The sequence below is a fragment of the Schistocerca piceifrons genome, chromosome 4 (genome assembly GCF_021461385.2).
Source record: "Schistocerca piceifrons isolate TAMUIC-IGC-003096 chromosome 4, iqSchPice1.1, whole genome shotgun sequence".
NCBI lineage: Eukaryota > Metazoa > Arthropoda > Insecta > Orthoptera > Acrididae > Schistocerca > Schistocerca piceifrons.
Genome location: NC_060141.1, coordinates 377,204,235 through 377,448,027, shown reverse-complemented (window position 1 = coordinate 377,448,027; position 243,793 = coordinate 377,204,235). Strand labels below are relative to the sequence as shown.

The 243,793-nt window shown below is 39.5% G+C and overlaps 2 protein-coding genes across 8 annotated transcripts; one reads left to right on the top strand and one right to left on the bottom strand.

The window, feature by feature from the left end:
- Positions 1 to 510: 510 nt before the first annotated feature.
- Positions 511 to 79,979, bottom strand: LOC124796371 (translation initiation factor eIF-2B subunit beta). Its single transcript, XM_047260532.1, has 8 exons — positions 79,802 to 79,979; positions 79,636 to 79,722; positions 55,746 to 55,875; positions 47,666 to 47,814; positions 37,975 to 38,131; positions 34,611 to 34,805; positions 30,754 to 30,950; positions 511 to 671 (listed from the first exon to the last, which is right to left on the bottom strand). Exons 1-8 carry the CDS (start codon positions 79,861 to 79,863, stop codon positions 599 to 601), a joined length of 1,050 nt encoding a protein of 349 aa, XP_047116488.1. The 5' UTR covers positions 79,864 to 79,979; the 3' UTR covers positions 511 to 598.
- A 1,689-nt stretch (positions 79,980 to 81,668) lies between these two features.
- On the top strand, positions 81,669 to 208,275 carry LOC124796343 (CCR4-NOT transcription complex subunit 1). Of its 7 annotated transcripts, none has more exons than XM_047260484.1 (42): positions 81,669 to 81,987; positions 83,521 to 83,733; positions 83,815 to 83,995; positions 88,801 to 88,902; positions 107,243 to 107,400; positions 111,753 to 112,064; positions 112,176 to 112,361; positions 112,596 to 112,964; positions 113,223 to 113,333; positions 113,414 to 113,572; positions 113,754 to 113,866; positions 119,104 to 119,251; positions 120,379 to 120,778; positions 126,155 to 126,336; positions 127,132 to 127,256; positions 127,409 to 127,601; positions 127,707 to 127,901; positions 128,058 to 128,201; positions 128,331 to 128,510; positions 128,626 to 128,853; positions 128,996 to 129,130; positions 129,245 to 129,380; positions 131,899 to 132,110; positions 132,225 to 132,365; positions 132,471 to 132,626; positions 138,439 to 138,579; positions 153,021 to 153,242; positions 153,395 to 153,442; positions 153,955 to 154,161; positions 154,337 to 154,485; positions 165,396 to 165,671; positions 168,698 to 168,809; positions 170,695 to 170,844; positions 192,024 to 192,260; positions 192,397 to 192,543; positions 192,770 to 192,904; positions 193,717 to 193,920; positions 194,003 to 194,158; positions 194,260 to 194,509; positions 200,894 to 201,026; positions 206,927 to 207,061; positions 207,164 to 208,275. In XM_047260484.1, exons 1-42 carry the CDS (start codon positions 81,886 to 81,888, stop codon positions 207,219 to 207,221), a joined length of 7,341 nt encoding a protein of 2,446 aa, XP_047116440.1. In that variant the 5' UTR covers positions 81,669 to 81,885; the 3' UTR covers positions 207,222 to 208,275. The 7 variants fall into 7 exon arrangements, with proteins under 7 accessions (XP_047116440.1, XP_047116441.1, XP_047116436.1 ...); XM_047260485.1 differs by having other exon boundaries at positions 81,670 to 81,987; positions 120,382 to 120,778; positions 170,713 to 170,844; positions 207,143 to 208,275; XM_047260480.1 differs by having other exon boundaries at positions 81,670 to 81,987; positions 120,382 to 120,778; positions 207,143 to 208,275.
- The last annotated feature ends 35,518 nt before the right edge of the window (positions 208,276 to 243,793 follow it).

Sequence of the window (243,793 nt, the reverse complement as noted above, 5' to 3'; positions counted from 1 at the left end):
GACTGCGCAAAGTGCACTGTGTAAAATAGACCTCTTTGGCAATGTCTAACACTCTTTGTGTGCGCTAATTATTCTGTTGTGTTCGCTGTAAATTTTTTTGTTCTTGAATGTGCAAATATAGTTATTAGTAAAATGTCCTTTTTTTTCTCCTTAATACTTATTCAGCTGCGTAAATTCCAATAGCCTCTAATATGGCCGTTCCTCTCACATAAAAAGCAGAGATGTTTTATTACTTCCCTGTAGCTTCCAAATCTCTTCAGGGAGTCCTCCCAGCAAGTCAGATAGGATGTATTCAATTCTGACTTTATCCCCCCTTTTTCCAAATACACAAATGTAATTCTCAAAATGTGCACATTTTGCTCACCTGAAATGCAGGATAAATGCACAATGCTGTAGCAAAATGTCAAATGACTGGCACACAAGGTATTTATGAGGAATGGGAAATGTGATATTTAAGTATACATATGAAAATATCAATGTTGAGCATATACTCATAATTGTTACAGTAAATAACGGAAAAGCTTTTTATTTACAAAAAGAAATATGCAAAATTATCACAGTATAAAAAAAATTCAAAAAATCTCTTTCCTACCCAATCTCATTTTTCATTGTCATCTTGATGATAAAGTTCACTGAGGAGGCGATAAATATAGGATGGTGAATGTCCTCCCCTACAACAAGCATTAACAAATAGCAAATTAGATAATGTATGCAAAGCCATTTATTTACTTGTGACAGAGGCAATGCCACACAAATACAGCACTTGTAGTCAAAATATTTTATATAAAACAGTCCAACATGGGTGATTATGAAAAGAAAAATTATCAAAAATATATTTATACAAATAATAAAACTATGGCATATTTTACAACAACAATTACTTAAAATCATAAATCAAATACGTAAGTAACTGAATGTAAACACTAAACAGCAAAAGCAACTGGAACAAGGTTAACAGACACAAAATGAAAGGACTGTACAATGACACCGTGACACAGATGCTGAAAGCCTGTACTTTAAAATTTTGAGCACATTTTTGAGTCAAAGAAGAGCCACACACAAAAAGCAATACAATAAGGGAAAGACATATAAATGAAGAAAAAGATATCCTAAACTCTGTTATTGAAAGAGACACAAGGTGGCGAGAAGAAGATGTCCATAATAATGGTCTAAAAGCAAAGATTGATTTTCCACAGACTTACTAATAAACAATAAATACTGGTTTCAGCTCTCCGAGACTGCAGACACACGCGCGTTTGTGTGTGTGTGTGTGTGTGTGTGTGTGTGTGTGTGTGTGTGTGTGTGAGAGAGAGAGAGAGAGAGAGAGAGAGAGAGAGAGAGAGAGAGAGAGCACGCGCGCGCACTCGTCTACTGCTGACAAAGGCCTCAATGGCCGAAAGCTATAATTTTGTGAATCTTTTTGTTGTGCCTATTGCGACTCAGCATCTCCACTATATGGTGAGTAGCAACTTTCCTTCTCTGGTATTGTTACATTCCATCCTGGATTTTCCATTGTTTGATAAATACTTGATAAGTCATATAAGATTTAGACCTGCTGATAGAGGGCAAGTAACACATCCGTATTTCAGCACCTGTCTGAGTTACAAAGCTGTGCAGTTGACCCTTGCATGTGTGTGACATACTAGTTGAAAATACAGTTAATACTTTGGAGTTGATATCTGTAAAAATAAGGGCATGATTGGACCACCTGAAAGTCTGCCACCTGTAATTTTTCCGATGCATTTTTCCGTGTTTCCCTTTGATACTGTACATGTTTTTAAGGTCCGCACACAACTGGATGTCTCAGTAGCTTACTAGATGGTCCAAGCATGCTGTAGGGGTATGTATATTTCTTTCTTTTTGTGTGGCTTTGCAATGGCATGTTTCAGCCATACCTAGTTAACAGCATCAACATGTCAAGAGACAATATGACCAAATATAAAACTGAACATGTGTTATCTTCCAACTTTGCCTATACTGACACTAATTTTTCAGAAGATGATGTTGCAGATAACTGAGGATGGCATGTACTATGTTCAAGAAGGAATATCCATGAGTTCCAGTAAGAAATATTTGGAGTGAAATATTCAGTTTTAATTCATTTTTCAGTTTAAAGTCCTTTCAGTAGGTAATTCCAAAGGGGTTTTAATTTCAAAGACTTTTTACAGTAGAATCAAACAAGGAAAGCTATCGTCAAGAAACTTCAAGGGTAATTAGTGATGTTATTTCTTTGGATATCAAGGTTGATGAGCAAGGAAAACCACGGATGAGGGCAAGAATTTCACACCATGCACACTACACAGAAAGTTGAACTAATACTGATCATGTTATCGGTACCGCTGTATTTTCATGAGAATCTGTACAATCGAACACAAGTTTATATTAAAATGATGCATATCAAGAGTGTTTTTTGCTTCTGCTTCTTCTTCTTCTTCTTCTTCTTCTTCACACCTTCTTGCAGATTCTATGCTTCATACTTCCTTGCAGATTCTATGATGGACAACATGAAGGAAAAAACAATTCAGTATGCCCAACAGAGCACAAGGAAGTAATAAAGCAGGAGTTCCCTTTCTCCTGCATGTACCTTGTCAAAATAGAAGACAGCCCCCCCCCCCCCCCCATTGAAATAAAAAAATAATAAAAAAAACTTTTCCAATAATCATGTTTCATATGTGTAACAGTGGAAGACCTTGTACAGAAAAACATTAGTCCCAAAATCTCATTGTAACACATGGTCATGGGTTCGATTTCCGGCCGGGTTGGGGATTTCTTCTGCCCAGAGACTGGGTGTTTGTGTTGTCCTCATCATTTCATTATCACCATCATTCGTGATAGTGGCTAGATTGGACAGAATAAAAAATTGGAGTGTGAAAAAACTGGGACTTTGTACGGGCACTGATGACCACGCAGTTGAGTGCCCCACGAACCAATCATCATCATCATCATCGTAATTTCTATCCTGAAGTTATGAGGCATGACAGGATCTGTCTATTCTCGAAAATTTTCATATAAAGAATAATTTATTAGGCAAGAAGAAAAGCAGAAACTGGCTACAACCCATTGCACAAGATAAAATCTCTCCTGAACTGTGTATGCTAAGTTCCAGCATCTCAGAACAGCACTATAGATGACAGTATGTGTAAATTCATGGCCCTGCGTATTTCAAGCAATATACGCCACAAAGCCAAACAAATAAGGTATAACATTACACAAGTTATCAGACACAGGTCATGTATTCAATTTCTGTGTTCAAGTGGGTAAGATATGTAACACAGTCAATTTGAAGGCAACATTGCTTAAGAATCAGTGTTTCACTGAGTTAACAGACAGATTTTACAACAGTCTCACCCTTGCTTCACAGCTGGAACCTGCAAAAACTGCTCTTGTGGGAGCTAAAAGAAATCCAAACTGGCATTACATCATGCAATAAAAGATCCAAAACTGCAGTTGTTGTTGTTGTGGACTTCAGTCCTGAGACTGGTTTGATGCAGCTCTCCATGCTACCCTATCCTGTGCAAGCTTCTTCATCTCCCAGTACCTACTGCAGCCTACCGTATTTACTCAAATCTAAGCCGCACTTTTTTTTCCGGTTTTTGTAATCCAAAAAACTGCCTGCGGCTTAGAATCGAGTGCGAAGTAAGCGGAAGTTCTGAATAATGCTGGTAGGTGCCGCCACAACTAACTTCTGACATTGAATATATGTAGCGCTACACAGGCATGCTTTGCAGGCACAAAGATAAATACTGGCGCCAAAACCTCTGCGTCAGTAAATAAATTTAAAAAAAAAAGGTGGAAGATGAGCTTTTTTCTCCGCCTCAATTTTCAACCACTGCATTTTCATACATTAGCCAACAAGTAAATACAAATTCCGTACTGTTAATCTTCGAATGTAGCAGCATTTCAATGTACTACAAAAATCCGACTGGCAAGACTGTTTGGGATGTTTGTCAATATGGCCAACTCTACGTACTGAATTTTTTCCTACCTATGAGAAGAGATGGTTGCTAATATGAACTTTTATGAATTGTGAATGACATGAAGTATTCTCTTCACTATAAGTATAATATGAATATAAACATTTTGCCATGTATTCTTTCGTGTTTGCTGCTATCTCATTTAATTCCTGTCTGCCTAATAAACTATGAAACTAGAGTGAGACAACAGCAAACGCGGAAGAATATACATATCATGTCATGTTTATATTCGTATTATTCTTATGCCTAATAGTGATACAGTCAGAAATGAAGCACGACAATTGACTAGATTTTTAAATCTAAGATGACTTATTTCTGTGCAGAATGTAATTTACTAAAGAGGTGTTGCAAAGATTTTCAAACGGAGAAAAATTTTTGCTGAACTCTCGTTCAGAACATAATCTATCATACGCAGTCTATTATTTGGTTCTTGTTGATCATTATCAAAGAAAGCAGCAGTGTAAGTAACAACAAATAGCAGTCTCTTGCCATTGTTTCGCTAATGAGACGATTCCTCTCTCTCTTTTTTTTAATTGTAAGCGGCGGTAGTGTGCACAAAAGCAAGCCATGCCACAAGCGGCGTCAGGCTGTAAAAACTCATTATCAGAATGCAACAAACAATGCACGACACAGTACAGTAATGCATTTTCAGCTTAGAGTGACGTAAACACCTATAACAAAGAGAACGGCACTTATCAGATCAAAGAAAAATAAGCAATCAATTCAAACCAGATTAAACAAAGTGAAAAAGGAAGGGTACCTGTATAAATACGGACGGAGCGCCTGATGCATAGCAATGGCTACCTGGTAAAGCTTACGACTCAAACCAAACCACTGTAGCTGTATAGTCATTCATTCGACCTAAATTGTGTCTCATATTACAATGGACCAACTTTGTTTCAATTTGGAGGTGCAGCCTAAAACTTTTCTCTCCCCTTGAATCTCAAGTCTCAAATTTCAGGTGCGGCTTAGATTCGGAAAATTTTGTTTCCTTGATTTTGAGTCTCATTTTTCAGGTGCGGCTTAGATTCGAGTGCGGCTTAGATTCAAGTAAATACGGTACTTCCTTCTCAATCTGTTTAGCGTACTCTTATCTTGGTCTCCCTCTATGATTTTTACCCTCCACGCTGCCCTCCAGTGCTAAATTGGTGATCCCTTGATGCCTCAGAACATGTCCTACCAACCGAACCCTTCTTCTAGTCAAGTTGTGCCACAAACTCCTCTTCTCCCCAATTCTATTCAATACTTCATCATTAGTTATGCGATCTACCCATCTAATCTTCAGCATTCTTCTGTAGCACCACATTTCAAAAGCTTCTATTCTCTTCTTGTCTAAACTATTTATCGTCCACGTTTCACTTCCATACATGGCTACACTCCATACAAATACTTTCAGAAACAACTTCCTAACACTTAAATCAATACTTGATGTTAACAAATTTCTCTTCTTCAGAAACGCTTTCCTTGCCATTGCCAGTCTACATTTTATATCCTCTCCATTTCGACCATCATCAGTTATTTTGCTCCCCAAATAGCAAAACTCATTTCCTAATCTAATTCCCGCAGCATCACCCGACTTAATTCGACTACATTCCATTATGTTCATCTTATACCCTCCTTTCAAGACACTGTCCATTCCGTTCAACTGCTCTTCCAAGACCTTTGCTGTTTCTGATAGAATTACAATGTCATCGGCAAACCTCAAAGTTTTTATTTCTTCTCCATGGATTTTAATACCTACTCCGAACTTTTCTTTTGTTTCCTTTACTGCTTGCTCAATACACAGATTGAATAGGCTACAACCCTGTATCACTCCCTTCCCAACCACTTCTTCCCTTTCATATCCCTCAGCTCTTATAACTGCCATATGGTTTCTGTACCAATTGTAAACAGCCTTTTGCTCCCTGTATTTTACCCCTGCCACCTTCAGAATTTGAAAGAGAGTATTCCAGTCAACATTGTCAAAAGCTTTGTCTAAGTCTACAAATGCTAGAAACGTAGGTTTGCCTTTCCTTAATCTTTCTTCTAAGATAAGTCGTAGGGTCAGTATTGCCTCACGTGTTGCAACATTTCTACGGAATCCAAACTGATATTCCCTGAGGTCGTCTTCTACCAGTTTTTCCATTTGTCTGTAAAGAATTCACATTAGTATTTTGCAGCTGTGATTTATTAAACTGATAGTTCGGTAATTATCACATCTGTCAACACCTACTTTCTTTGGGATTGGAATTATTATATTCTTCTTGAAGTCTGAGGGTATTTCGCCTGTCTCATACATCTTGCTCACTAGATGGTAGAGTTTTGTCAGGACTGGCTCTCCCAAGGCTGTCAGTAGTTCTAATGGAATGTTGTCTACTCCCGGGGCCTTGTTTCGACTTAGGCCTTTCAGTGCTCTGTCTGACTCTTCACGCAGTATCATATCTCCCATTTCATCTTCATCTACATCCTCTTCCATTTCCATGATATTGTCCTCAAGAACATCGCCCTTGTATAGACCCTCTATATACTCCTTCCACCTTTGTGCTTTCTCTTCTTTGCTTAGAACTGGGTTTCCATCTGAGCTCTTGATATTCATGCAAGTGGTTCTCTTTTCTCTAAAGGTCTCTTTAATTTTCCTGTAGGCAGTATCTATCTTACCCCTAGTGAGATAAGCCCCTACATCCTTACATTTGTCCTCTAGCCATCCCTGCTTAGCCATTTTGCACTTCCTGCCGATCTCATTTTTGAGACGTTTGTATTCCTTTTTGCCTGCTTCACTTACTGCATTTTTGTATTTTCTCCTTTCATCAGTTAAATTCATTATCTCTTCTGTTACCCAAGGATTTCTACTAGCCCTCGTCTTTTTACCTTCTTGATCCTCTGCTGCCTTCACTATTTCATTCCTCAAAGCTACCCATTCTTCTTCTACTGTATTTCTTCCCCCCACTCCTGCCAATTGTTCCTTTATGCTCTCCCTGAAACTCTGTACAACCTCTGGTTCTTTCAGTTTATCCAGGTCCCATCTCCTTAAATTCCCACCTTTTTGCACTTTCTTCAGTTTTAATCTACAGTTCATAACTAATAGATTGTGGTCAGCGTCCAGATCTGCCCCTGGGAATGTCTTACAATTTAAAACCTGGTTCCTAAATCTCTGTCTTACCATTATATAATCTATCTGACACCTTTTAGTATCTCCAGGGTTCTTCCATGTACACAACCTTCTTTCATGATTCTTGAACCAAGTGTTAGCTACGATTAAGTTATGCTCTGTGCAAAATTCTACCAGGCGGCTTCCTCTTTCATTTCTTAGCCCCAATCCATATTCACCTACTACGTTTCCTCCTCTTCCTTTTCCTACTGTCAAATTCCAGTCACCCATGACTAAAATTTTCATCTCCCATTACTACCTGAATAATTTCTTTTATCTCATCATACATTTCATCAATTTTTTCATCATCTGCAGAGCTAGTTGGCATATAAACTTGTACTACTGTAGTAGGTGTGGGCTTCGTGTCTATCTTGGCCACAATAATGCGTTCACTATGCTGTTTGTAGTAGCTTACCCGCACTCCAATTTTTTAATTCTTGATTAAACCTACTCCTGCATTACCCCTATTTGATTTTGTATTTATAACCCTGTATTCACCTGACCAAAAGTCTTGTTCATCCTGCCACCGAACTTCACTAATTCCCACTATATCTAACTTTAACTTTTAGTTTACCTTTACAAGGTAATATTTAGCATTGTGTTGGAAGAATAAATGAAATGTAAACACAATTAGCACATAGCATACTGATGAGATGCTCCCTTTTACTGATAAGAAAGCTAGGGAGAAGTGAAAGTCAGCATGTGTGGTGGATTACAACAAAAACAAATAGGGTATTGATTTTTCTGAGCAGAAGCTGTCCTACATTGCATCTGAACACTACACTTTGAAATGGTATGACAACTTCATTTTCCATGTGATTCTAAAGGTGACAGTAAAGTACTACATATTATTAAAAAAAATTAACGGGAAAAGGGCTAGCAACTTCCCGCTTCCAGTTTATGGCAATTATCTGATGAAATCTTGCTGAGAGCCAAGCTATCGCATGACAACGTGGTACCTTAGGACTCACCCGACAGGAAATAATTTTCAGTGGCGAGAAGTTGACTGGAAAAGTATAGTGCAAAGACAAAAGCTGTGGTGTCACTGCCAGACACCACACTTGCTAGGTGGTAGCTTAAATCGACCGCGGTCCATTTAGTACATGTCGGACCCGCGTGTCGCCACTGTGTGATCGCAGACCGAGCGCCACCACAAGGCAGGTCTCGAGATACGGACTAGCACTCGCCCCAGTTGTACGACGACTTTGCTAGCGACTACACTGCCGAAGCCTTTCTCTCATTTGCCGAGAGACAGTTAGAATAGCCTTCAGCTAAGTCCATGGCTACGACCTAGCAAGGCGCCATTAGCCTTACATAGTTTGATAGTTATCGTATGAAATGTCTCATCAAGAACGTTGTAAACCAACAAGAAATAAAAGTTAAGTATTCGAGGAGCTGCATACTTTTCTTATTAGAATTCACTACTTATGCTGTTCCAGAAATCACGCCAGTCTGCCTGTGTGTACGCGTGCCTTTCTTTCGGCTACCCGTCACTGTGGACTGGCTGCCTTGTCAGTCCACTACAAAAGCTACCAGTGTAGTGAATGCAGGGCCACTGTGTGTAAATCACACTGCTTCAAAATACATCATACAAAATAGAAAACTGTATTATAAAAGATCCCCGACTAAGATTGCTGCATATAAGACAAGCTGGATACTTCTTTTATGCAAAAATATTTAATAATGAATCATGCTGGCATCTCAAAAGTTCTGTATGTGTAACCTTACTCATTTTTCCTTAAAAAAATCATTTTTAAAAAATAAAAGTATACATGAAGTATTTTAAAAAAGAACATATTAATTCAAGAGCAAAGTATTGCACATTACATTTGATTAGGAAGTCTAAAATTTTCATTAATGTAGATTCAATTATTATACTACACGTTTTCTAACAGTTGCTATTGCCTAAAATATGCTAAATACACCCAGGTTTTTCAAAACAGTTTTGCATGTCACAGTATAAGATTTAAAATATTAAATAAAATCTTATTTTAAGTGTCAGTGAGACAGAGACTTTATAATAAAAACCAATGTGCTTCTGGCTATCTGCAATATTTCAGACAAATTCAATAATATCTCTGCTTTAATAACTTCACTGCTAACTCAGAAAAAAAAAAAAATACATGTAAGTGTTCACATGGTACTGAGATGAAACACTGAAGCTGTAGCTGCTGCACAATATTTGTAGGACGCTATTACTTGTCACATTCAAGTGCTAACTTGACTGTACAGAGCTGTTGCAGTGACCTAGTTTATACAGATACCTTGCTAGAAGATTGTAGTAATTTTGAGGAAGAGAGAAGCTGCAATGTCATCACAGGAGAAGTTAGCATCCAGAGGTTATTCTCGAAGAAACAAACAAAGAGCACCATGTTATGTGATATGAGGAGCTTGACTGCAAGCCACAAATTATAAGATACATGCTCGAGCAAATTGTGACTGCCCAGCTTAAATTCAAGCCTCAATTTTTCACACTGATAATGAATATTGCATACTTATAGCCTTGTTAGATTGGTATTATCTTTGATGACACCAAGTAACATCTGCACTTGTGCCAGAGGACGGAAAACACATGTGGTTTGAGACAAATTCTTGTACTGGTGTATGAAGCCTTCTAAAATTTGCAAGCTACATTTAATAACATATTACCGAGTTTTAATGTGATATGTCTTTTCACACGATTGTCTTTACTGGAAACAGTGCAATTCATATGAGCTAAGCTCTTACACGATCTCATACATTTATTTAAACATATACTCACCCTGATTTACTTTTTATTCAACAACCAATATTTTGGACAATTGATGGTATTGCTATGAGTTGTTCTTTTTCAGCCATTGTGACTACCATTTTTATGGAAGACTTTGAGAATACAGCACTTCAATCAGAGATTCTGAAGCGCATTTTTCTTTTTCAGAATGGGTGTTTCAAGGAGCAGATATGCAATGCACTCTGATCTGATTAAACATTGAGAGCAGCCAGGTGCTATGAAAAATCTGACTTCAATGGTTTTCCTACCTCATGTATGTGTGTGTGTGTGTGTGTGTGTGTGTGTGTGTGTGTGTTGGGGTTTATGGGCGCTCAACATCGAGGTCATCAGCGCCCTGACACACATTAAAAGGAACGAATGTTGAGAGACCTAATAAAACTGAAAAACACATTCAAAGAAAACAGGAAAAGAGGGAAATTACTACATAAGAAAGTATAACCGAAGGGAAGGGAAAACATAGCAACAAGAATGACACAGGAATGTGTCATTGGCTGGCCACTTACAGAAAAGATGGGCGAGCTTGTCACACAGTGAGCAAATTAAAATCCACTCCCTAAAATCTTTGTAAAAACATTTGACAAGGCACAGAACTTTAAAACTTTAACCACATTCGTCCGAGTGTTGCCTAAAAGAGTTGGCAGGTCCGCTGGCAAATCAGCCGAGGCCCGCTGGTCAGAAAATAAAACACAATCCAGTAAAATGTGGCTCACAGTGACCTGGACGCCGCAAGCACCACACAATGGAGGGTCTTCTCGCCGGAGCAGGAAGCCATGCGTCATAGGGCTGTGGCCGATTCGAAGCCGAGTGAGGAGAACCTCGTCCCGTCGATGGGGCTGAAAGGAAGTACACCACACACGCGTTGTGGGCTTGACTAGACGGAGCTTATTGTCAGTCACCTCCAGCCACTCATCCTCCCACCGACACATGACTCTGGAGCTCAACAGCGAGGTGAGTGCGTGCAGCGGGATAGCACACTGAGATACGTGTGGATCAAGACACGCCTCCTTGGCTGCGAGATCTGACTCCACACCGAGGGACTCAAGCACACGGTGCACTCTGATCCCAAACGGCAACGTAGCCCGGGGACGGCAGGAAAAAAGGCGATCCAGAGGTGGACGGGCAACAAGATGGTGAGCAGGCGAGCTGGGAGCTGCAAGAAACTTACAAGCTTGGCGCACCAGCAGGAGCTGCCGCCGGATGGTAAGTGGCAGTTCGCCAGCCTCAGCACAGAGGCTGGGTACGGGACTGGTCCGATAAGCACCCGTAGCCAGTCGAATCCCAGCATGGTGAACAGCGTCAAGGATCCGCAAATAAGACGGCCTCGCTGACCCATATACTGTGCAGCCATAGTCCAGCCGTGAGCGCACGAAAGCTCGGTAAAACTGAAGGAGACGCGCCCTGTCCGCTCCCCAAGACCTGTGGCTGAGGCACTTGAGGATGTTCAGTGCCTTCAGCGTTCTGGCTTTCAAGTCACGTAGGTGTGGCAACCATGACAACCTGGAGTCAAAAATTAGGCCTAGAAACCGCACTGTGTCTCCAAACTGTAGGACAGTATCCCCCATATGCAAGGCAGGCAACGTAAAAAGACGACGAGAACGATTAAAATGAACACAAACACACTTATCGGCAGAAAACCTAAAACCCGTCTTTGCAGCCCACTCCTCTAACCGCCGCACCGTTAGTTGCAATTGACGGCTCGCGGATGCAACACTAGAGGAGGAACAGAAAACAGCAAAGTCGTCCACAAACAAGGAGCACTGTACTGGACTCCGCACTGTAGACGTTATACTGTTGATTGCAATGGCAAAGAGGGTAACGCTTAAAACACTGCCCTGGGGGACACCGTTCTCTTGCTCAAAGCGATCAGACAGTGTGTTACCAACGCGGGTCCGAAAAAACCGCTGAGACAGGAAAGACTGAATGAAAATAGGGAGGCGGCCACGAAAGCCCCATTGATGCAGTTGTGCAAGAATACAGTGTCTCCAAGTAGTATCATATGCCTTACTAATATCAAAGAAGATACCGATACAGTGATGCTGACGGAGGAAAGCCTGCTGAACAGCCGCCTCGAGGAGGGTCAGGTTGTCGACTGTGGATCGAAATTTTCGGAATCCACACTGAAAGCGGCTAAGGAGCTGTCTGGTCTCTAGCAGCCAGACCAGACGACAGTTAACCATCCGTTCCAGGGTCTTTCCGACACAGCTTGTCAAGGCGATACTACGATAACTACTGGGACATGTGCGGTCCTTTCCTGGTTTGAGGAGAGGGATGAGGATTGCCTCCCTCCACGAGGTTGGGAACACTCCCGTGTGCCATATGAGATTAAAACATTCAAGGAGGATTTCCTTTGATGCCGCTGGAAGATGTGTAAGCATTGAGTACCGGATGCGGTCGTAACCTGGTGCAGTGTCAGAAGTCTCAGTAAGAGCCGACTCAAGTTCCCACATGGAGAAAGGGGAGTTGTAGGCCTCAGAACCGTTCGGCCGAAAGTTCAAATTCGCTCTTTCGACAGTCGCACGGTAGCGACGAAACGCTGGATCCTGGGTTGCAGTGGCAGTACTTTGTGCAAAATGCTCTGCCAGCGACTGAGCTATGGCGCTGGGTGTCGTTTGGAGGCATCCCTGGTTCAGGACTGCAGCTATTGGTAAACGGCTGCGTTTACCGGAAATCCTCCGGATGGCTTCCCATACCTTTGTGGAACAAGTGGAACGGTTGATGGAGTCCAGAAACTCCTGCCATGACCTTTTCTTGCTCTCTTTAATGACACGGCGTGCCCTGGCTCTCGCGATACGAAAGGCGGTAAGATTGACCGTTGTTGGGCGGCATTTAAATCGGCGAAGAGCCGCACGCCTGTCACGGATGGCTGAACGGCACTCTTCTGTCCACCAAGGCACAAGGCGCCGCTTAAGAGTGCCAGAAGACTGTGATATGGACAGGTCAGCAGCATGGTGGATCACAAGCGTGATGTGATCCACCCATTCCTGTACGCTGGTGTGGCGGTCAAAGACAGCCAACCGAGTGAACAGTGGCCAGTTAGCCCTGCCAATCATCCACGATGGTGGCCGCTGCTCCAGCAATACACCATCCAGGAGATGAATGCAGATAGGGAAGTGATCGCTGGAATGTAGGTCGTCAATGACCTCCCAGTGAACGGAGTCAGTGAGGGTTGGAGAGCAGAAAGATAGGTCAATGGCTGAGAATGACCCTGTAGCACTAGAGAAATGAGTCGGAGTACCTGTGTTGAGGATGCACAACACTTGAGATGTTAGGAGGCCCTCCAAAATTCGACCTCGAGCGCAAAGAGAAGTGGAGCCCCACAGGACATGATGGGCATTGAAGTCTCCCAGGAGGAGAAATGGGCGGGGGAGTTGGTCGATAAGGTTTGTGAGAGCCTCTAAGTTCACTGCATCCAGAGGGGGTAAATAAAGGGAGCAAACGGTAAGCCTCCGACCGGAATAAATTGCAACTGCAACTGCTTGCAGGTCAGTATCCAGGGGGAGAGCAGAGGAGTGGTGGTCATTATCGACAAACACGGCGACTCCGCCTTTGGCCCTGTCTCCAGTCAGGTCATCTTTGCGATACAACCTATAGCCCCTGAGTACAGGAGCATCAGATTGTTTGAGATGTGTTTCCTGTAAACACAAGCACAGGGGGCGTTGCTGTGCTAGGAGGTGCAGTTCCTCCACATGTGCCCGGAATCCATTCATGTTCCACTGAATAATGGGAGCCATCTATCAGGGCGGGAGTACCTTCAGTCGCACTTTCTGTCAGGGAGGAGAGCCCACAACAGGTGGAGGCTCAGTTTTGAGGCGAGACGATTGCCCCAGTCTGACATCTACCTCCATCGCCTCAGAAGAGGAGTCGAGAGAGACGTCAGAGAGAATGACATCCACATCAGCAGACTGTAGAACTTCAGTCTCCTTTAGTGGGCGAGTCTTCACCTTTGTCTTTGGCTTCGATTTTCTGGCCTGAGGTGGCATTGGAGCCAAAACCTCAGAAGCAGTAGGGGGTGTACCAGCACTAGGCAGTACACAAGACTGGACCCGGGAAGGGGCAGGAACTTCCATGATGTCAGCTACCACAGCCTGGTCAGAAGGCCGGGAGGGAGCAGCAAGCTTCACAGGAATGGCAGCAGCACATGTACACTGACAAACGCAGGTGCTAGTGCTGACAGTAGCAACCTCCGTTTGGGTAGCGGCATCGGTTTTCAAGACAGGCTGTTTCAGAACGGAAGAAAAGGAGGCAGCGAACGTGGGCGGCTGCATGGACTTGTAGATTTTCTTTGCCTCACCATACGGGATGCGTTTAGTGGTTTTAAGTTCCTGGATCTTCCGTTCCTCAAGGAAAACTCTGCATTCCCTACTCCACACAGGGTGATCCCCAGAGCAGTTCACACACTTGGGAGGAGAGGAGCAATCAACTCCCTCATGAGCGGCTTTACCACATTTCCCACAAGTGGCTTCCCCTTTACAGCCGAGAGTAGTGTGGCCAAAGTGTTGGCATTTAAAACACCGCATGGGGTTGGGGTAATAAGGCCGTACACTGAGACGTAGGAAACCTGCCTTCACATGCTCTGGCAATTTGGTGCTGTTAAATGTAAGAATAAATGAGTCAGTTTTTATGAGAGCACCATCCACCCGTTTCATAACGTGTTGCACGTCCACAATTCCTTCCCGGGACCATTCAGACTTCAGTTCGTCTTGGGGAATGTCGACGAGATCTCTGCAAGTCACAACACCCTTGCTGTAGTTCAAGGTGTTGTGAAAGTCAGTCTCTATCGCAAACTCCCCAAGAAAGTGTGCCTTCTGAAGGTTCTGGACTTGCTGGAAGCTAGATGTTTCAACCAGCAAGGTGCCATTGCGCAGGCGCTTTACAGACTTTAACGTGCCAGCAATACCCTCTAAGCCCTTCTGTATATAAAATGGCGAAACTTTTTCAAAACTCCCATCTTTTCTTTTAATTATGAGAAACACATTCTGAGAAGCAGAATGCGTTCTGTTACTAGTACCTGAATCAGGAGGACTGGCTACACGAGCCCTCTTGTTAGATTGGGTGTTAGAACCTACCAGCGGCCCACCCTTTCCGCTGGGAGGAAAAGAAAAGTTCGAGGGTTCCATCTCGATCCCACGAGCAGCTAGGGAACTAAAGGTCCGCTCAGACAGAGCCCCGCATGCCTGAGTAAGCCCTATACAACTGGGGTGTGGCAGGTGCCCCAGAGGTTGCCCGCTTGCGACTGTTCCACCTCAACAGCCATGCATCTCATAGGCGCGGAGCACACCGGAAGATTGAGGGGTTTTTTATAGAGGTTTGTTCCATCCTCGCGATCCGGGCGGCCAAGCCAAGATCCCCATTCCCTGAGACACACAACATTCCACCGCCGCGCCGCACGGTGGTCGCTGAAGTGTACTCAGAGCTTACGGTGACGGGGGACAGGTGGCGCTTACCAGTCCCCAGCTCAGGAACCCCGGGGTCGCCAAGCCCGTACCCAGCAAATGAATGCTGAGCCCCTGGGGGCTACCTCATGTAAGTGTTGTCACACTCAAAACTAGCAAGCTTTTCAGAATTCTGAGAAAGTGTGGGAATTCAATACTGACCAGGAGTGATGCAAGGTTAAGGACAGATGCAATGAACATCAATGTCAAATAAGCCAAGATCAACCAGAAGAAGGCACTTATTACTACCTCCCAATATTCCTTGAGTGTCGTTGTGGCCATTTGACTGACTGTATCATTATTCAGTTTTTTCAATGTATAGTCATCATCTGCTAAACTTTTAAGTCATTAGTTCAGTTTCACAACAGTGTCACAAGACAGTAACTAGACAGCTTTGAGGTGATAAGAATATCTGTATCTATTTTCTTGACTTTGTCTTTAGGTACAATTTAGCATTTGCATGGACATTATTAATGAAGTACCTCCAATGAATTCTGAGTGATGCCACCCTTCTCCCACCACCCCATATACAAGCAAAGTATGGAGATAGTCCAACATGATACCCTCATGGAGGGTACTATCAATGATCTTTAGGTAAGTAGGTCTTACTGCTGTATATATTGTGTACCCAAAATCCAACCAGAATAACACAAAGGTTTTATAAAATTGGAGTAAGCAGATCCTGTCTACCTTCTAAGATTTATGGTTACAGCACTTAAAGGTCTTCAGTGCCTCGCCTTCAGGTCTCAGAGGTGTGACAACCATGGTAGCTTTGCATCAAATATAAGGCTCAGAAACCTCACTGAATCTTTAAATTGTAAAATGTTGTCCCCCATTCTCAAGTCACATAAATTACAAACATAATGTACAGTATTACAAGCTCCTGACAGTGCTGGATCCAGCTTCAACAATAGAAGGGGGCAGTTATATGAGTTCAAACTGTTAGATTTGATGTCAAAAACATCCCTCTCTGTGATCAGTTGGTGGTGGTGTGGATGCTGGCTCCCAATTGGCAATATCCATAGCAAAGTGCTCCAATATTGCGTGAGCAGTGGCTCCAGGTCTTTTGCAGTGCTATAATGAAAAAATGGTAATGTACCAGAATGCTGCTATAACTGTTAATTGCTTAACATTTCACATTAGCAATAGACCTATTTTGGCATTATTACTTACTTCAGGCTATCTATATTCCAAAACACTCTGTTAAAAGTGTTGTTTGCAGGTACTCCTGCTTCCGCACAGCTGCTTTAGGTGGCTGACTGTGTTTATAAAAGGCTGAACACCACACTTTTGTGGGACAAGAGGGATGGTTTATGAAAGTGCAAAAACACTCACTATGACCTCCTTTATTTCTCTCGCATTATATACTGAGCTTTGGTCCTGCATTCTGAAGGGCTAGGAAGTTTTTTATTGTGGTCAATATTTAAACTGCCACAGAGCCACACCATGGCACAAGTGCCCCTAAGATGATATGAGGACTGACCATGAGTCAGAAATGTGGGAGCTGTTATAGGGTAGAGTAGAGAGATTTGTTGCCAATCTTGTAGGAAATATTTTCACTGCTGGGGGGGGGGGGGGGGGTGAGAATGTTAGACAGAAGAAGCTCTCTGGTGGAACTGCAGAGTATGCAGTATGAACATTTTTATTTGATTTGGGGAACAGGAAAGGAGAATCTGTGCCCTTCAGGCAGTTGGAGGAAGCGAGGAAGGAACTGATAAGGATCAAGGGAGATAGGGATGAGGAGGATGGTTGGGAAATGGCAGCTGGTAGGATGATATGAAGAAAGAGAAGGCGATCCGACAGTTTTATCAATGACACCAAAAACAGGTATCTACGACTGCCGGGGTTAAGTAAAGAAGAGCCTCAGGTAGAATGAGAAGCAGGAAATGAGGAGCACTCTTCAACCGAGGCCAAGAAGCCTAGGAATGCACAAAGTGTTAGGAAGAAGAAAGTGCTGCTGCTATGCTCAGTAGTAGCCATGGGCGAGGTGTAGGCCCCAATTACAGTAAAGTTAAGGGGCAGTGTACCAGGCCACCAGTATCTTCAAATCAAATGCAGGGCTAAGTTATATGATAGAGGACTTACGGTCTTTATGTAAGGCCTTTACAAAAGAGGACAATGTAGTGATAGTGGGTGGGGTGGGAAACAGTTTGGACAGTGGGGCATATGACTTAGGTGGTGACCTGGACAAGATAGCTTTCCTGACTCATGGCACCAATGTACACTTTGTTGAGCTGTTCCAGTGTCTTGATCGACCACACCTTGCTGGAGCTGTGTGGAGAATCAATGTGGGGTTAGGGATGGCTCTGGGGGCAGCCAATTTTGCTCATGTTTCTCTGGTGTCCATCGGGACTACCAACAGATGGGGTTTCACTAGGTGTAGCCTACACCTAAACAGGACTGGGGAAAGGGAAGATTGGTACAGCTGATTCATGAAAGTATAGGGGGTGGATCTCGGGCCACACATGGTCAAATATGTGTAGTAGTCATGGGTAGGAAAAGTAAGTCATTTTTATGATAAACCCAGACAACAGATTCCCCTGTGTGAAGAGCGTCTTCAGCACTTTAAGAAATACTGAAACACAAGACAGATTTTAATACTCCAAATAGCACACATACCAGTGTCACAAAGAGAAACAAACCATTGGATAGAGTAACATGCGACATTTCATTTCACAGACTTAACAATCCTCCATCAAAACATGCAATCAATAAAAATTAAAATACAACTAGTAGAAGTTAAGCTCCAATCTTTGAAATGCACAGTAGTTCGTGTTGTTGAGCACTGGTGTAGAGACACAGAAATCCAACATGTAGTATTATCTATGTATGAAAGGGCAAACTCTTACTGTAGAACTACTTCAAGGGGTGGAGGATCATGCATTTATATCAGAAAAGGAACACAGTTCAAATCAAGACATGACCTCAGTACAGTAAATGAAGACAAACACTTAGAAATATCAGCTATTGAATTAACAGGGCTTGATATCTTTGACCTCAGTACAGTAAATGAAGACAAACACTTCGAAATATCAGCTATTGAATTAACAGGGCTTGATATCACCAAGAAATTAATCATTTTGTGTGTGTATAGATCTCCCAGTGGTAGTGCGGGCACTTTTTTCAATAAATTAACAGAACTTCTAGATAAAGTCTTAAGTACAAAGGTCAACATAATTCAGTGTGGGAACATTAACATCAATACTAATATCATACATGAATCCAGCAGCACCCTCATAAATCTCCTTCAAAGTTTTGGTATGTCTCTATTGGTTAATAGTGCAACAAAGGTTACTATAATGACTGTATCAGTAATTGACCATGCGGTCACAAATATGGACAGGGAAAAATGTGATGTAGCTGTAAAAGATCTAGGACTATCAGACCATCTCTGTCAAATAACAACAGTTAAATCAGGCATCGAATCATTCCCTAAACTACACGCCTACAAACGACATCTATCAGAAATCAAAATAAAAGATTTTCAAAATAACTAGCAAAACAAAGCTGGGATGAAGTGTATAAGGAAACCAATATGAATATGAAATTCTCTAAATTATCAAAAATGGTTCAAATGGCTCTGAGCACTATGGGACTCAACATCTTAGGTCATAAGTCCCTTAGAACTTAGAACTACTTAAACCTAACTAACCTAAGGACATCACACACACCCATGCCGGAGGCAGGATTCAAACCTGCGACCGTAGCAGTCCCGCGGTTATGGACTGCAGCGCCAGAACCGCACGGCCACCGCGGCCGGCTCTAAATTATCCACATTATTTGAATTGAACTTTGAAAAGGTATTTCCAAAAGTATGCATGTCTGTATCAACAGCTCACAAAAACAGATGGATAACACTTAAATACCTCAGTTCCATGAAAGAGTCGCAATGATCCAGAATTCTTAAATTTCTATAATAGATACAAAAAGATCTAAAGGAAGGTGCTGATTGCTGCAAAAAAGTCATTTAATGACAAAATAATATATAATGCAGAGAATAAAAGCAAAGCAGTCTGGGATGTTATAAAAAAGGAAATAGGGAGAGGCAAACAAATGCAGAATAACATACTGCTAACCGAGGGGGATAAGCTAATAAATGATCCTCAACACTTAGCAAACTATGTAAACGAGCATTTTTCAGGTATTGCAGATAAGTTACAGCAAAAATTCCCCAAAACAAATATAACACCTGTAAATAATGTTGCACTAAATACAATGATGTTACTTCCAACCACAGAGAATGAAGTCAATAAAACTGTTCAAAAACTAAAAAATAAAAAGTCAGTAGGCTTAGATCAAGTACCAATCTGTGTACTGAAACAATGCATAGAGATTATACAAGGTCCCTTAACAAATATAATAAATGAATCCTTCACATCAGGGACATTTTCAGAGGAGTTAAAACAGACAAGAGTTGTACCTTTGCTTAAGAAAGGTAATGCAGAAGACACAGAAAATTACCGGCCCATTTCCCTGCTGTCACCATTCTCAAAAGTAATACAAGCAATTATGAAAGACAGATTAATGAATTATCTGAAAAATACAATCTTTTAAGCGAATCATAGTTTGGTTTCCGAAGTTGCAAAAATTGGTCAGCCACAGTAGAATTCACAAAAAGTTGTACTTGATGCTCGTGACAAAGATGAGTGTGTCACAGGCATATTTTTGGATATTTCTAAGGCCTTTGATACAGTTGACCACAAGATTCTATTAAATAAATTGCAAGCATTAGGAGTAAGACGGGTAACTAATGACTGTTTTCGATCATACCTACCAGACAGGGTACAAAGAGTAGAGATAACACATACTTCAAATAGATCTAAACATTTAGTAAAACACTTATCAGAATCAAATTACATTAATATTGGGGTTCTGCAAGGTAGCATATTAGGATCAATACTATTCCGGATACACACGAATGACTTTCCCAGTAGTGTTACTCATAGTGAAAGAATTCTCTTCGCTGATGACAGCAATATTATAGTTACTGAGAAAGCAAGAGAACTCCTTGCAGAGAATGCAAATGAAACTCTCAAGGAAGTTAAGATTGGTCAATAAGCAATAAAGTGACACGAAACATAAAGAAAACTAAGGCCATGAATTTCTGTTTGAAGAGGGAAAATGACAATGTTAAATTACATGTAGATGGCACCTCTGTAGGCTGTGTAATAAATGCAAAATTTCTAGGAATGAATATTGATTCTCAGTTGACATGGTGTGAACACACAAAGGTACTTGCAAACAGAATGTCATCAGCATGTTATGCCCTTAGAATCCCATCATCAGTGTGTAGCATGCAGTGTCTTTTAGTTACATACTATTCATATGTACACTCAATTCTTAGCTAGGACATTCTTTTTTGGAGAACAAATACACAAAATATGAACGCCATTTTCAAGCTCCAGAAAAGAGCCATAAGAATAATAACCAAAAATAGTTGTCAAGCTCATTGTAAAGATCTGTTCAGAACACTGGGGATTTTAACTGATCTCCATGTGAATAGATTTACCGGTCAGTTGTACACATCAAAAATAACATTGGTAATTACTGTACAAACAGCTCTGTCCATGACCATACAACAAGAGAGAGACTCAACTTACATTTACGAAGAAAAAATAAACATAAAACTCAAAACAGCATTTTCTACCAAGGAATAGAACTGTACTATAAATTACTAAGAGAGATTAAAGAAATTACATAAATACACTTATTTAAAAAGGCAGCTAAAAAGTACCTATTATGCAATATATTTTATACATTGAAGGATTACTTGTATAAAACAGAGTAGGGGTTTGCTAAAAAAAGTTCTACAAATATATAATAATAATGGTTATAAAACATCCAACACTCCATGTAACACCTTCACACAGTGTTTCTTCCTTCTTTTTTTCTTTTCTAGAAAACCTTACCCCCAAGCTATGCATAGCACAATACTAACACCTCTTCCTCTTGAGCTCAACATCTCATCTCACTCATTATACAGAGATGCTGACTCAGTTTTTCAGAACAGCAAATGGGAAGTTGCACTACAGAAAATGGCCCAGAGATCACCAGTGTGTGTGTGTGTGTGTGTGTGTGAAGTGTTACAAAACAATGTGCGTATAGTATTTGCAGTGAGTGATAGTGAGTTATGAGTGTACAGTGTGGCATTACATTATTTAAGAAGTTATTTGTAAAAAAAAGTATTGTATACTAGGAGTAAATCTTATGATTGTCTCTATCTAATAGTCTGTAATGTATGTGTATGCAAATTAGCTTATTTTAAATTAATCTAAACTTGTAAATACTTTGACATGTCCTATATCCTTGTAAAAAGAGATCTACGGAGGAATAAAGCTGCTGTTGCTACTGCTACTGCTGCTGCTGCTGCTGCTGCTACTACTAACTACTACTACTACTACTACTACTGAGATGGATGAATCAGCCACATGGTGCATGTGTTCCACCCAGTGATGGACAATGTTTCAACCCTCAAACCAAGCCTATGGGCTATACGCAATCAGTTTGCTCTGCTGATTACCAATCTCAGCAGCTTTCTTTCTGGGATTTCTCCACCTGGTAGATGGATTCAGAGCAGGATCTTGTCACTGGAATGAAAGTCATTAGTAACTGTCCACTTATTGAACTCTGTCTGGGCCGGTCAGGCGAAAGAGGTTTATAGCTGAGGGTGAACCTGTAGCTGTACTTTCATGTATGTGGCTTCAGAGCTGAGAACATATGGCTCCTCAGACATCAGAAGGCTCTTTAAAACTCTATACTTGTGACTGACAGACTGTGCTTCCCATAACACACCATTGCATGTGTTACTCGCAGAGAAGAAACTGTCAGGGCAGTTGCATCAGACTAGCAGACTCATAGAGGCCTAATAATAGTTCTTTCGGTGTTAAATACATCTCTATCATTAATTTCAATAATTGTTTGAAGGTCTGTAACCAGACAGACAGCATACAGATGGTATACAAGTTTATTTATAAACACAGCCACCCATCCTTTGGCCCTCTCCTAAATACGAGCATCCTTGTGGTGAAGCATGTAGCCCCCATTCCAGGGTATCAGTGAACTTAACAAGTTTCCTGTAAACGTAAGCACAGGTGCTTTCTATTTGTCAGGTTGGTTGGTTTAAATGGGGGGAAAGGGACCAAGCTGCGAGGTCATCGGTCCCTTGTTCCCAGTAGAACAATTACATAAACAATGGGCAAAACAGGACAAGAAAACCACAGAGAGACACAAGAAACAGGGAGAAGAGATTAAAAACAAGAGAGCACTGACCATGAGAATAAAAAAGGAGAAGACAGCCACTCTGCACCATATTAAAGCCTCCACCCTAAAAGTCCTAGGGTGGAGGACACAGAGGGACAAAGGACGTGTGCCAAAACCCAGATCAAATGATAAAACCCACCCTCACGAATAAAACATAAAACTAAAGCTGCTGTTGGGGCACTGTCATGTTGGAGTCACAGTGACAATGAGGTGGGTCCCCGCGAAAGGGGAGGTAACCATGTGCGAGTCACATATGACCAATGCAGAACCGACAAAGGACAACCGATTCCCTGCGAGAAGATTGCAGGGAAGATTTCCACACATTCACAGTCTCCTTAATGACACGCAGTTTGTTGTGCATACTGTTATGCCACTTTGTCTCCCAAAGCTGAAAAACCTTGCGGCGTAAGAAAGAATGCAGATCAGTTTCAAATATGCCCATCTCCAGGAGCAGTTTCCACATAGCCTGTTTGGCCAGCCTGTCAGCAAATTCGTTGCCTGGGATTCCGACGTGTCCTGGGGTCCACAAAAACACCACTGAATGACGGGACCTTTTCAGGGCATAGATGGACTCCTGAATGGATGCTACAAAAGGATGGCAAGGGTAGCACTGGTCAATAGCTTGTAGACTGCTCAAGGAGTCAGTACACAGGAGAAATGACTCGCCAGGGTATGAGGTGATGTGCTCAAGAGCACGAGGTACGGCCACCAGCTCTGCAGTGAAAACACTGCAGCAATCTGGCAAGGAGTGCTGTCCAATACGTCCACCATGAACATATGCAGAGCCTATGTGACCATCAGCCATCGAGAAGTCAGTGTACACAACTTCAGAGCCCTGGAACACGTCAAGAATCGAGAGGAAGTGACAGCAGAAAGTGGCAGGGCTAACGGAGTCCTTAGGGTCATGCAAAAGGTCCAGACGAAGCTTCGGCCAAGGTGTACAACATGGAGGTGTACGTGAATAGACCTCAAGTAGAGGTGGTAAAGGGAAGGAGTCCAATTTGGAGAAAAGGGATCACACGCGAACTGCAATTACGAGACCTGACCTGGGCTGCCGAAGCGGGAGATGAACTGCCGCGGGTGGGAAAAGGAGACGGTAATTCAGATGCTCAGGAGACTATGAATGTGTGCAACATAAATGGCAAGCAGTTGTGCAAGTCGGATCTGCAATTGAGGGACTCCGGCTTCCACCAGGTCACTGGTCACCGGACTTGTTCTAAAAGCTCCCATCACTAGGCGAGTGCCACAGTGTTGCACTGGATCGAGTAACCGCAGCTGAGGGTGCCGCCGAACTGTAAACCACATTCCCATAGTCAAGGGGAGATTGAACAAGGGCTCTGTAGAGCTGCAGCAGCGTAGAGCGATCTGCACCCAGTTGGTGTTGCTCAGGCAGCGGAGGGCACTGAGGTGCTGCCAGCACTTCTGCTTAAGGTGACAAAGGTGAAGTAGCCAAGTCAATCGGGCGATGAAAAACAGTCCTAAAAATCAATATGTCTCCACTACAGTGAGTGGATCATCATTAAGATAAAGTCCTGGTTCCGGATTAATGGTACGATGCCAACAGAAGTGCACGACACACAACTTTGCGGCTGAAAACTGGAATCTGTGGGCTACAGCCCATCACCGCGCCTTGTGAATGGCTCCCTGTAGGCGCTGCTCAGCAACACCAGTACTGGAGGAGCAATACGAAATGCATAAGTTATCCGCATAAGAGAAGGGGAGACTGACAGCCCTACAGCTGATGCTAGGCTGTTAATGGTCACTGAAAATAGAGATACACTCAATACGGAGCCCTGCAGAACGCCATTCTCCTGAATACGGGGAAACTATGGGAGGCACCAACTCGGAGATGGAAAGTATGGAGCGACAGGAAGTTTTGGATAAAAATTGGGAGTGGGCCCCAGAGACCCCACTCATACAATGTTGCAAGGATATGATGTCACCAGGTCGTGTCGTATGCCTTATAGAAGTCAAAACAGACAGCAACCAGGTGTTGGCGTGTGGAAAAGGCTGTTTGGATGGCAGACTCAAGCGACACAAGTATATCAGTGGTAGAGTGATCCTGGTGGAAGCTGCCCTCACTTGGAACCAGTAGGCCATTTAACTCCAGAGACCTACCCAACCCCTGACACACCATACGTTCCAGCAGCTTGCAGAGAACATTGGTGAGGCTGATGGGCCGAGAGTTATCCACATCAAGTGGAATTTTACTGGGTTTTAGCACGGGAATAATGGTGCTCTCCCACCATTGTGATGGAAAGTCACCATTGCACCAGATCTGTTTGAAGATGACGAGGTGATATCGTTTGTAGTCAGACAAGAGATGTTTAGTCATCTAACTGTGGATCCGATCTGGCCCAGAAGCTGTGTCGGGGCAATGTGCAAGGGTGCTGAGGAGATCCCACTCTGTAAAGGGGGCATTATAGGGTTCACTGTGGTGTGTAGTGAATGACAGGACTTTCCTTTCCATCTGCCGTTTGAGGGTGCGAAAGGGTGGGGGGTAGTTCTCCGACGCAGAGGCTCGGGCATAGTGCTCGGCAAAGTGTTCGACAATCACGTCTGTGTCGGTAGACAGCATGCCACTGATGTTAAGGCCGGGGACACCTGTTGGGGTCTGGTACCCAAAAAGACGTCTGATCTTCATCCAGACTTGGGAAGGTGACTATGGCACCCAATGGTTGATACGTACCTCTCCCATCACTCCTGTTTCCGTCGTTCTATAAGCAGGTGAACGCGGGCACGGAGCCGCTTAAAGGCTACTAGGTGCTCTGGGGAAGGGTGCTGCTTATGTCGCTGTGCTGCTTATGTCGCCGACGCTCTTTAATTGCCTCAGTGACTTCCGGCGACCACCAACGGACTGTCTTTCGCTGGGGGCCACCATAGAGAACGAGGAACCGCGTTTTCTGCTGCAAAAGCGATCGTTGTAGTGACCTGCTCAATAACAACATCGATGGCACAGTGTGGGGGAGTTTCAACGGTGACAGCAGAGGTGAAGGCTGCCCAGTCTGCCTTGTTTAAAGCCCATCTGGGTATGTGTCGGTGGGCATCATGCCAGGGGAGTGACAGGAAGATGGGGAAGCATTTGCTACCACACAGGTCATCATGTGCCCTCCACTGGAGAGATAAGTCCTAGGCTACTAATTGATAAATCAATGGCCGAGTAACTACCATGAGCCACACTGAAACCTTTGTAAGGAGTTTCAGTTTTATCTACATGTGTTCTAAATCCATATATGTTCACTGAAATAAGAAGCCGTCTTAATAGCAAAGTTTATCTTTACCTTCCCCTTTATCATTTTGCTGAGTTGGGACTATTAGTCTGTCTACGGGTCAGCATCTTACTATTATACATCAGTTTTCCACTGTAGCCATAAATGACGTGCATAGGAAGGAGGCGGTTGTGACCTTTTCAACCTCACTACATGGAACTTGTTTATTAATTTTAATTTCCTGGACCACCACCTCCTCCAAGTAAGCATGACAATCTTGGCTCTAGACACCATGGCTCGCAGTTACACATGAGCAGAGACACACAGGCAGCACCACCTTTGTGGGCGGCTTTGCAATAATTTCTTCATGTTGCCTGAAACATGGCAGTGTAGTATGTTTGAACTACTGACATTTAAAATACCTTACATGACTTGTTATGTAAGCTCCATCTTCTGAAGAGATAAACTCTGCTTTGATATGTTCAGGAAGAACATGTGTTGAGGTATTACACCTATGGCAGCTACAACTTAAATTAATCCATTTAGTCATGAGTTTCACAGTTATGTATGTTAGCCTATTTGCAGCCTACTTGGAAAAGTTTCATAAAAGGACAGCTGTATGGACATTTTAACTTGCCTACATTACTTCCATGACATCTAAACTGCTTCAACAAGTTACAATAAATTCAGCATGAAGCGCAGTGGTAAAAACATACTCACAGCATATTAAATATCAAACTAAGTGCAGCTGTTTCTTGCAGTTCCCCAAAGACATTTTTCTTGAAGCTACACATGACAGTCACAACATCAACTTCCCATTTTCCCTTTGATCCACTTGCTTCTAGGTCTATCAGGTGACAACCCATTTGCTAAAATGTATGGTGTTGTGCAGTTCTGCCACAACTGGGTAACCACCATGTTGTTTTGCATCCTGCAGCTTGACATGAAGAATGCAGAAAAGTAATAACTTCTTTAATATGCTTTCTTCTCTTTTTATGATTAGAAACACATTCTGGCAATAGATCTGTGTTTTGATCTCATATTAATTTGTGTGTTCTCAGTATGGCTGAACTCAGGACATCTCTTGATGAGATGGATGTTAGCTCCAGCAAACAGCTCAGCCGAACCACTAGGAGAATGTTAGTTGCATGTTGTAGGCTACACGAACACAAGATGTGCAACTAGGGATATAGATGTCCAGTAGCAGAGTTCTCTGTTTTTACAGACATCAATTCAGCCAATTAAGCTGAGATACCTGTTCACTACGATACAATTTCCTCCACCTCATGCCATTGTGTATGCCAGAGCAAGCAAAAATTTTACTGTTATAGAGGTACCAGCTAGCTCCCAGCCCAGCAAATCTCAGGTCTGCCAAACCTGAACTCACCCATCTAAAACTAAGCTACTTATGAGCTAACCATTTAGCACAAACTAAAAGGCACAGATTGCTACAAACACAACAAGCATAAACCCACTTAGAAGGACAGTTCCCAGCTGTGCAGTTTAGAGACTTGGTGTTACTGCTGAAGGGCCAGATGGCATGGATTATACGAGGGCGGTTCAGAAAGTAACCTCCGATTGGTCACAGTGCGGGTTGTGGGGGGAGTAGCGACGCCATCTGTGCGTTCACGCACTCAACAGGTCAGTCGGCATCAAGCCGTGGTCGAGTGAACGTCGTACCTGCGCTAGTTTAGTTTTTGTGGCAGTTTGAAATGTGTGCTGCAGTAGAAAACTCCGCCAAATGTGAAGTGCGTGCTGTCATAAGGTTTTTTACAGCCAAAGGATATTCTGCAGCAGCTATTCATCGTGAGCTTTGTGCCGTGTACGGACCAAGAGTTATGAGTGAAGGAGTTGTCCGTGAATGGGTACGTTTATTTAAAAGTGGACGAGAAAACGTTCATGATGAAGAGAGGAGTGGTAGACCATCATTGGTGACTGACGAACTCGTTCAGACAGTTGATGCAAAAGTTCGTGAAAATCGACGTTTCTCAATGTCGGAGTTGTCTACTGGTTTTCCACAGATTTCTAAGACACTCTTGTACGAGATAGTGACAGCAAGATTGGGTTACCGTAACTTCTGTGCACGATGGGTGCCCAAAATTCTTACCGACCACCACAAAACTCAAAGAATGGCCTCTGCATTAGACTTTCTGTCACGTTATGAGGACGAAGGAGAACCATTGTTAAACAGAATCGTGACCGGTGACGAAACCTGGATTAAGTACGTGAACCCTGAGACAAAAGAACAATCAAAGATGTGGGCACATTCAAATTCGCCTACCAAACCAAGAAAAGCCTCGCAAGATTTTTCTGCCGGTATCGTTTTTTTGCACAATAACGCCCGTCCTCACTCTGCTCGCAGAACAATGGCCCTTCTTGAGTCCTTCAAGTGGGACGTTATCAACCATCCACCTTACAGCCCAGACCTGGCGCCAAGTGATTATGACCTCTTCATGCATTTGAAGAAATGGCTCGGGTCACAGCGGTTTGATGACGATGAAGAGCTCAAAGATGCGGTCACAGGCTGGCTCCAGACACAAGCGGGTGATTTTTATGCAGAAGGAATTTCAAAGCTTGTGAAGAGATACGATAAGTGCCTCAATCGCTATGGAGACTATGTAGAAAATTAGTGCAAAGATGTAGTTGTAAGATGTATATATTAAAATATTTTTATTTAACTTGGTGTATTTTTTTAAATCAACCGGAGGTTACTTTCTGAACGGCCCTCGTAGAACAGCACTATAAACAAGTACACAATTTTATGTGTCTGCATCATGCTCTGCCCTTTCTCATAGTTTAGTGGTGGCCATTTGTACTTGTGGACAGGTGGATGAAGATCACAGCCACAAAAAAGCTATGCAGTACTTGCAGTGAAGTTGATAAAAAGTGTTTCACTGATAAAAAGTGTTTCATAGGTGGCATCACCTCTGATATTATAGGATATAGTGATCAAAGATGTGAAACAAGAAATGCTAGGTGCATTTGTGGAAATTGTTTAGACCTAAGTGTTTCATTTGGATATAAACCAGCTGACAAGAGGTTGTAAGTAGACATAACATACAAAATGCATCAGGATAGGAGCTATCAGGACGGGTGCTGCTGTAGTGAACGTGCTGTTGTTGATTAGCTGCTTCTACAGAGCCATACTGCCATAGATGATGAAAGACTCAAGGGGGTAATCCCTTTTGAAAATTTAAAAAGAAAAAAATTCCCTTAAAATTTTCCTTGGGATATCTACTTTATTGTAGTGTTCATCCCTGGTCTGCCAGAAACTCCATTCTCGAGTTACGTGGCGATTTGTGAGAAAGTGTGTCTGAAAACTTTTAACAGTAAGAAAAAATTAGTCAACATCGCTGCCAATGTGGCAGCATTTAATTTCAATGATGGCCAAAGAGGCATTATGGAAATTATGAATGTGCTTGAACTTGAGATCAGACCAGCACAAAAGTTGACAGAAAGTGTATTGAGTGAGCAGAGCAGCATATGATAGAAGCTGCCAAAGAAGCCTGCAAGACACCATGGCCACACAGAACATGGAGCAGAACCTGCTTTTGGATCTGGAAGAATTGCTGTATGGTCCAGGGATTGTTGACTTGAAGTATGTTTAACTTAATTTCAAAAACTTAAAAAACAGTTTTTCTGGAACCTATATTTTTAAAATTGGCAGGAAACATAACTTGGGAACACTACATATGATACTGAGTGGAACTTGATGCCAGCACTGAATTCTCCATCAGCGTACATAGCTTTTTTGTGATATCTTCAAAAGCCTATTTCTGGTGCACATGTATGTCTCAATATTTTGGACAAAGAAAATGATATTTGTTTCAATATGTTACCATTTTGTTAGAACTTAATACTTTTCAATTATCATTTGTATAAATGACTTATACAAAATTAATTTGTTACAGGTCTAATAGGAGGGCTTCGGGAATTCCTGCCAATGACCAATGTTCTTGCTGCAAATGGTCCTTCAACCTGATGCAGTGGTTACAGCAAGCATCATAGGTGAACATAAAAATGATTTCTTAAAAACAAAAGTGTAAGGAATAAAACTATTCCATCAGATTTACCATTACTTTTTACTTGACTTGGAAAAAAAGGCTGTTTTTCATGTGTTCAAGGAGTGTTATTCCCTTAATCAATAAACACACTTAAGCTGTATTGAGGAAGAAATTTCTGAAACTTCGAGTCTAGACTGCAGTGTTCATAAAAAAATGAATCTCGACCATGCAGGGGATAAAAGACTTGGGATTCCTTTAAAACTTGATACAGAGATACCAAATATGAAATGAACATATGAATTACAAACTGAAGAGGTATTATAAATATTGTGTGAGGTAAGCAGCCTCAAAAAATAAATAAATAAATAAATAAATAAAATAAAAAAAGACATGATGGCATCTAACACAGGTAACTGGACACATAACAAAACAGCAGACAGATCAGTATGTAGGAGCAGCTGAAAATAACAATTTGTAAAATATATAATCAAGACGATGTAATAGAAATCAAGACGTTAGATGTAATAGATGCACAAAAATGGAAAGATTAGCACACAACAGGACAAGATGGAAGATGTCACCAAACTAAATAGCCCAAGAATTGATACATGAAAATTTTCATTCCTCAAAATTTGTTGCAATGCATTAAAATGAGCAACAATATCTCGGCTTGAAAGCTTTACTCCAGCTGTGTCATCTATTAACATTTAGTTCCCTCCACATCTCTTACATCTTTCTGAATTCTGTGTGAATTTACAAACCACAATCTTCCACTCACCTATTACTACTCGTAGCTCATTAAATTACATTGCTAGTAACTTTACACATTCAGATCTAAACATTAATTTTTTAGCACACAACTACTAATTACAGATGTTGAAATTCCCTGTCACACAACAGTCACTCATTCGTATTTAATTTGTAGGAATACTACATACATATGTGGAAGAAAATATTAGCCACATTCAAAAACTTACGTGTTTGAAATGAAAAGTGTAACCAAGTCCGGAGGTACGTAATCAAACACAGGATTGAAAACATGTGTTTTGGAGAGTATTGCACCATCTGCATAACTGAGAACTCCTTCTGGTGAGACAAAACTATTAAATGCATCTTGATCATAGGAGCACAGGTACTTAGGACTCAGCTTGTACATTGGTGCCAAAACAATGACCTGCAAAGATCATTAATACATAAATATTCAATACAGACTACTAGCTTAGTAATAGCTAGACTGGTTAAGAATCACAGATTTTAAGAAGTGTAGTGACTCTATAATTACAAGAACTACTTGTTAGTTCTAACATATGATTTTGAGTCTCTAATGACACAAACAAGTGTATAAAGTTATCTAAACAAAAATTTCTACTACATTTTCATAACTTATCAAACTGTATTTTAATCCTCTCGCAACTCTACGTGATACTCTGCAGAATACACAACACTTCTAAAATAGCAATAAATGATGAATTCCAACAGTCTTTAGCTGCTTCCCACATAAGTTAACTTTCATCGTAAGCCCTGTGCCCTCATTTCAGTTCAGTGTTAGTCAATTGAGGCAAATCCTATGTTCTTGTATCAGCTGGTTTTACAAGACTGGTTGATTTTGTTTGGGCTAAATATTTGTCTTTGTTTCCTGTTAAGATTTTGTAAGTCTTATGTGACCACAAAATTGAAATTCTGACATAACTGAACAAGAGAAATTAACTTGTTAGGAATGTGATTCAAACATCAATGTTATGCTTTTTTGTATACAGCATACTGGTGTATTTAGTATCATATGTACGTCACCTCTGTAAACATTTATTTAATAAGTTCTTAAATTACAGATGAAAAGTCTACAAGTACTTCATTTTGTGAAACAAACTTTCAAGGAAGTAAGTGTATCCAAGAAAGCATGAAACCAGAAATAAGAGAGCAAATTTACATAATTATATTCAAGGTCTTTTAACCTCTCTATGAAAAACTGAGGAGAAAAATTACAGTGTCATTTAGTGCTGGCAGGAATCTTTTTACAGACATACCAATAATATTTCTTTACTTTTGTGGAATATGTATATTTAAAGTAAAAACACAAATCAGTTAAGGGTTTCAGTACATCAGTAAAGAAAAGATCTTGCTAATTGAACTTCAAAAATTTTTTGATTTCTGTGGTCTATATTTCAATTTGTAGTCTGCTATGTATCCCACAATAATTCCTTAATTTACCTTCCACACATTCTGATTTTTGCTATGGGCTGATGTTGCTTTTTTATTTATTTTAACAATATCCTTTAGAATGATAAGGGAATGGGAAGAGTTCTGATTACTATGTAATTCTGGGATCCAGTCACACCAGTGTTGGGAGAATTTGCAATTTTCTCTTCCTCCTCCTATCTCCAGATTGTGTATACATGATTTTTAAATGGCATCTGTTTTCACGGAGATTTTCATTATTTGTTTGTTTGTATGTTTTGTGATGTTTACAAAAATCAAACAATGGAAACTCCAGGTAGGAATATCAACAATGTAGGAAAAAGTAGACTGATACTTACCATAAAGAAGACACGTCAAGTTGCAGACAGGCATAATTAAAAAAAAACACTACAGAAAGCTTTCATCAGTACCACCACACACACACACACACACACACACACACACACACACACACACACACACACACACACGACTGCCAACTCCAGCATCTTTGGCCAGTATGCAGCTATCACGTGGGATGCAAGCAGCAATCTAGAGGGGGGCAGGGAAGTCTCTTCCCCTTCACCAGCTCCTCCAGATTACTGCTTGCATCATACATGATAGTGCATTCTGGACCAACAAGCTGGAGTTGGCAGTTTTTTGTGTGTGTGTGTGTGTGTGTGTGTGTGTGTGTGTGTGTGTGTGTGTGTGTGTGTGTGTGTCTTAATTATGCCTGTCTGCAACTTGACATGCCTACAGTGTTGATACGTTTACTGTAATTAAGAGAAGAAGATGCTCTCCAGATTTCCCATTTAAATATACATGACAATTTATGCATGAAAACTGTAAGTACTTCCTCTGAATTCCAACCATACAATTCTGTATTTAACAAAAACAAAATTTTATTGTCACAAGATAGGATCTTCTTCATAAATATTTTGAAAAATTCGAAATTTATTAAGTAGTGTATGCTGCAATGTTTTGAAAGTGTGACTTTTTTGTTCTGTCCTCCTGTTATTCACATTACTTTAAGACTAGCAGGAACTGAACTGTGAATTTAAATTCAAACATACAACCATGTACATTTATAAATCATCTGGTTATGATGTAACAGAAACAACACACCATGTCCTGTGCATTTTATTACTTTACAGTTATTGTTTATTTCCCACTGTCAACTACAAGGGGCATTCCTTACTGATTTACACTTTTTTTCCATCATTCATGGTGCACCATTTGACTCATCATTAGAGATGTACATATGTAGTAATTTGGTCTAACCGTAGGTGGTAGGACAATCACTAGAAGTGTAAGCCCTGCACAGAACAGCCCATTTTCCGAACAGCTGTCATTACGTGAGCAGACAATGTGGAGTGTGATCATCAAGGACAGTACTGGAAGATGTAGTTTCTGTGGGAGGTGTGTGTAAGCACTGTGGATATTCACAGGTGACTGGTAGCAAGGTGTGACTTGGCTCCTCTGATTTCTGAAGGCCGTCTTCAAACCACTTTCTGGATCCTGTCACACCCACTGCAGGAGAGCTGCTCACAGGTTTTACAAGACTGCGAAATGCTGTTTGCACAGAGGTTTCCTCGTAGTCCCAAGTAGATGGTATCAGAAGAGGCCAAGTCAAGGGAACATGGTGGGTATGGCAATACCAGGAATCTCATTTCAGTGATTACAGCTGTCACTTTCCAACTCGTAGGAGTGTTGTCATATTGCAACTGCACTTTCCATGAAGGTGCACACTCTCCACACACTGCCACCAATCACCTGTGAATATCCACAATGTTTAGGCCCTCCTTCCCCAAAAACTATGTCACCCAGTGCTGTCCTTAATGACCACGCGCCATGTTGTCCACTCATGCAGTGCTAGCAGTTGGGGAACTGGGCTGTACAGTGCAGGGATTTACACTTATAGTGATTGTCCTCCCACCTACAATTAGACCAAATTACTAGATACTTGTAGCTGTAATTATGACTCAACTGACACACCTTCAATGACGGGGAAAAAAATGAAGTTTAAATCAATACGGAATATTCCTCATATCCACATGCAGCAACACATTAGATGTGAAAAGTGTTTATCATGACAGGATGTGTCTTCTGCAAACGTTAAACTCCCATTTCTCCCAGTAATTAGCAATTCACAGGATAAATATTTATGCTAGTTTCTTCACTGCAATGAACATTTTTTTTTAGTTTTTATGAATGATACAAAACACACGAATGACTTTCTGTTTTCTTTTCTATTACAAAACTGCTGCACTACTAGTTCAGCTCTTCTATTGCAAAACAGATACGAGAACTTACCACACTTAAATGAATCACTAGCCACAGAGAAGTGAATCTTCTCACAGATGGAGAGACTTCACTAAAGTGTTAAAACCAATGTTAATGGTTTCTTTTGTCACTGCTTGGAGAACAATTTCATATTTATCAATTTTTATTTTTGTGGTACAATCATTAGTGATGCAACAAACTGCGAAATCCACAATAGTGTGAGCCTGACAAAATGGTTTTCCACATTTTCAGTTACAGTAAAAATAGGAAGCAGTATTCATGTGAACAGCAGAAAAACAAATCATATACTAGTATATGCAATCCAGAAACAAGTTTATCAAACAACAACTGCCGAAAGAAGTACATAGTTACTTACAGGAACTGAGAAATGTTTAGCTGCAAGGGCAACTGTGTGGCTGCCACAAAGAGCCCTTAGCCCACCATTTGCCATTACTGTATGAGTGCCAATAATAACTTTATTCACCCTGGACATTATAGCAAATATGGCAGAATCAGTTATAACTGTTGTTTGGATTTTACTTTTTCCTAAGCTCAAGGCTAACTCGTGACCCTGGAAGAAATGGACAGCAATACTTTAGAAAACAAGTATTCATTCTCAATGATGGAAATGTAATTAATACTATACAAACACCACAAATGCATGAAGCATATATAATGAAATAGACGGCAGTCACTATAGCTCTTAATTTATGGATTAAAACCAGCAAACTCTCCTCAACATAATTATTAAGGCTTTCATGGTCACATGTTGACTTATTGCCTGTTGGGTTCCATCTCTGTTTCTTCTGCCGATATTTAACAATTTTCCTGATGTTTTGCCAGCACAAGTGGATGGCACTGTCAAAAGTTCATACTCCATTGCTGGTGGTGGACTGTCTAGTCAACATGTCAACATGTTTCATAGCTATGGACAGAATGGGTCAACAATAATACATGTATATTACAGCACACCTTGAATTTAATAACAGAGCGACCAAATCTAACGAACTGCTCATTCAAAACTTCTACTCTTCTCTGTAATGTCACAAAGCACTACAGCTTTCACCTGCTCCTGGTTCCGTTTTGCATACAAGTTGATCAAATATATACAATTTGACTGCCTAGCATACACAATACAAATGACACAAACATATATAATCTGAAGGACATGAATTATCCTAATGAACTGACTTATCGGATGTTACAGAAGGAGAAAAGTGCAGCAGACAGTTGCAGTTTCTCACTTGCGGCTGCATGGAATAGAAACCATGCCTGTAAGGTCAAACAAATGATATCTGATTTCCTATAATCTATTAAGTACACTATATATATAAAATCTAAAAGGAAATCAATTATCCTACTAAACTTGCATATCAGGTATTTCAGAAGGTGAGCAGTGTAGCAAAATACATGCAGTTTCCCAACAACACTTGTGACTCCACGGAACACAAAATAGCACACAAGGCCAAGCAACTGTAATTTGATTTCATAATCTATAATGTACACATGATGCAAACATATACAATATGAAAGGGGATAAATTATCCAGCAGAAATAATGCATCAGATGTTGCAAAAGGTGGTCAGTGCAGCAACAGTTTCTCAGCAACACTTGCTGCCATGCAGCACTCACAATGGTGTGAGTTTTAGGTATCTACTCTAACAACTGTTCACTTAAAACTTTATATCTTTAAAATTTATTTGTCCTAAATTAATGAGGTTTTTATAGGTTATAGGCATGTGAATTGGTAGTGTAAATCTCAAGTTGTAGGATTTTTCAATTAAAAATAAAGAAGTCCTTTTCATTTTTCTAAATTAACTTTTTCTCAGCTCAGGATGAACTTCTAACAGAAAGCTTGGATTAGTTCTGAAGTTTTCGTTTGCAGTTATCAAAAACTGCAATCACTGTGAATGTACAGTATGTTACTGATTTTATAAAGAATGTTACTGAAGAGTGGTTCTATGCATGCTGGAATGTGCGATTAGCCAACAGTGCACATACTCTGCAGTGGTTGTAGCACTTGAGTCACTTGCCCACCTGCAAGAGCCCCTTTAGCTGGTAGGGTAGGCAGGATGCTAAGCTTCCACAATGATGAAAGGCTTAAGAACATCTACAGAGTAGTGGTGAAAGTCAGATTAGCATCCAACAACCAACTTCTTCTCTTCAGGTACACTTCTAAAAACCATTTTTGCCCAAAATGTTGCCATCTGTCTTCCAAAGTGATTAACATGTACTGCAACGATTTAACACTACAAAATCAAAATGCTGTATGTAGTGGTTACTGAAGGTGAGAAAAAAATTGATGTTCATCATCATATGAAAGCTGTCATCAGACAAATGCATAATCTTTCAGGGCTCCAAAATGCGACTCTTTGCAGTAAGGAACAAACTAATACTTTTGATTAATAAAATATCCCAAACAGATGAGTTACAGCAATAATTTGCCCCTACTAAACCACTATTTGTGTCAGAGCTGCCATAGTGGATTAACTCTCCTCATTGCACAAGCACTAGAAGATAAGGCTTGCAACCCAACAATGACTGCATACAGGCACGGTACAACTAAATGCCTCATCCTGCACACCACCAACAACAAAGAGGTCCACCGTCCCAAGGGCCTTCAATACAATGCTGTATGAGCCGCACCGTCTCATTAGCGGAACTTCCATCATTTGAATACCACCATGCCCTCTTCTTTGGCTTTCCAGAGATGTGGAGGGATGTAGTAGGGTTAAGTAGTACACAGACACAATGATGGAAGTTCAATTGAGTGGCAACTGATCCAAGAGGTATGACTGTCAAAGACTGCCACTGTTGCTCTGCGATTGCCAGGGCAAAAAACTCCTAACTTGAGCTTTTCTACAATGTTGCCTCATGACACAAAAGTTAACAACAAGCCAACTATAATTGGAAACTAGGCTGATTATTTTGCACATCTGATCTTCGCAACAACTATGTAGAATACCCCTGTTAATTACTGACCAGTGCTATTATACCAGACTTCACACACTGAGTGAGGCGGTGCAGTGGTTAGCACACTGGACTCGCATTCGGGAGGACGCCAGTTCCAATCCGTCTCCAGCCATCCTGATTTAGGTTTTCTGTGATTTCCCTACATTGTTTCAGGCAAATGGCGGGATGGTTCCTTTGAAAGGGCATGGCCGATTTACTTCCTCATCCTTTCCCAATCCAAGCTTGTGCTCCATCTCTAATGACCTCATTGTCGACGGGATGTTGAACTCTAATCTCCTCCTCCTCCTCCTCCTCCTCCTCCTCCTCCAGACCCACTATTATGAATTTAAACATATAATGTGTGTGGCATCATTATACTATATAGCACTCATTGTATTTCTCTCATTGTGTACCCGCATCTGACAGGAAGTGTTATTTCTTGTATATTCTTTCGACTGCGGCTTTTCAATTATGCTTTGGTTACTCTAGGCCCAGTTTGTGCTCTTTACAGCAAACCACAACTGTTTCGATACATGATGCTCCAGGATAGAACACAATATCACCCCAAACAGATAACATTTAAATCAAGTCTTTCAATCAATCCTTAATTTGTGAACACTTTTACAACTACAAGTAACACCCAGTGTTTATCAGATATCAAGTTATTTTATTTCAGTAACAGATATAACAATCAGCTGTTAACATGAACAGACAACATTTATATTTTCTAAAAAAAAAAAAAAAAATAAATTCTACTAACTCGGTGAATAACAAACTCATTTACTCACATGGCAAAATGGTGCACATTCTGCGACTATGACTTCAAATTTTCTGTACGCAGCAGCTTTCTTCAGGAAAGCTTGAACTGCATTAGATTTCCCTAGAGTCATTATTATTTCATTCGAATGGATATGTTCACTTGCTTGTTGGGCAATGTTATCTGCACTGGTAAAAAAGGAAGAATGAATGAGTTAAAACTAAAATTTTTTCAATAAAATAACACTGTCAATGCAGAAACTTGGAATACAAAAACTGAAGGGATTATCAGTCAAGTTCTGAACAAAGAATTGCAACAACTGTTTTTTTCAATTTTGGAGAAATATGAGGGACGCAAAATGACAACATTTGTGCTCAGAATGAACACCAGTTTCAAAAAAATATCAAATGTTCTTATACTGTGATCTCAAAGGAGTTATTCTCATCTTGCCTTAAAACATTGTTCTTATGATAGAAATAACAAAAGCTCTACTTTTCTGCAATGTAATTTTGTAGGGGTAAATTCATCATCGTTACTTTTCTAACAGTTTCTTGCACTTCCGCAACAGTATGTCGTAACAGCATTATGTATACATGACAATGGCAAACATTATTAGTCAACAACTGAAGATTGTCAATACAAACCATTACCAACACCTCCTTGCAGTAATTAGAGAAAAAAAAAGGAAAAAAAAAATAACATACAGCAATAATGTGATGTTCATTACATAGTTCTTTAACCAATCATCCAAGCAACAGTTCCTAATGGGAGGGAATCTCCATGGTATACAGTCACTGTAAAGAAATGTATAAAGAGACAGAGTACTGCATAATAAGTTTAAAACAAAGCATAGGGTTCTAGATAGAGACATGCTGAATGAAACGTGTTCTGCTGTCAAGAGAGCAATGTGTGATGCCTTCAGTGGCTACTGTAGCAGAAAGCGTAGCGGAATATTATTAAATGATATTTCACAAGACCCAAAGAAATTCTAGACATATGTAAAGGCTGTTCATGGCACCAAAGTTAATGTCCAGTCTCTAGCGAATGAGACAGGAACTGAAATTGAGGATAGCAAAGCAAAAGCTGAAATGCTTAAATCCATTTCCAAGCGCTGCTTTACCAAGGAAAATCCAGGAGAATTGCCCCCATTTAATCCTTGTATCACGGAAAAGATGAATGAAATGAGTATTAATATCAGTGGTGTTGGGAAACAGCTGAAATTTTTCAAATTGAATGAAGCTCCTGGGCCAGATTGACTCCCTGTAAGATTATATACTGAATTTGCTGCTGAATTAGCTCCTCTTCTGACTATAATCTATTGTAGATCCCTTGAATAAAAAACTGTGCCCTGTTCTTTGAAAAATGCACAGGTCACACCCGTCTACAAGAAGGGTAGTAAAAGTGACCCAATCCACAAACTACTGTCCAATATCCTTGACATCGATTTTTTGCAGAATCTTAGAACATATTATGAGTCCACAAGTAATGAGGTATCTTGAACAGAATGACCTCCTCAGTACCAACCTGCAAGGATTCTGAAAACATTGATCATGTGCAATTCTACTCACTCTTTTGTCATGAGGCATACTGAAAGCTTTGGATCAAGGTAACTAAGTAGATGCAGAATTTCTTGATTTCCAATAAGCATCCGACTCAGTACCACACCTACGCTTACTATCAAACATACGATCATATGGGGTGTCAAGTAAAATTTGTGACTGGACAGAGGACCTTTGGTAGGGAGGACGCAGCTTGTTATCTTGGATGGGGATCATCAAGTAACTTCAGATGTGCCCCAGGGAAGTATGTTGCAACCTTGTTGTTCATGTTGTGTATTAATGATCTTGCAGACAATATTAATAGCAACCTCAGACTTTTTGCAGGTGATGCAGTTATCTATAATGAAGTACTGTCTGAAAGAAGTTGCACAAATATTCAGTCAGATCCTAATAAAGTTTCAGAGGGGTGCAGAGTTTGGCAACTTGCTTTAAATGTTCAGAAATGTAAAACTGCACACTTCACAAAATGAAAAAACATGTAGTAGACTACGACTATAATATCAATAAGTCATAGCTGGAATCAGCCAACTCATACAAATACCTGGGTGTAGCGCTTTGTGGGGATATGAAATGGCATGCTCACATAGCTCAGTCATGGTTACAGGAGGTGGTAGTCTTCGGCTTATTTGTAGACTGCTGGGGAAGCAAAATCAGTCTACAAAAGGGACTCCTTACAAATCACTCATGCGACCTGTTCTAGAATATTGCTCAAGTGTGTGGGACCCATAGGACTAACAGGGGATATTGAACATGTACAGAAAAGTGCAGTATGGATGGTCACAGGTTTGTTTGACCCGTGGGAGAGTGTCACAGAGATACTGAAGGAAATGAAATGGAAGACTCTTGAAGATAAACACAAACTATCCCAAGAGAATGTGGTCTGTTAAAGTTTCAAATGACGGCTTTAAATGATGATTCTAGGGATATACCACAAACCCCTACGATCGCTCACACATGGATCATGAAGACAAGATTAGAGTAATTACTGCATGCACACAGACATTCAAACAATCATTCTTCCTGTGCTCCATATGTGAATGGAACAGAAAGAAACCCTGATAACTGGTACAGTGGAACATACCCTTTGCCATGCAGCTTATGGTGGTTTCCAGAGTATAGATGTAGATAGCTGAAAATCATCGATACCTGAGTTTATCACACTAATATTTCCTCATTATTGTGCCATTAATAAAAGGGTACAATAAATGAGCCATGAATACTTTTTGTAACAAATGCTAACTGGACTAAACAAGGTTACAAGAGGAAGTGTCCTTTGTTACATTAAGTAAACATCCTATCTTTCTTTCTTTCTTTCTTTTTTTTGTGCAATTTTAAAACTAACAGATCTAATCCCAAATCATTTAATTTTTAATGACTCTTACAGCATCTTAACTGCATAATTTAATGGCACACAAATGTCTCCTTTGGCTATCACCACCCAGTAACAGCAAAAGCATCTTTAACTACCAGATAGGGTTGCAGTGTGTTTCCGCAACTATTCATCAGTGTGTTGAGCCAGCACTGCTGTGCAAACAGACTGGTGGACTCGCACAACACTGTAACAAAACAGCTTGCATATGACCCCCAAACAGTACAAGGTGATTAAAAATACCCAACAAAATGTAATTTACACTGTAAATCTCTTCAGTGAAATGGCTCTTATTTTTATCATAGCTTCTGCTATCAAATATTTCAAAGAATTGGGCTTGAAATTTTCCTAGTGTATAGAATACATTCCCATTTTCTGGTGTGCACCCAGGACATCATTATCTCCTCTCCCCAGAAAAGGAAATAATGATCGCCCAGATGCAGGCCCAAAACATTATTTGATATTTTAACGATAATGTCAACAAGAACTAAAAATCTACCTAAAAAGGTGCATTTCACTGTAATTGCTCCATCTGCTGTGACACTTCTTTTTCAGAGGTTCATATAAAAGTGTAGTACAGTCACACCTTCCGCTGTCTTAGATGTGTAAGGCAAGCAGATTATGAAGGAATAGTATTGGTCACCTTGACCTATTGTTAATGTCCTGTTCCTGAATACTTTCATGAGTTGCAGTTACCCACTGATAGTGTAATATGTTGACCCTTTCAAATTATTTCCATTTTAAGCAAACATTGTTTGTTTCGTATAATTTTCTCTCTTTAAAGACTATTACTTGATTTGGTCATCAATTATGTTCAGTTCAGCCTTCCGATCCCTTAAACGTCAAGTGGGGTAGTGATTCGCATGGCAATTTTCCTATTGTGCTGTAGTACACTGACATAATCAGTATATCCCAAGGCATTGTGACAGCCCGTCATTTGTTTCTAGCATCAGTCATAATTCTCCTCCTTTAAAACAAGGTTCGAAAGAGCTGGAGAAAATCTGTCATTCTGATGATTGACCAAGTCTCAAAAGTGGCCAAAATATCATTTCATACTTTCATTCAACTAGGTAATCCAGGAACATACTTTTGTGCCATCCAGATTAGTTTTTCTGGCATCCTCCAGTCCTTCATAACATTGCACATTTTGTGATAGATAATATTGGACAACTCTTTTAAATGAAAAAAAAAACATTGTGATAATATGCACCCAGGTCTTCATTTGTCACTTTATCCACTCTAATCAGTAACACACAGACAAGATTACATTTTTAGATTTACCAATCACTATAATCTACACTAAACAAGTACATTTAAGATGCACAACACTCACACAGGAATAATCACTTTTTGTTACCAAATCAACAATGCTATGTATTTCTTTTTCTCAGATACAAGAATGAGGTTTAGGTGCTGTGTGGTAAAAAGACCCCTCAGTATGTCTTGCTATCTAGTATGTTTAATTTTTTGAAGTTGTGCCATTTCACAATCACTTTCCTCTACTCTGGCATCTCTTTAATTTATAGGTCTTGATTTCAAATCCATGTTGATTCTCATATTTAGTCCATTACCACAAGGTTGAGAGTTCACTAAGGGTATCAATGATACCTGCTGCCTCCTTAGTCTTGGTCAATTAACCTCTGCCTTTTCTTCTCAAAAGACAGATTTTTTTTCCAATTTAGGGCTCTACCATTTGTCTTGCTTTCTCAGTGCTGCTTTTGCAAGCATAGTGAGCCTGTTTCACTCCTGCTTCTTCTTGAGGATCAAGGGTTGTCATGTTATCTCTCCCAAATGTTCTTCACTATTCTGCCATATTCAATTTTCATGACAGCATTCCAGAATTCTCATGTCATACTATGGTTTGCATAACAGTCTTTCAGCCTCTGCACTACTGTGTCATTTCCTCTATTACTGGAAGAGATTGGACCGAAAATGAAGTGAAGCATAACATGTTCAGGTTAACAAAAAATATATAGACTTTTAAAACAGACTTTATTATAAATAGGAGAAATTCTGTCTGCACATCAATATTTTGAGTAATGTTTTATTCACACAGTTGTAACATTTTTTATCTAGTACATTAACCCTTTAGAGCTGACATGGTGTGCTGTGGGAACCTCACACATTTAAATTTTCATGAATATCTCAACTCCTGTTAGCTTTACATCTAACAGTTATGTATGTTTTCAAATCTTATCCAGGGCAGTCCCCAAAAATCAGTCTTTCCTTCTCATCCTGTCTGGTAAGTCTTCCTTGACCCAGGCTTCTGGGTGTCCTTTCTGAACTGTATCCCTTTCCCTAAACCTCTCTAGTGCTTTTCCCTCATCTTCATCCTTCGCCTTCAACCTTTCCAACATAAGAAGGATCCACTGGCTCCGAAAGCTTGTAAAAGTTAGTTATGTAAGTAACTGAATTAGAACACACTAAATTTCAGTTGTCATAGTTGTTCAGTAGACACAAATATACACTGTGGTGTTTAGATGATCCCGCATCATCAGTCCTAGTGTAACAAAAATCAAAATAATACCAAGTGGCAATTTTTTAAAAATTTTACAGCAGTTTCATTGTTCTCACATTCCATTTTACATTAAGTGTATCCACTGTCATCTAGTACTGCTATTGTAACTGCTTTCCATGTGAAATAAAAGTCTTGGAGTCAGTTTGCTTTCTGTCATTGTACAGTAACAACTTGATATACAGTACATCTGTATGCACAAAGAAAACAAAAGATGAATACAGAGGTTACTAGAAGAAGTTGAAGCAGAAATAACATATGATTAATTAGATTCAGAGTCATCTGAGAAGTGTGAACAACAGGAACATATAGTATGGATGGTGATGATAATGAAGTAAGTTTTGAAAATAACAGTGTTATGAAAAGAATAGTTTCCACTCACCATATAGCAGAGATGCTGAGTCACTGACAGCACAACAAGGGCTGTCAGAAAGTGAGCTTTCAGTCAAAAAGGCCGTGGAAAATAGACCGACTCCCCCCCCCCCCCCCCCAACACACACAACACACACACATGGCCATAGTCTCTGGCTTCTGGGGCCAGACTGTGAGCAGCAGCGCATCTTGGGAGAGACAACCAGGTGGTGGGGGTAAGGAGGAGGCTCGGGCAGGGAGAGGCAAGTATAGCGGGGTACGGGTGGGTGACGGTAAAGTGTTGCTTGTGGGATTGTACTCGGACAAGGTGGAGAGAGGGTAGAGCACCTAGTTGCAGGTTAGATGGTGAGCAGGGGGGCAGGGGCACAAAAAGAGAGAATTAAAAAGAATGAGGGTGCATTGATGGAGTAAAGGACGGTGTACTGCTAGTTCTCATTCCAGCACTACACAGCCCTCTATTCCATCAATGCACCCTGTCTTTTTACTAATCTCCTTTTCCACTGCATCCCCCCGCCCTCTGTCTAACCTCCCAATTGCATCTAGCTTCCCTACCCTCTCTCCGCCTTGTCCTAGTATGCTCCCACAAGCAGCACTTTACCATCCCCGGCCACTACCCCACTCCCCCTCTCCGTCCCAGCCTCCTCCTTACCCTCCTTGCCTCCATCATCATAATGCCTTGTTGGCTGAAAGTTCACTTTCTGACAGTCTTTTTGTGCCTACCTGGGACTCAGCATCTCTGCTATAGTGAGCAGCAACTATCCTTTTCATAATGGTGTTACAGTCCATCCCAGATTTTCCATTCTTCAAGTTTTGAATATAACAATTTGTATTTCGAAAAAGATAAATTAATGAAATGGATGAAGAACCCTCCACGAAGAAATGTAAGGGCACAACCTCAAAATACTGTTAGTCTACTACCAGGTGTGAGTCATGTAATCAGAATAGTGAAGTCAATTTTAGACTGCTTCCTTTGTTATTTGATGAAAGTATGTTCAAAAAATCTACGTGAGGGAATTCTCCCTAGAAACAAAACAAAAGATATGGCTGAAATTGAGGCTTTTGTTTGGATATTTATTTTGGCTAGTTTTCACTGCTTTGATCATATGAACCAACAGGACCTTTGGGGCAGAAATGGTTTTGGAATCAACAAATTTCCCATTCCAACGCATACTATGGTGTCGCCCTCAGACACCACACTTGCTAGGTGGTAGCCTTTAAATCGGCCGCGGTCCATTAGTATACGTCGGACCCGCGTGTCGCCACTATCAGTGATTGCAGACCGAGCACCGCCACACGGTAGGTCTAGTCTAGACAGACTCCCTAGCACTCACCCCAGTTGTACAGCCGACTTTGCTAGCAATGGTTCACTGACTACAGATACTCTCATTTGCAGAGACGACAATTTAGCATAGCCTTCAGCTACGTCATTTGCTACGACCTAGCAAGGCGCCATATTCAGTTACTATGTCTTCTAAACAGACAATATTGTGAATCATGTACCATCAAGAGCAATGTTCATCATTAATGGATTAAAGTTAAATATCAAACTAATTATGTCCACTTTCTGAATTCTCATTCCTTGTCATGTTCCAGACCTCACGTCAGTATAGTTCTTCCCTCCTCACGCCAGCCTGCGTGAGCTAAAATGCGTGCATTTCGGCCTCCTCTCGTAACACGGTGTTGGCTCTTCTGCCAACCCAACACATATGGTTTGAAGACATTTAAAGCACACAAGAGAGAATGAAAATGGTTAACCTTACAGCTACTAAGGAAGTATGTGAAATGTTCCAGGCAAACTGTAACAAGAACTGCAGTGTCAGAATATACTACAGTGGATGAACAGTTGGTCACCTTCAGAGGAAAGCGTAGTTTTTGCCAGTATGTTCCAAGCAAGACTTAAAAATATGATCTGAAAATTCTAACCACCTGTGATGCCAGGACTTAGTGCATTCTTGCCATGGAGATACTGATCAAAAGAGAGAGAGACAGGTCACACAACATTTCAAACTTGCCACAAGGCCTTATTTCACTGATCAAGGCAACTGAGGGGACTGGCTACAATGTAACAACAGACAATTGGTGTACTAACTGCAGCTTGTCTAAAGAGCTGCTGAGGAAGAACTTACTTTGGTTGGAACTGTTAATAAAAATAAAACTAAATTTCCTCCTGAATTTGTGAATGTGAAGCAGTGCAAAATAAACAGATGCTTATTTGAATTTCAAAGGTTTTGACAATCACTTCATATGTGATGAACAAGAACTTCATACTTCCTTTATCTAAGCATTTCAATAACAAAGTAGATGACAGTACCTGAGAGAAAAAGAATTCTGAAAACATCATAATGTGCAATTCCACAAAAGCAAGGGTCAATACATTGGATGAAATGTGTGCCACCTACTCCATATCAAGAAGAACAAGGCACTGGTCATGTGAAATATTTTTCTGTATCCTGTGTATTTCTGCAATATATACTTAAATAATATTTATCAGAAATAATGAGACCAATAATATTACCGGAAGATTGTTCCTACAAGAATGAAAAGATCAGCTGGAAAGTCCCACTACACACAAGAAATCAGAATTTTCAAATCCAACAAACAGTAAAAGGCCAAAATGACAACATAAGAAGATGAAAATCAAGAACCTCCAGCAGAAAGACCAGGGCTAGCTAACAGAAATGTGAACAATAGATAAAACAAGAAGGGAAGATGTACAAAGCGCTCCTGAAGTAAAGACATGAAAAAAAAAAACTCTATATGAAGTGTATAAAAAATGTGCAAGTCATATAGTTACAATGTGTAATGATGTTCTTTATATAAAAATTATGTTTCTGATTTGGAATGAAGCATAAAATAATGCTGATGGAAGCGATAGATATGTACCACCTGAACACAGAAAGAAAGAAATATTACTATTTTTATTGCTATCTAGTGTTAATCTTTAAAATAATATTACCAATGCATTTACATTGTATACACATGTTGAAGAGTCTAAGACTTCGTTACAATAATATTACAAGGATAGATTGCCACTCAGTATATAGAGGAGACACTGAACCACAGACAAGCAGAACAAAATGACTTCTACACATTTAAGCTTACTGCTGAAAGGTCTTCTTCTGAAAAGATAGATTGCTTCTTATCATAAAGACGATGTGTTAAGTTGCAGACAGGCATAAAACACAAGTAAACGTATTTAATTGTCCCTGGTTGCAACTTAATGTGTCATCTATATTGTAAGTAACAAACTGTCTTTTCTTTCATTGTTGAAATACCAACCTGGAGTTTCCGTTTTTTTGAAAACACACACACATTTGCACAAGCACAGCTCACACACACATAACAAATGCCTCTGGCTGCTGAGGTTGGACTGTGGTCTGCACTTGTGCTTGATGAGAAGAGCAGTCTGGTGCAGGTGGTGGAGGCAAGGAGGCGGCTGGGGCGGGGAGGGATAGGACGGTAGGAATTGGGGAAGGTGTAGTGCTGCTTGTGGGACCAGCAGGGACGTGGTGGGGACAGGATAGGTGCAGTCGGGAGGTTTGATTTGTGTGTGTGTGTGTGGGGGGGGGGGGGGGGTTCTCTCCTTCAGAAGAAGGTCTTTCAGCTGATGAAAGCTTAAATGTACAGCAGTCTTTTTGTTGTGTGTGTCTGAGGCTCGGTGTCTCCTCTATATAGTGAGTAGCAATCTATCCTTTTTATAATATTGTCATTATTCAATCTTGGACATTTCATTGTTCAATAATATTGCAACATAGAAGTTCTGCAGAGTAACCTCTTTAGTCTCTTAAAGCTTGAGGTGTTTCCAACAGCCAATATCAGTACTAACATTATAATACAACGCACCAGTCCATAAGGATTAACATGAGAATTTTGGCTTGGGGTCAAAACTATGGGTGCAAATACTTACCTAGTTTCAAGTTCAACTTGAAACTCACTGATATGTTCAAGAATTGCGGATTTTAGCTGTGGAATATGTTTGCTGTAATCATCATCATCACCCTCTGATGTTACTATCTTATGAAGAGATTCTTGGGGATCAACCTCCTCTTGTTTATTCTGGAAACATGACATAAAGCATTCTTGAATGCAGCATAATCTCTATTACAAAAAAAATGTTGCACAGTAAATGCATCTGGTTCATTATTAACAAAGAAAAAAGTCAGTATTCAGCTTCATAAAAATCTTATTGGATTCACTTAGCCGGTTTCAACACATTAATCTGTCAACTTCAACAGTTCAAAATAGGCTGAAAACTTAGGTAAGCAGACATCAAATAAGGATCAGATGACAGTGTCCTACAAAGAATCGGCAGAAAATGTACACAAAATTATGTTAAAAACAAATGTACAATAATTTATCATTAGAACCACAATATATCTACATTAAAGAATCAATAAATCAAGTCACATCACAAAAGAATACATAATATATGTGATGGCTAGCAAGCAACAGATTTTCAAATTACAAATCATACACAATATATGCAACCAAAGCAATGTCTACCAACATACTGACAACTTGAAGAGAATTTATAATGTCTACATACGAAGTATGAGTGCTAGTGTTCATAAAATCTTAATAACAGTATGCATAGTGGGAGCACTAGTATTCAATGAACCTTATATCATATAAAATATTTAACATAAGCATATAAAAGACAATTAAACCTTGGATTAAGTGTAGTACAATCACAGAAGTATTAAAACAGCATTACTTGTAAAGGGAGATAAACAAAGGCAAGTAAAACATTCTACTTTATTATCAGCCAATATTGGTGCCAAGGACAAATGGAGAAGCACTGACTTTTCAGTATCTTCGGGACAAGACCAATTGCTGGATACGAGTTCTCAGAAGTGGAAGTAAGTAAGCTGCACGCATGTTACAATGCCAGGGTGTGGAGATTGCTGACTGAAGATTGAGAGTGTAGAACCAATGCCTGTACCTCATATAAATGCTGGCTAGAACCTAGTACATGAAACTTAGTATAACTTGGTAGGCATTTCAGCCAATTAGCATTTTGCAGCCACACATTAAACAAAGTTGTAGTCCATGGCTACAACAAGAAATCAAGTTAAAAAACAAAAAACCCATGTTACATTAAAAACCACTGGTACACACTGACTTGAGGCAATAAAATCATCACACAAATTTACTTGAGAAAATGTGAACAAGCCAGTTCTTGATGTGTAATCTAACACAACAACAGTTTGACATTAAGTAAGTTACTTTAAATCATTTACCAGAGGATGCCATATAATGGGCAAATACTGCAAATTGAGTCTTTTACAAGGATTTGAAATTTGTAAACATTCCCATCTTAACTCTAAGGATTTGCTGACTGATCAGCTCACACTGAAGAATAGATTGTTCTTTGATTTTACAACTTCTCTGCTATGCCTCCAATTATATATTAATGGTTTTCAGCAAAGCATCCCATGATGAACAAGATAAAATCACATAATGTGCATTGTTCAGTTCATACATTTTAGACAGAGAGAGCGGAAATTTTCAAATACATTGGCCAATAAGAAGATGATGATGTTGTGGTCTTCAGTCCAGAGACTGGTTTGATGCAGCTCTGCATGCTACTCTATCCTGTGCAAGCTTCTTCATCTCCCAGTATCTACTGCAACCTACATCCTTCTGAATCTGCTTAGTGTATTCATCTCCTGCTCCCTCTACGACTTTTACCCTCCACACTGCCCTCCAATACTAAATTGGTGATCCCTTGATGCCTCAGAATATGCCCTACCAACCGATCCCTTCTTCTAGTCAAGTTGTGAAACAAATTTCTCTTCTCTCCAATTCTATTCAATACTTCCTCATTAGTTATGTGATTTACCCATCTAATCTTCAGCATTCTTCTGTAGCACCACATTTCGAAAGCATCTATTCTCTTCTTGTGTAAACTATTTATCGCCCATGTTTCACTTCCATACATGGCTACACTCCATACAAATACTTTCAGAAACAACTTCCTGACACTTAAATCTATACTCGATGTTAACAAATTTCTCTTCTTCAGAAATGCTTTCCTTGCCATTGCCAGTCTACATTTTATATCCTCTCTACTTCGACCATCATCAGTTATTTTGATCCCCAAACAGAAAAACTCATTTACTACTTTAAGGGTCTCATTTCCTAATCTAATTCCCACAGCATCACCCAAATTAATTCACCTACATTCCATTATCCTCATTTTGCTTTTGTTGATGTTCATCTTATATCCTCCTTTCAAGACATTGTCCATTCCATTCAGCTGCTCTTCTAGGTCCTTTGCTATCTCTGACAGAATTACAATGTCATCGGCAAACCAAAAAGTTTTTATTTATTCTCCAAGGATTTTAATTCCTACTCTGAATTTTTCTTTTGCTTCCTTTACTGCTTGCTCAATATACAGATTGAATAAAATCGGGGATAGGCTACAACCCTGTCTCATTCCCTTCCCAACCACTGCTTCCCTTTCATGCCCCTCGACTCTTATAACTGCCATCTGGTTTCTGTACAAACTGTAAATAGCCTTTTGCTCTCTGTATTTGACCCCTGCAACCTTCAGAATCTGAAAGAGAGTATTCCAGTCAACATTGTCAAAAGCTTTCTCTAAGTCTACAAATGCTAGAAACGTAGGTTTGCTTTTCCTTAATCTACTTTCTAAGATAAATCATAGGGTCAGTATTGCCTCATGTGTTCCAACATTTCTACAGAATCCAAACTGACCTTCCCTGAGGTCAGCTTCTACCAGTTTTTCCATTCATCTGTAAAGAATTCCATTTAGTATTTTGCAGCCGTGGCTTATTAAGCTGATAGTTCAGTAATTTTCACATCTGTTAACACCTGCTTTCTTTGGGATTGAAATTATTATATTCTTCTTGAAGTCTGAGGGTATTTCACCTGTCTCATACATCTTGCTCACTAGATGGTAGAGTTTTGTTAGGCCTGGCTCTCCCAAGGCTGTCAGCAGTTCTAATGGAATGTTGTCTACTCCTGGGGCCTTGTTTCAATTTAGGTGTTTCAGTGCTCTGTCAAACTCTTCACGCAGTATCATATCTCCTATTTCATCTTCATCTAGATCCTCTTCCATTTCCATAATATTGTCCTCAAGAACATCGCCCTTGTATAGACCCTCTATATACTCCTTCCACCTTTCTGCTTTCCCTTCTTTGCTTAGAACTCGGTTTCCATCTCAGCTCTTGATATTCATGCAAGTGGTTCTCTTTTCACCAAAGGTCTCTCTAATTTTCCTGTAGGCATTATCTATCTTACCCTTAGTGATATGTGCCTCTACATCCTTACATTTGTCCTCTGACCATCCCTGCTTAGCCATTTTGCACTTCCTGTCGATCTCATTTTTGAGACGTTTGTATTCCTTTTTGCCTGCTTTATTTACTGCATTTTTGTATTTTCTCCTTTCATCAATTAAATTCATTATCTCTTCTGTTACTCAAGGATTTCTATTGGCCCTCCTCTTTTTACCTACTTGATCCTCTGCTGCCTTCACTATTTCATCTCTCAAAGCTACCGGTTCTTCTACTACTGTATTTCTTTCCCCCATTCTTGTCAGTCGTTCCCTAATGCTCTCTCTGAAACTCTCTACAACCTCTGGTTCTTTCAGTTTATCCATGTCCGATCTCCTCAAATTCCCAACTCTTTGCAGTCTCTTCAGTTTTAATCTACAGTTCATAACGAATAGATTGTGGTCATGGTCAGAGTCCACATCTGCCCCTGGAAATGTCTTACAACTTAAAACCGGGTTCCTGAATCTCTGTCTTACCGTTATATAATCTATCTGAGACCTTCCAGTATCTCCAGGCTCCTTCCACATATACAACCTTCTTTCATGATTCTTGAACCATGTGTTAGCTATGATTAAGTTATGCTCTGTGCAAAATTCTACCAGGCGGCTTCCTCTTTCTTTCCTTACTCCCATTCCATATTCACCTACTACGTTTCCTTCTCATCCTTTTCCTAGTATCGAGTTCCAGTCACTCATGACTATTAAATTTTTGTCTCCCTTCACTATCTGAATAATTTCTTTTATCTCATCATACATTTCATCAATCTCTTCATCATCTGCAGAGGTAGTTGGCATATAAACTTGAACTACTGTGGTAGGCGTGGGCTTTGTATCTATCTTGGCCACAATAATGTGTACACTATGCTGTTTGTAGTAGTTTACCTGCATTCCTATTTTCCTATTCATTATTAAACCTACTCCTGCATTACCCCTATTTGATTTTGTGTTTATAACCCTGTATTCACCTGACCAGAAGTCTTGTTTCTCTCGACACCTAACTGCACTAACTGTCACTATATCTAACTTTAATCTATCCATTTCCTTTTTTAAATTTTCTAACCTACCTGCCTGAATAATGGATCTGACATTCCACACTCCGATCTGTAGAACGTCAGTTTTCTTTCTTCTGATAACAACGTCCTCCTGAGTAGTCCCTGCCCAGAGATCCGAATGGGGGACTATTTTACCTCTGGAATATTTTACCCAAGAGGATGCCATCATCATTTAACCATACAGTAAAGCTGCATGCCCTTGGGAAAAATTATAGCTGCAGTTTCCCCTTGCTTTCAGCTGTTCACAGTACCAGTACAGCAAGGTGTTTTGGTTAGTGTTACAAGGCCAGATCAGTCTATCATCCAGACTGTTGCCCCTGCAACTACTCAAAAGGCTACTGCCCCTCTTCAGGAACCATACATTTGTCTGGTCTCTCAACAGATACCCCTCCGTTGTGGTTGCACCTACGGTATGGCTATCTGTATCGCTGAGGCACGCAAGCTTCCCCTCCAACGGCAAGGTCCACGGTTCATGGGTGGGAAGAAGATATTGGTTTCAAAATATATGTCAGAGTAATATTGTAATGTCTTACATTCAAATAAACACCTCACTTTGCATGTTCTTTAGTTTTCATATTCTCTGATATATACTTCAATAAGCGACAACTCTTTATGAAGCAAAACATGATCATCAGTTACATACTCATATAGAAACATTTACTGTCTTATTATTCAACTTAAATCTTTCACTGTTTGGGAATACTTTCATGTTATTATCAACTCATTTTCCTAGTAAGCATGCCAAAATGTTGAAAGAATCTATAAATCAAAATGTTATGTCATAGTGATGTTTCACTGCAATAGTTTTATTAAATGTATTATACTTTTCCATGCTTGCTGCAATCACTTATTTTATTATGCTCACTTTCTTCCATCTGCTCACTTAGGTTCATTCATTTCATTTTCCACTGCCAGCTTAAACTTCAACAAATAATCATCACTTCCCAAAGTTCATCTTCAATAGATGTTATTTCATTATCATGTGAAGTCTTTTTTGTTGTTTTCACTGATACATCTACACTCGTACTCTGCAAATCTTTGTGCAATGCGTAGCGGTGTGTCGCAGAGGGTATTTTCAGTACCATCATCTGATCCCTCCAACCCTGTTCCACTCGCGAATAGTGCATCATTAGGGCTTCTTCCTGTTCCATTCACGTATTGAAAAGAGAGAGAGAAAAAAAAAGTACCATAGTGTTTGTGTGTTGTGTTTTTGTTGAATCCTATTGTTTCTCCATGGGAGGGGGAAGGGGAGCTTCTACACATAATGTTTTATGCGAGACAGACATGGATGTCAAAGAACGTCTAAATAAATTCTCAGATGAAGACTTTGATGACAGGGATAATGACCCTGATTTCTAGATATTTAGTGATCACAACACTAATCTGGAGCAGGGAACTGAAAGCAAAGAAGATGTTACAGCTGATGACAGTGGAGCACGTTAGTTCCTCAGTAATAAACTGTTTTCAATAGAGAAAATAGCAGTCACAAGTTAACATAAGAATAAGACAGCAAAACATCATCTTGCAGCTTCCTGAACTGCACAGACTTTGGAAAGTCTCTAAGAAAACACTGCTGTTTTAGAGGTATGGAATCTGTCTGTTCTTTACCCAAGATATTTGTCTATTGGTGTATTCAGCCATTGACAAATCCAGGAACGAATCAGTTTACAGCTGGTCTGCAACCGACTGAACAGGCAGAGATGTTTTCTGATGTATTGTTAGTGAAGAAAGATTTCTCTTTTTACTGTCTGCATTGCGATTGACAACAAGATGACCAGGAGGAAAGAAAGAAAGTAAACAAGTCAGCAGCAATTTCACAAATCTTTCTACATTACATCCAAAATAGTCAACTTTACTACTTTACTAGCTGCAACTGTGTGTGTCGATGGCATGCATGTACCTATCTGTGGAGGATGAGGGTTTAGAACGCATATGCCAAACAACCCGGCAAAACATGGCTTCAAAATTCAGCACTTGATTGATGCTCGTACAAATTACTTGTATAACACATATATTTATTCTGGAAAAGGCAGCAATGGTCACACCCTTCTAGTGTTCCCATACACTCTGTTCTTTGACTATGAAACCTACTGAAAATATGCAGAGAAATACTTCAGGTGACAACTGGTACTTGTCAGTAAAACTAGACAATGAACTTTTTTATTTAAAAAGTGACTTCCATGCACCCTGCAGTAAATAATTACCTTAACCCTGAAAAACCTGAGATCATCATGTTTTATAACATGACAAAAGGTGTCATGGACTGTCTCAACCAAAAGTATGCAGCTTATTCATCAAGTTGCTGGGTAAGAAAATGGTCTTCGGTCATTTTCTTCACAGTGGTGGATGTTGCTTTTGGTGTGAATTCTTACGTTTCACACGAAACTTATCCAAAGGTAGAAGTAAAGGCCAGATGGATCTTCATGAAGACTGCAGCAAGAGGCATTACTGAGCCTCATATGAAGCATAAGACTATCTATTGGATGCTTGCCATGAAAGTTAAGTGACACCATCAGAAGAATATTTGACATAAGGGAGGAACACCAGACACTGACAGAAGAATTTGAAAAAAAACATTTGCCCTTTAACTCCCCATTATGAAGAAGACAACAAGATATATGTGTCAACTGTGAGGTGTTCCAATTTGTTTGGAGTATGTCAAAGCAGGTTGTATGAAATGCACGAAGTTGAAAGTGATTAAAATATGATTCAGAACCTCATGACAATACAAAATTACTTGTTCTTTTAAAATTAAAATGGCTAAAGTTTCTCCCTTTGTAGAATTATGGAACACAATAGTCAATCTACTTTGAAAAAAGTCAGATCTAACTTTTCACATGATTTCTCACAAAAGAAATGTGTTTTTCCACATAGTTACGTTGTGAGGTGAGTGAGTAAAGAGATAACTATCAACTGTTATTTTTAGAACACACTAATAAAAATATACTATAAATTTTGCTGTGCTTTAATTGTCCAGGTATTTTAAATTCTGATTTGTTAAAAAAAAAATCATAAAGCCTACTCCCAAGAAGTGTTATGAACAATAGGAAGTAATGTAAACATACAGTCAGCAGACCACTGGTTCTGTATAAACAGAATGGAAAGGTAGCCCAACAGATCCCTCCATAGTAATTATGTTCCTGTCAACATGCATAGCAGCTAAGGGTTAAAAGGAGTTTCCCATATATTAAAGATATGCACCAAATGTATTACAGTGATGCAATTTGAATCAAACTGCACACAGATATTAGAAAAAATCAAATTTGATGAAAGTTTATTGAAGGCTGCACCAATGTGCACAGAGACTTCACACCAAGAGGCTATAATAAATTATGCATTTGAATGTATAGTTACTGACTTTTAATCTGCGCACACAACCAGACCATATGCACATGACTCCTCTCCCCTCTCGCACCTCAAGCAAGACAATGCCCCATTAATTATGCAGTTACCAGAACCTACCTAAAAAGTAAGTAATATCATTTCATCTAACCTGTAGCTATATTTGTGTGCTTCAAATTATTTTATCTTTTCAAAAGTGAAGCTACAATTTAAGACTCTGCATTTCCCAACATTAAGTTACAGCCATGTATACTAATTCAGTGTGTTAATATTAAACAAAGTGATGGATACTTACATACCTGTTGTGCTGAGATATATTCTTCTCGGATGATTTTTAAAATTCTTCTCACCATATTATCAACAGAAGCATGAAGGGGCAAAGAGTTTGATAAACTTCGACCACCTTCTTTGATAATGCTCAGTAACTCCCTGAGATCAATGAAAACCAATAAAAACACAGGAAACAAATAATATAACAAAATTTTTAAAATGTTTCACGAATTCAGCATCATTAATACTAACTTTTGCAGAAATCTATATCTATCTATCCATCTGTATCAACAAATTATAAATAAAGTCCCCAGCCACAGTTTTTGTCTGTACATTCAGGCTAATCTTGTGAGTGACTGTTGGGATCTTGGCATGATTTTCACAAACAGAACAGACTAGCCTACAAGGAAGGATTATGTATATCACTCCATATTATAAAACAAACAAGTCTTCTTGCTGTGGATTCTTACAAGGAGAGGTCGCCAGCTGGGGGATCGACTTTTTGAAACCAAATACATGGTGATGTATGTTAAGACCCCAGGTATCATACCTTGTAGCCATTCACTCTGGTGGGCCCTCATTTGTAACTGACAAAAAACGGAATTTTTTGTGATGCTCAATAACTTTAAAAAAGTCGAAGTACATAGTCTGGTTGCGTGGTGCAATGGACAGGATGATAGCTACACAGGTAAGAGGTTGTGGCTTTGAATCTCGTCAGCTCTAGTAATTTAATTTTATTTTTAAATATTTATCGAAAAGACTGATCATTATTTTTATTCAATTAATTGGTTTGAATGTTATTTTTATTTCTATTCTTTTGACACATTATTTTAACTTCCATATGATTTTTTTTAAATTTTTTATTTTTTGTTATATTATTCTTTTTCCAACTGAAATTTTTGTGAATATGAATCAAATTATATTTATCTGCTATAACACCCAATTATTTGAAAATTCTGATCTATCAGTTAAAGAAACAAAAGACCAAACAACCTATTTATAATGGCTGTACAGTGGTGTGAAAAATGCTTTTTATGTTACCAGATGTGCAATTTTTTTGCATGGTAACCATCATACAAACATTTAAAACAAAACTGTACTACGGACAAAATAACATGCATGTTAAATGATGTATAACACAATTCAAACAAATATATCTAAAAACGAAGATGATGTGACTTACCAAATGAAAGTGCTGGCAGATCGACAGACACACAAACGAACACCAACATACACACAAAATTCAAGCTTTCGCAACAAACTGTTGCCTCATCAGGAAAGAGGGAAGGAGAGGGAAAGACGAAAGGATGTGGGTTTTAAGGGAGAGGGTAAGGAGTCATTCCAATCCCGGTAAGTCTTTCCGGTCCCGGGATTGGAATGACTCCTTACCCTCTCCCTTAAAACCCACATCCTTTCGTCTTTACCTCTCCTTCCCTCTTTCCTGATGAGGCAACAGTTTGTTGTGAAAGCTTGAATTTTGTGTGTATGTTTGTGTTCGTTTGTGTGTCTGTCGACCTGCCAGCACTTTCATTTGGTAAGTCACATCATCTTTGTTTTTAGATATATTTTTCCTACGTGGAACGTTTCCCTCTATTATAAAACAATTCAAACAAAGTGAGATATAGATATAATTAACACAATAATGTGGACAAAAAAAGCAGGGTGATAAAACAAAAGCAATTAAATCAAAATACATATAATTAATTAAAAACAGATGAACAAATATTTCAAATGGAAAAAAAGAATGATAGAAAGAAAAATTAGAGCACATGAAGAAGTTGATATTATGATTAAAATGATGTGACAAAGGAATGGAAATAAAAAATTACATTTAAATCAATCAGTTGAATAAAAATGACAATCAAAGTAATTTCAATAAAGATTTTAAAATAAAACAAATTAGTGCACCACAACCTTCTGCATGTGAAGATAAAATCCTATCCATTACATCACACAACAAGACTATTTGCTGCAACTTTTTAATGCCTTTTTTTTTTTTTTTGCATATGATACCTTGGATCTTAACCATCATAAAATGTATAGATTGTTTCAAAAAGTCGATCCCACTGCTGGGGACCTCTCCCTGTTAGTACTATCTGTGTGAACATGGCACAGGCTGCTAGTTAATGACAAGATACAAAATGTTAACAAAAACTAAACTTTAGATGCAAAAAAACAAAACCTCACAATTCATTAATTTTATTATAAGTGATCAGAAGACGGAGAAGCTGATGGATCCACAGTGCATCTTCTTGCCTTGGGAGTGGAAAACTGTCCGCAAAAACAGAATTACTAACAATCAAAAACTTTGGAATGTAGAGGCCATTAGAAATCATACAGGCTCATACACTGAACTTCTGTTATTAAAAAAAATAAAAAAATGAGGATTCAGGTCTTAAAGTGGAGATAACTTAGGGGATGAACTGTACCCAAACAAGTCAGCAAAAGTCAGTGAACTCCTCCATAATAATTTGATTTGGAGTGTTCAATACATGAAAGTATACATCAAAAAACTGAAGTGAAAGAAAATCTGGCAGAACAATAAGTGCAAAGAATGCAAATATTATGCGAACATTCACAAACATTGTTGAATCCCCAGCCAAAAGTACGAAAGACTTAAAGAGAAACAGTGAATGGCCCCCTCAAAAGCACATTTCCTTTTCTCTGAAAATAATTATAACAGTCTAGATCGCATGGCACATTTATTGAAAGGTGAATGGGTTTGATCATCCCATAACTTTCTTCTGCCCTACAGCCATTTTGATGAACAATGGTTGCCTATGGAGCAGAATTGCTGCACGACAATAGTAAACTGATCCTCCTCTTGACTATCATCATTTAGTGGTTCCTGCTCCATACACAGCTCCTATCCTTCAAAATAGGTGTAAGTCTCAAGATGACCACGTGATGGTCAAAACTGGTCATCTTTAAATAGATGTGCCTTATGATCTAAACTGTTATAATTTTTTTAAGGATTGTATTTGGATCACTGATATCTCTAGTAACGTTTTCAGAAGTAATTAATAGATTTAATGTTGTGGAGGGAATTTGGCCCCACACAAAAGTAGATCGTTTTATGGGATGAAAGGGATAAGTACTCCTCCTTGTGTTATCCAATTCACATGAAAATGTGTGTCAGATGGGACAACTAGGATGAAATGAAAGCACTCACCCAAGCCAAGTTGTAACCTGATCCAAGGGGTGCGTGGCACATGGGAAGTTTCCTGAATGGAGCCTCAGGGATTCTAGGCAACCTCCTTAATTGTACATTGGTATGGGGATCATGGGCATGGGCTAATGTACCCCCAAGTCTCATGGGACAAAAATGTACAACACAGTAACTAATCTAAAAACTCAGAGACTTGATGATACCTACAATATCCAAACACTGGGCACTGAACCAATGTAAACAGAAGTGGAAAATATCACTGAGATGCTGGACCAGATTTAAGATCAAAGCCCTGTCTACGGCACAAAGGAGGAAACTTCAAAGACAACAAAGAGAAAAAAAACACAAAGAATGGCTTCCTAGGAACATATGGAGGATATTAAAATGTCTTGAACCTAAGACCTCAAAGAATAGCCTGCCTCAGAGTGAAGCGGCTAAACAGACCCCTCCCATTTCAAGACAGGGAGTAAGAGAATGAGGAAGGAGTTTGTTATTCCTTCATCCCAAGATAACCAGATCCAGCAAAAGTTTAGGCAGAAAAAAATGGCAACAGACAAGGTGCATTCAAGTTGTAACAGTTCCATTTGTTTTTCCTCACAAAGTAATCACATGAAAATTGTAACACTTTTTGACAAAATCTCGCTGTACCTGTACAAATTTTTCACAACAGCGATGCCATCATTTCATGAAGACTGGGAATGCTTCTCTAGGAATTTGGTTTGATCGCTGGAAAACTGCTTATGCAATATCGGCATGGCTACTGAATTTTGCGACCTCAGAGCCAAAAGTCACTAGAAGCCATGTCAGCGGAATAGGGAGCACAAGAAATCACTTCAAAGTTGTTGTCCCAAAGAAACTGCAATGTCACATTAGTTTGATGCACTGATGTATTGTCTTTTGGTGAAACAGCAAACACGCAGCCTTTTCCAGCTATTTTTCTTGCAATGCTGGAAGGAGCTTGTTCTTCAAAACATCTTAGTAGGACGCACCTGTCACCGTAGTGCCCTTTGGAATGCAATGAGTACGAATCCCAGAACATGGCCACGATCCTTATCTCAGCTCTGGCACTTACTCAAAATTTTTTGGAATTGATGAGTGTGTGCACTTCCACCGAGCTGACTGGTACTTTGTCTCAGGATCGATTCATTGCCTGGCAACATGCCAAGCAAGCAAACTTGTGGTCATCTTGTCAGCACTCATGGCACCCACCTGGAGGACATTTTTCACATTTTAGGTCTTCATGCTGGTTTGGGTGCACAGGTCCCACAGAAATGCCAACTTCGAAGGCGATGTGTTCCACAGACATTTGGTATTCCTCCATAACAACTTTTTCCACTCGTGGCATCATGTCATCAGACTGGCTAGTGCGAGGCCAAGATTGTCTTGGTTTGTTGTCACATTATGTGCTGCCTTCTTTGAACTGTCAGACCTGTGAATGGACATTAGACACAGTCGTGACACCATTATGTCTCACTCAAGAGGCAATGAATTCCTATCGGTGTCACACCACGCAAATGGAGAAAATGAATGATTACACACTGTTCTTAATATGAAAACGTCACCATTTTAACTATAAAAAGACAGTCCACACTTTTGCAGCTAGAGTACTGTGTGGCATCTCTGTTACACATTCACCATGAGTGTACACATATTTTAAAACAAACTACGTGTTCGTATCAGTTTCCAGCCCTGAAAAAAGAAATCAGGGATATTACAACTTGAATGTAACCTTTACTGCCATCGCAGTTCTAAGGATGGCAGTAATCTAGCAGGGATAACTATTTCTTGATAATAGCTTGCAGCAGGAGGAGTTAGTCCAGATGGTTCTTTTTGAAAATATTTGGGAAGATGCAGGTTACCGTTCCAGTTCCAGGAGCAGTAGGGTCTATCAAGACAAAAATGCTCTAATTTCTGTCTGTGAAGGGATGGGAAGAGTAAGTGGGCTGAAGGAAAGGGTGCCCACGATATCTCCATGGGAGGAGGTGAAGCTGCTGGTCAAAATAGCAGACGAGCTATTCAAGAATGCAAAGACATGAATTTGTGTACCTTACTACTTAATGAAGTTCCCCAAAGACCTTATTCGAAAATGTACAAGTTCAGCACTAGAAAATCTTAACAGATGACTGGAGGATAATCAACCAGACGGCTGTATCTGATGGGCAAACTCTTGTGGTGGAAGTTGGTGAGAAATCCGTGTAGGCAATGTGAAGCAGGGTCGACACTGTACTTACGGTTGCCACAGATTACTATCAAGGTGATTATGGATATCAGAAGCAGCAATGGTAACAAGCTAGTGGCTATATGTGTTGTAGACAAACCTGCAGCACAGTAAGGGGGAACTGCCATCTTGAGTCGCCTTCTGATAAAACATAAGTTGGTCAAGGCCCTGATCCATGACACCTATTTATATAAAGGGAGGGCTATCAGAACTAAGAGGAACTGGGAGTGAGTTGATTTACACTAGGAATCTAAAAAATTCCCCAGTAAATTTATTTACATTCATGTAAATGGCAAAATTCTGATCCAGATAATAAATGACCACAGACATAAAACAGCACGAGAAAAAGAGCATGAGGGAATCTGTACTGACCTCCACTTACCTTCCTTGAGAGGACAGTGCTCCTTCCCGGACATATGGGAACTTGTAGACAGCTGCTTGCAGCTGAATGAACTATCGCCAGTTGGCTATGATGCCAATACCAACAATCCAGTGAGGGGAAGCAACGACACTAGTAGCAATGGTGATTAACTACTTCAGTACCTACTAGAGAGCAATCTAGGAATCTGCAATGGAGGTAAGGAACCTGTCTTCAGGAACAGAAAGCAATAAGTAATTGACATAACTTTTGGGCCCATCTTAATGTGTAGTTATGTCAAACAATGGCGTGTGGTGATGGAGTCATCCTTGTCTGACTGTACATGTATTAAGGTTAGGATTGAAATAGGAGTTAAACAGACCAAGGCCTACAAGAATCCTAGGAAAACAGACTAGGACACATATAGGAAACACCTAAACTCACACTTATCCGAAATTAAAACTTCTATAAGAAACCCAATAAATTCAGAGGAAATGGCAGATGATGTGGCATCTGGTGCCAAGACCCTTACTCAGAGAACTATCCAATCACATAGAAACACACAAACAGGTATGTACCTTGGTATAACAATGATCTCGAGTTACACAAAAACAAGCACAATAGGTGAAATATCAGGCCTTTGTGAAATAAAATCATGCTATTAAGCAAGCAAAACAATCATCTTGGAAGGTGTTCTATGAGGAGAAAGAGGAGGAAGAGGAGGAGGAGGAGGAGGAGGAGGAGGGGGGTCAGAGCCAGACTTTGCAAATCCTCCCAAGAATTCCAACACAATCAGGAGGTACACTAAGGAAGGGAGGTGATGAGTATACAAGGACACTGCACAAGAGGTTGGACATGCTCCTCAAAACCCACTTTCCTCAGTGCACTCTGACAGAGAGACTTAATCCTTGTGATGTACTTTGATGTGATGTGATTACAGGTAACCAATGGGACAACTGGGAATCTGTCGAAGTGTTAACTTCAAGCATATCCAGTGATTGGTGGGAACATTTCAACTGTTCAAGTCACCTGGTCCAGATGGCATTTTTCTGGCTCTACTTCAAAAATCAGAAGGGAAGTAAATCAGACTTCTATGCAGACTGCATAAAGCCAATCTAGCAGCAAGAGTCATTCTAATGCTTGGAGGAGAGTGAAGGTTGTTTTCATGCCAGATGGCATTTTTCTGGCTTTACTTCAAAAAGCAGAAGGAAAATAAATTAGATTCTTATGCAGACTGCATAGAGCCAGTGTAGCAGTGTGAATCATTCTAATGATTGGAGGACAGCGAAGGTTGTTGTTAGGCCAAAAGTGATTATCACCTGTCTGGATCACGGTACATCGGCTGGACGAAATGTAAACTGCATGGACCTGGCCCACAACATGTCAGTCAGGCCAAATGTAAAGATCACGGGCCTGGCTTATGGTACAACGATTGCAACTTGTGATGCCCCCACCACATACAGCATAGGCCAGGCTCATGAAAGATTCTTATTATCTCTCTGTATCACATTCAGTTACATTTTATACTTGGTCACATTCACACACTGAAATATATGTTCTTATGTATCAGGGTTGTATCCCCACAAAATGTTTTCAAAATGTAATTTTTGTGAAGAGAACAGTGAGGTTATGTTAATACTTCTGCTACCAACTCTAACTATAGTGACATCATATGTCCTGTATGACAAAAATGCAGGCAATTAATTATTGAGGATGACTACCAGAGCCTCGGATTTGGAAAGAAATAGAAAACCAGTCCAAAAATCTGGAACTACACAATGATTCCTGGTATGAAAGAGGCAATCTTACATCATGTAAGAGTAAATAAAAGAGTAAATAAAAGAAAACTAAATATATTTAATATAATACTGATAATATGTTTTGTGAGAATATTGTAGCCAAGACTAACTGGTGTGTAGAACAGACCTGATCCAATCCAATCAATATACGAAGAATCAACAACAACTGTTTTCCTGTAGATTGTAATGAAATTAAAAAATATTTTGCATTGTCCATAATAATGGCACAGGTATAAAAACCAAGAATTCAACAGAACTGGTCAAAGAAGGTTGTTATAGAGACACCCTTATTTAGAAAAACAATGCCTCTAAAAAGATACCTTCAGCTTGAAAGATGTTTGCACTTTGCAAATAATGATATGGTTGCCAATGTAGACAAACTGAGTGAATTAAGACCTGTGGCCAAGTATTTGAATCAAAAATTTAAAGAAGTGTATACAGTGAAACAGGACATTACTATCGATGAATCACTCCTGAAATTTAAGGGACAGATATCTCACAAACAATTCAATCCATAAAAAAGGGACAAGTTGGTATGAAATGTCACAAATTATGCAAGTCATATTAAGGTTATTGCTATGACTTCAAAATATACGCTTGTCATGATAAGCTAAATTGTGATAATAAGGCCTCCGAAAGTTTTGTCAAAGAGCTATCATAGTCAGTGTTACACATATTTTATACACAGATAATTGGTACTCTTCATCAAAATTATTTATGTCATTATCATAAAATTATAAAACAAATGTCACTGATACACGCGACTAGAAAGAATACACCAAAAGATTTCTGTAAAGAAGAATTAAACAAGAGGGCAGTACAGAATGAGGAGCTACAATCCTATTCTCTTGGTAAAATGGAAAGATAAGCAAGACGTTCATATTACGACCACAAAACAGTTGAAATGATTACACAAGGTGATAATTGGTCTTTGAAACCGAGTTGTGTTACTGAGAACAAGGAAATGGTCGGAATTGATTGGTATGACCAAATACTAGCATGCTTCCCAATCATCCTGTTTCAATATGTACATCCTCGACCTCAGACAGACAGTGGGGCTACAGCTGGTTAGCCTATGAGAGATAATGATTACACCATCAGCAATATGTCTGTATCTATACATATGGCCAATGGTACTACTGCTACTTCTGATACTTAGATCCTGTTTCTTACACCATTTCTGCACACTGTTCAGAGTGCATTTTGTCATGGTACTTGCAAATTTGCGAAGTGTTACTATGACTAAATTGTCTGTGTATCCTTGGCAAAGTAGCCTCCAGCGTTTAGCTCTTTAATGAGTTCATTCACCACTAAATTCCTAAGTAGAGGGATCAAAACCCCACCTTGTGAACTCCTTCTGATGGTATTGATCACCATTCTCATATCCAACAAGGTGGCTTCTACCTTTTGTCTACTCAGCACTGTCTTAATCCACCTAAATACTGTGGTATTAATACCATGATCTGCTGCAGCTCTAACCATGGATTCAAAGGTCGTATTGGTAAAAAAACCCTCAATATCTAAAAATAAACAGAGAGCAGTTTGCTGACAGTGTAGAGATTTTTTCTACCTTTCCATTTGCACAATTTACCCATTTGATACTTCATTGGTTCTCATGTAGAGAAACTTCAGTTAACCTCCTTTCCTTAACATGCACATTAACCAGTTTTTCTAATGTCTTTAATCCCTTAACCCATGATTTAAGTTCCAACATACTGGACCCAAAATGTAAACACAATTGCCTCACCTTCAAGCCATTCCATCGTTGGACAAATCAGCCCGACATTGTACCAATCGCGCATGACTTACAGAATATAAATACATGTGTATGATCCAACTGGTATAATTTTGTGAAATATTTGATAAGAAATTGCAACCTCACGTAATAATTAAGTTAAAATACCACAAAAGATTTTTTTTTTTTATCTATTAGCTGACCAACCATAGTCCAACTATCTATCTGAGGCTGAGGATGGAGGTACAAAAACATGATCTAAGGGACAGTCCCAAGAAATCTGTTGTTGTACCATTCGCAAGGAAGCATATCCAGGTCTCAGACTGGAAACTTGAGCTGTTTGACAAAATTTTAGCCACAGAGGAGGGTGAAGAAGTAACTATGATTAACCCTGGATGTGAAACTAATCTGGACCCCTAGCATAAAGAATATAAGCTCCAAGGCAAAAGGTGCTCTTACGTGCTTTAGAACGGCTTGTGGAAAAAACTGTGATGTAAGTCCTAGGAGCAAGTACAGTTTATACACAAATTGAACAGAGGGTGGCTGCTAAGGAGTTCCAGGAAGTGTAGAGACTGGAGTGCCTCGGCATAACAGGTAGAATTAGCACAACACCCATTGTGGAAACCTTGCTGAACGTACCCCCAATACATCTTTGTGTTACAACTGAGGCAGCAGTAGGAGCATACAGGTTAAAAACTGAAAGTATTTATCATATCCAGAATCCCACACTAAGATAATGCATATGGTGAATATAGGAATAGTCAGCGAAATGTCATCTGATTCAATAAACCTTCCGACAAAACAATTGGAGTAGGGAGCAGTGGAAGAATGAATCATGACACCGTTCAGGTTACAGTTTGTTTTATTGAAGGTGCTGGGGCTGGGGTATACAGGGATGGCCTACACTAGAGTGTGCAGTTCTTCTAGGGAAGCTGGCTATGGTAATCCAAATGGAGATATTATCTATCATAGTGTGTGCAGAGGAAAATTTACAAGCTGTACAGATCATAGCATCTACATAAATATAGACAGCAAAACAGCTCTGAATCTCTGTCATCCACTGCAATGAGATGAAAGACAATCACAGAATGCCATGAATCCCTTGTAAGGCTAGGGGAAAGCACCAGAGTTAACATGTTGTTGCTGGTCTTTGGTCACTCAGTTATTGCTGGTAGTGAAGAAGCTGATAGGTTGGCCAGGATATGGGCAAGAGCCTCTACGTATTGGATCAAAAGGGAGCACACACAGAACTCTGGATTAAGAGCAAAGAACAAAACTGGCAAACTAATGATGCTGAAATGATGTTTAAAGAGAAGCTCTTCAATCCTGGGCTTGAACGAGAGATGGAATAAACTCACAGTAAGTTTAATGACTCATCAATGGAACTTCAAGAAACATTTATGCATGATGAGAATAGAGAAAAAAGCCCTTAAGTGTAGACCATGTGATGTAGGGGATGAAACTGCACCACAGTCTTCCAGTGTGAAGCACTGGCCAACAGTAAATAAATATTTGTATCACTAATTCCTAAAGAGAGTGTGTCTAATGAAGGCCTAGTAAAAGTACTCCTACTAGTCCTCAAGGGCACTGGCTGGATCTCCTAGAATGACAGGAAGAGATAACTTAGTTCCGGCAAGGGCAACAGGATGCTAAGACCACTTGTTGTTTTGTCTTCCTGATTAAATCAAATCAACCAGTGAACAGAAGGGGCAAGCTGCCTAATACACAATTCAGTTTGAGGTTTGATAAAATGCAAAATAGATAAGCTACACAAACTGGGCTAAAACCCAAAACTGACAGCAGTGAAATTTTTGAGCTTAGTCTATGTATATACTACAATGGAAGGCTACTGGAAAATGGAAATGGTGTATTCATCATAGTAGACAAGAAACTGGTATTCACTGACACAAAGATTGAAGCTGCATGTGAGACTGTTTGGCCAATACTCAGTACCAAGGGTAGGCATGAAAGTACAATTGGCTCCTTCTATCGACCACCAGACTCCTCCCCAGATGCAACTGAGAACTTGAGAAAACCCCTGATCTTTCAAATACATATATTCCCCAACTATTGTTGATGGAAGAGGTGTTAAATCATTCAACAATCAACTGGGAAAATACTACACGGTGTACAACTTTGCTTCTGCTGTTTTCTCCCTAACATTTGAGGCTTTAATGAAACAAATTGGTTACACATGTACCATTCAAAGTATTTTCCAGAGCATCCCAATACTTTCTCCCATCTTTTGGGCAGTGTACGAATACTGTGTCAAAAAAATTTTTCATCTTTTGAAGCGATCCAAGAATTGATCCAATTTGTGACTTCTTCATGAGACCAGAAGTGTTGGTCAGCCAGGCCATGCACCACTGATCTAAACAGGTGATAGTCAGAGGGAGCAATGTCTGGACAATGCGGCGGGTGTGGTAGGGCTTCCCATTCTAACTTTTCCAAGTACTTTTTGACCTCTTTTGCAACATGGGGTTGAGTGTTGTCGTGCTGCAAAATCACTTTATCAAGCCTCTTGCTGTATTGTGGCTGTTTGTCTTTTAATGCTCTGCTCAAACGCATTAATTGTGTTCAATAACGAGCACCTGTGATTATGTCACTTGGTTTTAACACCTCATAGTACACCACACCAAGCTGGTCCCACCAAATGCAGAGCATGATCTTGGAGCTGTGAATATTCGGTTTGGCCATTGATGTGGAAGCATGGCCAGGATATCTCCGTGATTTTTTGCATTTAGGGTTATCGTAATGAACCCACTTTTAGTCCCCGGTCACAATGTGATGCAGATATCCCTTATGCTTTTGCCTCTGAAGCAACTGTTAACAAACACACAAACGACATTCAATGTCTCTTGGTTTCAGCTCACACAGGACCCAAGTTCCTTCTTTCTGAATCATGCACATAGCCTTGAGACATTTTGAAATGGCTTGCTGTGTCACTCCCACTAATCGAACCAATTCTTCTTGAGTTTCACGCGAGTCTTCACTCAGCAACATCTCCAATTCTGCACCTTCGAAAACATTCTCTCTTCCACCACTATGCCGGTCTACGATGTTAAAATCACCGTTCTTGAGCATTGAAACCACTTACGACACTTTCTTCCACTAATAGCGTCCTTACCATACGTACTTGAGAGCATTCGACGAGACTCAGCCGCCGTTTTCTTCTTATTGAAACAAAACAGTAACATCTCCCGCAAATGACGAGAATTAAGCTCGTAAACTGACATTTTCAATCAAGAACAACTTTATGATGCAGACACAAATCGACTAATGTTTGAATGAGGTTACGTTGACCTAGGTCCAAGCTAACTGCCTGACGTCTGTGATCTGTTTCTTTCAACTGCTCCTTACTGTTGTCACCACCTATCGGCAAACAGCGGAAGCAAAGCTGTACACCATGTAATACCAAACAATTTCTCTGAAAACTGCTTGGATCAAACAGCTTGGACATTTATGCAAATATATCTCATCTAATGTCAACAAATATACCTGATCTCTCTGAGGATGTCTATACTCACACTGATATCAGTGGGTATGAAGCAACTGTTGTAACAATTACTACTAAAAATATAATGGGCAACTGAAATAAGCAGGGAGATTAAGGGGTTCTGTAAGACAGATACACTGATGTAGATGGATAAAAAATCAGTCATGCTGTATCTCACAGAGGAATTTAGACATTCAGTTCTTGGCAGGAGCAGGTATAGGAACTGAGGCCCAAATTGACCATGCACTGGGTAGATATGTACCAAGTAGAACAATTCATGGTGGGAGGGACGCTCCATGGCATGTGGTTTCTGTAAATAAACTTCTAAAGAAACATGAAGTACTGCATAATAGGGGTAAAATAAAGCATAAGTCTATAGAGCAAGAGAGATGATGAATCAAACTAATTTGGCTGTCACAAGATTTCTTGGTCATATGTAATGGCTGTCAGTGGCAGCAAAATTTATGTCCAGACATTATGGGTGAGAGAGAAACTGGAAATTACAGTATAAAAGCCAAAGCAAAAACTTTCAGCTCCATTTTCAAATTTCTTTTGCTATTGGGCTGGGCTAGCACTTGGATGGGTGACTATCCGGTCTGCCAAGTGCTGTTGGCACGTGGGGTACACTCAGTTCTTGTGAGGCAAACTGAGGAGCTATTTGATTGAGAAGTATTGGCTCTGGTCTGGGAAACTGACATACGGCCGGGAAAGCAGTGTGCTGACCACATGCCCCTCCATATCCGCATCCAGTGATGATGCCTATGAGCTGAGGATGACAATGCAGCCAATCAGTGCCCTTGGGCCTTCATGTCCTGTTCAGGGTAGAGTTTAGTTTAATTAATTAGTTAGTTAACGAAGATACAGAAGTACTGCCCCAGTTTACCTCTTCCACTATTGCCAAGATTTATGGCTCTGATGATGAGAAACAACTAAAACCATAAAAAACATAACAATGTGCCAGGGCACAATGAAATCCTTGTCAGATTCTATACAGAATTTGCAGCCAATCCAGCTGCCATTTTAATTATAATATATCATTGATGCCCTGAATGAAAACATGTGTCCAGTGATTAGAAGGAAGCATGTCACACCTGTCTACAAGAAAGATAAAGTAAGTAATTGTTAAAGCTATTGTCCAATCTCTCCAGTGCTCCAATGTCCACCTGTTGCGGAATTGTACAGCATAGTCTGACTTCAAATAATCAGGGTCTCAAACAGAATAATGTCTTCAATGTCAACCAGCATGGACTTCAAAGACATTGCTCTTACAAATCTCAGCTTGTACATTTCTCACAGGAGATCTTTCAACTGTGGATCAAAGAAATCAGTTAAGTGTAGTATTTCTTTGTTTTCAAAAATAATTTGACTGGGTACCAGATAAATAAAACAAAAGTATGATCATATAGGGTACAAAATAAAATTTGTGACTGGACTGAAGATTTCTTGACAGGTAGGACACAGTATATTATCTTGGATGGACAGTCACTAACATATATAAAAATACTTTCAGGAATACTGCAGTGAAGTGTGTGAGACACTTGCTGTTCATGGTGTGTGTTAACGACCAGGCACACAACACTAACATTACCCCAGGCTTTTTGCAGGTAATGGAGTTACCTAGAAATAAGCTGCACAAATATCTAGTCAGATATCAAATTGAGCATCACCACTACCGTCACCTTCTACAGTCTCTTGTCCCTGGTTGGGTTCCTTTGGAACGCATACCTTTCCTTCTTTTCCTGTCCTCCCACTATGTTTCCAACTCCACTCTGTCCCAGTCTTCTCCACAGATTCCTCCACTCCAAAGATCCTTCTGACTCTCAGTCATCCACTATGTCTCTTGCTTCCTGTTGTCTTTTCATAACCCTGTCTATGTATTCTGCCAACTCCCTTTCTCTTAACATGCCCCTACAACCTTAGTCTTTTCCTTTCTACAGTCTTTTGCATGGTCTTCTATTTCACAGTTTCTCTCCCTATCTCATTTCTCAACCTATCCATTCTAATAAGTCTTATTCTGCTGCTTTGAAATTTATCTCTCAAATCTGTATCATATTCTTATATCCCTGCCTTTTCCTCAGTATCAACATTTCTGATGCTTATGCATTTATTGCCCTTATTGCCCCCCCCCCCCCCCCCAAATGAACAATGGACCTTACTGTTGCTGGAGAGGCTCGCATACCTCATCCACACAGATAGCTTTACCGTAGGTGCAACCACAACGGAGGGGTGTCTGTTGAGAGGCAAGACAAATGTGTGGTTCCTGAAGAGGGGCAGCAGCCTTTTCGGCAGTTGCAGGGGCAACAGTCTGGATGACTAACTGATCTGGCCCTGTAACATTAACAAAAACGGACTTGCTATGCTGGTACTGTGAAAGGCTGAAAGCAAGGGGAAACTACAGCCGTAATTTTTCCCAAGGGCATGCAGCATTACTGTATGGTTAAATGATGATGGTGTCCTTTTGGGTAAAATATTCCAGAAGTAAAATAGTCCCCCCATTCGGATCTCCGGGCGGGGACTACTCAGGAGATGCCGATATCAGCAGAAAGAAAACTGGCATTGTACGGATTGGAGCGTGGAATGTCAGATCCCTTAATCGGGCAGGTAGGTTAGAAAATTTAAAAAGGGAAATGGATAGGTTAAAGTTAGAAATAGTGGGAATTAGTTAAGTTCAGAGGCAGGACGAACAAGACTTCTGGTCAGGATAATACAGGGTTACAAATAAAAAAAAAAAAATAACGGTAATGCAGGAGTGGGTTCAATAACGAATAAAAAAAACAGGAACACAGATAAGCTACTATGAACAGCATAGTGAATGCATTACTGTAGCGAAGACAGGCATGAAGCCCAGGCCTACCACAGTAATACAAGTTTATATGCAAACTAGCTCAGCGGCTGAAGAGATTGAGGAAATGTATGCTGCAGTAAAAGAAATTATTTAGATTGTTAAGGGAGACGAAAATTTTGTAGTCATGGGGGACTGGAGTGCAATTGCAGCAACAGGAAGAGAAGGAAATGCAGTAGGTGAATATGGACTGGGGGTAAGGAATGAAACGGGGAGCCGCTTGGTAGAATTTTGCACAGATCATAACTAAATCATAGTTAACACTTGGTTTAAGAATGATGAAAGAAGGTTGTATAAACGAAATAGGCCTGGAGACACTCAAAGGTTTCAGACAGATTATATAACGGTAAAACAGAGATTTAGGAACCAGGTTTTAAATTGTAAGACATTTCTAGGGGCAGATGTGGTCTCTGACCACAATTTATTGCTAATAAACTGTAGGTTAAAACTGAAGAAACTGCAAAAAGGTGGGAATTTAAGGAGATGGGATCTGGATAAACTGAAAGCACCAAAGGTTGTAGAGAGTTTCAGAGAGAGCATTATGGAACGATCAACAAGAAAGAGGGAAAGAAACACCGAAGATGAAGAATGGGTAGCTTTGAGAGATAAAATAGTGAAGGCAGCAGAAGATCAAGTAGGTAAAAAGACAAGGGCTAGTAGAAATCCTTGGGTAACAGAAGAGATACTGAATTTAATTGATGAAAGAAGAAAATACAAAACTGCACCAAATGAAGCAGGTGAAAAGGAATATAAAGTGTCAAATGCGAGATATACAGGAAGTGCAAAATGGCCAAGCAGGGATGGCTAGAAGACAAATGTAAGGATGTAGAGGCATATATCACTAAGAGTAAGATAGATAATGCCTACAGGAAAATTAGAGAGACCTTTGGCGAAAAGAGAACCACTTGCATGAATATCAAGAGCTCAGATGGAAACCGAGTTCTAAGCAAAAAAGGGAAAGCAGAAAGGTGGAAAGAGTATATAGAGGGTCTATACAAGGGCGATGTCCTTGAGGACAGTATTATGGAAATGGAAGACGATGTAGATGAAGATGAAATAGGAGATATTCCAGACGTAAAATAGTCCCCCATTCGGATCTCCGGGCAGGGACTACTCAGGAGGACGTAGTTATCAGGAGAAAGAAAACTGACGTTCTACAGATCAGAGCGTGGAATGTCAGATCCATTATTCGGGCAGGTAGGTTAGAAAATTTAAAAAAGGAAATGGACAGATTAAAGTTAGATATAGTGACAATTAGTGTAGTTAGGTGTCGAGAGAAACAAGACTTCTGGTCAGGTGAATACAGGGTTATAAACACAAAATCAAATAGGGGTAATGCAGGAGTAGGTTTAATAATGAATAGGAAAATAGGAATGCAGGTAAACTACTACAAACAGCATAGTGTACACATTATTGTGGCCAAGATAGATACAAAGCCCACGCCTGCCACAGTAGTTCAAGTTTATATGCCAACTACCTCTGCAGATGATGAAGAGATTGATGAAATGTATGATGAGATAAAAGAAATTATTCAGATAGTGAAGGGAGACAAAAATTTAATAGTCATGAGTGACTGGAACTCGATACTAGGAAAAGGATGAGAAGGAAACGTAGTAGGTGAATATGGAATGGGAGTAAGGAAAGAAAGAGGAAGCCGCCTGGTAGAATTTTGCACAGAGCATAACTTAATCATAGCTAACACATGGTTCAAGAATCATGAAAGAAGGTTGTATATGTGGAAGGAGCCTGGAGATACTGGAAGGTCTCAGATAGATTATATAACGGTAAGACAGAGATTCAGGAACCCGGTTTTAAGTTGTAAGACATTTCCAGGGGCAGATGTGGACTCTGACCATGACCACAATCTATTGGTTATGAACTGTAGATTAAAACTGAAGAGACTGCAAAGAGGTGGGAATTTGAGGAGATCGGACCTGGATAAACTGAAAGAACCAAAGGTTGTAGAGAGTTTCAGAGAGAGCATTAGGGAACAACTGACAAGAATGGGGGAAAGAAATACAGTAGAAGAAGAATGAGTAGCTTTGAGAGATGAAATAGTGAAGGCAGCAGAGGATCAAGTAAGTAAAAAGAGGAGGGCTAATAGAAATCCTTGGGTAACAGAAGAGATACTGAATTTAATTGATGAAAGGAGAAAATACAAAAATGCAGTAAATGAAGCAGGCAAAAAGGAATACAAACGTCTCAAAAATGAGATCGACAGGAAGTGCAAAATGGCTAAGCAGGGATGGTCAGAGGACAAATGTACGGATGTAGAGGCACATATCACTAAGGGTAAGGTAGATAATGCCTACAGGAAAATTAGAGAGACCTTTGGCGAAAAGAGAACCACTTGCATGAATATCAAGAGCTCAGATGGAAACCAAGTTCTAAGCAAAAAAGGGAAAGCAGAAAGGTGGAAAGAGTATATAGAGGTCTATGCAAGGGCAATTTACTTGAGGGCAATATTATAGAAATGGAAGAGGACGAAGATGAGGATGAAATGGGATATATGACACTGCGTGATGAATTTGACAGAGCACTGAAGACCTAAGTTGAAACAAGGCCTCAGGAGTAGACAACATTTCATTAGAACTACTGATAGCCTTGGGACAGCCAGTCAAGACAAAACTCTACCATCTGGTGAGCAAGATGTATGAGACAGGTGAAATACCCTCAGACTTCAATAAGAACATAATAATTCCAATCACAGAGAAAACAGGTGTTAACAGCTGTGAAAATTGCCAAACTATGAGTTTAATAAGCCACAGCTGCAAAATAGACTGGCAATGGCAAGGAAAGCGTTTCTGAATAAGAGAAATTTGTTAACTATAGATTTAAGAGTCAGGAAGTCTTTTCTGAAAGTATCTGCATGGAGTGTAGCCGTGTATGGAAGTGAAATACGGACGATAAACAGTTTAGACAAGAAGAGAATCGAAGCTCTTGAAACGGGGTGCTATAGAAGAATGCTGAACATTAGATGGGAAGATCACGTTAACTAATGAGAAGGTACTGAATAGAATTGGGAAGAAGAGGAATCTGTGGCACAACTTGACCAGAAGATGGGATCAGTTGGCGGGACACATTCTGAGGCATCAAGGGATCACCAATTTAGTACTGAAGGGATGCGCAGACGGCAAAAATTGTAGAGGGAGTTCAAGATGCGAATACACTAACCAGATTCTGAGGGATGTAAACTGCAGTAGTTATACAGGGATGAAGATGCTTGCACAGCTTAGAGTAGCTTGGAGAGCTGCATCAAACCAGTGTCTGGACTGAAGACCACAACAACATCAACACACTTGTATTGGAGAAAAATATGCTCAATATGACAACAATTTGCTTTTTGGCTATAATACTTGCCTCATACCAGGCTTCTCATACTCTGTAGTAATCCATGGGCTTGCCATCCCTTTTTACCAACCTCCTTATCATTCTGCCAACCATCTTCTCTTATGCTCCCCACATACTTAAAATTTCCAACTTTCCTTGGTACTTGCAATGTAAAACTGTGCACTACTTCCCACTTTCCTTGGTACTTGCAATGTAAAACTGTGCACTTCACAAAATGCAGAACAGTAGTAGTACAATTTCTTACGACTACAGTATCAGTCACCATTGGAATCAGTCAATTCATATAAAACAACAGTATGACATGGAATGGAATAATCACAGAGCCCCAGACATAGGTAAGACAGGTGGCAAATTCAATCCATTTGAAAGGTATTGGGAAAATGCTGTCTACAATGGAGATTGCTTACAAATCGCTCATGTGTGCCACCTTAGAGTACTGCGCAAGTTTGTGGAATCCACTCAAGGACTATCAGGGGATACTGAATGTGTACAAAGAATGGTGGAACAAATGATCACAGCTTTGTTTGACTCATGGAAAAGCTTCATGGAAATGCTGAAAAATATGAATCGGCAGATGTTTGAAGACAGACACCAATTATCCTTTGAAAGCCTATGTACACAGTTCCAAGAACCAGTATTAAGTGATTAATCTAGATATACTCTTCAGCCATCTATGAAATGTTCCTGTAGGAACCACCAAGACAAGATTAGGCTGACTAAAGATGCACAGAGGCCCTGAAGCAGTCATTCTTCTCATGTTCCATTTGCGACTGGACTAGGAATAAACCTCAGTACAGAGCTCAGTAATCCGCCTTTTGCATCCCCCCCATGAACCATGGACCTTGCCGTTGGTGGGGAGGCTTGCGTGCCTCAGCGATACAGATAGCCGTACCGTAGGTGCAACCACAACGGAGCGGTATCTGTTGAGAGGCCAGACAAACGTGTGGTTCCTGAAGAGGGGCAGCAGCCTTTTCAGTAGTTGCAAGGGCAACAGTCTGGATGATTGACAGATCTGGCCTTGTAACAATAACCAAAACGGCCTTGCTGTGCTGGTACTGCGAACGGCTGAAAGCAAGGGGAAACTACAGCCGTAATTTTTCCCGAGGGCATGCAGCTTTACTGTATGATTACATGATGATGGCGTCCTCTTGGGTAAAATATTCCGGAGGTAAAATAGTCCCCCATTCGGATCTCCAGGCGGGGACTACTCAAGAGGATGTCGTTATCAGGAGAAAGAAAACTGGCGTTCTACGGATCGGAGCGTGGAATGTCAGATCCCTTAATCGGGCAGGTAGGTTAGAAAATTTAAAAAGGGAAATGGATAGGTTGAAGTTAGATATAGTGGGAATTAGTGAAGTTCAGTGGCAGGAGGAACAAGACTTCTCGTCAGGTGACTACAGGGTTATAAACACAAAATCAAATAAGGGTAATGCAGGAGTAGGTTTAATAATGAATAGGAAAATAGGAATGCGGGTAAGCTACTACAAACAGCATAGTGAACGCATTATTGTGGCCAAGATAGATACGAAGCCCACGCCTACTACAGTAGTACAAGTTTATATGCCAACTAGCTCTGCAGATGACGAAGAAATTGAAGAAATGTATGATGAAATAAAAGATTGTGAAGGGAGACGAAAATTTAATAGTCATGGGTGACTGGAATTCGAGTGTAGGAAAAGGGAGAGAAGGAAACATAGTAGGTGAATATGGATTGGGGGACAGAAATGAAAGAGGAAGCCGCCTGGTCGAATTTTGCACAGAGCACAACATAATCATAACTAACACTTGGTTTAAGAATCATGAAAGAAGGTTGCATACATGGAAGAACCCTGGAGATACTAAAAGGTTTCAGATAGATTATATAATGGTAAGACAGAGATTTAGGAACCAGATTTTAAATTGTAAGACATTTCCAGGGGCAGATGTGGAATCTGACCACAATCTATTGGTTATGACCTGTAGATTAAAACTGATGAAACTGCAAAAAGGTGGGAATTTAAGGAGATGGGACCTGGATAAACTAAAAGAACCAGAGGTTGTACAGAGATTCAGGGAGAGCATAAAGGAGCAATTGACAGGAATGGGGGAAATAAATACAGTACAAGAAGAATGGGTAGCTTTGAGGGATGAAGTAGTGAAGGCAGCAGAGGATCAAGTAGGTAAAAAGACGAGGGCTAGTAGAAATCCTTGGGTAATAGAAGAAATATTGAATTTAATTGATGAAAGGAGAAAATATAAAAATGCAGTAAGTGAAACAGGCAAAAAGGAATACAAACGTCTCAAAAATGAGATCGACAGGAAGTGCAAAATGGCTAAGCAGGGATGGCTAGAGGACAAATGTAAGGATGTAGAGGCCTATCTCACTAGGGGTAAGATAGATACCGCCTACAGGAAAATTAAAGAGACCTTTGGAGATAAGAGAACGACTTGTATGAATATCAAGAGCTCAGATGGAAACCCAGTTCTAAGCAAAGAAGGGAAAGCAGAAAGGTGGAAGGAGTATATAGAGGGTCTATACAAGGGCGATGTACTTGAGGACAATATTATGGAAATGGAAGAGGATGTAGATGAAGATGAAATGGGAGATATGATACTGCGTGAAGAGTTTGACAGAGCACTGATAGACCTGAGTCGGAACAAGGCCCCCGGAGTAGACAATATTCCATTGGAACTACTGACGGCCGTGGGAGAGCCAGTCCTGACAAAACTCTACCATCTGGTGAGCAAGATGTATGAAACAGGCGAAATACCCTCAGACTTCAAGAAGAATGTAATAATTCCAATCCCAAAGAAAGCAGGTGTTGACAGATGTGAAAATTACCGAACTATCAGCTTAATAAGTCACAGCTGCAAAATACTAACACGAATTCTTTACAGATGAATGGAAAAACTAGTAGAAGCCAACCTCGGGGAAGATCAGTTTGGATTCCGTAGAAACACTGGAACACGTGAGGCAATACTGACCTTACGACTTATCTTAGAAGAAAGATTAAGGAAAGGCACAAACCTACGTTTCTAGCATTTGTAGACTTAGAGAAAGCTTTTGACAATGTTGACTGGAATACTCTCTTTCAAATTCTAAAGGTGGCAGGGGTAAAATATAGGGAGCGAAAGGCTATTTACAATTTGTACAGAAACCAGATGGCAGTTATAAGAGTCGAGGGACATGAAAGGGAAGCAGTGGTTGGGAAGGGAGTAAGACAGGGTTGTAGCCTCTCCCCGATGTTGTTCAATCTGTATATTGAGCAAGCAGTAAAGGAAACAAAAGAAAAATTCGGAGTAGGTATTAAAATTCATGGAGAAGAAATAAAAACTTTGAGGTTCGCCGATGACATTATAATTCTGTCAGAGACAGCAAAGGACTTGGAAGAGCAGTTGAATGGAATGGACAGTGTCTTGAAAGGAGGATATAAGATGAACATCAACAAAAGCAAAACAAGGATAATGGAATGTAGTCTAATTAAGTCAGGTGATGCTGAGGGAATTAGATTAGGAAATGAGGCACTTAAAGTAGTAAAGGAGTTTTGCTATTTGGGGAGCAAAATAACTGATGATGGTCGAAGTAGAGAGGATATAAAATGTAGGCTGGCAATGGCAAGGAAAGCGTTTCTGAAGAAGAGAAATTTGTTAACATCCAGTATAGATTTAAGTGTCAGGAAGTCATTTTTGAAAGTATTCGTATGGAGTGTAGCCATGTATGGAAGTGAAACATGGACGATAAATAGTTTGGACAAGAAGAGAATAGAAGCTTTCGAAATGTGGTGCTACGGAAGAATGCTGAAGATTAGATGGGTAGATCACATAACTAATGAGGAAGTATTGAATAGGATTGGGGAGAAGAGAAGTTTGTGGCACAACTTGACCAGAAGAAGGGATCGGTTGGTAGGACATGTTCTGAGGCATCAAGGGATCACCAATTTAGTATTGGAGGGCAGCGTGGAGGGTAAAAATCGTAGAGGGAGACCAAGAGATGAATACACTAAGCAGATTCAGAAGGATGTAGGTTGCAGTAGGTACTGGGAGATGAAAAAGCTTGCACAGGATAGAGCAGAATGGAGAGCTGCATCAAACCAGTCTCAGGACTGAAGACCACAACAGCAACATGGTTTGCATGAAATGTATATAGGGCTAGAGTAGATGAACATGGTGACAATTATTAAAGACCATAAAAATGATTTACTTAACACGAAAACCAGGGAAGACAAAGTAGTAGTAGTGGTGGTGGTGGTGGTGGTGGTGGTAGTAGTATTAGTAGTAGTAACAGTTGTAGTAAACAATTAACTTGGCACTTTAAGCAGAAAAAGAAAGCAAAAATTTTTCGAGCATGTATATATTACATGTAAAACGTAAGGCTGATGACAAAGAACTTAGTACCCAGATACATAAAAATAAAACAATTACCAAATGATACAAAGAAATAAAAAATGGCATCAAACCTTTTAAAAAAACTGCCAAACAATAAAGCAGCAAATGATTTTCAGTCTATTCCAATATAAAGTAATCTTTAATAAGAGTATTCCATATATATATCCAGTGCTTACCACACTTAGCTACTGTAACCACTTTTGGCCATGTAAAAATATCTAGATGTTAGCTAAACAGGCAACTACATTTAAACATAATTTTGGTGGTAATGGAGATAGTTAACCAACTATCAAACTAATATAAACTAAAATGAATTACTGGCACGAAACAAGACTACAGGTGATACCCATTTTCAAACTTTTGTGGTGGATTGGCGATAGTGTACTTTACACAGATGAATGAAAATGTAATGGAAATAACAGAGGAAAGGTCCCCAAGATGTGACGAACGGGAGTTGCAGGTTTGGGGATGTTATATTTTGCTACAGCTTTGTGTACAGAAACATTCTAGGGGTAGTGTCTCCCGAGGAAATGTGTCTTAAATGATAAGGGTTTTAATTTCGTTGGTGACAGAAAACAATACTTACTTTGCTGTTTTCCACTCTGCGTGCGTGATAATATTTTTTAATAATTCAACAGTGGCTGTGGCTATGGTATATGAATCACGCATTTTCCTGAAACAAATATTTATTTACTCCACATATGTCAACTCTTAGTTCTTTCATGTTGATAATTCTCAAACTGCGTACCCACCCTTGTTTGATGTCACTCACAAATCTGTCAATCAACTGATAATGCCCGTTAGTATCTCGCATTTTCGCTTATGGATCTTGCTCGTACCAATATTTATTTATGTAGTCTACTGTCCTCCCACGCGTCACAGTTTTTCTCTCAAAGCACACCTCTGTGATCACCTCATTCCTTACAAGTTGTGTCTCTGGCCTCACCGCCTGCGCAGCGCTTTCGGCGCAAGAACTGTTTTAAAAGAGTAGGATAGGAGCGTAGGTCGGAGAACAGAATGAATTAGTTGAACATGAAGAAAATTTCTTCAGTCGGAAAGCTATTCAGTTTGGAAAAATGAGTAAGTTTTCGTATATGAATGTTCACAGTATAGTCATCATGGGGCAGTGCATTTTGAAATTCCTCCTTTTTGTATGATTGGAAAATAAACGCTTTTTGTTCTTTCAATCCGAAAAAAAAGGTTGCGAAATGCACTAATCCGTTAGTGTGCACCTAGAGATCACTAGCGTGAACACATATTCCGAACAGTAATTAGCGGATAGAAGGGAGGACAAGCTGTCATTACCGATTTGCGTTTCTAAAACATTTCCAGTTATTCAACAGAACGTTGATTATTATCGGTCAAAGTTTTCTAAACGCGTCTGCGGAATAGCAATGGAAATTGATGCTTTGATGATGTAGGAATTAAGTACGATATTGTAATTTCAGGTGAAAACTATTGGGTACATCTTCGTTTTAAGGGTTACGTTATTGCCTCACAACCAAATTGTTTTTGTAAAATTATTGTTTTTAAATATTTTACATACCGTTTTGTGTGTGAAATGCGAACACACAAAAATTAGACTATTGTTAACTGTGTTTTCAGGCATTGAGGAAAGCAACGGAGACGTACATAAATCTTGTAACAATGCAATCGATGAAAAATGTTTAGTCTCTACAGTACCAATACGAAAGGCATAACATTTTTTTAAAATTTCTTGAACTTTACAGACGCCATCTGGTTGGTATGAAAAACAATCACAGCGAAAATATCTACACATACTTTCGTCTATAAGGGTGGACGTTGCAGAGCAGGACGAATCGCTACACGCTTACTAGGAAGAAACTTCGCCTTGCTACTTCATTCTGGGGAAGGATGAGTAATGTTCATTTCTATAGTCGGAAGAAATTTAAAACGAATCCATCAGCAGAGATTTACAACGATTATAATGATATAGGCGCGTGAGAAGAGTAAAAAAGGCGAGCTGTAAAACTTTATTTCTGGATACTATAGATCATTAAAGAGTTGTTAGGTAAGTCGAAACTGTAGCTGATAGTGTTGTTTGTTCTGCAAACGGAATTTGACCGAATGTGTTAAGCGAAGTGACGAGACCGTGAATGCGCAAGAGCGATTTAAGTTCCAGTTGGGTTACACTAAAAAGAGATCGTCTGATTTCCTTGTAACTGGCTCTTGATTAGTATTCCACTCAGTGTATTATTTGTATTTCATGGAAGACAAGAAAATGTCTCCTATCACTCCTGAACACCTGCATCTTCGCGCATGAGAAATGTGGCATCAATAATTACAGAATTGACTAAAGGTTTATCCAATTTGCAGTGGTGTGTCAAAAAATACTTATTGCATTAGAAAAAAATAAAACCGTTTCAACATGTGCGATTTGTGGCTCAAGCGTAGATAAAAATTTCGCAGTAAACAGGCGCACCAGACGCATTTTCTCTCGGTGGACTGCCCCTATAACTGTTGAGATTCTTGACATTTAAAACGTCACCTGACTCGCAAACTTTTTAATGGGGAAAGAGGAGTAGTCTTATTGTCTTGTGCTGCCGCCTACGTTGACGAAATGAACTAATGGCTTTGGATTTCAGCGAGTCTTTGCCTCAAACGAAGTTTACCGGAGAAAATAATAGCAGCAATTTGTTTCGCCATGATGTTGATGTGAATTAGTTTGTCAAAGCCACTTCCCGATGTTGTACTTAGGCCCATATCAATGTAGAAAATACGCATTCCTCAGGAAGGGAAACGGGGGCAGCATTTCGTGGATACCAAAGAAAGCTTCAAACGTGTTTGAAGCTTTCGAGGCCGTATTCATGGAACTATGAACCTGGACTCGTTGTCTTTTGCCTTGTCACAAATATGTTATTTGGTTACAAATTTAACAAAGAAAAATTATAAGCAAAGTGTTCAGGATATATATCATGTAAGTAATAGGAATGTAATTGAAGAATATTAATATCGTCTTGAATACGGTTTGTTGTGTGCTTGCATATGGTGGATAGTTGAGAGGAAAGAGCTGGATCAGAAGTTATCTGTGCAAAATTTTCGAAAAACTGAAAATATAGATTTATGAAGTCAAGTTCTTCAGAGTACGCCAAGTGACACCAGTGAACGGATTCGTAAACAAACAGAAAGAAACAGACGCAACCCGTAAGGGTCTTGGTGTGCAAGCTATAGTAGGGTTTCTGGCCCTGTTGCATCAAATTATGAAAAAAATGTTGGAGTGTTAAGTGCTTCTGTGTTAATTATTGCCGAAATTCTTGACTGAAGATTGCCATGTTGAATTCAGTTCGTCGAGAGCGTACTAACTATTTAGTGAAATGCCAGATTTGTGATACACAAAATCGGTGCGTAGTTGCAGGAAACTCATATTTCTGCTATTTTGAATTGCTTTTTGGTAATTCCGCCTAAGCTGTGACTCTATCGAAATTATAAGAAACTTTGAATTTTATTTCTGTTACAGTTCATGAACATTGAAATAGTTTTATGTAATTGTGGGTTCCGAAAAGGGGGGGGGGGGTTATTTGTCGTTGTGGAGCGTTTGAGAGGTATCGTGTGTACCAGATTTGTTTGCAGAGAATTATTAAATATAAAAATAATGATATGCCTACTCAGTTTAATCTTAGATTCGGCAAAATAAAGAAGCTTCGTTTTATAGTTGTTAGAGTACGAAGGAGATTTGTCAGTAATATTCATTGAGGACGAATGGTGGCATCAAGAAATCACCATTATTTGTTTTTGGTAGAATTGAGCAATCTTCGTAAAATTACATTTGTTGTATAATGCAAATTCGGGTGTAATAGGGATGCTGTGTTTGGTTAGGATGTTGTAGTGACCCTACACAAAATAATCAAAATAGAATTGAATTCTGAAAACACAAACAAATAAAATCCCCGACGAATATTTTGGTTCGTACTTAATATACATGCAATCGAACCACCAAGAAAAAGGAGTGTGGGGTACTATTCGGATAACTTAGACATTGTAGTAAAGTGTGAAACATAATTCCTGCCGACTGCATGGTGCGACTGAAGGATAGACGGTCGCCCCTGTAGCATCGAATTAAAATCCATGAAGAAATAACCAGAACAAAAACATTGTGAATAAAGTAGTTGAAACTTTAGGGTTATGTAATTTATCCTAGCTAATTAGTTTTTTCAGGTGTTATACAGAACATGAGGAAAGGGAAAGGCTGATGGTTAAATAAATAAAAAAACCTTGCTCCAAATAGCATAAGAAGAAATTGTTAAAAATATTTAGTCATTGGAGTCTTTTACACAGTTGTAGCTGTTGTTTGTGAAATGCAAGTAACAATACATGTGAGAAATGTTCGGCTGAACAATTTCATTAAAGAACTACGTCTAATGTTTTTGATCGGTCATCAATATAACACTGTGAAATTTCGGTAAAATATTCTGTCGTATCAGAAATACTGAGTGTAACTATCTAATTACAGTTGGTGTCAGCATACGGGCTTGAAGCAGAAAGGCACTTGCTGCGTTGTCTCTTCTCGCACATTGATTTCAGTGCTGAGGGGACTAAAACTAGCAGCAGTAAAGACTTCCACCAAATTTTGCTTCTTAGCCAGGAGTGCACATCACTGCTGACAAAGCCCACATTTATATCTAGTATTTGCTACGCCACTGATAATCCTTTACACCATCAGAAGGTTTGTTCACTTCTCTAAATCAAGTTAATAATCAACCCGTTGCTTTTGTTGTTATCACGTTAAGGTTTTGATATGTTTCAGACTTTGAAACCATCATCACAACTTTTACCACAAGTTAGCAAAGTTTTGAAGCTAACTCCAGTCCAGGAAGTAGCATTCGGCTTGGCATTACTACATTCATTAAACCTAGAAACGCAAAATTTCGCTGCCCAGTTTTTGAAAGCTCGGCTCCCAGATCTTATAGTATCTTACATAAATACAGGTGAGTGTTACTTCATATAGAAATTAAAAAAGGGAATGTATTTACAATAATTTTTTGATTGGTGTAAATGCATTAGAAAGTATGTGATCAGACCATGTGTACAGGACATGAAATGGAAGTGGTTTGTGGAGGTTACAGATATTAGTTCCTGCATTTTTTGGGTCTATAGAACAGGAACTGAATCCAATCTAATTTAATAGATACATCATGCTGCAGTTACATTACTTGGTGACAGTTCATTACTAGTAGTTAGATGGTCGGCCACAAGTTTTTTTGTGTCTGTCGTACTGCACTTACTATGCTCCCTTTTTACTCCTTATTTTAATATGCAAGTGAAGACTGTCTGTAAAGTACACACAAGTCTAACGAAGAGGCCGTAAGTTAAGCTGAAATTGAAGATGATTTGGTATAACTTTGAAGTTAATGACATCAGGGTAGAACTGTATTGACATCGGTTATCTAATGTGTGGAGATTCATCTTAGTATAGCCCTAGGTCTAGAGGCATAATCCGTATCTCTTTACAGGCAGGGGGGTTACCTTCATACTCTCGGATTTTATTGAGTTTAGCATAGCCTATATTAAAATTTAGGAGTAAATAGATATTTTGTTAGAGGTTTTTTTAAAAAGGTAATTGCTTTGTGATTACAATGGTATCCTCCATTTGGATGCATCTGTCAAAGTTCTTTTACTGTCACCTTTTGAATTTATTTATTTTTTGTAATTTATAGAAAATTTTTTTCAAAAATGCCAATCCACAAAAAGCTAGATTTTTTCTGTTGATTAGTATCATATAGTACTATATTCTCTGCAAAGGAGAGCTTCCACTTTAAAGTTGGGCAGGTTTTATTTTTAAAAATATTTTTGTGAACTTTCAAGGATAATGTATGTCTTCACTGAAGTTGTTTCTTACTAATTTCTTTGTTGCAATGTTTATTTCTATTGTAAATAGTCTTCATGGGTTTGCCATTAGATCACGTTGAGCAAATTCCACAATATTTCCTCGGAGAATCTGTCAGGCATCTTGCTCCGAGGAAATATTGTGGAATTTGCACGTGATCCGGCGGCAAACCCGTGAAGACTATTTACAACACATTCACCGGGAGAGCTTGAAGAGTCACAACTGGTACCTTTATTTCTATTGTCTGTTGCATTTATTTATTATCACTTTCTTTGTTGCTGTTATGTATTATTACTTTCTTTGTTGCTGTTATATATCATCCCTTATTTTGTTGCAGCTATTTTTTGTCACTTACTTTGTTGCAGCTATTTTTTGTCACTTACTTTGTTGCAGCTATTTTTTGTCACTTACTTTGTTGCAGCTATTTTTTGTCACTTACTTTGTTGCAGCTATTTTTTGTCACTTACTTTGTTGCAGCTATTTTTTGTCACTTACTTTGTTGCAGCTATTTTTTGTCACTTTCATTGTTGAAGTTATTTCTTAAACTTTGTTCTAGTTTCTTGTCAGTTTCTTTGTCGTGTTTGTTCATTGCAAGTTTCTGTATTGTAGTTGTTCAGTGCGAATTTGTTTACTGAAGAGGCTTCTAAGAAATCTGAGACCATCCAGCGAGTTCTGTGTTCCGTGAGGAATTTGCCAGTTGACACAGCTACAGTGTGTATTGTGAAAAGGACTGTTTCAAATGTCTTCTGACTGGGACCACAGGAGAGGGAAGTGTGCTGACTATTTGCATATCTACAAGAGTTTTATATAAGACAAATAAAAAAAAACAGACTTTGGTTAGGTTTGGAATAAGTGCTCTCATTTGAAGACTGTTTCAAAGTGAAGATGTTTCCAGTGACTACTTTTTGTGTTTTAAATGTTTTGACAGAATAACAATAATAATAGTATCTGAACAAGGTGAAGCCTCCCATGGTGCAGATGATGCAGATTTTGCGTCAATAGGAGGAGGATTAAATATGCTGAATCAGTCAGTCAACCACAGAGGTAGGTGTTAATCCTGTTAAGAAACTGTGATCAGTGAAGTAGTCATAAGCTCTATGCATCAAGAAAGTGCAGAGAAATTACTAAAGCTATGGATGAATAAGCTACAGCAAAAATGACCACACTCTTAAAAGTAGAAATTCCATCTTCAGAAGAAAATGAACCAAACCACTTTTGCATCTCTTGCCAGGAATTTTTCACAAATATCAATTTAGCTCTTGAGTATTGTGTATCCTACAGTAAAAATGTGCAAGTTTTGACTTTTTCAAAGAAAACAGTTTTGAACCTGGTCATCCTGTAGAAGCAGCTCAAGTTCAAATAGTTCATTTTATCTGGAAGATATATGGGACTGTTCTCACCAGAGTGCCAACAAAAAATGCCCTATAACTGTAACAGTTGAAGGTCAAAAAGTTGTGAAAGTGAAGAGGTACATGACTCGCAGTATTAGAGAAACTTTTGAAATTTATAAGAGCAGCTATACAACTTCAAGTATTGGAAGGTCAAAATTTGATGCACTATGACCTAAGTGGGTAGTTCCACACCCACCTAGAGATGTTTGTTTGTGTGTACTGCACGAATTTTGTACTTTGTATGGTAACTTTGAAGAACTTACTGAGCATGTGACATATGACACCTGGGTTGGACATGTGAAGTCATTAGTAGTCTGTGATGTAAAGCAAGGGACTTGTTTGTTTCAAGAATGTGGCGACTGCCCTGGAAAGGGAGGACTGTCTTTACAGACACTTGGTCTGGAAGACGTAACAGATAACAGTGCAGAAATTATATATGCGACATGGGAGAAAAATAAACTAATTAAGAAAACTGTTGCCTTTGACAGTTTCATTTATGAACTTGGTGAATGGTCAGTGAAAGCAGTAACACATGAGCATCTGAATAAATTGCAACAACACATTGCAGAAGTGAAAGGGTGTGTACAGGATGAAGAACTATGTTCAGTGCTTTTCTGTGATTTTGCTGAGAACTGGTCTGTAATTTTACCACAAGAAGTACGAGGGTATCATTAGAGTAATGACCAGCTTTCAATTTTTACAGGAGTGATGTATTTTCAAAACAAGACCACAAGTGTTGCAGTTATAAGTGATGGCACCAGACATAACTCAGCACATGCTTTTCTAGCAATGCACAAAATTCTTCAACTGCAAACAAGGGCAGAGAAGATCATTATTATTTCTGATGGTGCTCCTAGTAGTTTTAAAAATCATTACCAGCTGTATAAATTCAGGAAGTCACTTGTGCCAACTGACTCCGTATACAGTGCTAGTGGTCATGGGAAGCAGACTTGTGATGCTATAGGAGGCCTGCTGAAGCACCATGCTACAAAACAGAATCTTTCCAGACCAGATATTGCTGCAATTCAGAATGCTGAGGATTTTACAAGAGTCATGAAATCTTATACATCCACAGCCCTCACTCTTTTGTCCAAAGAGGAAATCGAAGAATTCCATGAACAGAAAAAAGGAGAATGGTCCAAACTAACTACTCTTGTGAAAGGAACTCTGAAGACACGTTATTGGACTCGGTGGTGGGTGAACTCATAGTGCATGCACTTCGAAGAGCAAGGAAGAAGAAATTCCGTTCATTTGGCCAACCCCTCAGAAACAGCAGAATAACATTCAGATTCACAACCTGAGAAGTGGGATGTTTGTTGCATGTGTGTGTGACTGTGACTGGTTGATTGCAGAGATTATAGACACCAGTTATGAGTTAAATGAAATCGTAGTGAACTTTATGCTACCACATGGACCAGCTGCTGGATATAGGGTTTCAGCTGAAGGACAGCAACAACGCCATCAGTGCTCTCACTTCCTGTTCATAATGTTTTGAAGATTGTAAGTGCTCCAGTTCCTATTGGTTCAACAGGAAAGTATCACTCTATATCAAAGGAAGATACTGAAGCAGTGGAACACATTGTTAGTTCACTGGCTAATTTCAGTACAAAACAGAGTGCACAGTAGTTGTATAAATTGAAACCTTTAGGTCTTTGGACCTTTCACATATATTTTGGAATCATTTAAAATGCTTGAAAGGTGAGTCTCTTACTCATCCTTCAAAACTAAAATTATGTTAAATAGGGCTAGGTTGTGGTTTTTATGAGCCAGTTATGTGATAATGTGGTAATAAAACAGGTGTTATGTATGGCAAAAATTTCAATTGTTTATAAAACCTGTTCAACATAAAAGTGGAAGCTCTTCCTTTCAGGGAATTTAGAACCATATGGTACTAATCAACAGAAAAAATAAAAACTTTATGGATTGGCATATTCGAAAAAAAAAAAAAATTCCATAAACTATAAAAAAAATTTCAGAACACTATCGTAAAAGAACTTTGACAGTTAAGTCCAAATGGAGGATTTCTTTGTAATCATTAAACAATTCTCTAAAAGAAAAAACAGCAAAATATCTAGAACTTTTCCAGAGATACAGCATTTTAAATTTTTTCCAAAATTCGCATCTTAAAAATGGTATGCGCAGTGTCATCTTTGGAGGGCTGTATTTCAGAACAGAATTTTTTTTTGGAGAAAACAAAAAATACATGTTTCTTACTTAGTCCTTCATTTTAACATGTGCTAAATTCAATACTTCTATTTGAAGTTATTTTTTAAAAAGTGGTATAAGTATGTAGAACTATATCTTCCGGTAGGCAGTATGTTCTTATCTCTATCTCAGTAGGATGCCAGAAAATAATTGGCCAGAGAATGGTACATGGTATCCCTGGCAAGAATTTGCAATGTTAATTTGAGTTAGCCTTTTATAGTGAGTAAAGTTTTTTTTTCTATTAGTCATTGTTATCTTATAGCTATTTTCCTTTTAACCAGAATTTATATGAATTCTCTAATTTTTGTAGAAACAGCTAGCAACCAGCAAGAACTCAGTCTGCGTGACATTCCTTCTGAGGTTCTCCACTTGATAGTTGTCAGTTTACTCCAGGGATTCAAAGATCAATTTGGTGAGTAATGATAAAAATATTTCAGTTAATTCTGTGTTCTATATGCCATTGAAATAGGAAATGCAGCTTATTTTTGGCATGTAGAATACAAATGCTAATCTAACAAACTGGAAGATAAAATCAACAAAGGAAAGTCCGTGATGTAATGTTAACAACATGATGAAGAGGATGGATTGCTACTCACCACATAGTGGAGATGGTGAGTCGCAAATAGGCACAACAAAAGACTGCTAAACAAGTGAGCTTTCCGTTAAAAGGTCTTTTTTAGCTCAAGCGCGCGCGCGCGCCCACACACACACACACACACACACACACACACACACACACACACACACACACACACTCTCTTATTCTCTCTCTCTGTCTTTCTTTCTTTCTTTTCCTGCCTGCGACTCAACTCCACTGTATGGTGAGCAGCAATCTTATCCTTTTGATAATATTGTGAAGTCGGAAGATAAGTAATACACCATAACAGAAAGTTCCTTCAACTGTAGACTGTACGTATACTGTCACTTCTGTGACGATCATGCGCATATCATTTCATTTAATGTTCCGTAATGTCAACTTGGGTAGAGTAAGTATGATTGTAATGCTGCTAACCATATTGGCAGCAGAACAATCATGATGAACACTCAAGGGATCTTTGGTTAAATGCCAGATTATTACATTTCACCTTGGGTGCTTTTGTGAGCCATGCAAAGTGTTGTTTGTAAGGTGCCAAGTCTATTCAAAGTACCATAAGGGTTATAAAATCGGATCAGAATAAGATATCACTACACTGGCAGCTCATACAGTTGGATAAAATTAGTCAAATCAACCAACTTAGGTTAATTTCTGGACAGTGATGTCGCAGATTCCTTTGCTTTCTTATATTTGACAATATATTGTAATTATAACAATTTTTGTTGAGTGTACCAGTTTCATGTTTAAAAAATTTAAAATGGGTAATGGATAGGTTAAAGTTAGTAATAGTGGGAATTATTGAAGTTTGGTGGCAACATGACTTCTGGTCAAGTGAATACAGGGCTATAAATACAAAATCAAACAACAGTAATGCAGGAGTTAAGTAATAAAAAAATAGGAACACGGGTAAGCTATGGTATAAATGGAATAGCATAAGAGTGGTTTAAGTAATATGTACAGAACAGTAAGCAAAAAGTTTCCTTATATGGGTCAAGTGAGTTAAATAAGTTTGCCACAATAGTACAAGTATATATGCCAACTAGCATCACAGATGACAAAGAGATTGCAGAAATGTATGATGCAATAAGAGAAATTATTGATACAGTGAAGGGAGATGAAAATTTAATAGTTACAGGTGACTGGAACTCGATAGTAGGAAAAGGAAGAGAAGGAAACGTAGTAGGTGAATATGGAATGGGCGTAAGAAATGAAAGAGGAAGCCGTTTGGTAGAATTTTGCACAGAGCATAACTTAATAATAGCTAACACTTGGTTCAAGAATCATGAAAGAAGGTTGCATATGTGGAAGAGGCCTGGAGAATACAAACATTTAAAAAATGAGATCGATAGGAAGTGCAAAATGGCTAAGCAGGGATGGATAGAGGACAAATGTAAGGATGTAGAGGCTTATCTCACTAGGGGGTAAGATACATACTGTCTCCAGGAAAATTAGAGAGACTATTGAAGAAAAGAGAACCACCTGTATGAATATCAAGATCTCAGATGAAAACCAATTCTAAGCAAAAAATGGAAAGCAGAGAGGTGGAAGGAGTATATAGAGGGTCTATGCAAGGGCAATGTACTTGAGGGCAATATTATAGAAGTGGAAGACGACATAGATAAGGATGAAATGGGAGATATGACACTGCGTGATGAATTTGACAGAGCACTGAAAGACCTGACTTGAAACAAGGCCCCAGGAGTAGACAACATTTCATCAGAACTGCTGATAGCCTTGGGAGAGCCAGTCAAGACAAAACTCTCTACCATCTGGTGAGCAAGATGCATGAGACAGGTGAAATACCCTCAGACTTCAAGAAGAATATAATAATTCCAATCACAGAGAAAACAAACTAAGAGTTCAATAAGCCACGGCTGCAAAATACTAACACGTATTCTTTACTGACGAATGGAAAAACTGGTAGATGCCGACCTCGGGGAAGATCAGTTTGGATTCCGTAGAAATTTTGGAACTTGTGAGGCAATACTGACCCTATGATTTATCTTAGAAGATAGATTAAGGAAAGGCAAACCTATGTTTCTAGCATTAGTAGACTTAGAGAAAGCTTCTGACAATGTTGAGTGGAATACTCTCTTTCAGATTCTGAAGGTGGCAGGCGTCAAATACAGGGAGTGAAAGGCTATTAAAAGTTTGTACAGAAACCAGATGGCAGCTATGTGAGTTTAGGGGCACAAAAGGGATGCAGTGGTTGAGAAGGTAGGAGGACAGGGTTGGAGCATATCCCCAATGTTATTCAATCTGTATATTGAGCAAGCAGTAAAGGAAACAAAAGAAAAATTCAGAGTAGGGACTAAAATCCATGGAGAATAAATAAAAACTTTGAGGTTTGCTGATGAAATTGTAATTGTCAGACAGCAAAGGACCTGGAAGAGCAGTTGAACGGAGTGGACAGTGTCTTGAAAGGAGGATACAAGATGAAAATCAACGGAAGCAAAATGAGGATAATGGAATGTAGTCAAATTAATCAGATGATGCTGAAGGAATTAGATTACGAAATGAGATACTTAAGTAGTAAGAGTTTTGCTACTTGGGAAGCAAAATAACTGATGGTTGAAGTAGAGAGGATATAAAATGTTGACTGGCATTGGCAAGGAAAGCATTTCTGAAGGAGACACATTTGTTAACATATAGTGTAGTTTTAACTGTCGGAAAATCTTTTCTGAAAGAACTATCTAGTATAGCCCCAGTTTGGAAATATCATAGTTCCAGAGTTGATGCACTGAGTAGTCTGAGCCGTAGTGGGGAGGTGGGTAGTCTCCACATGACGCATGTTCACTTTTAGTGGTTTTGCTGTTTCCTCTTCGTTTATTGCTCCCATGTCAATTGAAAACGAAGTAGATTTCTGTGGCCGGGAGCTATCAAATGAATTAAATTGCTTCACGTAATTACGGAAGGCTAAAATATATTATTAATTTCAGATTTTATTTTATTTCCACCCTTCAGACAGCCCAGCATTAATCGCCTTGCAGAACAATGAAGGTTTCCCCCCCCCCCCCCCCTCCCCAAAGAAATTTGGCTTTTATTAATCTTTTCTGCCGAGGCAGTCAATTTCATTGAAAGTAAGTGATTCCACACTGTTCGCTACATTTCAATTGTTCGCTACTTTTCAAGTGCACGTTTTTATCTTCTAGCACACATGACATTATGCCATAATAATGGTACTCCCAGAAAATTTACATCTGAATCTGGACATACAAATGTGCACTTCAAGCCGAAGTATGCATTTTAGTACGGTTCACGAAATTCTTATGCTCTTGAAGTATCATCTGACGTGTTGTTTCTTTCATGACAGTGTGTAAGATCTTTTAATGTTTTACACATACGAACAAATGGGCTTCCTGCGTCATTGTAGCTGCTCTAGGGCAATGACTCCCATTCTCTGGCACTCTGTGCCAGCTGCTCAAATGAACCTATTTCTAACAGGTCGCAGGAAAATATTGCAAATGATGATTTGAAAAGCTTTACATTCCAAGTAAATTTCCTATTACGAAAGATGAAATATGTGCTAGAATGTACGATGAGTTCCTGAAATCACAGACTGTTTGACTCTCATTTGAAAATCAACTCTTTGAGGAGGACCAGTTTGAATAATTTCAAACCCAGAAGATCAAACATTTATGTTGTTACTAAAAATTTTGCCGGCACAATTATGCGATGTATCTTAAAGTGTAACATGCGCATAAAAGATCAACATATGTGTGGTAGCTTAGCTTCTCTTGCAGCTTATTAATCTTAGAGACCAATATTATATGTGAAAGCTTTTCATTTCATGTAGCAACACTATGTATATTAATTTAATTTTTCTTATTTGTGTGTTTGCGCTACTTAACAGCGATCTTGCTATTGGCTGACCACATCACGTGCCCTATGCTGTCAGCGGCTGGCGAGATCATGCCACATGAGCTATGACTGGCTTACAAAAGCGCATCGCAATCTCAATTTCAATGCATCGGAAAGTAACATTGGAATTCGAATTTACACCTTCGTAATACAAAAATATGCAGCATATATGTTGCTGCACATCAAAGATCTTTCCAAAACTTGTTTCTTTCCCCTGAGTTTCATTTTCTAAAGCGCCGGGAAATTCTACGCAGGCAGTGTATAAAACTATAACCATTCAAAGGATGGATAAGTTTTACAGTACCATGGAAAAGTATACTGTCACCTGGGAGAAAGTGTATTTTTAACCGGGAATCCGGGAAAAATCCAGGAATTACAAAAGACTTGACACCAGTTCTACAAACAGTCACAAATGTAAACATCCACCTCAAGAATACACCTCCTCTTACTTCAACATGCACCCTTCAAATACACCGAGCATGCCCATCATTACACAGCACAACATGTTTACTTCAAGATTGAATGCCAGGAAGTGGAATACCAGGATACGATGTGGGAGAGAATTAGAAATGTTGCACATCTACAAATTAATTTGTGATGTGAATGTAAAATTACTTGTTACATCATTATGATTCATTGTACATAATGATCCATGGACCCCTGGACATGAATCTAAGTATCCTCAAATATTTCACGTGACCTATACAGTTAAAATGAAGATAGGGATAACCAGACATAACCCCACAAAATAATTTAGGGGAAAAATTAAAAAGAAAGAAAGGAAAAAACGCACATGCGATCCTCCAGAATTAACCAAAAGAAAATACATAAAGATACTGGACTCCACTACATACAGAATTTAACAGGTCAGAAATCAAAAACAAATAAATAACCAACAAATACCAAAGACTCTATCCCATTCAACCAAAACATTACTACAAACCATATCACAAAAGCAAGCATTCACTGTAAAAGTGAGCCACCAGTAACAATGTGAACCTTATAAGAACAGTGGATTTCATACACGCAGCCCATCAGTGACATCATGTTTGGGGGAGAAAACTGTCCAAATATTTGTAAAAAAGCAAAATTATTTAACACAACAATTTGTTTCACTCACGGCCATTTGAGCCATGCATAGGTCACAGACATAGATTTCACTAATAACTAAGACAACCGTGGTTACCACTTAATAGCATGTCTCTCAGTGGTTTCTAGATATTTGTTGATTTGTGTATGTTGTTTTGGTACTTTGTTTTTGGCAACAGTAATTTCATTCAAAACACACTATGAATCTTACTATGAAATCTGACTGAGTAAAACATTTGTCTGGTTGGTTATTTAGTTTGTTTATATGTTGCACAATGTATTGTAATGATGTCAAAAGCGTCAGATGACACGCTATTTGAAAATGTCTTCCTATTTGGGATGCATGCTATGCATTTACTGACAGGTCAGTGTTGCAGTGAAAAATATTTTAGCAAATCACAGTTCTGTAAGTTGTCTCTTACTGTCAGATATGCTACAGCAGAAAATCATCATTAGTATGCATTACCAAGAAGCATTTTCAGTTGGTTTTGAAGCTGATATTGCTCAATGTTGGGCATTTTACATTATTAGGTACATCATGCAAATTTATCCACATAATTCACCCATTTTTGGAGCCAGAATCACCTTCATGAAAAGCAAATAATTCTTTTTTCATACATATAGCTGTAATTGTGTGTGTGATTGTTTCTTTTGAAAGGATTCATTAGAGAAAAGATATACTTTAAGCTCTTGAGTTGTTTATATGTTTTTAAACCCTGTTGTAAATGCACAGTCATGAAACATGATTCCATATAGTGGACGAATCTCCAGTATAAGTTTCTTACTCTATATATTGTCTTTCACATATGTACTTATGTGGGCAAACTGAAATTTTCTGAATATGACAGTGAAAGAATTAACATTGTAGACCCATAAGACACTTTAAAATGAATGCACCTTTTCACTGTTTTTGCAGAATGTGGGTTAGATCCTTGAACACTTATTCTGAAAGGCATGCAAAATGCCCATTTGTAGCTGACATAACATGTTCAGTGAATTCAAAACTTTTTTCTAACAAGTATGTAATCAGTGTTGCAGTAGGTATGAATTAGAGGTTACTGAATCTAATGATTAGGATGTAGTTTCTAAATTTTGTTGTTTTCAATTCCTGACTTTTCTGTTGCTATGCAGCTTAAATTTTTCTGGAGAAATGTGATCTCTCTTTCACGTCCAGGCCTCTTCTCACATATTTTCTCATACACTTGCTTCAGAAGGCTTTTAAATTTCTGATAGTTGTTTTATCTTTTTCAAGACAAAGAATCATTGTCACATCCAGAAAACACAAAAAGGTGATGCAGACTTTGCCCTTAATGTCAAAGGGCCACAGATGCCTCTGTTCCTGTGAGAACTGTGGAATTCCTGTCCTGAAGTCTCGTCAGGAGCACAAAACAGTAGACAAATTAGCTATATTCTGTTTAAAAGTGGCAAAATATTGTTATAAAAAGTATTTTGTTTGCAGGGTCATCATCTGCAGCAAGCACAGAAATATTTGTTTCGTAAATAAATACGCCCTTCTTTTGCTGCAATGTATTTTGTTTGTTCCAGACATGTTTCGCCTTCTGCCTCAGGACATGTTCAGTGGAAAGTTCTATAACAGTTCACAGCTTATATATATAGTTATTAGAGCTTCTGGCTGGCATCTGCATTTCCTCTCGTCTGGTCCCATGTTGGAGGTTGCCCTAGAACTTCACTTATGAAATATAAACACATTGTCATGTCATGAACATTTTTCTTCACAATTTTCTGCGTCTGTGCCCTAATTGGAGCACTATTATTCTTCTGTCACTAGCTGTAGATACTGATTTACTGTCTTAACTATTGTGTGTTCACTTTGTCTCTTTCTATTTTGTTTGTTTATGTAGATAGGGAGAGGGGGGGAGGATAGTCAGGGGTGGCTTATATAAACTTGAATGTGAATATAATACCTGTCAAAGAGTGGTTGACAGATTGTGTTGAGTATGTGGAGCATTTGTCAAATACTGCTTGCTTTTGTGTGTGCATGTGGTTTGAAGATTAGGTGTTGGTGGTGATTAGTGTAAACCCACAACAACTGACAAAAATCAGCTGATTCAAGTTTTGGTTTAAATGCTTTGTGAAGTGGTTCATCGACGAGTGAGCAGAAAGGGATTGTGTGGTATTATTATTATTATTATTATTATGATCATCTGTTGGGGTATTACTCTACTGTTATACCTAATAATGTAAACAATGATTTGTTTGTTATGTGTATTTGATCATTTAACAGGGTTTTCTTTTCTGCTTTGGTTTTTGTATGTGGTAATTTCCTTGTGGGATCAGGGGGTGTTTTTTATTGTTTATTCTAGTTATTTTCATGTCGTCTTCTCTGGAGGTTGGCTTGTAATTGTGTTCTCTTAGATGTTCTATAAATGTAGAGTGGTTTGTCCCAAATTTATAGGCTCTCAAGTGTTCTTTCTATGTGATGTCAAACATTCTGCCCATTTGTTCTACATATCTGCCATCACAACTGTTACTCTGTAATTGATATATACCTGCTTTCTGGTATATGTCTTTCTTTTATTGGTTTTGGGGTGTATGTTTTTGGATAGAATTGTCTGTTGTGTATGCTATGTTTTAGCCCTGTCTTTTGAAAATGCGGTGAGTTTGTGTGTCATTGTGTACCACCTCGCTTCTTCTTTTGTATTTTCCTCGTTATTCTGTGTTGTTATGGTACTGAGTGTTTGTGATTCTCTGGTTCTGCCGTGGTTTTGTGTATTGTCTCTCTCTCTCTCTCTTCTCTCTTTTTTTTTTTTTTTTTTTTTTTTTTTTTTTTTTTTTTTTTTTTTTTTTTTTTTTTTTTTTGTGACTATTACCATTGTAGCCATTGTTTTTGGCTTTCCACATTATTATGTCAAGCTCTTTTTGGTAGTATTGAATGCCACTGTGTTGAGTCGGTGGAGCATCAGTCAAAAAACTGCTTGCTTTGTGTGTGTAGATGGTTAGATGATTGGATGACGATGATTATTGTTAGTGTTAATGCAAAACAACTGACAACAATAACAAAAGTAAAAGAAAAACAGAAAAAACAATACCATACAAGAACAACACAACAGAACCAAAGACAATCAGAAACACTCATTGCCATAACAACTACATAGAATAATCAGGAAAATGTAAGAAAAGACGAAAGATGGTACACAATGACAAACACATGGTCACATGTAAAGTCACCAATATTTTCGAAAGACCGGGCATAAACATAGCATACACAACAGACAGTTCTATACAAAAATACACCCTAAAACTAAGAAGACATTAACAGTTCCAGAAAGCAGGTGTGTGTGTGTGTGTGTGTGTGTGTGTGTGTGTGTGTGTGTGTGTGTGTGTGTGTGTGTGAGATTACGGTGTAACACTTGTGGTGACAGATCTGTAAGACAACCTGTAAGTTTAGGACAAACCACTCTACATTTACGGGACACCTAAGAGAACACAATCAAAACCCAACTGCTAGAGAAGAAGACATGAAAATAATTAGAATAAACGATGAAAAACATCTTCTGACCATGCAAGAAAATTACCACATACAAAAAAACCAAAGCAGAAAAGAGAACCCTGGTGAATGATCAAATATACACAACAATCAATTTATTGTTTACATTAATAAAATAGATCAACACTCCAAAAGATGGTTATCATAATAATACCACCCAGTCCCTTTCCGCTCGGTCTTCAATTAACCACTCCATAAAACATTTAAACCAAACATCAAATCAGGTGAACAACCAATCTGTCAGTCTCTCGTTGACAGCTATTAAATTCACATTCAAGTTCATAAAACTCGCCTTGACCCCCCACCCCCTCCATTTACATAAACCCAATAGAAAGAGACATAAAGTGAACAGGCAGTAGTTAAAACTGAAAATCAGTATCTACAGCTAGTGGCAGAATAATAATCAGGGTTGCCACAAGTCCTCGAAATCAGGGAATTTCAAACACATTAGGGAAATATTGGGGAGATTTGAAAAGAGCAATGGAAAAATCTCATTTTTGCCTCAGTAAATGAAATGGTTTGTCTGCTGAAGTGTCATGCGTCGTTGTCTGGATGCAGTTGAGTATGTATGTCACTTCCCTACTCCCTCATTAATACTGCTTCTCTCCTTCCTACCACTCCCCTCAGCTTGCGGTCAGTGCTGCCACTGCTTTTTGCTGTTAGCCTAGCAGCTACCGATAAGAGACAGGGAGGCCTGAGGAGTGGTTTGTTTGGATCTAATTCTCAGAGACTGTAGGCACAGCATCCAGAGACGGTGGTCATGTGTGTGTAAGTTGTGTCTGAGTGATTGTGTGAATGTGTGTGTGTGCTCTCATTTTCTGACAAAAGCTACGGCTGAAAATTTGGTTGCGTGTGTGTCTTTTCTACATGTCTGTCTGTGGCTTAGCAATCATCTTTATGGTGAGGTGCTAGCTATCCCCATTAGTATTGAGTCTCAGAATATTTGAGCAAGTTATCTGTTGCATGGATTGATCACCGTGGGTCTCATTTCATCAAGTGACTCATGAAAAGCTGTCCACATGAGTGAATTTCCACAACAGGCCAAAACCACTGGCCGTTTCTGCGGGTATCTGTAATGGATCGTGCCTGCTGATATGAAGCCATTCAGTTCATGCTAATATGCAGACCCTGCCCATTGGATCTAGTCTCAAAAATCTCCCTGCAGGCGTGGTATGTTTGTGTGTGGCGTAAAACAGCAGATTTTCACAGTTTATCCATGGACCCAGCACTGCGGTGTCCATCAGCAGGCCAGAGGCCATGGGTGATGGATTTCAGGAAGTGCAACTATCTCATCTCAAGTCTGTTGTACAGTGTGGCATTCTATAGACATTTTATTTGTTCTAGTATATTTTGGCACTTCAAAAGTAGTGTATATGCTGGAAAGTAAAAACGATAAGAAGAAGAAAATTATGTCAGCCGCCGGCGGTCTGTAATCTATGTACTCATAGATTTCTCAAAAGAAAGATCACATAAACCTGTAAAAAAAAAATTAGATAAAACACAGTTAGTAATAACTGACAATAATGAACATAGTAGAACCAACATTTTACTGCGGTCACCTACAGTGTTGGTTTACACAATTCTTCCCCACCTTATAAACGTCTTTCAAGAGGCCTACTTTTTTCTGAGGCTATTTCTGTAATCAGTGAAGGTATTTTAAATCTGCCTTGTGACTCCAAGGAAATGCATATTTTTGTCATCAAATGTGTTTTGTTTTATTGAAATCAAATAACATCAGTAGTCTAAATGAAAAACAGTACTATTTGGCACACTTTCTCCATCTGAAGTTCATTACACAAGATATTTACATTAGTCCTCAATGTTTTTGCTCATATCAGGAAACATCATCTGCTTGCAATTTTTTGATAGATTTCCTCATTTGCACTATTGTTTCTTGTACCATAGCTGCAAAGACAGATTGTCAACTTACGTCTTAACTTACTCTTGAGATGTCAAAATTTGTCAGGGAAAAATGCTAAAACTTGTCTGAAAATCAGGGAAATATCAGGGAACTTCACTTGGGAAAACTTGGGGCAACCCTGATAATATTGTTCCACAGCATTTACAGCACAGAACTTGAAAATTGGAAAAAAAGTTTGAGAGGTGAAAATGTGCTTATGTTTTGTAAATGAAGTTATAGTGTGACATCCAACATGTGACCAGATAAGAGGAAATGCTAATTCCAGCCAAAAAACTCAATAACTGTAAGTAATCACTTACTTGTGTAAAATATCAGCCGTGAATTATTTTATAACCTACAAATATAACATATCAAAACAAAACTGTATTGTTCTGGAATCCACTGAAGATACCTTCAAGTAAAAGGCAAAACAGTCTGGAACAAATAAAATACATTGCATAAATAAAACTGTTTTTTGCAAAAGGAATAGTTTTTGTAGTTGTGTTTTTAGTCAGCATTGTAAAAATTTTAAACTCATGATCCACATATTTAAATATTCATGTAAGATGTACCATTTTCTTCCAGTATGTCTATTGCATCAATCATCTCGTACATCTTTAATCGCAGATTATCCATTACTATATTATGTCCTTTCGTGGTGTTTCCGTATGTAGTTGCAATCTTAGGACTCTCTTCACTACTTCACTAAATTTCTTTTGTTATTAAAGAGTGAACCATTGGCATCTGTCATCTGGTAACTGCTGCGTCAGAGCCAGTGTCACAAACTGTATCCCAGTGGTCCTGTTCTTATGCTAAACATCAGAGTAATAGCCTGAGATGGTGCTGCTGGCAGAGCTGCCTACTGGGTATAAAGGGCCTGCCATTTGCACATCTTCCTACTATTTCACCAAAATGACAGTGGTAAAAACGGTCTTTTTGGTCTGGTGAGAGCACAGTGTGTGCTCATTGTCATTAGTGTGAAAGTGTGCAGTCTCACCGTTTGGTTGGGTCAGAGGTTCAAACTCATTGAGGCATGAGGTGATGTCATACAGCCTATCTCGCTTATGTTTTGTAATGCCTTGGAGCAGCACTGTTACCTCGGTTTTTGTCTGCGATCTCCACCATCTTACTAAAGTTCACTAAGGTGTCACCAACAGCAGAGTTCTATAAATCTCTGGCAAATGAGATATCTATACAAGTGTGAGAATGTATCTGGGACATACTGTTTGCCCATGGTGTGGAGGTGGCTTTCTGTCTCCAGTTTCCTCCCTGTGCAACAATTGTTTGAAGTATTGCATTTTAGAGAGGGAAAGCTACCAAATGAGCTGGCCTATTAATAGGTCATACTTTCCTGAGGTAGGGAGTGTAGTGGTAATGTTACTATCCTTGTTGGTAGGACAGCTGTTCACTATGTCACCACATGTGCATATTTGGTGCAATCTTGCATTATTCTAGCACTGAGGAAATTTCTGTAGATATGTGTGAACTGTAGTGACTGACAGTCTGTCCAGCAATCTGGTGCTTTAAATGCTACATGGTTCACTTGCACTGCTGAGTCAGTCCCACAGGTTGGAAGTAGGTAATAACTCTTCAGACCTTCAGCTGCAGACAGATAACACAGAGGGTCACATCTGGGGAGCAGCAAAGGCTGGTGTTGGCCTCTGACAGGTGGCTGGCAGGCAATTCCAGGGTGCCATGGCTACACTACTGCAGCAACTCTTGCAGCTACACTGTAGGTGCTCCATCTAGAAGTGATGATGGTCTGTGTCATACACACTGTTGCAAATGGTTTTCACAATTTAAACTTATTCGTCTGTCACTTGAAGATGATGCTAGAGTGGGGAGGCCTTCCACATCAAGTGATGAATCACATGTTAAAAAAAAAAAAAAATCAATGATCTGGTCTGCACAAATAGTTGATTGTCTGTTTTGTAGTGGTTAATGAAAAAAATCTGCAAAAAGAGAGGAGTTGTGGCAACACAACACACAGTTCTTCTGCCATGACAATGCGCACACATAAGCAATTCGTCAGTTTTGTGCCAAAAATTTAATGACTGTCCTCGTGGAGAGTATTGGTGACATCAAAGCAAATTTGTCATAGGCCTTAATGGCCATCTCAGATGAACTTATCAAAGACTGCTTTGCAAAATGGAAACACTACTGGGAAAAAAGTGTGTGAATAGGGGAGGGGAGTACTCTGAAGGGATCAAGGATCAGTAATCTGTTAAATTAAAGTTTAGAAAAATAGTTTGCTTACTTTATGAACAGATTAGTAATGGAGTGATTTGTGAGATGAGGCAACTGCAGATTGGCATTAAACAGATCAAAACAAAGGATAGTGTGATGCATGGCATTCCAGTTTATCCATGTGAGTGGAACACAGTGCACATCTTTGTGATGCAGTCTTATATACATAAGGACCGCAGTAATCCGGCATGCAGTAGTCCGACCGACCTGAAGTCCAGCATGCATCAAAAATTTTTCTGCATCTTTTGCTCAGCTTTGTTGGCAGTACAATCGGATGCCTTTCAGAAACATCAGAACAGTTCAGCACAGCACCTTGTTAGTGACAATTATCTTCCACACTGAGGCAAATTATAATCTCGCCAAGATAATTCAGGTGTGTTGCTAGCTTTGTGCTGGTATCAGTGACTCTTCATTCACGAGACCTAAATTTACAGTAATTAAAATTGCCTCAGTGCTGTGTGGTTTTATTTTGTGGATATTTAAGAAAGTCATTGTACTGTACCAGTATTCAGCTACTTCTGTTGCTATCAAATAGACTAGCACAGTAAACAGTTTGTATATACAGTGAATGTTTTCTAAACAGAGCCTAAAATGGCAAAATGCAAACATGTTATGTTGACAATCAACCAAAACCTGGACGTCATAAGAAGAATGGAAAAAGAGGAGAACCAAACATAATATGATAATTTAATATAACATCTTCAAGTACACACAATGTCAGAAAACAAAAACAGCAGCTAGAAAACTTGGTCACAATCTGTTTCAACTAAAAGCCTAGACCTTAAGCAGACTCAAAAAACTCTTAAGTTGGAAACTGTGGAAGTAGTATTGTTAAAGTGGCTCATGCTAAGAGAGCAGAGGGAAAACCAATAACAGGGCCTGTGTTAATTGAAAAGGAATATCAACAATGTAGGAAAAGATAGATTGCTACTTACCATAAAGAAGACATGTTAAGTTGGAGACAGGCACAAATAAAACACTTGCCTAAAGGTTTCGGCCACAGCCTTCATCAGCAGAAGAGAAACACACACCATTCATACACATAAGCAAGCACACCTCATGCACACATCTCGGGCAAGATTGCAATTATCATGTGGGATGCAAGCAGCAGTTTGGAGAGGGGAGGGGGAGGGAAAGGGATAGACTACAACGATCATGTAGGATGCAAGCAGCAGTTTGGTGGGGGGGGGGGGGGGGGGGGAGGGGGGGATAGTAGTTTACAGATGAAGAGACAGACACAAAAACTGCCTGGTGGATTGTGCAGGGACTAGAATGCCAAAAGGCACAGCATCAGGAGGTTATGGGGCAGGGAGTTGGGGGGGGGGGGGGGGGGGAGGGGGAAGGAGAGGAGAGGGGAAATATTGGCAGAGGGTGGGTGAGAAAATGGGGAGAAGACAATAGGAAAGAGGGGGTGGAAACTATTGGGTAGGGGTTGTAGGGGCAGTATGTTACCGTAAATTGAGGCTGGGATAATTATGGGAGGAGAGAATAAGCTGCGAGGATAACTCCTATGTGCGCAGTTCAAAAAATCTGATGCTGGAGGGGAGGATCCAGATGGCTCGGGTAGTGAAGCTACCATTGAAATAAAGCAAGTTCTGTTCAGCTGCATGTTGTGCCACAATGTGATCTACTTTGCTCTTGGTCAGTTTGGCAGTGGCCATTCATCCTTGTGGACAGCTGGTTGATAGTCATACCCTCCCTCCCTCTCCCCCTCCTCTCCCTCTCCCCCTCCTCTCTCCATCTCCCCTCCTCTCTCCATCTCCCCCTCCTCTCTCCCTCTCCCCCTCCTCTCTCCCTCTCCCCCTCCTCTCTCCCTCTCCCCCTCCTCTCTCCCTCTCCCCCTCCTCTCTCCTCTCCCCCTCCTCTCTCCCTCTCCCCCTCCTCTCTCCCTCTCCCCCTCCTCTCTCCCTCTCCCCCTCCTCTCTCCCTCTCCCCCTCCTCTCTCCTCTCCCCCTCCTCTCTCCCTCACCCCTCCTCTCTCCCTCTCCCCCTCCTCTCTCCCTCTCCCCCTCCCCCTCCTCTCTCCCTCTCCCTCTCCTCTCTCCCTCTCCCCCTCCTCTCTCCCTCTCCCCCTCCTCTCTCCCTCTCCTCTCCCTCTCCCCCTCCTCTCTCCCTCTCCCTCTCCCCCCTCTCCCTCCTCTCTCCCTCTCCCTCTCCCCCTCCTCTCTCCCTCTCCCTCTCCCCCTCCTCTCTCCCTCTCCCTCTCCCCCTCCTCTCTCCCTCTCCCTCTCCCCCTCCTCTCTCCCTCTCCCTCTCCCCCTCCTCTCTCCCTCTCCCTCTCCCCCTCCTCTCTCCCTCTCCCTCTCCCCCTCCTCTCTCCCCCTCCTCTCTCCCTCTCCCTCTCCCCCTCCTCTCTCCCTCTCCCTCTCCCTCTCCCTCTCCCTCTCCCCTCCTCTCTCCCTCTCCCTCTCCCCCTCCTCTCTCCCTCTCCCTCTCCCCCTCCTCTCTCCCTCTCCCTCTCCCCTCCTCTCTCCCTCTCCCTCTCCCCCTCCTCTCTCCCTCTCCCCCTCCTCTCTCCCTCTCCCTCTCCCCCTCCTCTCTCCCTCTCCCTCTCCCCCTCCTCTCTCCCTCTCCCTCTCCCCCTCCTCTCTCCCTCTCCCTCTCCCCCTCCTCTCTCCCTCTCCCTCTCCCCCTCCTCTCTCCCTCTCCCTCTCCCCCTCCTCTCTCCCTCTCCCTCTCCCCCTCCTCTCTCCCTCTCCCTCTCCCCCTCCTCTCTCCCTCTCCCTCTCCCCCTCCTCTCTCCCTCTCCCTCTCCCCCTCCTCTCTCCCTCTCCCTCTCCCCCTCCTCTCTCCCTCTCCCTCTCCCCCTCCTCTCTCCCTCTCCCTCTCCCCCTCCTCTCTCCCTCTCCCTCTCCCCCTCCTCTCTCCCTCTCCCCCTCTCCCCCTCCTCTCTCCCTCTCCCCCTCTCCCCCTCTCCCCCTCTCCCCCTCCTCTCTCCCTCTCCCCCTCCCCCTCCTCTCTCCCTCTCCCCCTCCCCCTCCTCTCTCCCTCTCCCCCTCCCCCTCCCCCTCCTCTCTCCCTCTCCCCCTCCTCTCTCCCTCTCCCCCTCCTCTCCCCCTCTCCCCCTCCTCTCCCCCTCTCCCCCTCCTCTCCCCCTCCTCTCCCCCTCCTCTCCCCCTCCTCTCCCCCTCTCCCCCTCCTCTCTCCCTCTCCCCCTCCTCTCTCCCTCTCCCCCTCCTCTCTCCCTCTCCCCCTCCTCTCTCCCTCTCCCCCTCCTCTCTCCCTCTCCCCCTCCTCTCTCCCTCTCCACCTCCTCTCTCCCTCTCCCCCTCCTCCTCTCCCCCTCCTCTCTCCCTCTCCACCTCCTCTGTCCCTCTCCCCCTCCCCCTCCTCTGTCCCTCTCCCGTCCCCCTCACCTCTCTGTCCCTCTCCCCCTCCCCCCCACCTCTCTGTCCCTCTCCCCCTCCCCCCCACCTCTCTGTCCCTCTCCCCCTCCCCCCCACCTCTCTGTCCCTCTCCCCCTCCCCCCACCTCTCTGTCCCTCTCCCCCTCCCCCCCACCTCTCTGTCCCTCTGCCCCCCTCTCTCTCCCCCTCTGCCCTGTACACTACTATATGTTCCCCTTCCCTTCCCTCTCCAGATTGCTACCAAAAGTTTAATGATATCAGTGCCATCTCTATTCCCAGCCAAGAACCTTCCATAATGTTGTCATAAATAATTCTGCTTATAGAGACATTGGTATTGATGAAATGTGTTTTCATTACTGAATCTTTTTTCCCAAACATCTTTCCTCTTAGGCAATTTTGAGAAATAGGTAAATTTTTAATGCTTGCTTTTTAGCTTAGATATTAAATAACTGTCCCAAAACGTGATTCATGGTGTACCTAGGGCTTGCTTGAATGCATTTTTTGTAATTTGTTTTTTGATGACATAACACTGCATCAAACCTTCTCCTTTATTTGAATATATGACTTGCAAAATTGAAGTTTCTACAATGCCTGATATGTACAATAACTTCAGCAGATAGTAATTATCACTACTAGTGCTGCTGCAGCAACAACTATGGCTACATTATTATTTATATTATTATTATTATTATTATTATTATTATTATTATTATTATTATTATTATTTTCACATGTGATCACATGTTCAAAAAGGGCATTTCAGGATTTGCTTTTAGCCTTTCCTTGTGTCCATATGACTTGTCAGTCTTGAGAATAGTTGCAGATTTTCTATTAAATTCTTTTCTGTCTAGTTTCTATTGTTGTGCAACTTCGTCTTTTAATATCACCATAAAAACCTTTTTTTCCTTTATATGAAAAATTCTGTATAGTTCTGAATTTCTTATTTCCTGTAAATATGTGTGTCCATTCTTTGGCATATTTTGGACCCGCCATGGCACTCTGTTCTAATATTGCTATTTCCTAATTTGTTGGTCAGTTTTAAGTTCTAGTTTTAGTTTGTGCCAGTCTTACTTTTCCTATGCCCTGGATTGTTTGCAAAAATTTAAAAAATTTCTCCATGAGTTTTACCTTGGGTTTTATACTGTACATCATTTCCTAATGATTGTAGCAGTTTAAAGATCAAGAATTTATTCTTTTTCTAATTTGAAAGAGAAATTTAGTGTCCACTGAGTCATAATCTTTTTTTAAGATGCAGATAAGTACTAACTGTTTTCTTATTCCACATTTTTTGATATCTGAAAATTAGTTTCAGAATTAAAGATTGTTTTGAGAAAGATCTATTTGGTCTGAAACCTGCGTGGTATCTGCCAATTTTGGATTCATGTTGTTGTATTTGATCCAGGAGATGTTGAGACAGAATTTTGTATGTGACAGGAGGAATGGAAATTTGTCTAGGGTAATTAACATAAATTCTGCCTCAGTGCAGTTTTAGACATTTTTTGAAATATCTATAAAATCTCTGCAATCTTCTTGGTGCTGAAGAGCCTTTTGTTCTTTTTCTCTTAAAGCATGGTTTTTTGGTTGTGATATCCACATGGCCTCATTTTAATTTTTTTTAATGTAATTTCCTGTTGTTTTTTTAAATTTCTGGAAGTTGACTATTCTCATAATGTCTTTCTTTCAGGGTAAATGGTTTTACAACTTCTCCAATTTCCTGGATGTGTGATTTGTATTTTCAGATTTATTACTATTCTGTGTTTTCTGTGCTTCTTGTCAGGATTTTGCTGCTTTTCCACAATCTCCGAACTGCTAGTGATATTTCTTCCTCTCTATTGAATAAAATAATTTGCTTTTGGGCCATCAGCAAAACTTGAGTTACTTCAAATTTTGTGTTTGTGCTTAGTCTAGTTCATCTTCTACTAGTAATACATTTTGGGATTACAGCTTTCTGCTAATTTTTCCTGGCATTAAATCCAGTTTCAGTTAGGTTAAGTAGTGTCCTGTGTCAGTTTTTGCTCTTTTGCAAGCTTAAATCGGGAAAATCTCCTTGGGATCTGCGTAAAAGGATGGCATGGGTTGTGATCTGACAGTTTGTAAGTAGCTTGTATTCTTGTTAAGTTATCACAATGTTGATTTTTCTTAATGTGAGTTGACATGATATTGAGATTGACCATTAATTGAAGACTTCTGCAACTCTGTCTTCTAGGAATAAGCACTGAAACAAGGGAAGCTTTTCTTCAGGCCTTAAGAAAAGAGTTTACTGAAGAATCGGTGCCAGTCATCTTAGCACCACTGTTATATCCTGTAAAGGCTACTTTTCCTATGGATAAAGGAAACCAGGAGAATCTTTCAATTACAACCATGGTAATTATGATACTTTATGTATTATTTGTCTTTTGTCACAAATATTCCATCACCTTGTGCTGTATTGTTTAAAATATTGGGTTTTAGATGTGAAATCAATAAGTACATACTGCTATAGCCTGGCATAGATATTACTGAAAAAAGTTTTTAACCCAAGTGTAATCAACATTACATGGAAATAAACTAAATTTGCATGATAATATACAAATACAAATTTTAAAGTTTCTTTTTCAGTTAATATGCATAATCATTAAAGAAAATGAAAACAAAACAGTTAATGTCTGTGAAACGAGCAGTTTGTATTGACAGTTCAGGCGGACAGATTGCAGTGTTGCCAAACATGGTTTACAGCACTACTTGCCTCTCTGCTCCTACTCACATGCACTAGAGGCAGAAACAAAAACTTCAACAACATTCAGGCCATATTTGTGCAAGTGAATTTATTCACAGTTGCTACTTGTAGTGTATAAACTCAAAAAATTGAAAAGAACTATTTAGTATCCAACATGCTGAAGTATCATTAAGTTACCTGTTATACTTCACAATAGGAATGAAAACTATTTTTGCAAACATTTGAATTTTCACAGTATTTGTATGTAGTTACATATTGGTATCATTAATCTGATCTACAAAGAGTGGCAGAATAATTTATCAGTATGTTAACGATTTACCACAATATGATGATAGGTTGATAACAGGCTCCCTTCATAAATTTCTGTGTGTGTTGCACTTACGCTAATTGATAAACACCACTCACATCACTGTCAGAATTTGATTTAGAGTGTTCTTCTGAACTGCTCGAACTATCACAGCTCCTTCCCAAATGTATAATTAAATTTTTGGTGCATTCTTCCACAAACTGTTCATATTTGGCTGCCTCTTTGAAGATTGTTGCATTTGTTCACAATGTCAGATTTGTCATAAACAATACTTGAAACACTTTTTCAAAAACTACATTGTACGTCTCTTCGCCATAATTACCTAACTTTTCAAATGAAATGTGAACAGGCAGTTTGGCACGCAACTGTCTGGTACACCTGCGTAGAGAACAATAATTCACCTTCCTTTTCAAAAAGGCACTGCCATGGTCCCCTTGGACATTCCATCACTTCAGGCATTATATAATGAGTAGTTGGCATTCATCCAGGTTTGATTTAGCCACATTATACTGAAAAATCTCACACCCATGATCCTGTGCAGAAATCTGCACCACCATGCAACAGCATTTGTCCTTTCCATTGATATTTGGCATCTGTTAAACACTGAACGCCAGAAGCCTTCGTCTTTGAACATTGTGGACAATGAAACATTGCTTCTTTCAAAAAGATACTGAAGCACATATAATTCAGATAGAGTGGAATGTTCTCTTCTCTTAATTTAACTATGTATTCGATGATTAGTGTCTTTCTGAAAATCAACCAAAGCTTGTTGGTTGCTTCTCCCTCACCTACTTCTTTCCTGATGTGCGCTGCCTTGTTAAGCCACTCTCACCACAGTCCATACTGTACTGTTCTTTCCCTGTCAATATAACAATGTTCTTGCTTACTTTCAGAACTGTTTCCTTTTCTTTGTCCAAATGATCTTCACAAAACACACAAATTCATGGGCCTAGCTTGTTGCACACTTTCCTTTCTACTATACATGTAGGGCTGGCACTACTAATCACATTGAACATTATTTGAAGGAAAACACTAAAAGCATCAAAAGTGAAATAAACTTGCAAACTGAACTTCTGGGATGAAGTAGTGACAAAATTAAGAATATGATAGATTGTTGCTCACCGTGTAGTGGAGGTATTGCATCACAGACAGGCACAACAAAATGACAGCTTAACTAGTGAACTTTCGATCAGAAGTGCTTCTCCTGAAGCACGCAAAACTCGAGTGGTCTCTCGTGCGTGCGCGCGCGTGTGTGTGTGTGTGTGTGAGAGAGAGAGAGAGAGAGAGAGAGAGAGAGAGAGAGACAGAGTGAATGTGTGTTACCCACTTCAGGAGGAGGCCGTGGCCAAAAGTGTAAATGTATGGTAGTCATTTTATTGTGGATTTCTGTGACTCGGCATCTCCACTATAATTTTCATAATATTGTCAAAAGAATTTGAAACACTAAATTTTTTTGTGCTTGAGTAAAGTGAAGCGGTATCCTATTCGCAAACTATCTTGACATACTTGATCTTCAGATTTTAGGGGCAGCCACCAATTATTTTGTGCAATACGAGGCCCTTTTTCTTGATGTTATGGGGTTAGGGGCTGATTTTTTAATGGTAAATTTTATTCCATCATTCATTGCACCAGTTAAAGAAAGCGGCTGCAGGAGGAGTCATTGATTGCCAAAAGCAGTTGTCAAAAGTGCAGCCTCTCATTGACTTGAAAAATTGTAAATATATGTTGTAGTAGTAGTAGTAATCATAATAATAATATGAAAAAGGATAGATAGCTATACACCACATGGAGGAGGCATTGAATCACAGATATTAACAACGAAAAATACTGTTAAACATTTGTGTTACACTCTCTCTCTGAATTACTCTAGTACAAATGTAATCTTATTAATGAAAGCATTTCTGAAAATTTATAGCACACAAAACAGCATGGTTTAGAAACTGTATTTGTACATAATTTTATTTGCTTGAAACCTTGGGCATAATGTTCACACATTTTGGACTGTAAGTGATGTTCGTATAAACAGCATTTAGAGTTATTGGGCCTAGACATAGTTTCAAATAAGAATAATCTTGCTATTTTGTAATGTTACTAGTTCAGGGACTTAATACAATATTATACTTGTAAGTACACCACTGTAATTGAAATGGATAGCACAGGGTGTTAATTTGAATTTCTGTAGGATGCTGTTTGATAGCCTTTCACTTGCAAGGGGAGGCTACGACATTTGGAATGCGGATTTACCGCAAACTTCGCACACTCGTAGTACTCCATGAGGACAACAAAATGTGTAAGCAGTAGCGCGTACTTCCCAAGCATTATTGAGAATATCGTAAGATAATTTCAGTCGTCAAATATATACCTGTGCGTGGCCATTTTTACCATGAAGCGGCGGCAGCCGAGTGGTTAGCGTTCAAGCCCCGTAATTGCTGGATCGATGAATCGAGTCTCATTCGTCAGGGATTTGTTTTTTATTTCTCCTCTTCACCGTATAATTTTCCAAACATACTTAATTCTTCTTCTTCTTCCTCCTCCTCTTCCTCCTCCTCCTCCTCCTCCTCCTCCTCCTCCTCCTCCTCCTCTCATCCTCATGAGTGTAGGCAACAGAATTTTTATTAACGTGAATCTCCATATCTGTAGAGGGAAGTTTCAGTAACATGCTGAAGATGTCTTTAAGTGACAAAGCCTTTTTGTTTTGGAAGTTATCTGTGGTAGTGAATGTTCATAATACCTGTATGGGTTTATAACAATAGCTAATTACAGAATGATATTCCATAGACAGCAGTATCCTTAAAACAGAAAAATGAAGACTGTTATCCAAACTGCTTGAACATAATTGACCAAGTGGGCTGCACAGCACTTCCAGACTGTAGAAAATGAACTGCTATCTGTGTAAACTGTTCATTTTCAATGTAACTGCATAGATTTTGTGCACCTATTGTTATTTCTGTAAGATTATATACACACCTTTATCTTATTGGCCATTTAATGGTGTCAAAAATTGTGAACAGCGTTAGTCATTCCCTGTTACACTATGTTGATGTATCTATGTGTTACTACCAGCAATTTTGTTTATTGAATGTACTGGTAATACAATGCTTATGCTGAAAGAGATGTTTGAAACAAAATTAAGTATTGGAAGAGCTTTTTTATTATATCAGCAGTGTAGTAGGGTTGATATAGCATTGAAGCCCTTGTTTCAAAAAATATTTTGAAGTAGAATTTGAGTTTATTTGTTAATTCAGCTGTCGTGTGTGGTTTTTTTTTTTTTGTGGGGGTGGGGGGATAATTATTTTGTTTGTTTCATTATTTAGTCGAAATTGACAAATGTAAGGTGTTACTTTAGGGATAGACATTTGTCAGGGTTTTCACAAAGTTTTGTGCACTGTTTCCAGTGTATGTTCATGACTATATGCCGAGTCACTCTTTAGTCCACTGAAACTGTGCCGTTCAGCCTTAGTATGCACTTAATAAGTTGTCCAGACTTAATTTTGTGTGTACTTACAATAATATGGAATCTGGAAAACATTCCCACACCTAACTTTGCTGGAGACATCACATTAAATTTCAGGGTAAAGTCCTAGGTGTGAACTCTTAAATCTTGTAGATTTTATGATGCGTAAGTGACTGATTCAACTGCGCACGTACTACTGTTATATGATCATTGTAATTTCTACCTTTATCTTTTTTCAGATGGACGGTTCTTTAGCTGATTTAATAATGGAGATGGGTTATGGATTCTGTTCTTCTGTTGAAGAATGTCGGAACAATCTTATCAGTTTGGGTGCAAGGGAAATGACTCCAGCAATGACAGCACGTGTTCTCAGCATGATGGTGCGGACTCATACTGGTCTTGATGAACAAGTGGGCTTACAGAATTTACAGAATCCAGCCAATTACTGGGGAAACAGCAATGACTCTGGTTCAAAAGAGAAAGGATCTTCTGACAGCAGTCATCCAAACACATGGAACGTTGAAATTTTTGCACAAGCTCTGAAAGAACTTGTGAGTAATTCTTTAATGACTGGCACAAAAATGTATGTTGCAGTTGCATGGAAATGAGTGGATAATGCAGATAGATATTGTATATTAAATTGGATTTCTGTTGTTGTTTAGGTCCCTAACTTACAGTGGAATGATGTTATAATGGAATTGGATCACAGTGAATTTATGGTAAAGGAGCGACAAGGGTTGAATTTGTTAATGACTGCTCTTAGACTGGGACTTCAAAACCAAGGTTATCATCCAGATGTCTTTCCTGTTGATCTGATATACCGACACTGGAAAAATGTGGATGGGCAGGTATTTTAATTAATTTTGTCATTTTCTTTGAAAGATGTGTACAACAAATTTTATTCCAATAAGCAAATAGACCACTGTAACTTGATAGTCAAAACATTCACAAACTCTGAACCAATAATAATTAAAATTGTTTCTTTAATTCACTGAGCCATACTTGCGTCCAAAAGATATTGCCTTTCATGTATTTTTTTTTAGTTTGGAGAATAGTATGTTACACAGACATTCCTGTTGCAGTTTTCACTGATTCAGCAAATACTGAAGAATCCAGATCTTTTCTGTTTTGCTGATTATCATTACCACTCAGTGCCAGTGGATCTCCTGAAAGCTCCTCCTGACAGTGACAACAAAGACATTGCTACTTGGAGATCAATGGACTTGGTAGATGTTTTGCTTTATTTAGCTGAGAGAGGATTGTATGCTCAAGTTCAGGAGCTGTTTAAAATTCCTGTTCAACATTGCCCAGATGTGTTGATGCTGTCATTACTGCAGTTCAGTGCACCAGTTACTGTTTTGAGACAAGAACTCTTGACAAGTCTCATTCCAATATTTTTAGGGAATCATCCAAATTCGGTTATCATACTTCATCAGGCATGGCATTCACAGGTGAGCAAAAATGTTGTGCATATCTAACTTATAAAACATATCTGTATTAAATATTAAAATATAAGAAGAATGAATAGTCAAACTGTAAAAGTGTGCAATAAGGAAATGGACTGTCCTGGAACTATGCTGGAAACGTCTGTATCCAATATTACAGAAATGAAGCTTTGGGAGCTATCCTTGAAATGAAATTTTAATCTTGTATGTTTCTTAATGTTAGTAATTACTGCACTAATTCATATGCTTTCCTTTTTTGTTTAGAATGTTTCAATCAGGCCTATTATTATGCATGCAATGGCTGAATGGTATCTCAGAGGAGAAAATGATCAAAGCAGGCTTTCGCGAATTCTTGATGTTGCCCAAGACCTTAAGGTAAGGAGTAAAACCTGAAATTATCAGAATTATTACACTCTCTAAATCAGCTTTATTTAATGTTAACCATGTTTTCACAGGCACTTTCAATGCTGCTCAATGCGTCATCATTCCCATTTGTAATAGACTTGGCTTGCCTAGCATCAAGAAGGGAATATTTGAAACTAGAAAAATGGCTAACAGATAAAATACGAGAACATGGTGAACCTTTCATATCTGCTTGTGTGAAATTTCTGCAAGTGAGTTGTTTCTTAAAACCCATCACTGTAAATACTTTTGGTTCTTGCTAATGATTGAGAGTAACATATTTCAGTTGTGAATTTTCTTTGACATTATAGTGATGTGGACTAATTTTCTTTCCTCATTAGTTATTTTATGTATTTCGTATTGTTCCATATTTCACTTTTTTAATTTTTGCAGCGACGGTGTCCACAGATCATGGGTAACAAGGATGGTGAAAGTCAACCCAAGTCGGCACAACTGCCTCATGAGACACTGACAACAATGTTGGCATGTCTACAAGTCTGCGCAGGGTATGTTTTTGGAGAAAAACAAATAGTAGTAGTGTACTTGAGCTGACACATTAATTGTGACATGAGAAAATATATTGCAGTGAATAAGATACATTAAAATTTCTTGGATGTGCATGACTCAAAATTTATAAATTTGTAAAGCATTCATAATATTACAGTATAAAAGTAGAAAAGAAGAAATAACTTGTCCAACATAGCAGTGAATTGTCTGTTATAGTCTGTAATGAATGAAAGTAATAACTTTTGCTGATAATGACAGTGAGCTGTCTTGGAAGTGTACCAGTGAATTAATTTTGTAAATCAAAATTAACTTGAGGATTATAACTTTAATTATTTCCTTAGTTATATGAAGGAAATCATTGTTACACACCCGCTTCAAGTTCATCGAAAACAGTTATTCGTAAGTACCATCAGGGGTACAGAGGAGGATTGTATGGAAACTGCAAGACATACAAAAAGTGACATATTTCAGTAGTTAGAGCATCTGCCAAAGTGCAGCTTCATAATACATGTCATGACATAGTTCCAATGTCAGAGCATGACATATAATAGAAGAATACATACATTTTATGTTCTTCAGTTTGCTAAACGTCAGTCAGTCATGACAGCTCAGAAATGCTTTTACACCATAGATCAGGTAAAATCTTTAGCATACAAAATAATCCATCAGCTGTGGAACACATTCCATGCGACTGACTGTGTCTGTGGCGCAAAGAACACAGGCTAGCCAGAACCATCAGCTGAGAAAGTTGAACGTGTATGGAAATCATTTGTCAGGAGCCCAAAGAGGGCAGAGGACTGGAGATGCACACCAGCCAGCAGTGTTCTACATTCCCCATGCAAAACAAGGGTTTCAGATAGACTTGATGTATAAATTGAAGACTGCCTTTGACACTGACAATGAAAATGAGACGGTGATCCAGCTTTTGATAGAGCTATAATATGTTTTGAAGCATGGTAGTTAAGCAGATGTTAAGATGCTGTAGAAAATCTCATATAAGATGTGAAACAAATACTAACAAAGAGATAGAGGGGCTGGCCAGTACTTACCTCAGCTCAGTACAGCCGATAGATACACATAAAACAGAACTGAAAATTTACATTGCTAGCTTTCGGAACTTTGTTCCTTCATCAGGGAGGAGAGAGGGGAAAAAAAGGGAAGAAGGGAAAGTGGATTCAGTTACTCACAACCCAGGTTATGAAGCAACAGGGAAAGGTAAACAGGGAGGGTAGCAAGGATGGCGGCCTCCATCCTTGCTACCCTCCCTGTTTACCTTTCCCTGTTGCTTCATAACCTGGGTTGTGAGTAACTGAATCCACTTTCCCTTCTTCCCTTTTTTCCCCTCTCTCCTCCCTGATGAAGGAACAAAGTTCCGAAAGCTAGCAATGTAAATTTTCAGTTCTGTTTTATGTGTATCTATCGGCTGTACTGAGCTGAGGTAAGTACTGGCCAGCCCCTCTATCTCTTTGTTAGTATTTGTTTTAAGATGCTGTAGGTATGATTAGCAGAATCTGTGTCTGTTGTCTAGTAAAAACAACGTATTCTGTGCACAATTTAGTACATTTTGCACTATACATTTTTGGAAATAATATTCATAGACACACTTTTTTAACAAGGATGATAAGTGGGAAGACCAATTAGACAAAAGTAACTACATTATAGACACCTTGTATTGTGCTATTCTTCCTGTGCCAAAGAACCTGAAGAGGGTGCCATATGTATGAATGAAAATGTAAATTTGTGTTCACTATAGGAAAGTGTTTCTTTGGATGGCAGTGTGGGCGGGAGGGGGGCAAATTTTGAAGCTTTTGAATCTACATCTTCACCCTGCGAACCACCATGAGGTGCATGGCAGAGGGTACACACTCTTGTACCAGTTACTAGGGTTTCTTTCCGCTCCATTCATCTATGGAGTGTGGGTAGAATGATTGTTTGAATGCTTCTGTGCATGCAGTAATTATTCTAATCTTCTCCTCAGGATACCTATGTGAGTGATATGGAAGGTTCTGTAGTATATTTCTATAGTAATCATTTAAAGCCGGTTTTTGAAACTTTGTTAACAGACTTCCTTGGGATAGTTTACGTCTGTCTTCAAGAGTCCGCCAGTTCAGTTCCTTCAGTATCTATAAGACACTTATCCACGTGTTAAACAACCCTGTGACCATTCGTGCTGCTCTTCTCTTTATACGTTCAGTATCCGCTGTTAGTCCTATTTGATATGGGTGCCTCACACTTGAGCAATTTTCTAGAACAAGTTGCATGAGTGATTTGTAAGCAGTCTCCTTTGTAGGCTAATTGCACTTCCCCAGTATTCTACCAGTAAACCGAAATCTACCACCTATGTTACCCACGACTGAACCTATTCGATCATTCCATTTCATATCCCTACAAAGTGTTACACCCAGGTATTTGTGAGTTGGCCGATTCCAGCAGTGATTCATTAATTTATATTCCCAGGATACTAGGTTTTTTGTCTTATGAAGTGCAAAATTGTACATTAAGTTGCCAATCTCTGCAGCAATTAGAAATCTTATGAAGATCTGACTGTATATTTATGCAGCTTCTTTCAAGTAGTACTTCATTATAGATAACTCTATCATCTTCAAAAAGCTTGATTTTACTATTAATATTGTCTGCAAGGTTGTTAATATAAAATATGAACATCAAGGGTCCCAACACACTTCACTGGAGCACACCTGAAGTTACTTGTACATCTGACAATGACTCTCCATCCAAGATAACATGCTGTGTCCTCCCTACCAAAAAGCCCTCAATCCAGTCACAAATTTCACTTAATACCCTATATGATCGTACTTTCGACAATGATTGTACTTTCGACAATGATTGTACTTTCGACAATGATTGTACTTTCGACAATGATTGTACTTTCGACAATGATTGTACTTTCGACAATGATTGTACTTTCGACAATGATTGTACTTTCGACAATGATTGTACTTTCGACAATGATTGTACTTTCGACAATGATTGTACTTTCGACAATGATTGTACTTTCGACAATGATTGTACTTTCGACAATGATTGTACTTTCGACAATGATCGTACTTTCGACAATGATCGTTGGTGTGGTATTGAGTCAAATGCTTTTGAAAATCAAGAAATTTCAGTATGTAATGTGAGAAAAGTGTGAGTTGGGTTGGGTTTCACATGATCAATGTTTTCAAAATCCATGCTGGTGGGCATTGAGATCGTTCTGTCTGAGCTCATATGTTCTAAGATTCTAAAAGAAAACAATCTCAAGCATATTGGACAGTAGTTTGTGGATCACTTCTATTACCCTTCTTCTAGACGTGTGTTACTGTTCTTTTTTCCAAGAACTGGGCATGGTATTAATGCTTATTTCATTCATCTTTTCAGTGATACAAGGATTAAATGGGGGCAATTCACCTGGATTTTCCTTTGTAAAGGAACATTTGAAAACTGAGTTAAGCATTTCAGCTCTTGCTTTGCTATCCTCAATTTTGAGTTCCTGTCTCATTCACTAGAGACTGGACACTTAACTTTGGTGCCACTAACAGCCATTACATACGATCAGAATTTGTTTGGATTCTGTGAAAGATCACTTGACAGTGTTCTGCTACAGTAGTCATTGAAAGCATCACGCATTGCTCTCATGACAGCCAAACATGTTTCATTCAGTGTATCTTTATCTGTAGCCTCATGCTTTGTTTTACACTTATTATGCAGTAATCTCTGTTTCTTTAGAATAGAGTAGGTTCACAGTTGTTGACATTGGAGCTTAAGTTCATAGGGAATGATAAATGCTTGAGTGCTAGTGTTCTGGGAGAAAGTTTTAACTATTGACAAATTAAGGACATGATAATCATATTGTCAATAAAGTGATCAAGCAAGATATTATGGGAAATAATAGTTTGCGTTATTCATTGTCAGGAACTCCAATAATTTGAGAATAAAGGTACAGTGTTTCTCTGTAGTATGTTCAGAGACTGGCAATATTGGCATTAGTTAATACCTCACATGGCAGCTTCATAAAGCGTGGTACCCTCCACAAGTGTTAAAGCTCTGACAAAATGAATGTTTTCTGACAGCAGGGAATGTTTTTATTTTTAGTACAAGGTCCACTTTTGAAGTAGATGTAGCAAAATTTTAATTGTGCCTGTCTGCAACTTGACGTGTCTTCTTTACAGTAAGAGGGATGAGAATGAAATATGACGTTGTATAGGATTTGTAGATTGAGAAAGTTCGGCTCATTTTCAACCAAATCTACAGGTTAGGATGACTAAAGTTTCATCAGATAGAAGAATAAAATGTGGCCTATAGCACTTTGGATAAACTTATTTTACAAAATGATTCTAGCGTATGAAATGGAAAGATTATGAGCAATATGTATTACCAATTTTGACTAGCAGTGATGTCCTTCTGAAGTAAAAATCGTTCAGACACTGAATGTCACTCAACAGTGATAATTGCCAGGAACTGCAGGAAAACAAACCAATGAACCAGAACAGACAGGAATGGAAGACATAATTATAAACACACACAAAATGGATCTGACAAGACACACAGGTAGTGTGAGTGTATGGTAGGTAGTCAGTGGAAGGTCTTTGCTGGATTGTGAATGATGATAGTAACCTGTAAAAGGTGCCTAAATAGCATTATAAAAATTGCAGTAGCATTACGGATGCATAAGCTGAACAGGTTAATGCATGAAGAAATCTAAGAGGAGGCTTATACCCAGCAGTGGATGCCGCACACTGCTTATTATTAAATTTTGTTGTATTACTTAGAACCATCCTGTCATTAAATTATAACATACAGACTTTTCCCTTCTTTTTGTGTAATGCTTTTTCCACCATAGATAACAAGACTGCTGATAAAAAAGGAAAAAAAAATTGTTAGAGGTCTGAAGCCTTTTACTGAAATTTGCTCTCCTGGTGCCAAAGCAGTAATTTTGTAGTGACCAGAAATTAAATACCTTACATACTTAACTGGTATAAGCTTCTATGTTTCATTGAATAATTGATCTTATATTCAGTACAAGAGAAGGGAAGTTGCTACTCACCATATAGCGGAGATGCTGAATCGCGATAGGCACAATAAAAAGATTCACACAATCTTTTATTGTGCCTATTGCAACTCAGCATCTGCGCTATACGGTGAGTAGCAACTTTCCTTCTCTTGTATTGCTACATTCCATCCTGGATTTGCCATTGTTTGACCTTACATTCATTCATTAATTATTTTCTCTTTTAAGGAATGTTTCTCAAGAACTCTCAGAAGCAATATTAACAATGATTGCTAACTGTAGTATTTTGATGAGCAAACCCAGGCAACCACCACCTGGAGTCTTGAGAACCCACAGAGGTATTGAACCTGCATTTAGTACACCTCTTGGGGGGCAGGTGAGTAACATTTCTGATTGTGTTTATCCATTCTTCTGAAAAAAGGCATATTATTTTCTTGTTAACACTATTTTAAGAAATGGAGCATTGGGTATAATTATTGTTTATTATTGTTTTTGTTGTTGTTACCCAAAGCAGATATTTTAATTTGAAACAATGTACATAAAAGTCAACAATATGAATTAGGATATATATATTCTTACCACATAAAGGTGGTGTTGAGTGGCAGACACTCATTTAAAAGTAGACTGATATACATTATTTAGCTTTTGAACAAAGTCTTTCATGAGATGAAGGAACACATGTTGCGATTGACTGACTGACGTGAAGGTATTGCAAGGTGTTTAAAATTCCATGTGTGAATTTGGAATATTAGTTAAACCGTGCAAAACAGATTTTATGCAACTTTAATAAATCTGTTAAAACAATGAAACTTCATACATTTCACTTAACCCACAGGTAAATTTTAGGATGGATAAATTTAAGACCGTAATTGTGTCCAATAAACATCTATGCCATTAACTTTCTCAGGTTATGTGTAGTGTAGAAATAATATACACTAATCGGACATCTAGTAGTGCAGGTGTTAACTGCAACAGAGTAAACAAAAATCCTCTGTGAATTAATTTCCTGTTTCCAGTTTCATTGGGTGTTGCTTAAAAGAGATTAAGAAATATGTAATTTGAATAAGTCACTTTAAGCATATTACTAAGTATTTGTAAAGTTGAGTTTTGGTGAAGCATGTTTTCACTGTTCCTTTGTTTCCTTAGTATTGATAACTTTTAGGGCCATTGCAAAACCATCTGTAATTCAGTTTTGTAAAAGCTTATTTATTTAATGTTCTATGTATGCTTGCACAAAATCTTTGTAACTGAAAATTGAAGGTATATTGAAATCAGCTAATAGAATAGACATTGCCAAATTCATTCTCTTGGTAGCAAATGTCAGTGTAAAACTTCATTCCCTCGTTTCATTATGTTGTAGGCGGCATGTGATTTGTCTCTTTTTACTTTTATTTTCTTGAGGAACACCCAACTTACCTGCTGTTCATAACACTTAGTTCTCTTTATGTCATGATGTTTTATATTGAGGCACCTCAGATATTAACTAGATATTTTTGTTTCTAGCAGCTTTTCACTGCATCACAAGTCGACACGATTGGTGGTATCAACACCAGTCTTGCAAGTATAAACATTGCTGGAGCCCCTGGTGGTCTCGGTCCTCCCAGTTCACAAGCTTTCAACCTACCAGGGGCATTGGGACAACTTGTTACAAATCCAGGTTCTCCATCTCGTTTAATGGGAGGAGCTGTATCAGGTCCAGGACCAGGTCCTGGACCTTCACAAAGCCCATTTCCACTTCTGCCACAACAGCTGCAGCAGTCTGGACCTGTCGGCAGCCAAGTAGGTCCTGGTCCAGGCAGCAACCCAGCTTCACTAGTACCAAGTGTTGGCCTTGGGGTTGGTGCCATAGGTGCCCTCAGCCGCTCTCTTGGACCACAATCTGGGATGGATAAAGCAAGGATAGGTAAGGATGATAATTGCATTGTATTTCATTTTCAACCATAAGATGTTTGTTACTGATATTTGAAGGTTCCTGCATGTGGCTGCCAGAATAATGGCCCACTTGCAGATGGTTAATTCAAAGGTCTGGGATCTATCTACAAATGGACTGGTTTTGTATGACAGTCAAAGTGCCATTCTCCCAAACAAAGCTGTGCATGGAAGAGTAATACAAAAATAGATCTTCTTGTAACATGCAAAGTGAGATGGTTGTTAGGGTAGAAGTAGAAGCAGAAGCATATGTCACCTCAAATTTGTTCATCCCTGCTGGAGCCTTAATGATAATACTAACCATTCAGTCGGTGGTTTTATTTAAGTTTACAGTTTTATCTTTGTATTTAGTACACTACACGCAGTGATGTAGATGAGGGTCAAATCGAGTAAAGTGTCAGTCAGCAGATGTACCATTGTTAGTGGTATGACAGACAAAAGTTCTTAATCTAAGGAAATTTTAACATAAATTTTTGTATTTTTATTGTATGATTATTGTTTTTTAATCTTCAGATATCTACTGCTGTTGGTAATCTACTGGACAAACTAAAAGTTCCAACTCTCTTAAGAGACACCTTTATGAAAGACTTGTTTACGAGTCTAAATAATGGATTTATTGTGGGACTAAATTTGGTGGATGCTGTCCTGTTGCCATTCTGCTAGAGTAGTTCCTGATAGTCAAAGAAAATTATCAACATGGCATTGACATTTGACCTGACCTGATGAGCTTTTCTTGGCATTGGAGATCCTTTCCTGACCCATTGTGAGGACTGAACCATGGTCTCATCACCAGTTATGATTCTCTTAAGGAACATCTTGTTCTCATTTGCATGATCCAAAAGCCCTTCACAGATTGCAAGGCGAAGTTCTTTCTGGTCTTGACTCATTAGCCATGGGATGAACTCTGTGGCAACATGATTCATACCAAGATGTTGTGTTGTCAGGATTTCATGACATGATCCAACTAAAATGTTACATTCTTCTGCAATCTTTCGACAGTCAGTCTTTGATTGGCAAGCATAATTTTGTTGACGTTCCTGACAGGAACATCATCGGTAGACATCAAATGGTGATCTGAATGAGGGAGATCCTTAACTTTTGTCCAGCCATTTTTAAACAGTGTGAACCATTCATAACACCGTAGGCTCCCTGCATCATCTGGTGTCTCTGTAAAGGTTTTTCTTGAGTTTCATGCAAAATTTAATGCAGAAGTGTTGCTCCTTCAACTCTGCCACCTCGAAATCCACAGACTGTGTGACATGACGCTCCACTCAATACAGCGCTGAACAGTAACTAATAGATATACAACAATGAAGCGTCCAGCAGTTACACATTAAACATGGAATTGTGCAGGGGTGCCAACTGCATTTCACTCCAACACATCATTGGTGTGAAATTACAAATGCTCTGAAATTTTTGGAACAGACCTTATGTGTAGAACACTGAATCAAAGGCTTCAGAATCTGTCAAGTTCTGAGCTACACATTTCTAGTGAATGACATGTTTGTGGTGTGGCCACATGGGATGAAAAAAATGTGAATAGTTTCTGGAACATTCAAACGCTCTCCATTGTAGTATAAAACTTTGGATGGAACTTTATATAGGCCAGTTACTTTTCCTTGGCATGTTGGAACAAGACTCGACAGATCCCTGAGTCAGTGTATTTTGGAAAACTGTGCTCTGTTACCTCTATCTCCATAGCTTGAACCATCACCATGTATTCTGGAAAACTGTGCTCTGTTACCTCTATCTCCATGGCTTGAACCATCACCATCTGTCACAAAGAAATTTGGTGCTAAAGACTCTGGCCCAGAGGTCATCAAACTGTGGCCTGTGTGTTGCAAGCAGACTGAATAAAGTATTCTTGCAGCCTGTGGTTCTATGACTTATTTAAAATATTATGCATGTAGTGACTAACAGTCAAAATAAAAAATGTCAGTTAATGTAAAGAGCTGATTAAAAAAGTAGTTTCCCTGCTCAGTAAGAAACAAAAATAGTTGCCGAGTCAGTGACATTCTAACATGTGCTTAATATTAACTGACAGTGGGGAAAGTAAAGTAAAGTTGGTCACTTATCTCAGGGGCAGAGCAGTAAGTAGCGCAGCAACCGCGGGATTAGAGGATGTAACGGTGAAGGGAATGTTTTGTTGTCTTTCAGTTGTTAACTCACTTGTGCGTCTGATTCATACCCGTCAGGTGCTACAGTATAAATTTTGACACGGAAGTAAGATGGGTTGGTGAATGGATGTTGCAAAGGTGGTGGTCTTCAAATGTGGTACATTTTGGTAGCAAGCAATTTGAAATTGAATTAAGGCTTTTGTAACACAAGGCAATGAGTAGAAGTAAAATAACATTCAGAACATTTAGTAAATATCTGTGATCGGGCCTCATATTGCATAATGCAATTAAACAAAAACACAGTTAATTTATTTTAATCAGTTACTCATCTGTTCACACAGGCAACAAAACAGTACTTTGCCAGGCAATTAAAAGTGTCACAACTTTGGGCTCACTGAGGGTAGCAGCAATATGAAACAGGAAATAGTTGACCTGAAGTGTTCTGTATGGTGCTGCCTTTTAACAACCAGTACTTGGGGTCCAGAATCAAACTTACCGCATCCTTACTATAGCTAGCCTATTGGAGGCTCATAACATACCTGTTTATGAAGGTTACTATTTCAATTAAAAATAAGACTGGTACATAAGAGGCCCAAGATGTGCTGCCCTACAATGACCTTTTGGGCTCTTGAACCATAAAGTTTGACCACCACTGCTGTGATCCATAAAGTTTGAACATTTTTGGACAAGGAAGCCTTACCGAAGAATTAAAATACCTATGAGTAGGGCTCCGAACAATTCTCAGATTGAGCAGATGTTTCGGTCAAAATAAAGAATGGCTTGAGAAAGAGGGTGGCACTGACACAGAGAAGTCTTCCTTATGCTGACCCACTATCTGGAAAGATTGGTAGACTCCTACCGAAACACATCCATTGCATTTAATTTTAATCAATGAAAATAAGTTGTCTTATTAGTGTTAAGAATGAATTAGGTCTTTGAACGCCAGACGTGTATCGCATTCTGTGTGAATGTGGCATGTGTTACGTGAGGCAAACTATTAGGCCAGGAGAGATGCAAAGTAAATCAGTAACATTTTGAACTGAAACAACGAAGGAGGTCAGCTGTCACAGAGTACCATCTTGAGTATAATCACGAAATGAAATATGGGGAAACTGTTGTCATGGTGCGTACAGTGTTTCTGGGACAGCATAATTAAGGAGGCTGTCAAAATAAATAAAACATTATAGTTGAAGCTATCTCTAAGATTTACTGTAGCTCTGTTATTTGATATACTGTCAAAGGGCTTTGTGTACACACAGAAAAAAATCAGTTGTTTTTTACATATTAAAAGTGCTCCATATGTGCTCCCCACTGATTCTGCAGGTAACAGGTTGATAATAAAGTTCTTCCTGTGTTCACTGCAGTATGTCCCTGTCAATCTGTTCAAAAACACTGTTGATGCAAGCTCACAGTTTCTTTAGGGTTGTTGGTAGAGGAGGTGTAAACACCGAATCTTTCACGTAACCCTACACAAAAATGTCGCAAGGGGTTAGATTGGGAGAGTTTGGAGGCCATGACATAAATTGGTGAACATCATCCCACCACGTCCAGTTCACCAGTTTATCAATTTCCTGTTTAATAATTCAGGAACAACACAATGAAAGTGGGGTGGATTATGTCCACTCTGTCATTGTTCAGTAATGGCATGAGCTAATTTTCCAGCATGTCCAGATACACACGTCCTGCAATGCTCTTTTCACAGATGAAAAAGGGGTCATAAACTTGAAACTGATTGACAGAACACATTAACTTTTGGTGAATCTCAAATGTGTTGCACAATAGCTTAGTGTTACTCTGTCACCCAGATTAACACATTGTGCCTGTTCACTGTGCCGTTCACAAAAAAATGTTGCTTTATCACTGAAGATGAATTTGTTCCAAATCCCGTCCTCTTCTAGAAACTTTTGCAGCTTTGCTAAAAATTCAAAGTGTCTAGCTTTGTCATCGTGAGCCAGGGCTTGGAGCAATTGCAAGTGGTGAGGCTTCAGCTTCACTCATTTCCGTAAGATCTTCCAAACGGTGGGTTGTAGTATGTTCATCTCTCTGCTTTTCCTGTTCATCAACTTTCGTGGGCTACGTGTGAAATTTACCTGTGTGTGGTCAACCATTTCTTCACACTCTGCAGGCCAACCCATTGATTTCCATTTGCGGATGCGTCCTGAAGCTTTTTCAACTGTGCATACCTTCGCTGAGTTGAGTTGGCGGTTGGTAGATCTCTGTTAAACGTTTTTGCATTGTTGTGGCAGACTGAGGTGAAAGCATTTAAACCACAACATACGCTTTCTTGGCACTCATTGCCATCTTACCCATTGCTGCACTCTTGTAGTAGAAATCTTATGTGCAGCTGCTACAATAAAAAAACTTCTTGCCTTTTTCTATGTGAGTGTTGAGACTTTGTCAATTAATATAGCTAGAGTGAATTTATGAAATCGCTTCAGTCATTTGTAATAACCTTGTATGTTACAAAAATTACTAAATGGAATCAGAGGCTTCAATTTAAACAAAGTTTGATCTCTCCCAAACATTTTTTTTTTAAAGGTCTTGCCAGCTATTGCGTCCACCAGAGCAGAGAAACACTGTGTGGATGTGCATTTCGCAGAATATCAGTGCAGGCACTGAAAAATGAAAGAGCATTGAAGGGTGTAGTGTGTATTGGGAGTTGAACTCACATTTATCTCCAAATAGTGATGTGAGACAAACAATAGTGTAGTCTGGCTGGAGTCCGGGCAAATGAGTGTACATTGCAGTGCAACTTGGAACTTGTGAAGATGACGACAAGTTGGTCATTGAAATACTGTCCATAAAACCGTAACAACAACTTGGTTGAACACCTCCAAGTGCACCATTAATCAGTTGTGCCAAGAAAACTCTAGAGATAAAAATTTTCTTTCTACATAACATGTTGAATGGGGAAGGAAGCGGGGGAGGGGGGGGGGGGGGCGAGACTGGTAGGCTATGTACCATCCATCACGTACCACATAATGGCTTGTGGAGTGTCGAAGTTAATGAGATTATCTGAGCTGTAAGATTATGTATCCACTGCTAAAAATTTATTTGCGTTTAGTTTTAATGTGTGTGTGTGTGTGTGTGTGTGTGTGTGTGTGTGTGTGTGTGTGTGTGTGTGTTAAAAATTCATTTGATATGCAGAGCTTATTAGTTTTAAATTTTTATGTTTTATTTTCTCTTATTGCAGTAGAGAAATAGTGAGCTTCATAAATATTATCTCTTTTAAGTAGGAGCTGAAACAGCAAGTATATTTCCTGATATGGCAGGAACAGTGTCGAAAGAAATTGAAGATGAAGCTAACAGCTACTTCCAGAGAATCTACAATCATCCCCCTCATCCGACTCTGTCAATTGATGAAGTTTTGGAAATGCTTAAAAAGTTTCAGGACTCACCAAGTAAACGAGAGAGGGTATGTTAAATGCAACTATTATATTACATTTTTTTCAGGGCATAAGATATCCACTTCTGGAAACAGTAGTCATATGGAGACAAGTGTTTCTGTGAATTTAAAATCTTAAATGTACCAAATTTTCAGGACAGAGTAAGTATAAGTAGTTGGTACACAGTTAAAATAATAGCATATGAAGAGCCAAATATGTGACAGCTAGCTTAATATTTGTATGGTTTAATAGTGAATTATTATGTAATCACACCATGCCAACCAAGTAGCATTGTTAGATTGATAGCAAATTAACTTATGGTGTCCAGGAAAAAAGTTCAGTATGTTAGAAAATGATTCTGTGGTATAAACACATATCATTGTTATCTTGAAATTATTTATTTTAGTCACATAGCATTGACTAGACTAGGTCAGAAAGAACATCTATGATTCAACAGTATGTTGTTCGTAGATTAATTTTGTGAAATTCATTTTATGAAGGTACAAACAGATCATTTGCAACACCACTGTAAACCTCTTTCTTTCTTTTTTTAAACATGTATATTACTTAATATGTTTTGTGATTACCAAATATTATTCAGTGCCAATCAATTTGTGCAAAGACTAGACATTTCTTTCTTTATAGAATCTTGGTGAATTTCAGCAGTTCTGTTAACACACACATTTTGAACCATTTACCAACTTCCCTATTTATATTTAAGTTTTTTAATAATTTGATTGTTGATCATTTACTGCAGTCTTTTTAATGCCTCTTGTTAACAGCCTTAAAATCTTGAGCACTTATAGAATTTTTTATGATTGTAGGAAGTTTTCAACTGCATGCTCCGGAATCTGTTTGAAGAATACAGATTTTTTCCTCAATACCCAGACAAAGAACTCCATATAACAGCACAGCTCTTTGGTGGCATAATTGAACGGAGATTGGTCAGGTAGTAAATTATCTAATATATGAATGCTGATTTTTTAATTCTTTATGTATGTTAGTAGACAAAGGTAGCACCTCATATATGGATTTATATTCCATTTTATTAGTTTAAAGTTTACTAAGTTTGCTTTTATTTGTTTCATTTTTTCTTTCTAGCAGCTATATGGCATTAGGACTAGCCCTCAGATTTGTGTTGGATGCTCTTCGAAAACCTACCACCAGTAAGATGTACTTCTTTGGAATTGCTGCACTAGATAGATTTAAAACAAGGTTAAAAGAATACCACAAGTATTGTGAACACGTTGCAGCCATCCCGCATTTCCACGAATTTCCTCCCCACTTAATAGAGGTAAATGATACACAAACTTCTAAGCCTTAGAAAAGCACTGATCTTTACATACTTTACATATCTCAAATTTTGTCTTTTTCTTTTTTTTTTTTTTTTCCTCCCCAGTATGTAGAATACGGGTTACAGTCACAAGAGCCACCTAACAGGCCAACAGGGCCAGTGTTACCTGTTAGTCTGGCTTCTATTCTCTCTCCAATGCCTACGGTTACAACAGGATATAAGACTTTGACATCGACTACTGTCACAACAACCACTTCCAGTGCTAAATCAACAACCACAACCCCAGCCATTGCAGCAAGAGTAAGTTTAATCTTCCTTTAGATTTGTTTATATTACATATGTACTCATTCATATGCAGTTAATGATATTGGATAAGCATTGTACAATCAGTGGGCATAAACTGTTAAAGTAATGTTTGAAAATATATATATATATATATTCATATATTTTTTCCAGCCATCGATAGCAAATGCCACCAATATTGATACTTTACTTGTTGCTACTGAAAAAGAAGAGAAAATGACAGCACCTCCTGAAGCCTTGCAAGATAAAATTGGATTTGTTTTCAATAATCTGAGCCAGCTAAACCTTCAGAGTAAGGTAATAATATGGACAGTTGCAGCTTTTGTAAAAGAACATTACAGTTTAAGGAATTATTTGTGTGTTTAAAAATCTTCTCGTTTTCTTGTTTGTGAATACTGATTGGAAAATTAAATTGTTTAATTACAGTGTGATGAACTGAGAGAGATAGTTACAGAAGAATATTATCCATGGATGGCACAGTATCTTGTAATGAAGAGAGCGAGCATTGAACTAAATTTCCACTCTCTGTATTCTAATTGTCTTGATGTTCTGAAAATACCAGAACTGAATCAGATGGTCTTGAGAGAGACCTTTCGAAATATAAAGGTAGGTTACTGTCCTTTAGTATTTCAGGTGTTTTATCTGGTCACTGTCTGATTTGTGTAAGTTTAATATCTTTCATTCATAAAAATATAATTTGTGGCAACTCTTGTTTCAACAGGTGCTCCTCCGAAGTGATAAAGGAATTGCCAATTTTTCAGACCGCTCTCTCCTAAAAAATCTTGGACATTGGCTTGGAATGCTTACACTTGCCAAAAATAGGCCGATCCTGCAGGAAGATATTGACCTGAAAGCTCTTTTAGCTGAAGCTTACCACAAAGGCCAACAGGAACTACTGTACGTTGTTCCGTTTGTAGCCAAAGTCTTGGAATCTTGCGCAAAAAGCAAGGTTAGTGTGATTCACTCCATTCAGTAGAAAATTTGTGGTTAGCCATTGTTTGAAATAAAAAATTTTGTTTCCTAACTTTCAATATTCTCTTCAACATTTGTAGAAATAATATTTTAATTTCATAATCTGTACTTGTTTCTAGGTGTTTAAGCCACCAAATCCTTGGACAATGGGAATAATGAATGTTTTAGCAGAGCTGCATCAAGAACCAGACCTAAAATTAAATCTGAAGTTTGAGATAGAGGTGTTGTGTAAAAATCTGAATATAGATGTTTCTGTAAGTAACACATTGATATTTTTGAAATTTATAAGTGTCTGTAGAATAAACCATGTTTATGGATCATTTTATCTAAACAAAGTATCTTGTTAAATAAATATATATTTTTTGCAGGAATTGAAGCCCTCTTTATATTTGAAGGATCAAGAGAAATTACGGAATTTGGAATACCAGCTCTCTCATCCAAGTAAAAAGCAAGAAGCTATTGTACAGCCAACCATGTCGCAGTCACCAGCACAGAGTCAACCAGGTAATACCGCAGCTAGTGGCTTGGCAGAATTTCATCCTCTTCCTCCTGCTCCACCACCACCACCACTTCCGTAAATCTGCTCACCGAAACCTGGTTCTCAGTACTCAGTATAACAGAATGAAAACATTTGCAAGATTTATGAGGATCACTTCAAAAAATTAATTGGAAAGTGCAGAGATAATGCTTATTACGTAATGGAGTATGGGAGCTTATATACCAGGTGATCAGAAAGTCAGTATAAATTTGAAAACTGAATAAATCACGGAATAATGTAGATAGAGAGGTACAAATTGACACACATGCTTGGAATGACATAGGGGTTTATTAGAACCAAAAAGATACAAAAGTTCAAAAAATGTCCGACAGATGGCGCTTCATCTGAACAAAATAGCAATAATTAGCATAACAAAGTAAGACAAAGCAAAGATGATGATCTTTACAGAAGATGCTCAATATGTCCACCATAATTCCTCAACAATAGCTGTAGTCGAGGAATAATGTTGTAAACAGCACTGTAAAGCATGTCCAGAGTTATGGTGAGGCATTGGCGTTGAATGTTGTCTTTAAGCATCCCTAGAGATGTCGGTCGATCACGATACATTTGCGACTTCAGGTAACCCAAAAGCCAATAACTGCACGGACTGAGGTCTGGGGACCTGGGAGGCCCAGCATGACGAAAGTGGCGGCTGAGCACACGATCATCACCAAACGACGCATGCAAGAGATCTTTCACGCGTCTAGCAATATGGGGTGGAGTGCCATCCTGCATAAACATTGTACATTCCAGCAGGTGTTTATCAGCCAGGCTGGGGATGACGTGATTCTGTCACATATAGGCGTACCTCTCACCCGTCACGGTAGCAGTTACAAAACCAGAATCACTCATTTCCTCGTAGAAAAAAGGCCCGATAACGGTAGATGTGGTAAATCCAACCCATACCATGACTTTCTCGTCGTGCAATGGAGTTTCCACGACAGTTCTAGGATTTTCGGTAGCCCAAACTCTGCAGTTGTTGACGTTGACAGACCCTCGGAGCATGAAATGAGCTTCATCGGTCCACAACACGTTACTCAACCAATCGTCATCTTCCGCCATCTTTTGAACCGCCCACACCGCAAATGCCTTCCACTTCACTAAATCGCCAGGTAACAGTTCATGATGCCGACGGATTTTGTACGGATAGCATCGGAGGGTACGCCTCAGTGCCAACCAAACAGTAGTGTATGGAAGATTGGTGTGACGTGCGACTGCACAAGCGCTGACTTCCCTGTGCATAGACGAACCCGCTACAGTCTCCATTTCTTCCTGAACTGTCTCAGCAGCATTACTCCTTGTGCTCGGTCGGCCACTACGGGGTCTATTTTCTAAACAACCCATGGCTTCAAACTTCAAAATCATTCTTGCCACTGCTGCATTTGTCAACGGATCTTTACCCATTCAAATCCCCTTCCTATGGCGATAGGATCGTAATGCTGAACTAGCTCATTCCCCATTCTGATAATACAGCTTCACTAAAAGTGCCTTTTCAGGTAATGTCAACATGTTGCGACTGCTGGCACATCTGATTCTCTCTCTCATTACAGCTCCTTTTATACACAATTGTCATGCGCAGTCACTGATGTTTTGCTGTCCAGCACCATCTGTTGGACATTTTGTGAACTTCGTTGTCCCCCCTCCCCCCTTCTAATTGAGCCCCCATGTCATTCCAAGCATGTGTGTCAATTTTTACCTCTCTATCTACATTAGTCCATGGTTTATTAGGTTTTCAAATTTATACTGACTTTTTGATCACACAGTATATTCTGCTTTAATAAAAAATATTGATAAAATCAGGTACATATCAGTATGATGGCAAAAGTCACACATGAATGCACATATGCACATATTATTTCTTTTAAACTTCCTCTTATTTTATCAGTACACTTTTAACTCTCTGGAGAGAGAAAACATTTTTATGCTTCATAACTTATGTTTTGTTCCTGAATGAAGTTATTTTGTTGGAACATAGATTATTTTAAGATTACTGTTACTATTATTAGTTGTTTTAAGTAGTTGGCGTGATGTGTTCTGGAGTTCTCCAAAAATTACGCCCATTGCAGGTGTTTCTGCATTAGAAATACTTTCCACCTGAGTGTAGAATAGCTCCAGTGTGTGTTTTAGTATGATTTTTATGTCTTTGTCATTGAAATCAACCGTCTGTTTCAGCTATACTTTCCAGTTCAGATTCTTTTCTGATTGTCAATTTCTTTATTGCAAAACATGAAATGACGACAGAAGGTAATGTTTTAGAAGGCATGTACCACAGAATGGATCTTAACAAAAGCTACTGTAGTAAAAATATTCAAATGTCAAAAAAAATTAAGAAATCAATGGATGAGTTTTAGAAATTTTTGTTGTGTTTGTTACCCAAAAACAAGAAAGTTCTTTATTTTATAGTTGGCAAAGCTCTCTTCTCTCTTTAATTTACATAATTTCGAGAACAATGTTGCCCGGCTCTAAAAATCAAACGTTCTTTAGCTACCAGTACAGCTCCTTCTGCAGCACCTGTGGAGGAAATGGCACAAATAACAATATCATCTGCTGCAACACCACCAACTTCTGTTGCTCCCACCAACACGACACCTACTTCAAGTCTTCCAACAGGACCACCAGAACCTCGTTTTGGTTATATGGACATCTGTATAAGTACAGTGAACAGTTTGGCTCCTCATATAACAATCAATTCCCAGGTAAATATGTGCTCCAGTTTAGCCAATAAACAAAAATTACCAGTTGATTTGTTCTCAAATTTTATTTTCTTAAATTTTTATTTTATATTATTTTTATTTATTTATTTTTCCCAGCTTGCACTGTTCCAAACTCATCCGCAGCTGAAACAGTTTGTACGACCAGCTGTTGAACGTGCAATTCAAGAGTGGATTCATCCAGTCGTTGACCGTTCCATCAAAATAGCTCTTACCACCTGTGAACAGATAATCAAAAAGGTACAACAGGAGAGCGTGACATTAGAAATGCCTATGTACTTTATGTATATATATATTCAATATGTTATGATACTTGTATTGATTGGTATATATATATTTTTTTAGGACTTTGCCTTGGATCCAGACGAATCTCGAATGCGTGCTGCAGCCCACCATATGGTGCGAAACTTGACAGCAGGAATGGCCATGATAACCTGTAGAGATCAGTTGCTGGTCTCAATAAGCACAAATCTGAAGACAGCATTTGTTTCTGTTTTAACGGTGTGTAATTTTAAGTATTTTTCATTGTGTGACAATCGCTTCCTCCTCCTCACACGCTGTGATACTTTTAAGCATATCTCTAGACTCAGTTGGTTGAATGTTATGCCAGTAATGGGTTGAATGTTATGCCAGTAATGCTGAAAGTGTAAGATTCAGTTTTCAGTTGGTCCTGGAATACTTTGTGCCAAATTACAGTATATTCATGTTAAGGAAGAAGTATATAAAAATTGTCACTTCCTCATTGGTTGAATGAATTTACTCTCAGATCGGACAAAATATCCTACTTCTTTCAATGTGCCATCCCTTGAAAGTCCTGCAGTGTCTGGACCGACTTCTAAGTTAGTTATTAATTCATTCATATCAGACAATTATGTAGCTGTGTGTCTCAAGCAATTCTAATCCAGAGTTTCATTCTGTAGTAGGTAATTCCAGTTTTTTCTTTTTCATCCTGTCCAATAATTTTCCCTTTACCTGGGGTTCTGGGTGGCTTTTCTATAACTCCCTATTTCCTGAACCTTGCCAGTCCTTTTCCTTCATCCTACTGTCTTCCCGCTTCAAACTTTTTGCTAGGAGGAGGAGCCTTTGGCTCCAAAAGCTTGCACATTTCCATAATTTTTTTTTCTTTGTCCTGCTGCTACTTGGTGAGTAGATTTTTTTATCTATCCAATTAAATCATATTTTCAAAATTTGGTTATCTTTATCAGTGAAATTTTGAGACAAATACAATCACAAATCAGAAGTATAAAAATCAGCCAAGTATTACTACTACATTCAAATTGGTTGCATGTATGTGTGATGTCATTCTGGGTTGTTGCATATTGCTACAGCACTGAACTATATATGTATAGGTGTAATTATCGTAACCATGTTTAATTACTAGAACATCAGTCCATTTTTGTCAACAACGTAATCTTCGTTTCTGTTTGTCGACTGCTACTTCACACTCTATCTGTGCATCTGCTAGCTAACACTTGTGGGTAGAATGACTGCACCTGAGAAACACAAACAGTCCTACAATAATAAACATACCATTGATGTGAAGCATCAGATGGGAAACTAGTTGCAGTGAATTCCTTGGGAAAGAGTTGACCAATTTTGATAAATTACCAGTCAAAAGTTTATTATGCATGATAAATACTATAAATATTATTTCAGTGTACAGAGACGTCATACAAACTAAATAAAGCAACAAAATAAATATTCTCTGTCTCTGTCATTAAGTGCAATACACTATCATTCAGAATTTAGCCCCTTCAAAGCACCCACCATTTGCTCTCAGAACAGCTGCACAAACTCTCAGTATTCTGGAGATGAAATTTTGTAATGATTTTGCAGATTTCTATTGACATACCCACTGTATGATTTAGAAGCATGTTCAGTGTCCCTGTTGCAGCATAAACCCACACCACTGTGTCTTGTACCACATGGAACGGCATTGTTGATCAGTATCCTGTATATCCTTCCTTCTTTAATGTTTCGTTAATTCTCACTAGATCACCGTGCGTATCACCCACAAAACATCTCTGTACCATTACCTACCCTCCACTATGCTTCACCATTGGCATCACATACTGACACTTCTTATGTTCTCCGTGAACTCAATGAACAAACAATTGACGACGACGGCTTCCAAATATTTGAAACTTAAATTTGTCCCTGAATAACACCTTGGACCATTGTCGCATGCTCCAGTTTTTATGTTGCTGTGCCCTGTGCAGTCTTTTTCACCTTATTTTGTTTTTGAAAAAAAGTTTTCAGCTGCTATGCCCCCCTTTAAATTTTGTTTACGCAGACAGTGTTGCACTGTTGAACTGAGATTGGAAAGGCTCACAGTACTGTTTACTTCCTTGCAAATTGCAGGTGCTGTATGAGTCGTTCTGAATTTTCTCTGTACATATATGAGCTTACCTTTCTTGTGTGATTGCGAAACACTTGCATTGCCACTAGTTTGCTTGAACAGCTGCAATGTGAACACCACTGTAGATCGTGGCCCACCAACTTTTGTTGCTATTGTCCTCCGGGGACAGCCTTTCTGATGATACAGATCAATAGTTATAGCACATTTTTCAATTCCAAACGCCTGCTTTCATCCCATTAGAACTTAACATAGTATGAACCTGATTTTTATATATATATATATATCTAAAAACAAAGATGATGTGACTTACCAAATGAAAGTGCTGGCAGGTTGACACACACACAAACAATCACAAACATGCACACAAAATTCAAGCTTTCGCAACAAACTGTTGCCTCATCAGGAAAGAGGGAAGGAGAGGGAAAGACATGTGCGAGTGTATACCCGTCCTTTTTTCCCCCTAAGGTAAGTCTTTCCGCTCCCGGGATTGGAATGACTCCTTACCCTCTCCCTTAAAACCCACATCCTTTTGTCTTTCCCTCTCCTTCCCTCTTTCCTGAAGAGACAACAGTTTGTTGCGAAAGCTTGAATTTTGTGTGTATGTTTGTGTTTGTTTGTGTGTGTGTCGACCTGCCAGCACTTTCATTTGGTAAGTCACATCATCTTTGTTTTTAGATATATTTTTCCTACGTGGAATGTTTCCCTCTATTATCCAACTCCTCAAGACACTATCCAAATTGAACCCTGCCTGGAACAGTTCCGTCCTCCATCATGGCGGGACCCACCTTCCTGTTCTTCAAAATCACCCTCTCCAAACCTTCCAGGAATTTCTCACTTCCAGCCTTGCCTCTCAATCTTTCTTGAAAAACCTTAATCCTACTCCCAACATCACCACAGCTGAAGCCCAGGCTATACGTGATCTGAAAGCTGACCGATCCATCGTCATTCTTCCGGCTGACAAGGGTTCCATGACCGTGGTACTTGATTGTCGGGAGTATGTGGCTGAGGGACTGCGTCAGCTTTCAGGCAACACTACGTACAAAGTTTGCCAAGGTAATCTCATTCCTGATGTCCAGGCGGAGCTTCAAGGAATCCTCAGAACCTTGGAGTCAGGTGAAAGGTTTTGTAGGGGGCCCATCAACCTCCTGACCCCACCGACACCCCGCACCCCTACCTTCTACCTACTTCCTAACCCAAACATCCCGACCGTCCCATTGTAGCTGGTTACCAAGCCCTCACAGAACGTATCTCTGCCTATGTAGATCAACACCAACCCATTACATGCAGTCTCCCATCCTTCATCAAAGACACCAACCACTTTCTTGAACACCTGGAATCCTTACCCAGTCTGTTACCCCCAGAAACCATCCTTGTAACCATTGATGCCACTTCCCTATACACAAATATCCCGCACGTCCAGGGCCTCGCTGCGATAGAGCACTTCCTTTCACGCCGATCACCTGCCACCCTACCTAAAACCTCTTACCTCGTTACCTTAGCCAGCTTCATCCTAACTCACAACTTCTTCACTTTTGAAGGTCAGACATACCAATAATTAAAGGGAACAGCCATGGGTACCAGGATGGCCCCCTCGTATGCCAATCTATTTATGGGTTGCTTAGAGGAAGCCTTCTTGGTTACCCAGCCCTGCCAACCCAAAGTTTGGTACAGATTTATTGATGACATCTTCATCATCTGGACTCACAGTGAAGAACAACTCCAGAATTTCCTCTCCAACCTCATCTCCTTTGGTTCCATCAGATTCACCTGGTCCTACTCCAGATCCCATGCCACTTTCCTCGACGTTGACCCCCATCTGTCCAATGGCCAGCTTCACACATCTGTCCACATCAAACCCACCAACAAGCAACAGTACCTCCCATTATGACAGCTGCCACCCATTCCATATCAAACGGTCCCTTCCCTACAGCTTAGGTCTTCGTGACAAACGAATCTGTTCCAATCCCGAATCCCAGAACCATTACACTAACAAACTGAAAACAGCTTTTGCATCCTGCAACTACCCTCCCGGCCTGGTACAAAAGCAAATAACCAGCGCCACTTCCTCATCCCCTCAAACCCAGAACCTCCCACGGAAGAACCCCAAAAGTGCCCCACTTGTGACAGGATACTTTCCGGGACTGGATCAGACTCTGAATGTGGCTCTCCAGCAGGGATACAACGTCCTCAAATCCTGCCTTGAAATGAGATCCATCCTTCATGAAATCTTCCCTACTCCACCAAGAGTGTCTTTCCGCCGTCCACCTAGCCTTCGGAACCTCTTGGTTCATTCCTATGAAATCCCCAAACCACCTTCCCTACCCTCTGGCTCCTACCCTTGTAACTGCCCCCGGTGTAAAACCTGTCCCATGCACCCTCCCACCACCACCTACTCCAGTCCTGCGACCTGGAAGGTGTACACGATCAAAGGCAGAGCCACGTGTGAAAGCACCCACGTGATTTACCAACTGACCTGCCTACACTGTGACGCATTCTATGTGCGAATGACCAGCAACAAACTGTCCATTCGCATGAACGGACATAGGCAGACAGTGTTTGTTGGTAATGAGGATCACCCTGTGGCTAAACATGCCTTGGTGCACGGCCAGCACATCTTGGCACAGTGTTACACCGTCTGGGTTTCCTGAATACTTCCCACTGACACCAACCTATCAGAACTCCGGAGATGGGAACTTGCCCTTCAATATATCCTCTCTTATATATGTATATAACACACCACTAGATGCAAATGATATAATGTGAACTGATTGCTACACAGACAGCTGAAGGGATGAGGGTAATTTGAATTAAGTCTTAGGGAAAGGGCCATCAGTGCTGTTTCATGTACTGATCAGCAACCCTCTATGCTAACAACTAATCAGATACACAACATAGGCACTTAGTCTTTACATGTTTATATTTGATTTATTATTAGAATGGGGATATGATAGAAATCCAAAACAAAATCCCTGTTTCAATCACAAATTGATAGTGGTGATAGGTGATTGAAAACTTTTGACTGTTGCTGTACAATATTATATTGCAACTGGGGAAATGGTCAGCACATGTGATAGAATGGTAGACAAACATCAAATACTGGGATGGTCTGTTCAGAAAACCTTCAATTACTAGTGCCTGTGATAAAATGTTCCAGTGCACACCCTAATGGTCCACTTCTAATGATGTTGCAGTATTTGCAATACATTTTTCAGCATTGATATATTTTATATTTCATTTTTTTCTTGGCCAGAAGTGATCCACATGTCAAAAAAAATCTTGTTTGTCAGAGCCTGAAACCATTACATTTATAGTCTGACATTTATCCACTGTACCTTCAGACAAACGATAAGTACATATTGCACACAGAAACAGAGAATGTACTGTAAAATGCCTATCTTCCAGAAGCATCTTTTTGAAACTTGGTGCAATTTTTTTGAAAACAAAAATGTTTTAATAATGATAATTCCAAGTGGCTCAACAGCATGGCCACTTTGGTAACTTAGGTATCCCTAACCTACTCCAGTAATCCTCCTGGAGGAAGAAGAGCTAATGTTTAACATGGAACCCAAACTGTGTATCATCCCTAGCAAATCTTCACACCATTGAGGGTAAAAGTGGACTGAAATATTCCTTGGTCTGACTGGGATTTGATCTTGTGTCCTTGGCACTTTACCGCTACATCACAATGGCCGACATTTTAAGAATGAAGTTGCACTTTTAGTTTAGAGAGAGCAGTTTCTGCATAAAATTGTGTCTGTTTAGTAAGGTAATAATGAAAGTTCTGCTGTCTCATTTTACAGATTGTGGAACACTTTCAAAGCACATAAACTGTCAGTATTGCATGCCAAATACCTTAAGCATTTTATTAATGTTAATTGATATTGATAGAAGGAATGTTTTTGTCAGTTGCACAAACTGGACTGACCTAACTATGTATCATTTTATTTTTGTCAGGGTGCTACACCTCAGCAGAAGGAAATGATTGAACAGGCAGCTCAAGTTGCAGCTCAAGATAATATGGAATTAGCATGTGCATTTATACAGAAAACAGCTATTGAAAAGGCTGTTCCAGAAATCGACAAAAGATTACTAAACGTGAGTTTGTTTGACTGGAAATTAATACAGTAGATTGTGTGTGTGTGTGTGTGTGTGTGTGTGTGTGTGTGTGTGTGTGTGTGTGTGTGTGTAGATTGCTTATAAATTATAAAGCTATAAATGCTTGTGATTTCAAATATCACAGTCTCTGTGTTCTTTAGAAATATTGATGAAAGACTGTGTTGATGAGCATAACAAGAAAATAAGGCTACTGAATTTCCAAGAGTCCATTACATCGTTTCAGTTATTTGTTTGTTTAGTGTATGGTGGAATACTTGATATTGCTAATACATTGTTACAGGTACGAAGCAATTGTACTAATGGAAAATAGATAAAACAGGAGTGCCAATATCTTCTCATATGAGGTGCATTCAATAAGTAATGCAACATTTTTCTCCTCATCTGATTTCGGCTGAAAAAATGTGAAATTTGTCTTGGCACATTGTGGATTATTCCTGCTTCAGTCCCTATAGTTTCATGAAGCTGAGATAAGTCGTGGCAGTATACATAGCCTTTAAAATGGCGTCTGTGATGGAGGTGTGCTCCAGAGAGCTGCCTTTGAGTTTCTTTTGTCAGAAAACCATAGTGTTGCAAATATTCATAGGCATTTGCAGAATGTCTACAGAGACCTGGCAGTGAATAAAAGCAGAATGAGTTGTGAGGCACCTGTCATCATCACAACAAGGTTCGCAAACCTGTCCATCCTCCTGTGTGTTGGCCAGGTGCATTTACCCTCAGGAAATTGAAGAAACTGCTTCACGTGTTCATTCCCACAAAAATGCAAGTGAAGTTCTCTTTCTCCATGACAACATAATGCCTCACACAAATGTGTGCACTTGAGAGGAGCTCACAAAACCTCATTGGACTGCTCTGGCTCATTCACTGTACAGCCCAAATCTCGCACCTTCAGACTTGCACCTGTTTTGTGTAATGAAGAGTGCACTCCGCGGGAAGCAGTACATGGATGATCGAGAAGTTACTAATGCAGAAAGGCATTGGCTCCAACATCAACCAGTACAGTGGTACTGTGTGGGCATAGGGGCATTCCCAGTAAGGTGGTGTATGAGGCAGTCATATTGAATGGAGATTATGTTGAGAAATAGGGTTTTGTAGCCAAAAGAGTGAGTAGTAGTATATTGTATTGGTATCCTGAATAAAACCAGTCTACTTTCAGAAAAAAAACATGACTGCATTACTTATTGAATGACCTTCGTATATGAGCTAGTTTAATGGAAAAACACTTGAATTTAGCATCGTAAGTTTTCAAACCCGTCAACAGCATTGGGCGGACAGTGTCAGGAAGTCCTTTACATTGCTTGGTATGGTATTGTACACTACTGCATGATGTGGTGGATGCTATGAGGTATCTTGCCACAATTCTGCAATGAGTTTGTTATTTATTTTTCCATTTGAAAAGAAAGTCCTTGAATACTCCATGGTTTGTGCAGGTTCTATTAGCTGGTTTGATGTGGGAGTCTACATTCAGCTGGAGAGAGATGGCCTAGATATTGAAAACAATAAATTGTTGTTTCTTAGGCTATCGTATATGTTGTATTGAGTTGGGTGTTGGGCTTACTGGTGTCTGCTGTTTAGTCACATAGGGGCACAAAAACTTCTGTGTAGTGCAGAATATGTTTAAATATTTATGGATAATAAGCACTACAAAGTGATTTGGTATGGAAAGGTATCTATGAAATCAGACGTAGAGAAGACAAACGGAAAACTTAAAAGCTTTATAGAATCCCGGAAAAGAATAATGCACTTGTAAAGGGAAAAGCGTGAAATTTAATTCCCCTTATTGTAGAGTACTCTACAGTTTTTGGAGTCCTTATCAAATATACATGGCAACAGACCAAGTGAATTTAGAGATGCTGCTACTTGGTGAGTCAGATGGAAATTTTGAAAATGTTATTTAATATAGACATTTCACGCCATTGTGCTGTAAGTTGGCAGTACTGCTACCATTGATGTAAGGTATGTCCTCCAAGCAGCAGCATTTACGTGGCCGCCCACCTGCAACAAGGATGAATAGCGTTCTGTCATACTGTTTTCTGAACAGTGAAGATATGAAACCTGTTGAAATCCATAAGTGAATGAAGGTCCAGGGTGTTACTTTTGTGACAAGATGCTCAGCATCCAGGTCAGGCACATCTCATTGTGACACCAGAGTCTATCGTGGCCATTGAAGCCATAGTGATGGAGAATCATCGTGTGATGGTAGATGAAATAGCTGTAGATCTTATCATTAGTCATGGCTCAGCACATCACATCATTCATGAAATGCTTAAGTTGCGTGAAGTGTCTGCAAGATGGATGCAATGGCAGTTTACTCCAGAACTGAAAGAGCGACACATTATGGATGCAATGGCAATTTACTCCAGAACTGAAAGAGCGACACATTGATGTCTGTGAAGAACTTTTTTGGCACTTTGATGCAAAAGGTGATGGCATCTTCGTGAAAAGTCATTACAAGAGTCAAAACCTTGGTACATTACCACCAACCCAAAACGAAGAGAACAAGCACCACCAAAACACAAGATGTTCCAGATGTAGGTATCTGCAGAGAAAATTTTGATGACACCCTTTTGGGATGAATGAGGTGTTCTCTTGGAACACTACACAACTAGGGGAAACCCCAACACCAGTGCATCATATTCCTATACTAAAAAATCAGCTTCGGCATGTAATAAGAACAAAGTGACGAGGGCTTCTCATTACAGGTGTGATTTTGCAACATGGCAATGCTTGTCCTCATACTGCCAGTGCAACACTTGCAACCATTGAAGACCTGCACTTCGATACTCTTGCCACATCTTCCATATTCATCTGACCTCACACTGAGTGATTACCCTAAGTTTGGACCACTCAAAGAAGTGATGAAAAGTTGCAACAGGTGGTGCACGAATGGCTGCACACACACCCAAATTTTAGTTTTTTCCTCATGAGAATAGACTGTTGAAAATTGATACACTTGCGTTCCACTTTTGTTCAATTTTTTTTTTTTTTTAAAGCTTGTTTTCATTTGATTCCTCCATGCAGTATCAACAGGGTGCAGTAGTTCTAAGAAAAGTGCGACTGAGGGATTTGGAGAACTTGAAATGGAGATCCTTGGATGAGACATGACATTATCATGAAACCCTATTGGATAAATTTATAAAAGTTATATCTTAGGGAGACTTCATGACAGCTGCTGCCTCTTTTGTACATGTCTTACAGGCATCATGGGAACAAGTTCCAGAAATAAAGGCAAATACTGAGACATGCAATACAGTCACTTTTGTTCCTCTCCAAATAGCAATGGACTTGGACAGAAAATTGCCAACCTTTCTATGAAATGTTCTTTACAGTGATATTTGTTATATATCTGTAGATGCTTGGTAATCCTAATAAAAAGTGTCAAGTTAATTAGGAAAAATAGTGTTTGTACTGAAATGGAATGTACAAAAGATTTATTGGGTAACTAGTGAAATAGTTATAAAGATAACAGAGAAATTTGAAGAACAGCCACGTTACTTTTACTACTAAAAGTAGCTAAAAATGAGAATCCATGTAACGGAGAGAGAAAAGTGAATAAAGTACAGGTAATAAATGGTGAAAGAGTTGTGAAAATTAGAAGGCATGCTTTCCAGTTGCAGTGAAAACATATTAAGGTGTGTTGTGTTAATAAAATCAAATTTCTGTTTTGGAGGATCATAAAATTGAAAGAACAAATTATTAGTCCTTCATATGAAGTTGACATGGATGGGGCACTTGATGTGGATCCCATATGGACTGCCTATGCGACATATAATGCTTTTGTGTTTTGTAAATTGTCTTTCAGTGCAGGAAAGGGAATCTTGTTCAGAAATCTTTAGGCCCCATATTTTTTTTCTTTTTGTTATTGGTGGTGGTGTTGTGGGCAGGCAGTAAGAGTACATTGTTTTGTGCTACTCTAAAGATGGTTGTGGAAATGTTGGGAGTAATACATAATATCATTCATCCAACATGGAAGAGAGAATTTCATGTAGGATAAGACATTTGCGTAATAATTGTTAAATCATTGTCAGGTGCGTGAAATTTGACTTCACCTTATATGTATATTAGTACTTTCGGCTAAAAATATGTCTCTGCACAAAAAAAATTACTGCAATATGTATGACAAATGGACTTCCTTAATTGTACCAAAGTTTCTACTTGCTCAATTCACAAATACGTTTGGGTGAAATGACTGCTTAATGCCCCTTCAAAAGTTTGAAAAGTTTTTATTCGCCTTACAGGAGTAATATGTTGGAGGCTTCAGCAATGAATTATAAGCTAGTAATTGTAGGCAATTATTTGCCTTTGTTGCTTTGACAAGTTTCTTAACACATCTGTCAGATAATCATTCTTTTACTATGTATATGGGACATCAGATAACAAATATTTATTACCCATACAGATCATTACAGTTTTTTTATAGTATTTCATGCTTTTCTTTCGTACACTATTCATTCTTAGGACCATCAGCCCAGTAGCCATGTAGTCAAATCGCCCATATTTCATCTATTCGTGTACATTTATTCCAGAACTCAGGCTTTTCTAACAATGGTCATAAAACTTTTGGTAATCACTTGACGAATGATACACCTCAGGCATGAAAAGTAAAGAGAGAACAGAGATTCCTCTAGGAGGACCATTTAAGACACTATAAAACTTGCAGAGCTATACTGGTATAGTTTCTTGTTTAGTTGTTACAGGGAATACCATATTCATTGTTATGAGGCCAGTTTCCTCGTCAAACACATTCAGCATTCATAAACTGCCACTGAACCAGAGGTGGTATTGAAGCGTTAACAAGTATTTGTTGTTCAGCATTCTGTAATCAGGTTCCTGTCTTTCCAAACCTGGAAAGTAGCATACTTAACTCGGACACCTTTTCTCTTTATTATATCACCTTTGAATTACCATTTGGAACAGATTAACAAACTTGTGTAAATTCATCTACTTTGTGTCCTGCTTAGTCGTCAAATATGGGGTGCCGTAGAAACCTGCTTCTCTGATCACTAGACAACAATTCAAGCAAATCGGATTAATGAGTTTTATTTCAGAAAATTAAATGACAATACTTAACTTTGAAAATTTACAATGATGTGTCACAAGCAAATGGTGACAAAGTAAGAGGTCCCTTCATAATACAAGAGAAGTGATGCAGTTCCTAAGTCGCTGCTATACAAGTGCCTAATCTTGATGTCACTGTGGAAGTTGTAGAACTTCTGGTCTACAACTGGGCTGCAGTTAAGCGGCACGGCATGTATGTCTTCTTCATGTCGAGGGTGCTGCCATCGGGTTGTCGTCCTGCAGAGGCTTCGGCCTTTGTGCACTTGGCTGATGTCTCGAAGCTCTCTCTGCTCTACCGTTCCCACCTGGCGTGCCAGCACTTGACTTTACGCAGGAAAACTACTGCTTTGAAGAAACCTGAAAACTAATGATATCAACTTACATAGTAGCTGTCAAGATACACTTCCTTACACAGAAAGATTATCCCTACACAATCATTTAATTATCTACAGTGATAACATCTCTATAATAGGTCATCCTTTTCGTTTATGTCCACCTGTACTTTCCATCACATCACCCACACATACCTACATACCTACAGAGTGGCACATAAAGAATGCATCAACTTCAAACTACCGTATTTACTCGAATCTAAGCCGCACTTTTTTTCCGGTTTTTGTAATCCAAAAAACCGCCTGCGGCTTACAATCGAGTGCAAAGCAGGCAGAAGTTCTTAAAAATGTTGGTAGGTGCCGCCACAACTAACTTCTGCCGTCGAATATATGTAGCGCTACACAGGCATGCTTTGTAGGCTCAAAGATAAATACTGGCGCCAAAACCTCTGCGTCAGTAAATAAATTTAAAAAAAAAAAGTGGAAGACGAGCTTTTTTTTTCTCCGCCCCGAGTTTCGACCACTGCATTTTCATACATTATCCAACGAAGTAAATACAAATTTCGTATTGTTCATCTTTGAATGTAGCAGAATTTCAATGTACTACGAAAGTGCGACTGGTAAGACTGTTTGGGATGTTTGTCAATGTGGCCAACTCTACGTTCTGAATTTTTTCCTACCTGTGAGAAGAGGTGGTTGCTAATAGGAACCTGATGAAATGTGAATCACATGCAGTATTCTCTTCACCATAAGAATAATACAAATATAAACATTTTGCCATGTATTCTTTCGTGTTTGCTGCTATCTTATTTAAATCCTGTCTGCCCAATAAACTACGAAACTAGAGTGAGACAACAGCAAACGCGGAAGAATATAAGTATCGTGTCATGTTTATATTCGTATTATTCTTATGTGTAATAGTGATACTGTCAGAAATGAAGCACGGCAACTGACTAGATTTTTAAATCTAAGATGACTAATTTCTGTGCAGAATTTGATGTACTAAAGAAGCGGCCGCAAAGATTTTCAAACGGAGAAAAATTTTCGCTAAACTCTCATTCAGAACATCCTCTATCATTTGGTTCTTGTTGATCATTATCAAAGAAAGCATCAGTGTAAGTAACAACAAATAGCAGTCTCTTGCCATTGTTTCGCTAATGAGAAGATTCCTCTCTCTCTCTCTCTCTCTCTCTCTCTCTCTCTCTCTCTCTCTCTCTTTTTCTGTAAGCGGCGGTAGCACGCACAAAAGCAAGTCATGCCGCGAGCGGCGACAGGCCGTAAACACGCACTATCAGAATGCGACAAACAATGCATGACACAGTACAGTAATGCATTTTCAACTTAGAGTGACGTAAACACCTATAACAAAGAAAACGGCACTTATCAGATCAAAGCAAAATAAGCAAATAGATTCAAACCAGACTAAGCACGTGAAAAAGGAAGGGTACCCGTATAAATACGGACGGAACGCCTGACGCATAGCAATGGCTACCTGGTATAGCTTAACTGCTAAGCTCACGACTCGAACCGAACTACTGTAGCTGTGTCATCATTCATTCGGCCTAAATTGTGTCTCATATTACAATGGATCAACTTTGTTTCGATTTGGAAGCGCGGCCTAAAACTTTTCTCTCCCCTTGAATTTCGAGTCTCAAATTTCAGGTGCGGCTTAGATTCGGGATTTTTTTTTTTTTTCTCCTTTATTTCGAGTCTCATTTTTCAGGTGCGGCTTAGATTCGAATGCGGCTTAGATTCGAGTAAATACGGTAGTATAATTGGCTCTGTTTTGATAACATGCAAAATGTACTCACATCACTGCATTTGGTAATGTATCCGTGAATTGTCACATTTTTCACGTTTTAAATATGTCAGGCAGATAGCGGCATTCTTTGTGAATACATATTAAGTCTTTCTTCGAAGTTTGCCATCATGTTTGTCGGCATGTCATGTGAAACAGCAGTAGTTTCTTGCTGTATTGCAACTTTCAGATCATTAAGTGTATAAGATTTGTTCCATTACACTTTACTTTTTGGATAACCTCCTAAGAAGAAGTCATAAACGGATAAATGTGGCAAGCATGCTGGCTAGAGGACATGGCCAAAATGAGGAAGCATGTGTTGTGGAAACATTTCTCGAACTTCTGCCATTGAATCATTAGCCATGTGAACTATGGCTCCACCTTGTTGGAACCACATGTCTGCCATGTTTATCCCTATAGTGTCCAGTTGTGGCTGCACTAAATTGTGTAGCATTGCAATATAACATGCAGCATTCACTCTTACACTAACACCACCTTCTTCTTAAAAATGAAGCCCATCGATACCCACTTAGGACATTCCACATCACACTGTCACTTTTGCACTGTGCAGTGGTTTGTGATGCATTTCTTGCGGGTTGTCTTCTACCCAATAGAGACAGTTTTGTTTGTTTAAGTGACTGTCTAAGTGAAAGTGTGCTTCATCGCTCATCAACAACACATCAGCAGCAGCAAGAACATCAAGCATTCTCTCATAAAACTGTCTCTGTTCACCGTAATCAGGGTCGTGAAGCTTCTGCATGATCATAATTTTGTAATGATTAAAACGTAACTCATCCTTCAGGAAGCGCTGCAGCGAGCGCAGAGATAAGTCCAGAGCTGGAGCACGCCAAGTGGAGCAGCGAAGACTTTGAAGAACAGATGTTCTTACCCTATCGACATTTTCCTGTGTTTGCACCTTGCGAGAATGACCGGGCGATGTGTGCTTCATGACTGACCCAGTTGTGCGAAAAGAGCAACCCAATGCAATATTGTGTTACGATTGGTTATTTAACCATTTTGCGGATCATTGAAGTGTGTACAGAAAAGCAGTTGGACTGTGATCAGTCATTACTTTTGAAGAAATGTTAAACAGCAAAAATGCGATGGTGCATGATCCATTGTGACTGAAACTGAACGCTCACCTACAAAATGTGTCCCTCAGCCAACGATTCCACTCCCACCACTGATACTATATGCAAGTCAGATCCGTGTGTTCTTTTTGCACCACCCTCTACATACATATGGTTGGGGTACAATATCCTGTTAATAGCATTTACCTGATCTACCTTCTCCTTTTAGACATGCATTTCAAGGTTTTTAAGTTATTTTACTCTTCTGTACATACACACCACTGTAACTTTGTATATCTTCCTACTGTACGTTTCAATGAATGCCCTCCTATTATATGATGCAACACTCATACCTAGATGTTAGCCAACCATGTTTACACTTCGTAGCTAAAGGTATATCCTCCTCGATACCCCACCCCTCTTTCCCCCCATCAAAAGTGACTCAACAAACCTCCAGCTCCACTCAAAAAAAAGGAAAATAACTCATCTACATTCTGCGGTGTATTTATTGGCTAAATTTTGTTAATTTGTTGTTTGCAACATACTAATGTAAAACTATTTTACAGTATTGTGCAAATTAATTGGGACAAGACAATTAAACTTTCTGTACAAATTTATTACTATGTGTATAATATAGGTAGTAGCTTATTGAATATTGATAACTAATGAGCTTTGGAACATGTTGTGGCATAGATTCGACCATGTTAGAACAAATGTTTCATAATTTGTCATGAAACCACACTTTCACCGCATTTGCTAACATGCATTGTCTTGTTGAACAGTCCATTTTACCAAGCTATGTTTCCACAGTATTCCACAAATTCTCAATGGGATTTAGGTCTAGTGAATTATCAGGCCATTGAAGTACATTAATGTTGTTTTCTTCCGTGAACATCTTGACTGCATTAGAAGTGACACGGGACCAGATCATGTTAAAATGCCCCCCCCCCCCCCCAACATCTGCAGAGGTCTGTAGGAACAGCACAATCCTGTACTTCAGTATTTCCATGTATTTGATTGAATACATCATACCATCAGCTGTATCTAGTGCCCGTGGACCACTTGCAGCGAAGAAACCTCAAAACATTTTCAGGAGCGTATTTTACAGTCTGTTAAAGATGCTTAGTTCTCACTGCCTCATGGGTGATTCACCTGATAGTCCTTGCTCTGTATCCTTGAACAATACTGTGTGACTCATCATTGAAAATTACACATTGCTAGTCATTGTAGGCCCAAGATTTATACATTTTGGCCCGTGCCAACTGTTTTTCCTTCATGACGGTTAACAACTGCTTCTCTGTTGGCTTTCATGCCTCGTGTCCTCCATCCAGAAGCCTACGCCATACTGTTGAAAGGTCAATTTCAGCTCCAGTAGCCATTAAATCTTTTTGAAAGTCCTTACTTGTCTTGTGAGGATGAAGTCTAGTGTTTCTAAGTAGAGTTCTGTCCGTTCTGTAGGTGGTTCTTAGTTTTCGTCATCTGCCTTTTCTCTATGGAGACAATGTGGTAGTATCGATACGTGCCCTAATAAGTCTTGAAATGCGAGATTTTTCCCACACCAACAACAGAGGCAATGTCTCTTATAGTCATTGATGAGTGATCATGAAGAGCAACTATTTTTGCCCATTTCTTAGAAGAAATGTCCATTTCAACACACAGTTTTCTTGTCGAGAGCACAGAAATAACATATACGAGCACTCAATTGAACTGGAGGTGATCTACAATCGTTGTTCATTGTCAAGGCAACAATAGCCCACCAAGAGTCGAACAATTGGAGAGATAAAATTGCCGACAACTAACCTACTTAAATTCCTTGTACAATATGAGCTTGTACCAATTAATTTGTGCGCTACTGTAGTTATAAAGTGGTGGTTCTTATGACACGTCTTTTGGTCATGTCTATATTACAGAGGCTTTTTCCTTTCCACTTGATAGGTCTACTAAGAAAACAGCCTTCAGATGTAGAATCTGAGTAATTTTGTATGGATCTTTATAACAGGGGAAAAACATGCATGATTCTTTAACTGTGCTTTCACTAGCACCATGTCATTAAGTTTCAAATTAGGGACACTTGCTTTTAAATTATGTTCTTTCAATTGACATTGTTCGTGTCTATTTAAATTCTGTTCTACCATTTTATCATAATTTAAAAATGGAAACTTCAGGTAAGAATATCAGCAATGTAGGAAAAGACAGATTGCTACTTAACCATAAAGAATACACATCAAGTTTCAGACAGGCACAATTTAAAGACACAGACACTTACAATTCGCTAGTTGACATCCCTTCTATTTCAGGCCACAAAAAAATTTGTCAAAAGTTCTCCTATGAACTTTTTGTGGAGAAAAGTCCAGTTGACAAGTGAGGTAATTCAGTATGAAACTCTGGAATCATCTGTACCCACGTCATGTTTTTCTTTAAACAATATGTCAAATATAATCTTCCTTTATATTTCATAATTCCTTCAGATAACAATAAATAAATAATAATCGAATGAAATAATCTCAAGTCAAATATCCTAGTCATTACTAAGAGCCTTTAGGTCAAAGTAAGATGCTCATCCAATTACATAACAAATATTTATGTAATTGCATGTAATATAAGGTGCCCTACACACTACGAAGTAGTCTTATCTACAATAAAATATCAGCAAATATTAAATCCCAATCTAGTGATTATGTGAATTAACATGTGTTAGGTTTAACACCTGTGAGGGATAAATGTAACTCTTATGTCTTGTCACTGAACCAGCAATGTATTAAACATATACATTTTTGGATTTTACTGACATTACACATTGACACAGTTTTATCTTAACACTGTTCTCAGTATTCCTCTCTACCAACAACAAACAAATAACTGTGTAGAAAAGGCTATTTCCTCAGGTAATCGAATAAGAGTAAATAAAATTGTAAAAATCTTAACTAGCATCATAAATTAAATGAAAATGCTTTCAATTCAAATATTTCTTTTTGAGAGGCAGACTACATTAGACATGCCCTATGGTGTCCTCAACATAAAATAATTGAACCACTTCCAGGATTTGGGCAATAAACACATCTTAAATATAGGCTCCCGACTGTCGCTGAACAGTACGCCTGTTGTTATCCAGCATCAAGCACCTACATAAAGTAGCATACTTAATTTTGGCAGCTTACACTATTAATAAACCTTACTGCATCCACATATAATAAAATGCATAATATGTTATGTAAAACACTTTCATAAATGTAAAATGAATAATGCACCATTCAGATACACAGCTCTTTTTAAACACTTCATACAAAAACAATAAAGATCACAATATGTTTTTTATATGTCCACTATTCCACTTCCCCTGACAGAGACTGTGCTGGGGTCTTAAATCTTCATCAGCATCGTTTCAGTTTGTGTACATATCAAACCTAGGTTTTGAAGCATGATGCACCTTAGTGCACTCCCACTGACATGTGAAAATTTGCTTCAGATCTATTTCTGTAGTTTTAATTAATTCATCCTTTTTTTCACTCCATTCTATTTATTTTCATCGTGGAGTGAGATGAACATACAGATAATTGAATCTATTTGTTGTACTTCGTTATCTACTAAATAAACTACATCCTCCTCCAAACCAGTAATTGTAGAGATTGAGACAGTGGCTTCATCCAAATCTTGGCTTTGTTCTAACTCTTTCAACTGTACAAGTGCTAGAGATTTCATCATGAATTGTTAAATTCCTGCTCAGTTAATTCTTGTTTCCAGTCCTTATTTACATCTCTTAAATTGGTCATTCACTTCATTTGGAAGTAAATTGCACTGTTTCAACATTTCCGAGTTTATTTCCTTTGGTAAGGTGGAAAGTTTCGTCTGTAACTGCGATAAACTATTCTGTAGTTCTTGGATTTCCCAATGTGACTAACTGATAGACTGTTCTAGTGTGAATGTTTGTCGTCTTTATTCCATTTTAAAAAATTTGGTTTTAGTATTCTATGGTGTCCAGTTTTTTGTTTTTATTTTGTTCTTTAATTCGTTGTAGTATTCTTGAGTGTCATGTTTGTTTGTCGGAGTGCCGTGTTTGGTATTTTTATACTAGCAGTCATCTCCTGTAGTTCTTTACTTAGTCATGTACTAAATGTTGTAAACCAAGCTGGGATAACTGCATCCATTTTTCTTGTCACCATGGGCATACTGCGTCCATAACAACATTTTTTAATTGGTCTCAGCTTAATATTGTAACAAGGCTAGCTATAATGCTATAGTACACTCACAAATTGTGGCTGCAAAACTACTTACAGTTTCCGCACAACACAAGCAGCACAAAAAAAAAGAGCTGTTGGAAAATAATAAACCCTGATTTTATAAAGCTCACTAGAATCTCGCTGTGCACAGATGCTGACAGGAAACTGGATCAGTGTGTAGGTCAGTTGCATCGCAGAAAATGAGTGTGCATTAGATACTGCCACTAATGCAGGTTGACATTCTGCAGCTGTGATCTGCAACTGCTGTTGTAGGCTGTTGTGGGATTAATACAATCGAAGCCCTCTGTGGTTGTAGTTGAAATCTTTAGACTCGTGGACTAGTTATTTTCTTCTCCGTTATGATTGTAGTCAAAAAATTTAGAAATAGATACTGACTATCAAAATTTCTTCAGAATGCTTGATATGTCATGCTACCAATTGATTTATGGACTTCAGTGTAATTTTGGCTATTGCACATCATTACTATTGACAATAGATATCAAACCACTCAAATCTGCATACTCAAAATTCACCAGTTCTCTTCGAAATTTCAAATTTCTGGTTACAGTTCTTGTTCTCTGTAAATGTTATTGGCTCCCAGCAATATTTTTTCTATGTTGTTGCCTATGGTTACCACACGTGGTATTTCGCTAGTTCTTTACCGTGATATCGGGCCGTTAAGTAAAGTCTGAATAGAGCCAAGACTTTCTATTATTGACTCTTGCTCACATTATTATTTCAACACACTCGCCAATTTCTTTTGATTGAACTTTGTTTTTCGAAGTGCTGCAGTTACTCCTGGAAGTTAAATATTACGAAGTCCAACATCCAGTTTTCAAAATAAATATGATGCTTCTGTTAAACAACATTTATTATATTGTACTCTTGTTCACAATTATATTGATATAGACTAAGTCCAAAAACGGTCGGTCGTATTAACAGATTCCAGTAGAGTCTGTATGTAACAAGTTTTCCTTTGTCCTTATGGCGTCATAAGAATTGTCTAAGCTGCTCTTCCTCTATGACTTGCACCACATTTGCAAGGCAGGAACCAGTGATGTGGAATAACCTGCCCGACCAACAGATACCAAGAACGTGGTAATATGACTGTCATTGTCCCAGCTTATGGTTGCACTGTGTTCATCTGTTTTGTGATATGTTCATGGAGATAAAAGATACATCCAAACAGTAGATTATGTAATTAATGATGAAAATAAGCTTTTTATAGTGGCATCATAATTCATTGGTTCTAAATCTTAGCAGTAGCCCAAACACTTTTAAGTCTAAACTGAAGAGTTTCCTCATGGCTCACTCCTTCTATTCTGTCGAGGAGCTCCTGGAAGAGATAAAAAATTAAGCAAATTCCAGTGTTACATTCTTGATTTTCTTTATTTAAACTAACGACTTGTTTCATTTTATGTGTTTCTACAATCGTGTTATAATTTCATGTATTGACTCGTTCCATGACCATGGAGACTTCTCCTAAATGTGGTCCCACGGAACAATAAATAAATAAATAAATAAAAAAAAAATAAATAAATAAAAATGCTTGTGCAACATACCACTTCACCAAAGTGATATGTTACACTACAGAATTTTATAGTATTGTAATCTAGGACAATACTTAGTGAAGAATGATTCACTATGAGATATTATATTCTTGTTTAAAAGTAAAAATTTGAATACTGGAAAGTTTCTTGTCTACTATGCAGTAGGATGCAATATACGTCTTGAATTTAAAAAAAGGTAGGTGTGTGTGTGTGTGTGTGTGTGTGTGTGTGTGTGTGTGTGTGTGTGTGTGTGTGTGTGAGAGAGAGAGAGAGAGAGAGAGAGAGAGAGAGAGAGAGAGAGAGAGAGAGAGAGAGATGGATACTGTGTAATCTGGCTTATAATTTGTTTCTTGTTGCATTTAAATGTATGCTGCAGTAGTACATATTAATTCTTGCAGGAATTCGAACTAAGGAAGCATGCAAGGAATGAAGGCCGTCGCTACTGTGATCCTCTTGTGTTGACATACCAAGCAGAACGTATGCCTGAACAAATTCGTCTCAAAGTTGGTGGAGTCACTCCCCCACAAATGGCTGTGTATGAGGAATTTGCTCGTAATATTCCTGGTTTCCTGCCAATTACAGAAAGGGACACTGCTCTGTTTATCCCTAAGCCTGTCACTGTAAGTGTGTTTGCTTGATTTTGTGAATTCTTTAATACTTTTGTAGAAAATTGCATGTATCAAAAGAAAACTGAAAAAATTTCAATAAAATTATTTAACCTTTTGTGTTATTAGTTTTGCTTTGACACTACAATTGTGTAATTTTTTAACAGCAAGAAGCTGCAAACCTCACCTTCCAAAGCGCAGGTCCATCACATTTGGTAAGCATGCTTCACTTTTCACTGATGTTTTCGACACGTGTTATAAACTATTCACAAAAGAGTTAATGGAATGAAGTATGGATTGTACCATATATTTGGCAGATTACTGGATGAAGCAAAATCACTCCCTCAGTTGCACAGCTGTGTGGCAGCAGACTCACTTATCCAGCAGTCTTTTTCCACACATTGTAAACATTTGTATTTTTATCAACAAATGCATCATTTTAATAATTATCCATTCATCTTTCCAGTTAATCCATTCACATACTTCGTCAAAACATTACTTATGATACATTTAGCAATACTCTTGATGTTAAAAGCAGATACATTAGTGAGTAACATAGACAGTTGAAAATTTTCGATTAGCTCACAGCAAATTGTAGAGATCCTTCACAGTTTATCATTATCAAAGAAAATATAATGTATTTTTCTGGTGTTTCAGTTGCCATGCAATATATAGTATACACAATCAATGTCATTTGTGTATCAGTAATTTTTCCGAAAACTTGCAGCAAGTGTATGGTGCAGCAGAAGATATTGTGATAATTTATGATAAACTGGGGAATGAAGTGGATCACTGCCTTCAGACAATAATAGGCTCACAGCCAGTGATGTCATCCAGCAATTGTCAAGTTGGTGGCCTACATAGTCTACTTGAAAGCATCCTTGTTGCCAAAAGACAAAGAGATGTTACCTCTGCTGTACAGCTTCTTCAAAAGGTGTGTTGGGCAAACATCAAGCTTCCTTCAGTCCTGAAAAAGTGCACCTAAATTTTTTTTGCAGTTTTATGTAGCACGTAATTTTCCATGAAAAACAGTAATACTTTAGAATTCATTTATAAACTCAAAACACTTCATCAGTAACATTACATTTACAATTACCATCTTCCCTTAGGCTGTAGAAGGTTTGCTGGATGGGATGACACAAGTGCCACTAGATCCAGAGACAGTATTGAGGTACAGAGACATTCATTTACGTGTGCTAAAAGCTTTGCAAGATCAACGAGCCTATGGCATTCAGTGGACAAACAAGCAGGTGACTCGGTATGCAAATCTTTCTCTTTTGTGAAACGCTTGCTCTAAATAATAAAATGAAAAGTCGATAGTGACTATATTTCAGTAGTGTGATTTTATGTTAGTCTTCTAGAATTTTATGCAACTCAGTCTGCAACTTAATATAGCTTTTGTATTAAGGCATAAAAATGAAGTGGGTATTGAAATTGTGTAAAATGTAAGTCATAGAAACAATTACAAATGAATGGAATATTGAAAATACTGAATGGCAACAGACTGCGCATATTGTGAGAAGAAAAAGTGAAATATGAAGGAAACTTAATTTAGATGGATGCTACTGAAAGATAAGATGGAAGACAAAGGAAATAATAAATAGAACTGAGACAAAATTCCAAGCTTTTAACAGCATATTACTTTGATAGTCTTGAAAGGAACTGTGGGTGAGGGAAAACCATATACTGTGCAGTTGAACATCTTCCTTGAACTTTCCAAGGGACTTAAGAAAAGTATAATTTTGGAGAAAATGTAAATTGTTGGGAATTACTTTTTTAAAGCACATACTTCATAAAAATCAAAATGATATGCTATTTATTCCACTGACCTGTAATTTGGAGCTCCAGTCTTACTATTTTTGTGGTAACATTGATGGTTTCTAACTTTTTACAAAATAATTTAGAGCTGTAGTTTGAGTTTGTTTTTTTAGATCTTCAGGCATATTTTTTCTATAGGTTTTTTAGTGCATAAATACATTAGAGTTTTGATGTCTACTTCTGCAGCACAGTTATATTTCTGTATTGTATTCATTGATGCAGTGGGTAAAACTGTTTGATATGCCAGGGTAAGTGAAATATAATTCTGTAGAAAATTATATAGAGCAAAATGTGCAGTTTAATTTTAGCATTGAGTTTTTAGCATTTCCATCGGGTCTAACCTGACAAACACCTTAGAAAGCATTCTGAAAGCAAAGCAAAGAGGACGTGGTTGTAGTGACTGTAAATATTGTTGTTGAGATCCCAACCTAACCCCTGCCTCAGAAGTTACAAAATATTTAAAACTGAAAAGAAGTAGTTACATCACTTCATAGCATCTACCTGAAAATCATAGTTACTGCTTTTTTATGAAAAACTGTTCCATTAAATCCTTTGTAACTGGCATTTTATGCAAGAGGTACCACATATGTATCAGTTCACAATGATTAGGTTGAGGCATAAGTTCATAGTGTTTTTGTTTTGCAAGTTTGTCTTCCATTGCTGTGGGTTTATTTAGAAATTGTCATTTTTTATTTGTAGTTCACTGTTGTCATTTGAGTGTACATATTGCAATATCTGAGTTTACATATGGTAATTTTGTCATTTAAAGGTAGTGTGTGGAGCCTGGGCACTGGAAAATGGAGTGCCGAATGGAGAAATCGGAATGTTTATGATATCCTTCTGTTTTGAGTTCGATAGAGGGGTGACAGCAGTGGAGGCAGCCAGAAACGTTTGCGTCGTGTATGGGGATAATGCCATTGGGCGTAGCACAGCAAGAAAATGGTTCTCTCATTTTAAGGAAGATCATTTTGACATTAGTGACTGTACACATTCAGGAAGACTTTCTGGCTTTGATGAATATTGTTGAAAAGCATTGATTGACAATGAGCCACATCAGTGTACTCTAGAACTGGCAAATGTAATGAACTGTGATCATCCCACCATCGTGTGACATTTGTATACAATGAGGAAGGTTCAGAAATCAGATGTATGGGTACCACATGCTCTAAGCCAAAATCATGAAAATCCATAGGTGACCATAAGTGCATGTCTGCATGCTCATTGTCAATTGGCTCATGAACAACTGACCATTCCTATCCTGTATCATTACTGGTGACGAGCAATGGTGTCTTGATGCTAACTTATGTAAAAGAAAGGAATGACCGAGGCCAAACAAAGCAGCAGCTCCCCATACGAAGACCTGCGCACATCCCCAAAAGTAATGTGCATTAGGTGAACCCGATGGTGTGTGTATTAAGAATTGCTTTTTTCCGAGGTGTATAACCATCACTGCTGCCGTCTATCATCAACAGCTGAGGCATCTTGCAGGTGCAATCCAATAACAACGGCCAGCAAGACTGCATGAAGGGATGCTATTCCATGATAATGCCCAACCACATTATGCCTGACTGCCAACAAACATTATACAGGTGTTGCTTTAGGAAGTCATTCCGCACCCACCTTACTCACCTGCACCCTCAGATTTTTACCTTTTCCACACACACTGTCAAACACGCTTCAAGAAACTTCCTTTCCAGATGAAAATGCACTCCAAACATGACTAGAGTTCTTTACCTTGAAACCACATGATTTCTACAGTTGCAGAATCAAAAAGTTGCCCCAGCATTGGCAGGCTGTTGTAAACAGTGAAGGAAACAATATTATTGATGACTAAAGTCTCTTATGTCTATCTTTTGTTTATTTAACTTATGGAGAAACACTACACTCTTTTGCACCAACCAATAGTTCGTAAGCTATTCATAAGAGTTGCTACCTGTAGCTCTTGTTTACTGGTCCCAACTTTCCTTCTCTTTGAACTAAACTAAAATTTACTTTAACACAACATTACACCCATTATAGTTACTAGCAGGTGGGTAGTGTGAGGAGAGTAACCACTAATGGTACAAATTGTTTTGACTTGTAACAACTAATACAGATTCATTGTAGGGAGCCCAAAGCTAAAAGTTCCACATAATGGTTGTAAACACTACTTACCAACGCCATGCCTACACATTTTTATATCAATTTCACAATATAGAGGTCTGTACAAGGGAGATGAACTTGTAGACAGTATTCTAGAAATGGAAGTGGACATTGGTGGAGAGGAGATAGGAGACATGATACTGAGAAAAGAATTTGACCACTGGGCACTGAAAGGCGTAAGTCAAAACAAGGCCCTGGGAGTAGCAAGATTCTGTCAGATCTACTGATAGCCTTGGGAGAGCCAGCCATGACAAAACTCTTTAAGTCCGGTGTGGAAGATATATGAGACAGGCAAAATACTAACTTCACTAATCCTCACTATATCTAACTTTAACCTAGCCATACCCTTTTTCAAAAATTTTCTGACCTGCCTTCCAACTAAGGGATGTGATATTGCACACTCCGATCCGTTGAACGCCAGTTTCGTTTCTCCTGATAACGACGTCCTCCTGAGTAGTCCCCGCCCGGAGATCCGAAAAGAGGACCATTTTACCTCCAGAATATTTTACCCAGGAGGACGCCATCATCATTTAACCATACAGTAAAGCTGCATACACTTGGGAAAAATTACAGCTGTAGTTTCCCCTAGCTTTCAGCCATTCACAGTTCCAGCACTGCAAGGGAGTTTTGGTTAATGTTACAAGGCCAGATCAGTCGATCATCCAGACTACTGCCACTGCAACTACTGAAAAGGCCTCTGCCCCTCTTCAGGAACCACGTGTTTGTCTGGCTTGTCAGCAGACACTCATCTGATGTGGTTGCACCTACGGTACAGCTATATGTATCGCTTCCTCCCCACCACCGGCAAGGTCCATGGTTCATGAGAAGGTACTGAATAGAATTGGGAGAAAAGTTTGTGACACAACCTAATTAGATGAAGGGATCAGTCATTAAGGCGCATTGTGAGGCATCAAATGATCACCAATTTCATATTGAAGGAGAGTGGAGGGGGGGGGGGGGGTGAAAATCATAGAAACGAGACCAAGAGATGAATACAGTAAACAGATTCAGACGGATGTAGGTTGCAGTAGTTTGTCGGAGAAGAAGGGCCTGCACAAGACAGAGCAGCACAGAGAGCTGCAAAGAACCAGTCTTCAGACAGAAGAAGAAGAAGAAGATGATGATGATGATGATGATGATGATGATCCCCGTGAACATTTCCATTAAATGTAAATGGTGGGAAATTTATAATTCTTCTATCACAGATGTGGGTGTGAATTGACATTGTGAACCTATGATATTTGAAAGGACCAATAAGAATGTTGTAACTGTCGGAAAAATATTAATTCCAGAAATGTTGAAATGAAATGGGAGCTAGATGGTATCTAATGACACCAAGATCTTTGACATCAGATGTGACAGATATCTCGTCCTTGATTGTTTTGGCATTTGTGGGTCTACTGAAAAGGATTGTAATATCTAGATAAATGATAATAAAAGGTAAATTGATACATAAAAAATTGACACACAGAGTGGTGGCAGGATAACACACATTCAAAAACATTTAACTTTTACAAGCTTTTGGAGCCAGTGTCCTCTTCTGGCAGAAGAGTTAAAGGGGAAGGAAGAGGGGCTGGAGAGGTTTAGGGAAAGGGATACAGTTCAAAAAAGTCATCCAGAACCATTCTTTAGGGGACACTTACCAGGCAGGATGAGAAGGAAAGATCCCTGCAAGATTTTATGAAGGAGTGGAAGAAAATGAATATAGGAATTGAAAATTGGGGAATTTACTTAATGATTTTTTTTTGTTTTTTATTTATTTTTTAATGTTTGCTTGACGGGAAGACTTTCAAAAATTCACAGTGGGAACTGCCTACTGTTGATGTACTGTTGCAAGACACAGTATTTGTCTTAAATCAATAGGTTTGGGAGTTAGTACATGGCTCAAACCATTGTTTAGTTTGTCTTCTTAGTGCACCAGATGAAAGTATGTTAGTAAGATATGGGGAAATACAAAGTGTGTGCATTGAATGCACTTAAGTTTGTAAAAATTTAACTTTGCGGAAAAGTGCTAACTAGACTACAAACATAATTTAATATATTAAAAATAAATATCACCACCACTTGTAAAGGAAGTCTCCAGAGAGGGAAATATTTGGAAGCATCTGCCTCTTCAGAATCACTAATTAAGTATGAGAAAAGGAAGCACATGGTGTTAGATGGTTTGCCGTTATTAAGCGCTTGAAAAACTTTTCAGATTGTGGTGCTTAATGGGGAGAGGGGGGTGGGGCAGACAAATATTCTGGTGTCAGAAACACTGTGACATCTACCTGCTTAATATAGTATGAAATCTCCTGCTGGTAGGAGTGTTGCTGTGATCGTGATGTGCTGAGGCTTGGCGGTGGAAACTATCTTAATGCAGCAAATTGCTAATTACAGCATTTGAAAAAGCTGTGTGATCTCAAGTCTGTATTGAATGCAAATGAGGGTATTTCTCATTAGTCATTTGTTATACAAGTTAATTAAATTTCCTGCTACACATATACTGTTCTGTGTAGAGCACCTGCTCCACAACAGAAAGCCATCATAGTAAGAACACAATTCACTCATGCGTAACAAATCGGTTATATTTATATTTATGGGTAATTTATCCTAATTTGTTGTAGGTTTAAAGAAAAATGGGGAATCAAATTCTTTAAAACACTTGATTTATTTTCTCTGAATTAACTTCATGGTAGAATGGATGTTTTCTCAAAATGAATCTGGGCAATTATTCATTTGATGCCCAAACAAAAGGCAAATTGTCTCTGCAAAAATCTAAAATTTCCTCAGTGGAATGCATGTGTATGTATTTAGAAGTACTATAAATGATCCTTTGAGGAAGCTTATTTGGGACAGATCATCCTGTTAACAGGTTGTGGACACTTTCCAAAATATGTGCAAGTTGCAAACTCAAGTTAAAAACGGGATCCAAGAACCAAATAAGTGAAGACAGTGAAAAGCAACACAAGTGGCAGAATTTCCCTTACAAATCATGAGCTGCCCCGAGCAAAAGCTGTGCTAGCACTAAAACTGCAACACTTACGTGTAGATTTTCAGCGAAAAGTGCATCAGTCTGTGACTAGGTGCCTCTCTCTTTTAATGTGAGCTCTCGGCCGCGTGTTAGCATGCGGACTCCATGACTGATTTCAGGTTCGTCTCCACTCCCAAAAAACTATGGCTTGTAGGGGAGGATTTACAACTTTTGCCACAGTGATGACTAAGAATTCTTTTCAACACACTGAAATGCACGGGAAGCCTGCCAAAAGTTCTCCCCTGTTGCTTAAGTATGCCTATTAACTGAGCAAAGGTTGTTACACTGTATACTCCGTGTCACCACTCATTGATTCAGACATTTACGATACAGTGCCTATGCACAAGGCCTTTCTGATTGGGTGACATCTGAAATTTTCCCACACTAAGCATGGCACAGTGTCAGTGTTGTGTATTTGCAACCAACGATAGTAAATGCAGAGTTGTCACACCAGAAACGCTCGGAACCTATGGTCGCCCTCCTACCTTCCCAGATGGTGCCGCTTCACGGACAACGGAAACAGGTCAGCATGTGGCCTCAACATTAATGCGAACCAGCAGTCCACCAGGGAAGAGCTGGAACTGTCCCGTATTTATGGTACTGCTACCATGCAGGTTCATCACTGTACCCTCTGAGGCTTGCCTCAGTGAAGGGAAATTCCCACCTCTGGAGACATGAGCCATGCGTTAAACAAAGCAGACAGCAATGGTAATAGTGCGCTTACGATAAAGAAACAATAATACGTTGATTTCGTCTTGGATCTACAAGTTATGTCAATTCGTGGTCATGAATTTCTGTGGAAAAAATGTATATTAGACTCCTTATTAGAAGTGTCAAGAAATAAAGTATTTTCGTTTTATCTTAATTTTTGTAAATGGTATGGCCCTTTGAAAAATGTATATTTTGCAAATACGTCTTAAAACGGTAGAGAACAAAAATAATGACGAATAAATCAAAAGTACTGGAGACCTGGCAGATGTTTTGCGTGAAAGCTCCCTCTTAGTGTGTTGAAATTTAGTGGACACCTGCACACTAATGAGCTTCCTATAACTTACAAATTCAAGGCAAAAATACTAAATATAAATTAATTTTTCCGCTTAGAATTTTTTTTTATTATTTTTTCTTTTTATTTTTTTTTCTTTTTATTTTATTTTTTTTCTTTCTAGTTTAGTACGTCACAGAACGCTGTCTTTTCTGTCATATTACTAGATACAGCTGATGTAATTGTAAACAGTATCTTCTCCGCTCCAGCTATCTGTCTTACATAAACATTTATCACTACGAATGTAAAAAATTGCATTTTTTGCAAGTTTTTTATGAATTATTTACTCGAAAACCCCCATCCGAAAACTTTTGAGAATTATACAAAATATTTTTTGGTTAATAGGTTAGTAGTCAGTGCAAATACAGTGGGCACTATTTTTTTGCGCAAAGTGTTACAAAAATTTTTCAACATTCTGTGTATTTTGCGTCACTGAATTTCTAGTGTAAAATATGTCTGTTGGTAACAATGACCCCAGCTCTCTTCTGTTTATAACAAATGAGTGAGAAGTTGCACATCTAGTTTTGTGTTTGATTTGAACTTTTTGTTAGATACAATATCAATGAGGAAATAAAATAGTGAAAGAGTGAGGTTATGTGGACTACGAAAAAAGGCACGAGAAGGTGGTGGATAAGAAAAGTGAAAAACACTTCAGTTGTTGGAAATCTGTCGTAGGTATTGCAGAAGTATCTTGATCCTCAAGTAACGGTATTAGCATCACATCCATTGTGCAGGAATTGCTACACTTACTACAAGAAAAATTTAGTGACAACCCACCTGAACGACCACCTTCACCCGAATGTGAAACTGAAGAAGACATTGCAGATTTTACATTCCTGGGTGTGAAGTTGTTGATGCATTGATTGTTAGCATTTCTGCTGTAGCCCCTACTATATCCCCCCTTAAACATCCACGAAAGGTAAGAAGCACAAGAAGAAAACAGTATCTAAAAATAAAAGTGGAAGAAATTGAAACAAGTTTTACACAAGCAACATCTTCAAAACTTTGTGAAGTGTATAATGTGCATGCACTTGGTGCAGAAACTGAAGATAATGATATGTGAATGAAATGTGATGTGTGGTTTCAAAACCTAAATACTACTATCTTAGCAACCACTTACACTTGAGAGTGTACAGTTGCTGACACTGATACCAGGTAGCTACTCTAAGCAGCAGATACAGAAATACACACCCACTTCCTCACATTTGATTTCTGAAGCTTGTAAAATAAAGAATGAGCGTGGTATTTGGGCATGCCCAAATTCTTACTGTGGGCATCTGTTGCAAGATGATATGCCTATTGTTGCTGTGGATTATTACCTAAGTGATGATAGATTGCAGTGGCCAAAGTCTTAACCAGGCTGATGTTTACCTCTGTTATTGAAAGTGGCAAAAAAGTTAAAAAAGGTAAAAGATAAATGACAAGATCAATAAGAGAAGTATATCTTCTAATGAAAAAGGAGAACCCAAATTTAAAAATTGACCTCACGAACTTCTACTCCTTATGATCAAAATGTGTTAAATGCCAGCCAGTGAAAGAATTATGCACGTGTATTTACTGCACTACTTTGAATCTTGTCTGTTTCGCTGTAACCAGTGACACAGGAAAGAAGTGCACAGAGATGGACCTGATGCTTTTGTGCATATGTCAAGAGCTGCAAGATAAATTTTGATTACAAGAGTGTGCAATGTGTCCTGGTGCTGAAGTGATAACTGTTGAAGCATTACACCTTCAGGATACTGACCATGAAGTAACCTATGCATTGTGGGAGGGAGGAGAGTTGGTAAAGAAGACAGTAGAGCAAGAGAAGTTTGTTACAGAAGTTAGGCATTGAGTCATGAAAGGAATAGCTCATAATCATATCTGGAGGATTCAGAGACAGGCCATAGCAGAAGTAAAATCAGCCACACCCCAGAATACTGACACATTAGTTCTTCATTTTGACTTTGCAGAGAACTGGTTTGTTGCTTTGCAGAACGAAATTCAAAGTTACCACTTTCATGCATCACAGGTATCAATCCTCACATGTTTTCCTCACTTTCTTGAAACATCACATCATTTTGCTATTGTCAGTGATGATCTCATTCATTACAGTGCACATGCATGCTATGCTGTCAGCAGATAATTGATGACAGCATCTAGAGCCCATGCATTCCCTAATGTGACTGATGGTGCAGCATCTCATTTAAAAAACTACTTTCAGCTTGGTCAACACTGTAGTACAGGAATTAAAACAAAAAAAATGGATATTTTCAGCAACAGATAATGGAGAAAGTGTGTGTGGTGGGGTAGGAGGTATCTGTAAACATCTTGTTTGAAGATTTAATCTCCAGCATGAAGCTATTGATTCTATAAGAGATGATACTGGATTTGTACAGTCCATATCAACAGTAGTAACACATGAAACTCTGTAATTGTAAATGAAAGTATGTTAATGTAATTCCATTTAAAAAAGAGAGAAGAGTGGTCTGCTATATGAAGCCCATGGTATGAATTCAATCAAGTCAGTACTGGGTTGCATCCTGGAGTAACACAACATTGCAAGAACAGTTCTCCACAAAATGCAGCCTGTTACTGTGTGTGAAATGTATAGACCATAGTATACATTAGAAGACTTTGTAGTGAGCCACTTCATTTCTTGTGTGTATGACAATTAATAGTGGGTAGGACAGATAGTTAGTCTCTCTCATGAGCTGCAAGATATAACTATCTCCTGTATAACACCTCGTGGTCCTGTTAATGCTTTCGAATCGTAATCATCAGAAGATCAGTGTGCAGTTTCCATTTCTCAAGAACTGTCATCCTAGTCCGTGTGCAAATTCAGGAAGCAGATGGAGGAAAAACAAGTGAACTCTTTTCAACAGTGCAGTGTTGGTTGTAACATTGTAGGCAATTTTAACTCATGGAAAGTCATGAAGTAAAATCATCACAGTAGAAAATAATAATTTGTGAATAATATTACAAAAAGAAAAATGGGTATAAATATTCTATATCTCATTTTTGTTATAAAATGCTTTCAAACAAGATTAGTAATTGTTTTCCCACTCAACTATAATGTTATGAAGTAATTGTTTTGATTCAAAACTACCAGTTTTGTATGACATTTACTTAAAATCAGCAGTCAGTTTAAATATTTAAGGGGTTCCAAGGTTTTGTGACCTTGAGAGTAGAGCTAAGTGTACCTAAAAATTTCTCACATTTTGTACAGACAGGTATTGCCGACTCTGATTGTACATTCCCTGAGTACAATGCCCATCTAACGTACAATGATATTTTTAGATCATTGAGGATGGGGGTTTCTAAATAACCAAAAACTTTCAGATTCTTTCACCTTTATGTACAATTATTTTTACAGTTGAGAATTTCATCCATTAATGCCGTAGCTGATAGTTAGCAGTCCTTCCACTTTTTTTTTTCTCTCTCAAGACAGTTAACATCCTGTGACTATTTATACTTTAAAAACATAATTTTGAAATTTGCAAAAAGTTACAAATTTTCATAGTTTATTTTTCCATAAAAAGTGAATAGTAGGTCAGAAGAGTGTGTGTCTTAATCATGTCTCATAGTATTGGGAACAAAGTGTTTATTGAAAATAAATTCAGGTCTTTCACTTTTGGTTTCTTTATTACAATTTTTCCTTTTATTGTGACATTTTCACAAATACTCTCATTTAGAGTAGTCTGTAACGTTTTAACAAATCCTCAGAAAATCAAGATATTGTAGCTCTGGAGAGGCATCATGTGGGACATCAACTTTTTTTTCCCCAACCTTTGAAATAATGACTAGATGGTGATTATTATGATGATAAGATATGGCACTTATTATGCAATATATGGCCGTTGCTTCTGAAATCGCCATCGTATTGTAGTGATGGCTAGTTCAGATACCAGTCCCAATTTTTTCAGCAACGTGAAACTGTTCGTAATAAAAGATCCTAGGTGTGGCCAAGACTAGTTTTAATTAAATGATGGAAATGTAATTAATTCAATTATTGTCTTGCATAACTGTTACAAATTTTGTTATACAGTGTTGGCATCACTTAGCTTTGGTATAGAATTACTTTCAGCTTTAGACATTTGTGTTAGTACTAATAATTGTAGAAAACAGTTTCGTAACATTTGACTATCTGACATAATATTTTTATTTTTTACAGATTCCTAACAGAGTGTCGTGAAGAGTACAGGTACAACTTGGAAGCTGTAGATTGTCTTATTCGGTCGCATCTTGTGAACCTGCAACAGTATGATTTACATTTGGCACATTCAATGGAAGGAGGACTGAATTACATGGCAGTAGCATTTGCAATGCAGCTAGTTCAACTGTATTTAATAGATGAAAGACTGAATGGTATAGTGTCTGAAGGCGATTTTTGCAATACTGTTGAAATGCTTGCGAGGATTGCAACACACTCTAGACAGCCACCTGAAGGGTAAGAAGTGTGCTATTAGTTTGTTTTAACATAGAGCAGTGTAATTGCAAACACATTCTTGATCAGAAGTAACGAGTATCATTTTGTCTGTATAAGTCTGTTATGTATCTCTTTGTACTGACAAGCTTAAGGTTTACAATTTAATTTCATGTTGTGTGTTACACTGAGTTGTTACAAATGTGGCTCTATTTGTGACACAAGAGACTGCCCTTTGTCATTATTTTAGCTGCAACTGTCTTTAAGTCCTTGTCACAAGATCATGATTTATCCACTCACAAACAATTGGATTATGTATTTTTCCTGTGTAGCACACCATTTCATAGCAATGATAGAGGTCAAGTGTTGTGGCCTGGACCCCATGAGACATTGAAAATTTTGTTGAGCTATCTTACTCCATGACTGCTCAAATGCTGCCCATACCACAAAAGAGAAATTGCTCAGAGCTCGGTCCAGTGCTTGCACATCTTGTTTGAATGTCTCGGAAGTGATCAGTGGGATTGAATTTAGGATACCTGAGAGGCCAAATGAGCACTCTGATGCCTATGAAATATTCCTCATACTGTTACAGTGTTATTTGTTAGTTAATAGTATGCTGCAGTGTATTACAGAAGTTGCTACTCACATGCAGGGTGCTATAGGTGAACAAATCGAAGCACATAGTTCAAGAGAAGGTTCAGTTATTTTATGCTAGTGAAAGTGATAGCAGACGAATCAGAGATGCCATTTCATACTCTGTACTCTAACCCTCTTGCGAGACCACTGACACCTACTGGAATGGTCCCCTGGTTACAAGTGGGATTCATTGTCTCTGAAAGAGAACTTAAGCTAGAAGATTTGGCAAACCTTATCATGTGAGACCTCCACGAATGGGTCTGATTGTCAGCTTAAATGTAGGGTGGACACAGATGTCCCCGTGCACGCACACACGCACACGCACACACACGCACACACACACACACACACACACACACACACACACACAATTGTTTAAGAATGATGGACAGAATCAGTGTGCAAATACAGCATAAAGATCATTTACAAACTGACCAAGAAACTCCAAGAATATCTCAGATTGACACTTTGCAATTTTGGAAATGTACTGCAGACCCTGTACATGTGGGAGAAGTCTACGTGGGAATGACGTAACAGTCAATCAACACCAGGATCACTGAACATAAACTGTATAGCAGGCTTGAGATAGGTGGGAAAAATGACTATGGTGGAGCACACATTGTGCAAGATTGACCATATAATAAAATTTTCAGACATGGAAGGTATTGCTGTGAAGAACTACCACACCTACTTCTTCAGGAAACCTTAGAGTTCCACAAACGTGACAATAGCTTCAACAAGAGAGAGGAAAGCCTCAGGCTAAAGGATGCTGGACTCTTGTGTTGCAGTGAATGAGTGTTACAGGTAGCAAGAGGAGAAATAAGAAATGGCCAGGAAAAGACCTTGGATGTTGGTACGACAGTTAAACATAATCTTAGGCCACAAGCTCGACGGAAGTCTACCGCCAGCAGTAAAGGGTGAAGTTTTGACACTTGGGCTGGCAAAATGTTGGCCGAAGAACCCAAAACAGAAGCCAGCAAGTAATATGTCAACAAGTGGTTCTGAAAGCCACAACACTTTAAAGACAGTCACTCTGCTTACGAGTAGTACTTTGACAACTTCTTGCTGCACTATCCCTTCATTTTGTAAAAAAAAAAACTAATCTGATTTTAAGGTTTTCCTCTTCCTCATACCCACAGGTGCACTATTTCAGAAAACAGATAGTGAAAGGGGTAAAGCCAACAACTTGCTGTATAGTTCAGACTTTGAGCTGTCGATAAATGCGTAAATGAGACAGAGGGCATAAATAGCTCTCTCTCTCTCTCTCTCTCTCTCTCTCTCTCACACACACACACACACACACACACACACACACACACACACACACACACACACTGCCCCAGCTGATTAAATTGTGCCTGCACATGGAATTAGGCAAGTTACTACTTTACTCCTTCCATTATTTGTAGCCTACCAAAGACATTGTTAGCCAATGTGAGAAAGCTTCTCATATGGAGTGGAATCCACAGAGACTGTACAATGAATTTTTAATCACTATAGACAACCTTTGCAGTTTCTTATATACCAGTATTTATATTTGTGAATTATTGTGATATGAAGCGCTCAACGTGTAAAGTTGGTAAAATAGTTCAGCATAGGTATGAAAAGCCAATTTAGTGCCCCAGAGTACAGTATTAATGACTATGATTACAGTTTAAAACACGAGGTATTTGAGAAAAATTAGGGCATGCTATTAAAGAATGTTAGCCTTGCATTGAAGTACACAGCAGAAGAAAACTTGGTCGAAACTAGTGTTGCAAGTAGCAGTGGGTTGTAAAAATAGGTTGTCTAGTCATTGAGAACTTGTTGTTTATGCAGTAGTTCCATGGTATGTGTCACAAATACCCTATAGCATAATGCCCAAAGACAATGGGCAGAGATTTTTTGTGAATGGAAGCCCTGTGGAAAGGCTCTTACTTTGTTCTAATGATTCAAAGTTGAGCATGGGAAGCTACAACCAACAAACTAACATCTGGAGTGTTCACACAAAGCTAGAAAAATTACTTTTCGTTGCATAGCATTAGGTCATTCATTCTGATCAACCTTAAACTCCTTGACATTGTGCTTCCTATTACACGTAATGTTTACATTTTCTTTAATTCACCAAGACATGAGAGAGAACTTCAAGACCGTACCCCACCTTTTTCATCTTAGAAAAGGTTTTGTGCATAATTAATTCTGTCTGTCTGTCTGGTGTGTGTGTGTGTGTGTGTGTGTGTGTGTGTGGTGTGTGTGTGTGTGTGTATGTGTGTGTATGTGTGTGTGTGTGTGTGTGTGTGTGTGTGTGTGTGTGTGTGTGTGTGTGAAAAATGACATTAACAGGTATATTTGATGAAAGAAATATTTTCAGTAGTTGTCAAGTGCTTATTTATATTGACAGTTTATTTTGACTAAATTCAAATGATTATTTCTAGACTTACTACCCTAATTGATTTGCTACGGGCAAATCATGACCCAGCCATGCTGGTAGACAGAGCTCAAGGAGGACCTACTGCATACATACATTCAGGAATTCTTCAAGTGAGAGTAAGTTGCTTAAATAGACATTTTACTTAATGATAATCAAATAGAATGGTTCAGTTATTTGGGTATACTATTACTCTTCTCATATTTTTCATTTGAAATTACACCTGAATGTCTTCGTTTATCTGTAGTTTAGGCAATGTCTCTGTATCATCTAAATAAGTGTATAATGTAGCAACTGCTTAACCATGTTTTCCGACGTTTCTTTGTAATGTGCCTCATTGGACGCATCTACTATGGATAAGAACAGTTTCCAATTTTTGGCAAAATATGTTACTGCTGTTGTGCATTACACTCACTTGTGTGATATAAACAAGTTTTGTGTAATAGAAATAAGTTTTTAACTCTTTATTGTGAGAACAAATAGCAGTAAGTGTAATTGTGTTGCAACACTTCATGACTTTGAAATGAATATGAAATAAAACTGTGTGCATTATAGAAGACGAGAACAGAAGTTTGCTAAACAGAATATTTCCAATTATTTCTTTTACACTTAGCTGTGTAGCTGGATGTTGCTAGATTATATTAGGAAGTATTTCATCCTCCCAAAGACCAGAATTCTTTGCTGTATTGTACATTTTTATTATGGCAGTAACACGTAAATGCTGGGCAATTACCAGAAATTTAGTATTTTGATCAGTGCAATTAGAAAGAGATGATTTGTTCCTACTTACATTTTGTTTCATGGTAGATCTCTCAAAAATATCAGTGGAAACATGCAAGTTCAGTGTTCTCACATGGCTCTTCCAGCTCAGTTTTGAAGAGTACCTGCAGACTGTAATTATTTTTACATTGATGTGTCACAATCTGGAAGTCCATGTAGTTGATTATAAAATCTTGATTCATTATTATACTATTCATGAAATAACAAGGGCTATCAGTAAAGTGACCTCCATTTAGGCCATAACTAAGATACTAGAATATTCAAAGCAAATCTATTAGAAAGGTCTTAAACTACACTTTATATTACTTCTCTACATAATCACCATTCAGATTTAAGGATTTATCATCTCTCTTAATGAGAGTTAACAAATTCCCCCTGTGTACAGTTCTGCCACCTGGTATTGCAGCCCACCTGTGACAGCTTCTTAAGTTTTTTGATTTAGTACATGGGAGCAAAGCTACTTTTACACAGGCATGAAGAGGTGGAAATCACATGAATAAAAGTCTGAACTGTAGGGTGGCTGTTCAAAAATGTCCTAGTTTAACTGACAAAACAATTTTTGTATTTGTTGGGTAAGTGTGGTTGAGCATTGTTAGGTATGGCTGTGGCAGTCAAAACAGCATCACTTGTTTTGAATGGCTCCATAGTTTTCTTAATATATCAAAGCAGACTTCAAAATTTATTATCCTTCAATGTTCAATAAACTCCTCAAATAAGATAGATTTAACATCCCAAAGGATGTTTGGTTATTATCTCATACAAAACTCAGAAACTGCCGGACAGTTGAGCTATTATGAAATGCCAGTTTTCACGATCTTCTTGTCAGTTTTTTCCAGTGGTTCATTGCTGACAACAAACATACCCATAAGGGACAAATTTCAAAGTGAGTGTCAACAGCTTTGAATTTTTTTTTTTTTTTTAGACAATGGATTTCACCTTCACTGGGATTTCCAGATGCAGTATTGATCTTGAATATCTACTGTAAGTGAACTAGAAACAATGTGGCTCTCTTTGTATTTCAGCTTTAAGCAGACAGACACATTATGTGTGTCAATGTTGCTACTGTTCCACTTGCCACATTGCATCTTATGATGCACGGAAGTAGAGGTTATTTTATAGATAGCCCTCATATGTGTGTATAGAGACAGAGATAATAGTAATAACTATAATAATAAGAATCTATGATACTGTGAAATTTCAAAGAAAGCATTACATTTCCAATAGTCTCAACCACTTTTACAGGCGCGGGAATTTGATGACCCTCCGGGGCTCTTGGAGAAAACAGAGTATTTGCTGAGAGACTGGGTCCAAATTTATCACTCTCCAAATGCTGCCAGAGACCCAACACGAGCTTTCAGCATGTTTGTGCAGCAGGTAAGGGAACAAATGATTAAACAGTTTTCACTATAGATTTTGTATTAATAGTTGCAGCACACAGTAAAAGAAGAAAGTCATTTTCAGACCAATATACCAGCATTTAGTAAATAGTGGGAAATCTAAGATGAAATGATGACACTGTTATGATAAGGATAAATTGCTACTCACCTTATAGCAGAGATGTTCAACAGTGACATCCATCTGTTCATATTCTGCAAGTCTTTAATCCTCACCAACCTAGTCCTGCAAAACCATGGTAATCAGGCCCATATCTTGCAGTACCACCTCCTCCATCTGTATAAATCTCTTTCTGTGCAGTCCCAAATTCCTTGATCCCATCTCTCATATTGATACTCATGCTCTCCAGGAGCTAGAGCAGCATGCACAATGCCACCTCACAAAACTCTCCAACCTGTTCACTTCCTACTCCCGTTTCGGACCACCACTACCCACTACCTCTACAACAGCCTCCAAATGTCCCCCACATTACCTCATAGCTGACAAACCCTGCCTTGCAGACCTGCTAGATTTACCCCACCCTCAAAATCTTCCTCCTGTCACCTTACAGAAAGAACCCAAACAGATTCAAAATACACTCATGAACCTTTCCTCCAAAAGTCTGAGCTCTATAAAATATCACTCCCTTCCTTTCCAAAGGCCTTACATTTTGCCCCACTCCCCAAATTTTCACGCTGAACTTGTTAAAGACCTTCTCTCCTTCGCCCAGTCCCTGCAGTGGAAACACTTTTTTGGCCACCAATCCTACCAGTGAGACCTGACCTGAAACCAATGGTGAACCCTGCCTGACTCAGTTCACTAGTACTTTCGGCTGTGATCCACACCCACTGCTCCCTAGTCACCCCCTGTTAACTTTCTAGAATTTCTTAACCTCGAACCTTGCCTTACCATCACTCCCCAAATCCCTCAACATGCAAACAAACATAACATCTGCAGAAAGAACTAAAATACACCACTTAAAGTTTGATCCTGACCTTAAAATCCTACCTGCTGACAAAGGCTATACCTCAGTTGTTTTGAACCGCAAGCACTGCCTGTCAGAAGGACTCGCCAGCTGTCAAATTCGACCACCTCAAAACCCCGCCACACTGACCCCATTCCAGAAATCCAGGATGATCTCCAGCCTCTCATCAAATCCTTAGGCCCATCCCAGAACCTCTCCCCAGAGTCTACCTCTCGCCTCACCCCTACCACTCCCTACACTCCTACTTTCAACATGCTTCCTAAAGTCCACATACCGAATCACCCATGACACCTCATTGTGGCTAGTTACTGTGCCCTCGCTGAGAGAATCCATGCTCTCGTAGACAAACATCTTCAGTCTATTAACTGCAACCTACCCTCCTACATAAAGGGTACCAACCATTTCCTCCATTGACTCTCCTCAATTCCTGTTCCTTTACCACACGGTGCCCTGCTAGTTGCAGACGATTCCAACTGAAGATTACTAATGCAGATGGCCTATCTGTTATTGAACACAACCTTTCGCAACACCTGATGGATTCCAAACTTACAACCTACTTCCTGTTCTGCATGACAAAGTACATCCTCACCCACAATTACATCTCCTATGAAGGAATCACCTACAGGTATTTCAGTGCACACTCGCATGACACCATCCTATGCTAGCCTTTTCATAGGCCATATAGAGGAATCCCAAACTTCTCATCTGGTCTTGTCGCATCTGTAACTCTGAACAATCCCTCTCAAAGTATAACAAGGGTCTCGCTGAGGCCTTCACAGACCATGACTACCCTCCCAATCTTGCACAGAAACAGATCTCCCATGCCTTATTTCTCCAGATACCCACCACCTCTCAAAATCCCACCATCCGGCCACAGAGGAGCTACCCCACGTGACTGTACCACCAAGGACTGGAGCAACTGAAATCATTCTCAACCAGGGTTTCAACTACCTCTTCGCATGCCCTGAAATGAGGAGTGTTCTGCCCCTTATCCACATCACCACTCTCAAAGTGGTATTCCATCGCCAACTGACCTTGCACAATATCTTCGGCCATCCTTACACAACCCCTGCCCCCAACCCCTTGCCTCCTGTCTCATATCCCTGTAATAGACCTAGATGAAAGACATGTCCTATACATTCTCCCACCACCACATACTCCAATCCAGGCACAAGTATCACATGCCCCATCAAAGGCAGTGCTAGCTGTGAAATCAGCCATGTGGTCTACAAGCTATGCTGAAAGCACTGTGCTCCATTCTATGTGGGCGTGACAACCAACAAGTTTTCTGTCTGCATTAATGGCAACCAAGAAACTGTGGCCAAGAAATAGCTGGCCACCCAGAAGCTGAACACGCTGACCATCACATTTTTAATGTTAATGACTGCTTCACAGCTTGTACCATCTGGATCCTTTCTACCAGCACCAGCTTTTCTGAACTGCACAGGTGGGAACTCTCCCTGCAATTATCCTATGTTCCCGTAACCTTCCTTGCCTCAACCTTCAGTAGTCATCACCCTTCATTCACCAATTCCTTCCCTCTTCCCACTCCACAGCCTTCTGTTCAACACACACACACACACACACACACACACACACACACACACACACACACACAATATCTTTTTTACTTCTCTCCTTTCCCCCACCACCACACCGCCCTATGTCTAACCTCTTGACCACACCTAGTTCCTGTATGCTCCCACAAACAGCACTTTACAGTTTCCAACCAGTACCGTGCTCCCCCTCCCCACCCCAGCCTCCTTTGTACCCTCGCCACCCAGATTGCTTTTCCCATCATGTGCAGTTGCTTGCAGTCTGGCCTCGCGTTTTTGACTGGGGGGGGGGAGTAGTAGTCTGTTTCAGCAGAGGGCCTTCGGGCTGAAACCTTTCGTGTTTAGTAGTACTTTTGTTGTGCCTGTCTGTGACTCAACATCTACATTATACGTTGAGTAGTGGTCTATCCTTTTCTTAATATTGTCGCTGTTTAATAAAGAATATTTGTACACTTTGTTCCTATTTGTGCAAGATTCTTATGTTATACACACCCAGATTTACAATATTTTAATGGATGTATTACATTTCATAACTTCAGTGGAACTTTTAAAGCGTATGTAGTCTAAAATTTTCATCCTTTCGGTGTATTTCTAGCATAGTAATTTATCTGTAGACCACTACAAAAGTCACCGTGTGTGGACCTGAACAGTTAAAGGAAATGTATGAAAGTAGTAGGTGTTGTATGCTGTCGTGCAATAAAAGCTTAAGACCATAGAAATCAAGGTGTTTAATATTTATTTGATATACAGTTGAAACCAGATATGACGACATCTAAGGGACCAGCAGTTTATGGTCGTTGTATCAGATAGTTCCACAAAGCTGGTGTTTGCTTCGTGTTTTTGGTAAAAAAAAAAAAATCTTTAAATTTTAGGCTGCCAGAGAGTTTAATTGGTAGAAAGTAGCAGAAATGCAGTATACCTACAGTATTTATAACATTGTATTTGTGGAGAAGGTCAGAAGACTAATTTTTCTTATGTTTATACAATACGTATAACAGAAACATGCCACAAAATATGAAACAAACCTTTACTAAGTGGAACATATTATAAAAAGGATAGTTGCTACTCACCATATAAGGAAGATGCTGAGTGGTGTATAGGCACAACAAGAAGACTGTCGGAAAGTGAACTTTTGGCCAGTAATGCCTTTGTCAAAAATAGAACACACACACACACACACACACACACACACACACACACACACACACGCACACACACGTGCACGCGCAAACGCAACTCAAACACACAGGACCACAATATCTGACAGCTGAGGCCATACTATGCGCAGCAGTGCATGATGGGAGAGCGAACTGGGTGGGGGATAAGGAAAAGGTGGGGGTGGTAAACTGCAGGGACAAAATGAAGAGAGGGTAGGGCAGCTAGGTGCATTTGGGAAGTTCGACACAGGGTGGTGGAGAGAGGGGGGCAATGGCAAAGGAGAGAAGTAAAAAGACTGGATGTGTTGGTAGACTAGAGGGCTATGTAGTTCTGGAATGGGAACTGGGAAAGGGCTAGATGAGTAAAGACAATGACTAACGAATGTTGAGGCCAGGGAGGGTATGGGAACGTAGAATATATTGTTGCAGGCAGAGCTCCCCCCCCCCCCTCCCCCCCTCTTCCCCCATGCAATTCGGAATAGCTGGTGTCGGTGGGAAGGATCAGACAGCAGAGGCTGTGAAGCAGTGACTGAAATCAAGAACGTCATGTTGAGTGGCGTGCTCAGCTACAGAATGGTCCAGGTGTTTATTGGCCAGTGTTTCAGTGGTCAGTCATTTGGTCTGACAATTCGTTGGTTGTCATGCCCATGTAGTATGCTGCAGCTTAGTTTGTAGCTCACATGACTGGTTTCACAGGTAGTCCTGCCTTTGATGGAATAGGTGGTGATTGTGATCAGACTGGAGTAGGTGGTGGTGAGAGGTTGTATGGGACAAATCTTGCATCTAGGTCTACTAAAGAAATATGAGCCATGAGGCAAGGGGTTGGGAGCAGGGTTTGTGTGGGGATGGACAAAATTATTGTGTAGGTTCGGTGGGCAAAAGAATAAAACTGTGGGAGAGGTGGGAAGGATAGTGAGTGGGAAATTCCTAATTTCGGGGCACGGCAAGAGGTAGTTGAAATCCTGGCAGAGAATGTAATTCAGTTTGTCCAGTCCCGGGTGGTACTGAGTCACGAGCAGAGTGCTCCTTTGTGGCCAGACAGTGGGACTTTGGGAGATGGTGCGTGAATGGAAAGATAAGGCACGGAAGATCTGTTTTTGTACAAGGTTGAGAGGGTAATTACAGTCTGTGTAGGCCTCGGAGAGACCCTCTTCACTACAGATGGGATGGCCATGGGTAGTTAGGCTGTATGGAAGGGACTTCTTGGTATGGAATGTGTGGCAGCTGATGAAATGGAGGTATTGCAGGTGGTTGGTAGGTTTGATATGAACAGTGATACCAATGTAGCAATCTTTAAGATGGAGGTCCACATCTAGAAAGATGGCTTGTTGGGTTGAGTAGGACCAGGTGGAGAGAATGTGGGAGAAGGTGTTGAGGTTCTGGAGGAATGTGGATAGGGTGTCCTCACCCTCGATCCAGATCACAAATATGTCATCAATGAACCTGAACCAGGTGAGGGGTGGATGTTTAGGAATGGTTCTCCCGGGTGGCCTATGAATAGGTTGGCGTAGGATGGTGTCATGTGGGTGCCCATAGCTGTACCCCAGATTTGTTTGTAGGTAATGTCTTAAAAGGAGAAGTAATTGTAGGTTAGGATATAGTTGGTCATGGTGACAAGGAAGGAGCTTGTTGGTTTGGAATCCGTTGGGCTTTGGCAAAGGTAGTGTACAATAGCGGTAAGTCATTTGGTGTTATGGATTTTATTGCAAAGGGAGATGGCATCAATAGTGACAAACAGGGCAACATTTGGTAAAGGAACAGGAACTGTGGAGAGTTGGTGGACTAAATGGTTGTTATCTTTTATATAGGAGGGTGTACTGCTGGTAATAGGCTGAAGGTGTTGGTCTACAAGAGCAGTGTGTCTCTCATTGGGGGTACAGAAAGTGGCCACAAAGGGTCGTCCTGGGTGGCTTGGTTTATAGACTTCAGGAAACACGTGGAAGGTAGGAGTGAGGGGAGTGGTAAGGGTGATGAGAGAGTTGGATTCTGGGGAGAGGTTCTTTGTTAGGCCTAAGGATTTGAAGAGAGAGACTGGAGATCCTGCTGATTCCTGGAATGAGGTCATTGTGGAGGGATTTGTACATGGAAAAAATGAAAACTTGCAGAGTCCTTCTTCCAGGTAGTCTTTGCGGTTTGGGAAAAAAAAATAGTAGTGGAGCCTTTGTCGGCAGGTAGGATTGTAAGATCAGGATCAGTTTTTAGGTGGTGGATCGCGGATCTTTATGCAACTGTAAGGTTAGTTTGCATGTTGAGGGATTTGGGGAATGATGGTGAGGTAAGGTTCAAGGTTAAGAAATTCTGGAACGTTAAGAGGGGGTGATTTGGGGGTAGTAGGGATGGATCATGTTTGTATGGAGGAGTGAACTTAGTCAGCAGGAGTCAACATTGATCTTTGGTTGAGTATAATTGTTAGGATTGGTGGCGAAAAAGCGTTTCCACTGTAGGGACTGGGAGAAGGAGAGGTGGTCTGTAACCAACTCCTGCAAATTTGGGGGTGGTGCAAAAGGTGAGGTCTTTGGAAAGGACTGATACTTCTGTGGGGTAAGGCTTTTGGAGGATAGGTTCATGACTGTTTCTGGGTCTGTTTAGGATCTGGATTCTGTGTGGTGGTGGGAGTTAACTTTGAATGGTGGGGTAAAGTAGTAGGTCTGAGAGACAGCGTTTGTCAGCTATGGGGCGATGTCGGAGAGGTGGCTGTGGAGGTGATAAAGTGGTGTCAAAGGCGGGAGTCGGAAGTGAGCAGGAAGGAGAGTTTTTTTAGGTGGTGGTGTGCATGTTCATAGAGAACAAGAATTTCAGGGTGTGTGTTATGGAATCCAGAATTTGGGATTGTATAGCAGGAGAATTTGATGGATGGAGAGAAGGTATTGCAAGGTGGTTTGAGCTGGATTGATATGGTTTTGAAGTATTATATTGGTGAGGAATAAGGATTGGTGGTGTCTTAACAGTTGGAGGTCATTGTGGAGGGATGGGTGGCACCCAGAGATGGGCAGTTCGATCATAAGTCTATTTTGGGGGGGGGGGGGGGGGGGGGAGATTTCATGAGCCAAGGTACAAATCAGTAACAGTATGTGAGTCTGGGTTCTGGATAGGGATGAGGAAACTTTTCTGTATTGGCACAGATGGAAAGAGCAAGGATTCATGGTGGTGGAAAAAAAACAGGCAAAAGTACGTAAATAACATAGAATTATGTCTGAAAAAAATTGCAGAAGTACAGTCATACATGTGAGAAAAATCACAAAAATGACGAAACGGATGAAATAAGGAGGAAAAAAGAACAAATGAGAGGGAGAAGGCTGATAGTGAAAGGTGAAAACCAACTGAAGTTGGCGTGAAGTCACAATGAGATCAAAGAAAAAATTCATAAAAAAAAATTTAATGTGGGTTGCAGGTTTGTGGGCGAATAAGTGTGAAGAAGGGGGATAGCAGATGTGACTAGTTTAGGTGAAATTAGTAGGTGTAAACTGGAATAGAGAGGAGGAGGAGGAGGAGGAATGGAGGGGGTGGGGACAGGTTGATAGGATGAAATAAAAGTTAATGTTACACAGGAAAGGTACGGGAAATAACACGAGAAAATACGTGAGAGTGATGCACAGAGTGATTAATTAGAAGATAAAGGACTAATGATGTTGTCAGGAGTACGGTGGGACATGAGATGCTGCACCAACAATCAGTGTGGTCCTGTAACCGTCTGTTGTGCGCAACCTAGATGGTTGATATACTGTTGCTTGTAAGTGGAGTGTGCAGTGAGGTTTGTAAGGTGACGGGAAGCACAGAAAAGAAGAGAAAAGATGATGGACACTGAGTATAGTAATGCCTTAGAAAATAGTAACAAAGAAAAACAGCACTGGGATAAGGATGGAAGAAAAGCCATCAGGCAAAATCAAACAATGGAAAACCGAGACTGGAATGTAACAGTATTATGAAAGGATAGCTGCTACTCACCATATAGCAGAGATGCCGAGTCGCAGATAAGCACAACAAAAAGACTGTCGGAAAGTGAGCTTTCGGCCAGTAATGCACTTTAATAAATGAAGAAAGTAGCAACAATGTAAATTGTTTAGTAATGTTGGACACAGTCTTGGATAATGAATGAAATAAAATATTGATAATGTTAGAAACTTACTGTAAGTGCTGTGTAGTATAACAGTAGTGAATAACACAGTTTCATCCCATTACTTAATACACCAAGGCCTATACTTTCTCATATATTTCTCTTTAAAATGTTGTACAGTTGTGATTACTGTACTTAACACATTGAAAATATCCAACACACACAACCACAAAACATCAGTAACAAATGCGCTATTATTCCACTTTGATAAATAACACATATTGGAATTTAAATTATGGAAAATCCAGTATGGAATGTACCAATATTATGAAAAGGAAAGTTGCTACTTATCATATAGCAGAGATGCTGAGTCACAGATAGGCACAAGTCTTTGTGACAGTCTTTTTGTTGTGCCTATCTGCAACTCAGCATGTCCGCTGTATAGTAACAACTTCCCTTTTCATTATATTGTTACATATTGGAATTTAATTTTCTAGGTTTTTTTTATAATCACAGCAAAGACAGGGTTGTTCAGTATTTATTCAGTTGCTTTAACTTTAAATTGCAGTACGTAAATGCATACTGCAGTATACTGTCCTACTTAAGTTTATATGTTATCGATGTTTGCCTTTTTTGCTTAAGATGTATGTTGCACTTTTCATCTGACAAAGCATTTGTTTTAACACTTTGTTATTGTCATTTGTATTAAACTCTTATTTGAAAATGAGAAATTTTTGTGAAGTTTTTATTGGACTGAAAGCATCATTGAGTGATAGCATCAAAAAATGATTTTGTTAATGTTCATGTTCTTCAGTCATATGTGGGCTTTGGATTTGATTTTAACAGGGAAGCTAAAACAGCTTAGGTCTAACCCGCCACTGCCCGCGCCGTAACTAAGTTTATTGTGCAGTATTGCTCTCTGTATATCTAGTAAAGCCAACCAGTGCCCTTAAACAGTGCAAGGAGTCCTTCTATCAGTTTTTTGTTAGACACAATTTCTTCAGATCTAATTATCACGAAGATTCTGTATCTTTTACTCTCCAATGCCAGGCATTGGAAGATTAGGTGTGATTCAGTTTCTTCACCCTCATCTTAGATCCTACATTTAGGGTCCTCTTCAGTTATACCCATTGTGTGTGTGTGTGTGTGTGTGTGTGTGTGTGTGTGTGTGTGTGTTTTGAAATTCCCATGGCCAGTCATCAGTCCAGTCATGAGTTTGATCTCTTTCCTGTTCAATCCCAGGATTACAGAGCTTCTTTCTTCTTTTAAAACACGGCTTGGGCATCATTACCTTAACATGTTCTTGTTTATGGACCGTGGTCCAATATCCTACGTGCTGTTTCCTAAGCCAGTTCGGTAGTTGTCATTTGATCATAGCCTTGGTGATCGTCAGGACAAGTTCTGGTCCAATAAATGGAGTTGTTGCCCCTATCCTAGTCAATCTGTCTGCTTGTTCATTGCCACAGATCCCCGAGTGGCCAGGGACCCACACTAGGTTTACCCTATTGCTTCCCCCTAGCTCCACCAGAGCCCTGTGGCATTCTGCAACAATCTTAGATCTTGCTGCAGGAGCTGCCAATGATTTCAGGGCTGCCTGGCTGTCTGAATAGATGTAGCATGCTACAATCCTTGTAGCTCCTACACATATTCTCCTCCACACTTGCCCTGATTGCAGTAATTTCAGCTTGGAATACAAAGGCCAGTTTTCCTAGAGAGATGATGCCCTCCAGTCTTGGCTGAACCCCTTACACCTCTGCCCCAACGCCTTGGTCTATTTTTGACCAATCAGTGAACCAAACAATGTCCCCTGTGCAGTGTCGAACTGTTTTTTCCCACTGCTCCCTCCTTCTAATTATTATATTGTAAGGATTGTCGAAGCAGTTGTGAATTATTATATAGTCAGCAGGCATTTTCCCAGCCAATCCTATATTTACCTCACTCACTATCTTAGTGTGTGATTCTGAATATCCGAATGAAACCTAGTTTTTGCCAGTTTTAAGTCTGTGTGCTCCAGCTGCTGCCTCCACCTTGACCCAAAGGTGTAGTGGAGGTATGTCCAGCATGGCTTCCACTCCAGGGGATGGTGTGCTGCTAATTCTGCCTGTTATCTCTACATCTTAGCAAGCTCCTTAGCTGCAACCCGCTGTTCTCCTTTCTTCCACCACACTATGGCCCGGTAGGAAATCCTAGGTCTGACCACTGTGGTGTATGTCCAGTGCATACCCCTGGGGCTTGGGCCCCAGTTTTTGCCACAAGCCCTTCTAGTACTCACTGGAGTACTTTTTGCCTTTGAGCAGATGCTCTTAATGTGAGGGGTCAACGTTAGATGAGAAGCTAAGGTAACCCCTAGATATTTCACTATCCCCTTCACAGGTTGAGTTCAATCGGAGAGCTTTAGATTCCAACTTGAGTGTCGAATATGTCTCTTCGTAAATGGCACCGCAACAGTCTTCTTAGGATTAACCCTCAGATCCTGTTTCATGCACGAATTTTGCACAATGTCCAAACATCCTTGTGCCATATTTCTAACTGTGTCAGTAAATTTGCCAAGTATTACTATCACAAGGTCATGTGCGTATCCTTGGCAGAACCACTGTCCAGAATTTAATTCCTCAATGAGTTCGTTCGCTGCTAGATTCCACAATAGAGAGGACAAAACTCCTTGTGGGCAGCCTCTAGTGGTGTTAATTACCATCTTTTCATTCATCATGGTAGCCTCTACCTTCCTTCTGCTAAGCATGGCACTAGTCCACCTGCATATAGTGGTCCCCAGGTCATGCACCTCTGCTGCTCTTACCATGGAATCGAAGGTCGTGTTACTGAAGGCCCCCTCGATATCTAGGAAGGTGCAGAGGACAATTTCTTGGAAGTAAAGTGCTTTCTCCACCTTCCCGATGAGTTGGTGGAGAGCTGTCTCGCATGATTTACCTAGTTAATATGTGTGTTGGTTTGAATGTAGAGGGGCCCTATTTAGCCTCCTCTCCCCAACATATACATTAACCAGTTTTTCCAATGTTTTGAGAATATAGGAGGACAGACACATTGGTCTCATATCCTTACCCTTGGCTTTGGAATCAGAGCAACGTTCACTGCCCTCCAAACATTGGGAATGATTCCTACTGCTAGGCTGTCCTTGGACAGCCTGCATATTACTCTTATGAGCTTCTCTCCAGCCTGTTCCAGAAGAGCTGGAAAAATTCCATCTGGGCCAGGTGACTTGAACAGCTAGAATGTTCCCACCGCCCATTGGATTTTATTAGAGTTCACGCACTCCTTGGCTGATTCCCAGTCCTCTCTTCGAGTGCCTGAGAACCATTGTCTCTCCAGGATCACATTCTGGTCTGTGTTGTCTGGCAGAGCATATTGAGGAAAGTGACTTTTGAGGAGCTGCTACAGCATCTCATGTGCTGTCTTTGTATATTCCCCATCCTCCTTCCTCAACGTTCCTCCTGGATTGTTGGTACTCTAGTGAAAATCTTGTGAAGTCTGACTTGTGCAGCCGTGCTCTCCACTTCCTCATGGAATGCCTTCCGGGATGCCTCCTTTGCTGCTTGTCTGATTGCAAGATTATAGTTGACAACAGTTTCACAATATTTAGCACATTGTCCTTTATGTCTGGCAATATTGAACAGTCTCTATACCTGTTTTCTTTGCATTTCCAAGTTGTTATTCCACCAAGGCACATTCCTATTTGTGCACTTCTTGGTGATTGTACAGTTGTCCTGATATGAGGCCACTATGGTAGAGGTAACAGCCTCTGCTACTTCCTCAAATTCTACTGGATTCCTTATCACGGTTTTAATTTCCGATAAGCCTAAATCGAGGTCCCTCCTATACGTCTCCCAGTCTGTTTTCCTGGGATTCCTATAGGTCATGGTCTATCTGATACCCATTTCAACCTTGAATTTAATGTACATGTGGTCCGATGAGGATGGCTCAGACACCACATGCCATTGTTTGACATAGCTGCCCATCATCATGGAACTGAAGGTTATGTCAATTACTTCTTCCCTTCTGCTATTCCTGAATGTAGGTTCATTGCCTCTATTCAGGACCTTTAAGTTGTTAGCTAAAAGAAATTCAAGAAGCTACTCACCACTACTGTTGGTGTCCTTGCTGTCCCACACTAGGTTGTGGGCATTGGCATCGCATTCCATCAGCAGTTAACACCTTGCTGATGGCAAGTCTCTACCAGTCTCCTCACCTCCGAGGGAGAAGGAGAGCTGTCTTCGTAAGGAAGTTATGCTGAGGCCAAAACAATTTCCCTCAAGATACTTTCCTCACATTCCTGCATTTTAATGGTCACTAAGTCCCTAGAGCAGAAATCCATCATTGGCATGAAGGAAATTCCATTTCTTACATAGATGCATGTTCTGGAGTTTCTTAGATTTCTAGCATAAATCAGTTTATGTCCAGTGCCACTGAGGCCCAATACACCCCCTTATATAAATAGGGTTCTTGTATCAGGGCTATGTCCACTTCCTGCCTTCCCAGGCCGTGACTCAGGGAAGCAGAGGCCCCTTTACAGTGCTGTTGGTTAATCTGCAGCACCTCCAGTCTCCATCATGGTGCCGTCTTTGAAGTCTTTGAGAACCCTGACGGTGACCTGCGAGAATCCTAAAAACATTTGCCTTCAGGGACTTCTCTCCGACCTCCACTACCAGGGTTTGTGCTTCTGGTGCAGCCTTCTGGTTGATCACTCTCCATTCTTCTGTCAAGACTTTCGGGTTCTTGGCCCCTATTTTCCCTAACAGAGTCTTAGGAGAGACTCCCTTAAGGATTTTGGTACCCCTATTGATATCTTTGCATTCTTAAGAAGCTCCACTGCAGTCTTAACCAGGAGCTTCGCATTTTCCCACAGGGATATCTTTGGGCACCTTTTCCTTGAGCCATTCCACCACGTGCACCCCATCACAGACAAAAATAAGGGCACCACGAGTTAGATAGACCCTCTTGAAGTTGGGTCCTGGGCCAGTATCCCCCCCCCCCCCCCCCCAATCTTTTCGAAGAAGACCATCTGTACCAATTCCTCCTCCTGCGAGGTGATGGCCACCACTGAATAGCCTTCCTGGATAACTGCCATCCTAACTATAGGTCTGTTTCCGTATTTCTTGCCTTGGTTTTTTTGGGACTCATATATCCAGGGAGGAGGGAGTCTTTGATTCCTCCCTTATTTGCTTGCTACCAGTCTTTGACGTATTGGGGTATCTTTGATGTATTGGGGGTTTGCGTATCCCCTTCAACCTGAGACAGTTTCTTTCTGGGGGTCTTAGGTTCAAGTCCCTTTAATTACCTTCCCTTGTCTTTAGGAAACCATTCTTTCCCTTCCTTTTTCCTCTGTTCCCCGAGTAGTTTCCTCCTCCGGGCTCCAGACAAGCCTTTGATCTTAATCTGATCTAGCTTCTCGGTTGCAGTTTCCAATTCTGGCTCAGGTCTAGACCCTGATTCAGTAGTGGGAATGCCTTCCATTGGTACTGACCCCGATGTTTGGATATCTGAGGTCTCAATTTGCCCCTCAGTTTGTTTTTCTGTTTTCTTTAGTTGTGTCCATTTTGGTCCCACGAGATTTGGGGATCCACAAGGTCCACACCAAGAATACACTGTGCGGTGTAAGGCTACTTAATCAGGAAGGTAGCCCAGTATCCCTGAGGCTCCATTTGCAGCACATCTTCCCATGTGCCATGCACCTCTCGGCATAGATCGCATCACACCTTGGGTTGGGTCAGGGAGTTAGGGAGGACTAGGAGTGTCTGATCCATCGGCTGAGGCCTTTCCAGCGGTAGATCCTCTACTTTCGGCATAGCCCTCAGCTTCACACAGGTACGCGTACTCAAGCCTCTCCACCTGCGCAAACAGTGCTTCATCAAGGTGGTGTTCCCCAGAGAGGTCTTCAGTCACTTAGGCTTACACGGTAAGACTTGTTCACTTGGACAAAGTGTAACTCTTTCCCACACTTCAGATATTAAAATTGCATCAATACGGTTGAAAACTTTTTCTTTACCTTCTTAGATTTTTTGTAAAATGTTCATCATTTGGTGTTTCTTGTACTGCATTTTCAGAGTTTTTATAACTCACTGACCCATAGGTTGTTGAACTGAAGTGATGTTTGGAGGTAAACGCACAAGCTGTATGCACTGCAGATTGTCAACTACTGGATGAGCAGGGCAGATATCTACCAGGAGAATAATTTTTTGTTTCTTTGATATTGGCTGAGAGTCCCGGTTATTCAGCCATTTCACAGAAATGTTAGATGTCATCCAAGATCTTGCATTGTTTTCATGAACTACAGGTAGGGAGTGATGATGTATCTAGGGTTTCTTGATTTTCTGATCACCAAGAGCTCTTCTTTAAATGATACTGTCACATTCTCTGCAGCCATAACTATGATTCTTACCTTAGGCATTTTCCCTCTTGAACACTGTTCATCATTAAATTTCAATATCCAATCTGGGGTCATGTTGTAAAACAAGCCAGTTTCGTTTGCATTGAATATATCATCTGGCTTTCAGCCCACACACAGAACAGGACACTTCTTATATAGCCATTCATCTGTTGCGCCATCAGATACACCAGCAGCGCTGCCACAGATTATCTCGGTAATCATATTATGGCAACCTCGAAAACATTGTACATAAGATGAAGAAGAATTGAAGTTCGTTTTTCCCACCAGACATGCAAATTTGTTGGCTTTCGCTTGAAGAATAGGTCCATTGATTGGCACATTGTTTGGTCTTTGCAGCTTGAACCATGTAAGCAGGGCTTCTTAAATATCTTTGCACTCAGATGGTATCACCCACTTGGTTGTTAAAGAATTTTATTTGGAAAGAGACTGTATTCTCTCTCTGCCCTTCAAAATTGTAGAAATCGTTGATTGTCAGACATCCAGTTCCTGTGCAGTGCTGACATTTGTTTCTCCATTTTCTAATCACCATATTATGTGTGACTGTTTTCAGTATTAAATACTTTCCTCTCTCTCTCTCTCTCTCTCTCTCTCTCTCTCTCTTTGACAACTTGCATTGACTGTCTAACACACATACTGACTTGAAACCAATGGTCTACAGAAAGCAAGAGTTTGAAAATAAGTGTTACATTGTTGTTAGTAATACCCATATATGTGAGAAAAAAATGGACAATGGACATTATAGCTGATACATTTCTCTGAAAATTTAATAAAGAATCTGTTGTTTTATATGATAAGTAACAGTAAGCAATGTTGTACTTAATGATTTTTTAAATAGTCTTTTGCATAGGATTTACACAGAACTGTCAGATTTCATTGTTATAGCCAATACGTCGTTAAAAGTGATGTCACTATGAACGGTATTGTCGATATGAAAAATTCCATATCATAAATAGATGATTATTTGTTGTTTTTGTTTGACACAGTGTGTGCTGTATTTTCAGTTTTGTATACATCACAAATGAAATACACATCACAGCACTTCAAACCTCAAGTCTGCATATTTGTCTTCATAGTAACTATCTGGAGAGAATCTTCGTAGTTTTGCAGTAGGTGTACAAATATTTTTACACACAATTTGTGTATTTAATTTTTTAGCTTTTTAGTATTATTTTTATTCTTCTTAGATGCTGTTTCATCTGTTCTGTGCTGATGATTAGTAGTTGTACAAATGAAATGAATAAATTTGAGACTACTGCCTCATATAAGATTTTATGTATATAGACTGAAGTGGTGAGGAAAATTTGTGCCAAGGCAAGGAATTGAACCAGTGTCGTCTGCTTATGAAGCAGGTGCATTAGTCATTAAGCCACCTTGGCACAGCAGTTCACATAACTGCACGGATTATCCAGGCACGCCTCCCTCCTCGATCCAAATTTTCACTGAAATTGTGTTATTACATTTGTGTAAGTCCCTGCACCTGGGTTTCAGGCTGGATCCCCCATTTATGTTTGATGCTGAGTTGTTATTCCAGAACATGGAGAGCCTCGGCAATTGTGTTCATATGTAACGGGGGAATTTAAAGTAGACTGGGGCGGCAGTGAGAATTTGGTTCGAGGAGGAAGGCATGCCAGGATAATTTGTGCAGTAGTGTGAACTGCCGTGAGGGGACCCAGGTTCGAGTCTCGACCTTGCTAAAAATTTTCACTCACCACTTCAGTTTATATACGTAAAAAAAGATTAACAGTTGTAGTATGCTAAGACTCAAAGCAGGGTGGTATGCCATACATGGGTGAAAGTTTTGCCATTCCTATCTGGTTTCTTGACATAGTTTCTCTGACCATCTGTGTGTTAGTGTATCTTTCTTGGAGTGCTCATTTGTTATAACATTTAGAAACTGGCTCCCCAAAACTAGCAAAAGATTGCGAAACCTCGTGGCAGATCAAAACTGTGTGCCAGATGAAGATTCGAACTCGGGATCTTTGCCTCTCGCAGGCCAGTGCTCTTTTGACTGAGTTATCCAAGCACAGCTCACAATCCATCCCCACAGCTTTACTTCTACCAGTACATTTTCTCCTGCCTTCCAAACTTCACAGAAGCTCTCCTGCAAAACTTGCAGTCCTGAAAGTAAGAATATTGTGGAGACGTGGCTTAGCCACAGCCTGGGGCCTGCCAGGAAGTTTCTTATCAGCACACACTGCACTGCAGAATTAAAATTTCATTCTTGAAACAAAAGATTGTCATCATAGCAGCTTCACCTGCCAGTGTCTGTTGCATATGTTTCTGGAAGTTCTGTTACCAGGACAGATGGATCCCTGCTATGTTTCTGACCTGTTGCTGACTTGCGTAAAACTTGAGCATTGAAGCTCTTCAGCTGAGAAAACAAACAGCTATTTTTTATACAACTTCATTGACTTTTATATTGGTCTGACTGAGCTTAGCAGCATATCAGTCCAGTCAACTGTTCATATCTACACTGCATAGTGGTGTCTTAATTTTATGTCGAGCATTCCTGTTGGTCTTTCCTGTCTCAAGCATTTGTGTTGTTACATATGGTCAACATCCTCACTTCTGTTGTTGTGGCAGCTATGAGCCTAGATGGCAAGAGTTGGACAGTCAAGGGTGAGGAGGAGCCCAGGAGGCTCGAGAAAGGCAGCTGGAAAGTTAACAATCTCTCTGTTGAAACATCTGCACTGTGTAGAACACTGAGGGGTCAGCTGTCTTCTAGGTTATGCTGGGCTGGCTGCTTGCGTATCCCGTGCTGCTGATGCAGAGTCTGAGCTGTGCACTGGCAGACTCATTATGTAAGCCAACAATGAATCTTCTGCGCCAGTGGCATGGCACGTACACTCGATGATGCCATACCTACTGCAGCTCCAGGCGGCACCTCAGCTCCTTCACAGTGGAGGAAGTGTGGCGCTTGTCTGCAGTGGTGGAGGGCAGTTGGTGTTCAAGGGGAGCAACTGTTTTTCCCTTAGCAAGAATCAGAGGCACTGCTGGAGTAGACCAGGGGTGGCCTACTGTGCCGTGGCACTAAGTCCACGAGCTGTTGCCACGCCATGGCCTTCAACGTGTGACTTCTACTGACAGGTCCATGTAGTGACCTCAACCGGCACATTCCCTTAGTTCTTGTAGAGCTGCAAGCCTGAGAATATTTTCGTTACAAAAGTCCAGTACTTATAGTCTGCAGTGACATGCTTGTTGTGCATATGGTCCGCTACCAGTTGTGTATCTTAAAATACCAATGCCACTGCCAGTGTGGAAATTTACCTTGCTGTTAGCTGCACTAGTTTGTCCAGTATCACTCTTTCAGTAACCTAACATACCTCACAACATTGTGTTGGCCCTGTTGAATTATTACAATAACAGCATTCCGCACTCTCCTGTTGTTGGCACATCTGCAATACGCCGCTCAGGCTCACACTAATTCACCCATATGTGGTCAGTGCACTACATTGCCGCTCTGTGAACAAGACCTGGTTCCTCGGGTTGACTTTAAAAAAAGTTTCATTGTATACTATAAACTGAGGTGACAAGAGTCATGGGATAGTGATATGCACATGTACAGATAGCGACAGCATTGTGCACACAAGCTATAAAAAGCGCAGTGCATTGGCGGAGCTGTCATTTGCGCTCAGGTGATACATGGGAAAAGGTTTCTAATGTGATTATGGCTGCATGACGAAAATTAACAGACTTTGAAGGTGAAATGGTAGGTAGGTGGGGCTAGAAGTGTGGGTCATTCCATTTCGGAAATTGTTGGGGAATTGGATATTCAGAGATCCACAGTGTCAAGAGTGTGCCAAGAATATAAAAATTCAGGTATTACCTCTCACCACAGACAGCACATTGGCCGACAGCCTTCACTTAATGATCAGCAGCAGCGGTGTTTGTGTAGAGTTGTCAGTGGTGACAGACAAGAAGCACCGCAGAAATCAATGTGGAACATATCCAGTAGGACAGTGCAGCGAAATTTGGCTTTAATGGGCTGTGGCAGCAGATGCCCAACCAGAGTGCCTTGGATAACAGCATGACATCACCTGCAGTGCCTCTCCTTAGCCCTCGAGCATATTGGCTGCGCCCTAGGCAACTGGAAAACCATGGCCTTCTCAGATAGGCCCAATTTCAGTTTGTAAGAGCTTATGGTGAGGTTAAGGTATGATGCAGACCCCAGAAAGCTATGGGACCCATTTGTCATCAAGGTACTGTGCAAGTTGGTGGTGGCTCCACAATGGTGTGGCTGTGTTTAGATGGAATGATCTGTGTCCACTGGCCCAACTGAACAGATCATTGACTGTTAATGATTGATTGGGTACTTTGAAACCATTTGCCACCATTGGTGGACTTCATGTTCCCAAACAATGATGTAATTTTTATGGATGGCAGTGCGCCACATCAGATAGTTCAAGCGAATGATTTGGCCAACCAGATTGTCCGACACTAATCCTGTTGAAGTGGGAAGTAATCAAGAGGCCAGTTTATGCACAAACTCGTGCACTGGTAACACTGTCTCAATTATGGCGGCTATAGAGGCAGTGTGGCCCATTATTTCTGCAGGGGGACTTCCAGCAACTTGCTGAGTCCACGCCACGTTGAGTTGCACTACACCAGGCAGAAAGATGTCCGACAGGATATTAGGAGATATCCCATGACTTTTATCACCCTCATGGGTTAGATACTGTATCCAATCTTTCTTTGTACACTGATTATTACTAGTTTCCTGAGGAGTCTATTTATCACACTTGTTTTGTTCTTTTGGCAGTTTTGACCTTTGTAATAGTGCTGCTGCCTCATTACCTTGTAACCCTAAATTACACCTTTTTTGCATTCACACTAAAATATCTCTCTCAGCTCAGCAGAGTGAGAGCCACTGTGGCACTTTGTATTACAGCATTCAAAATCACTGTCATGTATCGTTAACCTTCTCTGAACTGCTCTATATGCTACAGTAATGCTTGGCTGAAATGCATCTTTCGTGTGCAACAATGAATCCATCCATGGAATGGATGAGGTCAGGTTCTAAAGTTTGATTTAGAAATGTTATGTTTGACACTGGCGATAATTCCAAAGGTACTTCTGGCCAATACAACAGTGATTGTGCTACATTCAGTTGCGTGATCCCTATAATTGTGGCGATAGGTGGAAGGTTGGCCCCACTATGTTGCATGTATTCTCGTTGATTAATAACCTGCTTCTCTTAATTTCAGTCTATCTGGCTTCTGTAAGCTTTTCCTGTTTTTAACAACTCGTCACTACTACCATGTTGTCATAAGTGGTGTAAACTTAGTGAAAACCTGCTTGCTGGAAATGCAGCTGGGGTCCTATGTTATCCTTTAGTCTTGCCCCTTCTATCTGGCTAAGAACAACTGTACCATTTATGTGCTTGGGCTGGTTTCTATCACCCTTGTCAAGCGCACCATGACCTTCGCCCTTCGTCAGTGTTGTAGCTCCTCTGTAATTATTGCAGGACTGCTACTGTCTTTCAAAATTTCCTATAACAGCTCTCTACCCTAGATATGTGTGAATGGCATGACACTTTAACTGTGCATGTCTTCCTGTTACTGTGAATTGAATTAGAATATTCAGTCAAGCTCAGTCAGCTTTGCTTCTACTGATGATACTGTGTGATGGTAGAAAGGCAGGTTTTGTCTACTGGGGTCCACAAACAGGCTTAACTCAAGCAGTAGCTCACTTCATGCTTTCTTGGTTATCTAAAAATACTTTTTAAGAAGATAGTCTTTTGCAAAATCGGTTTCTGGTTTTGGATACTCATTATGCAGCTGTCAAATTTTAAAATAATAAAACAGTGCATAAATGCTAAATTATATCTTCGAAAACTGCACTTTTGAGCATCACACGCAAATGTAAATTATAGATATAGAAAATGAGGAGTGTGAAATTGAAAAACTGAAGTTTCCAGACTAGAAGCACTAGTCATTAAATTCTACATCTAATACAAGAACACCCTCCCCCCTTCTCTAACAACTGTCAGTTTTTTGTAACTATCACAAGGTAGTGCCCTTGTGATTGAAAAAAGACACAGTTCATTCTGATTTTAAGTAGGGTCACTGGACAGCTACACAGAATTACAAACCTCTACCACATTGTCACCAAATTTTTCTGGAATTATGACAATATTTTATGCTTGTACAAGAGGACTTCAGAAAGTAAGTTACAGGTCGTCCCTCATTCCAGACCATTGTATTACTTGAGTGAGTGGCACACTGTCATAAGAGAGTACATATTCAAGGCATTGTACAGTTACAGTTCTGTTGCGGTACGGATAACAGGTGTATCACAATGTGGGAGTGAAATGGCACAGCAACTGGTAATGTACCCCAAAGTTAAAGCATGTGGGGTAAAACATATAAGCATAAAGAGTCACCATGAATTTCTGGCAGTGTATGGACCAAACACAATGTTGCATCCAGCCGTAATTAAATGATGTCAACAGTTTGACGAAGTCCACACAGACATAGATGATGGTGATTGGGAAGGAATGCCATTGACATAGACCACTGATGAAAGTGTCCAGGCAACTGAGTAACTGATTCGCAGCAGTCACAGATTTTCTGATGGTGTGGACATTCACACAATAATTCTCAAATTACTCGGTAACCAAGGAGATGATTTTTATTGTTGAGGAATAGGATGATTGTTGGAACATTCTGATTGTTTGAAGAGACTTGAATTTTGAAAAATTGTACTATGTATCTGTGTCACTTTGCAACTTAAAGCAGCATTCAGTAATAGTTACTTGTCCTGCCACAGTAATGTGTTACTTACTTTTTGAAGTCCTCTTGTATATGATTACTACTTGGATACTGGCCAACTGCTCTTATGGTAGTGAAATAAAAAGGTAAAATTAAAGTCCATTAAATTAGGGATCAGCCTTTTTCTGTACCATTTGCTTCACTACTTGGGTTAAACATGTTTTACAAAATTTGTCCCCAGAGCAGCCTGTGATGACAAAAATTCATTGGCGCACAATGCTTACTGAATGTGTACTTTTTTCTTATTGTTGCAGATGAATGGCCACGGAATTCTTAAAACAGATGATCTCATTACACGTTTTTTCCGACTGAGTACACAAATGTGTGTGGATGTTTGTTATCGAGCACTTGCTGAACAAAATGGTTCACCGACAATGGTTCGTGCAAAATGTTTTCACACATTAGATGCATTTGTACGTCTCATTGCTCTGTTAGTGAAACATTCAGGAGATGCATCAAATACAACAACAAAAATCAACCTGTTAAATAAGGTATGTGGTTTACCTGCAAGAAAGAAAATATTTGCACTAAGGTTATTCTATAACCGACTGAATTGTTAATGATGATGATGATATGATGATGATGGTTCAAAGATTTATAAACATGTCATTAATTTTATATTTCTAGGTGCTAGGAATTGTAGCAGGAGTTCTGCTGCAAGATCATGACAATCGCTTAGCAGATTTTCAGCAATTACCATATCACCGTATATTTATAATGCTGTTTTTGGAACTGAATGCACCAGAACCAATCTTAGAAGCCATAAATTTCCAGGTTTGTGCAATATAACAATGCCTTTTCTTAATGTTGTTTTTGTTATTGTTTGTGAAATCTGTTTTAACAGTGAGCATGACACATTTCTCCTTTTCTAGCCAAAATACTGCTGAAGTATATATTTATTGCTCTCATTGTAAGAATGGAATAGTTTTCTATTGTATCATTATATGAATATTGGAAAAAGCTGGTCTAGTTAATCTACTCCTTTATTTTTTGTTATTAGGTGTTGACTGCATTCTGTCATACAATGCACATTCTGCGACCAGCAAAAGCTCCAGGTTTTGCTTATGCTTGGTTGGAACTCATCTCCCATCGTGTGTTTATTGGAAGGATGCTAGCACTTACCCCTCAGCAGAAGGTATGTTCAAGAGTTAGAATCTGGTCTTAAAAGAATTTGTATGTAATGTGTTGAAAATCAGTTTGAGTTTTCACCTCTGCTTTTGACCGTTTAAGGTCTCTTACTTTACCATTGTGGTTATTATATGAGTTGTATGTTAGAGGGAGATTATTGTGGTTGTTGTTTGGTACTGGAACACGTTTGGGTTTCAATTTTTTTTGTGATGCACGATGTGTTTCTGTTTCTTGTATTTTGAATGGACCTTTGTTATGCATTTGCACAGTGTATACCTTCAACAATTAGGTCTCGGTTCCCAACTAAAGTATTGCTTATATTGAGACATTTAGTAGTATTTTCTAGTTTGACACCTTAATTATTGGAAGGTGTAAGTTTTAGATGTATAGCAAAGTGGTTGTTGGCATCTGCAATTTGTTTTGTAATTGGAAAGTGCGACAAAACTAGAATTTTTGACATTGTAAAGAAGAAAAGTAGTTCACCACTGTGAAAGACATACTTGGACCATAAACAAAATAATCAGGAACTAGATTGTTGATGTGTGTGGGATCTTGTGACTAGCCTCGACATGTTAATGTACATCGTTATAGAACACTGTGCCATGGACATTTCAACCATGTTTTTGTGTTTTATAATAATGCAGCTGGATACCAATAAGATTTTTTTTCAAATTGGCACTAGCTGTGGAAGCCTATGAATTTACATACCCTCACTGATTTCCTTTATAAAAAAATCTTGTACTCTACCTGGATTTCTTTATTGGTGTTAAATTTATGATGAAGTGATGGTGTTTCTTGGTATTTGTTTCCATTTTTTAGGGATGGGGAATGTACGCCCAGCTTCTCATAGATCTGTTTAAGTTTTTGGCACCCTTCCTCCGTAATGCAGAACTAGCGAAGCCAGTAACACTGCTGTACAAAGGAACACTGAGAGTGTTACTAGTGCTCCTTCACGACTTCCCAGAATTTTTATGTGATTATCATTATGGATTTTGTGATGTAATACCTCCAAATTGCATACAGGTATAACATCTCACAGCAACTACTTATTATTTATTTTAGTAGTTGTGAAATGATAAATATAAATTGTTTTATACCTTTTCAGATGAGAAATTTAATATTGTCTGCATTTCCAAGAAATATGAGACTGCCAGATCCATTCACACCAAATCTGAAAGTGGATATGTTACCAGAAATTATTCATGCTCCAAGAGTAATAACAAATTTTGCTTCCATGATTCAGCCAATGAGTTTCAAGAAAGTAAGCCAAACATTTGTAGCATCACTTGTTGTCTAATGTTCTTTGTTTACTGTAGTGGCTCATTAAACAACATTAATCTGTACATATTGTCTTTGTTCCAGGATTTGGATTCATATCTCAAAGCTAGAGCACCAGTAACATTTCTTTCAGAGCTAAGAAGCAACTTGCAGGTATCCAATGAACCTGGAATGCGGTACAACATACCCTTGATGAATGCTTTGGTGTTATATGTGGGAACGCAAGCCATTGCATACATTCGCAACAAGGGGCTTACACCAAATATGTCTACAATTGCCCATTCATCACACATGGACATATTTCAGAATTTGGCTGTTGATCTTGATACTGAGGGTAAATACCATTTGCTTTTGTTTACTTGATGAACATAATTTCTTTTAGAACAGTCTTACAGTGGAGATGATGATCCTGTTTATAAGAAGTCATATACACTCATGATCATAAATTAAGGATAGTTGCAGAATGTGGTGCCACACAACGTGGCACTACACAAAATTGGCACTAATAGCATAGGCACATAGGGAACACACATGACACAGATCTGTAAGTCCATGGTATTGGTGGTAAGTTGAGAAAACCTTCCCAAAACACATGTGCTACAAAGCACCACTGTTTCCTGCACATGTACTCTGACAGGATATCACCATGCACACATACACAGGCCGTACAACGGGTTGGCATACCCTGAGTCAGGTGGTTGAGCAGCTGCTGGGGTATAGCCTCCCATTCTTGCACCAGTGCCTGTCGGAGCTCCTGAAGTGTCCTAGGCATTTTGAAGATGTGCAGCGATACGTCGATCGAAAGCATTCCAGACGTGCTCAATGGGGTTTAGGTCTGGAGAACAGGCAGGCCGCTCCATTCGCCTGATATCTTCTGTTTCAAGGTACTCCTCCACGATGGCAGCTCTGTGGGGCCGTGCGTTATCATCTATCAGGAGCAAGGTGGCACCCACGGCACCCCTGAAAAGGCGGACATACTGGTGCAAAATGACGTCCCAATACACCTGACCCATTACAATTCCTCTGTCAAAGACCTGCAAGGGGTACATGCACCAATCATAATCCCACCGCACACCATCAAACCACGACCTCCATACAGGTCCCTTTCAAGGACATTAAGGGGTTGGTATCTGGTTCCTGGTTCACGCCAGGTGAAAACCCAGTGAGAATCACTGTTCAGGCTACACCTGGACTCGTCCATGAACATAACCTGGGATGATTGTTCCAATGACCATGTACTGTGTTCTTGACACCAGGCTTTATAGGCTCTCCTGTGACTAGGGGTCAGTGGAATTTACCATGCAGGTCTCGAGGCGACTAAACCATGTCTGCTCAGTCATCTGTAGACTGTATGTCTGGAGACAGCAGTTCCAGTGGCTGCGGTAAGGTCTTTGGCAAGGCCACCTGTAGTACTTCATGGCTGTCGGCGGGCACTGATGGTGAGATAGCGATCTTCTTGTGGTGTCGTACACTGTGAACGTTCCATACTGCAGTGCCTGGACATGTTTCGTGTCTGCTGGAATTGTTGTCATAATCTTGAGATCACACTGAGGGCCCGTGCTATGACCTGCTGTGTTTGACCAGCCTCCAGTCACCCTAGTATTCTACTCCTCATAAGGCCATCAATGTGTGTTCTTTGAGCCATTTTCAACACACAGTCGCCATTAGCACGTCTGAAAATGTCTGCACTTGTACTTGCTGCTCTCGCTGTACCTCTGCGTATGTGGACTGCTGCCAGCACCACCGTGCGACGACCGCAGGTCAGTTGCATCACATGGTCATACCCCGAGGTGATTTAAACTTGCAAACTGCCCACCAGAGCGTTGTTTCACCATGTATCAGCATTATTGTTAATTCATGAGCACTAGTGTATTTCATTTTATTATATCACCTAAACTGGATTTATTTCCCCCATTCCTGTGAATTGCTCCCTTATGCTCCCGAGGGCATGCAGCTTTACTGTATGATTACATGATGATGGCGTCCTCTTGGGTAAAATATTCCGGAGGTAAAATAGTCCCCCATTCGGATCTCCGGGCGGGGACTACTCAAGAGGATGTCGTTATCAGGAGAAAGAAAACTGGCGTTCTACGGATCGGAGCGTGGAATGTCAGATCCCTTAATCGGGCAGGTAGGTTAGAAAATTTAAAAAGGGAAATGGATAGGTTGAAGTTAGATATAGTGGGAATTAGTGAAGTTCGGTGGCAGGAGGAACAAGACTTCTGGTCAGGTGACTACAGGGTTATAAACACAAAATCAAATAGGGGTAATGCAGGAGTAGGTTTAATAATGAATAGGAAAATAGGAATGCGGGTAAGCTACTACAAACAGCATAGTGAACGCATTATTGTGGCCAAGATACATACGAAGCCCACACCTACTACAGTAGTACAAGTTTATATGCCAACTAGCTCTGCAGATGACGAAGAAATTGAAGAAATGTATGATGAAATAAAAGAAATTATTCAGATTGTGAAGGGAGACGAAAATTTAATAGTCATGGGTGACTGGAATTCGAGTGTAGGAAAAGGGAGAGAAGGAAACATAGTAGGTGAATATGGATTGGGGGACAGAAATGAAAGAGGAAGCCGCCTGGTCGAATTTTGCACAGAGCACAACATAATCATAACTAACACTTGGTTTAAGAATCATGAAAGAAGGTTGTATACATGGAAGAACCCTGGAGATACTAAAAGGTATCAGATAGATTATGTAATGGTAAGACAGAGATTTAGGAACCAGGTTTTAAATTGTAAGACATTTCCAGGGGCAGATGTGGACTCTGACCACAATCTATTGGTTATGACCTGTAGATTAAAACTGAAGAAACTGCAAAAAGGTGGGAATTTAAGGAGATGGGACCTGGATAAACTAAAAGAACCAGAGGTTGTACAGAGATTCAGGGAGAGCATAAGGGAGCAATTCACAGGAATGGGGGAAATAAATACACTAGAAGAAGAATGGGTAGCTTTGAGGGATGAAGTAGTGAAGGCAGCAGAGGATCAAGTAGGTAAAAAGACGAGGGCTAGTAGAAATCCTTGGGTAACAGAAGAAATATTGAATTTAATTGATGAAAGGAGAAAATATAAAAATGCAGTAAGTGAAACAGGCAAAAAGGAATACAAACGTCTCAAAAATGAGATCGACAGGAAGTGCAAAATGGCTAAACAGGGATGGCTAGAGGACAAATGTAAGGATGTAGAGGCCTATCTCACTAGGGGTAAGATAGATACCGCCTACAGGAAAATTAAAGAGACCTTTGGAGATAGAGAACGACTTGTATGAATATCAAGAGCTCAGATGGAAACCCAGTTCTAAGCAAAGAATGGAAAGCAGAAAGGTGGAAGGAGTATATAGAGGGTCTATACAAGGGCGATGTACTTGAGGACAATGTTATGGAAATGGAAGAGGATGTAGATGAAGATGAAATGGGAGATATGATACTGCGTGAAGAGTTTGACAGAGCACTGAAAGACCTGAGTCAAAACAAGGCCCCCGGAGTAGACAATATTCCATTGGAACTACTGACGGCCGTGGGAGAGCCAGTCCTGACAAAACTCTACCAGCTGGTGAGCAAGATGTATGAAACAGGCGAAATACCCTCAGACTTCAAGAAGAATATAATAATTCCAATCCCAAAGAAAGGAGGTGTTGACAGATGTGAAAATTACCGAACTATCAGCTTAATAAGTCACAGCTGCAAAATACTAACGCGAATTCTTTACAGACGAATGGAAAAACTAGTAGGAGCCAACCTCGGGGAAGATCAGTTTGGATTCCGTAGAAACACTGGAACACGTGAGGCAATACTGACCTTACGACTTATCTTAGAAGAAAGATTAAGGAAAGGCAAACCTACGTTTCTAGCATTTGTAGACTTAGAGAAAGCTTTTGACAATGTTGACTGGAATACTCTCTTTCAAATTCTAAAGGTGGCAGGGGTAAAATACAGGGAGCGAAAGGCTATTTACAATTTGTACAGAAACCAGATGGCAGTTATAAGAGTCGAGGGACATGAAAGGGAAGCAGTGGTTGGGAAGGGAGTAAGACAGGGTTGTAGCCTCTCCCCGATGTTGTTCAATCTGTATATTGAGCAAGCAGTAAAGGAAACAAAAGAAAAATTCGGGGTAGGTATTAAAATTCATGGAGAAGAAATAAAAACTTTGAGGTTCGCCGATGACATTGTAATTCTGTCAGAGACAGCAAAGGACTTGGAAGAGCAGTTGAATGGAATGGACAGTGTCTTGAAAGGAGGATATAAGATGAACATCAACAAAAGCAAAACAAGGATAATGGAATGTAGTCTAATTAAGTCCGGTGATGCTGAGGGAATTAGATTAGGAAATGAGGCACTTAAAGTAGTAAAGGAGTTTTGCTACTTGGGGAGCAAAATAACTGATGATGGTCGAAGTAGAGAGGATATAAAATGTAGGCTGGCAATGGCAAGGAAAGCGTTTCTGAAGAAGAGAAATTTGTTAACATCCAGTATTGATTTAAGTGTCAGGAAGTCATTTCTGAAAGTATTCGTATGGAGTGTAGCCATGTACGGAAGTGAAACATGGACGATAAATAGTTTGGACAAGAAGAGAATAGAAGCTTTCGAAATGTGGTGCTACAGAAGAATGCTGAAGATTAGATGGGAAGGTCACATAACTAATGAGGAAGTATTGAATAGGATTGGGGAGAAGAGAAGTTTGTGGCACAACTTGACCAGAAGAAGGGATCGGTTGGTAGGACATGTTCTGAGGTATCAAGGGATCACCAATTTAGTATTGGAGGGCAGCGTGGAGGGTGAAAATCGTAGAGGGAGACCAAGAGATGAATACACTAAGCAGATTCAGAAGGATGTAGGTTGCAGTAGGTACTGGGAGATGAAAAAGCTTGCACAGGATAGAGTAGCATGGAGAGCTGCATCAAACCAGTCTCAGGACTGAAGACCACAACAACAACAACAACAACAAACTGGACATCATGACATTCATTTAATTATTGGTGCCCATTATGATGTCACATTGTGTGGATGCATTTAGGTACCTGTGCAGTTGTGTGTGTGAAAGATGGTTTTGTTTCCCTCTAATTTAAAGAAACAGTAGGTCGAGTGCTGACAATCCCTATACCATTAAGTTTTTCAGTGTCCTGCGTGTCAAATATTGACTGGTTGCAACATTTACCTTTTTCATTTTTGTTAATAATAAAAAAAAGTTTCCATCCTACCATCCACAGTAAAAGTTAGTGCTGTCTTTTTGCAACGCCCTATTTTTTCTCCTGTCAAGTAAAAAATGTGAACCATTTTAAAACCAGTGCAGTGAAATGATAAAAAAAATGAAATAGATTGTAATCTCGTATCCTCTTGTCTAAAATTTTTTATCCTCCATATGTCACTTCCATGTTATACAGTATTTCAGATTCACAATTTCAGGAGCTTTTTCTTCAGACTCAGTCTTACACATGTAGCAGTTTGAGTGTCTCGTAAATTGATACCCAGTCATTCCTTGGATTTGTTCCAACACTTACCATTTTCTAGTAAAACACACACACACACACACACACACACACACACACACACACACACACACACATCTGCAGTTGAACTGTATCCATTCTTAATCAGTTTTAATCATGTGAACAGTTTAATCTTCAATCTGATGTATTCAAATCTTAGTCTTCCAGCTGCAATCATTTATCTGTGTGGAGTTTTGAAGAAATGTTGCACAATGCACCCATTGTCTTAAGTGTAGGTAGTTTCCCCAGCAGGGTCCATGTGCAATTTTGTATCTAAATAGAAATACCATTGATTATACTGCAGAGCATTGAGTGTCAGTCTTGGAAGAGAGAAAAGTAATTGTGTGATGTCTGTAAATATGCTTCTACAGTCATGTAAGTGTACACATGTGGAATTTAATATTTCCTGACACTCTCTTGAAAGAAATAAGATTTTTGGTTCCTACTTTCACTTACTACAGTAGAGAAACGATTTAAGTGAGTCCAAGTGAAATGCCTTGTCAGTTTAGGTAGTCATCATTAGGAATGTAATGTGAGATACTTAGTAGTTTTAGTGTAATACTGACAGTTACAGCAACGTTGTATTGATGTTTAGGTATGATGCCTTCACCAACTTAACAGTGAAGTTTTGTGTTTGTGCTGCTGAAAGTATTTTATTCAGCTAGGCACATGACAATGACGGCCTCTAATTAAAGACGTTAATACAGCCATCTTTGTTGGAACCACAGTCTATACTTTTCGCTAAGCAGATCAGTATCGGAGCATACTTGATAGTGGATGAGTCATTCAGTTCAGTGAAAGAGCTCAATAGATTATTGATTAGTACTGTTTATATTTATAACAAAACAAGATTATGCAGAATGAAGTAACTAATGTTGTTCCCTTATACATCTTGTGAAGTAAAAGAAATATAAGTATGTGTGAGAGATATTGTTTTCATAGCAGCTTAGAAGTTGCTGAATGGCATATAAAATTCGATTTGTCAATTCAGTGAATTCATAAACTCTAGACATGCAAAGGCTGTTACCTTAACTATTTGTAGCAATAGCAGTGTGTCATCTTTTCATGTATATGGTGCAATGTTATGCATTGTTGGCAGTACTTGGTTTCAAAAGGAGCTGCTGTTAATCTATTTGTTCCAGATAATTTGAGTTTGTGTTTTGCCCAAGCTGTTTTACCCTTCATTTCTTTTACAATTGCTGTTTCGTATATTTAGGGCGGTACCTTTTCCTGAATGCTATTGCCAACCAGTTGAGATATCCAAACAGCCAGACACACTACTTCAGCTGTACATTATTGTACCTTTTTGCTGAGGCCAATACAGAAGCTATCCAGGAACAAATTACAAGGTAAGTTAATTGTAGTATACAGATAAATGTAAATTTTACCAGATTGTTTGCTTCACTGGATCATAACATGTGCTTGAATTGATTTTTATTTAAAAAAAAAATGTTTTTCTGCCTTAAATTTCTGAGAATATCTCTATAAAAATCAGAAAATTGTCCTTCCAGCTCTTTGCCATTACCTACAAAGTAGTCCCCTTATGCTTTTGTGCAATACTTCCAGCTATTTTCCTATTGTTGGAAACAGTGTTGTATATGGCTACTGGCCGAATTGTATTCAGAATTAGTTGAGATATTGCACAAATTTTGGAGTGAAAATGCTGCTCTCTCATACAGTTGTCATAATAGTATTTATTCTCTCATCTCTCAGGCGTCAAATATCTTCCCTCAATCTCCTCAAAACATCAAAAAAATTCCTTGTGGACAATTTGTCGAATGTCAAAGAAAATCATTAGGATTGATTTGATGTTGCTGTAAACTTTGTCGGCTTGTTTGGACTGTGAGGAGATGGTGTATTCATACTTTTAAGATAGTTTTGTTTTGGGCTCATAACCATAGACCTATTTTTCATCAGCAGTTATTACCCTGCACGAAAAATTTGGATCAGCTCAAACTGTTGTTTGGCTTTCATTGCCCACCTGAAACCAATAGTCTCATTAGTTAGCATTCAGAAAGATAAGGAACAAACTTGACGTATCCGGTATGAATTCCAACAATTTTGCGAACCTCATGGGTTGTCTGCCTTCTGTTCTTGTGGGTCACTTTCTCATACTTCCACAATCTCCAGAGTTGTGCATGATGACGGTTGGCCCAATAGTTTGCCATCCTCTATAGACTCCCGGCCATCTTTAAATCACTTAAACTGCTCAATTGTTCTTGCTTGGCCCAGAGCTTGCTCACCAAAAGCTAGCCTTAGCGTATTTCAACGGCAGTTTTGTGGATCTTAAGCAAAAATGAATAGTGATACTTTGGTCCTTCAAGTTGGCCATTTTTAAATTGAAAGATACTGAAGAACCTGGAGAAAAAAAATTAAATGATCACACTGATGCACTCATAGTGGCATCATGTGGCTGACTGGCAGTTAAAAAACGCAAATACAAGAAGTTTACAATGCTGATTGTTTGGGTGCATTATTCCAATTCTCTAAAGGTTTGGGCAGTACGTCGTATGTATGTAGGATAATACGTAGCCATAATCGGTGGATATATGCAAAACTAACAGCAGAAGTGCGTAAATGTGTTAAGTAGAACTTGATAGTAACTATGTTAAATAGAACTTGATAGTAACTATGTTAAATAGAACTTGATAGTAACTATGTTAAATAGAACTTGATAGTAACTATGTTAAATAGAACTTGATAGTAACTATGTTAAATAGAACTTGATAGTAACTATGTTAAATAGAACTTGATAGTAACTATGTTAAATAGAACTTGATAGTAACTATGTTAAATAGAACTTGATAGTAACTATGTTAAATAGAACTTGATAGTAACTATGTTAAATAGAACTTGATAGTAACTATGTTAAATAGAACTTGATAGTAACTATGTTAAATAGAACTTGATAGTAACTATGTTAAATAGAACTTGATAGTAACTATGTTAAATAGAACTTGATAGTAACTGTAGTTTCTACTTTTGTATATAATACACTGTTAGCCACCAAAAAACGCAACACCGGGAAGGATAGCAGTAACAAAATTTTAGTAAGTGGTGTAGTAGGAAGAACACATTATTAAATTTGTAGATGATGTGAGGGGTATACAGTGTACCAAATTAGTATACAGAACGGCCACCTCTAGAAGCAACAACCTGGCAGAGCATAGTTGAACTGAGTTTGATGACGGATAAGGGTATGTCATTCCCTGGTGCTTCAACACTTACGAAGAATTTATTTGTCACAGTGGTTGGAGAGTGACGATGTGAAAGTCTCTTCGCTACCCAGAGTGAGAAATTTTCAATGGGTGAGAGATTAAGAGAACATACTGGTTAGAACAATTGCCTAACACCCTCTGCCTCTGTATCAAGATAGTACGGGACAACATGGGCGAAATGTGTTATTGTGTTATCCTTTTGGAAAGTAATGTCACAGAGACCTTGAAGATAGGATGTCAGAGATGCAACCACTGGTAACCAAGTAACCAGTTATGAGAAGGGGTGATCATGTTGTGTACGCAATAGTATCTGTTACTGAAAATGTAGTATGATGGTATTCTGTGTCCTTTGTTGCCATTTGGTGCACCAGTGACACCATTCTGCTGTGCTTAATCATAGGAAGTCACAACAGAGGTCACCTTTCTGAGCGTCCGTGGTGCTCCAGACATCGTCACATTGTTAGTTCATGTGGATAGTTGTCTCGTCTTGATGCAAATGAGCCCATTTCCTTATTCATTATATGGGACATGGCCATATCCTGCAGGGCAAATTGAACAGTGTCTGTCCTCTCGGGGCACTAGTCTCATGGAGCCACTGGCATAATATTATGAAAAGGAAAGTTGCCGCTCACCATATAGCAGTCGCAGATAGGCACAACAAAAGGACTGTCGCAAATAAAGCTTTTGGTCAGTAAGGCCTTTGTCAAAATATAGACAACAGGCGCGCGCGCGCACGCTCACGCAAACGGAACTCACACACACACGATTGCAGTCTCTGGGAACTGAAGTCACACTGGGAGCAGTAGCACCAGTGCAAGATGGGGTGGTGACTGGGTGAGGGAAAGGAGGAGGCTGGGTCAGAGAGACTCAGCATCTCTGCCACATGGTGAGTGAGTGCCAACTTTTTCCTTTCATAATATTGTTACATTCCATCCTGGATTTTCCATTGTTTGATTTTTGCCTGAAGCCACTGAGATCCCATACGGTGTTGACTAGGACCTCCTCAACCTATCAGTTCGATATATGCATGATAGTTGTTGGATCCTGACCAACACAAGCACCATGGAACAATGAACTGCAGTCTTGATAGGTCACAATCCTCCTCCTGTCAAATCCTGACACCTGCTGTTAGATATTTCTCCTTACACGAGACAGAACATGATCTTCTCAAAAACAAATAACACTCTGATGTGATTTGGAAATCAGAAACCTGCTGAATGACCTTTCCTTGTTTACAGAATGTAAATAGCATTGAGCATCCGTACTTTGTACATTTGCACTGAAGTGCCAATCATTTGCATAACCATGTACGCAGTAAACTTACTGCCAACTTAACATTTGTTGTGTGTAATCTTCATGGTATTCAAATTTTAATGGCCAGCAGTATGTATAAATTTTACTTGTAGCTGCAACTTACGGCTGTATATATACAATTTGTTTGTAATGCAGCTGACTGGTTGTACTCTTTGAAATATTGATTACATAATGGATGGCATCATAATTTACAGTTACCACTACCTTAATCAGACACAGCAACTGCATAGATTCTTTAATGATTTCCTACATTCAGATAATAATATTATTTTAGTAATGAAGCTTTTTTGTAATTTTTTTTCCTAATAAATGATTCAAACTGATTGAAATTTCTGTAAATGGAGTCCTTGTGAAACAACGTATTATTGAGAGTCCTGTTAAAGGAAGCAGATATGCTTTAATGAGCTTTAGGGGAGTGAAAAGTGGCAATTATATATTGTCATGCACTGTACACACGCATGCGCACAAATGCAAATCGTCTATTTTTGACAAAGGCCTTGTTGATCAAAAGCTTCCCACCCCCCCCACCCCCACCCCCCACCCTATCTGCTATATAGTGGGTTGCAACTTTCATAGAACTGTCACATTCCATCCTCAATTTTTCATTATTTCACATATGTTACCAAATACAGAGCTAATGTAGTCCTCCTCCTATTACCCGAAATAGAACACGGTGTTTCCTGAACAAATATTGAAAGCTAAGCTGCAAGTTGTAAGATGCCATGGATGTCTATCAAGGGATTTCAACTTTCCTCACAAACTGTCCTAGTAGCCATCCCTTTATCAAGATGTAATACTCTTGTAGATGGTAATCAGTTCATTCAAAACAGCTATCACTTGGCGCAAAGTAATTTTTCAGGTGAAAGTAATGGACATAAAGTGCTGTAGTTTCTACATCAAACTGCTTCAGTGATAAGTTTGTCGAGTCCCTCATAACAATTAGTTAGATCTTGATTTGTGGAATGTGATCATTTTTGGCCATTGACATTTGCCTTCACCATTCAGTGGCAAGCTCTTCCACTCAAGGGACAGTTTCATAGATGGATACACTTGCATGAGAAAGAGGAGAGGGGGTCAGTAACTGGAAGTTACTAATTCAGGTGTTGTTCAGCTGAGTAAGACTGAAACATTGTCCTGAATTAAGTGGAAGCCCTATTTAATGATTGAGAGTTAGTGACAGTTTGCTGCACATAATGTTCAGGCATCACATTTTCAGACTAAAAGGGTAAAAGTCATTCAAAGCCAGAGACAGAAAAAACACACACAGCCTTGACAAATATCTCCAAACACAACAGGCTATTCAAGTACCTCCTCAAAAGTCTTGGAAAGCAGGAGGAAGATTGCAGTGGGGTAACAGAGGTTGCAGTTTAACCAGAATTGTCCAGATTTGGAGAGAAATGCCTGCAACTGTCCATGTGATGTGTCCAATTGATCCCACAGAAAGCAGCATCTATTATTCTACCATCATTAGGTGTTGAAAAAAGTTGCAGCCTGTCACAGTATGTAGCCCATCTTGATCCCCAATATCAAAGCAGAGATCTTTCATGCACTTGCCAGTAGGTACTGTACTGTTGCCATCACTAACAACAGAAACAAGACAAGAGAAAAAAGACAGCCTGATGTGAAAGAGATAAGAAAAAACTTCATATTTAATAAGGGGTTTCTGAGATGCTTGCAACAGTGGCAACGTTCATAGTGCCATTTTTTAAAGTGTAATATTGCATCTTTCATGCTGCTGAAGGTATCTTTACTGTACATACATGATCCCAATGTATTTGTGAGAATCATTACACGTATGCTCTGAACTCAGAACATTATAGTTACCCCAAGTATCAAGTGTAAATGAATTTCCTGAACATTCCAGTTTTTCTGGCTCATTTGAGGCATGATTATTACAACTTGAAAGCTTACCATCCATGCTAGTTTACAAAACATAAAATAAGGTAATTTATGAATTATGCTAAGAAACAATAGGAACCTTCATACATTCCTTACTCATTGTCCATTTTGTAGATATCTATTTAATCTCAAAGAAGTAAGATACAACTTGTAAGCATAGGTTTCACAAATGAACTTTCTTGAACATACTCTCACCTTCTTGCATTTTCTTTTGCATTTCAGGCATTAAGTAGTGGGTGTAAAATTTTTTTGCAGTTGTGACTGCAGTTTTTCTCACCCTCCAGTTCTAAAGCCGTATCTTATTGTAACTGGCTATTGTGAAACTCAAAATGTTTTCTTTGCAATGGTTGAAGAATCAGATTTCTTCAGAATCGCGTCCATGCAAAAGTGCGCTTCGAAGTGTTTGGTTACAGATGAAGTCATTAGTATTTTTGAACCAGCTCAAGTAAAGAGGAGACTCAGTGTTTACCTGTAACAACTACTTCACATAAACAAAGTTTTCTTCTCTTTTAATCAATCCTCATAGAGCAGTACCAAGGTTCTACTTTCATTTCTGTACTGTTCAACATGTCCGTGTATGTTGGACATTCATAAAGTGGGTAAAGTTTCCTTTGGATTACTACATTGAAAGATGGTGGTATAATTTTTTTACATATGTACTAATACATACTGTTTAAAGGAACACAGTAATCATCATGTAAACAAAGTCATTTATGTGACCCAACCCTGGAGATGTACAGTAAAATAATTTGGAATTTGTTTATATTGTTGTAAGATAAAGAGTTTAAAAAGTAATTATATGCTCTTATGAATTCAAGGGTCCTTCTTGAAAGACTGATTGTAAATAGACCACACCCGTGGGGCCTCCTCATTACATTTATAGAACTTATAAAAAATCCGACGTACAAGTTCTGGAATCATGAATTTGTCCATTGTGCTCCAGAAATAGAAAAGTAAGTACAGTTTATTAAGATTAAATGTTGTGTTTTAGCTCTAGTCAGTGTGATTATTTTGTGTTCTCTAATATTTTACAGGTTGTTTGAATCTGTTGCCAGATCGTGTATGGTCCAAAAACAAGGACAGCCATCTCAGGAAAATGAAATGCCTGAGTAATTTTTTATGAAGTTCAAGTTTTAGTTTTTGTAAAATAAATGTGATAAAGTCTCATTACTATAAATATTTAAAATAATACATGCACAAATGATACTATTGTAAATGAGTAATCTATCTGTAAAGAAAGAAGTTGAGAGCTCTATATATTTTCGGGATTACATTTCAGTTCCTCAGCTATTTTATGTTGAAAAGTTTTTATACAAAGGCTGTTTACAATTTGGAGAAAACAGGGAAGTGAATGTCTTTCTGTATTTAAGAAAATAGACATTTTAACAGTGTATTTGTCCTTAGTGCAACGAATTGTTGGTACCAACTTTAAGAAGTGTTTATTTTTGTGGGAAGAATCACTTTGCTCTGTGTACATTAAAAAAGTGTTTGCAAAGATAAAACAATACACTGGTAGATATCAAGGCAGTTTTATATAATAACAAAACAAAAAACTGTAAACACAAACCCCAATATAAGTATTATTTGATCCTTTGGTACTGGATTCAGAGCAATTCACATTGTGTTGCTTTGTGCTGCCAAATGATATTGTACCTTTCTCAGTGTTTGTTTCAATTTAGATCCTAGACAATGTGATAAAAGCATAATCATAACAAATTCCTAGGCTGTGATGAGATGAAAATATAGTATTAGCCAGAAGGTTTGCCAAAATCACGTCTGATATTTTATATTATGTAAAAAGTTAATTTACTGTATCTAAATGTGAATATTACATACCACTGTATGTATAAAAATCGATCGTTGTTTATAAATAGCCCGTCTTTCTCGTAGTAACACATTTCAAGATTATTGTACTACTTTTTGAAATATATTGGTATAAATAAATGTATTGGATTAATGTTCTCCAGCCTTATGCATTACTCTTTAATGTTATGAAATGTTTTTAATGACCTGAGAGTAAAAGTAAAAAGGAAAGGAGAAAAAATAAACCTTGCCATGATTTATGAACAAAACTAAATTCTGTGTGCACTCTGTCTTATTCATTCATTTATTCATTTGTCAGAGTAAGGGAATATGAATGTGGTTTATTAAAATATTTACAGAAACAGTTTCAGTAGTCAACTCTCACTTCTTCATTAACCCTTTAGTTGTTCTAAAAGTCAAAACAGTACAGAAAAGTAAGTACATTATATTTGATTCTACCATACTTGTTATCTTGAGGTGCAGTGTTGGGTCCCTGTGGAATGGGAGATACATTACAGCTGCTGGACCACAGCCTCCTCTACTGAGGAAGTGTCAGACAGGCCAATTGTATGCCTCCAGAATAGTGTCCTGGAATGTGGTGGTGGTGGTTGTTGTTGTTCTGTGGGTAGATTAGTGGTGCTGCCTCATGAAGTTTACTTACATTCATTTTAAATGGCATTAATTTGGACCCCACTAATAATGTAGATTTCCATATCCACAACTCCATTTAGTTATTTTGTAGTAGTTTATTGTCAGAGGTTGTGGCTCAGCAGCTTCATGTGTGTGTTTGAGGTGATCTTTTAAGTTTATAAATCACTAATAAAAACTAATCTTGGGTTTATTATTGCTAAGTACATAAACACAAGATCAATTCAATAAACATCTTGCAGCCCTGTTGTCCCATCTCCACTCCAGATGAAAACCATGCACCACCATCTTGAAAACATACGCACATCTGTCAGCTGCTAAAGTGTCTGTCAAGGCTGTCTCATCACAACTACTGCTCACCGAAGTGCTACTGCCAAAAAGGTCCTTTATCTAAGGTTTCTGCTTTTATTGTAGTGGCTGTGGTGCAATTTCCATGGCGGAAGGTAAGCCCAATGTCAGAATTATGATGTGTCTTGTGACTCAAATTGAATATCGTGTAAATTTTCTGTTGATGGTTGATAATACAGATAGTTCAGTGCGTCCAAATGAAATGGAACCCCTCGCAAATTGCCAGTTCTGTTCATCTGCATACTGTGTTCGTAGTGTTTTGGTTGAACTGGGGTGGAAGGGTTGGTAATGTCCAAAAAAATCAAATCACTAGGAAAAATGCCAAGATAAACATTAAATTATGTTATGGTCTACATCAAACTATTCTGTTTGATCAAAGGATTACAAAATTGAAATTTGATTTGGTCTAGGAATAGTACTACAAAAGTTATTCATACATCTTTATCAATGTTACAATTAATTAACTGTAATTAAAACTCATAATTGAATTAGTTGTTACAATCAATGTATCTGGACAACTTGCTCAGATTGAAATTCACAAAATTCCATTCGAAAGGCTTTTCTAAATAAGCGTTAAAAATGAGCAATGTTCTCTTATCAGGCCTTGCTGGATTACTTGATCAGGGTTGCCATAGTTTCTGAAAATAAGGGTATTTCAAATGCTTCAGGGAAATTGGAGAAGTATCAGGCAAATTTGAAACAAACACGGCAAAAATCTCGATTTTGTCTCAGTAGATGAAATTATTTGTTTTTGGACATATCATGCATCATCGCTGGCTGGGTGCAGCTAAGTATGTTTGCTGCTTCCCTACTCCCCCACTACTACTTCTTTTCCCCCTTCCTGCCACTCCCCTCAGCATGCAGTCAGTGCTGCCACCACTTCTTGCTGCCAGCCTAGCAGCTGCTGATGAGAGGCAGAAAGGTGTGACAAGTGGCTTGTGTGGTTCTGACTCTCGGAAACTGTATATGCAGCAGCCGGAGATGTCGCTCGTGTGTGCATTAGTTGCGTCTGAGTGATTGTGTGAATGTATGTGTGCTGTCATTTTGTGACAAAAGGTATGGCTGAAAGTTTAATTGTGAGAGTGTGATTGTCTTTTCTACATGTCTGTCTGCGGCTCAGCAATAATCTTTACTGTGAGTTGCTACCTATCCTCATTATTATTGATTCTCAGAGTATTTGAACAAGTTAGCTGCTGCAGGGATTGATAACTGTGGTCTCATTGCATCAACATGCTGAAACTTTGTATGCTATGTACTCATATATTTCTCAAAAGAAAAATCGCACAATACCTGTAAAATAAAGGATATAACACATTGGGTAATTATTGACAATAAAGAACATAGTTGAATCAACATTTTATTTGTGGTCACCTACAGTGTTAGTCTACACAATTTGTCCCTGCCTTATGCACTTCTTTCAAGGGGCCTACTTTTTTCTGAGGTTATTTCTGTAATCAGTAAAGGAACTTTAAGTCTGTCTTGTGACTCCAAGGAAATGCATATTTTTGTCACCGTGTGTGTTCCATTTTATTGAAATAAAATAACATCAGTGGTCTTAATGGAAAACACATACCATTTGGCTTGCTTTCTCCGTCTGAAAACAGTTCGTTACAAAGGATGTTGGTGATGTTAGTACTTAAGATTTTTGCCCACATGGGGAAATGCCATCTGCTTGCAAGTTTATTGTCAACTTACATCTTAACTTATCCTTGAGATGTCAAAATTTGTCAGGGAAAAATGCTAAAACTTGTCTGGAAATCAGGTAAATATCAGGGAATTTCAGTTAGGGAAACTTGTGGCAACATTGTTGATAGAAGCTATCCCCACAATTCCTATTGTCACTGCAAATAAGAGATAGTCCTGACTTCTAATACATATTAGTAAAGCTAAGGATAATTTCTAAAAGACAAACCAAGTATGAAAACTTGAAACAGATGAAGAAAGCTATAAAGTAAATGCAAGTAAAGTTAGGTGTAGAAAGGGGATGGATAATTTAAAGAAATTTTACGTAGTGGCAGAAAAGAGTCTGTAACGTTACATCAAAGCAACTGAGTGGTAATAGATTGGGTGGTTGCAGTCAGTCTTGGATTCTGAAAAGTACGCTGAGTTGGATAGAATTATATTACACTATTCTTTTCTGTCTACAGCAGTGCTAAAAACTAAACCTGAAAACATGATTAGGAAACCCATGCAGATACTGCGTCAAGGTGAAAATGTCACATGTCTGATGATGACACGAGTACATCATCATGAAGGCTGTTCTTTGTTCTAACTGTGAAAGGCTATCACTTAATTTACCTTTTGTAGCTGTTATTTGACCTTGGCAGCCAGTGACAGTGGTCGTGTGTGTGAGAGCTGTGTTTGCATGACACTGTGTATGGGGAGTGTCTATTTCAGAAGATGACCTTCTGGTCGAAAGCTTATGTGCTTAGTAGTTATTTTTATTGTACCTGTTTGCGACTCTGCATCTCCGCTACATCGTTAGTAGCAGTCTATCCTTTTCATAATGTGATTATTATTCCATCTTGGATTTTCCATTTTTTTTTTTTATTTATCTTTTTTATCTATTTCTGGATGATGGGGTAAGTTCATTTCAAGCTATGACGACACACACAGCGACGACCCCATGTTGCATACACAATTTAAAATGTAAGCTACAAAACATAAAGCAAGGGAAAAGTGGTTTGAAGCTCAATGCATAACAGCAACTACAGTTGCATTTTATATTGATGCACCAGAACTGATATTTAGTCACATGTGGTGCTATTACAGGGTTCTGTTTATTTATACTGGTGATTGGAGTGAAAAAGTGGTAGTGTAACCACAAGGAAAATACACGAGATAGGAAAAATGAAAATACAACTGAGTTGTACAGATTACTTAAGGCCAATACATAGAGGTGACTAAATTCATGGGGTACTCCCTAATGTCATGTTGGAGCTTCTTTTGCATGGCATAGTGCAGCAGCCCGACATGGCATGGTCGCTGGAAGTGCCCTGGATACTGAGCCATGCTCCCTTCATAGACGTCCATAATTGCGGAAGTGTTGCTGGTGCAGGATATTGTGGATGAAATAATCTCCCGATTATGTCCTGGAAGTATTCAGTGAGATTTGTTTTGGGCAATCTGGGTGGCCAAATCATTTGCTCAAACTGTCCAGAATGTTTTGACATTACACATTGTTATCCATAAAAATTCATTTGTTATTAAGGACTGTGAAGTCCATGAATGGCTGCAAATGGTCTCGAAGTAACCAAACATAACCATTTTGAGTCAATGATTGGTTCAAGTGTACCAGAGCACCCAGTCCATTACATGTAAACACATCCTACACCATTATGGAATCACCACCAGCTTGCACAGTGCCTTGTTCACAGCTTGGATCCATGGCTTCATGAGGTTTGCACCCCTCGTGAACCATACCATCAACTCTAAAGAGCTGAAATCTGAACTCATCTGACCAGGCCACAATTTTTCAGTATTCTAGAGTTCTATTGATATAGTGTCAAGCCCAGAAGCAGCACTGTGAGTGGTGATGTGCTGTTGGCAAGGCATTCGCGTCAGTCATCTGCTGCCATAGACCAATAACATCAAAATTCGCCACACTGTTGTAATGGCCATGTTCGTCGTATGGTCCACATTGATTTCGGCACTTATTTTACCCAGTGCTGCTTGTCTGTTATCACTTACAACACTGTGCAAACCCAGTGTTCTCAGTCATGCCTGTCAGCCATTGCGTAGTTCATGGTGAGAGGTAATGCCTGAAATCTCGCATTCTCAGCACACTCTTGACACCGTGGAGCTCCCTAATCATTTCAGAAATGGAATGTCCTATGCCTCTAGCTCCAACTACTATTCCGCTTAGAAGTCTTTTAATTCCTGTCGTGCGGCCATAATCACGACAGAAACCTTTCCATATGAATCATCAGAGTACCCCACTCCCTTAAATGGCACAAAATGCATATACTGTATTTATAGATATATTTATTCCTATTCAAGAATTCATCTGTGGTATAGAAGTTGTCAAGAAGATATGATTTCAATTTATTTTTGAAGGTATTATTGCTGTCTGTCAGATATTTTATTTCATCTGGTAATTTGTCAAATTTATATAGCAGCATATTTTACCTCTTTCTGTGCCAAAGATAGGATGAGTAAAGGGTAGTCTTTCTTTTTTCTGCTATTATAATCAGGAATGTCACTGTTGTTTTTAAACAGGTCCATGTCGTTGAGAACAAATTTCATTAGTGAGTAAATGTACGGTGAGTCTGTTGAAAGAATTCCCAATCTTCTAAAAAGATGCCTACAAGATGTGCAACTATGAACCCCACACATTATTCTAACCACTTTCTTTTGAGCAGTGAATACTTTTTGTCTAAATGTTGAATTACCCCCAAAATATTATTCCGTATGACATCAGAGTGTGAAAGTATGCAAAGTATGTTAGCTTAGTAATTTCTATATCCTCAAAATTGACAATTATTCTAATGGCAAAAGTTGCTGAACCTAGTTGCTTTAGAAGATTCAAAATATGAATTTCCCAATTAAGATTCTCATCTATATGTACACCCAAAAACTTAGTATGATCTACCCTGTCTAATGACTTCTGTTGATGTGTTACATTTATCGAAGGAACTGTACTTTTTGCAGCAGAAAATTGGATGTACTATGTTTTTTCAAAGTTTAGAGCAAGCCCATTTGCAGAAAACCAATTTATTACTTTTCCAAAGACCTTATTTGTATCGTTTCAACTGGAGTTTCTTTTGCTGGATTAATAATGACGCTTGTATCATCAGCAAACAGTGCCAGTTCAGCTTCCTGTTTCAGATAGGAAGGGGACCCATGATTGAACCCTGTGGAACACCTAATGTAATTTCACCCCAGTAGATGAAGTGGCGAACTTCTTTAAATCACTTGACCCATATAAGGAAACTTTTTGCTTACTGTTCTGTAGGTATGACTGAAACCACTCGTATGCTATTCCATTTATACTATAGAATTGTAATTTCTGTAACATAATGTCATGGTTCTCACAATCAAATGCTTTGGACAAGTAACAGAAAATTCCTAATGGTGACATTTTACTATTAAAAGACTCTTATGTGGACAGTGAGTTTCATATTACTGTCTCAGTGGAACAGCATTTTTGAAATCTGAACTGTGGTTTACTAAGTATCCCATTACTGTTGAGATGGCTAACTACTCATGAGTACATTACTTTCTCGAAGTTTTTTGAAAATGCTGTAAGCAATGATAGTGGCCAATAATTATTGACATCTGTGGTGTCCCCCTTTTTGTAGAGGGGCCGGACAATGGCATATTTTAACCTGTCTGGGAAAATACCTTGAGTTAGTGGTGCATTACATATGTGACTCAGAAGATCAGCTGTAATTGCCCCACATTATTTTAATCTCATTAGAGATGTCATCTACTCCAACAGAACATTTATTTTTTCAAAGATTTGATAATTTTACTTATTTCACAATATGTTGTTAGGTGAAACTTAAACTGACTAAATTTTTTCCAAACAGACTCTTCCATGTACTGCCTGGCTTTTTCTTTCGAACTGTTCTCACCGATTTTTTTTCTCCTACACTTAAGAAATGGTTGTTAAATACATTAGCTACTTGTGTACTGTTGGTTAGGATGGTCTCGTTCTCTTTAGTAGTAATACTACCTACCCCAGTGGTTACATTTCCTGTCTCCCTTCTAACAACATTCCAGATAGATTTTATTTTATTGCTGGAGTTGTTAATTTCTGCTCTTACATACATATTTCTTGATTTCCTTACAACTTGTCTCAGTATGTTACAATAATTTTTATAGTGTAAAACTTACTTGTGGATCTTTACTAGTTCTTGCTGTCTCCTAGTTTTCTTTTTCTTTCTGAAGACACTTAAATACCTGTAGTAATCCAAGGTTTCTTTGGTGTGTGTGAAAAGTGTGTGGTGGTACATTTAGTAATTTTCTTTAGGAAACAATGTTCAAAAAGGGATATAAATTTATCAAGAAATATGTTGCATTTATCATTAGCATTTGGCTCATTATATACATCTCCCCAGTTAACATTTCTTAAGCTTTCTCACAAGGGAACCTCCCCATCACACCCCCCTCAGATTTAGTTATAAGTTGGCACAGTGGATAGGCCTTGAAAAACTGAACACAGATCAATTGAGAAAACAGGAAGAAGTTGTGTGGAACTATGAAAAAAAAAGCAAAATATACAAACTGAGTAGTCCATGCGCAAGATAACAACATCAAGGAGAGTTTGAGGTGAGGAGCACCGTGGTTAGCATGAGAGATGCGAAACAAGAGGTCCTTGGTTCAAGTCTTCCCTCAAGTGAAAATTTTACTTTCTTTACTTTCGCAATGTTATGATCTGTCCGTTCATTTACGTCTCTGTTCACTGTAATAAGTTTAATGTCTGTGCTTTGCGACCGCACCGCAAAACCGTGCGATTAGTAGACGAAAGGACGTGCCTCTCCAATGAGAACCGAAAACATTTGATCGCAAGGTCATAGGTCAACCGATTTCTCCACGGGAAAACACATCTGATATATTCTATACGACACTGGTGACCTCATGTGCGTCACATAACACGAACATGTTGTTGACCCACCTAACTTCTACACTTGGCGAATGGGTAAAAGGATTCTTCTACCTTGCCCGATTTAGGTTTTCCTATGGATGTGATACTCACTCCCAAAAAACTGATGAAAACATAAGAGTTTGTCACATAAACTGCAACAACTGAATGCAACAGTTTCACAGTCGCACAGTTTTCCCTGTGCTCTGTCAAAACATATGTTTTTAACGTTTTCAAATTTTTCCGTGTGTAGACTGTCAAATCCTGCATATGTCCAAGCAAATCTGAACATGTCCTGGAATTTTGGAGAGCGAAGTTGATTATGTGTGAGTGCCTGAACTTTGATAATTGTCTGAAAATAAAAAATTAAACTTTTCACTTGAGGGAAGAGTTGAACCTAGGACCTCTCGTTCCGCAGCTGCTCACGCTAACCACGGGACCACGGCGCTCCGAACCTCAGATCCTCCTTGATGTCGCCTATGTTGCGCATGGACTACGCAATTTGTATATTTTGCTTATTTCTTTCATAGTTCCACACAACTTCTTCCTGTTTTCTCGATTGATCTGTGTTTAGTTTTTCAAGGCCTATCCACTGTGACAACTTATAACTAAATCTGAGGGGGGTGCGATGGGGAGGTTCCCTTGTCAGAAGTGCTCTATAGATACCGGGTTGAGTGACCTCACATGTTCGCTTAATGGTTTCCGAACTGTACACCGTGTTAGGTTTTGTAAGTTAATCAGTTGTGCATCATGGTCTGACAATCCATTTACCACAGGGAAAGCATGTGTTTGTTTTACATCCTCTTTCTGTACAAATACATTATCTATTAGTGTGAGCTATATGTGTGGGGAAATTGATCACTGATTCTAAGTTATATGTTGTTAATAACACTTCTAGTTCACTTTTCCTATCAGAATTACTTAGAAAGTTTACATTGAAATCACCATAGAGTAATAACTTCTTCTTTTTGTCTGACAGACGGCATAATAGGGAGTCAAACTTTTTTATGAACAGCTCCCAGTCTCCTAGTGGAGGCTGTTGCTAATATCAATACTACATTATCTAACTGACGTTCACATGCACAAACTTCAAAGTGCTGATCAACACAAAATTTGCTTACTTATACAGTTTTGCATTTATACCCTTATTTTATGAAAATGGCAACTCCTCCTTTATCCATCCTAGATCTACAAGTGTAAGATGCTAAATTATATCCACTTATACTAACACTATCAATGCCCACAGTTACATGGTGTTCAGTGAGAATGATGTTAGTTGTAGGAGATATAAATGTAAAAAAAACTTTCACTTTCATTCTGTTATGTCATACGGCATCATATTCTGGGGGTAACTCATCAAACCAAACAGAAGTTGGTAGCGAGTGATGTAAATTCAAGATCATCATGTAGAAACCTGTTCAAGGAACTTTGTACTCTAACCACTGCGTCTCAGTATATTTGTTCTTTAATGTAGTTTGTTCCAAGTAATATATCTCTATTTCCAACCAGTTGCTCAATACATAGTATCAGTACTAGGAATAAGAACAATCAGATCTAAACTCACTCACGTTGGTCCAAAAAGGGATCCAATATTCAGGAACGCACATTTTCAGTAAATTGCCAGCAATCATTAAAACTTGGTTTCAGATAAAGCACAGTTTAAACAGAGTTTGAAAGACTTTTTGATAGGAAACTCCTTCGACGCAATAGGCGAATATCTTATCAAGGACTGTTAGAGCAGCTTAAGTAAAAATGCGTGTTAGATTTCAGTTTTGACAGCACTTGATCACAAGTCAAGATTCGGCATTTTGTGTACAATAAATTAAAAGTATATAACACTGTTTCATTCTGACAGTGTATGAATTCTGTAAATATTAGCAGTTCCAATTTACTCTAATGTATTCCCTATTTTGAAAGTCTCCTGATAAATCATTAGGATAATAAGTATTACATTCAAATGTTTTATGTTGTTCTTTCTGACATGTTCCACACCCATGAGAATATGTAGCTATACTGCTGAGCTGCTGTAGTAGTTTGATTACAGGTCTAGCAGTATTATTATTTTTATTTTATTTTCTAATTTTGATCTGTCCAGTAATGCTGCACTATATCCTGTTTCTTCAATAATACATAGTCTACAGCTACAGCTGTTCTAATGTCGAACAAAACAATTGCCAGCCAGAAATGTTCATGGAGAATTAGTAATAAGTTAAAAATAAACTGCATGTCATATGACAGACTACAAATGTATAAATGTGAATGTTATATATGACAGCATGTGTTTCACCAAAGTAGACGCTCAAAGCAACATCGCTGCATCACGATGCATTGTTAGATGGTCCAAGCAGATGATGTGTTTTGTTGGTGCTGCACAATTTTCAGGTTTGAATGAGGCAAATTGTCGCCGCAGTGTTCATTTTCAGCATGCCAGTGTAGAAGTTGTCAGATAATCGGCTAAGTTAAAAAAAAAAAAAACTGTACAATTTACACACACGTTCATTTCTTTATTTATATACAAAAGCAGCGTTCCAAATCTTCCTTTGTGAAACACAACATGTGCCATACTAGTGTGCTGATTTGAAATTCTAGAGCCAAATACAGGATGATTATAATTAACACTTCGCTGCGGCTGACGCTTATAAGCGTCACAACAATCCACGAGCCAGTGCGGCTGACGCTTATAAGTGTCTGCGCTCACTGTCGGATTATTCAGTCTAGTTGCAGCGTCTAAGCTAGCATCAAAGCATATAAACTTTTGTTTTGTGTGGTCAGTAATTGATCGTATATTGTTCGTAATGGTGGCTAATGAACCGACACCTAGACTTCCAATGTGAAAAGGAGCAGCAAAAGCGTTAAATTGACAGAGGAACAGTTACTTAGTGTACTAGACGACAGTGATTTTGTGTGTAGCGAGGGCGAGGCATACCACGGAGATTGTTATTTAGAGGCTGCAGAAGAATTGCAGAGTGATGATAGCGTGGAAGCACAGCTTTTGAATCTGTTTCGTGACAGTTCCGAATCTGACGATACGGATCACGACGATTGTGTGGAAATCGACGACGAAAAAGAGCCCGACCTGTCACACGAAGATAATCCAGGTGTCCTGGCATAAAGTACCACATAATATGCAATATCACCCATTTATGAAGGAAGAAGTTTTGCAAATTCATCCTGCTCGCAGTTCTCCTATGGATTTCTTCATATTATTGGTAACAGACGAATTGTTGCAACTTGTAGTTGACGAAACGAACGATAACGCAGTCAACATATTGCTGAGCGAAAATACAAAAGAGGGATCTAGGATCTATAAATGGAAACCTCTAAGTATCGACGAAATACTAGTCTTCCTGGGTGTTTCGTTACATATGGGTAACGTAAAAAATCCACAATTAAAAGACTACCGGAAGAAAGAACCGGTATTTGATCATATTATGCTCTCTGCATTTTGCAAAAATCCACTCCCAGGGAACCCGAAACCAGACGATCGTTTATATAAGACACGACCTATACTGGATTATTTTAACACGAGAATGTCTCAAGTGTATTACCCGGGAAGAGATTTATCAATAGATGAATCAATGATTCTTTGGAGGGGAAGATTGTCATTTCGACAATACCTAAAATGCAAACGTAATAAATATGGCATTAAGATGTATATGCTCAGCAATCCAGACGGTTTCATAAATAAGTGCGCTTGGTATACGGGAAGTAGTGGAGATATGGGGGGAAAAGGTCACGCTGAAAAAGTCGTTTTGCATTTGATGGCAGAAAAGCGGCATGTTGGTCATCACATTTACTTGGACAATTATTATAACAGTTTTCATTTACCTACAACTCTGTTGAACCTAAAAACACTTTCCGCAGGTACTCTGAAATTAAATAGGAAATATACCCCCGAAGACGTTGTATCGGTGAAACTTGGGAGAGGAAAGACAATTGCGCAGTGTTCTAATGGAGTTATGATTGGAAAATGGTTCAAATGGCTCTGAGCACTATGGGACTTAACTTCTGAGGTCATTAGTCCCCTAGAACTTAGAACTACTTAAACCTAACTAACCTAAGGACATCACACACACCCATGCCCGAGGCAGGATTCGAGCCTGCGACCGTAGCGGTCACGCGGTTTCAGACTGTAGTGCCTAGAAACGTTCGGCCATTCCAGCCGGCTTGGAAAATGGAAGGATCGACGAGGGGTTTCCTGCATTTCCAAAGAACATCTAAATGTTATAGAGCAAGTGACGAATGCGCACCAGCAAATAGTCACGAAACCTTTGCCTATTATGCGTGTATGTCTGGGAATGATAAACAAGATCAGATGTTATCGTATTATTTACGTGAACGAAATATTATCCCCTGGCCGTAAAAACTATTCTTTCATGTCACCGACTAGCTAGTTTTCAATTCTCTATATCTGTGTAACGAATTCTCAGGAAATAAAATGACGTTGTACGATTACAGAATGAACATTATAAAGGACTTCCTTCCACCAATGGGCGTTCCACGAAATGTGAACAAGAAACATCATAAACAAACACACGTTGTGCTACAGCGGGAAACTGCTGCATGGAAGAAGCAAGTTACGAGGAAGCGGTGTAAGAAGTGCGCGGAACAAGGCAAGCGCACTGATACACCTTACGAGTGTACAACCTGACCAGACAAACCTGGATACTGCTTGAACTGCTGTATAATTTCCCAAAAGTAGCAAAAACGCGATAATATCAGGGAAATTCCGATTATCAAAAACAACTTCTTTTATTTCTTTTGACATTGCATGGTTTCTTTTTATGACGTGAAAGGTTAGAACTTTTTTTCGCGAGTACTCAGAAAATGAGGTTTTCTTTTGTGTTAAGTCGACTTATTTCTTATTGCGTTGTAAGGCGTTCACTTCAGTTTTTTGCGAAAGAATTTGTTGTGCTAAATTTGTTTTAATAGCACCTCAATTGAAGTGATGGGGGACACGAGAGAAGCCTCCACGTAAGGTGTGTTTCGCTTACTAATTTCTACATATCCGGACGTCTATGATAAATATAGACGACTAATTCTCTCATACCAGGAGCAAACATGCTACTAAATTGACGACCTCTATCAGAGTCAATCTTAAAAATGCATATTTGAAGTAAATATAATTTCAGATGAATCCAGTTTCCTTTTTTTTTTCCTTCTTAAGAATTTGCGTTTTGGAATCCAAATTTTTCCTGAATGCAGTGGATTTGTTGCTTGTTTGAATTGTATTTTTTGTTGCATTATCAACAAATCACGAATATCATTATCAACAAATCACGAATATTTGAATGACGCCTGTGACCCCTATACGTGTCAGACAGCAAATAGACTTTAAAACATGACCACAATACAGTCGAAGCTTATTTGAAGTAATGCATCTAAGGTGTCATCATTAAGTCAGTATAGAACATGGTCCTACAGATCTTAAAAGGTCTCGACGTCAGCCTGTAGCTCAGGTGTGCTTACAAGGGAACCTCCCCATCGCACCCCCCTCAGATTTAGTTATAACTTGGCACAGTGGATAGGCCTTGATAAACCGAACACAGATCAATTGAGGAAACAGGAAGAAGTTGTGTGAAACTGTGAAAAAAATAAGCAAAATATACAAACTGAATAGTCCATGGGTCACATAGACAACATCAAGGAGTACGTGGGCTTAGGAGCGCCGTGGTCTCGTGGTAGCGTGAGCAGCTGCAGAAGAGGAGGTCAGAGGTCCTTGGTCAAGTCTTCCCTCAAGTGAAAGTTTTACTTTCTTTATTTTTGCATAGTTATTATCTGTCCGTTCGTTCATTGACGTCTCTGTTCACTGTAACAAGTTTAGTGTCTGTGTTTTGCGACCGCATCGCAAAAACGTGCGATTAGTAGACGAAAGGACGTGCCTCTCCAATCGGAACCGAAAACATTTGATCGCAAGGTCATAGGTCAACCGATTCCTCCACAGGAAAACACATCTGATATATTCTATACGACACTGGTGACGGCATGTGCGTCACATGACAGGAATATGTTGTCGACCGACCTAACTTGTACACTTGGCGAATGGGTAAAAAGATTCTTCTACCTTGCCCGATTTAGGTTTTCTTGTGGATGTGATAATCACTCCCAAAAAAGTGATGAAAACATAAGAGTTTGTCACATAAACTGAAAATAAAAAATTAAAGTTTTCACTCGATGGAAGATTTGAACCTAGGACCTTTCGTTCCGCAGCTGCTCACGTTACCACGACACCACGGCGCTCCTGTGGTCCCGATGTCCTTTATGTTGCCTATCTTCCCATGAACTACTCAGTTTGTATATTTTGCTTATTTTTTCACAGTTCCACACAACTTCTTCCTGTTTTCTCAATTGATCTGTGTTCAGTTTTTCAAGGCCTATCCACTGTGCCAATTTATAATTAAATCTGAGGGGGGTGCGATGGGGAGGTTCCCTTGTTAGGAGCGTCGGCCGCGAGCGGTACCTGCCATTTCAGTGTGTTACCAGCCCGCACTCGAGCGTTACCGGCCCGCACTCGCACGTTGCCGGGCCGCACTGGAGAGTTGCGCGCTGGTACCTATGCCGCAGCGAAAGTGTTAAAGTTTCAAAATGCTGTAGAAATAACACCACTGCTCAGAATAACGTCAAATTGCAACGGAATTTTATCAGAGAAGGGGGAAAACGTATGGCAGAAGAAAAAATAGTGTGAAAATTGATCAATAGATGGCGCTGTGTGTGTGTCAGAATACGTAAATGAAAACACTCGTCATGCGCACGACCCATGGAAGTTGTTATAAACACGCCAGGTACACGGCTTTTCCTCCTTTCGCGTCTGCGATGTTCGCCATGACTGTCTCAATGCAGGATCGCGCTCTGCTTGTAAAGCTGTATTACAAGAATGATGACAGTGCACACGTCGCTCTGCAGTAGTTCTGGACACTGAAGGGTTTGAAGAAAGGCGTTGGTCCGATGACTGCCGTGGGTCTGGAGAAAATGATTCAAAAAGAGGTGTTCTTTTGGTGTGCAACCTAGTAGAGGGAGGAAACGAATTGATTCGACGTCAGTGGAAGCAGTGGCCACAGCAATGCAGGAGACGAGTGGTGGTGTGCAAACGTGTAGTATACGGACAATTGCCTGAACATTGGACATACCCGTGAGCACGGTGTGTAAAATCCTACGAAACATCCTTCTTTGCTAACCATTCAAAATTACCCATGTGCACGAGTTGTTTCCTGTTCACCTGCTAGCAAGAGAGACCTTTGCTTCAGAATTTCTTGCTCGGATGGAAGTGGACAATGATTGGCCGTGGAAGATTTTGTGGACAGACGAAGCCCACTTCCATCTGACAGGATATGTCAATGCACAGAATTGTCGAACACGGACAACAGAAAATCCACACGTAAATCAACCAGTACAGCTTCATCCTGAAAACGAAATTATGTGGTGCGGGTTGACGACATCATTTATCGTAAGGCTTTTTCTTTTTTTTAAAAAAAAAAAAAAAGAAAAAGAGAAGAGAAAGGTGGTTTCCGTCCACTTAACTGTATCATCACTGGTAAGCGCTATGATTGTCTTTTGCGCAACACGTCATTCCAGCTCTCCAACAGCGTGGATGTATGGATGGAATCACTTTTTATGCAAGATGGCGCACCTCCGCCCATTGCAAATCCAGTTAAGCAGCTGCTGAAGCGCCGTTTCGGAAATGCTAGAATTATCAGCCGGCGTTTCCTTTTGGCCTGGCCATACCAATCACTTGATTTTAATCCGTGTAACTTCTGGTTGTGGGACTATCAGAAAGATGATGTAATCAGTGTTCCTATTGCAAACTTAGCTTCATTGAAGGCACGCATTGCGCAACACATTCTGAACGTCACCCCGGTAACACTTAAATCAGTTGTGGAACATGCTGTTTCTTGATTTCAACTTGTTGCAGAAAACGGTGGACAGTATATTGAACATGTTTTGCGCCAGTTGCATGGACATTAATAACCCGATTTGATTTTGATTGATGCTTTTTATGCGGTTTTTGGTCTCAGGACAATTAAAAACTGATTTTTCCCATCCGATGTGATATGATCTTGCCGTGGTGGATGGGCTTACGTAACTAACAGTATCACACCTGCATACCCATGCTCACTGAGTAGTAAAGTTTGTTTAACGTCAAACATGCACCTTAGGCATTGTTGTATTATTCATGTGTCATGCGTAGTCGATCACTATTAAATTATGACGCTTACAGCGTAATCTATTGCTACATTTTGTAACTATTTATTTTTCTCCTGCCACATGTTTTCCCCTCTTCTTCGATAACATTCCATTGCAATTTGACGTCATTCTGACCAGTGGTGTTATTTCTACAGCGGTTTGAAAATTTAATTATAATCACCCCGTATTTAACTGTTCGTGCCGCTTTTGCGTCATACTTCACTGACTGTGTCAATATATCGCCATATTTTGAACAACTGCGGGTGATGTGATAACCACAACTATTATGATTAATTGTAGCCTAAACTTAAATCGTGCTCTCTTAGAAATTTTTGGCAGTAGTAGGCCTATTCTTGTTCTAAAACAGTAGTTCCTTATTTCATTGTACAATTATGTGAGAAATAGGTTTTTTCGGAAATTTTCAGACTTTTCAAAACCATATTTTTGAAAATTTTCTAAGGAGTGTTGTGGATAGCTTATTTAGTAACAATGAAGACTTCACTCCAATTTTCAGTACGTACATCAACGTGAATAAATGTACATTTTTGAGAATTTTTGGAAGATACCATTGCATCTGCATAAGCTATTCCATAGTAAATCAGTGTTCGTGATTTAGTTACTGTGTCACATATTATAACTAACATATAGTGTTACATGTAGTTTTCCCTTTCAAGAGGAGTGTATATTTACATTTACTGTAAGTGAACACTGTTTTCAAGTTTTTTAGCGACTGTAATCTCAAAGTCTTAGGAAACTAGTAATTTTTACTATAGATTTTTCTGTTGACTTAATAGAAATCTTCTTTTTGCGTATTAATTACTTCAGTTCGTAAAGGGAATTTAATAATGTTAGCTCAGCAGATTAAAAGATAATCAGCAGATTTAGTTTAAAGTTACTTGTTTATTGTTCTGTAAAGTATTCCACCAACCAAAAAGTAGTCCACTGTTCTCAAACATGGGATGAGTTAGTTGATGCTCATAAGCACTGGAAATCGCCCTGACTGCTGTCAAACGACTGGCAGCTGCTACGAATTGGTGTGTTCGGAGAGCTCCTGAGAGTCGTGTACCAGAGTCACTGTAGATACCTCGTGTACTGTGCTATCCACTGCATCCCTCTCCTTTGTAGGAAGTATGGGATCTGTCAATACTCGTCCATTTGACTGTGAGTGGCGTGTCAATTGTAGATGTAGGGGTCCTGTGCGGGGTAGACAGGTACCAGGGAGGACTCAGAGTGTCCATTTAGCCAACAAGTTTTAGGTGCTCTCAATCATTGGAAGTACAAACGTGACGAATAATGGTACACTTCAGGGAAATGACAACAAGGGACGAAGGAACACCAGGTGCACTGTTTACGTAAGCCTGGTGTCATCATTCGACATGCTGAATAGGTTATTCCAGCAGCCATTGAGGGAACAGGGTGCAACCAACCGCATATTATGGCACACACTGGAACAAGTGATGATTGTCGTCTGGGCTTCAAGTTCATATTGTGATCATTCTAGCGACTGGCAGTGAAGGTTAAGAAGACTAGCCTTATGCGTGGAGTTTCAACGAAAGTCACAATTTGCAGCATTGTCCTCAGAACTGATAGTGGAACCTGCGCAGGCACCCACTGCAGACACACTGTTGGACGCTACGCTACATTTTCCCGGTCCAACAGCAGATGGGCGCCCACGCTAGACCGCCCTTGCCTGCGGCGTGCAGCTGGCAGGTTGTGATTTTCGACATTAAGTCCGTGCGGGCAAGCGTGCGCAAGACGGCGGCAGAAACAGAAAGACTGAGCTGGTGCGTGCAAATGTGCAGGGTGTATCAAAAAGAATCATCAAATTTGGCACGTCTATATTTCTGAAACTAATAAACATATACAATGAATCTTGTTTTCTGATGAACGAGAACTCAAAAAGTTTTTTTCTTTTTTTTTCCATACCCTTTGATAGGTGTTCAATATGCCCCCTTGAGATGCACGGCCTATGTCAATGCGGTATTCAAATTGTTCCCACACTGCAGCGAGCATGGAGTTACAGCTTCTACAGCTGCTGTTATGCGATGTCTCAGCTCATTCATTGTTGTTGGTAACGGAGGCACATAAACAGTCTCTTATAAATCCCCTCAAGAAATAATCACAGAGTCAGATCTGGTGACATTGAAGGCCAGTAATGTAAGGCTGAATCATTTGGTCTGGTGCGACCAATCCATCGTTCAGTAATCATGTGATTTAAAAATTCTGCACTTTCAGATGCCAGTGTGGTGGTGCCGCATCCTGTTGGTAAATGAAGTCTTTCTAATCAGTCTCCAACTGTGGGAAAAGAAAGTTCTCAAGCATATCGACGCGCGGGCACGGTTTGCGCGGCTTCCCCTTCTGAGGTTCGAGTCCTCCCTTGGGCATGGGTGTGTGTTGTCCTTAGCGTAAGTTAGTTTAAGTTAGATTAAGTAGTGTGTAAGCCTAGGGACCGTTGACCGCAGCAGTTTGGTCCCATAGAACTTCCCACAAATTTCCAAGCATATCGAGATATGTGATTCCTGTAACAGTGTTCTCGGCAAAGAAAAATGGACCATACACCTTTTCCCTTGAAAGTGCAAACACATTAAATTTTGGAGAGTCCCTCTCATGTTGTACAGTTTCATGTGGTGGTTCTGCACCCCATATTTTCACATTACGACGGTTCACCTTTCCATTAAAATGGAATGTTGCCTCGTTACTAAACACTAAGTGTGGAAGAAAACTATCATTATCTTGCCAAGAACTAAATTACAGAACTCCACACGCTGTTGTTTGTCACCTTCACGAAGTGCTTTCAAATGGCTCTGAGCGCTCTGGGACTTAACAGCTGAGGTCATCAGTCCCCTAGAATTTGGAACTACTTAAACCTAACTAACCTAAGGACATCACACACATCTCGCAGGTCCGAATAGTTGTTATAAATATAATCTAAGTGTTGTTAAGTTAGTGGAAGTGTTAGTGAAGTATAAAATAAGATTAAACGGGGTAAGAAGAGTATTTTTCTTCTCGCGCCTGTAGCACGAATCCTAGGCCTAATTTCACGCGCGTGAATCGTAAGCAGTGTGTTAAACTTATAGGTAAACGTTTCCAGTTGGTATAAATATAAGTGTTGTTACATTAGTGTAAGTGTTAAAGACGATTAAACGGGGTAAGAAGTTTATTTTCCTTCTCGCGCCTATAGCACGGATTTTAGGCTTAATTTCACGCGCGCGTATCGTAAGTAAACAGTGACATAAACTTATATGTAATCAGCAGTTTTTTTATTCAGTACTCTCTCAATTTATTTATATCTGCTTGAATAGTTTCTAGGGTCCTTTGTTTACGTTTTAGTCAGAACTTAAGTCAGTTTATGCGATTTCTGTTTTCACCATGAGTGAGAAGTGTGTGACAAGCCATAGGATCGTTAGTTCCGGGGTGTGGTGTGGTGTGGTGTGGTGTGATGGGTGCTGTAGTTTCTTTCATTGGGGCGAATGTGGTGGCGTGGGAAATGGGGACATAAATGAGCCTTACCTGAGGTACTGTAGGATCTGCAGTAGAGATAGGAAAATACTGGAACAGGAAGGGAAAATTGCAGCTCTTCAAGCTGACTTAGACAAGGCAATGGAGGATCTGGACAGGCTAAAGAGGGAGAAGGGTGAACAGAGGTGAGAAGTGGCAACAGGTAATAAGGGGAACAGGCTAAGGAGAGCATCAGACAGCTTTGTCATAAATCTTGAAAATAGATTGGACCTGGTTCCTCAGTCAGAATCGGATGAGCTTCATGTAGCTGAAGCTGTAGAAAGGGCACAACAAGCTTTCAAGGACTTGAAAAAGGTAGGGAAATTTGTAAAGAGAAAGAAAGTTCTGTTGTTAGGTAGTTCCCATGGTAGAGGTGTTGGCCAACTACTGCAGGAAAATCTAGGTCAAGAGTACCAGGTCACAAACTTTTTCAAGCCTAGTGCAGATCAGGGTCAGCTAACAGAGGATGTAGGTTCTTTATGCAAGGATTTCACAAAGGAGGATGCCGTGGTTATAGTGGGTGGTCCGGGAAATAGCATTGAGAGAGACTCTGAATATTCCATAGAGAGTTACCTGGTGAAGATAGCATCAGCAACGAAGTATACGAGTGTGGGATTTGTGTTTGTGTTGAGACGCCATGATCGGCCTCATTTGAACTCTTCTGTCGGGAGGGTGAACTTGGAGTTGGAGTGGCTGCTTAGGACAGATATAGGGTCCCATATTGGTTTGATTCCTGTGGATGCTATCGATAGGTGGGATTACTCTAGGCATGGCCTTCACCTCAATAGGAAAGGGAAGGGAAAACTGTCTGGGTTGATTGCAGAAAACTTACGGGGGGACACTGTCACAAGTGGTAAAATACCAGTGGTCACAGGTGGTCACAGGAGGGATGCCTTTTTTAGGATAGGGAAGGGGGAAAGAAAACGAGTTTTAGGAGAGATTGGCAGACACACTCAGTTTGAGAAAACAGATGAACAGGAGTCAGATTTTAGCATACAGCCTCCATTTAAACAATGTTTAACAGAAATTAATCAGAAACTGCCAGTTCATCTTTGCCAAAGCAGTTATAATCCCATGAGTATGCAGTATCAGTTATCTTTATTACACCAGAACATTCTGGGACATAGAAATAAAGTTGATGAACTACTCATTTGTATTGATGAAATGAATTCATCTAACCAAATTGACATGATCTGCCTCTCTGAACATCAAGTGACCACTGGTATAGATATGTTTGACATTTCAGGATTTAAGCTAGCTTCCCACTTCTGCAGAGTAGATATGGATGAAGGAGGAGTTGCCACATTTATTAAAAACTGCCATAAATTCAAGAACATTGACATTAATAAATTCTGTTTAGTAGAGTTCCATAACAGATCATATATAATAGTAACTATTTACCGAGCACCTGCAGGAAATTCAAGGACAGCCATTGATAACGTTTTTATAGACAAATCAAAGGAACAAAATCATATCGTAACACCTGTAATAAATGGACTATCAGTTCATGACATGCAGCTCCTTGTTTTTGATGTAAATTCTAAGCAGATTATCAAGAATGCTAAATCTGAGCACAGGAGAGCAGTCAATCAACCAAAAATTGAGTGTTTATAGAAAACTGCTCAAAGATTTGAACTGGAAAGATGTTTATAGTGCTCATGACATGAATGAAAAAAATAACACATTCATGAACAATGTCAGTACCATGTTTGAAAACTGCTTTTCTCTAAAAGTTAGTCAAATTAAACAGAAGTCTATAATAAAACCAGGGATTACACAAGGAATAAAGATTTCCTGTAAGACAAAAAGGAAAATCTGTCTGTCGACCAAGAATAGCTCCAATGCTGATGATTTAGCTAAATACAAGGAATACTGTAAAATATTTAAAAAAAAGTAATTCAGGCATCTAAACAAATGCACTACGAGAAGAAGATCGCAATATCAGGGAACAAAATAAAAACAATATGGGATATAGTGAAAGAGGAGACTGGTAGAACCAGAAAGGAACAGGAGCAAATAGCATTAAGGGTAGATGACACATTAGTAACTGATGGGCATAGTGTGGCAAATCTATTTAACAAGTACTTTATATCCATTACTGATAGAATGGGATTGTCAGGATCAGTAAATAATGCCCCTGAATACCTGAAACTAGCCTTTACAAATAGCTTCAGTTACATGAATATGTCACTCACTTCACCAAAAGAAATAACTTCCATAATAAAATCTTTAAAAACAAAGCATTCTAGTGGTTACGATGAAATATCAACAAAGTTAATTAAGGCATGTTCTCGTTAGTTTAGTACAATTCTAAGTTATTTGTGTAACTAGCCAATTATAACTGGGACATTTCCTGACTGGCTAAAATATGCAGATGTTAAGCCTCTATTCAAGAAAGGGGATAAAGAGATACCACCAACCACAGACCGATTTCACTTTTGCCAGCATTCTCAAAAATTTTAGAAAAAGTAGTGTACATGCGGCTTCTCAACTATCTGACCACAAATAACATATTATCAAGAACACAGTTTGGATTTCTGAAGGGTTCTGATATCGAGAAGGCTATTTACACCTACAGTGAAAATGTACTTAACTCATTAAATAACAAATTACAAGCAGCAGGTATTTTCTGTGATTTGTCAAAGGCATTTGATTGTGTGAACCACAACATCCTTTGAAATAAATTAGAATTCTATGGTGTCACGGGCAGTGCTGAAAAATGGTTCAAGTCATACCTCGCTAACAGGAAACAAAGGGTGTCAGTGCAAGGGACTAGTGAATTAAGTCATCATCAGAATGGGAAGAAATTACATGTGGTGTCCCACAAGGATCCATCTTAGGGCCATTGCTTTTTCTTGTGTACATTAATGATCTCTCATCAGTTACACTGCCAAAAGCAGAGTTCGTTTTGTTTGCAGATGACACAAGTATTGCAATAAATAGTTTGTCGAGTGTAGTTCTAGAAAGATCTGCTAATGATATTTTCATGGATATTAATAAATGGTTTAAAGCCAACTCACTGACATTAAACTTCGAAAAGACTCACTATATGCAATTCAGAACCTGTAAGAGGTCTCCACCCAGCATATGCATAAAGTATGAAGAAGAGCAGATAGAAGAGGTTGACAGTCTTAAATTCCTGGGATTATAACTTGATAATAAATTCAGTTGGGAGGAGAACACCACAGAACTGCAGAAACGCCTTAACAAATCTGTATTTGCAGTTCGGGTGTTAGCAGACATAGGCGACATAAAAATGAAAAAGCTTGCATATTTTGCCTACTTTCATTCCACAATGTCATATGGTATAATATTTTGGGGTAACTCCTCAAGTCAAACAAAAGTTTTCAGAGTCCAAAAGCGCGTAATATGTATTATTTGTGGAGTAAATTCACAGACGTCCTGTAGAAACCTCTTCAAAGAACTGGGTATACTAACTACTGCCTCTCAGAATATTTACTCCTTAATGAAATTTGACCTAAATAATATATCTCTTTTTCCAACAAACAGCTCAGTTCATACATACAGTACCAGGAACAAAAATGATCTGCACAAGGACTTAAAAGCACACACTTTAGTTCAAAAAGGGGTCCACTACTCAGGAACACTCATCTTCAATAATTTGCCAGCAAACATAAAAAATTTGGTTACAAAAAAATCAGTTTAAAAGGAGCCTGAAAGACTTACTAGTGATCAACCCCTTCTACTCCATTGACGAATTTTTTAATAGAAACAAATTATGTATTGTATATACTCATACTATTAGTATTGTTATTTCAGCGTAAAAAAATTGACAAGTTCCACATCCACGAGGGTCTCCTCAGCACGGATCTATGGAACGAATAACTAATCTAATCTAATCTCGGGCATGCATGTGTGTGATGTCCTTAGGTTAGTTAGGTTTAAGTAGTTCCAAGTTCTAGAGGACTGATGACCTCAGAAGTTAAGTCCCATAGTGCTCAGAACCAACCATCACACACATCCATGCCTGAGGCAGGATTCGAACCTGCGGCTGTAGCTCGGGCATGGATGTGTGTGATGTCCTTAGGTTAGTTAGGTTTAAGTAGTTCTAAGTTCTAGGGGACTGATGACCATAGCTGTTAAGTCCCATAGTGCTCAGAGCCATTTGAACCATTTGCGACTGTAGCGGTCGCGCGGTTCCAGACTGAAGCGCCTAGAACCGCTCAGCCACCCCGGTTGGTCGAAGAGCTTTCTGAATTTTGTATGGTTTCATGTGTAAACGTCGACGCAACACGCGCCAGACGGACATCGGAGGCATGGTTAGCTGTCGAGCTGTACGGCGAACGGATTTCTGCTGGCTCTTTGTGAAACTATGGCGGATGCGTTCGACGTCTGTGTCAGATACTCGGGAACGGCCCGGCGATTTGCCTTTACACGAACAACCATGTTTCTCGGAATTGTTCTTGCCATCGTCTAATGCTCTGTGCTGTAGGAGGATCCACATTGAAGAGTTATTACTGATCCGCAAAACGTAGAACACAAAACGCTTTCTGTTGTTCCGATACCACTTTTACGAGAACTGAAGTGGGCGCACACTGCTGATACCGAGCTGGAACTATGTAAAACTCGGGAGTTTGCTCTTTCCAACAGTATGTTGCTCACGCACATATCTCAAATAACATAACAGTTACGATTTTTTTAATCGGATGATTCTTTTTGATACACCCTTTATTTTTGTACGATATACGACAGTGTTTATAAAAATGTGGAGATAAAGGCGACAACGAGGAATAAAAATGGACTCAAGTGTTTGTCAAACAGATGTTTGAGTTGCTTGATATAGTACCAAATGGTAACTGTAGTGTACAATACAGTTCAACTGAATAATAATGTTTTTTCACGAAGTAGTGGGGTCATTGTTGTATAATTTAAGCTACAAATATGCCGCTTTGACAACAACTTTTGCAGTATCGATCGTAAGTCTATAGGCTTTAAAAAGGCTCATTACTCTTGAGCGAATATACTGAAGGCATTTTCCACCACATGACGGTCCCTGCATAATTGCTTTTGAACGATCTTCCAAAGGTGCTGATTTGGGGAAAGAGTCATCAGATAAATTTGTAATTTAAACCCTTCATCACCCGTCAACAGATGAGGGACGTGCATGTTTGTGCCCGACAGTGGTTTTGGAGGTAGAATGCATTCTGCTCGTCCGACTTCGTGGAAAAATGCATCGTTCTCAAAACTGATGCTGTCACAGTGTGTGCCATAACCAAAGAGTTGCAATAGTGATCAATAATTGTAAGGAGGACAACTGAAAATAAGTTTTTGGAACAAAAATAAATTGAGCCGCTGTTTTTAGAACATGTCATTGTAACACGCTCCCCCTTTGTGCTGCCAGTGCAGTTAGGAGATTGCTACAGTTCCAACATTCCCATCTCAAATTTTTTTCCAAGTTTCCTCTGCTGCTTGAGGTAAATACAGTCGCTATAAAACGATGTACGGGTCTTGACACACACATTTGCCTATGCTGGAGATAGTTGTCCTTACCATCCGGAATTACAAAGTGATGGTGTGGTGTGAAACCAGTGGCCACATATCTGGGACGGAATATACTACTCGTATTTGTTAGTAATAAATGCATCATATAAAATAAAATAAAATAAAATATTTTGCATATGGTTTGACTGATATGTGAGACTGTTTGAACAAAACGGAAGAATCTGCGAGACTCCTCCAGCAAATATCTAGAATTTATAAAGGGACGAGGTTCAGCCACGAACTATCAGAATTGGCCGTGGGCATTTCATTTGGAGTTTCTTTGTCGCCGTGTCATACGTCATCAAATGTTGAAGAGTCAGAGGAACCGTTTCCTGGTGATGCGGACGGAAAGGTAGAAGCATAATTGAATCTGTAATGTCAGTTTATCCGGCGAAAAAGCAAAAACGGAAAAAAATAAATAAAGACGTAGCTGTATTCACAAATCAGCAACACATCGGAGAGAGAAGCGCGAACTCGACTACGTGGCAACTTATTTTGCCGACCAGTGTGGCCGAGCGATTCTGGGCGATTATTTTTGAGTTATACACGCTTAAGTTTCCCACCTCGAACACAGTCATTTAAAAATGCATCTGGCACAGTATTTGGTGAGAACGAACTAGCGATAGTAAACGATGAAACACCACCACATCTAACCCACATTTCTTGCATCACCGAGTTCAGTGGTGTCACAATGTAGTGCTGACACTACCATGAAGTCAGCATTGCAATTTTCATACCAGGTGAATCTTACCAGTGACTTTTCCAGCGCTGTAGAAATGTATGAGAGGGCAAAAGTTTGTTTCAGTGTAGACTATTGACCTGTGGATCATACTTATTTGTAAATAGTGTTGACAATAGTGTTCAGTTTATATAATGGGTGATCAAAAAGTCAGTATAAATTTCAAAACTGAATAAATCACGTGATAATGTAGATAGAGAGGTACAAATTTACACACATGCTTGGAATGACATAGGGGTTTATTAGAACCAAATAGATACAAAAGTTAAAAAAAATGTCCGACAGATGGCGCTTCATCTGAACAGAATAGCAATAATTAGCATAACAAAGTAAGACAAAGCAAAGATGATGTTCTTTACAGGAGATGCTCAATATGTCCACCATCATTCCTCAACAATAGCTGTAGTCGAGGAATAATGTTTTGAACAGCACTGTAAAGCATGTCCGGAGTTATGGTGAGGCATTGGCGTCGGATGTTGTCTTTCAGCATCCCTAGAGATGTCGGTCGATCACGATACACTTGCGACTTCAGGTAACCTCCAAGCCAATAATCGCACGGACCGAGGTCTGGGGACCTGGGAGGCCCAGCATGACGAAAGTGGCGGCTGAGCACACGATCATCACCAAACGACGCGCGCAAGAGATCTTTCACGCGTCTAGCAATATAGGGTGGAGCGCCATCCTGCATAAACATCGTACGTTCCAGCAAGTGTTCATCAGCCAGGCTGGGGATGATGCGATTCTGTAACATATCGGCGTACCTCTCACTCGTCACGGTAGCAGTTACAAAACCAGAATCACGCATTTCCTCCTAGAAAAAAGGCCCGATAACGGTAGATGTGGTAAATCCAACCCATACCGTGACTTTCTCGTCGTGCAATGGAGTTTCCAGGACAGTTCTAGGATGTTCGGTAGCCCAAATTCAGCAGTTGTGGGCGTTGACAGACCCTCGGAGTGTGAAATGAGCTTCGTCGGTCCACAACACGTTACTCAACCAATCGTCATCTTAACCTTACTTAAGCCTAACTAACGTAAGGACATCACACACACCCATGTCCGAGGCAGGATTCGAACCTGCGACCGTAGCGGTCGCGCGGTTCCAGATTGTAGCGCCTAGAACCGCTCGGTTTTCGAAAGTACGTAGTTACAGTAAATAATGAAATAAATGGTTTCCACGATAAGTAATGTTCCATCATAAATAATAAGCTTTTATGAAACAAATTGACAAATCTTTCGTTTGAATCGATGGGTTTGTCTTGCTCGTTTCAGTTTTTGATCTTTTCAGTTAAATGAGCTTGGATAACGTTTTCAACTGTTCGCGAAACATTCGAAAATAACTGAAGACACGGTCTTTACAAGACCACAGTTCCTGGTCGTTTAGTGTTAATGGAATTTCCATTTTCTTAGTTTCCTCGATGCGAGTGCAACAGTTGGTCGTCCTGAGAACTGCTCCTCATGTTCACTGGATTACTTGCTCGCAACGAGCAGCATTCGACAACTGGATCGCTGCGTCCTGCCTGCGCTCTGTTTGAACACAGCAGACCAAGCACGCAACAGGCCATTTTGAACGAAGGGCATTCTTTTGACACAGCCTTTTAACTCCCCATGTGATCACGTAGCCCACGGGATCTCGCATTGGTGTGTTGTTTAGTTCTTCATCCACTCATGGTTATGTTGCCGTCGTACACAACCGAACGTTTCACGTGTTTCTCAATTTAAAATTAAGGTATGTAATTCGAGTACTAACTGGTCACAGAGAAGTTGGTTCTGTTGTATTTGATGTACTCAAAGTACAGTGGACTCACGACTATCCAGCCTCCGGACTATCAGACCTTCTTGATATCATAATAATGCTTCTCCGTAATGAAATGAGGATTAATTTATTGTAAGTACTGTATTTTGCCAAAACTTTAGCAAGCAAGCAGGTGCCGGCTACAATTCTGCGAGGCCTTTCAAAATATTTTATACGTCTTTCGTGCTTCTAACACGTCTGGAGTCACAAGTATTGTATCGAATAAGATGCGGGAACGACGCTTCAAAAAAAAAAAACTATGCTTAGAAGTGCTCATAAAGAACAATGTTCTTTGTTTCTTCAGTTGCATATCAGACGACCAAAGTGCGTGCGTTGTTAAATTTTTATTTTGTACAGCCCCTTGTGTTTTAAGTAAAGGGTCCGAAATGGGTGATAACGGAAAAAACTTTAGTGATTAGGGAAGTCAGAAAATGTTAATGAGATTGGGTTTTGGTATTAAAAAGGGTGTTTTTAATGGGACTGCTGGGGTCGGAAGAGAGAATGTATAAAAGTCTGGCCTATTCCCGGTGTTTTCGTTGTCCAGCTTGAGCTTTCGCCACATTAGGCTGGATATTTGGGGTCTACTGCATGTTCAGTTTCCAACACACTACATCACAGATCTTTTCTGTTCACTTCGTGGCAGCGGTATGGATGGAAGATCGAAGTTAAGTGGTGCTGCTTATCGAAAGAAAGCTGAAGGTAAAAGACAGAGGGATAGTAAACTTTTACAGAAAATACCGTGACTGGACTCATATTTTAGTGGTAAACAACCAGTTACGCATAATAATTAGATTCATAAATTACACTACTGGCCATTAAAATTGCTACGCCGAGAAGAAATGCAGATGATAAACGGGTATTCATTGGACAAATATATTATACTAGAACTGACATGTGATTACATTTTCACGCAATTTGGGTGCATAGATCCTGAGAAATCAGTACCCAGAACAACCACCTCTGGCCGTAATAACGACCTTGATACGCCTGGGCATTGAGTCAAACAGAGCTTGTATGGCGTGTACAGGTGCAGCTGCCCATGCAGCTTCAACACGTTACCACAGTTCATCAAGAGTAGTGACTGGCGTATTGTGACGAGCCAGTTGCTCGGCCACCATTGACCAGACGTTTTCAGTTGGTGAGAGGTCTGGAGAATGTGCTTGCCAGAGCAGCAGTCGAACATTTTCTGTATCCAGAAAGGCCCGTACAGGACCTACAACATGCGGTCGTGCATTATCCTGCTGAAATGTAGGGTTTCGCAGGGATCGAATGAAGGGTAGAGCCACGGGTCGTAACACATCTGAAATGTAACGTCCACTGTTCAAAGTGCCGTCAATGCGAACAAGAGGTGACCGAGACGTGTAACCGATGGCACCCCATACCATTACGCCTGTGATACGCCAGTATGGCGATGACGAATACACGCTTCCAATGTGCGTTCACCGCGATTTCGCCAAACACGGATGCGACCATCATGATGCTGTAAACAGAACCTGGATTCATCCGAAAAAATGACGTTTTGCCATTCGTGCACCCAGGTTCGTCGTTGAGTACACCATTGCAGGCGCTCCTGTCTGTGATGCAGCGTCAAGGGTAACCGCAGCCATGGTCTCCGAGCTGATAGTCCATGCTGCTGCAAACGTCGTCGAACTGTTCGTGCAGATGGTTGTTGTCTTGCAAGCGTCCCCATCTGTTGACTCAGGGATCGAGACGTGGCTGCACGATCCGCTACAGCCATGCGGATAAGATGCCTGTCATGTCGACTGCTAGTGATACGAGGCCTTTGGGATCCAGCACGGCGTTCCGTATTACCCTCCGAACCCACCGATTCCATATTCTGCTAACAGTCACTGGATCTCGACCAACGCGAGCAGCAGTGTCGCGATACGATAAACCGCAATCGCGATAGGTTACAATCCGACCTTTATCAAAGTCAAAAACGTGATGGTACTCATTTCTCCCCCTTACACGAGGCATCACAACAACGTTTCACCAGGCGACGCCGTGACCGGCTGTTTGTGTATGAGAAATCGGTTGGAAACTTTCCTCATGTCAGCACGTTGTAGGTGTCGCCACCGGCGCCACTCTTGCGTGAATGCTCTGAAAAGCCAATCATTTGCATATTACAGCATCTTCTTCCTCTCGGTTACATTTCGCGTTTGTAGCACGTTACCTTCGTGGTTTAGCAATTGTAATGGCCAATAGTGTAATATATGATCTCAGTTGAAAGATTCCCGTATTTTATAAAAAAAAAATGCAGTTCACACTGGAAAGAAGCTTTCCGAAGCAGATTTGAATTCCTTAGAACTACATGGACTGAAATTTGACAACTGTATGGGTCAGTCACACTATAACGCTGCTGGCATGAATGGTGATAACGCAGCAAGACTCAAGGACTTTTCTTCATAACGTGTTCGGCTCACTCGCTGAATCTAGTTGGGTGCACAATGTTTCACAGCTACAATACGCCTTTTAGAGTTAGTTAAAGGTTCATACGACTTCGTTGCAGATACTGTAGGCAGGTGGAATATCATGGAAACATTTTTGTTATTCTGCGACTATGACAATGAAATCGCCGTTTACAACACGATGATGAGCACCTGAGCATGCTTGTAAGAGTTCGAATGCAGACTGGAAAGCTGTGTTTTCTGCATTAAGAACAATTTCAGAAAATGAAGGTGTTAAATGTGAAGCTCAGGGTCTTCTTAGAAAATTAAGTAGTGGTGCGGTAGCTTTCATGACACCAGTGAGGTGTTGTATTCTGCAGCAGTACGGCAAAGCAATAAAAAAAACTGTAAGCTGAGGTTGTACTTCTGTTGAATGTATAACTCCTGCAATGTTTTTAGCCGAGCTTCAGACATCTTTTTCAATTCACAAGGATTCAACTGAAAAGAAACTTATGGACGTCAGGAATTTGGAATGAATTACACTTCCTTCAGCTGCTGAGAATCAGAAAAGGAACCGTCAAGTTAAACGCAATAGATTCTTTGATGAATCATCCGACTCAGAAGACGAACACAAATGCCTGACGAAGAAAGAGGATGTGACTTTGTTGAGATCTGGGAAAGCATGGCAGGGTCGAATTCTAAAATCATACGAACTCTTCAGGATGGGTTACAGAAGAAATGTCTACAAAGAATGTAACGAAATTTTCATTTCTCTCAAGTTTACCTAACTAGAAGCTGTTCAAATTTATGATCCTGCAGAAAAATTTAGTTATATATAATTGTGAAAGAACAACTTTGGTGAAGAATGTATACATTTTAAAAGCTATCTGTTGTCTATGGAGAAAGAAATTGTGACAAGTTGCCTTCCATTTCTCTGCCGAATGTTGATTAAAAAAAAAGAAAAGCTGTTCAATTGAAAGGTTCTTTTCTGTTTTAAAACGGACAACCGAAAATCAAGAACGATTGGTCAATCTTGAAGTACTAGTCATAGAATCAGCCACGACAGTCAGTCTGGATTTTCAGGAAGTGATAAATGAATTCGTAAATACAAAAGCGAGAAAGAAGTCATTTCCCTAAGTTTGCTATATTTTGTAAAACACCAGTTAAATGATATTGTATCATGTATTTTGGACTTATTAAATTTCATTTTTAAGTGAAGTAATTTTGTTACAGGGTATTAAGCTGTAATTATTCTCTTTGTATTTTTACCAGATATAGTGTTCAAGTGTGATGCATCTGTGGTATTTTTCCAATAAAACTGGCTATCGAACTATAGCAGTTATTTTATTATCTTTGAATATTTAATTTTCGCATGTGATTTTTCTTACATATTATTTAAATACTTCAGTATAGTCAGAACTGAAGTTAAGTTACAAGGGACGTAAAATAAATTACAGCATACGTGCGTCCCATATCCTAAATACGGCTCTGGATGTATGAGACCTGGAAGTATTAGTGTAAAATCCAAAGGAATGCCCCCACAGGCGAGAGTATTAAAACACTAGTAGTTAACTGTTGAAACATTCGCAACAAAGTGGTAGAGTTTGAAGTGCTCCTGAAAACCAGGGAAGTTCACATAATACTAGGTACAGAATGCTGGTTAAAGCGTGGAGTTGACAGCAGTGAGATTTTTGGGGCAAATTTAAGTTTATATTGAAAGGATAAGCTAATAAGAAGTTGAGGTGGTTTATTTGTTGCAGCAGACAAGAAGCTCAAATCCATAGAAATTGAAGCTACATCAGTATCACGGGTGGGCATAAAGTAGTAATTGGATGCTTCTATGAACCACCAGATCCACCTCCTAATGTAACCAAAAATTTTAGAGAACACCTTAGTTTGCTCGTCCGTAAGTTCCCCCAATTATACGGTAATTTGGTGCGGACTTAAGTCACCCAACAATCTGTTGGGAAAATTAGTTTTGTTAGTGGCGGGCATGATAAGTCATCCTGTGAAACATTACTAAATGCCATCCGTAGCAACTACGAGGATAAGTCAATTATTATCCGCAATTTAGTTATATTTTTGTTTATTTTGGTAGCACTGACGTTTCACGTTGATGACGCATGCTTTATCTATTTATTGTTATATCTTCGCAATTTTCAAGCTGCTAGGTTAATTTAGTTATCGCTGCCGTGCTGTTAATCATGGCTGCTCCGCTGTCTATTTGAGCCAAAGAAGAACAACGTTCAGTGATCCGTTTTTTGTGGTCGGAAGGCGTATCAGAAGCCGAAATTTATCGAAGGCTTTCAGTACAGTGCGGGAACAGTGTTTTGCCACAACGGAGTGTCTACGAATGGATTGAAAAATTCCGAAATGGCCGCACAAGTGTTACGGACGACCGTTTACCGCCACAAATGAAGAAACCATTGAGCGTTCACGTGAAATGATTCTCTTAGACAGACGATTAACTACTGACGAAGTGTCACATCGTCTGCAAATTAATCACGGTTCTGCGTACGAAATCATCCACAACAGACTTGGGTTTCATAAAGTTTGTGCAAGATGGGTCCCAAAATAACTCACACACTTGCATAAACTGCCTCGGACGAATCTGTGAAAGAAGCGGTGCATTCCTGGCTCGCAGTTCAACCTAGAACTTTCTTTTATGAGGGCATCAGGAAGCTTGTACATCGATGGACCAAGTGCGTTGAAACTCAAGGAGACTACGTCGAAAAATGTTCTTGTAAGTTTACTACTTGATTACAATTAAATTTTATGACTATTTTGCGGATAATAATTGACTTACCCTCGTACTTAGAACATAGTTCAGAATCGCACTCACGATGGAAATATATTGCATCTATTGACAACAAATAGACCTGACCTCTTTGAGGGTGTCTACATCGAAACTGGTCTCAGTGACAACGAGGCAGTTGTGAAAACAATGATAACCAAAGTACATGGGGCAACGAAAATAAGCAAAAGAGATATAAATGTTCAATAAACTAGATAAAAAGGCAGTAGTGTCATATCTCAGTGAAGAACTTGAAACTTTTAGCACAGAACAGGAGCATGGAGAGGAAATATGGGTCAAGTTTGAAAGAATAGTTGACCATGCACTGGACAGATACGTATCCAGTAGAACAGTTCATTATGAGAGGGATACTCCATGGTATTCAGTCGCTGTAGAGAAATTTCTAGAGAAACATAGACTACTGCATAATAGCTGTGAAACAAAGCATAGTGCTATAGGTTGATAAAATAGAAACGCCGTGTGGCCAGGGCCACCCGTCGGGTAGACCGTTCGCCTGGTGCAAGTCTTTCGAGTTGACGCCACTTCGGTGACTTGCATGTCGATGGGAATGAAATGATGGTGATAAGGACAGCACAACACCCAATCCCTGAGCGGAGAAAATCTCCATCCCAACCGGGAGTCGAACCCAGGCCGTTAGGCATGATATTCCGTCGCGCTGACCACTCAGCTACCAGGAGCGGACTATAGGTTGATGCTAAATGAAACCAGTTTGGCTGTCATGAGAGTAATGCATGAAGTCTTCGATGACTACCTAGCAGAATATTGTCAAATGATCTTCCACAAAACTCTGGTTGTATGTAAAGGCTTTAAGTGGCACCCAAGTTAACGTTCAATATGAGACAGTAACTGAAATGAGATTAGTAAATCAAAAGCAGAAATGCTCAACTACGCTTACAAATATTGCTTTACACAGGAAAATCCTCAGACAAAAAGACATCGCCAGTAACGGAAGAAAGTAAAGGTCACGCCCATTTACAAGAAGGGTGGAAGTGATCTGCAAAACTACTTTCCAACATCCTTGACATTAATTTGTTGTATATTCTGAGTTCAAACCTAATATATGTTAAGCACAATGACCTCCTCCATGCCAACCAGCATGGATTCCGAAAACACAGATGATGTGAAATCCAGCTCACACTTTTCTCACATGACGTTCAAGGCTGTCAGGTAGATGCAGTATTTCTTGATTCCCGAAAAGCATTTGACTCTGTGCCACATCTATGCTTATCGTCAAAAGTACGATCAAGCGAAATTTGTGATTGTATTGAGTATTTTTTTTGTGTGTGTGTGTGTGTCTGGAGAATGCACCAAGTTATCTCGGATGGAGAGTCTTCGTCAAATGTCGAAGTAACTGCGGGTGTGCCCCAGGGAAGCATGTTTGTACCCTTGCAGTTCATGCTGTACATTAAGTGAGCTGGCAGACACTTTTAATAGTAACCTCAGACTTTTTGCAGATGATTCAGTTATCTATAATGAAGTGCTGTCTGAAAGAAGCTGCATAAATAATCAGTCAGGTCCGACAAGATTTCAAAGTGGTGCAGGTATTGCTAACTTTCTTTGAATGTTCAGGAATGTAAAATTGTGCACTTCACAAAACGAAAAATACGCAGTATTCCGTGACTATAATATAACAGCTGGAACTGCTCAACTCTTACAAATACATGGATGTAACACTTTGTAGGGATATTAAACGGAATGATCACGTGTGCTCAGTGATAGTTAAAATAGGTGACAGACTTCGGTTTGTAGGTAGAATTCTGGGGAAATGCAATTGTTGAACAAGGGAGATATTTACGCATCGCTCGTGCAACCCCATCATAGCCTTGTGCTAAAAAGTGTAGAGGGCCCATATCAAACATGACTAAGAGGGGATACTGAATGTGTACGGAGAAGAGCAGAACGAATGGCCACAGGTTTGTTTAATATGTGGGAGAGTGTCACAGAGATGCTAAAGAAACTGAGCTGATAAGACTCTTGAGGACAGACGTCAACTGTCCCAAGAAAGCGTACTTATAAAGTTTGGAGAACAGATTTTAAAGCTGACTCTAGGAACATACTACAACCAACTACATATTGCTCCCATAGGGATCCTGAGGACAAATTAATTACGGTATGCACAGAGGCATGTAAATTATCATTCTTCTCATGCTCCATATCTGAATTAAACGAGAAAAACTACAACTACAACTACTACAATGGGAGGTATCCTCTGCTGCGCACATCACAGTGGTTTGCAGGTTATAGATGCAGATGCAGATCCTCAAATATTTAGCAGCTCACTGGATCTTGTTTCTGAACTCCTCACAACATAGCTACTTCCACAGTTACAAGAGCAGCATGGAAGTGCGCTACAAGATCTTCCACATACATGTTAGAATGTCAAGTGACCGCATTGGAAGAAATCCAGAGCACTAAAGTCATGTGGACACAAAGGCTTTAAAATGGAACTTCTACCAGTGATCCATTTCCTAAGAAAGGCCCTGCTTAAATACTATCTCACATTTCTGCCAAAGTGTGCAGATGCATTGGTGCAGGTTAACTTCACGCCAATGATATGCACATATTGAAGGCACCCTTGTTTGAAAACGTAATTAGTCCTTAATTGATGATAAAAATAATAGAATTTAGTAATTACCAGTAAAGTGGTTTGCCAGCCCTTCTGATAACATAATGTCCTGAAGAAATGTAATGGATGTGGAAGTGATAAGCATGATGGTTGGTGCTAATCACTAGAATCAATACCAAAAGTGGTGTTTGTATTTAGTTCAAGTGGTTCAAATGGCTCTGAGCACTATGGGACTCAACATCTATGGTCATAAGTCCCCTAGAACTTAGAACTACTTAAACCTAACTAACCTAAGGACAGCACACAACACCCAGCCATCACGAGGCAGAGAAAATCCCTGACCCCGCCGGGAATCGAACCCGGGAACCCGGGCGTGGGAAGCGAGAACGCTACCGCACGACCACGAGATGCAGGCTGTATTTAGTTGAGGAAGTAGTGTGAAACAATACATGATGTTATGTGTGATTTGCACGGTTGTGCAGGAACTGCCGAGGATAAAAGAAGCATTGGTAGACCAAGGAAGGAAGGGTGGAGTTGTTTTTTTTTGGGGGGGGGGGGGAGGCATAACAAGAAACGGGAAGCAATATTGACATTGGAGGACCGGAAAGCACTATGCACTTGGCAGTCAATCTTTAAGAAACCAGACATATCATGCAGACTAAAATTACAAAACAACAAAGAAAATATCTGGAAGGAATCGTGTGGCATTCAGGTGCATGAATTTTTATACAACTTTTATGGAGATATATATATAATTTTATGAAAAATAGTTTCTGTGAAAAGTTTGGCATTGATAATTCTACGCTGTCGATGATAATTA

Bases quoted from the DNA above. Each gene is read 5' to 3' on its own strand.
- LOC124796343 (XM_047260479.1), top strand. From the start codon at position 81,886: ATGAACCTGGACTCGTTGTCTTTTGCCTTGTCACAAATATGTTATTTG. The intron at 129,381-131,898 runs GTAATACCGCAG...AACGTTCTTTAG, and splicing joins ACCAGCACAGAGTCAACCAG to CTACCAGTACAGCTCCTTCT. The intron at 154,162-154,336 runs GTGTGTTGGGCA...ATCTTCCCTTAG, and splicing joins CTGTACAGCTTCTTCAAAAG to GCTGTAGAAGGTTTGCTGGA.
- LOC124796371 (XM_047260532.1), bottom strand. From the start codon at position 79,863: ATGCGAGATACTAACGGGCATTATCAGTTGATTGACAGATTTGTGAGT. The intron at 55,876-79,635 runs GTAAGTATTGTT...CATTGATCTCAG, and splicing joins GCAGAGTGGAAAACAGCAAA to GGAGTTACTGAGCATTATCA. The intron at 47,815-55,745 runs GTATGTAAGTAT...TCATGTTTCCAG, and splicing joins AATATATCTCAGCACAACAG to AATAAACAAGAGGAGGTTGA.